At 48.1% G+C, this 285,843-nt stretch overlaps 6 protein-coding genes, 1 long non-coding RNA gene and 1 pseudogene across 25 annotated transcripts in view; 4 read left to right on the forward strand and 4 right to left on the reverse strand.

Moving 5' to 3' along the window:
- Positions 1-73,113: 73,113 nt before the first annotated feature.
- Rgs3 (regulator of G protein signaling 3) lies at positions 73,114-209,235 on the reverse strand. Of its 11 annotated transcripts, XM_076934837.1 has the most exons (26): positions 209,205-209,235; positions 203,302-203,359; positions 202,727-202,907; positions 193,555-193,734; positions 172,387-172,437; positions 169,877-169,935; positions 168,748-168,842; positions 167,686-167,754; positions 160,126-160,186; positions 158,846-158,936; positions 158,268-158,323; positions 151,759-151,840; positions 150,381-150,486; positions 149,462-149,813; positions 149,062-149,101; positions 144,514-144,710; positions 141,554-141,637; positions 135,369-135,480; positions 129,749-129,792; positions 123,722-123,844; positions 85,722-86,798; positions 79,139-79,200; positions 76,346-76,447; positions 76,018-76,079; positions 75,255-75,421; positions 73,114-74,039 (listed from the first exon to the last, which is right to left on the reverse strand). In XM_076934837.1, exons 4-26 carry the CDS (start codon positions 193,655-193,657, stop codon positions 73,854-73,856), a joined length of 3,381 nt encoding a protein of 1,126 aa, XP_076790952.1. In that variant the 5' UTR covers positions 193,658-193,734; positions 202,727-202,907; positions 203,302-203,359; positions 209,205-209,235; the 3' UTR covers positions 73,114-73,853. The 11 variants fall into 11 exon arrangements, with proteins under 11 accessions (XP_076790952.1, XP_076790953.1, XP_076790954.1 ...); XM_076934838.1 differs by lacking the exons at positions 193,555-193,734; positions 202,727-202,907; positions 203,302-203,359; positions 209,205-209,235 and adding an exon at positions 191,867-192,033; XM_076934840.1 differs by lacking the exons at positions 73,114-74,039; positions 75,255-75,421; positions 76,018-76,079; ... (4 more) ...; positions 203,302-203,359; positions 209,205-209,235 and adding an exon at positions 116,519-119,412 and having other exon boundaries at positions 193,555-193,672.
- Positions 153,662-168,802, forward strand: LOC143442430 (uncharacterized). The gene is made up of 3 exons (XR_013110646.1): positions 153,662-153,859; positions 159,444-160,362; positions 168,676-168,802. It is a non-coding gene; the product is annotated as an uncharacterized LOC143442430 (long non-coding RNA).
- Positions 209,236-212,456: 3,221 nt separating the features above from the next.
- Positions 212,457-212,966, reverse strand: LOC143442431 (small ribosomal subunit protein uS12 pseudogene; annotated as a pseudogene).
- Positions 212,967-212,995: 29 nt separating this feature from the next.
- C5H9orf43 (chromosome 5 C9orf43 homolog) lies at positions 212,996-242,531 on the reverse strand. Of its 6 annotated transcripts, none has more exons than XM_076934844.1 (14): positions 241,775-242,263; positions 234,938-235,036; positions 234,682-234,826; positions 228,395-228,452; positions 226,436-226,536; positions 225,864-225,924; positions 224,098-224,258; positions 223,342-223,489; positions 222,906-222,975; positions 222,363-222,399; positions 220,571-220,650; positions 218,019-218,131; positions 216,403-216,469; positions 212,996-216,182 (listed from the first exon to the last, which is right to left on the reverse strand). In XM_076934844.1, the coding sequence occupies exons 1-14, from the start codon at positions 241,833-241,835 to the stop codon at positions 215,950-215,952; spliced, it is 1,434 nt and encodes a 477-aa protein (XP_076790959.1). In that variant the 5' UTR covers positions 241,836-242,263; the 3' UTR covers positions 212,996-215,949. The 6 variants fall into 6 exon arrangements, with proteins under 6 accessions (XP_076790959.1, XP_076790958.1, XP_076790962.1 ...); XM_076934843.1 differs by having other exon boundaries at positions 234,938-235,090; XM_076934845.1 differs by lacking the exon at positions 241,775-242,263 and adding an exon at positions 242,395-242,531 and having other exon boundaries at positions 213,000-216,182; positions 234,938-235,090.
- A 58-nt stretch (positions 242,532-242,589) lies between these two features.
- On the forward strand, positions 242,590-245,048 carry Pole3 (DNA polymerase epsilon 3, accessory subunit). The gene is made up of 4 exons (XM_034503320.2): positions 242,590-242,729; positions 242,823-242,908; positions 243,266-243,384; positions 243,610-245,048. The coding sequence occupies exons 1-4, from the start codon at positions 242,664-242,666 to the stop codon at positions 243,774-243,776; spliced, it is 438 nt and encodes a 145-aa protein (XP_034359211.1). The 5' UTR covers positions 242,590-242,663; the 3' UTR covers positions 243,777-245,048.
- A 2,392-nt stretch (positions 245,049-247,440) lies between these two features.
- Positions 247,441-258,260, forward strand: Alad (aminolevulinate dehydratase). Of its 3 annotated transcripts, none has more exons than XM_034502962.2 (12): positions 247,441-247,584; positions 253,038-253,222; positions 253,715-253,765; positions 254,508-254,604; positions 255,457-255,592; positions 255,695-255,778; positions 255,868-255,956; positions 256,525-256,580; positions 256,664-256,751; positions 256,843-256,929; positions 257,217-257,346; positions 258,129-258,260. In XM_034502962.2, the coding sequence occupies exons 2-12, from the start codon at positions 253,110-253,112 to the stop codon at positions 258,188-258,190; spliced, it is 993 nt and encodes a 330-aa protein (XP_034358853.1). In that variant the 5' UTR covers positions 247,441-247,584; positions 253,038-253,109; the 3' UTR covers positions 258,191-258,260. The 3 variants fall into 3 exon arrangements, with proteins under 3 accessions (XP_034358853.1, XP_076790963.1, XP_076790964.1); XM_076934848.1 differs by having other exon boundaries at positions 247,463-247,588; XM_076934849.1 differs by lacking the exon at positions 247,441-247,584 and adding an exon at positions 250,670-250,793.
- Positions 258,261-264,925: 6,665 nt separating this feature from the next.
- Positions 264,926-268,168, forward strand: Hdhd3 (haloacid dehalogenase like hydrolase domain containing 3). Of its 2 annotated transcripts, none has more exons than XM_034503637.2 (2): positions 264,926-265,082; positions 267,210-268,168. In XM_034503637.2, the coding sequence occupies exon 2, from the start codon at positions 267,365-267,367 to the stop codon at positions 268,118-268,120; it is 756 nt and encodes a 251-aa protein (XP_034359528.1). In that variant the 5' UTR covers positions 264,926-265,082; positions 267,210-267,364; the 3' UTR covers positions 268,121-268,168. The 2 variants fall into 2 exon arrangements, with proteins under 2 accessions (XP_034359528.1, XP_076790966.1); XM_076934851.1 differs by lacking the exon at positions 264,926-265,082 and adding an exon at positions 266,492-266,606.
- Positions 268,169-269,933: 1,765 nt separating this feature from the next.
- The window catches only part of Bspry (B-box and SPRY domain containing), an 18,757-nt gene continuing 2,847 nt past the window's right edge, over positions 269,934-285,843 (reverse strand). The window contains exons 2-6 of the mRNA XM_034503635.2: positions 284,447-284,545; positions 280,739-280,969; positions 279,246-279,271; positions 272,863-272,987; positions 269,934-271,266 (exon numbers count right to left, since the gene is read on the reverse strand). Of these exons, the coding sequence (XP_034359526.1) occupies positions 270,740-271,266; positions 272,863-272,987; positions 279,246-279,271; positions 280,739-280,969; positions 284,447-284,545 (1,008 nt within the window). The 3' untranslated portion in view covers positions 269,934-270,739. The remainder of the gene's footprint in view (positions 271,267-272,862; positions 272,988-279,245; positions 279,272-280,738; positions 280,970-284,446; positions 284,546-285,843) is intronic.

The following is a 285,843-nucleotide window of genomic DNA, read 5'->3' on the forward strand; positions in this document are numbered from 1 at the left end:
AAAAAGGTGTCATCATCAGTCACAAGTGTGTCCTGGTGAGAAGGGAGAATGAGCTGAACTGTTTACCTCGGGGCTGTATGGCTACCATGCTGCATCCTCCAGTTCTCTGTCCCTCTTGCACACAGGACCTAACTCTAACAACTAGGCCTCAGTGGTCAACACTGTTTCTCAATATTTTTCTATTTAATCTCAGTTTTAAGGTAAGAGGACTTCACCATGTGTGTCCAGTAGTGTCCAGAGGTCCCCACTCCACCTTATCTGCAATTTTGACTTCCACATTTTTCTGTGGTACTCAAGAAGGTAGGGAGGAAGAGGGAGGGAGAGATTAAGGGGAGGGAGGACAGGACAGGAGGGAGAGAGGGGGAAAGAAGGAGAAGAAGGAGAAGGAAGAAGAGGAGGAGGAGAAAGAGGAGGAAGAAAAGGAAGAAGAGGAGGAGGAGGAGGAGGAAGGTAGAGAAAGAGGAGGAGAAGAAGGTAGAGGAAGAGAAGAGGAGGAGGAGAAAGAAGAGGAGGAGAAGGAAGAAGGTGGAGGAAGAGGAGGAGGAAGGTGGAGGAAGAGGAGGAAGAGGAGGAGAAAGAAGAGGAGGAGAAGGAGGAAGGTGGAGGAAGAGGAGGAAGAGGAGGAAGAGGAGGAAGAGGAGGAGGAGGAGGAGAAAACTCTGTTATAGCTTGAAATGTCCCCCAGATGCTCATGTGGTAAAGACTGACAGCTCATGAGCAGACAGTTAAATCCTGACATTGATTCACCCAGTGATAAATTTATAAAACAGTGACATTGCTGGGAGATGACAGAAACCAGAAAATAAGGCATAGCTGGAAGAAGTGGGTCACTGAAAGTGTGGCCGGGAAAGTTATATCCTGTCTTTCTCTGCTTCCTGGCCACCGTGAGGTGAACAGCTTCCTTTACTTTCCTCTTCCCTGCACCTCAGACCCAAAGCAATGTGGAGGCGGGCAGCCTTAGGCTTAACCCTGTAAAATGAGCCACAATAAATCTCATCTTTGTCACAGTGGCAAAGATTGACTCGGATGCATGCACTTGCCATCTTGCTTTAATCATTGCATTTGATCAGTAGTTATTCTCAATCTCTTATTGTGCCTTATTTATACATTAGACTATCAGAGAGATGTCTGCCTGGGGAATAACTGTGCACACTCCTTCTCTCCCCAGACCCTATGTGTGTGTGTGTGTGTGTGTGTGTGTGTGTGTGTGTGTGTGTGTCCCTTCTGGCTGATGTCTGGCTTCAGAGGTCAGAATGGGGAGTATGTCAGGAAACCCTGGTCCAGGGCTGTCCTCAGCTTCCCCTTGAGCCTTTCATGCCTAGTTTCATAACAGTCTGTTGTTGTTTGGGAAACAAAATGGGTAATGGGCCCCAGCTCTCGTGAGAACTTCAATCAATTGCTAGAGATGACCTGGATGCTAGATGAAAAAAGACTCCAACAATGACAGAAGATCACCGATTGATTGCTCATGTCTGGTCAGGGCCCAGAAATGGGGCAGCAGTATCCACAGTAGAATGGATCAAGCAGTCATGACATAGATAGCAATAGTAGTCAAATCCAGCTAAACTCCCCCAGTCAGGTTACTGGGAACTGAACCTAAAGTCATAGGTGTGAATGAGCTGAGCACATGACTTGGATCAGGGACTCTCAGGGTAAACCTCGACCTCCTGACTTGCACTGCTTATCCCTAAGCCCCGAAACCCCAAAACTCACATTCATCCCCCACCCCCTGCTCTGCGTTCCCTACCCTGTCTGCTCCTTAAAGGATCTTTGGAGGTCTAGGCAGTGACACCAACATAGTCCTGGTCCCTGCCCCTCAGGGCACCTGGAACAATTGGCCCTAGGCCCTGATCTTCTAGGAGGGAGGCTGGGATTTTTACTCAAATCTTGACCCTTAGGACTCCCATGTTGGCCAGTGACCCTCTGTGAGGACCACTAGAGGAGATGTCAGGCCTCAGGCTGAACATATATATGTGGTGGGTGACGCAGGAAGTTCTGCTGAAGCGGCAGATGGGCCAAGACTGTGAAGAACTCCATCTTGAAGACACTCGGGAGTAGCAGGTTACTTCTGTGGACAGAGTCCTTTTGTGCTGGTAGCTCCTAGAGGCTTTGGCATTGACCTGGCGTGAGGGCGCAGAGGGGATTATCCATTAGCTTGGTCCATCTGGGGGCACTAACTCCCTGGATCTTCTGCCCATCCTCAGAAGGATCTCTGGAGATCCCACAGCCAGAGAAAGCCCTGTGAACAGATCCAGGGAGTTCAGACCTGTGCTGAGTAAGAACAGGGATGCTTCCGGCAACGCAACGTTACAAAGTTACCTTGTTACCAGGATGTGGGGAATGAGGCTTAGCACAGGAGGCGGGTGATGCCCATGTGGTTCCCAGTGGCATGAGAGCATGAACGACCATTTACAAAAAGGTATTTGCATAAATACCGTCTCTCAGCCCTGCCATTCCTCCAGAGCAGATGTTGATTTTCCTTATGTGGTTGCAAAAGGGGCAAGGTAGAGCTCAAGGACACCAAGCATAAGTGACAGGGGTAGAACTCACCTTTGGCTGACTCTTTAACCTGGGGTGTTTTTGAGGACCCATCAATCCAGTAGGCATCCCAGGGAAGGCTGAGCTCCACCCACAGCCCTACATGGTCAGGATCCTCTTGGAAGGATTTCATTTTAACCTGGGAATGCAGATCTGGTCCCCTGCTGGGCACCTCTCTTGTCCCAAGGGTTGTACCTGATGCTCAAAAGACCAGCCTGAGATGGTAGGGAGTTAGAAGCTGAGATTCCATAAGGGAGCTCCCACAGGGGAGTCCTCAGAACTGGACTTTCTTGCAGAGGAAAGCACCCATGAACTCATCTTACCCATCTGCAGTATGGGTGACAGTGACATCAGCCAACATTTAATGGGCACTTCTTATACCAGTCACCCTGCTAATGACTTCACATGTATGAGCGCATTGAATCTGCAGACTGGCCACAGGAAACAGCACTCCACGTAGGAGGAAAATGGGGTACAAAACTCTTGAAGAAATCCTTCGGGCAATCAGCACTAATATTAGAACCCAGGTGAGCGGATTTCAAAGCCATCCCCCCCTTTACCTCCCAAGCCCCCTCTCCCACATATACAAATACTATACTCCTTGCTAGTGAAATGGATTTAACAACCATCCATTTATTCTCTGGGTACAGCCTCCAGTTTCCTAAAAAAAAAAAAAAAAGGACTACACCAAAGAGGAGCAATCAAAATCAAGCCAGGTATAGGAGGGAAGAATTTTGGGGTGGAAGCACCCCTCCTTCCTTGGGGTCCCCAACTCACTGCCCCCCAGAGACCGCCACAAAGAGCAGTTCCTACCTCTGCACTCCGAAGCCCCATAACAATTGCCACACATGCACACACGCACAGCCTGCCGATATTTACAGGCACAGGGAAGGGAAGGGTATGTTCACAATTGGGGGTGGGGCAGAAATGATCATGAGATCCTTATAGGAAGTCCCTGGGGACTGAGAAAAACAAGCTATGGGTACAGAGGAACATGGAACTGTGCTAAATAAATAAATAAGGTGACAAGGCCCTGCCTTGTGTGGGTGGCTCCTGAGGAAAGCCGTTCTCCTGGGGACCCACTTTGGTAAGCGGTTTCCTCCCTAGCTCCCCTTGGCCTCCGAAGCAAGCTAGAAGCATCCCAAATAGGAAGTCAGGAGAGGAGGAGATAGAGAGCCTGCAGAGAAAGTTCCAGAGTCCTTCCACAAAGCCACCTGCTCTGAAGGAGGAATGAGGTCCTGGGCATAAGGGAAGGCACGGGGCTCAGCATTCCTGAGGGGCTCAGGAGCAGGGCTTAGGACCCCTTTGCAAAGTGGGGAGGGGACAGTGGCAGGGGTGGGAAAGAGCAGATGGGAATGGTGGCTGGCTCAGGTTAGCCTGTCACTTCCAGCTCATGCAAAGCCCCTGGACCCATGGCCCTGTATGGATAAAAAGTAGCCAACCCGGTCCCCTAAAGGCTTCCCTTTGTGCTTTTAACTGCTTTTCTGTGGCCCCGGGAGCCAGGATCCAGACAGTAGCTCAGCCCTGCTCTCCTCAGAGCTACCCCTTCACCCTCGTATCCCTCAGCTCCACCCTGGCCTGTCCACCTTCTCAAAGAGTGAGAAACTCATTATGCCCCAGAGCTTTGGCATTTGCCTGTCCCCAGGCTGCCTGCCATACTTCTCCCTGGTTTCCCCACAGCCCTCAGCTCCGTGTCACCTCTGGGGAGGGATAGGAAGGACTGTCCCTGCCACATCGCTTCTTTCTGCTGTCTTCCCACACTTATCATTTACTGAGGATGTTGATCCATCCCTGCACCCCTCAACCCCTCCCTGGAAACCTACCCTGGTGGCCAGCAGGGGCCTTGTCGCACAGTAGGTACTCTGGACAGATGTGACACAGCATGGGGCCTCCGCATGCCTTTGCATCTTGTACATCTGTTTGGAGCCGCAGTTAGCCCCAGATGTGTTATTTCCCTTGTTAATTACCGCACAGTAATTGTAGTGAGAAGTGTAAGTAAAGCATGCATTAATGGGGGGAAAACTGATTTCCTGCGCAGACTCACAGCAAGCAAAGCTGGGCCTCCCTGCAGCCTACGAGAATTCAAGAGGGGAGCATTGGCCTCACCCACCCTGCTTCTCAGGAAGGGCCCCCCTCCCTCCCTGAGGCCCATCTCTTCTTTACAGAAGAGGTGGAGACCTGGGAAAGCCTGGACCCTTCTGGGATTGACATCTTGATTCTTTGTGTCCCAGAAAGGATGAGAGAGGTTGAGCATATAGGCTCTGAAATACTTCCCCTAGCCTCGGTCTTTCCTTCTTAATATGGGCTAGCAACACTTCTCTGCTGTGCTTGTACAAGCCACAAAACAGATGGCACGTGTGGTATCCTAAATAGGTATCCACCAAGGTGACACCTTTCACTCCCTTTGCAGTGTCCTCGAAAAAAAGACAAGACCCGCCCTACACCTCCGTCTGCTGGACTCTGCAAGAGAATCTCCCTCCAGGTTGATTTTGACAAGGTTAGTGACAGGTATCTTTAGTATGGCTGCTCCAGACCTTAGTTTCCAAGAGGAGCTGTTGTTGGCAGGTCAGGAATGTCACATCTTCATAGAGAGTCGGGGGAGGGGGGCAGTACAGCTGTGATAGGTTGTTTCCATTTCTGTGTCCATCCATCCTCCCAGCCCCCCAACAGAGAGAGAGAGAGAGAGAGAGAGAGAGAGAGAGAGAGAGAGAGAGAGCGCAGAAATGGCTCCAGCGATGTAAAAGAGAAAAGGGCTCCTTAAAGCGCTGGGGAGGCGAGATCACAACTGGTATTTCAGAGCCTACTCATTGGTCATTCACTGCTGAGCTGCAGCGATAGTGGGCTTGCGTTTGCTTCTCGATGACCCCGAGACGCCCTCTTGTGGGCATCAGCGGTAGTGATGGGGTTTCTTGGCTTATAGTTATTTAAGGACCTCTTCTAGGTCTTAAGATGTGATACTGCCAAACAACCATGGAGTTTTCCAAATCACGGAGATGAGGATGTAATCTTGTAACGGGTCCTACCTTTAAATATTGAGCCATTATTTTGATTTTAAAAAATCAACATGCAAAATTTTGAAAATGACAAAAAGCACAAACAATGCAGTATAAAAGTATGCTTTATTCTTCCAAAAGTCCTGAGTTCGATTCCCAAGATCCACACCAGGGGCTCACAGCTGCCTGGAACCTCAGCTCTGGCCTCCTCAGACATCCACCCACATGGAGCCTACGTTTACACATTTACACATTCCCAAATATAAAATAAATATTTTAAAAGAAAAATATTTACTAGGCAACAGTAACCCTTACCCCACAGCCAACAAAAGAGGAGAATCAGGTTACAGTCTTCTTGTCCACAAGGTGCTGGTTCAGAAGGAATAGCGGTATTTCTGCAAAAACACTTGGTCAATTGGAGCACAGCTCTGAGCTGGTGATCCAAGACAGGCAGTAATGCAGACTGAGTGCTGACTGGGTCAGCTCTGCTACTGATCCTGAAGCCACAGGTACTAAACCTAAACCACCTCTTCATACCTAACTTACCTTTCGGTCAAAAATCCACCCATAGTTAGCACCAGGGCACTCGGTGTGCTTTAGAGAGCTCAACCCACCATCCTGCACTGATGACTGCATGTGTTTGGGCTCCTGTGTGTTCAGAAAAGACAAAGATAGTATCCCTGCTCCTGACCTACACTGGATATGGTTAGACAGTTAATTCCAAGCACACTTTGATGGGGAAGGCTTATCATGGCTCCACTACCCCTTAGGCATATGACCTTAAGCCATCCCCCTGTAAGCCTTGATGTCCTCTCCATTTGGGGTGGTGATAAGACCTTCTTCACCAAATAATGGTGAGCACTGAGTGGAGGTGAAGTACATGTGTAAGACACCGGGCGGTGGCTTATTTTATTTAAGCCACGTTAAGTTCTCTTCAGATCTTGACTGAACTGGACCCTCACTCTGTAAGGTCTGGCTGCCTGCTGAGCCCTTAAGAAGACCCCATTTTATGAGAAGCCCATACTGAAAAAGCTTTAGAGATGCATCCAACATATCTTATGTTAAAGGAGAAGGGAAGGGGGCCAGAGACGGGAAGGAAGTATGACCCACAGTCACCTTTGGGTTTGAGGAGGCTCCAGCGCAGCTCCTGCCCTGCACCTGTACCCAAGGCTTCAGTACTGACCGGCTGGGGCAAAGAAGTTCAGCTTCAGGGCTCTGGATCTCTGTTTTGTGAAGGGGACGCAGTTGCTCCTCCCTCCCTACCGTGACTCCCAGCCCAGTGCTGGATCTGCTATTGCAGAAATTTACAAACCACAGACTCTTAGGAGCCCATGAAGCTGTGTTGAACCTGACTCCCATAGTCTTGGCTCAAGTTCTTCCCTGAATGGACAGAAATCTTGGTAGAAACCTTGGACCAGAGGAAGCAAGCTCCTACTCTAGGTGGCAGAAGAGTAAATTATGTTTTTTTTTTTTTTTTCTTTAAAAAAAAAAGAATCTATATAAAAGCAGGGTTGGCCTTCTCTCCCCAGGAGAACCTTGACCTTCATTGGCTGCTTAAGCAGAGTGGCCACATTTTAAGGAAATGGGTGACTTCTCATCCCTCACATGTAGTCTGCTGACTCCCTGCATTCCCAAGGTGAATGGCACTTGTTTGAGGTCAAACACAAAATGCCAACGATTGCATCAAAACATCAGATTAAATAAAGGTAAAAATAGGCAATCATCAAAATAAGCTAGCCACTCAGTGACCTGCGGCTGGTGGAGGCCGCCATCCACATTTCCTCCTTTCTTTCAAAAATAGCTGGATGCTTGGAGCTTTCTGGAGTCACCAAATAGGAAAAAGTCCCTCGGGAGCCATTATGGAGTCCCAGTTTCTCCATCTCTCTTTTGATATCACATGGAAAATCACCAAGGAGAATAATGATTTTCTGTACACACATGTAAACAAAAGAACATACAATTTGCCCTTTCTCCCCGGGAGAGCATTTTACTTATTTTATTTCTCCAGTTTAGAGAAAATGCTGAGAACACTTAGGGTGTTATGGAAATGTCAGAAAAAAATCAAAGGCGTGATACTGAGAAAATACAAAGAAATCTTTCGAAGACAAGAGGCTAGCTGTCAGGGCAGGCATGTGGTGAGCCAGTCGGCGGTTATAAGGTTTTGGTCTTAGGAAGCAAGCTCAAGTGGGAAGGAAAGTGGAAAGTTCTAGAAAGTGGAAGATGGCAGGCCCCCACAGAGGCCTGAAGTGTACATTTCAGGCTGCTAAAGTGGTCTGCATTCTGTGATTGATTAGTGAGCTGTCTTAAAGCACAGTGTTGGTTTGTAACCTGATAACAGGATCAAGTGATGGCCAGAAGAACTTGGCTCTCAGCTCAGCTCGGACACACTTGGGTCCAACATGACTTCCACTAATCTCTGTCCCCTCCCTGAGCTGGTTCTCCTTTTCAGAAAAAAATGTGATGCTCCTTGTGAAGGTAACAGAGAAAGTCCTGGGTCCCTTCTCTTGCACCTGTCGGGGTTTCTGTTGCTGTGATCAAACGCTAAGACCAAAAGCAACCTGGAGAGGAAATGGCTTATTTTGCTTACAAATCCAGATAACAGTTCATTGCTGAGAGAAATTATACACAAAAAAGAAGAGCTGTATGGGGTGACAGTGAAGTCCATATTCAAGCCCCACCTCTACCAACTGACCTGAAGGACCAACTAACTGAAGGACCCAAACCAATGCTGTTACGCCTGTCTGCTTCAGTCTTTGTTCTGCACACCAGCACCTCACCCTGGACGCTGGAGTTCTGTGCACAGTTCTCTTGCTTGAGGAAGGACAGGGGACTTCAGGGCATGCATGGAGATCCAGAGGGGGGGGAACCCCACTAAGTGTCTAAGCAAACTAATGTGTGGCTTCCCCTGTGCAAGATAGCAGGCACATGCCCATAAGTGACCCTTCCCCTAGAAGTTTCACATCTCTTCCCATATCCCTGTTTGCCTCTTTCCCCCAAGGGACAGGTACTGCTCCTAGCAATGGGGTGAGGAGAGGTCATGGAACATGAGGCGAATGGCCAAGGATGTGACGTGTGACGTCTCAGCAGCCAGCAGAGAGCATGGGAGTTTGCAGTTGTTTATCAGATGCATCTGGGTTCATGACAGCCTGAGAAAGGATAGGGGGGTGGGGTGTCAGTGCTGGGCAGTGACTGGTGACTTTAAAAATGGTCTCAGCTGCCCCAGCGAGTTAGTCCACGTCAGAGTCCACTTCCACACAACCACAGTTCACGAGTGTACCTCACAGCAAGAATTCTTGGGATCCAGAAAGCATAGGTAACACGGTCAACCTAGTCAGCCTTGGCTGGGGCCAATTAGGATGTCAAATGCTCTGAGAGAGCCTGCAGAAGGGAGAAGTCTTCAACCTTCCTACTAGACTGCCAGGTCCAAGCAGAGAATACTGTCCTATGTATACTACCGTGCTCACGGTAGTCACCATCCAGATCACCTCGAGGGGACTGGCGGTCTCTCCTGACCTGCCTAGGATACAGCATTTCCAGTTATACCATTCATTAACATAGCAATGGTATGTCAAGGGTCACAAGATTCCCCACAGGGGATGAAAAAGAAGGTCATCAATAAACTGGCAGGCCTAAAATGTCGCAGAGGGTCTGTCCTGGCAATCATCCCCCTGCTGAAGCATCACCCTAAAAGCCTCACTGGGAGGAGGATGTTGACACTTTGGGTGTCCTGGAAAGCCTGGGCCTGGCCTAAGAGAATAGATACACACCCCTCACCCCCAGTTCTAACCCTGACACGGAGGTTTCACAGAAGAAAACATTATTTATTATATATATATATCAACTGTCATTTGAAGGAGCCTTCATCACGGAGGCTCGGGAGCAGGCTGACTGTGATCCTGGAAGGAACCAGGTGAAGCTTTGAAGACAAATGAAGCTAATCCATTAAGGAGCCCCCCCCCCCCCCGGCAAGACACTGAGGCCTTAAAGTCATTGGCCTGGACCACTCAGCTACTTGACAAAAAGAAGCACAATCTTAAAACTTGCTTCCTTGGGTCTCACTATTGTCCCCTTTCCTGCAGTTGCTGTTAGGGTCACACTGCTGATATTAACCGGTTAGTACAGGCAGAGCCTGGACCAAGGCTGTGGGGTTTTGAATAGGTCGATTCAACAGACAAGTAACAGTGGAGAGTAGAGGGGGAAATTGATTCAACACGTCGCCCATACTGGGAAGGAAACAAAGGAACCTGGTGACTCCGGGATCCTGAGATGAGATAAACAGAGGGCAAGAGGTATGCATCATTACACAATCCTGGCCAAGGTGTGCTCCCACACATTACTGAGCCATCATTGTCTCCAGTCTCTCTTGCGGGGTGACAGTCTGACAGTATGTCAGAACTGTGTAAAATCTATGTCCAGGAGTCATGCGCTCTCTCTCTCTCTCTCTCTCTCTCTCTCTCTCTCTCTCTCTCTCTCTGGCTGGTATGAGCTTTCCAACTTGCCTTCCTCACAACGTGAGACTCCTAAAGACATCTCAACTGCTTTGGAACTGGTTTCAAAAGTCTGGTAGTCAAAGGAAGAGGCACCAGTGTGTCTTCATGGACTATCTTCCCTCCTGCCTGGTCAGTTACACACTCCTGTGGAGGAAAATCAGTCCCACCAGCTTTCTCTGTCAGCTGGCCAGCTGTTTGTAAGCAGGAGAAAAACAGGTGGCAGATGCATGAAGACAGAGTTCATGCCAGGGTCCTGGGAGGAGGCAAGATGCCCTCTCCCCCTGAGGAGCAGGCTATGAGTTGAGCACATCTTTTGCTTAGCTTTGTGTCACCAGGACCATAAAAACCTGGCAGAAGCACAGCTTGAATGGGTCATGGTTTCAGAGGGTTTGGAGCCTGCATAACAGGGAAGGAGGCAAGACAGAGTAGCCCCAGCTGCAGGACACTGTGGCAGAGGCCCCTCATGTCATGGTTGACCCAGAAGCATAGAGGCAGACGGTGTATAGCCTTAAAAACCCACCCTAATGGATCTCCTTCCACCAGCCCAGTCTCACCTCACAATGCCTCCCACAGTTCCCAAAATAGCATCATCTAGTGGGGACCAAATGTTAAAAATGAGACCCTGGGATGGAGGCACATTGTAGATTCGAACCAGAGCTGCCTCCAAGGTTGGACAAGTTTTTCCTTCTGACTTTGTTGTCTTTGCATTTCTGTCAGGTGAAAGCAAAGTAGGGTCCTCATCTCCTCATGGTGTTCCCATTGTCGCATCATACAAAACCCCTCTCCACAAGCTTACCCCCTTCTTTTCTGATGTTTTCTCCTTTACACCCTTCCCCCACTAATCCTCCTCCCCCATGATCATCCCCACAAATGTTTTCACTGCAGGTCCTTACATATGTGTGAATCCTTCCCAAACACGCTGTTCTGTTCTGCTTCTGTGTGTGTGTCAATTACTGTGGCTTAATTCTAGACTGTAGCTCTGTCTGCCACTTCTTACATGGCTCGGTACCCAGGCATCTGCAGGGATGTCTCTCAGCTGCTTCTAGCTGTATGAAATCCCCCAGAATGCACTTCACTTGCGCTTCCCCAGTGGAGGACCTCTAAGTGGCCTCCAAACCCGTGGTGCCCAGACATACCACTGACATAGCACCACGAGTATCCTTTACATTCTGTGTGAGGGGGCTCTGGGATGGATGTTGGGGGTGAGGCTTGTTGGGTTACTGTGATGGCTAATCTTTATTGTCAGCTTGACACACTTGGAAAGAGGAAACCTCAGTTGAAGGATTGCCTCTTGGTCTTTTGGGTTGTCTGTCAGGCATTTTTTTTTTTTTTGACTGCTAATTGAGTCAGAGAACCCAGCCTACTGTGGGCAGCATGATTCCTAGGCAAGTGAATCTAGGCTATGCAAGAAAGGTACCTGACTGTGAGCCTGGGAACAAGTTAGTAAGCAGAGCTCCTCCACGATTTCTGCTTCAGTTTCCTGCCCTGCTTCAGTTTCCCGCCCTGACTTCCTTCAACGATGGACGGTAAACTGTGAGATAGACATTGTCCCCTCAAAGCTCTTTTTGGCCGTGATGTTTATCATAGCAATAGAAATAGGACAGCCCTAAGGAAATGCTCACTTCCTTTCCCAGACAGCTTTCGGAATGCCAGGACCCTGCAGTCCAGCAAGAGCAGCCCCTTCAGGTGGATACTGCCCCCATCAACTCCAGCTGGTCCCATGGGTGGTAGGTAGCTGGCAAGAGTTTGTAAGGGAGAGCCTTCCTTTGGCATACCCAGGCCTATGCCTGAAGCATAGCTTGAGGCTGAGGTGCCCACACTCAGCGTTCTAGAGTGTGGCTCCCACATGCAGGGTGTGGCCTGACTGCAGCCTGCCCTTTCTGGCATCCTTGGGTTCACTTGTCTTCTAGCTGCCATCATCCAGGCTGAGAAAGAGGTACCAGGGTTTCTTCTGCATGCCTCGGGTTACTTGGGCGGTGCATTTACACATACATGGAGAAGCCAGAGGATGATGTTAGACTTCTTCCTATGAGAATATGAGAGTCTTGCCATGTAAGCTAGACTGACTGGTCACTGGAGGTCCCCCTGTGTCTGGCCCACTGGCATGGGCTACAGACACACACTCCCTCCTGCTCCCAGCTTTCACATCTGTACTCTCGTCTTCTTACTCAAGTAGCAGACATTTTATGCACTGAGCCCTTCCCAGCCCCACGCCTTGGATTTTTTAATGCACCTGCACATCTCCTCATGTGCTTCTGGGTTCTTAGACTTCTTCCTCCATAAGTTTCCATGGAGAGTCACTGTTGGTGTGTAGGAGTTCTTTGCAGTGTGAACTCTAACCCTTCTCTGCTCCGTCTTCTGCTTCACGCCTGCTCAGCTGCTTTCTCTGTTTTCCTCCTCTGAAGAGCATTCCCTCAGCTCTCTGTCTTCGCAGCCCTACCCTTTGCTTCTAAGTCAGAAGATCTCCCCAGCTTCCCTACTCTCTATAGGGTCCTAGTGCTGTGTTCTAGGTCAATCTGGCTGATGAGAGGGAGGAGGCACTGGGTTTTCTTCTCTTAATCTCCCATGGCTGGGCCATGACCTCCACTCTTGCCTGTGGTCACCTGCCCAGTCCCAGAGTCTCTATGGACTTCCTTCAGAGGTTCCTCTTCATTTTCTTTCTGCGTCTCCATCACAATTTTAGTATGAGGGCTCTGTGGGGTATCTTAACACGTGGTGTGATGGGGTCCTTCCTTTAAAAAGTCAAAGCAGAGCCTGTGGAGGCATTGGTAACATGCTTGTACAGTCTGATTCTTAGAATTTATGTTTTTAAAAAAAATAGCTGGAGTGGTTGTTCAGGCTCCTAGTGCTGTGTCCTGAAGCTCACTGGACAGCTAGCCTGGGCTAGTCATGTCCCACTGAGAAGCCCCGTCTCCAAAATCAGTGCTAATAGCCTCCAAGGAACAACCCTAATATTGACCTCTGGCCTGCACATCCATGTACACACACACACACACACACACACACACACACACACACACACACACAGAGAGAGAGAGAGAGAGAGAGAGAGAGAGAGAGAAGGTGTCCTAATAGAATGTATAGCACTGAGCCAGGATCTGAAAACTTGTCACCTAGCTAGCTCCTGTGGACCTTGAGGTCTAGCCTGAAGCTGGGCCTATTCCCTGGGACAGTGCTGTAGAGTCCCCTGCATAAATGGCACAGGCAGTTTGTGACATCAACTATGCTTGCTTCTTTGCTGTCTGGCCCGTACTAGTCAGCAGCTCTTTCAGGGCAGAAACTTGGTCTGTCTTAAGTAACATCCACACAACTCCCAGCCGCAGCTAAGGGTGGCATCTATTCAGTGTTTAAAGGCCACGGTAGGCGCTCCAAGGGAGCTGTATTCACCCTCCATATAAAGCCTACCAGACAGCTACTATGATTACCACCAGCAGAAAGGTTAAACAACGTTACCTAATACCACACGGCCACAAGATGGATAAACTTTTATTTGAATCCAAATAATTGCACTTAAAGTTCCTGCTCCCATGTGCTCACTGTCCCACCAGAGTATGTGGGGAGTGATTGAACGGATGGATAGATGGATGGATGGATGATAAATGGATGGGTGGACAGATAGATGGACATGTCAAGAGAAATAAGGAATGTGAGCAGGTAATTCAAATAGTTTAAGCCACACTTCAGCTATCGCTCCTTTTCCCAAGCAATTATGCTCCTAATACAGGTTCTTTTTCCTGCAAGATACTGGTTTTCATAAATTATGGAAAATTCTTTGGCTATTGCTTGTTATGTTATGGCCTGGGGTGGAGCACAGGGGTGATGGATGACTTTTTAAATTCTTTCCCATCGGCTTCGAGAATTCTCTAGGCCACGGCGGCATGCAGAATCTATAATTAATTATTATTCACACTTAATACAGTTAGATACTGTGAACACACACTTTCCATTAATTTATGTGGCTGGCTCCTCATCATTTTCCCATAGGTATAGTCACTGATTTCTCAAGTTATTAAAAATTAAAATGTATATTAGGGAGGGTGAGGAGCATGGTGTCCTTGTACCTATTTTTAGTCTAAAGTCACAAACGGGGTGGGGAGCTCAGCTGCTTGGGGGGGGCAGTTCTGGTAGAGGGTGGACACCCATTCTCACTGGTCCATTCTTCACTGTTAATTAGGGACAGCTGAGCCACGAGGGTCCAGGGCCACAGGCTTTGGAGAAGACAGGTCTCAGTCTCTGGGGGAAAATCCTTACTCTTCCTGCCCAAGGCAAGTAAGTAGCCAGCTGGTAGGCGGGGTTAGCAAGGTCCAGGATGAAGGAAGCCTTAACTGGGCTAGGCTGGGTTGCCAGAGTAGGAGTAAGGGGTGGGGGTGGGAGTTGGGGGTGGGAAGGGGTGTTAAGAGTGGGTGGTAAGAGTGTGTGGTGAGAGCAGGTGAATATTGATCTGACCCAGAAAGATAAGGGGCCAGAGAAGAAGAGAGGTCAGATGGGGAAAAGGGGGGGGATAGGCATTCCTGCTATAGGAGTAGCAGGTACAAGTCATGGAAGGCAGGGAGGGCACAGCAGATTCTAGAAGGCCAGATGAGTCTCTGAAGAACCAACACGGAATGTTGGGGGTATGACCATGAACGCAGGAGATGGGTGAGGTCAGAGGTCGCTGAAAAAGTCAGTCCAGTGCAGTGGCATGAAGATGAAGTCCCAGCTACAGGGACAGTGGCTAGGCTGCCTGTGCTTATAAGCTCGAAGACAGCCTCAGCAACATTCGTGAGCTCCATCAACAACAAGCAAACCCACAGAAGAAGCAGTGGAGAAACAAGCAGAGTAGTAACTTTGCAGAAGCCTCCAGTGTAGGAATCTGAACACCACGGTTATTGCAGGAACGTAAAACGCGTGAGACCAGCTCACCTACTTTCCCTTTGAGGGAAAAAAAAACTAAGGTTTATTTTCCTGATAATCAAAACCAAGAGCTTCCAAACAAATAGATCGAGTCAGCCCTCTGCATTTCCCAGGAGCCTTTGCTTTGCATTCCAGCTCTGGGCACAGTTCTCGCAGGGGACTTTCAAGCAAGTGACACTGTGGATAGGAACCCCGATACACACACACACACACCCCACTGCCCAGATGGCCCAGAAGCTCTACTCCTCAGATCAGTGTGGCCCCACTGGTGACAAGATGAGTCCAGCCTCTGCTGATTTACATATTCTGCATAACTTTGCATAAAGCATTGACAAGTCTCAGAGTCTGTACAAGGAAACTAATTAGAGGGGGGGCCTTGTCCTAGGAGGGGAGGGGATATATTTGTTTCTTAGCTGCTCACTCAGTACAGCTGTGGGGGCTGGCTTGTGGTTATGAAGCTGGCTGACTTGGAGGCTGGCCCGGATTCTTTTTGCTTTCTGAGACAGGGCTTCCTTCTGATTGACCTTGAACTTGCTATATAACCAAGCATAACCTTGAGTTTCTTATCCTCCTGTCTCTACCATCAAGTTCTGGGATAACAGAAGAGTACCACCAGCCAGGTTTACAAGGTACTGGGGATCAACCCCAGGGTCTCATGCCTACTAAGCATTCTACCAACTGAGCTACGCCCCCAGACCCAGGAGGGTCTCATCTCAAGTCTGCTACTATCTGTATAACTTGGCGCCAAGAATTTTGCCTTCTGAACTGCACCAACAAGGACATTTAAAGAATAATTGCCAACCTCTCAGCAGAGCATGCTTAAAATCCTAGCACAGACGAGACTGGGGAAGGATGGATTCAAATTCAAACTCACCCCAGCAGCATAGGGAGACCCTCTCTCTGGAAAATAAATAAATAAATAAATAATAAAAATTTTAAAGGGGAGGGAGGAAGGGGAGGAGAAAGGGGGGATGATGAGCCAGTATTGTGGGTTCGTCTGTCTAATCTGCTTGACACAAAATCCAACACACTTTTAGTACTCAGTGAATATTTAGGCATTGAGTGAGTCTGACCCATGAACAGCAGAATTTCCCACCTGATCTATTTTACATTCTATGAATTTGTTTTGCATATGTGTACGAGTGGACGCTGGAACAGGTAGGTGTTCACATACCATAGTGAGTTGGTAGAGGTAAGAGGACAAATTTCAGGCCCTGGACCTCTCCTTCCACCATATAGGTCAAAGAAATCAATCTCAGGTTAGCAGCCTTGGCAGCAAGCATCTATGTCCCCTGAGCATCTCACTAGCTGCCAATATTAATGCCAGGAATGTCTCTCTTGCTTCTCAGCTAATTCTTGGTGGGTGTTTACTTTCCATAAGAAATGGTCCCTGTTTCTACATCACCAGGAAACCACTAGTCCCCAAAAGATTGTCCTCCACAGTGAAGCTCACAAGCCAGAATATTTACACACAAACTGAAGACAGAAACCTGTGAGAAGCTGAGGCAGACAAGGTGCAGAACTCTGTAGGGCTAGGACATTTTTCTATTTCCTTCTAGACTTTCCCAAACTGCCTCCCCACATGCTTTTGGACGTAGATTTGGGACATCCCCTGGTTCTTTCATTACTCTGCATGAGGCCTGCGAGGAGAAAGGGGGCCTGGGGTTCTGAAGATCGATGCTGCTCCAATACTCTCCCCTGCGGCAAGCTCCTGACATATCTTTTCCACAAGTAATAATTAGCGACAGAAATATCTGACCTACTTACGACTCCACAAATACACATATGTGGTGGCTTCCACATCAACTTGGGGGCCGCCAGAGGAGGCTGGCTCAGAACAGTTTTGGTTTTGGTTTTTTTTTTTTTTTTTTTTAAGCTAGCACTGCTCATTCCCTTCAGTTCCCCTCCATCCCTCATCTGCATCCTCCCTGACCAGGTACCTTTTGGGGATCAGAGGGTGTGGTTACTTTTATATTCAGTTCCCATGAGCAGAGGTCTGGGTATCTGCCTTTAGAAGTATGGGTTCTGCAGAGAACGACAGATATTCTATCTAGGCTTGCCTCAAACTCACTATGTAGTCAACGATGACCTTGAATTTCTGATCTCCTGCCTCCTCCCCTCAAGTGCTGGGGATTATAGGCAAGCGTGTCATCTTGCAGGTTTTATGCCTCATAGGGACTCAAACCCAGGATTCCATGCGAGCTAGTCAAGCACTGCCTAGGATGCTCCCCCAGCCTTTTTCTTGAAGTTCTAAGCCCATTCTCTCACTGTCAGGTCTGTGTTTCCCACAGATCGCCCACATGCATCACCCTGTATCACCAGAACACTGAGGCTTAGTGTCAATGACAATGGATGCAGGCTGATCCTCAGGCATGAACTGTGTGCCTCCTGCTGGGCAATGGAGTCACCCCATCCCAAAGGAAGGCACCCAGGCCTTAAAGGAAATGGGGTTCGTGACACATGTAGCAAATGAATGGATAAATTAGCATGGCAAAAGATAGGGACTTTCATCCAGCTAGAGGACATCAAAGAGGGTTGGAAGAAGCTATGCACATAAGTCCTGTATCATTAGTCTCTTCCAGGTGAGGAAGGAAAAACCAAAAGGCAAAGGCGCAGAGGTTAGTAGTGACTGCTGGGGCAAGCCACATAAAATTCAAGAGCAGTTCAGAGGGCATGGCTCAATAGGGAGATCATGTCTGGGGAGAGGAGAGTCAGACTTTCAGTTTGGACTTTATCGGTTCCTTTTACAAAGTCTACCTGGAACAGAAAATGTGGGAAGATACTGCAACCCTCTGCCCCCCACCCAGGGCCTGTGCCAACTATAGCATCCTGGTTATTGTCAATCTGCTCAGAGTTACACAAAGTCACACAGTTCACTGTGCTCAGAACTCTGAGTATCTGGCCATGGAGGAATCCCAGTATGGAGTGCAAACAACTCAATAAGCAGTGGGCTTCGACTAGCATCCATAGACATTCACTCAGCCTCCAGCCATGGGGCTGGGGGAATAAGTAGCCATCAGCCCTGGGTAGATTCATAATAGACCTTGGCCAGGAAAGCAAAGCTTCAATGTCAAGAAGGCAGTAGCAGTACCACCTAGGAAGGGGGACTGCATAGAAATGAGCAAAGATCCCAAGGGTACCCACCCCAGGCCCTTACAGACATCTCTCTGCAGAGCACAGGAGGCGGGGAGCCACCAGAAGGTGACAGGTTGAAACTAGAAAGGGGAAATCAGGGGCACAGTGTCTGGGTTGGGCTGGGGGAGGAGATACAATCCGGCAGGTAAGCCTTGAACCTTTCCTGGCTCAAGATTTCAACTGATTTCAATGTTACATTTTTCTGTAACAAATGTAACATTAGGTGTTGAATGCTGAGAGCTGCCCTGTGCTAGTTACTTTTCTCGGCTCTGAGACCAAATTCTGACAAAAAGTAACTAAAAAAGGAATTGTTTGTTTACGCTGGTGGTTTCAGGGGGTTCAGAACCTCACAGCTGGGAGGGTGTGGGAAGACAGAGCAACTCACATCATGGTTGCCAGGAAGCAGAGAAGAGGGAATGCAGGAAAGGACCAAGGCAAGAGACAGCCCCAGGGATGCCACCCATGATGACTGTGCTTCCCTTCCCCCCAATAATGCTCTCCTATAATGAAGCCATGAGTAGGCTGATCCACTGATCTGGTCAGAGGCTTCATGAGCTAATCATCTCTGGAAATGCCCTGAGATACCCCAGGACTGTCCTTAGATTCCCCCAGTGTTATATTTTACTATGTGCTTCTGGGCATCCATCGCTTAACCAATAAAGGTGACACTCAAGATTAGCCAGTACAGCCTGCTGATAGGATCTTGGGCTCCAGGTGGGTTGGTCCATATCTCATTATGGAAAATAAGCCTCTCTTTCACATTGAATGAAGCCGGAGGAGTGCCTATCATTTTTCTCCCCCTCCCTCCTAGGAGGCCGTTCCCCTCAGGCCTGGCAAGATCATCCAGTTGGCAGTATCCTCAGTTGTCGTCACACACATAACCTAAGGCACATCTCCACCTGTCCGCTGAGCCCTCTATGCCCTTGGTGCCAGTTAATCCTGCAAATGTCCCCTCCTCGGTATACAAGGTTCTCAGCTGGAAGGGTTTCCTGGACAAGGAGCCCCCTTTGCTCTGCCTCCCTCTTTTAGACACCCAGATGAGCAGCCAGGCCTCTTCCACAGGGAGCTCACTGGGCAACAGAGAACGAAGCAGAGGCCCGTTGTCGTTGATAAGGAGGGAAAGGGTTTGTAGGTGGTAGAAGTATGAACCTTGCTCCCGGCCCCGTGAACACCCATGGCACTTGACAAAACCCCCATGTGACCTGTCCCAGAACTGTGCAGGTTCAGGGACACCTGTTCCCAGGAGCCCTATGACAGAAACTGAGAGCAAGTACCATCTACTATTGCAGACTAGTGCCTTCTGGAACATCTCCACAAGGTGTCAGCAGAGGCCCAGTGCGTCCCCTATACAGACCTACCTTCATAGGCATTCTGGGAATGGCTGTCCAGAGCCCAGCCAATCTCTGCACCAGGCCCTGAGCAGTTAGGTCATCACCCAGCAAGTAGAGGGGCTGGGAGTCATGTGTCAGAAGTACATATATACGCAGGCTGAGACTACAACGCAGTTTGTAGAGTGCTTGCCTAACACGCATGAGGCCCTGGGTTCTACCCTCAGAGCTACACAAACCAAGTGTGGTGGTGCATGCCTTAATCTCAGCACCCAGGAGGTGGAAGCAGAAGAGCTAAAAGCTCACGGTTATCCTCAACTACATAGCAAGCTTGACGTCAGCTTATGCTATATGAAGCATGCATGACTCAAAAATGAGTATACTTATATGCATGTGTGTGTGTGTGTGTGTGTCACAGATGTATGTATATGGATATCATTTGCTCGGGTACACTTCATGCATGTCTTTTAGTGTATACACAGAAGGGTGTTATGCATATGAGAGTTTGTGTGTCCTTGCATGTGTTTATAGGTGTGTGTGCACATGGGTACCATAAGTACATATAGAGCTATGTATGCACACTGCTGTCTCTGCCCTGCCACTCTGCCTTCTTGAATATCTGTCTCAGGAGCTGTCACTCAAGAATGGGTAAGATCTCATCTAGCAGCTGCTCAGCCTGTCCCTGCCGTGCCCGTAAGACCTTGATCTTAAGCACTGAGTTCCGACATGTCCCGAGCCACACACAAGGGCATGTGCAGAGGAAAAGCATAGAGGTGCATAGAGGGCTGAGTTTGCTGCCTGCTTTGTGCAGTGATAGGGGACTTCTGGTGACCTGTGAGCAGGAGTAGGAGGAAGGTGAAGGCTGGAGGCAGAGGCACCCTGAGGGTTTTGCTACAACTGTCAAGTCGAATCAAGGAGTGGAGAGAGTGGGGGAGGGGCACAACTGGGAGATTCAGAGTCAGAGAGCCACCAAGCTGCACCTGAGTCCTACTCACCCTTCTGTACCCACTTCGACTCACCTCCTCTGAAAACTTCCCCCTCACAGTCCCTCAAGGTTGATGTTCCCACAGCGAGCCCTTCAGGGTCTCTGAGGGCAGGCGCCTTTCACAACACCTTCCCCTTCGTTCCCCCTAACTCAAGCCTCTAGGATAGTTTAGAAAAAGGAGACCGACCGGAATGGTATGACGGTGAGTTGGGGCTGTCAACTTGGTAGAATCTAGAATGGCCTGGAAGATGGCCTCTCTGTGTGCTGCTGACATGGGAAGATTCACCTGCTGTGGGTGGGGCCATTCCCAGACCGGGACCATAGAGTATACACACGGAAAGGGAGCTGAGCAGGATTTCCTGCTCTCTGTTCCTCACCCTGGATGGGATTTGTCCAGCAGCTTCAAGTTCCTGCTCCCTTAACTCTACCCTCGAGCCATGATCCAGAATTAACCCTTCCTCCTTGGGGTTGCTTTCATCAGCGTGTTCCCTCACAGCAATGGGAAAAGAAACCAGCACAAATGTCTCTTCTGAGCCGTCCTGCTGGGGTGGGAGGAGAGAGGGTTTGTGGGTGTTATGCCTGCAAGCTGTGGGAGTCCAAACTTACAGTGCTCCAAAGACAGGCCTTGCTGCTGAGTGAGCTCATTCTGAGAACTGTGGAACGGTGACATTGTCTTGAGGATAAGAAAGAGTGCCTGCCTCTGAGTTAGGTCTTATGGAGTCATTAGCCATGATTGTCACCACTGGGTCCAAGACTGGCCACATATCTATGACCACAGAGAGGCAAGTTAATAACTGACCCACCAAAGCACCACCTGGTGTCGCCCTAGCATCCTGTAATTTGTGTGCACGCATGCACACAATCTACCTGTTTGCTTGCTGGCCACTGTTTTCTTTTCCCTCAGAACAACCTGAATGTTAGCTCCATGGGTCCTCTTTACTAAGAAAGTTCTAGAACCTTGCAGAATGCTACCAAATCATGGTACTTGCTAATTATTCTCCAAGGTAAATTAGCAAATTTAAACCTTATTTGTCAAACCTGGGACCATCCTTCATGATCGGATCATGTTATTTCAGAACTGGACACTAGAGGGCAGCACAGGGCCAAATCAGAACAGCTTAACCCAAGCAAGGACTCTAACCCCTCAGAAGAGAGGGGATGTCTGCAGCTCATGAAAGCAGTGGGCTGGACACCTTTAAAACCAGTCTCTGCCAGAACCAGGGAGCTGGAGTCTGTGCAGGGCAGATTTACCCAGGCCATCCACCCATTTTTTTTGTTGGATGTTGTTGTTGTTTTGTTTCCTGTTTTTTCACCAACCCAGTCCAATTTTCTCACAGTGTTCATAACCCCGACAGTAAGTGCATTGAACATGATGATTCTATGTCTAGACTGAGGTGTCATGGCTGAACAAGAGTCACCAGGTAGAGAGATGGACGTGAGCAGAGCCCAGTTTATACAAAAGCCCCAAAGCAGAGGAATGCAGAGCTGTTAACTCTTCATCCCAAGAGCACACAAGAAGCAATGCAAGGGCTGCAGTCTCAGCTTTCTGGCTCCTACCCAGGCTCTGTCCTTCATTCCTGGCTTCTTCTTCAACAAGCTGCTTTTCAGATGTCCCAGCAGCTGGGACCAGAGGCAGAGGAATGTTGGCTATGATAAAGCTGAATCAAACGTCCCCAGCGTAAGATCCAGTAAGATGGTTTCATTTTAATGTCTGGACGAAGACAATGGCTGAGCATCCTGGAACAGATGAGGTTGACAAGACTCTCTCTTTGGAGAGAAGAGATGGCATTTCAGGAGCCTTTGAGGCTCCTGAACAGGGAAGGGCATCCGTTGGCTGCAGGCCAGAGACACTTAGAAAGTACTAACCCTCTTGTAAACAAACATTCCAAGGAGGCTGCTCTCTGGAATAGGGCAACCCTGCTTTACCTATGTGAACACAGGAAACACGCTAGCTCCCAGTGTCTACAAGATTCTTAATGGCTTGGGTAGAACCTGCACACTACCCTGCATTGGGGGGGTGAGGGGGGGGGAATGAAGCACTAAGCCCCTGAAGTTATACACCCATACCTGGCAGCACAGCAAGATGAGTGACCATGCCATGCCCAAGTCCTTGGCAGTTGCTTGGCATGATCATTCATGCATCAGAGGAGACCTGGGAGAAGGAGGCAGCAGTGATGGCCGCCATGGCCTGCCCTCTCAGGGATACCTCAGAAGCTACAGTTGGGCCTGGCTCTTGTGCCACTGAGTGTCCCAAAATGACTAAACCTGGAGCAAGACACGTAGTCAGCGCTTATGGAACACTTACTTTCTGCCCAGATCTCCTCCATTACATTTAATCCTCAAGACGGTTCTCCCTACTTCACAGACAAGGAAACTGAGGCATAAAACAGTTTAAGCAACTTGGCTGGGTCAGCGCGCTACCTAAACGCTCATGAGATGCCACCCCATTACCTGGCCTGCAGAGCTGTTTTCTGGATAGCAAAATTTGATGAAAGAGATTGGCTACTGTCTGACACAGAGAAGAGCCTAGGCAGAGGCAGTAAGACAAGGCGTGGGCAGGGTGTGAGGGCCGCAGTTCTGGGGCAGGCGTGGGAATATCACAATACCCAAGACTTGGGGGTTGGGGAGGAAGCTGATAAAAACTTTTTTTTTTTTTTTTTTTTTTTTTTGCCATAGAGTAAATGTTGGTTGACAACTTGACAGAATCTAAACACCCAAGCCTCCAGAACCCAGAACCATCCACGAGGAGTTATGTAAATTAGGATAGCCCCTGAGCAGGACTGTGCCAGATCATCTCAGGTTAAGTGACTTGGGGTGACATCCTAAACGTAGGCAGCACCATCCCTTGGGCTTGGGTGATGAACTGGATAAAAAGAAGCAAGCAAGGCAAGCACCAGCAGTCATCACTCTCACCATCTGTGGATGCAGTGTGACAGGTCTTCTACACCATGATGGGCTGAATTCTCAGCCCAGACCCTCAAGCTCACGTACCCCAGGAATAGAGAGATTCTCCTGCTCAACCCCACATGACTAAGAGACCCAGCATCCTTCTGGCAGTGTTGGTCCACAGACCCATGTTCATGTTCCCCCACCTGCCACTTCATGGACCTAGTATCTGCCCACTTTCCCCCAGCATAGGGTCTGGTCAGGTATCCTTTGTGTTGTATCTCCTCAGTTCTCTTCCTAGGGGAATCAAATCCCTTGAAGAATCCAGGCAGGCAGCCTGCAGAACACCCCATGGGACAGGCTCCCATGGGATAGGCTCCCGGGTCACCGTCAAGCCCACATGTCTAGCAAGAACAGTGTGCTCGGCCCAGGGAGAGGCACTATTAGAAGGTGTGGTCTTGTTGAAGTAGGTGCATCACTGTGGGGGTGAGTTATAAGACTCTCATCCTAGCTGCCTGGAAGTCAGCATTCTGCTAGCAGCCTTCAGATGAAGATATAGAACATTCAGCTCCTCCTGTACCATGCCTGCCTGGATGTTGCCATGTTCCCTCCTTGATAATAATGGACTGAACCTCTGCACCTGTAAGCCAGCCCCAATTAAATGCTATCTTTATAAGAGTTGCCTTGGTCATGGTGTCTGATCACAGCAGTAAAACCTATCTAAGACAGGCAGCATAGGTGATCAGCCCGGTCTTTCAGCAACAAGGCCCAGGCTGAGGCATGGGAAGACACTGACTGTCCAGACGCCCCAGGCCCAGGGTACGTTGCCTTGTAGTGAGTGAGAAATCCTTGGGGTTATTTTCAAGTTAGTGAATATCTTGTTCACCAACACTGGCCTCCTTGTAGTCCTTGCAGACAAGATTCTTCCTGAATGTAGCAAGCTATAAAAGTTAATGTTAGAATTCACCAGGCAGAGCAGGGAGAGGTCTGCTGTTATTGTCTTAGGTTGCCCACTGACTTCCAAATCATGGTGGTCACAAGTAAAAGGGTGCCAACCCTGATCCATCACTCATGGCCTGTGGGACCCAAGTCTGGTTTCAGAATCTATCTGAGAGACTGATAAAGACTCAAGCAACTGGGCCCCAGGGGCTGTGTATCTATGGCTGCCTGCTCAGGACTTACTTGAAAACTCCCTTCCCCTACTGAGTGTGAGTTTGCTGCCTGAGAATGTGGCTCCAAGTTCTTCAGAAAAGTACATTCTGACACTAGCCTGTGTGAGAAGGTAAGGACCATGATACTGATACCGAGCCTGGCCATGTCTGGGGCAGTGCAATGAGCTTGGGCCTAGCTTTCTGAATAGGTAATGTGGGATCAATGAGAAGGACATGGTTTGATGCAGAAGACCTGGGCTTCACCAGTAGTTTGGTTGGGTTGGGTTGGGTTGTCCACCACAGGGCCACACAATTGCCCTCAGACCCTGAGCAACACGGGAGAATGCAGTCAACAGGAAGTCGGCCTTAGCTAGAGCAAGAAGGGACCAGAGACAGAGATGGAGGAAAATAGACCTGGTCACTGACTGGAAGTCTCTAGAGACATGTTTTTTTATACAAAATCTACAAAAGTTTGTCTTTCTGTCTCATAGTAGATTTTAAAAGTAATTTTTGAGTAGCTGTGTCTTATTTCCGCTACTGTGATAAAACATCCTGTCAAAAACAGCATGTGGGGGCAAAGGGTTTGCTTTGGCTTAGGGTTTCAGGTTATAGTTCATCACTGTGGAGAAGTCAGCAAAGACTTAAAGAAGCCAGTGACATCACATCCAAGAAAGACTGGGAATAAGTGCACACATGCCTGTGCTCACTCTCTTCATGTTCTACACTTAGATAGTACAAGATCTCCCACCTAGGGAATGGTTCCACCCACAGTGGGCTGGGTCTTCCCACCTCAGTTAGCAATGAAGACAATCCCCCACAGACACATCTACAGGCCATTCTATGATCTAGACAACCCCTCATTGAGACTCCCTTCTCAGGTGATTCTAGATCATGTCAAATTGACAAATAAAACTCACCACCACACTGCCCTTTTGTTCCAAAAACCTCATCCCTCCTGAAACTTAAGATTATGGGCAAATCTGCCTGAAGTCATCTAGAGAAGACAGAGTCCTGGCCTCGGTTCTCCCAGGGCCTCTCCTGAGTGAGATGCAATTGCTAAGCTAGCTTTACCTTTGTCTCCTGCACTTACCTGTGTGGTGTTCACTTCCAGAGCTGCCCATTGAATTGTATACCAGCCCACAGGCACTAAGCAGGGATTCTCACCCATTCTGAAGATGACAAAACTGAGCCCCAGAGACACAAAAGACTCATCTGAGATACATTCTCAGTTATGGAAAAAAGTTTACTTATTTTGGTTACTGACTTCTAGTCTGAGCCAGAAGTTTCTTCCCTTTCCCAGTGAGAAGAGGGACATCATCCAATAGGCTGGTCTAGAGCTGTGGAGGTCGCAGGCACCAGGAGCCTGTGTGGCTTGGGCAGAGTCCAAGAGGAGGGGCTGCCTGCTGCAGCTACTTCTCAGTCTCTGAAGGCAGAATTCTTGGACTTTGGCCTCAGGGACCAGGTTGAGGGGACAGAGGGGACACTTCTAGGGTTCACTCAACTCCTGAAGCTGAAGAGCCACCTGGCACATCCTGAGGTGTGGAGAGACCTTGATAAAGAGTCAGAGCCCTACCTGGATGGAAGTGTGTTCTCAGTGTGAGCACTGACTGGGGCAGGTCGTGGGGCAGGTCGTACTGGTGAGGTGATGAGTGTCCCCTCTGGGAGGCATCCAGATGAGGTTGACAGACTGTCATCTCCGGATCTCTGGTGAGGTATGAACAGTGACATTAAGCCTTAATAACTCTTCTAAGAGGAAACAGGCAAACTGCACAGTTTTAGCCCTTGCCTCTCTCTCCAGCTCTCCCAAGAGGCATGGCAGAGGACCCAGGGTTGAAGGCCATGCCCACAATTCCCATGTGGTAGGGAACAGTGGATCTCCCAAGGAGGAGCTGAGCACTGAACTAAGAATAGAGAAACTCTGCAGTGTTACTAGCATGGCTGCACGGATTCTGTGCATCCTTAAGATCTCACCTCTCTCTGAGTTGTTCATTCCCTTTAGCCAAAGCGAGTATTATTCTTCCTGTCTGGAGGGCTGGCTTCACATGTTGTCATGAACTAGGCGGTGGAGGAGACATGCAGAGGAGACAACTCAGTAAAGTGCACAGATGCAAACAGGAGGACCTCAGCTCCCCACTCAACTCCCACATAAAAGCCAGGCACAGAGGTGCAAACTTGGAATCCCAGTAAGGGGGGTAGGGAGGTGGAGAGACAAGAGGATTCCTGGGCTTGCTGGGCAGCCAGTCTAGCCAATCAGTGAACTCCAGATCCTTTCAGGGACTCTGTCTCCAAAAGTAATGTGAAGAGAGATTGAAGAAGGCACTCATTGCTGACCTCTGACCTTTATATGCAAGTATATACATGTGTGTGCATACACATGTGCGCCCAGACACACACACACACACACACAGAGAGAGAGAGAGAGAGAGAGAGAGAGAGAGAGAGAGAAACAAGAAAGGCTGATCCATGAATACATGGCATGCAGTCTGTCCAGCACTCAGAAAAGTGTCTTAGACAATAGCAAGACTGAAGAATCCTGGGACACACTAGTAGAACAAAGAAGTTTCCAGAAGAGGCTGAACAGAAATAAACAGCAGCCAAGTGGGATGTCCCTCAGAACTCTCTAAAACTAAAGCCATGAACAAGTTAACCTCAGCTGAGAAACAGCCAGGCATCCACCCGTTCACCTGCCTGTCATGGCAACCTTTCCTGAACCCTAGAGCTTCAGATGAGGTCCAGGGTCAGCTGGCAGGGAAAATGGTGAGTATCACCAAGATGGCTGCAGCCCTAGCGAGTTGAATGCTTCCAGTCACCCCACTTGCCATAGCGTGTCCTTATCCTAGCTCCTCCCTGGGCCTCAGTTTCCCCGTGTGAAAAATGTAGAAGAGGCGGATGTTGATCTCTAACCACTGTTGGCTTAGAACCAGTTTCACAGTACACAAGAGAAAATTGAAGCTCTTTCTTTCTGGGGCCAAGTGCACTAAAACATTGTGGTCTGAGTGAGAGAGCGTGTCTGAGTCCCACCCATCCTGAGTCCCTCTCACCATCATCTGAGCACCCCCCACTCCAAGCCCCAGGGCTCCAGATGTGGAGCTCCTCTGGGCCCACAGCCAGACACGCCCACACATCTGCTTCCAATCAGCATCCTGTCAGCCATCTGCCAAGCACTTGGCTCACAGCCTTGAAGACTTTCAGAGGCCTGGAGGGGGCTGCAGGGTACCAGTTACCAAGGAGACAGAGGCCTGGGTGGGGGGCACTGAGTCCTCCCACGTGGCTTTTGCCTAGCTCTCCTGAAGTCAGGTTTCCTCTCAGTCTAGACCCCCACAGGCCACCTGCTTCTTTGACCCAATGAACTGGGGCCCTCACAGGGGATGGGGAGGTGTGACAAAAGACCCAGGAATGGACATAGAAGACAGGAACCCAGAGGTGTGGCTGACCCTTGGCTGCCAGTGGACTCTGGAGGCAAGAAAGCCATTCAAATGTTACTTGACCACCTCCTAGCGGTGTAACCTAGCCACGGCCCTCCTGAATGATGGCTTCTCAGCTACAGTGGCAATTTATCAAGTCTCACATTGTCATGAGAATTACAAGCCAACCTATGCCAAATTCCTCATGCACTGTTGCATTCCAGTACACAGTAGGTACTGTTATTATTCCTCTCGTGGGCATCAGTATTGGCAAAAATAAAGGCAGTCGCCACCACTCAGCAGTTCCCCCTGTAGCCAGTGAGCAGGTGAATTGGAAGTCTCACGGGCACTAAGCGAGTAGAGGAAAAAAAAAAACGGGAAGTCGAGTGGGGGTGTGGCCTGCTCTGCCAGCTCCACCTACCAGCCTCAGTTCCTCGATTCCAAGGGCTCCAACCCCATAGGCTGGGCTACGTGTTCTGAGACATAGTATCCATTTCTCTAGGGGGCCATCTGGACGTTTATTTCCGTCGAGAAGGGCAGGTCAGGGTGGCCCAGTCTCACTAGCAGGGCAGCGTGACTACTCAGCTGTGGCCACTAGGTTAGCCGGTTCTCAGCCAGCCTTGTGAACCTCATTCTAATAGTTAGGGTACCCTGGGGGTGCTGTGCTATGCTCGTTAATTTGGAGTGTTTTATTTGTGTGTGGCGGGTTGTTTAGGGGGAGGGGTGGTGGGTTTTTTGGTTTGGTTTGGTTTTGAGGGGTTGTTTGTTTGTTTGTTTTTGTCAACTTGACACAAATTAATGTCAGCTGAGGAAAAAGAACCTGAGGTCTTGTCTCCATCAGATTGGCCTGCAGGCAAGTCTGTGGAGGCATTTTCTTGATTTATGATTGGTGTGGGAGAGTCTAGAGCCCTGTAGGGTGGAACCACCCCTGGGGAGGTGGTCTAAGAAATCGAGCTGAGCCAGGCAGTGGGTAGCTCTCCTCTGTGGTTCCTGCCTCAGCTCTTGCTTGAGTTCCTGTCCTGACTTCTTTTGATGATGGAATGTGGACTGGGACCTGTAAACCCAACGAGCCCACTCCTCCCCAGGATGCTGCCGGTCACGATCTCTATCACTACAATAGAAAGCAGACTAGGATGAAGTTTAGCGTTGGGGCTGCTCTTTATATCCTAGCAACTCAAAGAAAGGGCACTGGCCACAGATCTCACCCAGTCTATCTTTCTCCACAGCCATGACATAGCCATTCATAACTCAAGCATTTGCCTACTGTGTACCCATCCCTGAGCTGGACACTGAGATTCCACATGCAAACAGATCTAGGGAATGAACTTGACAGCAGAGATACTCTGGGATTCAGATCCCAGACGCTGGGATTCCAGCGTGTCTGTGGGATATGGGGCAGCTCGGTTACTCTCTCTGAACCCCCACTTGATACTCACTAGCATACGTGCATTAAGAGAATACAGCCTAAGCTCACAGGTCTCCGTGTGTGGTTTTTCTATTGATAGATGTTCCCCACAGCCCCATGAGCTGTGCAGGGGAGAACTCTCCACCCTATGTGACAGCAGTCTTCTGTTCCATGCCTAGTATCCTCATCATTGCCCTAAGGAGATGCTGGGCCCTTGCAGTATCATGTCTCCTGATGCCTGATGCAGCTATAAACACCATAGAAACTGCAAAGCACAGGAATGCCTCCCTAGAAGACAGGAAGCTCAGACTTCCCAGGTTCATGAATCATGCAGTTAGTATTTTATGGGTACACATGGGTACTGACCTACTAGTGGCTTGACTCATATCTAGTGAGGATGTGACCTGTTTGCCCATTTCATCTCGAAGCCTCCAAGTGCCCTTGCCCAGGTTTGTTTTCCTTGTGGGAATGGGCAGGTGTCATTTTACTCCCTGGAGCTCATGGTCCTTGGTGACCGGAACTTCCTTCTGCCCTCTGCAGTGGAAGCATGTGCCCTGGCTGATGGCAAGTTCCTGTAACAGTCTCCTCTGCAGGCTGAACAGCACGGGTCTGGTGACCAAGGAAGAAACTTCTGCTTACAGCTCCTCAGCCTCTAAGAGCTCTGAGAGAACGCTTTCCGTTGAGCAAGCAGGCTGATAAAGCAGGGGCTTCTGAGCTTCTCAACTAACTCGGTGTCTGCTACCCGATGACGCCATGCCCTGCCCTTCAGAACAGCATCTGTCATGTCTCTTGATGTAAAGAAAGAGAAAAGGAGAAGGAAGAGAATGGCAAGGATGTGAAGGAGGAGAAGGAGAAGGAGGAGGAAGAGGAAAAAGAAAAGGAGGGGACAGCCTGTAATGGAAGCATTCAGGAGGCTAAGGCAGGAAGATCAACAGTTCAAGACCAGCCTAGACTACATAGAAAGACCCTATCTCAACAACAAAGGTGCTGGAGAAAAGAGGCATGTGGACTTCCAGTGCTGGGAGACAGAGACAGGAGGATCCAGTCTAGACAACCAGTGAGCTCTGGGTTCAGTGAGAGACCATGTCTGAAGACACTGGGTAGAGAGCAATTGAGGAAGACGCCTATTATCAACCTCAGTCCTACAGAGAGAGAGAGAGAGAGAGAGAGAGAGAGAGAGAGAGAGAGAGAGAGAGAGAGAGAACAAAACCAAACAAAAACAGAGAGAAAAAGAACCAATAACAAACAACCCAAGTCCCAATAGGTTTTGGGTTTTGTTTGTTTGCTGTCCTGGAACTCGACTTGTAGACCAGGCTGGTCTCAAACTCACAGAGATCTGCCTGCCTCTGCCTCCTGAGTGCTGAGATTAAAGGTGTGCACTACAACTGACCCAACTCCCAATAGTTGACGATGCCCTCCCTTCTCAAATATCCTGATATCCAGCTCTTCTGACTGGCCTCATCCCATGCTGGCTACACAACAACAATGAAGGTGATTGGGGAAACCATTAGATCTGTAAGCCCCGGGCAGTGCTGCAGTCAACTGAGCTAAAGTGACCATCACAGGGAGCTCCATGTTGGCAGCACACACACATCCACTCCCACACGCCCCATCCACTAAGACAGACCATGTACTGAGACACAAAAAGATGAAGCAATTTTCAAAAGATGGCCATCGTGCTGAGCAGAATCTCTGATGACAATAAAATAAAATCAGAAACCAGTCACCCAAAAAGGATATTTTGTAAAGTCCCTAAATATTTGGAAATTACATAAAATGCTTCACAATGCATTTTTTTTAAAGGAAGGAAGGCAGGCAGGAGATGCAGAGCAAGGTCCCTCATATGCAGGCAAAAATCCTGTTTTAGTAAAGAGAACCTACTAAGACATAAAATCACTCACACTGATCCCAGGGATGCAAAATAGGTCCAGCACTCAAAATTATTATCATTTACAATATTGAAACAATGGAGAAAAGAGATTATTGTAACTAATTGAGAGAAGAATAGCTATAATTTGACATCTGGACATGTTTAAAACTCGCAGCAAACAAACAAAGATGGAGATTAATTGGTTTGTAAAGAGATCTGAGAAAGCCTTGTTCTTCACTCTTTCACTAGGCTTGAGACCAGCTGTTTGCCACCCCTTCTGTGATGCAGGACTGTATGGGAGGCCCGGGGCACAGCAACAAGATGGGAAAAGGAAACAAATACGTAGTTAATGGGTGATAAAAAGTAAAATGATTTTCATCTCTTGAAAAATCTCCCAAACTAGTAATCACAAACATAGAAAAATCATCAGGTCACATGATCCAAGATAACTATTTTTAAATGAATCGTGTTTCCATGTATTGGCAACAAACATTGGAACAGAATTTATAAGAATACCACAATAGCATCAGAACATTAAACACTGAGGAATGTACCTAACACATATAGTACAGCTATGAGACAAGGCTGTGATACAGGACTGAGGAATGTCAAAGACATCCCAAAGAAATGCTGTGTTCTGTGATCAAAGGTCTCAACATCACTAGAATTTGTCTGCCTGTCCAATGCTGTCCTCATCAAATTTAAGCATGATTTTTAAAAAGTGACCAGGTGATTATAAAAACACATTTGAAAAGAAGACTATTTGAGATAGTCTCATGTAGCTCAGGCTGGCTTCAAACTCACTGTCTAGCTCAGGTTAACTTTGAACTCCTGATCTTTCTGCCTCCACAATCCCGATTGCAGGGATGACAGCTGAATGTCTTCTGTAAGGGCAGTTACATACTAATTAAAATTACTTCAAAGATAATAACAAATTTTAAAGATGTAAACGAACAGATTTCTAGACAATAAAGATATGTAATTCAGACAGGTTTCTAGCAAAGGGTTGAGCAGCAGGATCAATGGGACAAGCTAGAATTCTGAAATCTACCCCAGCAGATATGTGAAACTGATGTGGGACCGACCAAACCTTCCCTGAAAGTACCACAGGACTTCAGTGGGGAAAGGACAGGTTTCTAGCAAATGAAGCCAGAACACTTGAAGTCTCCACGACAAAGAACGAGCCTGACCTTTGTTCACATGCAAATATTGAAGCCTAGTAGATTGTAGACACAAAACTGAATTTACAGAAGGCACTTGCTGTCATCCTTGCAATCACAAAGTAGAGGCAGAGAGATCAGGTGTTCAAGGTTAACCTGAGCTACTCAGTGAGTTTGAAGCCAGCCTGAGCTACATGATACTATCTCAAGAAAGAGAAAAAATTGCTAAAATTATAAAACTTTTAGAAGAAAATACAGGAAAGGATTAGGCAGCATTTTTTTCTCCTGTGTATGTGTGTGAGTGTGTGTGTGTGTGTGTGTGTGTGACTGCATGTGTACACACAAGCACATGTGTGTGTGTACATATGCACAGGGGTGCATGTGGAAGCCCCACGCTGACCTCAGGAATCATCCTCCATCATCCTGACTCACTGAGGCAGGGTCTCTCAGTCAAGCTCACCTGTATGCCTGGTCTCTATGATATCTTGCCCTGAGGATCCCCTGCCTCTGCTCATGGGGCTAGAATTGCAGGTGGGCCACCATGCCCAATTAGCATTTATGTGGGCTCCGGGGTCCAAACTCCAATCCTTGTGTTTACACGGCAAACATTTTAACCACCACCTCATCTTCTTAGCCCAGAGTGTTCTTACATGGGACACAACATTTACTAACCACAAGAGGAGAAAAAAAAAACAAGATGAACTTTATCACAATGGACACTTCTGTCTTTTAAAGGCATTGCTAAGACATATTCGAAATGTTTATATTCCATATTCTACAAAGTTTATATCCAGAATATACAAAGAACATATTCAACTCAATAATAAGACTTTCCACATCTCAAACTGCATAGTATATACTTTAAAATATATGTGGGTTGTCAGCCAATAAACACATAAAATGCTAAACAGCTTCTTGCTAAAGAAAAACAAATAGGGGCTGGAGAGATGGCTCAGCTGTTAAGAACACTGGCTGCTCTTCCAGAGGTCCTGAGTTCAATCCCCAGCAACCACATGGTGGCTGGTGACCATCTTCAAAAGGGATCTGATGCCCTCTTCTGGCACGCAGGTGTATGCAGACAGAGTACTCATACATAAATGATTAAATAAAATTTTAAAAAGTCAAATAAAAATGAGAGTGAGACTCAAGTGCACATATGTAAGAGTGTCTGACATTAAATGAAGGGAAGAACCGAGTGCAGACAAGAATATGCACCAGCAGGAGAAGCTGTGAATGATGCTCTCAAGACTGATTGGCAGCTGCTGATAAAGCTAACACATGTTTGACATCTGACCACCCCTCAGCATCTCCCTAGAGCCGTTGAAACACACATTGTGGAAAGAATTGGACATAAATATTTCTAGTTGCTTTATTCATAAAACTTCCAGGCTGGGATTCCAATCAAGGGGACTGCACAGACTATAGTAGACCTATATAGAGGGTTACCCCTCTACGATCATAGTGAGAAAACTAGTTATACTCAATGGAAGACTCAGAAACTGTGCTGAGTGACAGATGCCACACACACACAGTGGATGGTGCCATCGATGCACCCTGAAGGACCAGTAAACCCAGTCTGTGTGGCAGAAGACTGGTCAGCGTTGACTGAGACAGGTAGAGGTACCCCTGTATGTTTTCCCTAACTGCAACAAATGTTGAGATGTGATAATTTGTATATGCTTGGCCCAGGGACTGGCAAAGTTAGAAGATGTGGCCCTGTTGGAGTGGGTGTGGCCTTGTTGGAGTAGGCATGGCACTATGGGTGTGGGCTTTAAGACCCTCATCCTAGCTGCCTGGAAGCCAGTATTCTACTAGCAGCCTTCAGATGAAGATGTAGAACTCTCAACTCTGCCTGTACCATGCCTGCCTAGATGCTGCCATGCTCCCACCTTGATGATTATGGATTGAACCTCTGAACCTGTAAGCCAGCCCCAATTAAATGTTGTCCTTATAAGAGTTGCTTTGGTCATAGTGTCTGTTCACAGCAGTAAAACCTTAAGACAGAACTTGGTACCAGGAGTTGGGTATTACTGTGATAGGTCTGACCATGCTTTTGCTTGGAAGAATGTGGATTTGGGAACTTTGGATTTGGAAAGCCGTGGAATGCTTTAAGTGGGGCTTAATGGGCTATCCTAGTAGGAGTATGGAAGACTTTTTTGCTGAGAGTGATTCAAATTGTGTGGACCTGGCCTAAAAGGTTTCAATGGAGAATTTCAATATGTGGCCTAGAGACTGTTTTTGCAGTATTTTGGTGAAGAATGTGGCTACTTTTTGTCCTTGTCTGAAGAGTGTGTGTGAAGCTAACTAAGGTGAAGAGACTCAGATAAATTGCATTGACAAAGGAAGTCTCAGAAATGCCCATCATAGACTTTGTTCTCTGGTTAAGTCTCGTGAAGAGCATTTTGAACAAGAATAGTAAACTTAGAAAGGAAAAATACAAAATATATGACTTGAGTAGTAAAGGAGCATCAGGAGTGAAATGGAGCTGAATCCTCTGTTCTAGGAGATAGCAGATTAAGGGATTTGGGAGTAAGATTCCATCCAGCTAAATTTAGGTCCAGGCATAGTAGTTCAGGTCTTTAATCCCAGGAAGCAAAGACAAGCAGATCTCTGAGTTCAAGGCCAGCCTAGAACAGAGCAAGTTCTAGGTAAAGAAAAACTTAAATCCAGGCTTGGTGGACCACACCTTTAATCTCAGTGCTTAGGAGACAGGCATGCAGATCTCTGAGTTCAAAGTCAGTCTACAGAGCAAGATCCAGGACAGCCAAGCTTAGGCAGTGAAGGAGTTGATAACAGAAAGCTGGTGATGATGTAATAGAACAAGGGGGCCATGTTCCAGCCCCAGCAAGCAGCAGAACTCGGCAGCTTTGGCCACGTGGCTCTGGCTTTAGAGTTCAAAATAGAAGGGACTACTGGGACAGTTGATGCTGGTTAGCTGGAGCTAATAAATCAGTGTTGATTAAGAAGAGTCCAGCATCACTGAGGTGAAATCTTCTGGGATGTCTTTTCTGAGAGTACAAAGCAGCTGTGTTCCAGAGATAGCCAAGGTTGTAGCTCATACTGCAGCTGTACCTGGTAATATGTAAGAGTCACCCAGGTGGTACTTGTTTTGAAGGCATGAAGGGGTCATGAAGAGCAGCTGAGGCTTGGCACTGTGAAAGGCCATGGAAGGTCATTGGTGAAGGTGCAGCCTCAGTTGCAGTTGATGGCCCAGGACTGCAGGAATCATGCCAAGAATTTGAGGCTTGGCACTATGAAGAGAGCCTATGAGAGGCTATTGGTGAAGCCTAGTTGCAGCACAAGATCCCAGTGTATTAGAGATCCCAGTACCACGGGATGGTCACCAAGAACAGCAGCAGCAGTGGAGTAGATCAACCTGAGCTTAGAGTGCTACAGAGGGCAGAGCTGGAGATGTGACCCAAGCCCTTTGGAGGAGCCCAGAAGATCATGTGTGGATCCCAGACATTGGAACAAGAAGCTGTGAAGTTGAAGTTGCCTTGGAGAACCTAGATGTTAAAGATGCTAGAGTCGTGGGATACCTGCAGAGGAAGGCTGCTGGGAATATGGCAGTAGAACATGATAGATCAGGACTACAGACATCCTTCTCTGACCTTCATGGGCATGGTGGCAGGGCAGGAGTGAGGGAGCATGGGATGAGGGACAGGAGTTCTCACCATCACACTTATGTGCACATACACTATACAGCCATATACAAACCCATAATCACACACACACACACACACACACACACACACCCCACAGGAGAAAGCACTAACCCTTTAGGAAAATCATGATACATTTAAAAACATGTTAAATGTCTGACCATCACTTAGGCCATAAAGAAACACACCTCAAGGTGAGAGGAGATATTCCCAAAATGAATCACACAGAGAACTCAGACCCAGAATCCATCCAAAGAACTCGTCAAAGGAAAGGAGACAAGTATTTCCCCACAAAAGGAAATTCAGATAGCTACTGCAGGCTGAAAAATGCTCGCAGGTATCAGCTACAAAGTAAGATTGCAATGAAAGAAATAATACATGTACAGGGCTGGCAGAGGTGAAGACTCCAGGCATTGCGGACAGAGTGTGCTGTGTAGGAGGTTTTATCTTGTTTTGTTTTGTTTTGTTTTGTTTTGTTTTGTTTTGTTTTGTTCTGCGGTGCAGGGCAAGGATCGGATTTATTTCCCCCTGCCCTCAGGACACTGAGAAGATCATTCTTAGAAAGCGTTGTCCTGTCCCCTGGAATCGCATTTGCCCCAAAGCCAATGTCGTCTGTTCAGTGTAGATGACCACAGAGCGGTGAGAACAGTCCCTGGAAAGGGGAGGGAGTGAAAATCAGTACAAACACTTCACCAGTTTGGCCTTAGCTATTCAAAGTGATGAAATGTGTATCCCACTGCCGAGGACATTCAGTAGAACTAGCGTGCACAAGGGCCCCAGGAGAGCGGAGGCCAGCGTGTGGTGTGGGTAGTAGGTCAGATGAGCACGTGACATTGTGTACCAGGGTGACAGGCGAAGATGGTGGATGGGGGAGCTGTGTGAGGGCATCACATTGCAGATGTCAAGTATATGGAATCTGCGGGTTGTGATAAGCAATGGCCATATTGGATGCTTTTCTCTCTCCATAAGATATCTTTTAAAAAATCAACATGTTACAGGCATGGCAAAGAAGAAAGATCCTGCTGGGAGGCATGGAGTCCAGAGAGAGCAGAGAAGCCTGGGGAAACAGGCCCTTGCTTTAACATAGGCACGTTAGTCCAGTGATCTGGGCTCACCAGATTCCCAAGTTCCCCACAGAATTTACATTCCAGGAAAGGAGAAGAGCAGGCATCAGATAAACACCAATTAAAATCGGCAGTCCAGGCTCTGGGGTGGTCTAGGCCTTTCCTCTCTGCCTGTGGGAGGAGCCCACCTGAACCTGGTTCTCAAAGGTGGTTAAGAGATGAAATGGAGACGAGAGAGAACAGCAGCTGAAGGCCCACTGGAGGGAAGGACTTCACAGTCTCCTTCCATCCCCTTCTGCTGAGAGGTCACTTGGCTCTGTGGAGAACTCATGATGGAGTGGCCTGAGGCAAGTCACGGAAAGGCGAGAAAAGGTGTTTTGAGCTGGGTTTTGGAGGATTGGCAGGAGTTCACCAGGCACAAATTATAAACTCATTAAGGATTTAGACTTTTACATCTTGCTCATCTATGCTGAAAACCCAGTTGTCCAGAAAGTAAAAACCAAGAACAGAAAAGTGTAGATGTTATACACTATGAGAGTAGAGAGCTGAGATGCACAGGTGTGGGGGTGTCCTTAGAGTCCTGGTCCATCCCACAGGTCCATGATGTCATTACCAGAGGAGAGAGGTGGCTGGTCAAAGCAACCCCAGAAGATCAGGGCTCTGCCTGGGAAACAGCTGCCAAGGTTAGCCCTGCCTTCACCACACCCCCAGCCCAGGCCTCAGGGTCCCAGGAGGGTGGCAGCAACAGGCCAGGGACACTGGAGCCAGGCGCAATCACAGTGGGCAGCCGCGGCTGCGTGGCTTCGGAATCTGGTAGTTAGTGGGCGGCCTAAGGAGCCAAGCTGTCTCCCCTGTGTTTATCCGGCTCCGTGGAGTAGCTGGGAACTTGATCTCCGTGGGGAAGCTGGCCTGGGTCACCCTACCCAAGGAAGCCCTGGCTTCCCAGAGCACCCCAGAGCTATCTGGGGAGAACAGGACCAGGAACACATGAAGGTTGTGGGTAGACGCGGGGTAAACCAGAGCAGCTCCCTCTGGGAGCATGTCTGCTGCCCAGACCGTGAGGCAAACGCTTCTCGTGTGGCTTCCCTGCAAGGAAAGTGATATCACTCTTCTCAAACAGTTGGGGAAACTGAGGCCCAGAGATGGCACGTAATTTGCTCAAAGTCACAGAGAGACAACCCTGGGTTGGAATCCAGACCCAGCTGGTTGCAAAACTAATGTCCCTAACTGTCTTGTCGCCCTGACTCTGAGGGCCCTCCAGTCACTGTGGACCCTCATGTGAACCGGGCTGGGGGCAAATATCCTCAGTATTTCCAACTACCTTCCCATAGAGAGCTGTGGCGGCCACTTCCTCCAGCCTCAGCAGCACCGGCTCTGGAGGTTGAGCTTCCAGAGGCATCTCCATGAGACCAACTATGAGGACTGTGTAACTGTGGAAACGGGGTTTAACCTCTTGGCCCAGCACCCTAAACAGAGGAAGAATGAATGAGAAGGACCTTCAACTTGAGCACCTTGGCTTAGCCGCTTTACCACAAAGACAAAAAAACAAGTTGCCTACTGCTAGCTGTGTGGCTCTGAACATGTGACATAACCTCTCTGATCCCACAGTCCACTCCACACAATCATGTACTGGGTCATGTTTCCTTCATGCATCCCATTCCCATGATCTCTCTCTCTCTCTCTCTCTCTCTCTCTCTCTCTCTCTCTCTCTCTCACACACACACACACACACACACACACACACACACACACACACGTGTTCAGAAGTGATTGTTGGATTTGAACTTTGATATCCTTTTCTCTATAGCTTTCAAGCTCTTTCTCTCATTGTATACTTCATGTTTCCAAACAACAGAAACACCACACCCACTGCCAAAGTGCAAGAAAGTATCAGGGAAGCTGGCAGCTCAGAACTCCAGTGTTGATCTGAAACCTTACCCTTGCCCTTGCTCAGACTTCTGGAAGCCTTAAACCTGTTTACAGCACCAGACCAAAGCCTCCTGGGTGAGAAGCCGGGGTGGGTGAGCCAGGCACGGATGGATTCCTAATCCCTGCTGTCTCCAGCTGTTTTCCCACGCTGGGGCTCAGCGGGGCTGGCTGCCCCTTCTCTGGGCCACCTCACAGCCAGGAATGTCGCTGGTACCTTCCACCAGGAAATGCTGACCAGATTGCTTCCGTCCTCTTTGATGTAATCTGGATTCTTTGAGCCCAGCTGTCCCTGCCAGGCCTTTTAGGGGAATACACAAGAGCCTTCTTGGTGGGGAATTCCGAAGAACCCTGGTGGTCAGACTTTCTGAGAGACGCAAAGGCAGGTGAGAGAGAGAGGGAAGGCCATCCAGAGGGCTGTTGGCCAGGACCCTCTCAATTCTGTCTGTGGTTCTGTGGTCCCTACCCTCTGGGAGTTCCCATGTCTTCTGAGGCAGGTACCCCCCCACCCCCAGCCCACAAAAGGGGACAAAAGGATCAGGCTCTCTGCAGGAAGAATGTCGGGACCAGGACCCCTCCCCAGCAGATTTCTCCAGGAATTTTGTGTCCCTGTTCTTTGTCACATAGTCTGTGACCTCCAGGGCAGAGTGTCCCTGTGGGTGGCCTCACCAGGAAAGCCTTGATGGAATGAAAGCATTGTGAGCTGGGTGCACAAGTACTCGTACCTCCCTCCGCAACTGATAAGCGTGGCACAAGCCACACAGAGCTGCTGGTTTCCTTGGCACAGCTTGACCCTTGACTCGGTGACCCAGGCCTGGAAGCAAAGCAGCAATTCCCACAGCCCTCCCACTGAGGCCCACACTGAGTTTCAGGGCTAACCTAGAGGGACCTGTCTGCCCTTCCTTAGGGCAGAAGTTCTTCTGTTTGCCTCCCTACCGGTCCCACATCTACACGGAACCATTGAAATGAACAGCAGGGCACAGAGATAGATGGTCAGAGATCCAATGATATCTATCCCTTCAGCGCCCATGTGTCTCTGTGCAGACTATAATGGGGAGAGAAGTCTACCTTAGAGAACTGGTCTGATTAGAAGAGAAGGAGCTGTGATACCCTTTGTCACCTGATGAGACCAGGTTTGTGGGACACAGCCTGGTAATCACCGCCCCCCACCCCATGGGGTACTGTTCTGTCAGCCATCCCTTCCTCCCTCTCTGGAACTTTCTGGTTGATCACTGTAGCCAAAGATCACTGAGGCACTCCTTGGTGCATCTATTGAGACAAACCTGTTAGCTTCTTCCTGGGCCACCAGGAAAGACACTGTCCCCTGGAAGATGTGGAGAACCTCAGACCTCTCTGCAGGACCTGGTGCAGCATGGAGAAGGAATGTTTGTGGTACAGAGTATTTTATTGTCTGATGAGGCTCCTTGCTGGGTTCCACATGCACCCACTCTTGGGCCCTATCTCTGCCCCAAGAATCCCATACCCCATGAGTACTGAAGCCCACGTAGATCTGGCCTCTTCCCAGAAGATTCTCTTAGGCATGTATTGGCTGACTACAGGACCATGCTGTGTGCTGAAGATGGTGACCCTCCCAGATCTCAGCCAGCATCCCCTTTTTTCCATTCCCTAGAACACTTGAGCTGACCCAGCCCCAATCCCAGGGAACAGAGGCTTCAGCTCCTTCAGGGAAAGGGGCCCACGGCCCCCTGAGCCTCTCTTCAGGGATTTCTCACTAACCTTCTCCCTCCCTGCTGTTTCCTGGTGCTAGGCCCAAGGCATTCTCTGCCATTTCCTCCCCAAAGTCTGAACCTCTGACACAACATTCCACGAGGGGACTCAGACCTATTGTCTACAGTCCTCATTGTCCAGGCAGGCAACTGAATACCTCACACTCTTCCCCTCCACTGTGGCTAGAGGGGCCACTGGGGTCTGAGGAGGACTGGGCATTCGGCATTTCGAAGAAAGGAGAAACACAAGGGGCAAGAGATTGGGGTGTAAGTGCTAATTTTTAATTAAAAAATTTTAATACAATATATTGTAATCATGTTTTCCTCCTCCCCCAACTCCTCCCAGGTCCACCCCTCCTCCATACCCACAGCACTTCATGCTCACCTCTGTTTGTCTGTCTCTCTGTCTCTGTCTCCCCGCCCCCCCCCCCGATTGCGTGTATATGTCTTGTAACAACAACAACAACAACAACAACAACAACAACAACAACAACAAAAAGCCCAAAAGTGCCAAAACAATAAATAAGAACAAAAACCACGGAGTCCTTTGAGTCAGCCAACTGCTCCTGAGCATGGGGCCTGTCCTGGAGTGTAGTTAATATTCCCATGAAATTCCACTGGAAAAACTTCTTCTGTGGTGGTGTAAAGGAGAATGGCCCTCAAGTCTCATGTATTTTAATGTTAGGTCACCAGGAAGTAGCACTGTTGGGAAGAATTAGGAGGTGTGGCCTTGTTAAAGGAGGTGTGGCCTTGTCAGAGGAGGTGTGGCCTTGTTAAAGGAGGTGTGGCCTTATTAGAGGAGGTGTGGCCTTGTAGAGGAGTGTGGCCTTGTAGAGGGGGTGTGGCCTAGTTGGAGGGAGGATTGGGCTTTAAGGCTTTCAAAAGCCCAAGCTAGGACAAGTCTCTCTCTCTCTCTCTCTCTCTCTCTCTCTCTCTCTCTCTCTCTCTCTCTCTCTCAATTTCTTCTACCCCCCCACCCACCTGTGGATTGAGATACAAAGCTCTCAGCTACTGCTCCAGCACCATGCCTGTTTGTTTTGTGCCATGATGATCATGGACTAAACTCTCTTAACTCTCTAAAACTGTATGCAAGCTTTCAGTTAAATGCTTTCTTTTGTAAGAGTTGCCTCGGTCATGGTTTCTCTTCACAGCAATAGAACAGTAATTAAGATTCTTTCTATATCATATTTTTGTCAATAAAGGAGTATGCATTCATTGTTTTTAAAAAGCCACACAAAATAGTATGAAGGCAAAATAATGAAAAAAACCATGTAATTCTACCTACAGACAAATCTGTAAATGCTTTACCTTCTTGATATCTCTTACAAGCATGCCAGGATGGTTTACCAGAATTGCCTTGACCCCTTCCTCCATGCAGTATTGGGGATGTAACCCCGAGACTTGAAAGTCACCCTCTGAAAAGCTCAGCCCAGCAACTTTTCATGTATTCATTGTGTGAGAGATTGTCACTGCTGCCTGGTCCCAGAGCACCACCATTCTCCAAAGAAGCATTATTTATTATCCACCAGTCCTCCCATATTGGACCCCTCATTCCATTGTTTTAGCAACCAAAATCCATTTCCTGTCTCTCAGGATTTGCCTTTCTAGATCAGCCACATAAGTGGAATCATCACCACAGGAGCCTTGCGGCTTTCACAGAGCATCGTGTCATAGTCAGAGCATATAGTCAGGGTTCAGCCCGGCACAATGAATCACCACCCCACTCCTCTTCGGGGCTGAATAATATTCCATTACATAGATGTGCCACAGCTTGCTCACTCGTCACATGATCAACATTTGAGTCATCTGCACATTTTCCAAATGGCAGCTGATCCTCTCGGTCATATGGAAGATTTTGTGTGGTGTTTTTCTTTTCTTTAATACATACCTAGGAGTGGAATTGCTGGGATGATGGTAATTCTATGTTTAGCTTTCTTAGGGCTGGCCAGGTTCTTTGTCACGGTGGCTGCAGTTTCACATGCTCACCAGCCTTGTTTAAAGGGCTCCAGCTTCTCCACATCCTCACCAACCCTGCTTATTTTCCCTTCTCTCTTAAAAAAAAAAAAAAAAAATTATAGCCAGTCCCGGGGAGTGTGAAGAGGCTCTCACTGTGGCTCGATTCTCACTTCTCTGATGACTAACTCAGTGGCTGAGCCTCTGCATGCTTTCCAATTGACTTACAGACCAGGGAACTCCACTGTAAATTACAACCATGTATTTTTAATTGACTATTGCTAAATATTTAATTATTGCTGTTTTTCTAATCTTCCCTCCCTTTCCTGCCTCTTCTCTTTCCCCTCTTTCTCTCACTTTCTTGTTCTTGTTCTCTCTCTCTCTCTCTCTCTCTCTGTGTGTGTGTGTGTGTGTGTGTGTGTGTGTCCCTTTTTCTTAACATAGTCTTGCTATGCTTCCCAGGCTAGCCCAAACTCTTAGGCTCAGGCATCCTTCTGGCCTGAATCACATGAATAGCTGGGCTACAGATGTGAACCACACACCTGGCTTAATATCTTATCAGCCTGGCCAGGCCTGCCCAAAGTGCTCTGCACAGTGCAAGCAAACAAAGTGGGCAGGAGCCCACCTCAGGAGCATGTGGCCTGCCCTTGAGTTAGATAACTTTGCAGATTAAGTGGATCCTCAGAAAGGCAGGTGTAAGAAAGAACACAAGCTGTAGACAAGGGGTCATTCACTGTCATTCCCTCAAATGTATCGGTCATTTCCCTTGTGTTGGCTACAGTGTGGACTATGGGACTGAACAGTCAACCTGTGGGTTCTGAGCTAACTCCAGGAGATGGCATCAACCTTAAGTAGAAGGGTGGGGATGTGACTGATGTTGGAGAATTAGGATTCAGGGTGAGAGCACATTTCAACTTGGGCTCTGTTTTGGTGGGGGTCCCCAACCTCCAAGTCCTATCTTTGAGGCATATGGAATATGTTAACAGATTTGTGACTGTGAGGCTGGGACTCTGGAAGGGAAGCAGAGAGATGGACTGTAGAGACTAAGAGCTCACAGGAAACACAGGTGGGGCCACTGGAGGCTGGAGACAGACGACAGACAAAGGGATGCAGCAGCTGAGGACTGGGAGCACCTGCAGGGAGCACTGAGATGGGCTGTGGAGGATACCACCCTCTAGATGGGAGTCCTGGTGAGGCAAGAGGAGACTTCAGTCCATTATTCCCCACTGGCTGGAAGGAACTCCACAGCTCCCCTGCTCCTCAGTCATGTGGCAGCTCCTGGTGTGTAGCCAGGCCTGACTCAGGGTCCCACTGCCCCACAGCAAAGGGCTAAAGCCTGGGAGAGCAAGGAGGTGCTATGAGATGAGTGCAGTGCTGGGACAAGCTCTCAGGTTGAGGGCAAGAAGCCTAGATTCAACTCTGATCTGTATCACTCTAAGCCAATGCTGGACCCTCCCTGGACCTCAGTTTCCTCACCTGCAAAAGTGGGCAATTTCTGTGTCCTATGCTCAAGAGAATGCTAATATTTGGTGAATCTGCCATACAAGAAACAAAAATTGGCTTTAAAAAACAAAAGTTGAGGGCCAGCTAGTTGGTTCACTGGGTTTAAAAATCAAAACAAAACAACAAGAAAACCACTTCCTGTCAAAGCCTGACAGCTGTGTTCCATCCCCACAAACCCTAGAGTGAAGGGGAAGCCAACTCCTACAAGCTGCCCTCTGACCTCCATGTAAACATGGAACCTGTACGGCTAAGCTTTTTTTTTTTTTTTTTTTTTTTTTTTTTTTGAGAGAGAAGTCCCATAGGCCAACAAATTTCGTCACCTGAGTAGTAAAACACTCAACACTAAGCAACAGGATTTTATTTTTAAACCCAAAATAAAAACTTCTTGAAATTCTGTAGTCAGAGGTGCTGACAACTGGCCACCAAGGAGATACGTATCACTCTCAGACTCAAGAAGCTCCAAGCATAAAAAAAAAAAAAAAAAATCACAAACACTCCAAAATCTTGAAGGAGTCCCAGTTCCTATGCATTTACCAGGTTGTAAGATGCCAGGGACTCCAAAGTTCCCAGGATATCTCAGTTTCTGTAGCTCTGATATGCCCAGATTTTTACACCACCATAGGCTTCTACCTCCCAGATCCCAGCAGCTCCCTGTGAGGCCAGTACGAACTGACCTGGCAAGGCAGTAGGGTCACTGGCTGACTTCTTAGGGGAATGGCTGTCCCTATAAAAGCCTTGACGGGCAGAAGTTCCCAAGTTCAGTTAGAGACAGGTCCCTGAGGGAGTCAGTTGTATCATAATTCTTTTCTGTGGCCCCCTGAACCCCAGTCTTTTTCAATCTCCAATCCTGAGCCCATTCATCTATTCCTCAGAACTCTGTCCTTAGAGAGCCTAAGGGCTAGTGGATGAGTCTTCTAGGAGAGGGAGCCTGGAACAGATCTTAGCAACCAGTGGCCTAGTTGAGTTGGACCCCTTTGAGATGGTGGTCTTCCCATCTGTCTGCTGTCACATCTCAAGGATGCAAGCCATTTGCCCCCAGCACTGGAGGAAGAACCCAGGAGTCTGTGGCCTGCGGTGATCCCACAGGGGCTCCCCAAGTTTCCCCAAAATTATCTGGGCCTGGTCCATCAACTAGTGACCCTTAAATGTCCACAGCTGGGTTTCAGCCCTGGATCTGCTGTTCTGTGAGCTTTCTCTCCCACCCCTCCCCCCGCCCACTTGCCATCTCTGAGGGTCACGGCTCGTTCCCACAGAAAGAAGAAAGATGTCCGAGGCTCATCACCTAGCTCCACCAACCCGAAGGCCTCTCCAGGGCAGCAAGCGATGGGATGGACATACCTCAAGTTCATGTCACTCCCCTAACCAAGAAGTCTCCAAACAAGAGGTCTGTTTCCACCATAAAGGGGAATTTAACCCATTTACATTCATTCTCATCCACACCTCCCTCTCTCTCCATGAGAGAATGCTGGCTCTGGGCCTATCGAAAGGCCTGTATCCCCTGCCTATTCCCAACAATCCTCTAGCCTCCAAAGCCAGTGCAGCTGAGCAGAGTAGCTCCACGAGATCTGAGTGCCCTATGGGGAGTGGAGAGTAAGTTTATGACTGAAGCTAATTGTGGGGTCAGGACAGTCTCCCTGACTCCATTCATGAACTGGGTATTTTTAGTGCAGGCCTGACTGCCTGCGGTCAGCGGGGGAGGCCAGGCAGTGTGCCATGTCTCAGAGCTCCTGGACTCACTCTGCCCAGGAAATGAGCCCACAGGGGCCAGCTGCTAGATCCCAGGGCTGCACTGCAGCTGGAGAGAGGAAGACGTTCAGTGGGACAGGAGGCTTCAGCCACTCAGTGACCACAGAGAGCTGCAGGGTGCAGGGGCAGTGGTTGGTAGTACTTATTCCATCAATGCACAGGGGGACTGATGTCCACTGTCTTCACAGGATCTGTTAACATTTACATGGAGAGGCAGCAGAGCTGTCTCCACTTTACAGATGTAGAAACCAGCGATTCGTGCAGCTCATGTGGCGTGAGCAGAGCTGGGGGCTCTGACACAGTAGCTAACAATCCTCCACAGACAAGAGGCTATCCCACCTCAGACCTCTAAGCCTGGGCCCTCTCAGCTCACAGAGTGCATAGGGGCTACAGAGGGCACCAGGCCAACTCTACATTAGGAGGGGAAAGAGATGCGACCCAGTGGGCTTGAGATCATTGTGCCTTTGCACACTGACTACCAAGGTCTTCTTACCACATAGTTCCCAGGAACGAGCATATCTTGCCACATTTCCTGTCTCCTGGCCCGGGCTTGCCTCCCTGATGAACTTCTTTAAAGAAGAGATGCCAGGCTCTGGTAAGGAGTTTGGAGCCCTGTTTCTGATTAGTGTGTCACCTGCCTTTCTCTGAGCCCATTTTCTCTTCTCTAAAATGGGCGTGATTAAGCTAGCATCCAAAAGTAGGGTAGTAGTTATAGGTTGCCCAGAGATGCCATAAATGTGGTTTCCTTGTCTCAGGTTTCTGCATCCATTAGTGAACCTCTGCAGAGAATAGTAGCCTTGGTGTATACACCTCCCTGCCCCCAAAGCTGTCAGTAAACAGGAGAACTGAGATGGAATGGCTGAGGGAGGGAACAGGCTTGCCATCCTCATCCTTGGCACAGCTGCCAAGAAAACAGAACATCCATGCAGAGTTAGGCAAACATAGCCCTGTCTCTAACATGACCTTGGATCAGTTTCAGACACATCCTATGCCAGGCCTTCCTCTCTCTGTGAATTCACTGGGCCAGCCCCACCTATGGACTGTTGTATCCTCACCAAAATGGACTTTGTGCACTCTGCCTCAGAGGTCACACGGCCTGACTCGTGGCTACCTAGCCATGGCCCAGGAGGGCAGCTCCTATGTGGGCAGTCCCAGACTCACCTGGCCTGCAACTCAGCTCCCCACAGGTAGTTCTCCCCAGTTCCAAACCCCGGGTTCCTAACCAGATGCCTGATTGGCCCAGGTGGCCTAAGGAGACTAGTGGCTAGATCACAGGTCACATGTCATGGGCTAAGGATGGAGCAGTTTCTCTAAACCAGGATGTGCATGAAGAGGACATGAAGGCCTCACTACTTCAGAAATAAAACAATCCTCCTAGAGCATCAGTTAATTACGTGGGAGAAAAATGTGTCTGCATTAGTTCTCATTTGCTCAGGGAGCTACCAGGAGGCATCTGGAGTGGGATGAAATTAAAAAGGAACATCTAATGCCTGACTCCACAAACAGGCACCCAAGTATGTGCCTTTGACTCCTAGAGAACTGCTTATAACACACAGTTATAAAGGGGATGCTTATTGGGTTCTTCCAGGAGTCTTGATGACACCATGAGAATTAAAGGAAGGGACCTCAGAAATGGCTCGGCCGCAGTGTGAGAATACAAGTGTACTTTCTGCTATGTCAGCATGGAGATAGAGATATGAGAATCCCTGGGGTTTGCTGGCCATCCAGTCTAGCAATTTACCAAGAGACCTTGGGCCCCCACATGTACATGCACACAGTTGCAGCTTTACATCCATCCAGATACACACATAAACAGACACATATGTTTGTCTGATACATATGTTGTCAGTTGCATGCACATATGCAACTGTGGATACATTGAGGGAGAAATGCTTAAACAGAGAAAAATATTAGCAGAACAAACTTAAATAAGCAGACAAAAAGGACTAGTCACATAAAGGGACACTCGGGGTCCAAACACAATGACCTACAAAGTTAAAGAACTGCTCAAGTCATTAGTATGCACAATACTTAAAAGCCCACAGTGACAGCCTCAAGGTAAAGTTATGTGCCCTAAAGTCTACTAGGAATAAATAGGGCAGGGGAAGATGTTGCTCAGAGGTAAAGCATTTGTCTGGCATGTGCAAAAGTCCTTGGTTCTATCCTTAGCAACACACACACACACACACACACGAAGAGAGAGAGAGAGAGAGAGAGAGAGAGAGAGAGAGAGAGAGAATAAGAAGATGGAGGTGGAGGAGGAGGAGGAGGAGGAGGAGGAGGAGGAAGAGGAAGAGGAGGAGGAGGAAGAGGAGGAGGGAGAGAGAGGAGAGAGAAAGGGGGAGGGAGAGAGAGAGAAGAGAGAAGGAGGGAAGGAGGGAGGGAGAGAGAGGGGAAGGAGGGAGGGAGAGAGGAGAGAGGAGAGAGAGAGAGAGAACACGTAATTTGTCATGATAGACCCCCATAATTATGCAAGCAAAGGCTTTAGGTATTGCAGCAGGGAACTGGAGTTCACCAGGAAAGGCATGCTTGTAAATAACTTTCTACACCATACAGGACTATGTAGGAAAACACACGTACATCCAACAAGAAGCAAAAGTTCAGGCAGCAGAGGGTGCTTCTCTGACGTGATGGCGGCCTCCTCCTCAGCTGTGGCTGTAGTTAGTGTGCCCACTCCTCCTCTACCGAGAGCGTGGGGATTCCATTCGCACAGTCCCAGGGGGAAGGTCACTCTGCTGCCCTTCCTGTGCTCTGCCCTAAGACTACAACTGCCTCTCCCGATTTTCTGTGTGCAGGGGCTTCCCAGAGCCACCGTGGAAAAGTGCACCCCCCCCCCCACACACACACACCCGCAGGCCTCACAGAACACTAGAAACGGCACTTCCAGGCCTCCAGGCTCCCTCTGCTCATTAGATCTAGTCTTAATTTTTTTTTTTTTACATTTACTTATTTTAGTATATGGGCACATACATGTGTATACACACGCACACGCACACGCACACATCAGAGGACAACTTGCAGGGATCAGTTCTCTCCTTCTGCTCTGTAGCTAATGGGCATCATCAAGCATGGTGGCAAGTGCCTCTTCCTGCTCAACCAGCTCAGCAGCCTGGAGCTGAGCTTTCCCTTCCTCTCATTCTGTGGGTTGGCAAGCTGAGATATGGGCATCATCATGGCTCTCTCTCTCTCTCTCTCTCTCTCTCTCTCTCTCTCTCTCTCTGTCTCTCTCTCTCTTGCACACACACTTGCACACACACACACACACACACACACACACCACTACAATAGGTACCATGACGCTATCTGTCATCATTGCACAGGGTCAAGATGCTCTCCCAACAAGAAGATGCTGGACCAATGGGTGACCCACATGACAAGCCTCCAGGAGCAGTCATGTGTCCAGTGTGCTTTGTGTCAGTCAGGATGATCCCTTTCTCTTTTCTCAGTCCCCACCTCTGGCTCTCAGGGCCTGGGGAGCCTCTCTTGGTGGACCTGGGGCTCAGAGGCCTCTGAAATTCCACATTTCAGAAGCCACAAGGGTGTTAGGCTCGTCTAGTGAGGAGGTCCTAGCCATTCTCAAGCATACCTCTTATGAGTAAGGAGGTCCCAAATCAGAGGAGTTGTGAACTAGCCCAAGGCCTGGGGTGATCTCTGTGATTGGTGAGACGCTGCATACTGGAGCCCTGCTGGCAGCTGGAAGTCTTTCCCTCATCCACTTCCCTGGAGTGATGCTTGGCCCCACCTCCTGCAGTTTTGCAGAGTGAGGTCATTGGCAGATATAGGTTTTTCCATTCCTGGTAGAGCAGGAGTTAGGATACTGCACATGGGGGAGGGACCCTAGAGAGCTGACTGTCAACCCTTTAGGCTCAGGAGTGGGTAGATTTCTCTCCCGTGGAAGCCACTTTAAGGGATAAACTTGTCTCAGGATTCCTGGACTACAGGGTCCAGAATGGCCCACATTACAGAGGCCCCAGAGACTTGGCCCCTCCTCTTTCCTCTTATTACAGATAGTTGGGAGAAGCCCAGAAACGGGGACCTTACTGAAGCTCCCACAGTGTTTCAGAGGCAAAACCTCAATTCACATCTGGACTTATAACATCCTGGACAACATGACCACAGCTCAACACCCAAGACATTTGGGGCAGAGAGGTTTTGCTCTGTGAATTGTGGGTAGAACCACTTATTGGCCCACCCTCAACTTTAGAAGTTAGAGAGGGAAGCACCAGAGAGAGGTGCTGTGTCTGAGACTCCATGACACACGACTTCAGATGCTAAGGAGGCTCAGGAGGAGACTTTGAGACATGTGAGGAGGTCCAGGGCCTCTGAACACTTTGCTCAGGGTAAAACTGCTGACTTCGCTCTTGGAAAATAGAAGTAAATGCTGGGTTTGGTAATCTGGTCCCCATCCTGGTCTGGAAAAAGCAGGCTCATGGAGTTTGACTGCAAGCAGGAGGGCTGTGTGTGGTGAGCCAGCCTGCTGACACTTCCTTTCCTGTTACACTGTGCCTTGGAATGCTCATGGAGGGCAGTGGGAAGGAAGCCTGCCAGCCAGAAGCCAGCTCAGCCTCTGACTTGCCTGGTGACCTTGAGCCATTGCTCTGCTTCTCTCCAGGCCTTGGTTTCCCAATCTGTGAAGTGGGTGGGTGGAGGTGGGTTAGAAGTAGGGACAGGGAGAGGTAGGGTAGGCCTTTGTGGGCTCCAACTATGTCTCAGAGCCATGTTCTTGGGTGCTGCCCCAGACCTTTTAAATTTTCATGGGTTTCTGAGTAATTCTTGTGAGTCTGACTTTGGAGACCTGAGTTTCTGAGGATCTTGAATTCATTCCTCTAAGTGTCAGGCCACAGCATCCCACAGTCCTGCAGAGTCTTTCCCTTCAGAGTTCCCCATGAGAGTCTCTGCCAATGCAGGACAGTGATATGCTGTTGGATTCTGGTCTGGGCACTACTCCTAAGAATGATCTGGTTTCAAGCTCTTGGCTGGGTCCTAGAGTTCCTCTCTTCAAGTGAAGTCACTGCTGAAACACTTTATTCTTCCACAGATGACATTCGAGCTGCTTGCCCCAGGTGGCCTCATGGTTGGAGCCCTGGACTGGCAGCCCCTGAAGCAGAGCCCCGTCTTGGCCCAATTGGCACTTGTAAGAAGGAAATCGATCTTCATGCTGCTGGCTGGGCAACTCAGTGATCCCCTTCAAAGTCTCAGGATGCTCTGCTTAGGTACAGCTAGGTTCCCGACTTAACACCAAAGAAAAGAGTTTCAGAACAAGTCAGGGCAAAGCAAAGACATGAGTTTATCAATGAAACTGAAAGACCAGACACATTTGAAGAATCAATGGGGGTGGGGTGTCAGGAGTAGAACAATGTAAGCATCTCTGTAGATGTAGATATAGATGTATAGATGCAGGTGTACATATGTATACGTGTATGTGTGCACATGTGTGATTTAGGGGCTTTGAAGTAGCTTAATCTGCAACTAAGTTTAGGTATCAGGGGAAGGATGGTCCTGGTATACTTCATATCAACAGAACTCTGTCTTTGAGGAGACTTTAGAGGTAAGCTGTGCGGGCTTGCCACTGGAGAGGAGGATGCTGGAAGGAGGGGAACACTCATCAGTGGATTCTGATTTAGTCACAAGATAATGGAGCAGAAGGCATGGTCATCTCTAACTGTCTTATTTTTAAGACAGGGTCTCTCACGGAAGCTGGAGCCCATCACCCTTCATGTTCACATGCACCACACACACACATGAAGTGAGTAACATAGCCCTCTCTTGTCAGTCTCTCTGGTCAGTTGTAGCAAATGCTTGGGGTGTCCACCACTGAGAGACAGAAGTCAGAATCAGGCGGGTGAGAAGGGCCCTTCTCCCTCCTCATTCCTCTTCATTTCCTGCCGCACAAACACAAGCAGAGCCAAGCCTCACTCTCCATTTTCTGGTGGGGGAAGGGAAATTGGGGAGATGGCCTGGTGGATAAAGTGCTTACTGTATAAGTTTGAGGGCCTGAGTTTGTCCAGCACATGTGTGAAAAGCTAAGGGTGGAGGCAGGTGTCTGCAATCCCAGTGCTGGGGACACAGAGACAGGAGGATCGGGCCCAAGTTGGTAAACTTCAGGTTCAATGAGAGTCCTGTCGCAAAAAGTCTAGAGTGATTGAGAAAGACACCAATGTTAACATCTGGTTAATATACACACTTGCTGCAGGCACCTCCAGCACATACATACATACATACATACATACATACATACATGCACATACATACACGCACATACATACATGCACATACATACACACATACATGCACATACATACACGCACATACATACATGCACATACATACATACATACATGCACATACATACACGCACATACATACATACATGCACATACATACATACATACATGCACATACATACATGCACATACATACATGCACATACATACATGCACATACATACATCATACACACAAATGAAGTGAGTGGCATAGCCCTCTCTTGTGAGTTATTCTAGCTGTTCCTCTTTGTCTCCTATATTCATCCCTGCCCTCTGCCTGCTGATCTCACCCAGCAGAAGACCAGGGGGGGCCCTATGTCCTGCACTCTCCCCTTATTTCTTCAGATCTGAGGGTGCCATGGCTTTCTGCCATTGAGAATCTGTGCTTCACCATGTAGATGCCTTGAACCCCAAGGCTACACTGAAAAAAAAAAAAAAAGTCCCTTCACTCCTTCAAAGAAATGAAAAGTCCAAGGAAAGATGCTAAACAATGCCAATCATTAAAGAGAAGCAAATCAGAATCTTAGAGACAGTCTTCACCCTTTATGAGAGGGCTACTACCCCCAAAACAGAAAGCTGTAAGCGTTGGCAAGGGACTACAGAAAGCAGTCTGCACACACACCGCAGGTGGGACTGCGCATGTCCTGCCACTAGGGAGAGCAGTAGTCACTTCCTCCAAGAACTAAAAGTATCATTTCCAATGATCCAGCCTTCCACTTCCAAATCTAGACCCAAAAGAACTGAAAGCTGAGTCTGGGAGAGAGAAAGTGACCTGGTCCGTCTAAGCATGCAACAACCCAGATGGAAGCAGGCGGTGTCCACGCTGGACACAGAGAACATGTGATCACTCACACAAAGGCTTATTCAGCCTTAAAGGGGAAAGAGATCCTGTGGCAAACATGATGGCCTATGCTGGACTGGGGCCACTTGAAGAAGTACCTGGCATATTTATTCAATCACGGAAAAAGAACACTCAGGAGGCAGAGGTGCAGATCTCTGTGATCTCAAGGCCATCATAATCCACACAAGGGGCTCCAAGCCAGTGAACCCCTGTCTCAAAAAAGAAAGGGAGGGAGGGAGGGAGGGAGGGAAGAAGGAAGGAAGGAAGGAAGGAAGGAAGGAAGGAAGGAAGGAAGGAAGGGAGAAAGGAAGAATAGAAAAGGAGGGAAAGAAGGGAGAGAGGGAGAAAGGGAGGGAAGGAGGGCAAGCTCTCCTAACACACGATTGTCAACTCAACTACTTAAAAGAGTCTAAGGCAGGAGGATTGCAAACTTGAAGTCATCTTGATGTACAGCGTAAGTCCTATTAAGGTTAACTTATGCGGGGCGGTGGTGGCGCACGCCTTTAATCCCAGCACTTGGGAGGCAGAGGCAGGCAGATTTCTGAGTTCGAGGCCAGCCTGGTCTACAGAGTGAGTTCCAGGACAGCCAGGGCTACACAGAGAAACTCTGTCTCGGAAAACCAAAAAAAAAAAAAAAAAGTTAACTTATATCAGTATAGTGAGATCCTGTCTCAAGAACTAGACATGGGGATGGGATGTAGCTCAGTGAACTTAATCTCTAATACCACAAACACAGAAACCGTCATGGAGAAAAAAAATGCTCCCAGGAGCCCGGACGTTACTAATGGGCCTAGAGTCTCGGTGTTGCAAGACGAGAAAGTTCTATCAACCAGTTGCACAACAGCAGGGCTATACTTAGAACTACTGAACTCAGTGTTAAAATGGTTAAGACAGCTTTTAGAAATTTATCACAAATTTTATCTTTTGAGCGTGTGCAATTTATGGTACGCCAATTAAATCTCAATAAAATCTTTTGTTTGGGTTTTGTGAGTCCTTTTTAAAAATTCTTCAGAAAACCGGTGGTTCCCAAACTTGAATTTTCTGGGAATCTGTTTTTAAAAAACTCCCCAAACCCAAGCCGCACCCATTAAACCACTAACTGGAGGCAGAACAGAGGCCAGGGGAGGTGATCCAAGGTCACGTGTGTGAATCTGGTGCCCATGAAATGACGGCCTCATCTGGGTCTGCTGTTTCTTGTCAAGAGTCAGTGTAGATGGCGCTCAATAAAATGTGCAAGGATGCTACTGGCATTATTGCTGTTATTATTATTTCTTGGGGACCCCAGGGCGACCTGAGGCCTAGACGGGTAGAAGAGGGAGGAAAGAGAGGGCGTTCTGACAAAGGCAGCAGGGGACCAGGGCTGAAGCAAGGGAAGATACAGATCTTGATTTGAGGACTGGAGAGTTGATCAAAGAGAGTAGCAGACCACTACAGTGACCAGGGCCCTTGCCTCAGAGTCTGCCCCCGCAGCTGGCATACTTAGCCCTGGCTCGCTCAGCCGGGTGAAGGAAGTATTGCTGGCTTGCTACTGGGATGGGGGAACTTTCAGTTTTCCAGGGCTCCTCGGTCACGCCCTGAAAGCCCCTGCGGGCTCTCTGGTCTGAGGCCACTGCTATTACCTGCATTTACCTCCAACATCCAAACATCTGCCCTAATGCTTATTCCTGCGAGTGGGGGCTGGGTTCCCTATGCAGAAAGTCGGGGCCAGACAAGAAGACCTATTGACACCATACCAAAGCCTTGCCAGAAGGTGTGGATCCTGTAAGGTACTCATCTACCAAGCCAGGGCCTCTAACAAAGCGAGCCGGTACCTCAGAGGAGTCTGTCTCTATACAAAAACGACTCTACTGTTCAAGCATTTTTCATAGGTCCCATTCACCTATTTAATGTACATCTCACCCAACTGCAAGATCTCATTCTATCTCCCCAGACGATCTCTTTATCCCCCGATTTGCTGTCTGTTCTGGTCACCCCACAGTACTTTCTCTTCCCATCTTAAAGGCCATCCCAACACCACCGGCTCCAGGAAGCCCTCCAGCTCCCCACATCACAGCCTCCTCCTGGCCACCAGGGGACGCTGCTGTCGGGCTGGCTCTGGGTAGAGTCAGGAAACAAGAGTTCAAGTCGTACCTACCTCATCATCAGCGAGAAGAATTGAAAAAAGAACAAGTGGCTTCAGTACCCAGGACAAGAAAACAGGGACAGTTTGGTGTCCCTAGGGAGCCACTCCAGGCCAGAAGCACCTCAGCCGAGCCAGCGCTGGGACACGCGCCGATCTGCCTTCAGAGCCTGTTTTTGTTTTCCATCTCCCCAGGCGAAGGCCGCGGGGGTGTTTGGAGCCACAGCTGTTTTTTATTGCATTAAGGCTCAAAAAAGCCCTGAGCATATTTTTAGAGAGAAGGGGAGAAAAGGAATATTTTCTTTCCTGACCCAAGAGGAGGGCTTGCTCCAATTTCGCATCTGCTTGCCCTGCTGGGTGGAGCTGGCAGGGAAGTCTCCAAAGGGGGACTCCTCCAGGAGAGGGCCGAGTGGATGAGTTCATGGGCAGGCTGTGCCTTCAGACATCATGCCTGCAGCCCTCAACAGGCAGATGCACGCACATGTGCAGTGGAGGCAAGAAACCCATGTGCTGGATTAAAGATGGTGGAGGAGCTGGAAAGACCTGGGCCACTAGGGTCTCAAGCCCCCAGACCACCAGAAAAGTTTGACTGAAAAGGGATATGTGGGTTTCTTTTCTTGTTGCTGTGATAAACATACTCTGTCAAAAGCAACTCAAGGGAGAAGAGGTTTGTTTACTTGTGTATTTTAACTCACAGCCCACCGCAGGGGAGTCAAAGCATCAGGAGCCTAAGAAGTTGGCCACATCCCATCAGAATCAGCAAGCAAAGACGGCTGGATGCACACTAGTATTCAGCTCACTGTATGCACTTTATACAGTCCAGGGTCCCTGGTCTCCCCGCTAGGAAATGGTCCCATCCACATTAAAGTTGGGTCTTTCTTTTTGAACTTTCCTTTTTATTATTTTAAATTATATGTATGATCTGTGTGTGCATGTGAGTGCAGGTCCCTATAGACGCCAGAGGGCATCAGATCCCATAGAACTGGAGTTACATTCAGTTGTGAACCACCAGACATGGGTATGTGCTGGGAACCCAGCCTGGGTCCTCTGCAAGAACAGTATGCACTCTTAAACACTGAGCCATCTCTCCAGCCTCCACATCACTTAACACACTTAAGATAAACCTCACAATCATGACCAGAGGCTTAGGTGATTCTACATTCTGTCAAGTGACAGTCAACTTCAGCCATCACGGGCAGCAGCATCACTCTGTGTCTACATCCAGGACCCTGGTTACGGCATGCTCCCTCTGGGTGCCTGGATCTATCTGATCACACAAGTTGGGATGGGAATAAAAGATGCACAGCTGCTTCTCCATCATCCCAAGAGTGCACAGCTGGTTCTTAGTCATCCGAAGATGCTACTGGGGTGAATGAAATCCCAGCTCCTCACAAGCTTCACCGAACTCTGTAGACTTTTTGTTCAAATGTAATTGCTCGATCTAAAAGAGCTAATTGCATTGGTGATCTTCAAGTGTGTGCATTCATACCTGTGTGTGTGTGTGTGTGTGTGTGTGTGTGTGTGTGTGTGTACACATGGTGTATTGCAGTGCTTGTTTCTGTGGGTCCTGTGTATGCATGTAGAATGAGTGCTGTCACAGATGTCTGGTGTTTGGGCACAGTATTATGTCTTCAGTGTGTGCCATGTGGCTCTCGTAGGGGAATTTTAATCCAGTAACATGGCTGCTCTGGAAGGGTTTACATCCAAACGCCTTCTAGGTCTGTGTGATCTGGCTGGAATGCAAACAAACTACATACCTTTAATCCCTCTGGCTGGAATACAGACATGACTTTAGTACACACCTTTAATCCTAAAGTGACGAATCAGAGAAAGGTTTTGACAGAATAAGTCATATAGGATATGCCCAACTCTCATAAGACAGATGCATGCACAGTAAAAAGGCAACCTAAGAGCAGTGCAGAGTGTCAAGAGTGGAGGGCAGTTCAGTGAGTGCAGTTCAGTTGAGTTCAGTTTGGTGCAGTTTAGTTGAATGCAGTTGAGTTCAGCTGACTTTGTGCAGTCAATGTGGTCAAGGCTGCTCATTTCATGGAATTCGGAGGCAGTTTTTTGTAGGCTTAGTTTTTTTCAAAACCTACTTTATTTAGGGTTCTTAAGTGATTCAACCTCCTTTCTAACCCACTGACCAGAGGTAGGAGAAGGTTAACAGGAAAAGGGTTTTGTGGAGCCACTTAGAAGTAGTTCCTTGGAGTGAAGCCACTCTTCGTTGTCAAGATAACAGCAGTCCAGTTCAATAGCAAACACCAAACATGAATCAGTAGTGGGCACACAATCCAGCAGAAACATCAAGCCTCCTGCCAAGTTGGCATGAGTCAACAGAAGCAGCCAAAATTAGCCAGAATACCAATAGAAGTATTTTGGTATGTTTCTCTCTATGAAGTGAAGACCAACAAAGACCAGCAAAGACCAGGGGAAACCAGAGAAGCATTGTGTGGGGTAGCATCCTCTCACTATTTGAGGGGTTCCATTTATATTCTTTCTAAACATCATGTGCCTTCTCAAGTGTCTGTTTTCAACAAAACATTACATGCCTTCTCAAAAGACAGCTTCCAGGAAAACATCATGTGACACAACTGAGTTGTTAAAGAAACCAGAAATTTCTACCTCCATTTTTTTTTTTTTTTGTAAGCAGAACAATTCAGTGAGAAGCCAAGGGAAGCCAGTTTGAATCAGTCAGCTTGGAGATGTGTTTTTAGCCAGAACAGCTGAGTTGAACCAGCCAGCCAGAATTCAGAAAGAACCAGAAATGGTGAACTTATTCAGCAGTAAACCTCAGAGACGACAATTACATCTGGCAAATAAAAGTTACTTTTATAGGATCTGATGCTCAGGCTCCAGATAATATAACTGGGTCCATTCTGGGTACCAGCCAGAGCTCAGTTGAAACTGAGGCTACAGTCCTCACCTCTCCCCAGCCCATCTTTTCCATAACTTTCTTAGATGGATAGCATGACCAAGTAGAGGATGCTGAAAGCTAAGTCACACTTCAAAACCCTGCTCCCCATGCTCCATGTCATAAGACTCTGGCCTCTGGTGACACCCCAAAATCCCACAGCTCAGACAGCAGCAGGCAATACAGCTGTGGCTGGACTGGCCTCCAAAACCCCTCAATGCCAAAAGGTGGGGAGGGGCAAGCAAGAAAGTCTGTGACAACAAAGACACCACAGCAATCCCAGCAGCCACCACTGTAGCCTAGCAAAGGCTCCCAGAGCTGCCTCTGGAGGCCTCTATGAACATGGCCTAATTCCCTCTCCCACCTATCCATCAGGAGGTATCATCCACCTGCTTTTTTTGGAGGAGAAAAGAGGCTCAGAGGGGAGAGAGACGGGAAGGCAGATCCCTGGCAACCACCAGGACCCAAAAAAGCCTGGAGCCAAGAGAAGGCTTTCTATATTTTGAGATTGACTAAAGGAGTTAGGGGCAGTCTACAGGTGTGTAGTGGTATGGCTCCACGGAGGGGCATGGACTCTTTGCAGTGCATCAGTGAACAGGCTGAGGAGGAGGAGGTGAGAAGTGATGTCACTGAGCATACCAGACTATGGGGCTTCTCTCCTTGCCCTTTCTCCAGCTTTCCCAGAGAGCTGGCAGGCCTGACACCTGTTTCACATTCTCCCCTCATCCTTCCAGAGATCCACCTCCAACCTCTTGGAAACTGATGCAGCTCAGCTGGAGACCACCAGACCTTCTTAGGAGCTGGGTGTTGAAGGTGAAAAAGAAAGATCCAGATTGAATCTGCCCCTGCCTTCCTCCCACCCAGAGCCTCAGTTCCCTCCTCTGTGAAGTAGGGACTTGCCCCCTCTAGGGCTGGTTAGAGGATTTTGAGTGAGTATGTAGAGTATCTGGCACAAGGGCCTGGCACAAGAGAGGCACTTGATCAATGTGTGTCCTGTTCCTGTCCCCAGCTGCCCTGGGTAGCCACGAGTTATAAGCTAGGCTTGACTGATCCAAAGGTCAGCCTTCTCTGGGTCCCATCAGAAGCTTAGAGAAACAAAGAGCAGTTCTAGGAAAGTCGCTATCCAGTGCTTCCACGAAGAGGAGGCCATGAGGCCAGTGCCACGTGCCATCATACCTCACTCCTATGGCAACCTTCCCTACCCTCCCAGTAGCACCCTCGGCACTGTGGTCCAGTCCACACTGCTCTCAGCCCTAAGAACACACCAAATACCAGCAGCTTGGTCTCTCTCCCCAGAACCGTGTCACCTGGCCCTTTTCTCTCAGAGCCTCCAAGCTCCTCTCATAGAGTGAAGCCCTTGGTCTTCTGCTGGATATTCTAATCCCCTCTCTGTGTGGCCAGCACCTGCTCCCAATATACACATACATCTTCATCATCTCCCCCTGTTCCACATGCCTGCTGCAACCTGCAGGAAGAGCTTCTTTAGTGTCTGGCACCTTGCCGGGTGGCGAGGACACTCAGCATAATGTCACCTGAGGTCTTCAAAAACACCAGGCTTCTTCTGCCCTCACAGGGTCCCTGAATGTCATCCTCCTCTACTGGCAATCTGTGACTTGTCCTTCAAGACTTCCCTAGTTGGCATCTCCTCCAGGAAGCTTTCCCTGATGCTTGCCTCTCCAGGACAGTGTGGACATCTTCCATGAGAACTGCCTAGTGTCCCAGTTCTTTCTGTCATTGCCGGCCTGTGGAAGTACAATGGCTAGAGTCTCTGCCCACTGGACTAGCATGGTCTCCCTTCCACCCCAGTGGTGCTCTGTGGTGGCCATGCTTCAGCCTTTCTTGCTCACAGTGCCAACAGCTATTCTCTGCCCCAGGCCTGCTCTGGGGCACCCCACATCCTATGCCACCCTAAAGGCCTTAGCATAGGCTTCATTTGGGTGGCAAAGTTTCCTCAGGTTTGTGAGCCAGTAAAGTGCACTCCAATCTTGAGCACAAGACAACTGACATCCCAAGGTCAGACATAGCCACTCTGAGGAATTTGTCAGCTATCACTAAGCCCAGACCATCTCTAAGCAGTTGAAGAGAAGAACCTGGCCTCAAGGAAAGTTCTGGATGCTCCCTGTCTTCTGTCTCATGCTCCTTTTGTTAAAATTTGTAGGGGTTGGGGATTTAGCTCAGTGGAAGAGTGCTTGCCTAGCAAGTGCAAGGCCCTGGGTTCAGTCCTCAGCTCTGGGGCTGGGGGGTGGGAGGATCGAGACAAAATAACAAAATTCCCAGTGATGTTCAGAGCCTTGGCTAGAGAGTTAAGGAGCCTGGCAGCCTCCTCTGTGCACCTTGTAGCAGGTGAGGAGTGTTCCTGTTGCCATCCTGCTCAGGGAATTTAAGGATAGACACAGGCTAAGGTGATAACAGACATGGCTCCTCTGTCATTGCCACTCCCACTGGCGAGCGCAACCCGCCCAGCCTATAGCTACACATAGCCTTACAGGACAATAAACTGCTGCCAAAGGAAAAGCAAACAACTTGTCTGAGGCCCTTCAGGGAGTCAGAACCATTATGGAGGAGATGCTGTGATTCATGTCATCTCAGGAAAACCAGAGAGGGAAGCTCTGGGATCAAATCTTGACTCTTCTTTTTGTGTAGAGCATGCTGTAGATCCCTCTCTGCCCTAGGGCCTCACTGTCCACATCTGTGCCAGTTGATAGGCACGTGAAGACTTGTGGGCTGAGCACAGACCCCAGAAAGGGCTCTGAGAATGGTGGCAGGGCCTCTGCCCAGCATGCACAGCTCTGGTCCTGCTCTCAAAGTTGCTGCTTTCCTCTCAGGCCTCACGGGCCCAGCTAAGGCTCAAAGGATCATTGTTCTCCCCTCAAGACCCTAAACAGGCTAGGCCTTCCCTGCTGGGAACCAGTGAGCTAAAAATAGCCCAGGAGTGTTTGGGCCCAGCAGCTTATCTGGCTTCTGAGGTCAGAAGGTGCCTGAGCTCTTCCGGTCGGTCGGCCACTCTGGTGAAGCCTAGCTTGGCCAGCTTCCAGGTCAGGCTGACCTGGGAGCCCAAATGTACATCACAAAGTGCTCGATGGAAAATCCAAAGTTGGCTCTGGTTCCTGAGGATTAGAACCCGGTGGGCATGCCCACAGCCTGGTGGAGTTCAGAGGTCAGAGGTCAGCTAGCTCGACTTGGCAAGGGTTGGGAGGAAGGGCCTACAAAAACAGGATGGTACAGCTAGGGAAGGAAGGCATCTCTCCCAAGTGGCAGGAGGGCAGAAGCCACGGAGTGAGGAGTGGGCCCCTCTCTGCCTCAGGATCCACCTACAGCAGGGGAGAATTGGTAATAGCTCGGGCTCTTTTTAGAGGGCCCTGGATACCAGGTAGGCTCTCCTGGACTTGTAGGCATCACCCATGAGCACCTTTTCTTCCAGGTCCTTCCCTCACACTTCTACTCCTCATCGTTGATGTAGAAGCTGAAGGCTGCAGAGAGTAAATGCCCATACTATGTCCTTCCAGGCCTCAGGAGGGTAAAGTCCACTTGTCAGATGGGAATGCTAAAAGCAGCAGTAGAAGAAAAAAATACCCTTCAGAGTATACACCATTAACACATAAAGTTTATCCCAGGGATGTCAGGGTGTTTTGTAGGGAAACTCCATCAGTGGAAATGATCACACAGGCTGAAGAAGAAAAGTCACAAGAATATATCAATTGATGGAAGAGGGAAAAAAAAAAAAACATTCAGAGGGGCTAGAGAGATGGCTCAGTGGTTAAGAGCACTTGCTGCTCTTCCAGAAGGCCTGGGTTTGACTCCCAACACCCACACGGTGGCTCACAACCATCTGTAACTCCAGTTCCTGGGGATGCAACACCCTCTTCTGGCCTCTGTTTGCACCAGGCACACACATGGTGCACAGACATCCATGAAAGCAACACAACCATAGATCTTGTGGTGATTTGGGTGAGAATGGTCCCCATAGGCTTGTATATTTGAATATTTGCCCAGTTAGTGGAAGTGTTTGGGAAGGATCAGGAAATGCAATCTTGTTGGAAGAGGTGGGAAGGGATTTAAGGTTTCATTTCCAGCTAGCTCTCTTTCTCTGCTTTGTGCTTGTGAATATTTAAGCTCTCAGCCATTGCTCCTGTACCAACCATGCTCCCATGGCCTGCCTGACACCACACTCCTCACTGTGATGATCACAGACTCTAGGTCTTTGGACCCATGAACCCCAATCACTATTTTCTTTTTAAGTTATCTTGGTCATGGTGTCTCGGCACAGCAATAGAAAAGTAAGAAAGACACATATAAAATAAAATTAAGATAAGATTTAAGCACTGAAGGAGATTGCTCACAAACTAGCATGCCTGCCACACAGTTCGAATTCCTAGAATACAAATAAAGGCCAGATATAGTGTTCTGCATCTAACATACCAATACAGTGTTTTGTGCACTTAACATCCCAGTATAGTATTATACACCTAACATCTCGGTGCTTCTATGTTGAGATAAGAGGTAGAGCCAGAGGAATCCATCAAAACTCAAGGACCAGCTAGCCGGAAACTTATAGTGGCAAACAAGAGACCTTACCTCAAACAAGGTAGAAGGTGAGGACTGTTGTCTGGCTTCCAAATGACCCTGCACTCACACTCACACACATGCATTTACATCAAATACACGCAGGCTTGCTCACACGCACATACTCATGTACTTATACATGTATGTACATATGCATGTGTTTGTACACTTGTATACACACACAGAGGCATGCACTCATACACACTTACACACTTTGTACGTGACTTTCTGAGCACAAGATAGTCTCCATATAAACAAAGATCATCTACAGAAGCTACAGTTGCTCTATTTAGTGGTAAAAGATTAGATAAGAGCTTGTGTTAACAAAGGCAGCCAGGTTAGGAAGAAACAAGTTAAATTGTCTCTATTTGCATGGCTGTTTAGGAAAACCCAAAGCATCTGGAGATGGGGGGACTTCTGAAATATTTTTGTGGGATTTTGGGGGGGATGAATGGGATGTGCCCTGCTTAGCTTTAGTTGTGGACTTCACATGGCACAGAATTATTTATGAGAGTCTAGATTGGGGGGACGGCCTTGATCAGATTGGCCTGAGGACATGTCTTGGAACATTTTTGACTTTGAATTGCTAAGTGAGAGGGCTCAGCCCACTATGGGTGGTGCCATCCCTAGGCAGGTGAGCCTTGGTTATATAAGACAGGTAGCTGAACCTGAGCTAGAAAGCAAGCCAGTAGACAGAATTCCTCCACGATCTTTGCCTGTTCCTGCTTCCAGGTTCCTGCCCTGACTTCCTGCCCTGAGTTCCTTGGATGTTGGACTATAAGCTATAAAATGAAATAAACTCTTTCCTCCCTAAGTCTTGGTGTTTATTCACAGAAACAAAGAAAGCTGGTCCAAACACAAATGTTATAGAATACATGCAGGATTTGCATGTAGAAAAGCCCCAGATGCTGACAGAAACAGGAGTCTGACATAACAGAGAGACATCCTATGGTCATGGAGTGGGAGGTCCACCACAGCACACAGACCAAATTGTAGTTCCTAAGCAGTTATTACCAAGATCTCAAGAGAGTTTGTATATTAGACAAGAGAATCCCCCAGTTAGTAAGGCAACCAGAATGGCTAAAATAGTTTCACAAAAGAAAATAATTACCTAGCATGCATGAAGCCCTGAGTTTGATTCTCAGCACTGCACAAACTAAGCATGAGTGCATGCCTGTAATCCCAGCACTCAGCAGATGGAGGCACAAAGGCCAGAAGTTCAAGGTTATCCTCAGCTATATAGTGAGTCCTAGATCGGCCTGGGCTACATAGAACCTTGTCCCAAATGAATGAATGAATAGTTATAAAATGTCTTAGTCAGTAAGGAGCTACACAAGCCTGAGATCTGGAATTTGATCGCCAACACCCACATACAAAACCAGGCATAGCACCATGTGCCTGTAATCTTAGCGTTGGGGTGGTAGAGACAAAAGGATCCCTGAGACTTGCTGGCCTCTCAGCTGAATTAGTGATCTCCAGTTTTAGTGAAAATTTCTGTCTCGAAAAATAAGGTTGAAGCCAACACTGGCCTGTGACCTCCATATGTACTTGCTCATGTGAGCACCTACGCACAGGAACACATCCACACGTATGCCACACACTAAAGAAAGGAAGGAAGGAAGGAAGGAAGGAAGGAAGGAAGGAAAATCATTGTGCCCAATCCCCAGACTTCATGACTGTAGTCCATCAATGAAGGCTGTGTGGTGTTGGCTGAGGGATGTAACCAGATCCACAGAACAGAGAGCTCAAAAGTAGACCGATAGTGTAGACCCACAGATCCCTGCTGGGTACAGAAGCAATCCAGTGGCCTGACACACACCCTTGAGGATGGCCTCTGCAGAAAGCCATTGGAACAAGTATAGATGAAGATGGAGAGAAACTGAAATCCCACACACCGAGGTGGGAGCAGAAGCTACTGAGGTATGAAGATGCCTCAGGAGGTTGAATACAGAGTTCACTCAGCCACTCCATGGCTAAGCACATCCTCAGGAGAGCTGAAACATGACCACACACATGAATACTATCATGGTATTGTGGTATTGTCCTCAGAAAACAAAACAAAAACAAACAAAAGTCCATGAAAGAACATAGAAATCTAGTGAGGTGTGTAAAGTGTGGTTGTAGACAAAAGGAGGTTATTAGGTAATGAAAAGAAACTCAGGGATGATGCCCCACGACACACTGAGCCTTAAACCATTAGGGCATGTGGAGGAGGCCATACAGCGGGTGATTACATCCTCATGAAATGTCCAGGGTAGGCAAATTGAAGAGACAGAACAGATTAGAGAGTAGACCAAGACAGGGAAATGGCTCCTAGCGGGTAAGAAGGTGGTTTTTTGGAAATTATGAAACTGTTCTGAAGCTGATTGTAACAGTACCTATACAACTCTGAAAATACTAAAACAAAAGCAAGCACGCACACATGCACATGTGCACACACACACATGCATGCACACACACACACGCATGCACGCACACACATACATGCACACACACACATACATACATGCACACATGCATGCACACACACACACGCATGCACGCACACACATACATGCACACACACAGACAAACACACACGTACTGAATTGTCCATTGTAGGTGGATATCTCCATAAAGCCAGGTTCGTTTCCATAAGCAACTAACTAGGATGGCATCTTTTCAACTAACAGTACCGGAGAGATTGCGTAAGAGATTAAGCTTAATTTAATATAGAGCATCAAAGGGTTAGCTCAGAATGGATCATAGAATCCAACAGAAACCTATGAGACGTTTAGGGAGCTAGAAAGATGAATCAGTGGTTGAGAACCTTGCTACTCTTCCAGTGGAGCAGAGTTTGGTTCCCAGCACCTACTCCTTGGCTACACCATCTATAACCCCCGTCCCAATGCCCTCTTCTGGCTTCTGCAGACACCTGCACGAATCTGCACATACATGCATAGTGATTCACACATGAATGTAAGTGTAGAAAGATAATTTTTAAACAATAAAACTTTTAGAAAAGAAGCATTAGAGAAAAATTTAGAGCTGTGCATCTCAGAGAAAAGTTGTTAGGTCTAACACCAGGATCACAATGCATTTTTAAAAAAATAATTCACTGGACCCCATGAAAACTAACAGCTTTTGCGAAAGACAGAGTTAAGAGAATGAACCAGCAATTATTTGCTGATGATATATTCAACAAAGAACATACATAGAATATGCAATATAGTTTCCCGGAAAGGGATACAAGAGAAGAATGAGATATGAACAAAATATAAAGATCCATGTTTATGAATGTGTCATAATGAAAGCCACTACTGTTTACTCTGCCTTTAAAAAATAAGATTAAACTAATAAGCCCTGAAGTGAACAATCTAATTAGGAAATGGGCATCTCACCAGTGAGGTTGTACAAGTGGCAGGTGAGTATATGAAGCAATGCGCAGTATCATGGTTTATCCTTAGAAAAATGGGAATTGAGACTAATGGCGTATGACCCACACATGCACCAGAACAACAAAGACAGAGCCAAGGTGCAGAGAAACATCACCTGCTGCCAAGGGCAGAGAAATAATCTTATATGGTATGGGACTGTCACTCTAAAAAATGGTTGGTCAGCCTTTTAAAATCTAAACCTACACTGACCACAGGACCCAGAAACTGCATTTCTAGTCATCTGCCCAGAGAAATGGGAAATGACAACGTCACATAACTCCACATGACTTCTTGCAGTCTCCCACATGGCTTTGGATGGACTAAGCCAGTCACTGAGAACAGCCAAAGTGTCCTTCAACAGGCAGGTAACAGGCTGTGGTACAGCCATACTGTGAGCTACTACCCAGTGATAAAAAAGACCTAATTAACTGATACCAGCAACAGCTTAAGATGCATCTCAAAGACGTTGTAGTGAATGAAAAACAGGACCTCAAATGTCACACACAGTATGATTCCGTTTGCGTAACCTTCTCGAAATGACAAAATTATACAGACAGAACACAAATTGGTGGTTGCTGGTGAGGTGGTGGGGGTTGTGTGAGACTATAAAAGGCATTGGAGGGAGCTCTTTGTGGTGACAGGATTGTTCTGTCATTGTGTCACTGTAGCCCCATTGTGGTAGGGGTTCCACAAATCTACACTTGTGACAAACTGACATCAAACTCCACACATGCTACACAATGCCAGTTTCCATTTTGGATGCTGGTCTATAATCATGTAAGATGTCCTTTTCGGGAGGTACTAGGTGACGGGTACACGTGACTTCTCTGTACTATTTTTGCAATTTCCTGTGAATATGTAATTATTTCAGAACCTCAAAATTTAAAATAAAACCTTGCTTTCATGACAGTGGGAACTTTCCCAGGAAGACAGACACTGGCCTGTATGTTGGAGGGCCAGGTCACAGAAGTAGATGTGTGTCCAGCCATGGTGGGAAGCCAGCCCACCCAGCTCCTTTGGGGTCATCTGATTACAGCTACATGTACAGCACGGAGGAGAAGACACAGTGGCTTTTTAAACCACTGGACTTGGGGCAGTTTGTTTTGCAACATGGTAGCTGACTTGTAAATATCCACTTGCCTTCTACAGCCTGAAGAGAATAGGTGGCTGCCATTGGTGAGAGGCAGACAGCTGCTTGTCCCTCAATATCTGTTCTACCCTTAGCATACTTCAGAGTCCCAAAGTGATAAAACCTCTGTTTTGTTTTGGTTTGGTTTGGTTTGGTTTTTTTAAGGCTGGCCCATATTGCTATCTAGATGAAACCCACATTTCCAGCTTCCCTTATAACTCAGTGTGACCATGTGACTAAGGTCAGAAGTGACATGGGACAATCTGGGGCACCTACTAAGAGATGACTGGCTCTTGCCTTTTGCCCATTTTCCATAGCTCCCTGACCTTTCACTGATAGCTAGAGACATCTTGGCTGTGCAGTGGAAGCTGCATCTTTAGGATGCAAAGCAACAAGGAAAGGCATTTGGGAATGTTGATGCTCACGGAAACTGCATAGCAGCCCTGGGCTGCGGGCATGTCCATTTGCTTTCTGTGTGAGAGATCTTTCTTTTTGTCTTGTGGTTCTGTAACTCACAGCAGAACTCAAGCTTTATCTGCAGAGGGGTAGAGGTTCCTGTGAGTGTGGGCAAGTGGAGGCCATGGTCACAGTCAACCTCAGGTGTCATTCCCTACGTGTTGGTCATCTTGTTCTTTGAGATAGTTGTCTGCTTGAGCCTCCCCAGTTCTGGGCTGGCAGGGATGCGTCTCATAAACTCAGGTTCCTATGCTTTTAAAACAAGCTTCTCCCACGGTGGCTTCTTAGCTTAAGCCTGTCCTCAGCCCACATACTGAGCCGTGTGGCCAACGGTTAGATACCAAGTAAGCACTGGTCACATGTCAGACACTGGGATAAGCCTGGGGATGCAGGGAGGAGTGAGACAGATTGAGACAGACGGGGATACCATCCCCGAGGATTTTACTGTTGAAAGGGGGAGAGAGTGACAAAGTGAACCCATAGGGACAGGCAGTTATAACCTATGGCAGGTGAGGAGGGAAAGACACCAGGCACTCTGTAGCAGACAGCAGGGCCTCCATAGTCAGTGTTATCCAGGAAGGCATCCTGGGGAGGTGACAGCTAAAGGGAGCTTCAGAAGTAGGGTTTGAAGGGTGAAGTACAGCCTTGAAGTCAAGAAAATGGGCTCATAGGCCATCATACCTGACGCCTCTTACCGGTATCCCCATGGGCAGGGCAGACTCTGTGCCTCAGGTTTTGTTTGGTTCGGGAGATTGGAGTTGTGTTTATTTGTTTGTTTGTTCATTCATTTGTTTGTTTTTAAAGGCTTCATGTAGTCCAATCTAGCTCTGTAGAAATTGCTCTGTAGTTGAGGCTGACTTTGAACTTCTTGCCTCTGCTTCCTGGGTGGCATGTGCACACCATGCATGGCTTTTGTGTCCCCTTTTCCTACTGAGAAATTAGAGATCTCATGAGTTTTAATTGCTAGACACTTGCCAGAATTTCCCCAGTGTGCGTTCTTAACTTAAGGTCACTGCTGCCTTTAGATGCAGGCTCAGCGTCATCCCCATATACTAAAGGGTAAACCGAGGCCAGGAAAAGGTAGCAATTTGTTCAAGTCTAGACAACTAAGTGGGTGACTTGGCTCCTGAGTCTGGCTCCATGACACCTTTTGACAGCAGCTACAATGACGTCTCTGCGCTGAGCAGAAAAGCCTGGGCAAGTTAACCCTCCATCCATATTAACTGTGCCATCATCACTACCACATTAAAGAGCTGGAGGAGGTGCAGCCAGGCAGGGACACCAGTATGCAAAGTCCCTGAGCGGAGACTGACCCAGAGCATCTATCTGGGATGGAAGGCAGGCAGCTGGTCTGCACAGGTCTTATACCTGCTCTCATGTATAGAGACCTATTAGCACTCTCTCTTCATAAATGAGGGGTCAGGGGTTCAGAGAAGTGATGGGACTCACCCAAGGCCACGAAGTATAGAAGTACATGAACATGGCTCAACCCAGGTCCACCAGCATCCAAAGGGCCTGTTTCTAGCCACTTTGGTCCTGGCCTGAAATGGACTGGACTCCTTGGATGGAACCAGCCGCTGGCACAGGCAGACTTTGAGGGGAAAAGCAAGCCCGGGACACAGACCTGAAGGCTTGGTGCCTCTGTGGTCCTGCTCGTCTCTCCATCTTCCCTGTGTCTCCCAGAGCACTACAGACTGAGTGCCTCCTCTACGGTCTTCTCTGCCCCTGATCCCACTCCCAGCTCTGTGTAAAGTAGGTTTTGGGGACTGAGGACTGAGGTCTCATGCCTGCCCATGCTCACCCACATTTCCCAGAACCTTCTCTTTCCCTTCTGTGTGATGAAAGTAATCCTTAGCTGCTACCTTGGGCTCCTGGGAGGATGAGTGGAGATAGGGCATGGGCCATGCTCCATGTTCAGTGTGTGCCTATGTAGAGGGAACTATTCTTCTCATCTGTAACCTGGCCTGCCACCCCTCACCGACAACATCTTCTCTTTGCACTGGCCTGAAATAGCCCCACAGCTTTGCCTCAAGAATTTCCCCACCCTGGGGCACCAGCATGGCAGGAGGTCTGGGTACTTCTTTCTCCTGACTCACTCAATCAGGGAGGAGACAGACAAAGCCAGATGTTGCCAACTGTAGGCAACACAATAGCAAACAAGGTATATCCCAGGGTCTGTGGCTTAAGTAAGGGTCTAGAACTCTAATAAAGAAACAGGGCTGGGGCTGGGTGTCTGAGCCTGACACCTGGATGGAGCTGGAGGACAGAGAGGTATATCAGAGACTTAGAATCTTAGAGTCTATAGGTAGTCACTGAGACCAAAGTCCCTCACAGGCTACCCAGGGCCTGCTCCAGGATCCTCACTTCAGACTGACAGAAGTTGAGAGCCTTCAAAAAGCTCCCAGGCCTTCCCTGCATACCCTCAGGAAATAATTAAGTCCCTGCCAGGGAAAGAATGCAAGCAGAAACCTAGGAAAGGACTCAAGACTGGATGACAGCTTACACCAGCTGGTTTCTTGCAGGCTGGAGAAGCTAGGGACCCTGAATGTCCTGGGCTAGGATAGCACAGAAAAATAAGTTGCTTACTTATTGGTCTGAACAAGAGGGCTTTGACTCACCCATATGGAGTCCAACTGAGCTGACACAGACACCCAGTAGAGTGGCAAATGCTGTGCCCTCCCTACTCACTCTCCTAGCTGACCCCAGCTGCTCCCAGCCTAGCTAAGCATGGGCAGCCATACAGGGACAGGATGCCTCTGACTTACTCCTGGGAACATGTTGGTCATGTCTTCCAGCTAGCTCCACAAAGATCAGGGGCCTGAGAAGAAAAGCTACCCATCCTCTCAGGCCTAGTTAGAGTCCAGGCCTGGGGTCATTCACTTGTGATCCCAAATGCTATTGCCAATAAAACAGCTTATATGTAAGAAACACATACCCATGCCAGGACCACCCCACAGTGACTATATGTACAACCTGGCTTAGAGTCACAACTCATGACTGGCACAGCTGCACACAACACACCCAGAGGCAGAGAGGCTAAGAGACTGACTTACAGGTTCAGGACTAGGGGAAGCAGAACTAGGGACAAAACCTGGGAGGTTGACTCCCAAGTCTCGCTGAGCTACAGCCTTGGCTTGCCTCCGTCTTCCTGGCTGTGTGAGAGGATGCTCAAAAAAGGCCTTCCCAGCATGAGAAGCCCAGACTACTGGACAAGCAGCAGACCTAAACAACTCTACACAGGTGAGGGGATGAAAGCCTAACAGGGTGAGAGGGTGTACCCAACACATACAAACACCCCTCTGGGAGTCCAGGAGGGGCCAGGACAGGAGAATCCAGTGCCTTTCCAGTCTAGTCTCCAGATGCTCCACACAGCCAAAGGCCTCTGCAGCCAAATGAACCAGGGCGTGCATGAGTCATGGAAGTCAAGCAACGGGGCCTTCCGAAATGGGAATTCCATCTGCCTGACTTTGTTCTCCTGGACTTTGGTTTCCATGGCAACTTGGGGTTTGGAAGGTAAAGGGTCTGGCTCATGGTTATATCCCTGAAACCCCAAAAAAGAAGACAGTAAATCTCTGGGTGTGACCAGGCACTTTTCTAAGCACAAGACGCCACAGAAGAGCCAGGCCATGGTGGGTATCAGGTCCTAAGCTCTAATCTAGCTCTGCTTTGAGCCACTTGGAGACACACAAGAAGTGGTTTCGCAGTCTTCCCTTAGACCTCAGGTGTCAGATCCTCCAGCTCAGTCCTGGGAGAAGCCTGAGAAATGTCTGTGCTTTCAACTAGAAACACAGCTCTGCTTCCCATATGTTCAGCCTTAATGAGGGTCCACGGTAGGAAAGGTCTTTACTGTTTACAAAGCCAAACAGGCTCACTGGCTAGGCCCACTGGTAGGTTTCCAGGGCCTGGGGAAGGAAGACCCAGCAATCTCCTGGAGGAGCAAAATGGCTTCCAACATATATGGAGTCCCTGCTCCGTGCCTGGTCCAAGGCAAGTCCTTCATATGCATTGGCTCACTGGGCCTTCAACCCAGAGCAACTGATATCTTCCCTATTGTAAGGCTTGGAGTCCCATAGTGACAGGTCAGTATTAGAGCGAGTCAGTAGCATCGACAGGGTTCAAACCAGAACTGCATCATTCCACTACCCAGGCAGCCTTTGGAGACAGAATAGCCACACCTTACTCTGATGGTGCTTGCCAGAGCTTCATTGACAAAGCGGGAAATTAGTCTAGCATCCATAGCATCCAGGCACTGTTTCCAAGCCAGGCCCATGCGTAGCATCCTGGGGGGGGGGGGGGGGGGGGAGCAGAAGTCAGCTGCTCAGCTCACCCAGTCCTGCCAAGTGAAGCCCCAGATCTGCAATGGGAGTAGGACCACAGACCCTCTCCAACTCAGGCCCTGCCCAAGCATCCCACACGGCTCAGCACCCAACTTCCTGATGGAGATGACTAGCTCTGATCCTCTCCCTGTCCAGGGGGTCAGACACAGCATGGCAGAGAGTGACTGCCATGTCCTCTGTATCTCCAGCTCCCTGGTGGGCAGACCTGTGCCCACGACTCCAGGCAAGAAAAAAGATCTAGGGCAGTGGTTTCGACCTTCCTAATGCTGTGACCCTTTCACAGTTCCTCACGTTGTGGTGACCCCAGCAATAAAATTATTTTTGTCGCTGCTTCATAACGGTAATTTTGCTACTGTTGTGAATAGTAAATACCTGTGGTTTTTGGCAAACTTAGGCAACCCCTGTAAAAGAGTCCTTCGACCCCAAAGGGGTCTCGACCCACAAGTTGAGAAATGCTGGGTCCTAGTGGATTCTGTCCAGACTCTCACACGCCAGCTCTATTGAAACTCATTAGTCTCCCAGAAGAGGTAGTCTCACTAGGGACCATGCCTCATGAGGTTGTATGTGTGGGCATCAGGGCCTGCCCCAGTATCAGCTTGGCTCTGGGCTCTGGGGCCTCTTCTGCCCCCCTAGGCAAGAGGTCCAGGTCCTACCCTGGAGAATTCCTTTGTACGAGGCATTTTATACACGTGTATCTTTGGCTACACAGGAGAGGAAACAAAGACACAAAGGAGAGAGATGGGCCTAGGTCCTCAGAGGAAATCTGTGGAGTCCTATTTCCTGTCCCTTCGGGTCTTTCTTCTGTTAGGGAGGCCTTGTGAGCCTGCTACCATCTTACCAGAGACTCTGGCCCCATTCATCTCTCTTGCATCCATCTCAGTACACATGAATGTGCCATGAAAGTGCAGGAAGTGGCAGAAGGTCACATAAGCAGCTAGCCACCCCACTGAGCTGCCACCACAGGGCCAAGAAGAGCCAACCAGGCTTCATTTAGACTCTGTCTCTGCTACTTGCTGCCTCAGGACCTTACCCAGGTCACCTGACTTGCTTCATTGTCCTTCATGAGGGAAGCTGCCAAGAACCCCAGAAGCATGTGGCCCAGCCGAGGAATCATCCCTCCCCAGCAGTGTCTATGGGCCCCGGAGTGACTACAGGTGGTGGCAAGAAAGAAGTATCAGTTGGAGTGACCTTGCACCTCCCAGGCCTCCTGGCCCAGACACCAATGAAGGCTGGAGACCAGGAATACACAGAGACCAATGAGAATATCACAGGCCTTTTATTTGCCCCAGAACTTGTTTCTGTGTGGCCGAAGGGCACTATGCTTTTCCAGATCTCTTGGGCACCTAGGGGGGTACCAGATTTCTGTAGCATCCCCCCAAAGCCTTGTCAGTCTAGAAGGCCCAGCTGCCACCACTGGTTCCTGGGACCAGCAAATGCCCTGAAACTGTAGGATGGTGACCACCCCTACAGGTGGCCTTCGCAAGGCCTTGGGTAAGATATTGCACTTGTAAGTTAAGAAAACTGACAGGGTGAGAGCTTTCCTATTACAGTTCATGTGCCAAGCATCCAACTACTGTTTAAATAAATAAAACTCAAAGGGGGAAGGCCCAACAGCCTCCAGGATGGACCTAGAGCCCAGGCATGGGCCTCCTGCCCCCACCCCAGCCAGTTCTCAAAGGAACTTGGTCAGCGGGAAATCTCCAAATCTCCAAAGCAGGGAGCCACAGCTCCTGATCTGGCTCCTCCAGGGCCCTGACCTGCCAGGGCCCTTGGTCCCCTCGTACCAGGGCGTTAAGGACCTGATGCGGCTGGTCCTCCTACTTCCTGTAGTGGCCTGGGTCTCTCTCAGTCCAGGCCTTGAATTCAAATGTCCATCTGTCTGTCTGGAGACACAGCCTCTGGGGGCTTACTTGCCCCCTCTGTCACAGGGAAGGGAGGCGGGTGGGCAGGGAGCCCGCTCCGCTTGGTGTGAACGCTGAGCTGGATACTGGTGGTCCCTAGAGCGGGGGACTCATCTTCTTCTGGTTAATGAGGTCCAGGTAGAGGTCAGAGCGAAGGAAGCGAGGGTAAGAGTCCTTCTCCATGAGCCCAAAGATACGTTTTTGTGCCAGGTCAAAGCAGCCTCGGGTGATGCTCTGCAGGTTCTCCTTGGTGTGTTCTCGTGTGTACGAGTCCAGGTTTACCTATGGAGTCATAGAGGGACATGGTCAGGGGTGACTGTCTGGAGCCCAAGTACCGGGAGGTGGGGGGGGCACCCCAGCCTCTTCTGTACTAGATGACATTACGAGGGGCCACAAGACCTGGATTAGTCAAGTGCTGCTGAGAGGCAGGATGTATGATGCCTGAAAATGCCACTCCTAGGGTCAGGCTGCTGAGGTTCACAGGCTAGCAGCCTTGAGATAATCCCCCAGGGACACTGCCCCTCTGCTGTTCTATATACGGGCTAAAGGTGCTTCTGCTGAGAGCTGCAAGCACTGCGTCTGCGTGACCACACTGTGGGCACTCAATGGGAGTAAGCTTTGCTGATCAAGCTCTCTAAGACCTTCTTCATCTTGTGTGTGTGTGTGTGTGTGTGTGTGTGTGTGTGTGTGTGTGTGTCTGTGTGTGTGTGTGTGTCTGTGTCTGTGTGTGTCTGTGTCTGTGTGTCTGTGTGTGTGTATGTGTGGCTGTGTGTGTGTATGTATGTGTGTGTGTCTGTGTGTGTCTGTGTGTGTCTGTGTGTGTGTGTGTGTGGCTGTGTGTGTGTATGTATGTGTGTGGCTGTGTGTGTGTATGTATGTGTGTGGCTGTGTGTGTGTATGTATGTGTGTGTGGCTGTGTGTGTTTGTGTGTGTGTGTGCATCCTTGCATCACGTGGAGGCCAGAAGCCGGCCTTGGCTGTCATTTCCTCAGATGCCGTCCGCCTTACCTAAAGACAGGGTCTCTCACTGACCTGGGGCTCACTGATGAAGCTAGACTGTCTGGCAGTGAGCCTGGGGGAATCCTCCTGTCTGCCTCCCCAGAGGGGATTACAAGCATGAACCTCAAAAAACTTGGCCCGTTTGTTACACAGGCTCTGGGGCTCCAACTTGGGCCTTTATGCTTGCAAAGCAAGCCCTTGACCCCAAGTAAGCTATTGCCTGAGCCCAGACTCTCCCTCATTTCTAAAATAAGGACAATATTTGGAGTTGTTTGAGAATGTCATTTGAAATTAAACACTGGAACTCACAATAAAGAACTCAGCATATGCCAGGCACACAGTAATGCCTAACTAGGCCATTCTTGTTATGGACCAACATTCTATTCACTGGGCCACCTGGCAGACTAGATACTCTAAGAGTCACTCAGGTGGCCTCGTCTCTTCCTGAGCTGTTGGCTGCCTCCTAGCAGCAGAAAGGTTCCTGGGCCAGGGGACTTACCTCCTTGCAAGCCTGGATCGCAATGAATTCAGCAAAGATCTTCTTGGCTTTGGCTGCCATCTTGGACTGTGATTTGACCTTCTTGAAATCCTCACAAGCCAGCCAAAACTCCAGGTTCTCCTCACTGAACTCAGTGCGAAGAAAGGCCTGGAACACTTCTAAGCCATCTGTGAAGGGAGGACCAGGACAGAGTGAGAGGCAGTCTGCCTTGCCTGTCCTTAGCACCCCACAATGCTCCCCCTCCAAGAGCCTTGAGAGGGGACATGCTGGGAGCTTAGCAAGAGTCCCTCCTGCCCAGAGAGCAACGGAGAGCTTGGGTGCAGTCCTAGCCCTGTAAATGTCTTGTTGGGGCCTCAGCCTGGTTTTCCCCCTATCTACACTACAGTGACCTCCTCTGTAAAATAAAGATTATCAATCACTTCTCCCGGAGCCCTGTGAAGGCCCATGGAGACCTTACCCGAGAGGAGGCACACTTGGCCCAGTACATAGAAATGTTCGCCCTTATTCTGAGAATACGGTCTGAGCACACAGGTCCCAATGGTCTTTGGTAGGCAGGGCCAGCTCGCACAGGCAGGGAAGGGCTGGCAGGAGCCAACCCAAAGGCTAAACTAAGGGCCTTCATGTGCCCTGCAGGAGCGACAACTATGTGGGACTAGGAGACAGTCAAGGCGCTTCTGGCAGATACTCTCTGGGTTGAGTTACAGGAAGAGGGGTGGGGTGCTGAGAAGGAAAGGAGGAGACAGAGTGGCTGACCCCTACTCACATTTATGAAGCAGCAGCTTTTCCAGGGACTCACTCCACTTGAGGGCTTCCTCCGAGGTAGGCCTGGAGGTTAGGGTAGACGTGCGTGAGGACCGGGGGCCGGGTAGCTAACTCTACTTTTGGTGCCCACTATTACTGCCTGGCCTTTTCCCCAGAACAGCAGCTTCTGGAAGGAGTTGCTTGCTGGACACTAGGTTTCCCCCAAACAACAGTTTCCATCACCTCATTGCAGGATCCAGTAGACAAATCCCCTTCCCCAACCCCACTGCCCGGCCCTACTCTTCAAAAGTCAGTATTCACCAAAGTCCCAGGATGCACAAGGTACCTACTTGAAGGACTTGGTTGTCTTGTCTGTCTTGCTGGCTGGCTGGGCCCCAGGAGATTCATTCCGCCGCCTGAAGATAGCCAGCTTATTCTTCATGTCCTTGGCTCTGGGGGCAGAAGAACAGAAGAGGGTTGATCAGCTTAGTCCACAAAACCCCTGCAAACTTGGGGTGCAGGAGGCCATGGGCTGGAGCGAGTGGCACCTACTCCTTCATGGTGTGCCGCCTCTGTAGGTTCCCATTGCGTGTGAGGTACATGCCTCGGAGCATCTTTGAAGAGTCCCCCACCTTGAGACTCAGGATGGCGTGAACTGAGCGGCCTCTGGCTCCTGCCTCCCACCGGGTTCCTAGGCTTCGAGGTAAATGTGCACTGCAGAGAGCTGGAGCTCCTGCGCGCGCTCTCTGTCTCTGGAATCCTGTCCAGATGACTGGACTTCAGGCACAAGCCCGGCTGGGACTCAGACAGGCGGAGCCAGGAAATGGGAGGGACCAGAGGGGGGAGCAGAGAAAAACAGCCCTGCTGGCCAACCCTGAGAGGCAGCGTGAAAGGGGCATGTGTTTGCAAAGGACAGCCCCTGGGGCCAGCCCCCGGCAGAAAGCCAGACCCAGTTATTTGTGACCCACCTCCCTTGTTACTATGGCAACGAGTGGGGGGGACAAGTCAGCAAATTGCTGGGCAGGAAAGAGGGAGGGAAGGAGGCTCTGCCCACCAGGGTGGCAGGACTGGCTATTTTTAGCCAAAAACCATTTTTAGCCAGGCTGCTCCTCCCAGAGGCAGATTTTAGCCTTCAGGAAGCTACTGGTGAAAAAAGGGTTAAAGGCCCCCTTGTTCTATCTCACACCCCAAGTCTGTGATCCCCTGCCAGCTCCTGGAAGCTTCTCACTCCTATCCATCCGACAGGGCAACCCGTTATTATACAAGAGGCCCCAAAAGTCTTAGTAGTAGTTCTAAGCTTGAATAACCTAAAGGGTAAACTAGCGTTTACCTAAACTTGGTCGTGGTGGTTGTGGGGTGGATCATTGGACAGTTTACTTAACTTCTACATATTTAGTTTTATGATTGAATAATTTTTCCCCCCATTTTTGGTCTCTTCTTGCAAAGCCAAGGAAACTAAATAATTAAACTTTCTAGATAGTTTGTGGCGTTTCTCCTTCTGAAGCTATTCAAGCCTAAATGCTCCCAGTTGTACCTCTGAGGTCATGTGTGGTGCTATACCTACCTGGTAGAGGCTGGCAGCTCAGCTCTGGAGACCAAGTCAAACCCAAACTCCCCAAGTCTGCTGTGTTGTTCAGCTCCTTAACCAATCTGGAGGTCAAGTTTCCTGCTTGTCTAACAAGGATGATACTCCTGCTACCTGCTGGGGTGTTCAGGACTCTGGGGTGGGGTGGGTGTACAATGCCAGGCACAGAAGTGCTGGGACCTAAGAAGCTGCAGTCACATGTGTCCTGGGGTTCAGGAACAGCTGCCCAGAGATGCCCCTCACCCCACCACCGCTGCAGTAGGTTCTAAGCCAAGGAGTCCAGAAACCAGTGGCTCTCTAGGTCAGGATAGGAACCCCAAAGCAGACTAGCTCCCATTCCTTTGGTATGGAGGTTGGACAAGTTAACTTACCTCTTCATAAGTCTGTTTCCTTTTATAAAATGACGATGTGGCACATTAAAAGGGTATGCAAAGTGAGCTCACCTACTTAATGCATATAGAACCCAGCACAATGAACACTGGCTATTGTGTTCCTATCAAACGCTAAGAGTCCTGTCTAAGCTTTGAGGAATGTGAACTCCAGACATTCAAAAGACGATGCCTACTTTTAAAGGCAGCTAAAGAGTGTGGGTCTGAGGCAGTTCCAGAATTCTGGACGCCCACCCTCAACCACCACCTAACGGTCTCCTAAGTACCACCAGCAGCAGTTCTGGCATTGTTCGGATATCTCCTTCCAGTCCCCATCCCCCTAAACTGCAGCTAAATAGGGAGTGTCCGGACAGAGGATTGCTGCTTGTACATTTCACTGTCTCAGGCTGCAGTCTGAGAGAAGCCCACTGTTGCTGATAAAACAGGAGAGGGCATGGAAGCTGGAGAAAATGGTTCATAGACCAGTGGTCTCTAACCCAGGTCTAGGCTAGGGAAAGGGTCACTAAGTCTTCATGCCTGGGGAAGACTCCTTCCTGTCTTATCTGTGGTGCTACTGAACCCCAATTCCAATTCCTTCTTATCTGTGGGTGCTACTGAACCTTGAAGCAAAGGTGGCCTCCCTCTGGGGGAATGTGTTCCTACTGTGAGGTATGCCCCACAGACTTTTCCCTGTAACTCTGCTCCTCTGGAACCTCAAGACTGAAAGCTTGAGGAAACCTAATGAGAGCACTGCCTATCCCTCATAACCCAGAGACTTCGTTAACTGGCACCAGAAATAAAGGGTAGGGAGCCTGGGCTGGCCTGGCCAGAAAGACTTGCAGAGCATGGTATAGTGTAGCTAGGCCAACAGCGCCCCCTCCTGGCTATACATGAGACTGTTAGCTTACAGGAAATCCAGAGAACTGTCAGTTCAGCTCTTTGTAAGCCAAGAACTTTTCTACATCACTGCTTGGCCCAGAGGCTAGGCTGGGCCAGGGCTACTTAGTTCCTGCCTCGCTCTGAGAAAATAAACTCTCAAGATTCTGATGATTTATCCTGAGTCTTCAATATCTCACTGCTCCTTAGTATCTGTCTCGCGGAGTGTAGGTGGGGTTGGGGTACAACCCTTCTCCCAAGTCTGGGGTAGAAGAGAAGTATGCCAGAAGACAACCAGGATTTTCCCAACCTACATGTTTTTGCTCTTTCTCTTCCGGGAGGCTTCATCATCATCTGCGAGGTCAGTTCCACTCATCTGTGGAGAAAACACAAATACAATGTTGTCTGGGTATCCAGGGGCTGCCGCCCAAGTACAGAACACAGGGCTCCAGCAGCCTGCAAGCAGCCTGCTGCTCCCCAGTGCTCCATCCATGACAGAGCTCCCAGATCAAGCAGTTGGCTTCTTTCTGGTTTGTGGGGAGAAGCAGAGGGACAGTTGTCACTGGGAACAGAGTATCACTTTCAGACATCCTGGCTGGCAGGTGAACAGGGATCCAGACTGACTTCTGCTCTGTGATTTGGGTGGCCACTGCCTCTTTCTGATTCTCCATCCCTCAGTTTCCACAACCAAGACCCTAATGGCTAGCTCAGGACTCGGGGTCTAAGGAGACTGAGAGCATCCCCCTTGCCTTAAAGCATTCCAGGACTCCCTGGTGCTCTTGGGACAGCATCCAAACTCCACCACACGGCAGAGAATCTATCATAGTGCCTGGCACAACCAGTTGCCACATTGTCAGTTAATCTCCAGACCAGCACCTGTTAGAAGTCCCCTCCTCCGCCCCAGCCCAGTAGAGTTTTTGCTGTTGTCCTTGTCCTTGGTGACTCTCCTAACTCTCCTTAAGGTAAGACATAGATTTAAGACACCTCCACCAAGCAGCTCCGATGCCTCTGTCCCCAGGAAGTCTTTCATGCCCTCTTTATCTTCTTAAAGGTCCCCCACCACACCCAAAATGACTTGTCTGAACCCCTCCTCTGCTTGGCTCTGAGTTTCCCATAGGAAGCCTCAGATAGACTGGTCACCTTCCTATGGTCAGCATGGTAGAAGCACACATTTATCAAATAAATGTATCCAAGAAGATGCAGCCTGGAACACTGCCTCCAGGATCCAGGGCCTCCAGTTTCATCCCTGTGTCCCACCGCAGCCTGCAGAGTCTATAGCCCCAGCTCCCTGACTTTGCCCAGATGGTACCTCCTGCATGAGAGGCCCTCTCTCTTGTATCCTCCATCTCCTTCTAGCTCAGACCCGTCATCTAGCTTCTGTCTCATTAATCCTCCTAGAAAATCCATAAGTAAATAGAGGCTCATTGTCATTTGCCCAAAGAACACTGTCCCTTTAAGTGACAGAATCCGCCTATGTAAATCAAGGGACTGTCCATCAGGGGGCGCAGCACTCAAGTGCCAAAATGGCACAAGGTAAATGTTTCCAAGGAAAGACTCAGGAAAGGCTGCCTCCTTCCTGAATCAGTTGCCACACCAGAGCGGGAAACTTGTGTGTGTACGTGCATTCAGGGGTACACACTATGTGTGGAGCCAGCCCCCCACCCCACCCCCCCCCCCGAGCATATGCGCTGCTTCTACCCACTTGGAAGACATTTTTTGTTGTTTTGGTGACAGCAGATGCCTAGGATCGGTCATCTGCCAAAAAAAAAAAAAAAAAACAGGCAGAAGATTCACCAGGATGACATGTGGGTCCCTAGTCACAGACAGTCTTGGCACCCAACTTCGCCGACCCTGCTGTGCCTGACCCACAGAGACACGGGCTGCAGTTGGTCTAGCCTACCTCAGCAGTGCTGGGGGCCCCCACCCGTGGGAAAGAACCCACAGAGCTGGGTTTCCTCCCATTCTAACCTCGGCTTCCGTACTTTATCAGCCCCACACAATGGGCCTGGGGACCACTCCCGCCAGCCACCACCCCCCAGTCTCTGCACTGCTGGGAAATGGGCTCTTCCTTCCACTACTGGGGGGTGGGGTGGGGTCATCTTCAGGAGGGACCGGGTCCTAGTGGGAAGCTCTGAGCCCTGGATCTCAGCTTTCAGACAAATAGGAAACCTGAGCACTAAAAGGGGGCAGGATGCAACCAGAAAGACCAAAAGCTGAGACAGAAGGCAGAATCCTCCTGGGCCCTAGTGCTTCTTCAATATCCCCACTGGCTGCAGCCTTGGGTCTTTGGAAGTGCCAGCATGGCCCCCAAGATTCTCTTCCTTCAGCTGCAACAAGGCTGTCCAGGACCCAGCTTTCAAAGGGGTGGCTTCTTTACCTGTCCCTACCCCTCCTCCATGACCCATGCCTGCTGAAAGCTGAAGTGAGCCCGGAGTCACTGGCCCTCCCTGAGCTCTGGCAGGGATCCCCAGGGCCTGCCTGGCCTCACCCTGCCACCTCTGGGACTCAGAGCTCGAGGTCTCCCAGAATAATAACTATAATTCTTATTGTCATTACTGCTATAATTACAGTCCTGATTAAGAGGGTAGCTTCTAAACAGCCTGGATTTGAATCCTAGCTCCATCTCATGTTAGCTAATTGACCTTAGCTGTGCTCCATCTGCTTGCTATGTCTGCTTCCTTTATTGGTAAAATGAGGGCTCAAACTGGACCCCACCTCACAGGGCTGCTGTACGTCAACAGAAGCATAGGGATGGAGATAACGGGTGGCGGTCAACATCCATCAGCCATTGTAAGGACCATGTACCAGGCACTGCACTAAAGTCTGTAGATACCAGTGATCTCATTTAACCCTCACAGTCCCAAGCACCATTTGCTACTATTTCTCCCAGCTTGTAGCTGGGGACCAGCTAAGGCCCAGGGCAGTATATGTAACTTGCCTGGGCTCTTTGAACTGGCAAGATGCAGAGAATTTGAGGTCTAGCATCAAAGGCCAACAGGGTTTGAGGGCCCCCCTATGAGCAGGACCCCAGCTTGCTTCCCCTCTTGGTCCTAGTCTGACTCCTGGGTCATGTGACCATGTGTGGCTGCCAAACTGGGTCCTGGGTGACCATGTGGCAACTGCAGTCTGTGCACTCAACTTATTTAGGCACTGGGAGTTTGAATGTAGGAAATATCTTTAGGATATTTTTGAAAATAGAAGCCTAGAAACTGTTATCCCACCCTGGAGACCATGGGCAGTTTTAGAGTCCTTTTATCTGACCTTTTGTGACCTTGGCCGGGACAACCATGACAAGCCTTCAATGGGGCAGGAAGGAAGCACAGACAGGAGAGGGCCATCGCTTGTGTTTTCTCAGTGTCCAAGAAGAGCCAGACAAAGCTGAAATAGCTAAGTCAGTGACTCGTAGGCTCACTCACACACAGTTTTACCTAGTGAGGCTCCTCTAGAGAGCATCCACTGAGCTAGGCCTCCAGGAATCTGGCAGCAGGGGGCGCCATAAGCCGGGTTGGCTCCACACAGAGGCCAGGCCCAGGGAATGATCCACTGGGGAGTCTCGTGGTTCTCCAACTCCCTGGACTTTCTTGGGCGTCTGTGAAGGCACCAAGTCCAAGCAGGCAATCTATACAGTGTGCGTGGTTCTAAGATATGACTCACAGTGGACTCTGCTCAGGGCACATGGGCAGGACGTCAGCATGGGACAGAGAGCACAATGTGACTGCCACCCTGTAGCAGGTAGCCTGTGCTCAGAGCCAGAACTCTCTGCCTGACCTTCCTGGCTCTCGCATCATTACAAGATCACTGTGCTGTAGTCCTGGCTTTTAAACTCTCTGATCTAGAGTTCTCTATGTCCCGGGATGACTTCTCAGTCCCATTTGATAAAGGGGAAGCTGGTGCTCCGAGAAATGACTTGACTGGTCGGGAAGGTCGGGAAGGAGGCAGAGCTGGGCCTGGAATGGGTCTACTTGTCTCCACAGCTGACAACTTCACCCTCTCTTCTTCACCTCGGGAGCCAGGCCCAAATCGGGAGGGTACGCACAGCGTCATGAGAACACATCGGCCTCTCCCTCTGTCAGGCTCCTATCAGCAATGGAATCCGCGGGGTCCTGAGGCAAAGCCACGTGACTCATTGAAGAGTTTCAGCCCCTCCCACTGAGAAGAGCACCAGCATCAGGCGTGGTAGCTTCTGCCTGTTGCACTTAAAAGGCTGAGGCAGGAGAAGGGTCGTGAGTTCAAGGTCAGTTACACAATGGGTTCTGAAACCCTACCTCAGAAAAAGAATTGGCAATGCTGTGGGGTTATGAAGGTCAGAACTGCCGTCCATAGAGGACCCAGTAGGACCTGAGTGGCAGCTCCTGCCTTAAGCCCCTGTACCACTATACTTGAGCCTCCCAACAATGATCTGAAACTGGTGTAGTTACCAAAACCACATCAGTGAGGACACAGGCTCAGAGAAGGCAAGGCTAGCCCGAGGCCCTCCTCTAGTGAAGGGTGACATTAGACTTGATATTAGGCTTGTTGAGTCTGGGCTTCACGTCTCCGTGCCCTGTGAGTTATTGGCTGAAGCTGGAGGCTGGAAGGGGGAAGGAAGATGAACTACTCAGAGCCTGGAGAGGGGAAGCCACATGTTTTAGAGTGGCCCACACACACTAGAAACAGCCTCTAGGGGCCCTGGCAGCTCAGTCATTCAAGCCTGAGAAATGAAGTGTCCAGGAGGAAATGACAGTGGGGCCTGACCCTGGGCTGAGGCAGGAGGGACCCGTACAGACCTGCTAGACTCCCAGGTAGGGCATCTGTCCTTAGGAACTGGGGTTACCCGAATGGAGGGGCAAGTTGGAATGCATGCATGAATGTGTGCTAATTTCCCTGCATATAAATATTTGTGTTGGAGCAAGGATGGTGAAAGAAACAGAACCAAAAGGGCGGGGTTTAGTGGGAGGCAGGCTGTGGCAGCCTAGAGGAGGTGGGTGGGCCGTTGGTCAGAAGAAGGGGAACCAGGCCTGACCATTGTGGCTGCAGCAGCTGCCTGGAGGACTGGCCTAAGATGGTAATGGTAGCAATCAAGCTTAGGCAGGTGTCGTAATCACCCCAGCTGGGCTGGGGGTGAGAAGCCACAAGGTGAGACCATACTCTGGGAACTTACAGATAAGGAAACAGAATCACTTGCAAGCCCTGGGAGGTTTAGTCATTGTGTCCAGACCCAAAGTAGTTCACGGTCAGTACAGCCTGACCAACTTCCTACAGAAAAGTGTCTTTCAAAACGCCAGGGCTGTAGTGTTGTCAGTGGTTACAAAGCTGCAAAGGCTTGGAGACGGTATCCCAACATGGCAGCTAAGTAAGCTGGGATCTATTAGTGATGTCTGCCACAGGTTAGGCTAGGGCGTGGCGGTAAGTATGTCATGTACCTATGTTCTAAACTCTGAGCTTATCCTCCAGTTATCTTAAATGTATTTGACCTTCAGGGTCCCACCTCAGGCATCTTTTTCTAGGTTTCCTGGAAGGTCACAGGGTCTCTCCTAAACTTTTGGATCTCCGAGCATCACCTCTCCTCACACAGTTGTCATAACAACCCTCTAGCATTGCAGATGCACTTCAGTGTAAAGGAGCAGAAGCAGGGCTCCCTGAGGGCTTCTTCCAAAGTGTGCTGTCAATCATGTCCTCAGGCCCCAGGCTCTTCCAGTTCATCCCCACCCACTCAGGGACACAGAGTGCTATTAAGCCCTACTTTTCAGGGAAGGAAAGCAAGTCTGCAGTGAAACATGACTCACTCAAGGCCACACAATAGGTAAGGGATAGAACTTAGGCTCAAGCTTGCTGGCAGACTTAAAGGCCATGGTGTGGTTTGTTCTGCTAGGCTAAGTCCCCAGCCCACACAGAAAGCCCTTTCTTGCTCTTCCCTAGCTCAGCCCCACTGCTCCTGCGGCCTCTACTGTGGTAATGAACACAGGGTCTGGCACAAGGCAGAAAACCCATAAACATCGATTTGCATGTTTATAAACATTTGTGCAAGGCAAACAGCAGAGTCCTTATGAGCTCTGGTCTTGGAGTCAGACTCTAATTCTGGTTCAGACACTTGTAAACCGTGTGATCGATCTGGGTCAAGTTATAGAACTTCTCTGGGACTCAGATTTCTCATCTGTGAAATGGGCACAAAACACTCTCTAGAACACAGAGCTATGGCCAGATTAATGTATTGATGGGAATTGCTTAGACAAAGCATACATATGCATGCTGGTTTTGTTGTTAGCTAATAGATTTCTAGTCTGGCCAGACCTGGGCCAGATAGATCTAAAATGTAATATGGGGGACAGGATATGTGTGGAGATTAGAGGATAAGCCTGGGCTGGGTGCCAGGCCTTGCCTTCTACCTTATTGAGATAGAGTCTCTTTCATTGTTTGCTGCTTCTGGTACCTAATTAGTTTCTGGGGAGTCTCACATCTCGGTCCCCACTGCCTTAAAAATACTCAGATTATGGAGGTGCATTACATTTTCTAGCTTCATGGGGGCTCTGGGCAATCAAACTCAGGTCTTCACACTAGCGAGTGCTCTGCCCCCACCACGCCATCTCCCCAGCCCTGCAAGCTTTTACTTTTCCAGCTACTACCTCAAACCTTTTAAATCCAAATGCATGATGTTCTGAGCTAAACCACACCTTCTCTGCCTTCAGCATAGGACAATGGAACTGGGAAAACACAACATCTGAGCATGTGGGTTCTCCTTCTTGGCACCTGAGGCCTCGGTTTTATCTTCTGTCAAATGGGCAGAAGGTTCATTGAGAAGTCTCTCAAGGAGCAAGGGTGGGACTGGGTAGTGTGGTTCCTTCCTGTAGCCACGATGACTGCCCTCTGAATCTCACAGACCTGCCCTCCAATCATTCCCCACCCTGTTCCTGTTCTTACCTTCCTGTGTCCAGTGAAGAACAGGGAAAGGTGATGCATGGAGCCTCCATTGCGACCCAGTTCTTTTTTGAGGGTGCGGGGTGAAGGGATGGCCCAGGTGGATGTGGTGCCCTCACTATCAGGGCAGTGTAGGGTGGTATCAGAGGCAAAGCAGGGCCCACGGGCCTCCTGCAGCAGGCTGCCCTCGCTGTGCGTCCGGCGCCGCAGCGAGTTCTGTACACGCAACGAGAGGCCGCCCTCAGCGCCTTGGCCAGTCTCAATCAGGCTGCTGCGCTTGGCCTCACTACGATCCCCGAAGTTGTCGTCGCTAGTGTCGTCCTCCTCATCTTCCTCCCCTTCTTCCCCCTCCTCTCCCTCTTCGGCATCTTCGTCCTCACCAGAGCTGCCTCCGTGGGCCCCATCCTGCTGGCTGTAGGCACTATCCAGTCGGACCTCGGGGATCACAAAGTTAGGTCTGGAGGCTGGAGGTTCAGCTGCAGTGGCTGCTGGTAGCTCCCCAGAGCTGATGGTCTGCTCAGCAAGGGCCTTCTCTGGTGGGGAGCCCTGGCTGGGAGATGACTCCTGAGATGGTAGATGGTTCTGGACGGAGGCAGAGGATTCTGGGATAACAGGGGCCTCTTGACTGAACAAAGGGTCCTGGCTAGTAGATTCTTGACCAGAAGGAAGGCCCTGGCAAGATGGAAGTTCTGTGGTTGGAGAGGATCCCTGGTCTGGTGGGGAGTCCTTGCTTGTTGAGATTTCTGGGCTTTGAGGGGACTTTGGGTGGATCGCTGTGTCTTCACTGGACGGTGACTCTGGGCCAGGAGCAGCTTCTTGGTCTGAGAAGGAGTCCTTCCTGGGTGGGAGGTCTTGTCCTGGAGGAAGCTCCTGGCTAGGAGAAGGGTCTTTTCTAGGTGGGAGGTCTTGTCCTGGAGGAAGCTCCTGGCTGGGAGAGGGGTCTTTCCTAGGTGGGAGGTCTTGTCCTGGAGGAAGCTCCTGGCCAGGAGAGGGATCTTTGCTGGGTGTGGGTTCCTCAGCACCTGGCCCCTTCCCCTCCACCAGGGGCATCTCCTTCTCATCTGCCTCTGTCTCAAACATCTGCAGCACAAAGAGGAAGAAGAAGAAAAGACTCAGAGAATTAGTATTGAAGATACCTGCTGGTTTGTGGGGACCACACCAGCCCAGATTCTCTCTCTCTGCCCGGGAAGTCCTCATCTCCCTGTGTGTGTAAAAGACACCAGGAAGTGTCTGCCTTTATGAACCAGAACTAAACCCAAGCCACCACAATGGAACTGTCGGCGCGTGGGAACGGTCTTGAGTCTCACCAGAGGGTCACCTCACCAGAACCAACAATTAAAACAAGATTCCGAGTGAATCAGTTAAACAAGAATTTGCTCTAAACGGTGAGCGTATAGTTGAAACCAGTCAACTGAATGAGAACCAGAGCTTTCAAATGTTGTCCAACATCTGGAATGATCAGGAATCACAGGCACATGGAACCTCACCGAGGGGTTATCCACTGAGTGTGAGAACCTCCGAAATTTAAAAAAAAAAAAAAAAAAAAAAAAATGAATGAAGGAATGAATTAAGGAAGGGTGAATGATGAAAAAAGCAAGGTGAGCATTATCTCCTGCCTTGTACACAACGGAAGGAGCCCTGGGGATTCTTACTGGGTTCTGACAGTAGAATTCATTTGCAAAGAAAGGCACTGTCCTCTGACAGGAGTGTACGATGCTGCTGTCTCAGAGGAAATAGTGTCCACAGCACACAGAGAATGTCATATCTGACCGTCCCCAGTGCTGCAGGCATATGCAGGAGGAAGCAGGCCTCAGGTCTGAGTGAGCCTTGGCTGTACTCAAGGGCTTGGAATGCCCAGCTAGTTCTACTTAGAGCCCAGTTTTTATTCTTCAAACAGCCATATCTACACAAAACTGACGAAACAGGAAATCATATGCACATATACCCTGGGAAGCTTTAGCACATAGGAAAGTATGATCGGTGCACACTGGTATAGAGCCCAAATACAAGGAACCCCAAGCATGTGAGCTCTGACTTTTGCTATAGAGATCATAATAGCCATTTAATGGACAAGGAAACTAAGCCCCCAGAGCAACGACCTAACCACTTTTTTTTTTTTTTTATTGTCCAGTCTCCCAGAGACAAAAAGGCTAAAGGTGGGTAGCACAGTGAAGCTCCAGCCAGGCCTCTCCACTGGGAGTGAAGTGAGTCATCTGTGGTTCCTGACAGCTTCAGGGTGCTACACACACAGGACAGAGGTCACACTGACACCTGGGAGCAACAGAGCGGATGTGAGAGCACACTGTGGGAAGAGCCCCCGTGTAGGTGCATGAAAACAAAAATGTCCTACCAGGCAGAGGAAACAGAAGCCAGCCAAGAACTATGAGATGACCTGGCCCCGGTCAGAGGACACAGCCTGAGGATGTGGTTCCCAGGCCAAAGATGGGTACCAGAGACTCCACATAGCTTCCATTCCTGGAGAATCCTGGAGCCAACCAGGAGATGGCTCCTCAGGGACCCCTCAAAACCTAAAGCATCAGTCATTCTAAATCCCCACAGCTTAGACCAGTGGGTCTTAACCCGCTTGGGGTTACCCTCCCAAGTAGAAAGGGAGACCATCCAGGAACAAAAGGAGTCTGAGGACGCTGAGTAGTGAGCCTCAATGACTCTTAGTGTGTACAAACGGAGGGTAAGCTGGGGCCAAGGCCCAAATCTGGCTCCATTCTTTGTAAATCTGCTTCTGATCTTAACCTGAGTACCAAATCCAACACCAAATCTCAATATGAGTACCACACCCATCACCAAATCTCAGCCTGAGTACCACATCCATCACTAAATCTTAGCCTACATACCAAATCCATCACCAAATCTTGGCCTGAGTACCAAAACAATCACCAAATCTCAGCCTTAGTACCAAATCCGTTACCAAATCCCAGCCCAAGTGCCAAACCCATCACCAAATCTCAGCCCAAGTACCACACCCATCACCAAATCTCAGCCCAAGTACCACACCCATCACCAAATCCCAGCCCGAGTACCAAACCTATCACCTGTCTGCCCAGCAGTATCTTCATCAGAAAGCAGATTTTCCTGCGGCAAGCTCATGGTACCCCACATTTACACCCTTCTGCCATAACCAGACCTCCACCTGCCTCTTACCGCCTTGGGAAAACAGCTGCTGCGTGCCCTCGGGGCCTAGCACAGAATGACACAGACAGAGGATTCAAGTGAATTTCCCCTTTCCTGGGGGGCCTAGGGGAAGGGCCTAGACCTGCCCCACAGGTGCCTATTGGCAGAGCCTGCCCTATCCCCTTAAGGGAAGTGCAGCAACAAGCCCCAAACCAGAAATGCAAGTCAGCCTGCCTCTGTCAACTTGGCCCTAGTCTGGGGCCAAACCAAACAAAACCAGGAGGGGAAGTGCTGCTGCCTGTCCCCAGAGGGCCCTGCCCTGAGGGATCATCCAGGAAGTCACCAGAGCTGAAGGCCTTTCGGACAACCTGGTGGTTCTGGGCTCCAGTGCCCCTTCAGCCTCTGGCTTTGGTACAATGGGGTCCACGTTTTAGCTCTGCTACTCAGCCTCTCCTTTTCTGGAGTGAGCCTAGGGAGGCCACACTCGGGACTCACGGGCTCTGGCTAGTTTCTTCCCAGTGCCTAGCCCAGGAGACATACTGATACAATGGCCACTTAGAAGGGGTCTCATTCTAGACATGGGGAGAGAGGCCTAAGGCCGTGAGACAGTCACCTAAGAAAGCTGAGACTCAAAAAATATAAAATAAAATAAATAAAAAATAAAAATAAAATAAATAAAAAATAAAGCTGAGACTCATGCAGGATTAACACCCCTGCCTTCTGTCCCAGGTGTTTCACAGGGGGGGGGGGGGGCAGGGGGCACGGGATCTAGTAAGAGAGGGAGCAGGTTGTGAGTATGCCTGAGGACTATCCACACAAAGTCAATGCTTTGCAGACAGGGCCTAGAACTCCTCATTCTATGCCAAGCTCCCAGGCAGGATCTCTGTATAATGTGACATGTGACACTGTGGGCAGGTTTGGTCAGGCCAGTGTTCCTGGGAGACCTAGCTGGGCTTGAGGGCATACTCTAGGAAACCCGAGAACCCCAGAGGTGTGGAATGGCAGGAGGAGATACAAAGAGAGGGAAAGGGAGAGAAGTCTCAGGATACATGGCAGGGTGAATTGTCCTGAGAATGACATGGGTATAGACAGATGTCTATGTAGAACCAGCTCTGGGCAATGCTGGGAAAACATGGAGGCAGGACACATTCATTCATTTATTCATAGGCACTGGTGGGCAGCAGGGAACAAGGAGAAAGACCTCGAGGAAGACATAAAATAAAGGCTAGGCAAGCAATATGTTGAGTACTCTAGTAAAGGAAGTACAGGTAGTGGGGAACACACGATTTGGAAGGCACTGCTATAGGCTGGGGTGACAAGACTCCACCCAGGGTGCCCCAGGGATGCTATCCTCCTCTGATAGAACTTTAGATCCCAAGTATAACAGGAGGTTGCTGCCCATCTCCCTGAGAGTGTCCATATCCCTCTAGGTCCATATCTCCTCAGGTCCATATCCCCCTAAGTCCATATCCTTCCAAGTCTGTATCCCTCCAGGTCCGTATCCTCCCCCCCCCCCAAGTCCATATCCCTCCAGGTGTATATCCCTCCAGGTCTGTATCCCTCCAGGTCCATATCCTCCCCCCAAGTCCATATCCCCCCAAGTCCATATCTCTCTAGGTCTGTATCCCTCCAGGTCTGTATTCCCCCAAGTCCATATCCCTCCAGGTCTGTATCCCTCCATCTATCATTTCTTGGTTGAGGCTGGAGCAGGGTTAATTCCGTCCTTGTCTCGCCTGCTAGCAGCCACAGGAAATGAGCCAGGCCCTCTAAATGGAGCCATTGCCCAGGGCCTAATCAAATCCTCTCCCAAATGCAATCCAGAGCTTGGATCAGGCTGGGGAAGGGTGGTATCGATGATACCCAGAAGCTCCTGCTCACACCAGCTGTGGCTGCTGACCTCAGACGCCCACCAGCTGCTAGGTGAAGGGGTAGTCTCGGGCTGCTGGAAGAGACCTGCTTGGGCCGTATGCCACTGCTAACTATGGAGCCATCCCTGTCGACCCCACAGGCAACCTGGGGTTCTCATGCTGATGATTCACTGAGGCCACCAGATGTCAGGCACAGCATATGCCCTCAAAAACCACTTCCTGTTCTGGGGGGGGGGGGGGTGTTGGTGTTTGCCTCTATCTCGGGTTGGCCCTCACATAAGTCAGACTTATGAAAGAGCACTGGTTGGAAAGCCAGAAGACTGGAACTGTAATCATTAGTTATGTACGTGAGATCTCTGGCTACCTGCTTTTCCCCCTACCATGGTACAGAGAAGCCAGGAAAGTGTTTGTGGAGCCGGGAACTTGTCCAAGCCTAGGATCGGCCCTCAGAACTCTTGCCAGGCTGTGAACCTCCAGGCTTCACTTTTATACTGGGCTTTGGGTCCATTGGGTCTCCAGCCTCTGGATCTCTGGCTCCACACTGATCTCCACCATCCTCAGACACTCCACCCAAAACCAGTTTCCCCATCCAGCCTCACCTGGCTCCTCTATGACTGGCTTTGAAACACAGACCCTAGAACTCCAAATGTTGCCTCTGCCACCAGCTCAGTCATCTGTACCACTGTCTCCCAGCCCCCAATTCTTCAACCTGGTTAAAGTCTGGGGGATAGTGACAAGTCCTCACCGTGGTGAAAGATTTGGACACTGAATCTGCTTTAGTCTTTCTGGCTGGGGTACCCTGAGCTCAGCCTCACTGAGCCTCTGTTTCCTCTGGTATCATGGGATTAAGAACAACTCATGGTGTTGCTAGAAAAATAAATGAGCTATAATGTATCTGGAATTCAATACTGTGTGGCCAATACTGCGTGTTACTATGTAAGTATCCAATACTCGGTAACTATGACCACCCCTAACATTGCTGGGCTTGAAACTTACCCAAAGATTTCCTCTGAGTGATCCACTGAACCTTGCTCTGCTCCATCAGGATCTGTTCCAGGCCCTTCCTCTTAGCCCTGCCCCTCCCTCATGTACCATCCATTTCTGGTCCAGAGTACCCTCTGTGTTTTCAGGCCACCCTTTCCCAAGGCTAGATTCTATTGGTTGCTTTTACCCAAACCTTACAGAACTCTGCAGCCATACACTGTCCCAGGCTCATTGGGCCCAACTGTGCTTTCAGGGTGGAAGGGAAGAAAAGATATTAACCAAGACATCGCTCTAAAAAGGTCAAGAACACCAGCCACTGCCTGCTGTGTGAAGGAGCACTATATCCTGCTGCGTGGAGAAGTGGGGTATTTGGAGGTCCTTGTTGAAGCCACTCAGAGGAGGAGGACCAAGCAATATATGGGAAAAGCCTGAGAGGGCACATGGCATGCAGCTCAGGGACAGAGTTGGAGACCACTTTAAGCTCCACTGGCTTCATGTGCCCCAGAATGCTGAATACATCCTGAGTTCATTACTCCTCCAAGCCCCTATATGGAGTCACTACCAGTTGCTCAAACCAAACCTCGCACATCATTCTCTCATCTGAATCTTTTCCTATCACCCTGGACCCCAAGGCCAGTCACCAAGTCCTCAGGATGGTCCCTCATCAAGCCCCAGGCAACTCTCAGGCAAGCGGCAGGCTGAGCACAGGGGACAGAGGGCAAAGCAGAACACAGTGCCTTCTGCTCAATTCCTAAAACTGTGCTAGGAAACAAAAACTATTGATTTTCCTTTTTTTACGAATCTTTCTGCTCTCTCTGCCGCTGCATCACATAGTTAACCCTGATCCAAATGGTGTAGAGTTCCCAGGGGCAGCCCGGACCCCTCTGGCTATTCTCTGTGCCGTGCCGGAAAAATTGTCTTGTGGAAGTCTGATTTCCCACTTCTCTGTGGTAACTCTCCCAGGACCACACAATGCCTCTCCACATCCAAACTCACCAGGGAAGACCCTATAAGCTTCCATGAGATCTCCACTGGAAGGTCCTCAACACAGGGCTCCAGGCATCTATGCCAGGGCCTGGCCTCTACTTCCCTAGTGATCAGGTATGTACTTTCTTTGCTTCTCAAGACCAGGCCCTGGCTTATTCCCTATCCCCCATCTCCTAGAGTAACTCAGAAAATGCTTACAGAACCCAACCATGTGCCAGGCACCAGAGCCAAACAGCAGCAAGATCCATCCCCGCCTTGGAGGTGCCAGCTTTGTGGAGGAGAGACTGGGATGAAGAACCAGGCCAACCTCTCCCCACCCCAGCCCTGCCCTGGGGGTTGTGGAAGCTGAGGCAGCAAGAAAGATAGGAGAGGCTTATGCAGGAGGAAATGGGGGAGGCAAAGGATTGGGGACTCCAAGATGCAGTTGGAGACAGTGTGGACGACTGGAGACAGTGCTGCGCCTTGATGGGGCAGGGGTCTGCGCATGCTGAGGAATCCCAGCCTCGCTCTGAAAGCAGCATTGGGCTCATGGGACCATGTCCCAGCTTCCCTAGCCGCTTTCCTCACGACTTCTACTCGTTTGCTTTTTGATCTTTTGCAAGTTACTTGACCTCTGAGTCTACTTATTTTCAGAATGGGGCCAGTGGTCCTGACCTCCTAGGGTTGCTGGAAGTGACTGAATATAAGCAAAGGTGGGTCGTGGAGGCTGGTAAGCAGCTCAGTTAACAATCCCCAATTCCACCGTGGTCGTCGTGATCCATTTCCACTATCTCTAGAGCCGCCTTCATGATCCCTCCAGAGCTAAGTGGACATGTTTCAGGGTAAGAGTCTGGTTCCTGCACATACCCAGGCCCTGCCCTGTGAGGCCACCCTCAGTGCCTTGAACGGTCTCCAACTGCAGCCACGTCTCCTGTCCCAACCTAGCTCCTCATTGTCATTCTCTCCCCATAAGAGCCCCATCTGCCTCTCTACCTACCTCTAAGCTTCCACAGCCCCTGAGTCAGAGCTGGATAGGGAGAGATTGCCCTGATCCTTTACCTGTGTTTCTCCCCGAGACCTGGCACCTCTAGGGCAGGGATGGATCTTGTTGGTCTTTAGCGCTAGTACCTGGCACAGGCCTTGGCATGTGGCTAGGCTCTGTAGGCATTTGCTGAGTAACTGAGGGGGGTGAGGGTAGGAAGTGAGACAGGGCTCCAATCCTCATGAGCCAAAGCAGGGCCACAAAGACAGCACGGGGAGGCCCTGGCAAGAGAGCCTAGAGCTGCCTAGAGCCCTTCAGCCAGGGCATCTGAGGAAACAAGGGGCTCACAAGGACATACAGGAAAAGGATCTGAGGCACTCACATGTATACCATGACATACAGACACCAACACACATACACACAACACACAACCTTCAACGCCTTCTCTTTCTGTTACCCCATCATGGCCTCTCCTACCCTCTTTTGCTTCCTCTTTTTCTCTCTTCCTTCCAAGGATGCTTCCTGAGTGCCCGTGGAACAGGTATTATACTGGGTCATAGTGAGTAGTGCCACAGGCAGGGACTGCCCTTGCTCCAAGTGACTGGTCACAGAAGGGCAGGAATCTGAGCCACATACCTAGAAACTCTCCTAAACCAAGTCCTTCCCAGCATCCACTCCAAATAAGGCTTGCCTGCACCATCCTATTCTAAGTTCATTAACTAGGATAAAAACGCTCTGCCATGCTGAGACGACCCCGGGGAAGAGCACTGTGGCCATGAGGCTGGCAACCGAGACTGGGCGGGAAAGTTGGGCTTGATGCCCATCTCCTAGTCGGCTGAAGCCACTGTGCTGTGGTGGGGTATGTGGAGGCAGGGCCTGGAGCACAGCAGTGTGCAGCATGCAGTGGTGCCCTCTGCTCACAGGAGGACATCATGGGCCAACCTTAAAACGCATTTCACTAAGCTATCGCCATCCCTGTTGACCCCACAGGCAACCTGGGGTTCTCATGCTGATGATTCACTGAGGCCACCAGATGTCAGGCACAGCATATGCCCTCAAAAACCACTTCCTGCTCGGTGGTGGGGTGTGGTGGGGGGTGGGGGGGTGGGGGGGTGTTGGCATTTGCCTGTTCAGGGTAAGAACAGGGAGCACTCCGAAAGCCAGGAATGATGGGGCAGCAGGTCATAGTGGTGAGGAGGTGAGACAAATCAGGGTTCAAATCCCCCTTCCACTCCATCTACAATCAGTGCCCGTGTGGGACCTCTTTTAAGGCTGGGGCTGCCTTGTGTGTGAAGCACCATGACTCAAACACCAAGGTCATCAAACCCACATCCCAGCAGTGCTTGGAGACAATCTGCATGAAGCACAGCAGGGCACGGGCCTGACTCAGCACAGGCGCTCAGTAAGCACCCACAAATCCTGCAGTCCCGTTCTTAGCCCCATCAGCTCAGTAAGCACCCACAAATCTTGCAGTCCCGTTCTTATCCCCATCAGCTCAGTAAGCACCCACAAATCCTGCAGTCCCGTTCTTAGCCCCATCAGCATCAGCATCACTGACACTGTCAGCTCGTGTCCCTGCAGCCAGTTCTGAGACACGGCCCTTAACATATTCTGACCCTTATAACAGTCTAGAAAAGGGAGCATTTGCAGCTACTTAGCTGGAAGCAGGAAACTGTGGCCTGTACCAAAGGCTCAGAATCTCAGGAGGGGGGCCAGTCTACACCCCAAGCTTTCTCCTTGGTTCTGTCATTTGAGTTCCCTGTGAGACCTAGGCCAAGTCACTCCTCTGCTGGGTACCACTCTCCCAGGATGTCAATCTGCTCAGAGGGATCAGACCTTGGCCTGAGGCATGGCCAGGCCTCTGTGAAGGCTGAAGGAAGGAGAAGCGGATCTGTCCACTTTCCAGGACACCTGCCTTATCTGTATTGTTCTTCTACCTGTGGGGCCTTCAGCACTGGGGGCTCTGGTGAGCAATACCAGAAGGAGACAACAGAAGGCCTGGAGTACACAACTGAACATTAGACTCAGCTGAGCCCTCCCACTGAGTGTCACCCTGACAGGCCCTCAGGCACGCCTGTTCACAGGTTCGAACCATTGAGTCCCAACACACAGGCCCCATCTCTGGGAGGGGTTATGCTGGGCTGGATTGGGGTGGGTCTGCTCTAAACTCATCACCCAGCTATCCTGGTTGGTCACGAGACTCTCACTCCCTGAGTCTCAGAGAAACCTGAGCAAATCGGTCTTCTGTTTCAAAGCCTCCAAACCCCGAGAGGCAGCTAGATCTGCTGATGTTCAAGTGCTCCTCCGTACGGAATGGCATGTTTGCTCTCCCACAGACATCACTACTAATGCATCTCCTCCCCAGCGCCACAGCCCCACAGCCAGCCCAGTCTCTTTACAGTATTGCGGACAGACGCACACCCTCTCTGGGGCTCTACACCTGAGCCCGTGATGCCCCTCCTGTGACAGGAACGGCTGCACCTCCCCTTCGACCTGAGCAGCTGCATCCATCCTTCCGAGCTCAGCCCACCCTGTCACAGGTCTGCATTTGGCCCTGACTTCTGACAGGGTGACAATGTCCCACAGTGAGAAAGGACAGGCTCTTTGATAAATTGAGCATCTCTTCCGGGAAGATGAATCTGGACTTCTGCATCATGCTGTGCAGAAAATCTATTCCAGATGGGTTTCAGGCTTAAAAATGAAACATAAAGTGATTTAAAACTTCAGAAGATCTGCCATGTCCGTGGGGTTTAGGTCTGCAGAGTCAGCCAACCACAGGTCAAATGTTAAAAAAAAAAAATTATCTGTAGGGAAAACGTGTAGACTTTTCTTCTATGTTATTATCCCCAGAATAATATCATATAACAACAATTTCTAATAAATAAACCTACTGATGTCCACACCAATTGGGTAACTGATGGCATCTGACCCTTACAGCAGCCAAGAGTTCACTTTGTTTGGGGTTTTATTTATATTTAATTTTTTGAATGTGTACATGTGTGTGGTGTGACTGTATGTGCATGTGTGCGGGCACACACGAGTCTGAGTGAACAGTCACATGTGGGTGTGTGGAGGACCAAAGTTGGCACTGTTGGTGTCTCCTCAATTACTCTCTACTTTACCTATCAAGGCCACAATCTCCCTCTGAACCTGGAGCTTATTTTAAAAAAAAAAAAGAAAAGAAAGAAAGAAACCTGTTAGCAGATTGGATTTATTTAAATCGAGAACCCCTTTTCTTCAAATATTCCCTTTCAAGAATAATAATTTTAAAAAGACACCCAAACTGGGGAATCTGTTCTTAGTGTGTTTAGCTAATAAGAAACACACATCCAGAATAATTTCTTTAAGGTCCCACAAACCCGTACAGAAAGGAGGAGAAAGATCCAGCAGGAAAGGGCAGAAAAGGCTTGAAAGGGCCGGCACTTTGCCAGCGTGTAGCCAAGTGAGCAATTAGCATATGTAAAAGCCCACAACCTAGTGAGTCATCCAGGAAATGTAAATTAAAAACACAATTAGATATCGCCACATCTGATTCCGACAGTGTGGCTGAACACAGAGGGGCAACACACTGTCTGTCACACGTGGCCTGACAGCGGATGTACTGACGTCACTTTGGGAAACTGTGATGGCACCTGCTCAGGCTAATTACACCCAGCGCTCCGAGGTCGACATTACAAACTGCAGGTATACCTAAGAAAGACGGACGCACTTCAAAAGTCGCCTTCAAGGAGGTCCCTGCAAAACTACTCACTGCAGTCTGCAACTAGAAATACCCAAAACACTTGTCAGAGGTGGAATAATGGGTAAACTGAGGCATACCTATAGAGACACACACCACATAGTAACAGAATGAACAAACTAAAAACTTTTGAGACGACATGTTGACGAATCACCGGGGAAACGCTGAAGGAAAGAAGTCAGCATGAAAGCTACTCAAGCGTCCTATTTCTACAGAGTCCAAGGTAGGCAAGCAATCAGTGAGAGAAGTCGGGGCCACCGTGACTGAAGGGCACACTGAAACACTCCCAGTGCACTGGATGGGAGGCTCTCCTTATGGACCCGAAAGGGTGTGTCCATCTGGTGAAAAGCCATGAGCTGCATTCTTGTCATCTTTCCCCAGTACACCAGGCTTCCACTTAAAAGTTCACTTTAAAGACAAAGGGAGGCCCTCAACAGTGACCTCGCTGCCAGAGACAACTGCTCTGTCCCCTGTGAGCTCACCACCTTCTCTAACACATTCCCACTGTCCTCCAAAAAGCTGCTGCCTGCGCGCCCGTCACCTTCTGTGTCAGTCCTCCCTGTCTGAAGTACCTCGCCCACATGGCCGTATTTAGCAACAGCCACCTATGAGACCAGACATCTGGTCCTCTGTGAGATGACCTGGAATCCACAGGCTCGATTCCTCCTCATCCGAGAGTCTCACATTTGCATCTCATTTGACCAGTGAGGTTGACCACTGTCAGAGGAACCACGGGCAGGAGAGACGCACACTGTAAAGTGAGGTCACTGCCCTCAAGTCCAGAGTCCTCGCCCCGACAAGTCGCCATAGCCAGCCTCTGGAAGTAAGGAGGAGCAGGTGGCTGGGGTGGAGGGTAATGTGTAGGGTCAGGTGAAAATCACATCTACATGGAAAGGAAGTTGAGACACTTCCTGCTCTGCGGATAGGTACACATGTGCATGGACAGACAGCCTCACTCCTGTAGGAAGCTTCACTGAGGCGCCCAGGCTGTACCAGATGCTTCTCAAGGGCACTGACAGTGGGCCACCCCCACATCCAGCCTGAGATCACAGATTGAGCCTTTTATGCTGATACCTCCAGGCCCCAGAAAGGGGATGTTACACAAAGGTACTTAACAGGGTTGACAGGAAGGGAGGGGGAAGTGAAAGTTGAAAGAGGGAGGGAGGGAGAGAAGGAAAAGATGGAAGGAGAGAGGCAAAACAAACAGAACTAAGTTTCTATTTGGACCAACTATAAACTATACTCTCTTTGGTGACGTTTTCGTGTCCTGACCAGAACAGACACCAGTTATAATCCAAGGTACCTTCCATTCTATGGTCCCTTTCCTAACCTCTTCCAGCCTTGTCTCAAGGTTCTTGCCAGCCATTCGCCACCCCCCCCACCCCCCAGGCTCTGTACAGCTTTTCCTCTGTCCTTCTTCATGACCCCGCCCCACTCTGCCACCTGTTTCCAGGTGCTGCTATCAGACTGAGACTAACCTACCAACAAATAACAGGGAAGATGGTGAATGTTTTACCAAGTCCCCTGAAACTAACCACTCCGCCCATTTTCCTAAACTGGGGGCCTGGGTAAGTTCTAAGGTATCAGCTTGGGCCATTGTGTCCAGAAGGGAGAGATCCTAGGGTAAAGGGTACAGCTGGCAGCTCTCCACACATCTGATGTTATGAGCCAGACCACCATCAGAGAGAAGAGGGCATGGAGACTCTCTCCCCGTTTCTCAGTGCCTAGACCCTCTGATTCCCCAAGTGGCTGGTGGTGGGTTCTCCCTCCACCCCACTCTGCTAACTAGTGGTTTTGTGGAGGGGGGATGGGATGGTGGGGTGGGTGTAGGGCATCAGCTCCCTGGGACTGAGCCCAGCTGGCCTGCTGTGAGTGGCTCCAGCCTCCCTGGGCTTAGGGGGCTGAGCCATAAGCAGCCTTGTTTATCCCTGGGAGGATTGATGGTTTTCCCTGAGCAATGACATCTTGGAAACGGACAGACTCCACAAACAACAACAAACCTCCCTGAGCTGCAGCTTGCACGAGAAGGCTTCTAACCCAGAAGCTCCTGAGTAAGAGGCAGAAAGGCCAAAGGCTGCTTCTCAGCTGAGCCTTGCCTTGACTCTTAGACCTAAGTCTGCAGAGAGCCAGAGAACCCAGTGGCTGGAACATGCCTTAGCAATATCTGATCCAGTTCTTTTGCTCCAAAGGGGAAACTGAGCTAGAGACACGGGTGAATCTGCCCACCCTTCACAGATCAGGTATGAGAAGCAGCTTGCTTTTCTAGAGGTCAGCAAGCTCAATCAGTAAGCCTGAGGGCCCAAAAGGGGTACCACTGGAAAGTGCAAAAAAGAGAGAGGGTGCTCCACAGTGAAGCTCATAAACCCTGAGATTCGCAACAAGGAGAGGCTTGGGCTGAGCAACCAGAGTCCTGGGTTCTATGTAACCTCAGGTGAAAGTCTCTCCTTTCTCCCTCAATCCCTTCTCTATCCAGAAGGTAAACAGAATCCATCAGCTCCAGATGCTCAGAGGACAAATAGGAAGCAGAGTTTAAGCTCCCCAGGGATCTAGCTGGACATGGGTTCTCCCTCTCTAGTTAGTCTTCTGAGAGAGCCAGGCAGATCCTCCTGGTGGAGGACCAGTGTTGAAGATCTAGCCCAAGGAATGACCGCTCCAAAGTGGTCCAAGAAGCTAAGCTCCAAGCCCCTATAGTCTGTGCAAATGACCATGAGTGTTACAATAACTCCATCCAGGGCTCCACTTTCTAACTCTGACGGCCAAACTATGGCAGGGTCACCACCCAGCACAGTATGACCCCCTGAATAAGCTCTTTCTATGGCTTCAGGTAGGTTAAAGTCAAAACTCTCCCTGCCTCACTCCCCAGCAAAGCCAGCCTTCAACTCCTTTGACCGTCCTAATATCACACTGATGCATAGAACTTAGGGATCCTCCTAAGGGACGGCTGGCCAGGTCCTCTCCTGGCAGTGCCTACTCTCTTGCCAGGCACAGAGCTAGAATGGACAGCCTGAGTTGACCTGGACATCGAAACATGGCCTTGGGTGGGAGGAGGGCAAGAAAAGACCTACCCTAACTCATTAGGACATCAACACCTCTCTCCAGCCACGCCCTAGGAAAAAGCTGGGCTTTTGGGTGACTAAGGGATGAATAAGCCCCACATCCTGCATAAATAGGACACAAGCAGCCACCAGAGATGCCACCAGCAGCAGACAGATGTATTCACTCCAGGTATGAAAGTTAGGTGCAATTAAGACCTAGAAAGAACAAAAAAGAAGGGCTCTCTAAGCTGAGGAAACTGTGTGCATGAAAACTAGGAAGAAAGGCAGGCAAGCTGGGAGGTACAGTTCTTTCATTGATAACTAGTACCTATTATCAGGAGCCTAATGGACCATCCTAGCTCAAAGCAGAGAGCTCCCGACAAGGACTGTCTCAATGGTCTCCATCCTCACTATGTTCCTGTTTCTCAGATGCTGGGCTGGGCCTGATTGTGCCCCATCCTGCAACTTGGCCCCCTAGAGGCTCCCCGCCCCTGGGCTAAGCCATGCCACATGCTAGAGCTGAGGAAGAAGAGAGGTGGCCCTTGGCTGGGTACGGAGGACTCAGAGGGACTGGGTGGAAACTTTGACTCGGACTGAGATCCTGCCAGTGTCAGAGGAGCAAGCCACTGCAGCTTTTGCTTGGGTGGTGTGCAACCACTCCAGCCACCCTAACAGGGAGTAAAGCAACCATAGCAGAAAGCCAGAGACCATCAGGATGGGAAACAGTTCTCCAGAGTTGCTGAGGGGTCTAGTGGCCATACACTAAGTCAAGAGTCTTGAACAAATAATGCCGGTCTCCAAGTGGGATCCTGTAGCTCGGGGCTAGATAATACCTTCTCATGTGCCCTGTCCTCTCCTCTGTTCTGGGAGGCAGAGGTCCACAATCCTGGCTTGGCTCAGTCATAGACCTGCTGCTCGAACTTAGCCAAGGCTTTCCCCCTCTCTGGACTCAGGGCACCCTTCTAGTCTAAGATTTAGGGTTCTCGTGAGACAGAATAAAGACATGGGTCCTCCAAGTTGAGAACAGAACTGATCTCTGCCTGGCCTTACAGGAGCTAGCTCTGAGAGTGAGTGGTCTCAGCTGGAGCCACGGGAGCAGGTGCAGGCTCTTCCCTTGGCAGGCATCGAGGGTCAGGGGAGGCTTTGAGCTTATGGAGCGCACAGCAAGGCTGCTTGTGTTTCCAGGTCTTAGAGACCAGCATTGATGCCCCAAGACCAGCTTAGGAGTCCAGCTCTTCCCTAGCCATAGGGTCTACATAAGAACTGCCATCCCCGGTGCCTGGTGTGTGGCCAGCATCCTTGACACAATAGCCAATCCTGCTGGCTAAGCACTCCGTTCCCACATAGTGTCCCAACTAGTCACCAAACATTCCTAGTGTCTCCTGGAAAGAAAAGCTAGCTGGCCCCTCTGAAAAAAGGGTGCAGCTCACAGTGAAATCCTGCCCCTACCCCTGAGGAGCTACCGCCCCCTTAGACAGACACACAGATACAGAGAAAGAGAGAGAGAGAGAGAGAGAGAGAGAGAGAGAGAGAGAGAGAGAGAGAGAGAACAGAACCGGTTTGGTTGCAAGATGTCTCTCAATGGCTGCCCTGGGGAAGGAACAATAGAAACAGGGACACGGGATGTCTTGAACGAGACCACCCTCCTCTGCCCACCACCACCACCACACTCACACCTTTGCCATCAAGGCACCTACCCAGCACACTCCAGCAAGGACCCAGGCAACTCCTAGCAGCTGCAGCTCCTGCCAGCCACCCGCCCCAGGGCTCCACCCGGCTCCTCCCGAGGGCGGGCAGCCGGCCGGCCGGCCGTGTCAAGCCGTTGCCTTCCCCAGACAGAGCTCCTTTGTGTCAGTAGAGCTATTTATGGACTTACCCAAGTTCCCCAGGGGAGCGGTACCTGCTGGGAAAAGCAGAACCAAATGACCAGGTTCCACCTCCCACATGGAGGTAGCGTTTTCTTCTTCTTCTTCTTTTTTTTTTTTTTCAAAATCCTTGCATCACTCGTCCCTCCTCCTCTTCCTCCTCCTACTTCTCCTCCTCTTCCTCCTCCTTCTGCGAGCGCCCTTCCCAAACACAACACACACCCCGTTCAGCCGGCCGCCGCCACTCAGAAGAGAGGCTTGGCTCTCTAGCTTCCATCAAATAGAAAAGTCTGTGATTTTCCCAACCACTTCCCCACTAAGGATGTGACAAGGAAGAGAGTCCTCCGCTGGCCAATCCTTTAGCAGAAAGTGTGCGCTAGTTAGAGCATGGCTTGCAGTCGCAACTAAAATTGCCATCTCTGAGTCCCTTGCTGTCCATTCCCAGATCCCCAGCTGATCCCTAAAATACAGACACTAGAGGAAGGGGTGCCTATTCTTCTCGTCAGCACCCCTGACCCTGGGATCCTTAGAGAATTCCTCCCTGAGCCCCACACACATGATCCCAGCTGAGGCTCCCACTCCCTAGCAAGACCCAGCCAATCATCAAGGCTCCTCCATCACACCCCCACCCCTATAAGGCTCTGTCCCAGTGGAGAGCTGCAGTTGAACTCAGGGCTTGCAAGCAGAACAGCTGACTGAGAATGCAGCTACCCTCAGGGTCAGGGAGTGGTACTTTGGGTCTTTCTAGCATTGTCCAGCACAGCGGGAAACACATGTCTTTATTTGGCACCCAGTGTATCTGAGGAATCTGAGCTAGACAGAGGACTTGAGCTTCCTCCCCAGAGGACCAAAAAGTGCCCGTTATAACAACCAAAAGAGGGGGACAATGTGGCTCAAGAAAAACAAAAACAAAACAAAGCTGGTCAATCTAGCTCCAACCCAGGTGGGTTAGGTCTCCCTAGGGTTAGGTCTCCCTAAGTAAGTCCCTGCCTCTCTCTGAGCCTCAAGTTTCCTCATCTGCAGAATGGGGATGAAAGCTGCCCATCTCCAGAATCCAGAGTATTCCAAGAGCTGGCTCTAGGCTCCCCTCATTTGAACACAGACTCTGTGCCCAGGCCCTGTGCTTGCACCTTTGCCTGCTTCAGTTCACTTCATCTTCGCTGGGATCTTGAATGGTGGCAGGTCTCCTACCCTCCTTACACATGAAGAATCCTGGGTTTAGAGTTGCTCACAGTTGATCAGCTCAGTGACACAGAACACACAGAGACCAGGGTTGAAGACTCTGAGGTGCCCACTTCTCACTGTGATGCTTCCCTACTACAGCAGGCTCTGCCCAAAAGTTAGACCCTAAAGCTTGGCTGTGCTGGACCCTAAGGCTTGGCTGTGCTGGACCCTAAGGCTTGGCTGTGCTGTCTTGTATGGGCAGTGCTCCCAGGATGAAGCAGGCAGCCTACCCCATGCATCCCTCACCTTAGCAGAAAGCTCTTAGGGTGACAGCTCAGAAAGAACTGGTCAGAAGGAGCCCCGCCCCCATGTCTTCTCTTCTCTTCGACTAGAACAGAGCATAGTATGCTGTTTTGACCTTGCCCTCTCCCTAAAGGTGTCTCTTACTATGGCCCAGCCTGTCCCAGGCCCCTCTCTATCTCTGCCTGCCCATCTGTGTCTTTCCCACCCACAAGCACATGTAAGCTCACGGTTATAAGAATACCCTTAGCCAGGTCAATGGTGCAGACCACCCTTTGTGGGGACTAGTTACTTACAAACTGTACTCAATCCTCATTTTGTGGGGAGTAGAAGGAGCCAAGACCTTTCTTGTAAATGACATGGGTTGAGCTCTGCACTCACAAAGCTGACATCCAGTGTGGGAGATGGACAGCAGCCATCAGGAGAACAAGGCCAGAATTAGACATCGTGCTATGAGGGGCAACACAGCTCTGCCAACTCAGGACACTAGGGCCAGAACACATTGATAATGTGCTAAACTGTGGCATACAGGGGAAAGAGTGGAGCTTCAAGGAGCCAGCCAAGCCAGGCTGGGGAGCATCTAGTACCTGGGGAGCTTGGGGAAGCCACTGCCTCTACTGCCTCTTGCCTCTCCATTACCCAGATGCCAACAGCAGACCAATGCCCTTCTCAAAGTACAGCCTAGCACAGGACCAGGAAGTCAACGTAGCCAAGCTGTTTTTCCTGGAGAGCCAGCCCTTGGGGATGCTTTACCATTTCTTCCCCACTTATGGCCAGTGAAGGGGGCCAGGGAGACTTTCCCAAGGAAACAGAGCAACTCTGTGACTAGACTAGGAGAGGGGGTTTCTGTCTAGTGATATGTCCACTGCAGCTCTGTGCTTATCAGCCTAACATGGAAGGAAGGTGGACATAAAGAACAGTGACATCTAGGTGGCCCATGGGCACAGGGGCCGGCCTCTAGGCGCTCAAGGACCAGCCCAGTCCCATTTGCTGATCTACATAAATATTCATTTGACATTCTGTGTCAGCACCATCACTGGTGTGAGCCCTTCTGAATGATTCACTAAATCCTCAGGACCTTATCAGATATGATTTCTAATATCCCATTTCACAGATGAGTGAGCAGAGATTAAGAAGTCTGCCAAGGGGGTTCAATAGCAGTGGCAGAGCAACAACCTAGCCCTGCTCAGATTTTCCACCATGTCCCACAGGCAAATTCTCCAAGAGCCTGAAAACAGGCCCACTCCCAAGCATAGAGAAAAGCCAATAGCAGCAGATCCCAGGGCCAGAACCAGGGAGATTCGGCAAGAACCCACCTCCCATCTAGAAAAGTCAGGGCCCCCAAGCTCCAGGGAGACCCTTAGGGAAATGCAGCAGGGCCCTGCATAAGAGGATAGTTAGCACACTGCCAGACACAGGCTGCCTCCTGCAACACTCTCTGCAGCAAAGCTCTGTGTACCTTCCCTCCCAGCCTCCACTGTGTTATGCTCAGCTTATGGAAGTCTGTGTTCCCAAGACCCTCTCAAGAGCCGTATGCATCAGAAGCCCTCGTCCGTACAGATTCCGTCTGGAGGAAGGATCTTGACAACAACATCTGAACATGCCCACACCAAGTCAAGCTCAGTGTGTGCTGGCTCACTTAGGGAGTTCTGGGCTGTAACTCACTGGGGACTCATAGGTCAGGGGGGGTCTACTGACTCTGTGCAGAAAGGCCTTCCCTATCATGGGATCAGCTGAGAAACTTTAATATGTTGTTTCAATCCTGCTGAGTCTCTGTTCCAGAGCCTTCACCATGCTCTGTCTTCTTCCACCCCTTTGCCTGTGGCGTGTGTCCTCCAAACAAGGCATATGTTACCAGGAAGAGCAGGTACATGGCTTTGTAAGCAGTAGGAGAGGATGTGACCTGCCCTGCTGTTAGGGCCCTAGAGGCAAGCACATGTTAGGCCAGCCCCTGCCTGTAGCATCAGTGCCTACATTTGTCACACCTACCGCCCAGGCCTACATGGAACAGGTTGTTTCTGTGCCTACTCCTTGGGAGAGCTGGTGTCAACAGGAAGTTCAAGGTGATCATATCTGTTGAGGGATGGTGGGTGGGCCTAAGAGTTGTCTGAGTGGACTGCAGCTGGCCATCATGAGTGTTTAGGGACAGCAGGCTGTGACCATTAGAATTCCCGTGAGGGTGAAGATTTGCTCTGGAGCTGAACTATCTTGGACTACATTGTCCACGTCTATCAGGTGACAGTTTCCATCAGGTGAAGCCTTTGGAATGTACTAACAGATTACTGGCCCCTATCATCTTAAAAGCTTTTGCAGTAAACTGCCTATCTGATGTTTTAACCCATGAATTTGAAAAGAGCTTTGATTTATGACTTTGTTCTTTCACTAGAAATAATAATAAAAAAAAAATGACAAAACAAAACAAAACCCCACTTCATTAAGCTGTATTTGGGGCAATCTAAATCTGTTTTTTCAGACCCTGGTCATTCATTTTGGTTCCAGAATCAAACTACTTTGTACCCTCTTTGACTCGAAAGCCGGTTTTATGTTCAGTCCAGGCAGAGTTGCTCTGAGCCCCAGGCTCCTAACTACATGTCTCCAGCTCATACTTTCTACACGTCTGCTTTGCTATCCATTCTTCCTCAACCATCCTGAGCGCCATACCAGACTTTGCCCTGCTCAGGATGACAGTGTTCCCAGCCACAGAAGCAAGCAGCCCATAGGCTGTAAGTAGGGGGCCAAGGGTCACCCCCTGGAGCTATCCTGGAGCACTGCCACCAACCCCAGCAAGCTTCTGCATCCTGCCTGGAACATGCTTTGCTGTCACATGCATAGTACTGGCCTGACCTTGGGTGACTGACATGGCACAGCATGGCCAGGCACTGTGCCGTCTCCCTCTCTGGCTCCACCTGAATTGTCCACATGCTGGCCCAAGAGTTCAAAGTTTTAGGAGCAATCCTTGACCCAGTATGCTTCTGCCAGCTAAGGGGCAGGTTGTGTGCCCTGACAGCCTGAGTTCTTGGGAAATGTTCAACTGTAGACTCAGCAGTGGGGAGTCCCAAGCCTCTGAAGTTAGCTGCCAGGAGTAGTTCATTCCTGCACTCCCCCGGGGGCCTGCCCACTGCTTGGATAATTGGGTTTGAGCTTAGGCTGTCCAAACAGAAGGTCAGCAGGACAATAACAGGACAGCTTTGCTGCTGCCTTCCCAATCAAAGACGACTCCCTTCTCTGAGCATCAGTGGTCCTGTCTCCAAGATGAGTGCTGGACTTGAATCTAGGTCAGTCCACACAAAACTTAGTCTGCAGAAAGGCATGGTGGCCTGACTTCTCATAGGCCTGCAATGGGATAAAGAGCAGAACTGAGAGGGTTTGGAAACTCCCACGACAACCTGTCATTGCCATATCTGAGCATGAACTGGGAGGGTACATCTCACTGAATGGAGGCCAGGCCAGGCCAGGTGTAACAAATCACACTCAGTGAGCATCCTCCAGAAGCAAAAGGCCCTGCCTCATAGGGTCTAAGAGGCTCTGGTTTAAACAAGCCTTGATCTGGAAGAACTCACTAACTGGGCTCCATACTACCTCTCCAGTGGCTAAGCCAGTTCAGAGCATTATCCTTCTCCCAAGCCCCTCCATCCATCCAACAATCACTGAAGCATGTAGGTCTCACCTCCTATCCATCTGAGACAGTGCCTCCTCTTTGGGCTAAGCTGCCATCACCTCTCCTTGACAGTGTGGAAAGGCAAGCGTTCCAAAAGGCTCCCTGTTCCTTCCGCAGGTGGCCACTGTGAGCTCTCTACCACAGGAACCCAGCCCCAGCAGCTCCACTGCCCTTGGAACCAAGTTCAAAGTCCTTATCACGGGGCTGGAGCCGGTGGCACCACAGCCTCACCCCAAACCCTCCTCCAGCCTTATCTCATGCTCCCTTCATCTTCCTCATTCCTGCACCTACAGTGGCCTGTTTTAAGGTCCTCATAGAGAACACCCTCTTATACCCCAAGTGCCTGCCTCCTCTCTTAACATCCTGGGCCAGGCTAGCCGGATACTACCGCAGAGCCCTTTGTCTGAATAGTATGCTGATGCCTCACATACTATTCAGATTTGGATGGTGTCTGCCTCTCCTCCAGTGGTCCTTCCACCACCTAGACTGATTGCTCTCTATGGTGTTGAGGACTACGCTGGCTGCCAGCTGAGAGTCAGCCTAACCAGCTTCCATTCACCCTTTGGCATCAGAGGGCCTCCACTTCTCACCTCCAGACTCAACTCTGGTGATTCACATGGCTCCAGAGAAGGGCCTGTGACCCAGCCTTCAGACAATGTTCACCCATCCTACATCCTTCAGTGACTGGGATGAGCACATGGGTCAACGGGACTTGGGCCTAGCACTGTTGCCGAAATGAAGGCGTCAAACCAGAAAGGTCATAATCTGGCTGTCTGGGAATCTTTACTGTTACCACTGAGGAGTGAGGAAACACATAAGTCGATAAAACCAAGCAGTGGAAAGGGTAAAACTGGACCTTGGTCAAGGTCCTGAATCTAGCCTGCCATACACAAAAACTGTCCTCCATCATCTGGCGGATTCCATCTGCAGGCTGTAGCCTGTGGGGTGGGTTTGGGTCACTTGCAGCAGGTGAATTCCTGACTGATATATCACTGGTACGCACAGGGCACTCTAAAAGTGTTTGCTCATTCATTCAGTCACTCAACAAACACTCAGGAGCAAGAAAGTGACCAGACTGCTTCAACAGAAAGAGTCATCTTGGCTGCCGTTTAGAGAGATGTCCCCAGGGATGGGAGCAAAATGAGGGAGGTTTGCCACAAGACCATGCACTAGTCCCAGGAACGAAGATGATGAAGAAGAGAGGCTGAGACAGGAAGAATGGATGATTCTCAACTCTAAATTCACCAGAGAACCTTTGACAGATGCATCCCTTTCTCTTTAGGCCTCAGTATCCCTCAGTAATTCAGTCGGTCAGTCTAGACTCCCAAAGGTTTCCCTATTGGCTGCAGAGTCAGCACTGGGCAACGCTGGGTCAATCTTGGTTCTAGGGGTTGGATTCGACAGGCAGGGAGGAGAGTACAGTAACCTCCTTCGTTTCTTCACTGCAAACAGGACTAAGGAAACAGCCTCTCTCTTCTGTCCTGCCTCTTCTCTTTGGCCCCACTTCACTTTCTCTCCCCACCATGATGGACTGAACCCTCTGAAATTGCGAATAAAACACATCTTTTCTCCTTTGCATCGTTTCTCTCAGGTATCGGAACAGCAACAAAAATCCTAACCCAGTGCTATTCCCTGGGGTGGGTGCAACAGAGTCACGCTAACCTTTCACCCACAGAAGGACAACTGAGCTGGTCCCAAGTTTGGGTTACTACCAATAAAACTTCTTTGAAGCTAAAAAAAAAAAAAAAAAAAAAAAAGAGTAATAAAGTTGGAATCAAAACAACAGTGCCAGACAGACTACACATTGTGGCAGACGGAAGGCATACTGTGCATACTGTGCACTTAGTGTCATTATTATTAATTACTCGCAGTAGAGATTTCAGGAAGTAGAAATTGAACACAGAACACAATTGCAAAGACATTTAATGAAAACCTTGGGTGTCTAGGCTGAAATGGCTTAGGGAGTCAGTATGGAGGACGGTTGCCAAGGAGAGCAAGTGCCTGGATTCTGGGGATGCTTCTGAATTCCAAAGACTGGGAAGAGAAATGCTGGTTGTTTTCACAAGGGGATTTGAGAGAGTCAAGTCAACAGTGCCCTTTGCTCGACAGTAAAGACCACAAGGCCAAGGAGTGTGCTCAGGCCTTTTAGAAGAAAGGACTGTCGACCCAGAGTCCTCTATCCAAGCTCGCCGACTCCAGCCATAGGGCCAAACATTTCCAGCTTTATGAGAACCAAGAAAGTGGAGCATCCACTGATTCTGCCGGGAAAATGCTTCAAGAAAGTTCTCTGCACAGTGACTGGAAGCCCAGAAGTCAAGGACCAGATGGAGTACCATCAGAAAGCGGCCAGCAAGGAAGTCACAGGTATTTAGAGATTTCCTGATTGATGACATAACCAAGGGTTAAAGACGACTTAAAATGCCATAGAACTGGTGCTTTCAAAGCAGTGACCATCAGGAACAATGTCTGCAAATAGTTTCAACAGCATCTCAGGGCTGCAGAGGAAATCAAAGGGAATCCTGGGCTAGCCGACAGGCTTAGGATGGGTTGGAGGAAGGGACGACAAACTATTTCAAACTATTGGTATGGTGCCTGATACAGAGATATGTAAATGAAACCAACGGGGCAAAATGCTAGTGAACTAAAGTCAAGGTGTAGAACTTCTAAGAAAAGGCCAGTGTACAAAAATCTGTATTATATAAAGAGCTCTTTGTGAATAAACAATTCAACTATAAACAGCACATCAGAAAAGAGAATGGACAAAAGACCTGAAGAGACTACTGCCCTAAGAGGTTATTAAGTAACCAAAGGGCATGTCTAGGAACTCCAGTAATCAAAGGGATCCTTTTCTTTTTAATAGAATATAATAGGGCCCAGAGAAATGACTCAGAAGTTAAGAATTCTTGTTGCTATCACGGAAGACTTGGCTTTGTTTCCCAGCACCCACCTGGCAGTTAGTTCATAACCATCTGCAACTCCAGTTCTAGGAGATTCAACACCCTCCTCTGCACTATGCAAGCATGAGGCATACGTGTAGGTACATGTTCATACACACGAGCAACACGCACACATGTAAAATAAATAAATCTAAAATAAATTTTTTTAATATAACAATACACAGTGCCACTGAGGCCACAGGGAAATCGTAATTCTCTTCTAAGACGTTTGTTTCCTGGGAAGTAGGACTTACGGAATTGAAAATGGGAAATCTCACGCTGGCTGAGCCTAGTGCACAAGGCAGGCCCTGAGTTTGATCCCCAGCTGTGAGGGCAAAGAAGATGAGGGTCCCAATTCAGGTGGCATTAGAAGTGGGCACAGCCATTCTGAAGGGGTAACTCAGCTACTGGAGCAAGAACCCACTTTACAAGTGCACACACTTTGACCCAGACATCCTGCTGCCCCAAATGAATTCCAACAAAATCTTTGTCAATAAATATCTATTGAGAGTCAGACAATATACTAGACATGACCTGGAGCCTGGGGGCTTCCACATTGCATTTCTAAGGATGTGTATCTCAGGGCTTTCTACAGGCTCCAGATGACTTGAGCATCTAACTCTGAGAGGACTCAGATACGCAGGTTTCAGCTATGGAATGAAATAGACTAACTGGGGTGTTGTAGAGTATCATTTGTTAGTGGGAATCATGGATACAGTCCACTGTGAAATGGGAAAAGGGGGATTTAAAAAAGCGTCACGCCGGGCGGTGGTGGCGCACGCCTTTAATCCCAGCACTTGGGAGGCAGAGGCAGGTGGATTTCTGAGTTCGAGGCCAGCCTGGTCTACAGAGTGAGTTCCAGGATAGCCAGGGCTACACAGAGAAACCCTGTCTTGAAAAAACAAAACAAAACAAAACAAACAAACAAACAAACAAACACACCCAACAACAACAAAAAAACAAAATAAATAAATACATAAATAAATACATAAATAAATAAATAAAATAAAAAATCGTCACCCAGCCTAACAGTAGGCACAGGGGCCATCTGATTTTTCTGCCTGCCTTTGGAACCCCATTCCTCCTACTGGGTGGCCTTGTCCAGCCTTGCTGTGAGAACCTGTGCTTGGTATTATTGCAGCTTGTTAGGCCATATTTGGTTGATGTCCCTGGGAGACCTGCTCATTTCTGAGGGGAGGTGAAGGGGGTGGATCCCGGGTTGGGGGAGGGGAGGGAGAGGAAACTACAGCCGTGAATGAAATGTATGAGAGAAGAATGAAAAACAAAAAACAAAAACCTGCACCTGAAAGTAACCCTAACTTGCAAACAAGAAATATGTGTGGGAAACACATCTGTGACAGTATACACTCCAAGATGTTACTAACAGTTAACAGTGGGCACTGCAAATCATGAACCTTATCTTTTCCTGGTTCATCTGTATCTAATGTTTTCTCTATGACATCAATTACAGGAATTACAATTCTTCATGACAGCAGCAAAATCAGCTGCACTAAGATAATCGTATTTTGCTATGCCCCTGTGGTAGACATGGAGAGTTCGTCATGGGTCACTACTCATTTTCCCCACAGCTGCTTTCCTTACTGGGAACCTAATTCCCAGCAGGCTTTGTTTTTGCTTTGGTTTTGGTTTTAGGTTTTTTTTTGTCATGTCCCATCCACACACTCCTGCCCCCACCCCCAGACAGAATTTTTGTATAGCATTGACTGTCTTGGAACTCACTCGTCAGACCAGGCTGGTCTCTAACAAGATCCGCCTGCCTCTGCCTCCTGAGTGCTGGGATTGAGGCAAGCGCAAGCACTGCCCAGCTGGGAAGCTGCCTCTCATCAAGCTTTGTGAGAGACGTCCTGCATGCATCTGCTCCCATCATCACAGAGCAGAGTGGATGCAGACTGCATAGGTTCTTGCCTCATCTTACAGCCCTGCAGGTCCCTCAGCAGCCCCTGCCCGTTCCTAGGAAGAGCAGAGAAAGTGCCAGAGCCCTAAGACTCTCTTCTTCGGGCTGGCTCTCTGCAGACAGTACAGGAAGTAAACAGAGGACAAGTCAGCAAGGAAGGAACACCAGAAAAGGGAAGGTTTGGTGCAAAAGCCCAGCTGGCTGATGTCAGGGAGCAGGACACACTAGCTAGGGCCTCCTCACCTGACGTGCAGCTCTCACGAAGGCAGACCACATCCGGTCCCAGGAGTTCCCAGGCCCTGTGCACCCAAGGAACCAAAGGAAGCCTCATGAGACCTGAAGTGGCCTCCTGAAAGAGCAGGAAGGAAAAGAGCCACCTTCTGGAACCTCCTCCCCAGACCTGGTGACTACAGAACAGCCCTTTCTTAGCTCTAGGTCTCCAGGCCTGGTAATGTGAGCAAGGAGAGAGGTGAAGACCTGCCCAGATCTCAATTCTGTGAATCTGTGGGACTTCCTCACAGAGGGCCTGACAGGAAGAGGAAGGGGCCAGTCAACCCCACCCAGCTCCCAAGGAGCCCCCTCCTCTTCCCCTCAGCAATGTTCCCACTGCTATTTTTAGAACAGTCTACAGGAAGCAGAGTGTCTCTACCAGCCCCCGACACACTCCCCACGCTGCCTGGCTCCAGGTAAAACACAGCAGCCCATTCATTCCCTTCCAGCCAGAACGTGCCCAGAATGTGTAGACATGCCTGCTGACTAGATAATCCATGCACCATCAGCCCATTACAAATGGGGCTAGCTGCTCTGTCTCCATTACGGTTCAGGTCAGGGAGCTTCCTAATGATCGTGCAATTGCTGAGTAAAAAGAGTTCTGTGTTCTAAGACCATCAAATCCTCCCCCCACCCCCCCCCCCGACCTTCGAGCCTCCAACTGCGTACCCTTGGCGAAGTTCTAGCACATATCCTGATCTTGGTCTGTACAAATCGGCTTGTTAAGCTGTTGATCTCCCTGGAGGACAAAGGGGGCTTTCGGTTCCACATTCAAGGATTCTACGGTTTGATCAAAATCCCACTTACTCATCATACTATACACTATATTCTCCACTTTAAGATATATATATGTTGGGTTACATTCCTAAAGGCTCCTGGGAGTTGAATGTGAGTCTCAGAATACATTTACCATTTAAGACTGCTGTAAGTGATGGTCCACCTCCTAGGCTCACCTACATAACTCTTAATGCTCCGGCCAAGAAGGCCACTAGAATACTGTTTTCTTGCAATAATGGCACTAACCTCAAGTGGGGGGAAATGCTAGTGTGTAAAAGAACCCTCAATAGAAATTATCTTTATTTGCATAGTCTGAGCAATGGGTGGCAGCTACCAACAGCAATGGAGAGCCACCAGCAGCCTCTGACAGGGTCTGCAGAACACAAGAAAGAGGTCAGGTTGTCTGCCAACAAGTCTGCTAGAAAGCAAGCCTGTGGCTCGGTGAGCAGAGGGCTGGTTGAAGAATACATGGGCACGCAAACATGCATGAAGCCAAGCGACAGTCCAGTGCACACTGAGCACCGTGAAGGGCAGAGGGCTGGAGAGGAAAGAGACAGGAAACATCCAGGGCAGCCTGGGATGGGGAGGAAGTAGGAAAGGGTTTCTCACATAGGTGTCTGTAACTAGGATTCCTTGTGCTATGAGCCAATAGGACTCATCTGTGAAATCTTTCCTTAAACCTGTCCCCAGAGTCCCACGAGGTGCTGACTCTTGCCCAACCTTCCTTTGGTAATTCCAGTGTCAAGAGTCTGGGCTTGGGTATTCCAGGCACAATGACGATGATAAGGAACCTGAGTTGGTTTCCTGCTTTTTGAAGGGTAGACCTAGTGTGTGCCAACCATTATGGTCTGCACTCTGGCAGACCCTAGAGACTACTTATATTCATCTCCCCCACCCTTTTTTTTTTTTTTTTTTTTTTTTTTTTTGGATAAGTAAACAGATGATCAGAAAAGTGAAATGATTTGTTCAAGGTCCCACAGTAAGTACTAGGTAAGTCACTATTCGGGACCATGGCTTCTGAATCCCTACTCTGGTTTTCTCAGAGGCAGAGGGTTTGTGGAGAGGGGAGTCCTCCGACTTAGAAAAGCAAGAAGTTATGATCAGGTTTTCTTCTCCCCTCCTTCCCCCAGGATGCCTACATGAGTACGGGGATAGGGTTTAACCCTGGCCAGATTGCATCATAGATTAAGCCAGGGTGTGGTCCTGCTGGTATCTACAAAACTATGGAGAAACAGTAAAACCTCTGAACCAAAACCTCAGCTCTGGTCCCAGGACTCTAACACCAGTTTGCTCATGACCCTGGGCAAAAAAAGTCGCTTCCCCCTTTTGAACCTGTTTCTTAATCTCCATTATAGAATAGAAGGAGGGTCCCACCCACCAGCTGAATTCAGTCCTCTGACCACTACAGAGCATCTCCTACGAGCCAGTCAACAGCGGAGCAGAACGTGAAATAGGGTACGGCCTCCACTCGCTCCTAAGGAGCTTGCAGGCTTACAGGTGAGGTAGAATTTGCTACCTGGTTCTCCATGCTAAGCATGAACACACTTCTCTGGCAAGCAGAATGTAGGCGGGGGGGGGGGGGGGGGCCGCGGCCTCTGAGGCATGCCTCAGAAAGGGTGTGTCACAGAGGTGCTAAGCCATGGTCTCCCTAGGGACTGCAGCCTTCAGGGACATTGAAAGTGGACAATGGTGTCAAGGAACAGCCTGCCCACGGAAAGTCACAAGAACTTTTGGGAGGAACACTCCCACCCACGGAGCCAGGAGAGCCTGGACAGTCAAGCTGTGACCACGAGACAGCCGTTCAACAAGATTGTGACCACCCAGCCCTGTCAGTCCTTCCTAGCTGGAATGAATGGTCTGTGGTTGCAAGGGAACAATTGACCCCAAACCTTCATCTGCAAACTAGGTAGAGTGGGAGTCCATTCATAAGGGGATAACATACCACATCAGGCTCTAGTGAGGATCAAAAGAAAAGGTGATGGTCAGAAGTTAGATGCCATGCCTGGCTCACATAGGAGCGTCTGGCAGCTCATCGGCTGGGGGATGGCAGCCTCTTCAGAGACTAGCTTGGAGTAAAAAGAAAGGTAAGACAGAGCACAGAGGCAGGTGGTTCTCTGTTCCTTAAGAGTTTAAAAAAAAAAAAAAGAAAAGAAAAGATAAGATGGCTGCGTCCGAATGTAAGACAGTCTGCTCTCAGCCGAGCCAGTAGTTGAGGGAGGAGGGTAGGAGGTCTGAACGCTGTGGAGCTGGAGAAAAGAATGTTCAGTAGAGAGGGAGTGGGGGAGGGGGGGCTGAAATCTGATCCCTTTGATTCCCAGTTACTTAGAGCTGATGCTCTAAAACCAGCGGATTAGCAAAACCCAGGCTTGGATCCTGGCAGAGGCAAGCCCTCTCCGCTGGGTTTGGGTTAAAGTCTCCAATCTTCTGTACCCATGCTCAGACTAGCAGGCTCAAGCCTAAGCTACTCTTCCCTGCCTCTGGCACCATTCCTTTACTGCCAGGGTCCCCCATGATGGTGACCAACTATCCTGCTGAAAGCCAGACTGAGAAGGGGAAGATATGTAATCTCCAGAGAGCTTGTCTCAGGAGCACAGCTCTGCCTTTCACTTCAGACTTCTGTCAAATCCTGTGGAAATAGGTTTGCTTGGTTCCTCCCCCCCACCCCCCCAACCTGGGCCACTGCTTGGGAAAACTAATGCTTCACCAAGTGGCAAATAATGTGTCTAACTTAATCTGTCCCCAAAGCACTCTTGCTTGGTGGAATGCCTAAGACAACCATAACTGCCTCCTGCCTCTCCTGAAAGCTCATGGATGACCTTTCTTACTTCTGTCCCTCAAAACACCTTCGAATCCACACAGGACAATGGACTGGACCTCTCACTGGCTGTGTGACACAGGTTAAGTCACCTAACTCCTCAGAAGCTTTCGGGATGTTTTTTGTTTATAAAATGAGTCTGTTTAGGGGAGACAAAGCTTGGGACCCCACTACCATCTCCAAAATGCATGTCCACTGTGGGGTTCTCACTGAAGGTTTGCATCCACCTGACAAAGCTGTCCGTGCCTCTCTGGAGAACTTTCTTAGTGCCTTGGAGTTGATTGTGATTAGTAAGGGTTTCAATGACAGATGTCAAAAGGGAAAATAATAATAATAATAATAATAATAATAATAATAATAATAATAATAATAAAACGTGTACAAATAAGTAACACCATTCTCAGTAGTTCTGTGTAATTCCAGCTCCCAAAGGGCCAAAAGACTCAGGCATGAGAGCTTATATGAGAGATGAGCTTCAAAGGACTCAGGGACAGAGATACAGAAAAGGGATCCAAGAACACATAGGAGACTAAAAGAGGCACTTTGTATTCAAATCTCACAGCTGGCCTTTCAACAATAAAGTGGTTGTGTTACCCTCCATCCTCCCAGCTCCTGGGCCAGAGATACCACCCAAGACAATTAGCCCATCAGGAAAAAAGTCATTGTGTGCTTCGTAGCATGATTTATGTTGACAGGGAGGAGCCCAGCCATGTTTCCCGTGATTATGACTCTCAGAGGCAACGTTGAGAGCTGTTCGTCCTCTTGAACAGCTGGGATGGACTGAAGAGTGGAGGCCACCAGGTCATACTTCATCTTCTCGGGATCCATGACACCAAATTAATTGTTGCATTGATTCATGAAGCAAGGTGGCCATCGTGCTGTGGCTCACCACAGTCACTGAGCAAGCTAGCCCAGGACCTGCCGGGAGTACCGGTCCTCTTCCCCATCAGCCAGCAGGCCTGGGAGCTTGATGGGAGGATCTATTCTACTCAGGAGGAGCTTATTGGGGAGAACGGCCCATCCGCAGGACTGGTGTTATCCTCCATTGTTCTGAGCCAAGAGCTCTTCTTGTCTTCTGTACCCATCTGTCAGACAGAGGTCAGTTCCCAGACCCAGGGGAGGCAAGACTGCTGATTTCCCACACTGGTGGTTCTCCTGTGCTTCATGACCTTACGATCATTAGGTGAGAGAATCAAATGAAATCAAAGTGTAGTTTGCTGTCTGCACAGAAGCAGCTGCTCGGGTTCACCCTATGGGCTGATCACTGGCTGGCAGTGTGGTGCTACACATCCCATGAACCAAGCCCATCTTTCCTCACTGGGCTGGGCATTAGCCTGATCCCTGCAGATTCACCCCATTCCCTGATAGACTGATAACTCAGCATGGCTCACTTTTCCAATGTTGGAAGAGAAATGGAAAATAAGGGACATACTCTCTCCTGGGTTACCATTTAGGAGTTCAGGTGGCTCTGGCAGTTTAGCAAACTCAAAACAGCACAAAAATCTTCCTTAAGGTCCTTATGACTGAGGCCGGGGGCTTCTCTGGCCTTAGCCATTACTGCAGCTTTCTGTCTCTGAGCCCTCAGTACCTAAACCTACAAATACTCTCTAGCATATGGCCCTCTGATCCACAGCCTTGCGGTTCTGTCCTGCTGGATCTCTACAGTTAGAAAAGGGTGAGCTACCTAGCCCAGAGCCGCAGCAGGGTGGATGGGAGTGGGCCCAGCTCTCATTCATCACTGGGCTCGGGCAGGATTCCTTTCACCTTGTGTCTGTGAAAGTTGCTGAGCTGCATCTGGCCCTGGCCACTGGCTCTTGGCCCTTAAGAGCCCTACATAAAGCAAAAACCGGGAGTTCTCAGAGTGCAAGGCCCCAGCTTCCTTCCCCTTAGCATGAAAGGTAGAACAAATATTGGTGATCTCTGTGGAGCCTGCGAACAGGGGAAATGTGATCTTTCCCATCTTGGGAAAAATAAGCTTTACTGTTCCGGTACTTGTGGACATTCCCAAAAGCTCAACACTGGCTCATGCTTTGGCCTGAGCAGAGGAGTCCCTAAGAGGGAGACCTCAAACCTCATACCGCCAAGATAGCAAGACCCAGTGGAGCATGAAGGCAGGCAAGGGTGAGCCATCATTACTCCTTATCCCAGAGCCTACCTTTCCAATACCTACCATCCCAGCACCCTCTAGAACAAGTCGCCATCATTCCTCACCCTGGAGGCCTGAAGGGGAGCCCTAACCAGTCTCACAGCCACTTGGGGCCCTTTTAACTGCAATCTGATCTTATAGGCATGCACTGGAGGAGTCTGTGACACCCTTCCTCAAGCCTGCCTTCCTGTACTGTAGGTAGGAATCCACAAAGCAACCACCATCTATGTCCTGAATAGTGTGGCCTGGCTCCATCCTCCTCCTCACAAAGCCGCAGCTGCGCCAGCCTCCTCAGCACACCATGCTCCCTCCTTCTCATCTCTTCCTGTGCTTTTTCCACTGCCTGGGATGCTCTCTCCAAAGTCCTTGGCTGGCTAGCTCCTTTCCAGCTCACAGGCCTCAGCTCACGCTGTATCTTTCCCCTTCACACCCCACACATAGCAACTAGACATAATGCCCTGTCTGAAGACATCTGTGATGGTTCTGTCTAGACTCTTGCAGTGTGTGGTCATGGATCGGTGTTGGTTTATTTGGTGTTCTCTCCCTATTGGGACGGGGAGGGCTGAGATCTTGATGGGAGCACAGTATCCTCTAGCACATACACTAGCACAAAGAAGATGCCCCCCAGTACCCACTGACTGAGGAAGTAAAGGTGTCCATCTGAAATAGGAATGAGCAGAGGAGATGTCTTCCGGCAGGAATGGGTCACAGGCATCGTCTTCTATTCGAGTGCCTTCTCCCTCTTTCCTGCTGTGCCCAGGAAGGTGCCCAGGTGCCATTTAGCCTCCTGAAGGAAGCTTGCTTTGGAGTCTTCTCCATCCAGGACTTCCTGGTAACAGTCTGCACACACCCACAGGGTCCCTCATACCACTGTTCCTCCTGTTGCCAGGTCCACAAACACCCATGGGACCACTCCCTCCAGATGACCCTAGGCCCACCATCTTGGTCTTCTGTTTTGGGTCCAGTTGAGATGAGGTTACTGTGTGATAGGGGAAGCCCCAAAGTTGCCAGAAGCATAGTCCTGCCCTTGGGCTTGCTCAGCCAATCAGAGTCTGTCCTGATGAGGTAAAGCTTCTATCCTGGGTGGCATTGATGGAGGTGACTGGCCCCATCTCCTGCTGGAGAGAGCCGTAAGGGTGAAGTTTCTGTGGAACCAGACAGAACTGGAATTAGCTCGCTGTCCACTCTGAGCAGGACTGCCTGAGTCCACAACCTGACTGTGCTTCTTTCTAAGACACTCAAATAGTCCCTGGCATCTCCGAGACCCATCTCTAGCTGTCCCAAAGGCAGTGTCACATCTGGAAGTCACATCTGGAAGTCGTACCACCATCGGAAAACCAAAGAGGCCTCAGTTTCCCTTCCAGGGCCCTGAAATCTGGCAGGTGGCTACTGGGATATCCGGAAAGAGTTGTTAGATGCGCTTGGGTACCAGTGTCAACCTCAATAAACAGGGATACCAATAAATTGTCCTAAACAGGCATGCTAAAAGACAAAGATGAGAGTCACAGCAGGTAGTTCACTGGGGACCTCCTGCATGCCACAGCACCCTGCACAGCCCCAAGGTCTCCCAATATCACATGTCTGTGCAGTCATTTTGAACTACCTGTTGCCATATCTGTCTCCATCAGCAGCCTGCGATTGCAAAGGAGAGACTGTGATATTTCCTCCATGAAGCCCATGGAGCCCAGGATCCACCTGAGAATGGGGTTGGTCCCTCAGGCCCCTGAGGACTGAAACAAGACTACTCTGTTCAGAAGGTTCTGGAGCCTGGCCCAGAAGCACCTGCATGAGTGGCCAGTCAGTGGGAGATTCACTGCTGACCCTGAATGGATAGTCAGCACCCTCATGGACACCATTGCTTGGATCACATTCTCAGTGCCCTCATCATCCAATTAAAAGTCTATAAGGACCAGGATGGGGTGTCATTCATCTCTGTAATCCCAAAGAATCTAAAGCCGCATCAGACACGGAGGACACATCCATCATGTATACTTGATCAAATAATCAAAGCTATATAGATCAGCCAGTCCCTGGCAGGGTTGAGCCTCACTGGCCACAGCAGGGACCAGCTCCGAGCTAATATAATGAGAAGCGTCACAGTAAAGCTAGGTATGCAGCACAGGAAGCCTGGTCCACATTATCAAAGGCAGAAGAAAAGAGGACACTCCCCAGGGACAGATAATGAAGCAAGAGAAAAGCAGAGCTCTAAAGAAGAGGCCTGGGTGCCGAGCAGGAGAAAGAAGCTGGGATGGAACAGGAGGCAGATCATTTGTTCCCACAGAAGAGAACCTACTGAGGGCCAAGAGTGAACTTGGTTGATAGAGTACTTCCTTGGCACACACAAAGCCCTGGATTCAATTCCCAGAACTGTATAAACTGAGTATAGCGGTTGGCATTTGTAATCCTAGCACTTGGAAGGTTAGGATAGGAGCGATCCAAAAGTCAAGGTCATCCTCAGCTACTTTCAGAGTTTGAGGCCAGCCTAGGCTACATGCAACCCTGTTTCAAAAGGTGAAGGTGGAGGCTGGAGAACGCTTGGTAGGTAATGTGTACAAGCATGGGGATCTAAGTTTGGGAACCCAGCAACCATGTAAAAAGTGTCACATTCCTGTAATCCCAGTGCTAGGCAGGCCAAGACAAGCAGATCCTTGGAACCAGCTGGCTAGCCAGCCTAGCATAATCAGATCTCCAGTTCCAGTGAGAAACGCTATCTCTAAAACTAAGGTGAAAAACAATTGAAGAAGGCACCTAACATAGACCCCTGACCTGCACACAAAGACACCCACAGATGAACGATGGACGGACACACACATACACACCCCACTGTTAAGATCCCTATGTTGCTAAGAGCCACAGACCAACTTCTCCCTTCCCATATATGTCACAGAAAGTTGGGCAGAACTCTCCAGAGTGTATTTTTCTAAGAGAGGTGGCTAGCTCCAGTCCCTGGGCTCTTAGGATCACAGAGCAGAAGGGACCAAGCAAGTGATGGCTGGGAGTGGTTACCATAGGTTGTGCGGGTAGAGCCACACACCTGACTACTGCTCCCTACATGCACCTTCTCCATCCCCCACCCCCCCATGTCCCCCAGGAAGCATCACCTGCCCTTCTGAGGACAAATTATAAAGGGTCAGCACCATGATGAAGAGAACAGGGGCTGTGTAGGAAGCAGGAGAGGGTGCCTTTCTGTCCCTGGAAAGGTCTTGGATTGGGGCAGTTGCCTAACTAAGCACCGTGTCCTCAGTTCCACAGAAGACAGAGTGTTCATAGAGAGACCAAAGTAGAAAAGGCATGGCACCCCAGCAGTTGCCCAGCAGAACCTACATGCCTAGAAGTAATAGTCAGCTTCCCAGACCTGCTTGGCTTTCCTGTTCCTTCCCTGGAGGACAGTATCTTTCATGGCCAGGCCTGGGGAAAGCCATCCCTCAGAAAGGACATTTGTAGTCACTCTGAGGCTGAGTACAGGTGAGTGAGAAGTGGGCCTAGTCATTAAAGTTTTCAAAGCATGTCTGGACTGATAGAAGGCTGGACAGGATCAGATTTCCCAGAACTTCTTTCAAGAAGCATTCTGTAAGTGACTCATGAAATTCATTGTTAAAATTCCTTAAGTGGGTATGGTGGAGGTGTGGCTGGGTAGGGTTGAGAAGCAAGACACACACACACACACACACACACACACACACACACACACACACACCTACCTGGAGGGGCCTGCCTCACAAAAGTCAAAGTGGCTCAGTAAGTGTTTCCCAGGGGAATGGAGATGTGTAAGTCTAGGCAGATCCTAAGTCTGAGCCACAGAACACAGCTCCAAAGCTACTTTAGCAACCAGACCCTCCTCCACCTGCCTGTGCACCCCCTACAGCTTCTCCTCTACTAGTACACTCACGGCGCTGGTATGACAAGGTGTCCAGACTGTTGCCTGCCTGGGATGTCCATGTATTAGGGTGAGTCAACTAAGCCCATTGCTGTGCAGGACCCAGAGTCTCTCTGAAATACAGGATGCCTTTAGGTGAGCCTGTGCCACAGAGTCTCCAAGGCAGGCACACTCCCCAGAGCCAGAAAATTCTGGAGTCAAAGCACAATGCACTCTCCCCCCAGAGGAGAAGAACAAAGCCTATGGAACAGTAACATGGGTGCTGGCTGTGGGTGTCCTGGGGGCTGTCCCACTGAAGAGGAAGTGGCCTACATTCTGACTGTAGCCAGCATAAATCCACAGGGGGTAAGCAGCTTATCTATAGTCATGGTGATGGAGGTTTGTGATGATGGGGACCAGCTAGTGCCACCTGAGATAAGGCTGGGGGAACAGTGCATTCCACTTAAAAGTGTTTGTTAAATAAGCACCTGCTACACACTTGGTGCTTGCTATACCATGAACTGTATATATTCCCCCATTTAATGCTCACAGCAACCCTTAAGAGAGGAACTACTGATGGAGCCATCAAAGCATGGGGCAATAAGAGGCCACACCCACAGTTACATTGGCCATTAACAGCAGTGTATGACTCACTCTCCCCTTAAAACAAGACACCTTTCAAAGTCTAGGCTGGTGCAGTTCTCCGACCCTCACCTCCCTTACCAGTTTGCTGGAGAACAGCTGTCCACCACTGAAAGAGGCTGCCAGTACCACTTCCATGTGCCTACATGCCACCTCTGCAAGCCAGGAGCACATGACTCAGTAGCCCGAACATATCAAATAGCAACAAGGCCCACAAGTTAACAAGCGGCAGGCCCCTCTCATTCCTCCTCCCCGAGAGCTGGCAGAACTACCACCCTGGCAGCTTTTGCAGCCTCCACCCTAAATACCAAACAGCCAGCATTTATAGTAAGAAAAGACATCTGAATGATTTACAACAGGCAAACAACTGTGCCTTGTGACGGGCATCTGAGTATCAAAGGAGAAGACTGTTGTCCAGCTCCCATCTCATCTACTCCCCTGGTACAGAGGTGTACTGGTCCCAGTTCAACCTTCACTTGCCGTCTTCGATCTCCCCGATATTCCAGATGGCCAGCCCCAGGCTTCTGCAATCCAAAGTCAGTTCCACCTGCCTCTGGCAAGCATCAGACTACTGTGTTCTACCACAAACATCCCCTTGGTTATGTCTACTTTGGGCTACTGTTAACAGCAGTGTGTTGCCTCTGGATACAACCTATCCAACAGCAGAGGGGACAGTTAAACCTTGTCATTGGCAAACCAAAGAGGGGAGCTGAAAATTGATGGGCCATGCTCAATTTGGCTGTGGCTTCCCCTGCAAGCAATGCCAAACCCATTCTGCAGACCCACAGAAAACCCTGAGAAGAGACATTCAAACACAGACCTTTTGTTAAGCCCGCTGCCCCAGGTCCAGGGGCTAAGCTCAGGATGGCTCCCAGCTCAGATCCAAGGCTTAAAGGCTAGGCTAGCAGAGGGGGAAAGGTGAAAGCCAGGGCTGCAACCGCTGGCGGAGTCCTTACCTTCCTCTCCGTAGGCGTTGCAGCCAGCTGTTGCTGCTTGGCGATGTTCTCCGACAGGCACCAGCACACTCTCTTCTTCTGCTCCTGTGAGTGAGCCTCCAAAGTGAATAAGCACTCTGCCTTCTGACGTCAGGGAGAACAGAGAAAGAAATGGGTGGTCAGGGCTGCACCCTGACTCAAGGGGCTCCAGGGCCCAAGCCCATCCCCTAGGCTCCAGAGGGCGAGGCTGCAGTAGGGACGGGAGCATCGGCTAAGAACAACAAATGCACACCAGTCCCTGGTGACATTGAGGTAGTCAGAGGAGCAGGGAAGTAAGGCCATCTGGGAGCCATGGGGCCACCGTTTGGGTAGAGAAGGGAGGCAGTGGCTCTCTACACAGTGGAAGCCTGTGGAGAGCTACAGGACAGAGGGTGAGGTCACCCTCGGAGCAGGCAGCACAAGGCAGCTGCTGGGGATCACGTGAGGAAGCCAAAGGACCAAGCCCTTGAGCTGGCGCTCCCTGTGGATACAAGACTCTCCCTCCAGACCATCTCTCTCGCGACACCCTCTTCAGACTACAGGCCAAGGTTAACGGAGTTGGATGAGCATAGGGACAGACCTGGAGTCCCTTGCCAAAGTGTAGTATGGGCAGTCACAAGTCCCCCTATAGCCCTAACACTACCCAGCACCTGAGCTGGGTCTCTCATTAGCTGCTGTGCAATATTACTCTGGCTGTCATTTGAATCTTGCTGATGACAAACACGTAGAAGGCCCTCTTCATCTAGGCCTGGCACGGTGGTGAAGCTTGGTGAGCTCTGGCTGCCTGGAAAAACTTTCATGATGACAACAGGTTCAAAGCACCAGTCAGTCAGTCCCTGAAGCAGTCAGGGCATTCATGGGACAGGATGGGGCAGGTCTAAGAGCACAGGTCTTCAGAGACCTGTTGCTCCCCTCCCCAAACCCCACCGGGTACTGGGATCAGAAGATGACAAGTTCTTCACCCCGCTGGTGATAATATTCAGCTAAGGAACTATGAGCTGGGGGAGAAAGACCGTGTACTGACCCAGTCTCTCCATTTTGCAGACCTGGTTTGAATGCCAGCTTTGCCACTTCTTAGCTGCCAACCTCTAGAAAGCCAGAAGCTTTCTATAAAACCATGGCACTGCATCCACCCTGGAGCTATAAAGCAATAAGGACTGCCACAGGCCTTCAGATCCAACCCTCAGAGACACAGCCCTTCAGGGCAGGGCGCCTCCCTTGCTATGTCCCCAGAGTGCTTGCCCTCCTCTCATGCTGCAAAATATCGAGAAGCTTTCTTCCTAAAAGCATGAGGGAGAGGGGGCTGAGAGGATGAGCGTCAGCAAGCCCACGCTTCCACTTAAAGGCAGGTCCCTCCACTCCTACCTGCTGCCGGCAAACAGAGCCTCGAGATTCCCCAGGGCTAATCTCAGTGAGCAGTGGACCCTCTGCTTCCTGTATTCTATGTTCCCCTGGGGGTGGGAGTAGAGAAGGTCCTTTCCAGCTTGGAAATGTCATTGCTTTATAAACAGCCCAGCCTGAGCCTCCAGCCCTACTCTTAGCTCACGGTCTGGGCTTCTGAACATCCTCCACCGAACTGATCAACTTTTAATCTACTCTGTCGTCTGTGAGCGTGTTTTTATCTAGGCAGCTTCACAGAGAAGCAATGGGCATGGATTCCTCATTCTTATTACTGTGGTGATGGGGAGCAAACCCAAGTTCGTGTGCACAATAGGCAGGCGCTCTACTCCCAGCCCTTGAATTTTTTTTTTAAAAAGATTTATTTATTTCATGTATATGAGTATGCTATCACTGATACACCAGAAGAGAACATCAGATCTCATTACAGATGGTTGTGAGCCACCATGTGGTTGCTGGGAATTGAACTCACAACTTCTGGAAGAGCAGCCAGTGCTCTTAACCACTGAGCCATCTCTCCAGCCCCACAGCCCTTGATTTTTTTTTTTTCTTTTTTCTTTTCTTATCCTTTGTTTTCTTTCTTTCTTTCATTTTTTTTTTCAAGATCTCTTGATCCTTTAGCTCAGGCTGGCCTGGAACTCATTGTGTAGTCCAGGCTGCCCAGGAACACATGATCCTCCTCCTACCGCTTGACTATAGACATGTACTTCCATGCCTAGTTGGGGTGTGGATTGTGATTCCCCTTTATGGAAGGGGAAAACCAAGGTTCAGAGTAGCCAAGGACTTCTCTAAGTCTGCAGCCAATGAATCAGAGAGAAACACTGAGCCAGGAGGAGCTGCCTGCTGCGATTTCATCTCTGAGCTCTGTGAGATGACATCCCCTGGTAAGGCTTCTACACCCCTTTGCTGGCAGGATTGCTCTGCCTTACAGCCTGGAGGCCACAGGAATGTCATGCCATCGAAGCAACTGTTTGTGAGTCAGAGGGCTCTCTAGCGGTGATAGTCACTAGCACCTTTTTGTACAACTGTTTACTGCTCCAACATGACAAATTTCTCCTACAAAGGCACAAGAAAGCCTCTCAGAACAGCCAGCCCACTACCCCAATCTTGAACTGGCCTCCATAACACCAAGCTTTTTGCCAGCCGTGCCTTGGTATTCCTTCCAACAGCCTTACAAGGGAGCAGCTGTGGTCATTCTGTTTTACTATATCCTCAAAAACTACTTCCCAGGAAGGGCCTGAGGCTCTCACCTGAGGCAGCCACTAGGCCATTTGTAATATCACATAGAATTCATAGGCAGCCAGAAGATGAGCCCAGAGCCTCCCACGGAATCTCCTTCGGAGAGTGGTGTTCCAGGATCAGGGATGGTGACCTTACTGTCAGTTTCAGCAGCAGAAGGCAAGACTGCATCTGACAGCTTGAAATTAAAATCTGCCACAATGCTTGAGAACCTAGAAGACTCCTTCTGCACCCAAGACCTAACCCCTTGAGTTTCCAAGACCGGCTTAGCCAAGAGAGAGAGCCAGCTCCCTGAAGAGAGGCTAAATTCCTACCTGCCCAAATCTGTCCAAACTGTGAGTCCTCACTGCCTGCCTAGCTGGCCCCACATGTGAACCATCTGTCATAATTCCGAGCGTGCTCCAAATGACCCAATTAGTCAGTTCCAAGTCTGACGTGCTCAATGGCACCAATAGCAAACTCCAGGGTCAAAGCTGTAAGCCATCCTAAAAGGACCTTCATGCTGAACCCTCAAAGGCACTGGCTTCTGACTGTGGGGTGCTCGACCATGCACAGGCTGCTTGTTTGCATAAACCTGAGCCCACAGCACTAGGTGAGAGAGCCGGTACTTGACCGTGACCTCAAATCCAACCGGACTCGAAGCTTCTCTTGGCCTCTTTAAAAACCTAACCTCCTTGCTCCTGGATTAATTTTATCTTTGTAAAAACCCAAACACCTTCAGCAATAACGGAAGCCTGCTCATTTGCCATGACAAGCATGCTCCATCTCATTCTCTCCCGATGAACCAAGGAGGCAGGTAGGCCTGGGGGCGGGGGGTGGGGTTGGGGGTGGGGGTGGGGCAGAAAGACCTTGCTGCCACCATTTTTCCTATGAGATCACTAAGTCTCTGAGAGGTCAGAGGAGACTCTGACAGAGGCCAGAACTTGTGATTTGTCAGGTCTGTATAACCATGTAGCTATGTTACTTGGGAAGTAAGATAGTCTGCCTGGCTGTCCTTTTATAAGATGAGTGAATCATGAACCTCTAATGGATGGTAAATGAACGTGAAAAGCCCCACTTCCTGTTCTAATCTAATGACCAGTTAGCTGCCACTCACTGAGCATGCTCAGACCTGGGCTCAGGGCTAAGTGTTTTAGATGCATTGTCTTATTGAAGCTCACTCCAACCCTTCAGAGTAAGACCTCACTGCCTGCGTCAGGAGTGTACCACCTGCCCCTGATCCCTCAAGGAATGGCAGAGCCAAGATGCAAATCTACATCCTCACGACCAAAACGTCTTCAGTGAATGGAAAGTCAGCTCCACATTATGAGAGAGAGAGAGAGAGAGAGAGAGAGAGAGAGAGAGAGAGAGACTCCCAAACAATGTGCTCCATGCTCTGATGCCAGCTGTGGGCTGCATCTGTCCCAGATTGGCAAGGACTGAGGGACAGCTGTCCTTGGGATTAAGACTGCTGTGAGCAGACCAGGAATTGTGGTGGTTCACACCTGTAATCCCGGTACTCTGTAGAAACAAACCAACCTGGTCTACAGAGCAAGTTCTAAGACAGCCAGGGCTACATAGAGAAGCCCTTTCTCTATAAACAAAATGAACTGCTTAGGGTGGTCCTACCCAGGACCCACCTCTGCCCCGCCCCCAAGGCAGTTGTGGCTTTCTGAACGTGTGGGGGGCTCTCCAAACCTCAAATCCTCCCCAGGTTTCTTCTTGGGGTGCCACTTGCATACCAGGCAATGAAGAATAAACTATTCAGTAGAGATACTAAGATTTGTTTGGGGATCTCCATGGGGCCCAACACCACTTGTGTCAACGTGTTGTATTCTTGTCCTGAACAAGCAAGCAGTGTGGTCTTCCCTGCACCACAGGCTTGCCCTTTGTTAGTAGCTGCCCATTAAGATGAGAGGCTTCCAGCTGCACTCTCCTGCTCTCTGGGGGTGGGGGCGGGGGAGTCTGATCACCTGGTGTGCTTTCCGGAAATTCAAGGCCTCAGATCAATAGCCCTTCGCCAATCTTTAGAGGACTAGAAAGAAGGTCTGAGCGCAATGGGCAGAAGAGCTTTTCTCCAGGAAAATAAAACACCAGTCTGGCAGGAAGCCCTCACACTGTTAGAGAGCCTGGAGCCCCATTTTAGAAGTTAATGGAGCATATGGGAAGCCAGAGGGGCCAGGGGGGCCCAGCCTTGTCCCCACAATTCCCTTCTATACTTCATTTTCTTGGTTCTGTGGAACCAAACACCCTTCAAGGCTGAAAGGAGTTTACCAGCCACCCCTGTGCCTGGGCTGGGTTGTGGGTGACATGAGGGAAGACCTCCACTGCCACTGCCACTGACCACAGGTCTACTTTCAAGCACCTGAGTTCCCAGTTCAACCATGACACCTTCTACTGCCTCTTGGCAAACTCTCAGCATGTCCCCCCTAAAGGGAAGATCTCAGCAAACTTTCTTGTCCCTGGTGTCTGTTCAAAGATGTATACCTCTTAGCCAGGAACTGCAGGAACGCGTTTCAATCCCAAAGGGTACAAATTCTTTCTCAGAAAGGTATATTCCTCTCAGCCAACCCTTTATGTCATTCCACCATCCATATAGACAGGGTCCCAGGACGGTTGGCAAAACACAAAACAGCAAAGGGCAGGGATGAGCCTTGCTTGGAGAGATGCCACATGTCAGCAGAACAAGGTTGGGGATAGAAAATTACACTGGAATCTGGAAAGAATTTGGATGACTCTGTGGCTCTCAAATTCTTCATCTTTAAGGACCTCTCTGGTTAAAGCCCTGGTTTACCTTCCAAACCCCATCTAGCAAAAACCTGTTTGCTTGGTTTTGCTCCTGAAAGGTACAGCTGTGTAAGCCTAGTCAGAGATCACCAAGATCAATCACACTCTGGTGGGCATCACCCTGAGTCAAACACAGATGCGTGGTGCTTGCTTTAGCCTGCATTGTCTGGCCCAGGTGAAGGAACAATTACCTTAGGCCTTTGAAACACTGACAAGCCTTAGTAGGAGGGGTGGTGGGTGGTACTTCCTGGAAAAAGAGGATAAAAGAGGCAGGCGTGGGAGCTGGACAAGTTCCAGAAGGAGGGCTACTAAATAAATAAACAGGGTAGTCTGCAGCTGTCAGGCCACACCCTCAGGACACTTACAGGTGCGGGGACACTGGAGGTACCAAGCAGGGTATCTCAGGGGCCATCCCGAAAACCATCTGTTTAGCAGACCTCTCACACAGACATAGGCGCAGGGTCAGCTGCGTTCTACAGAGCAAGAAACTGCCCTAACTTTGTCTTGGGTCACTGCAAGATTATATGGAGGCCAACCTCAAGCCTGGTTTCCTCCAATACCAGGGCACACCTTACTCTCCTCCAGTTCTGAGAGAGAGGGACTCACCTCTGCCAGGTACAGCACACAGAATTTCAAGTCTTCTGAAGAGCCTTTGATAAGAATAGAAAAGAAGATTCACATTAGGATTGGCAACTGAGCTAAAGCCTCGCTGGGCACAGCCAGCTTTCTCACCCAGGAGGCTGTGTGTGGTGCCTCCCAGAACAGGAGGGAGGAGAGGGCAGGCGTGGGAGCAGAACACTCTGCAGAGCAGAGCTCACTAACTCAGCCATCCAGGTGATGTGCAGTTGAAAGGCTTCTGCCTGCGGGTCAGCCTGACCCAGGGATGCTGGAACCACATCCCCAGAAAGGAGACCCTCTGAGGGCTAATGGCCAGATGCAGGGAGCTGTCTGCATCCCAGAAGGCCTCCTCCACCCCAGAATCCTTGCATCAGGAGGCACAGAGGCAGCACACTTCTGGGTTTTCTCTTAGACAATCTACTGCCTTTGCCATTTTGAAGTTCAACAGGAAGCCATTTGATTCTTGAGGGGGCCTTGTTCCTCACTAAGGGAAGTGCTGGTGAAGGAGGAATGCTCTTCAATCCCATCTCAATGCATCCTGGGAGAGAGCTTTCCAACATGGCAACATTCTCTAAGGGTTTCCACCCCTGAACCAGTGCAAAACGAACCAGTTACAACTGGAAAAAACAGGAAGGGACAGTGGACTGTTCCCTCCCCTTCTTGAGAAGAGTCTTACTCAGAGAGAACTCCAGATGGAAAGGAAGGCAACTCTGGGAGGTGGGTCCAGATGCACCAGTGAGCACAGAGAAGCAGAGGCGCCCCACCAGGGCATGTGCCCTGCCCACTTCAGCCTCTCCTCAGGACTTGGCCACACTCTCCATGAAGCATTCATCTGAACACAGGCCTGGGAGGGTTGGAAACTCCCTGCACATTCAGCTGTTGGCCTTACCAAGCATGGTATCACTTTTGAGGAAAGCAACTATCCAACACATGTAACAGCAAGCGCTTGGAATGTCAGGGACCCTGGAGTACCACAGTGATTGCTGCCCCAAGTGCCTCCACCAGACAGCTCAAGGGCTGAGGCTAGCTCCCTAGGAGAGTGCTTGCTTCTGTATTCACTCTTGACAACAAGCAGGGAGGTGGGCCTCCCAGCATCCAAGGCTCGTGGCTCATGTGAGAACATAGGACCCAGGGATGAAATCACTCAGCCAGGCAGTAAAGAGGAACCGTAGCCCAGCTCTATGGCCCACACTCTACCTCTGTACAGCATGCCTCTTAAACGCCAAGCTCCAGCAGGACCCCAGCAGGACCCCCTTCAATGCATACTCAAGGCAAAGGAACTATCAAATCAAACAGGGTCTGTCACAAAGAGAAGGTTTTACCTTTAAGGTAAAACCACAGACTACACAGCAAGCCTAGTTCTAAACACACAGGGAGTAGAGACCTAACCAGGGGAAGCCAGGTCTCCTCAAGCAAGAGACTGGATACTTCCCAAAGGGCAGGAGCCACCAGGCAGAGCCAGAACAACATGTTCCATAAGAAAAGGGAGTCCACTCTGGACTTGGACTAAGTCCTCTCCCCACCTGGCAATGGGCTGAAGAGGGAGAGATCCGAGCCTCAGATATCTGCAGTGTTTAAGAAAATGAATCCCAAGGCCTCTGTGGATCCCTTGTGTTGCTGAGAAGGAGATAAGGGGAAGAGTTTTATTCAGAGTACTGACTGCAATGGGTTCAATTCCCAACGCCCACATGGCAGGTTGTAACTGTCTATAACTCCAGTTCCAGAGGATCCAACACCTTCACACAGACATACCAAGGCACATAAAATAAAAATAAATTATTTTTAAAGAAAAGATACTGAGGTGTTTCCTAGCAGACCCTAGTCTAAGGGAGAGCCACTGCAATCCACCTAAGAAAGTAATAGAACAACCTGGGCTTGGGGAGCAGGCAATGAGGGGGACAGAGGCTCTAAAAGTACAGAGCGGGACTGAGAGATGAGAGACTTGGGGAGATGGGAGCTGAGGTTGGGGAAACACACTGTCAGACAGTCCTTGTGTCAGGAAGCCATTGACGAATGACAAGCTCTCTGTGCTTTGACACCAGTCCTGCCCCCCCAACCCCCAACCATGCTGGATTGCTGCAAACTCTCCCTGGCATCTGTTCCCCATCACAGCCTGGTGTTGGCAGCAGTGTGACAGTAGGCTGGAAGGGGAGCCGTGCTCAGCATAAAACGGAGCCTCATAGAAGAACACAAACTGGGGGAGCTGAGGGAGCCAGGGACGACTGCCTGGAGCTCTGGAGAAGACTGCAGAGAGAAGCTCTGTCCTGCTGGAAGAGAGGGACACTGAGGCGGCACACGGGTGGGTTTGCCTTGAACCATGCTAACTGCCTCTGCCGTTTTGGAACTCATCCAGAGGGGGCCTTTACATCCCACCATGTAATGCACAAACCATGGGCTAGGTGGAGCCTAGAAAAGGCTTCCCGGCCCCTGCCTGCCCATCTAACACTTACCTAGAGAACATCTCACTACTGCTTTGGGATTCAGCAAACCCCCTCTACTAGTGGAGGCAGGCCAAAAGAGCTCTTGTCCCTGTTCTCCACATACAAAGGCAGGGTGGGGGAGGGACAACAAAGTGCATGAACAGTAAGAGGCAGGGCTGAGATTTGAACTCAGGAAGAAAGCTATCCCCAAAGCCAGAATTCCTAATCCCATGTCATACTTCTGCCCTGCCACAGGCTTTCCACCCAGCTGGGAGCTCCAGAGTGGAGAGGCCTCTTCCACAGTTCTCACTGCAGTGGCCAGCACTGAGGCAGATGTGGAGGGCAGCTTAGAAAATGTCCAGCAAGCATTTCAGCAGCTGGGGCCAAAGCAGCTAAGTTTCCAAACTGGGATCCTGGCTCCCCCAACGTGCCTGGAGAGCCCATGAGTCAGATAGACATTTCCAGGTCATGCCTAAGAACAGGCAAGGCCAGAAAGACACACTGTGGGCGTGATGCTGGCCGCCTGGGAGGCAGAAACACAAAGAGTAGCAGAAGCAGCAGACAACCGTGACAGGAAGAGACCACAATGGGTCCCCGCTGACGGGAGATGTCCCAATTGTGAGCACCAGCTCTCTGCCTGTTCCCATCACATCACCATTCAGTCCCGATGAACACTGGGAGAAGCTAGCAGGAGGAGGCACCATAGGAGTGGCCACCAGTCTGGAGCTCTGAGGGAGGAGACACCCCAGCTCCCAAGCTAAAGCAACACTCTGGTCTCCTTTTAGCTATTCATTGTCTACAAAAACAAGCATCCACTGGTCACCTGATATATGCCGTGCTCCCTACATGGGTGACTAGCAGAAGTTGACCCTAGAAAACAAGTCACAAGGGAGTCCCAGGGAGAGGGTGGATTCTGCCCTGCCAGGGAGCAGCACTTGTCAGCAGCCCCAGCTCCTGGATGCTTTCTTTTTTAATACCTTTATGGCCCCCTAAATCCAACTCTGCATACATATTGACTTGAAAGCGAGAAGAAACCTAGGAGTCTCATGCCAGTGTTAACTAGAGACCCTTGTACCACCAGACACTCCAGCTAACTCCCAAATGCATCTCTTACTAGACTCACTTGCTGTGGTAGTGGGCATATGGGAGAGGCCAGGAAATGGCCCCAGCTTCAAAATACTGGGTCCCACAGCTGACTCTGGCTGCTGCAGAAGGGGCAACTGGAGTTTGGTATAACATAGAACCTACCTCAGGAAAGCAGGAGTGGCAGGGTGGAGGTGAGGGTGGGGGTGGGGTGGCTAGTACAAAGGCTCCATGGTGCCTGGAAAGAAGTCTAAGCCCTGAACCGTGTGCCTGGAGTGCTCCTGTCACTAGCCATTTCCCTCCACCTCAGCAGCTCCAGGATTCTCAGAGGCCACTGTCGAACCCACTTAAGGTTGTGGTCTACCAAGGAAATCAAGGTCACATCCTCCATGCCAACCAACCCCATAGGCTCTCATGCCCATGATCACCTTGCCTATGCTGTGCTGCCTGGGCCACCCACCCTTATCCCTTATCTAAGGGCAGACATGGCCTCAGCCCCAGGAAGCTACATCTGCATCAGCTCAGCCTCTGGGGAGCTCCTCTGCATCCCTTGGTTCATACCACCCAACCTGAACATCACTACCTGGTAGAGGAGTGTGTCCAAACCCCTCAAGCTTCATATCCAGGCTCTGGGAGCTCCAGAAGGGGCAAGCTAACCAGCCCCCACCCTCTATATCCCAATCTGGAAACTGGGTAATATGAATGCTGGCCACGATCACTTCTCCCAGGAGCCGTTCCCTCTGGGGCTATCAGAGAAGAGGGCCCAGCGTGCTTATAAGCATATGTTACAGTAATGATGTCAAGTCTGGGCCCCCAATCCCGCGGCCACTGCTTTCCCTACCCTCTAACCCCAGATCCAGCTAGAACAGCCCTCTCCCTAATTCGTTTCCCTCCTTCCATTTAGCAGGAAATTGAGCCAGTGAGGGTCTTGGCTTGTGGTCCAGGACCTTCAATGGGCACAGCAGTCAGGGCTCAGGTCCTGGTGCACCTAGTACATGGTACTGAGCACCACTCTACTAGGTACACGTACATCTTAACCAAGTCCCAGATCAACTGAATGGGGGTGTGGCAGGGAAGTCAGGCTGACTATACTAAGCATCCATGTGACCACAGGGCAAGATGGGAAAGTAGTAGGAAGCTAATTGCAGAGTCACTGGAAGGCAAAGAGGGGCCATCTGAAACACCAGAGCCAGGAACCAAGAAGCTGAGAGGCCTGCTCTTCCAACTGCCCTATCTTGTTCTCTCTCCTTGGTTGCCTCCCTTGCTCTCCTGTCAGTAGACACCCTAGTCCTTGAGCAGGACAAAGAGGGAACACTGTGAAGGACTTCCCATGGGAAGGCCAGTTCCCAAGAAGACAGAGCAGCCAGGGCACAGAGCATACAGGATGGCTTTGCAAGCAGTCAGGAAGTTCTCCTGAAGCAAAACCCAGCCAAAACAGAATTCTTTCACAGCTAATATTTTCCTCCCCGTGCCCCTGCTGCCCTGAGCTCAAACAGGTCTGTTGTTGTTTGCATAATCTGGGAGAGGAAACCGAGCCCCTTTCGGCTGAGACCGCAGGCGCCAAAGCCTGAGGTTGGACAGATACTCCCAGCTGGCTTTCAGTTCCCTGGTCCCCCCATGGGCCAGGGCTTCATGGAAAGTTTGGGGTTAGAAATTCCCAGCTTGCTGCTGATGCTCTGCTCACAGCCCCAGTCAGGCATGCTCCAGCTTCCCAAGGCTCTGACCAGACCTACACAGCTGGCTAAAAAGAGGAACTGTCCACAGATAATTGTCAAGAAGCCTCTACTGGGAACCTGTATAGAGCCAGGCACTTTGTAAATGACCTAACTTAACCCCACAACCTTCTAAAGTGCTATAATTACCCTACTTTACAGAGAGGAAACTGGCTCAGAAGCAACTTCCCAAGGCCACACCAGAACTGAGGGGCTTAAACACAAGATCTGGGAGTCCAAAGCCCCCCCTACCCTTTTCCATAGATGCTCCCTGGGATAGAAACCTCCTGCAGAGATCAGGTATAGCAGAAGGTGGCTTGCCAGCCTAGTGTGCAACATCCGACAACCCCAGGCAGACCCAACACCACATTGGTGTGCCCAGGTCCTTCTTACCCTCCTGTAGCTTCACGCTCTGGAGGTAGAGAGGATTTCTCAGGACATCGCAGCGGCCTGGCTCCTCCTCCTTAGTGAACAGCAGCAGGTCCGAGTAGGCAAACAGCGTCACCTGTTCAGGGAGAGAGCAAACACAACTGTCTGCCTTGCTGTCCCCCAGGATGCAGAGAGCCACAAGGTCCACTAGAGGTCGAGGAAACACACCCTGGACTTGTAGTGTTAGGCAGAGCCAGAGGGAACTCCATGTGGGGCCATGCTAGTGACAGAGGCCTGCACTGCAGCAAGAGCAATGAGTTTATCCCCGAGTTTCTATACTTCTCCTGCTCAAAGTAGAAACAAATAAAAATAAACCAGAGGAAACAATGGCTCTTGTCCTCGTGAGGGGTAGCTCTGTTGGTCTTTCTATGGCCATAGTTCTCCAGCCTCACTTAACTTGGAGTCGTCTTACTTAGGCCCTGGGGTGTCCCCAGACCATACACCATACCTGGCTCCCTCAAGCTTCTTCTACAAGCTATGTATAATGTGAATGGAAAATTTATGAGGTAATATTACCAAATTTCTTGCAGGTATTTTTGTAGTGTACCAATGAGAAATTTGGTTCAAGAAAATGGTAGTTACTTACATTCTGATATTGGTTTGCACATAATTGCTAATCTTCTTTATGCTCCAAAAACAAAGGAAAGGCCATTTTTAGACATTATAGGTAAACCGACAGATGTGCTCAGCATGTTTTTATGTTGAAAAAAAAAAATCCACTTGGTTCTCTATGTCCAATATGGTTTACACTGTTCTTTCCTTAAATCCATAAAGTCCTATCTCAGATGATGATAATAATAACAATAGAAATAATAAATTAATCATGATGGGACTCTTCTTCAAGGGCCCATATCTGACCCTCCATCTCTTCTGAAGCAAGATGACCCCACCAGAAGGGCTTGGCACACCCTGAAGGGCACAATATGTGATTTGTTAGCCATGTTTAAAAAGCCAGCACGCTGACATTTAGCCAGTGAGCGTTCAAGATGATCCCACAGTCCCACCTCTGAGGCTCTCTTAGAGAAATACAAGAATGTATAAATATGAACATATAAGGATGTTCTCGGTGGCACGTCTGTAATTAAAAAGTAAAAGCAGAGCATGGTTATATACAGTTACAATCCCAGCAGTCTGCTAGCCAAGCAAGAGAACTGAGTTACAGGCTATTCCAGGGTATCCAATGAACTCCAAGCTAAGTTGGGCGATGTGGTAAGAGCTTGTGTGTATATATAACATACAGATATATATTACATACATACATATATATGTGCATGTATATGTACACATATAGATGTACTTAAGATGTATTCAAAGGCCCACCTGCCGTCTTGAGCATTACACAGAATGGAACGTGAAAGGAATCAGAACTACACAGACAATTCCGTGACATACTTGCAATTCTCAGGGCCATGTCCCCTTCCAACAGATCCCAAACACAAAAGCTCTAGACTTTGGGTGCTGAAGAGATAGCTCTGCATTTAAGAGCACTGACTGCTCTTTCAGAGGTCCTGAGTTCAATTCCTAGCAACTACATGGTGGCTCACAACATCTGAACCCTTTTCAGGGTTCTCATTTAAAAAAAAAAAAAAAAGCAAGAATTCTTTGCCAGAAGGGATTTTTTTTTTAAAGATTTATTTATTTTATGTATGTGAATACACTGTCACTGTCTTCAAACAGACCAGAAGAGGGCATCAGATCCCATTACAGATGGTTGTGAGCCACTGTGTGGTTGCTGGGAATTGAACTCAGAACCTCTGCAGGAGCAGGGCTCTTAACTGCTGAGTCGGCTCTCCAGCCCCTCCATAGTGAACTCTGCCCAGCCCAGCTCAATACAGTGCGATAGAAGCTCCTGCTCCTGCCCTGTCCTGTTCTCACTTAAAGAGCACCACTGGCCTTTACAGCTCAGACAGGTTAAGGGACTTTCCCATGGCCACACAGCTAGGGATCAATCCTCGGGATTGATCAGCCGACTCCTAATGAGAGAGAGGCGGTATTGTATCTATAGGAAGGAAAACAATGGCGCTCTCAGGAGACTTGTGGTTACAGGTAGTCTGAGGAAGGTTTGCAAAGTCAAGGGGCTGCTCTTGTAGGCAAACCCTCATGTTCCCACAAAACATATACCCCTAGTCAGGGAAGGTCTGGCTGTCACCTCCAGACCATGGGGAAGCTGACAGAAGAAAAGTTAGCAGAGACAATCTGTGAGATTAGGAAAAAAAAAAAAAAAAAAAAAAAAAAAAAAAAAAAAAAAAAAAAGCCTAGGGCTGTATGGAAGACTTGTGGGGGGAGCCACAAGGTGAGAAACACTCTAGGCCACTGCCCCTGTCCCCCGCCTGCTCCCAGAGCTGAGAATATAGTCTAGACAGGAAGTGATTAAGGCATGAGAGAAAATTTCCCCCTAAAGTCGGTCAGGCAAAGACCAAGGCTGGCACAGGGCTGGATGGCAGGCATGCCAGAGCAAAGCATGTGGACCCTGCTCCCCAACATCCTACAGGCAGGAGCCTCACAATCCATGGATCACTGACCCCCATCTCCACGGTCCAGTTACCTGTTGCCTTCTACCACCGGCCCTGGGGCCTGGGCCAGTCTTCCCCACACTTGCTCCTAGAACACATGTATTTCCCAGAATCCCAAGATTAGTCACAGAATCCTTACAATTCAGAGGGTGACTTCTTCCAAATGGCCCTGACTAAAACCTTCTCCTGGGCACCCAGCCATGGGGCTGAGCCTACCTATAGACAACACCTTGGTGCTTCAGTTAATGGTAAACCCAATCAGTCTGTGTAAACTGAGGGTGTGACATCCTGGACTTCATAGCATTCCTGGAACCTAGCAAAAGCTCTGGCTGATTCTCCCGTGACCAAAACTGTGGTCAGGATGTGTGTAAGAGGCTGTGTTGAGCCTGACTTTGTGGCGCATGCCTTTAATCCCAGCAGAAGCAGGCAGGTCTCTAGGTTCGAGGATAGCCTGCTCTACAAAGCGAGTTCTAGGACAGCCTCATCTATACAGATAAAGCTTCTCTCAAAAACAAAGACAAACGAACAAACAGGCCGCCACTAAATGGTAATCTGATCCGGGTGTGCATCCAGCGAGTTTGACTTCTGGGTGGGAGCAGACAGAGCAAGAGCAGTGAGCTGTTACTACTGCAGGGACTGGCTCAGCTCCCCAACATCAGAGCGCTCACAGCAGAGTTGTGATAAAGAAACAAGAGAGAGAATACTCAAGACACGCAAAGCTTCCAACTACTTGGCACCTTCCAGTTTACAGCTCTGCTGTGTGGAGAGGCCACCACAGTCATTCAGAAACCCCTTTGGGAAAAGCTATTCCCTGGAGAATGACACAGAGTAACTAGAATCTAGGAACCTCACCCTCCCACCCCGACATGTTCTCAGAAGCTACCCGATGCCTGGTGATAGCTGCTTTCCATTTTCAGTTTGAGGAACAGGAGACACACCAAAGCTCTCCTATGAGGCTGCTGCTATCCTACCTTTAGGAGAAGGGATGTACTTACTTTTCTTGTAAAAAAAAAAAAAAAGACTACCTTCAGTCTTAAAGAGAGAGTTTCTTTTAGTTCTCAGCTTCCAAAGATGCAGGAGGCAAGAATTTGTATGTGTTTGTTGGAGGTGGGGGGATGGAAGGTAGGGGGCTTGGAAATGGGGGTGGGGGAGGGGAGTGAACTGTTACTACAGCTATAGTTTGGCTTGTGTCCCCTTGGTTTTACAAACATACCAAAAGCACCAGGGGTCATGGAAAGCATTGCCCAGCCAGAGAACCAAGTACTAATCCTGGCTCCGTTCCCTACCAGCCTTGAGACTCTTGGGTCCTGGTTAAGAGTCTCAGTCTCTTTGTTGTGTTTCTCCTCTCCTGGTATGAGGATGCTGCCGGCCTACTTGGGATCATGTGTGCAGCATGGGATCATGCGTGTAGCACGCATGAGCAGTGAGGATACATAGTAAATACCTAATGTTTGCAGATTTAATGGTGAATGAGCTAGGAGAGAGTAAATTAGATGTGAGAGTGTAGTCCGGTAGCTGTTGTCCCTAACTGGCTTCTGGGTACGTTAAGTATGCAGTCACACCTCTCCAGCTCTGACCCTGCACAGTTCACTTGCAACCACACACGGAGACACCAGACCCAGCACCAACGGACTTCTCACTCTTACAACCTATATCCTGTCTCCCAGTGAAATTTCCTTCCCACTGAAGCAAGTGAGAGGTAGATGGGCTGAGGTCTTTAAAGAAGCTCTTCAAAGAGAGGCCCAGAGTGATGTCAGAAATCCCAGGGGTGCAGGAGCTGAGCTGTATGCAGGTAGGAAGGGGAAAGGGCTGTGGTGAAGGCTGTGTGCGAGGTGCTCACATAGGTTGTGGTGAGAACTGAGACTGGGGGGGGGGGGTGCAAGGAAAATTAAAAGTTCCATTTAGTTGGGTGTGAGATAACCAAGCTGGTCAGATAAAAAAGTGACAGCAGGCCACTGGCTCCAAGGGCCCATCCCTTAGAGGCATGTTTAAGATGCCTTCATTCTTTCTAGGGTGGCTTCTAACAAGAAGATTCACCCAGGAGGCATTCTAGGCCACGCCACAGACAAGGAGCTAACCCAAAGGACTATGACGTGGTGGCTGGGGTAGAGTTAACTCCCTCTGCCATGGAAAAAGCCACCAGCTGTTCCTGAAAACGAGAGAACCAGCTTAGCACAATGAACAGCTCTTGAGACACTCGCAAGGCTAGAGAGCGGCTGGCCAAGTCGAGTGACTAGCAGAGAGTCAAGGTCAAAGCTAAAGTCAGAGAGGAGCGGAGCGAGGCATCAACCACCCATAACTGTGTGGGCAGCATATGAGCAGTGTGTGATCCATCGCCCCGGTCAGTCCAGGAGGACAGTCATAGAGCGTGTGGGCTTGTCCCATGACGGCCCAGAGGATTAACCAACCTCAACAGAGATGACACTGGCTTCTGTCTAGTTTCTGTCATTGCGTTAAAGCCTAAATAAAGAAAAGCCAGATTTTCCTTCCCTGGGGACTCCCCCCCAACACACACACACATACACACATACTCTTTCCAGAGTTTTCCTTACTTTCCCTCGACCTTTCTGAATAAAGCTTACATTCTGCGTTCTATACTTTCAAGAGGCCACATCCATTAACCTTCTCTGGCCTAAGACAACAAACACAGAGCTACTGTCCCAGGCCAATCCTTAATGACTGAGTGCTTCAGCAGCTCATGCCCTTGAGTCACGTACAACAAGGTCCCATCACACTAAAAAGTCACCAGTCACGGGGAGGAACACCACGCAGTCTCCCTGGGAAGCCCTCCTAAAAGAGACAGTACTCGAGTGTGAACTCAGGTGTCCTGATCTGCTTGCTTACAACAAAACAAAAGCAAAGCCAACTTCTGGTGTTAGCTCCAGTCGCACAGAGTTGTCCAGGAGGATGAAGCTGCAAGGAGCTAGCCTCAGATCCTGCCCTCTGCCTCAGTCAGGCACAAACCCACTGCTCAGATAGTAAGACTGACACTGACGAGGAAGGCAGAAGTCACCAGAAGCCAGTGACAGAACTGGGGCTAGATACAGACTTCCTATTTCCAAGCTTCCTGACCTTTCCACTGTGTGGGTGAGGGAGGTTTTCACAACTAGAGATAAGCTGGCTCCCAGGAAGAATGACCTACCCCCTGACCCCTGCTGACAGGGTTAGAGCTGGGGGAGAGGGTTGGAGGGTGACCATGAACTGAGCTCTTAGGAGGGGTTCTTAGGTTGGCTTCATATGGAAAGACTCCAACATTCCTCTAACAATTCTCTTTGGTTAGACTTTAATCTTCAGGGGTGCTTATCTCTGCTGGGATAAACTGTTATCTTTTCTCCTCCTGGGCTAAACAATAAGATGTCATTTTAGAAACCAAAGCTCTGCTTTGACCATGCCAATGATCAACCTTCAGAGGGAGAGAGAGGGAGAGAAAGAGAGAGAAAGTGAGAGAGAGAGAGAGAGAGAGAGAGAGAGAGAGCCATCGTAACTAGATGGTAAACGAGAGCTGGGTGACCTCTTGGTAAGGCTTTTGGAAGCGGTTCAGGTCTCCACCCTGAGGCTGTCTAGTTCTTCATAGGAAGAGAAAGTGAGGGAAGAGAGGCCCCCCCCCTGGAAAGCCAGTGGGTGCGCAGGTCTTACCTGGGAAGTCTTGTTCCTTCCCTCATACAGCAGCAGTTCTTCTGACAGCAGGAGAGTCCGGGCAGGGTTACAGAGATCTAGGGGCTGAAAACCAGTCACGCTGAGTGGGAGTGCAAAGGGCAGCTTGCCAAAGCCAGATCAGAGAACTCTCTTGCAAAGGGAGAAGACAAGACTGCCTGCCCTCCTCCTACTCCTGACCCCACGCACCCTCACACCCGCAATGGAAAGAGAAAGACTCGGCACAGCCAGACCCGATCAAAGGAGCTGCTCTCTCTACAGGAAGTTCAGCTACATGCTTAGGGCCTTGCAGTTCTCCCATGGTGCCCGCCCCCACTCCGGGCTCTCCTCTGTCCTGTGTGTGCCTCAGAGGGAGGTCTCTGCTGTCAGGCCCAGGAGGCATCTTCAGAACCCTATGCCAAGAGATATGGCCCCTCAAGTCTCTTCAAGGTCAGGCGGGTCCCCGCCCTGCATAGTTCCCAGACTGAACACACTGACTCCTTCACCTTAGCAACCGATTCGCACTCAAACTTCAAGTCCCACCACCCTGTCCCGTCCACCTCAAAGAACGTGCCCAAACTCTGCATGACCCTCGAAGAAACACCTGTCCTTGGGGGTGTACCTTTATGTCACATGGCCCTCAAGTCCCCTGGCCTCAAGCAAGGGATGTAGAAAGATAACAAAACAGGCATAAACTTTGTACTACAGCGGGGATGGGGCTTCAATAGGTTACTCGTAAACATATGGAGAATATGATGGAACGTAGGGCAAGCTCAGTCATCGAGCCGGTGGAGAGGTCTCTGGTGGGAAGGCGGAACACCATCACACAGAAGAGGGGACAGTGTCTGTGTGGACAGCTACTGCTATTCCTTGGTAGGCATTCACCTCTGATTCTCTGTTTTGTGCATGAAAGTCTTATGCAGTTTTTTTTTTTTTTACCTTGAGTCTTTTCTCCCTCTTCTTTCTTTCTTCCTTCCTTCCTTCCTTCCTTCCTTCCTTCCTTCCTTCTTTCCTTCCTTCCTTCCTTTTTTCCTTCCTTTCTTGGCAGGGTTTCTCTGTGTGGCCCCAGCTGCCCAGCTGTCCTGGAACCCAGTCTATAGACCAGTTGGCCTCAAACTCAAGAGATCTACCTGCCTCTGCCTCCTAAGGCATGTGCCGCCATCTCTTGGCTTGCATATTTCACAATTTAAATTTTTTCAGTTTTAATAATTTTAAAAACAAATTTAAGCTAGAAATGGTGACCTGTACCTTTAATCCCAGCACTCAGAAGGCAGAGGGACCAATCTTTGTAAATTCAAAGCCAGCCCAGTCTACAAAGTGAGGCTCAGGACAGTCAGGGTTATATAAATACCCTTTCTCCAAAAACTAAAAAAAAACCCTCAAAACCTAATTTACCAATTTTTAAAAACTGTACTATTCTTATTAAATGTGTATGTGCACAGACACATAATATGTGTAGCAGGCATGTACACATATACACATGTGGGAGTGGGGAAGCATGTGTGTGCATGTGTACACACACACACACACACACACACACACACACACATGTATATGTGGAACAGGTTTGTGCATATCCTGGTATGAAAGCAGGCAGACAACCTGCAGAAGTCGCTTCTCTCCTGCCATATGGGTCCCAGGGATCAAACTCAGGTTATCAGGTTTAGCAGCATGCACCTTTCCCTACTGGTACAGCTTGCCAGACTTAATTTGTAATAAAAATTAAAAGACAAACCCAAAAATAACCAGGCAGATAGCATGCACCTATAACCCTAGTCCTCGGGATACTGAAAACAAAGGATGGAGTTGGGCCATCCTGAACTACACAGTGAAAGGCTATCTACAAAGTCAAGGGCTGTAGGCATAGCTCAGTGCTTATGTGGGGACAGCCTGAGCAGAGCCTTGAGTTTGGTCCCCAGCCCTGCAAGAAAAGGGAAAGTGGGGAACAATATGGTGGAAAATAAAAGCTTCTTACATTTAACAATGTCTAAACAACATAAAAGGTCATATTAAGTGATATACAAGGGGCAGAATTAATAAAGATCTGAGAGAAAAGAAATACAGAACATTTTTACTACCTAGTCACCATTTGTTGGCCATCTAAGCTGTTTCCAGTCCCTTAATATTTTGACCTCAGCTGCAATAAACACAATTGTGCGTGGATTTCTGTAGAGGATATAGAGTCCTTTGGACACGTACTCAGAAGTAGTGTGACTGGGTCGTGTGGTAATTATCTACTAATTTTTTTTTTTTTTAAAAATCTCATCTTGAAAATGAGGTATATGTGCAATGGTCTTTTATCCAGCCATGAAAACTTAATTATAGCATTTGCATACAATTGGACACATCTAAAACATATATTAAGTGAGGTAACCCAAACTGAGGACAAATATAGTATGTGCTTTCTCATATGCAGACTCTAGCTTTAAATTCTTTTATTATATATACATATTTATGTGTAGGTATGGACCATAAAGCCAGAAAAGGAACCACAAGAGGAGAGGAGAGTTGTTGAGAGAAGAGGGAGACAGAACACAGAAGACACTAAGGTGGGAAGGAAGTTACGACAGTAGAGTTGTACCAGGGGCAGGGGTGGGAGAAGAAGAGGAAGAGAGCAAATCATGGTTGGAAATGCTGTAACAGAACCTAAGACTGAATGCTTAGTAACTAATTCACGAGAAGAGGGGAAGAAGGAAGGGGAGACAGGAAGAAGTGAGAGATTACAGGGGAGAAGCCTGTGACTCCTGAGACTCTGCTCTGTGCTCTTGCATTGTGACGGATGAGGGAGCTGGGAAGGGACCTTCTGGAAACTTCTGCTTTCTTTATATTCTCCAGAATATGAAGCTATTTTTTTCTGTCCCCAAAGGGGGCCCCGGATTCTGGATGAGGCTACACCTTCCTTCGTTCCTTGAACCAAGGTCCCTTACTCCCGAGGGGACCCCTGGGGCATGTCATAGGCTCACCTGCACAAAGACAGGGAATACCAGGACTTTGGGGGCCAGGGTGACATAGGTGCCATAACTTGAATGTGGGACATGTGGTCTCAGGGCTGCACAGTCTTGGTAGTTGCTATGGCCCTTCATGGTCTGCACTGTCTTCATCAGTCGAGACTTCTTGCCCAGGCCCGTGTACGATTTCCCTTTAGTGGTAGTCCCTGGTTCTGTGGAACAGAGGTGGGGGACAATGAGGTACTTTCATCATCCCTCAAAGGATCCCCCTCCCCACTCTCCACCCCTGTAAGAAGAAGGAACAATGTCCATTTAGTGAATCCCACTCCTGCCAGCCTCAGCCTCAAGGATTCCTGAGAGAGCTAAGATAGAGCCATCAGCCCACAATCGTGATGGGGGAGGGGGGGTAGTTACCCTGCCATCCCACCCCTCCCAGTGACCCAGGCACCAAAACAAGGCTATCCACTTATCAGTCTTGCACATCTGAAAATCAAGAAATTGTCTAGGCATGTTGGCACATGCCAAGAATCCCAGAATTCAGAAACCTGAAGCTTGAGCAGCTTGGGCTGCATGACAAGATCCCATCTCAAAACAACAGCAACAACAGAATCACAATGCAACAGAAACTCCTATCGAAACACTCGGGTCTGACCTCACTGGATCTGCTGTCCCACATGGAACGGGAATTGGAGCAGAGGTGGCTTTGCAAGTGACAGGGCACACGCTCCTCCTGTTACCATCCCACCCCGATCGCCTGCTCATCACCAGCCAGGCACAAAGGTCTGCTCCCTGTAGTAACGGAGACAATATGCTTTGTATACATTAGGGTCCACACCTTCTACTAGCCAAGGTAGCAGGAGCTACCTGGCCACAGCCATCCATTTGTCTAGAATAACAGGAGTCCTCTAGCTTTCTGCAGACAGTGAACAGGTGACCTGAACCAACTCCATCTCGGGGAAGCTCCCCACCAACGCAAAGGCCATTACGAAGAGGAAACAGCCCAGAGGGTTTCATAGTTGCTTCCCAGCCCCAACCCCCCATGCCCCTTCTCACCGAGAGGTGAGAAAAACAAGTCAACTCTCCCCACCCCCACAAGTGACCAGCGAGATCACATTCTGGCGCAGCACTCAAACCACTTCCTGACTCTTCAAGGGTGGCTGAGATGGTACAAAGAACAGGGACCCAGATGGCGACAGGAGACACAGATGCAGGAAGAGTCCCACAGCTTTCTCTCTGACCTGGCCCTGGGGGTTGGTAGATGGATTGTCTATGCAGCAGCCTGGCCTTCCACTGGAAAAAATCCAACCTGTGTCTCAAGATTTACACTAGATTTGAGTTGGATAAGACACCTTGAATGTGAGCCATGTCTTCCTCACTCAGAAGCTGACTGTACAGCCCGGAATGCTGCACAAACTATGCACGGAGCAGGCTCCTTCCCCGTCTGCTTTGAAGCCGACACTATACACCTTCCTGTCTCACCTGTCCAAGTGACTCGGCTGGAAACTAACAAAAAGGCCCCGTGAGAAGTGGGGATTGGAGGGCCAGGCTGGTATGTGATTGCAGGATGGGTTATCTCACACAGGAAACCAGCCATTGGTGGTAGCATGGCGGAGGGCACTGGGCCTGGAAGCATGCTGTAAGTTAGGTCACAGAACAGCCTGAAAGTAGACAGGCAAGACTGACACAACACAGCCTGAATCAGGGAAGGTGAAACTATGCAGGACTGACAAGTAGGATCTGAGGCCAGAGGCCAACCAGACCAAAACGAGGGAAAGACGAGGTCCACAGTGGAAGAATCTAGGTGTCGGCTCTAAGTCTCAGACTTACAAGAGATTTCTTCCCTAGGCCCAGCTGCCCAGCACCGTCAAAGAATCTTCACCCTAGATATCAAGCATCACGAAGCAGCCACCTGACCCATCCCTCTGCTTCCAGAGAGGAGGGGACTGCTTAGCCCCATTTTCCAGATAAACAAGCAGTTTGTAAGAATTGGCCAAGGTCATTCAGCTAGTAAACCGGGCAGGACCAGCCCAATCTAGGTGGCAGCCACTCCCTAAAGGTACACTGCCACACCACTCTGGTGATACGGGGCAAGGGGTGTGGCTCTCCGGAACTGATTTTTTTTTCCCCAAGTTATTCTTTTTTTAGAACAATCCAGATTGCAGGCCGGCTGCTGAGCCCCACGAAGGCAAACTTCCACCTGTCACCTCTTGTGATGATGCCTGGCCTAAGCCAGTATCATCTTCATTTCCTCTAGCACCTGCTTCACTGAGCAAACATAGTAATTACACGACTTTGCTCGGAGCTTTTGAGGCAAGCCCTGGCAGCCCTCTGGCTCTGGTGGTGGTAAACTTTCAAAGGACAGCAGCCCTGGAGCACATGCCAACTCCAGCCAGACAGGCACTCTAGGCAGACCCCCATCAATGCAAGACAATGCTAAACTATTCCTGTTCTTGATATGCAAAGCAGGATGGCTGAGCTCTCCAGCCTGAAAGGCCACCTCCTTGTGAGGCTAGAGGAATCAGAGGCCAGCACCCTGGTGACAGCCATAACCTCTGAATAACCCTGGGTGTGTGAGGGAAACCCTGAGCCAGGAATTTTTCACTCCTTCCTCTGAACTCGTGACTTGGGGCTACAAAGAATTAACCCGTGGGAACGGGAAAAGATGCCCTTTGATACCAAAAGGATCACTATGCTGAAATATAAGTGAAGTCAAGATCTTGATGCAGGGGTTGGGAGGTGGCTCAGTTGGTAAAGTGCTTGCTGCACTAACCATGTGGCCCTGAGTCTACTCCCCAACACCCCAGTAAAAAGCTAGGCATGGCAGCATGTGCTTGAAATCCCAGCACTGAGGGGTCCGAGACCGGTGGGTCCCTAGGGCTCACTGGCTGGCCAGTCTAGCTTAATCAGCAAGTCTCAGGCCCCAGTGAGACTCAATAAAATACGGTAGATGCTCCTATGTTCGACCTTTTGCCTCGTTTACACACACACCCACATACATGCAAATATGTGCATGTGTGTGCATACACACCACTTAAGATCTGGACAGAAGGAATTCAAAACACTTCCACTGTTATTAACACCATCATCTCTTCCTAACTTGTTCTTTCCCCTGAGGCTTGGGTGACCATGCCCTTTTGGGCACTGTCTTTTCAGAAAGGAGTGAAAACACAGACACAGTTTGGGACCAACCACACAGGCAACTCTGGCTTTCTGGGAAAGGATGGAAGAGCTCCCAGCCGGAGTGCATATGCCCACATAGGTGACACATCTTCCCATGTCCCTGGGACATGGCTTCAGAACTATTACCAACAACCAGAGTCCTTCTCCTCAGCTGCTCTGCCAAAGTTCCACCAAGTTTCTGTTGCCTGACAGGCCCTGGGTCTGAGGTTGGACCTACAGAAATACACTGAGCCCAGCCCCACCCCTAATAAAATCACCATTTAGCACTGACATATTTACTCTGCCCTAATGTGCCCACTAAAAGCTTTTAGACACTTACTGTTGAGTCACTGTCAGACTCCTCCCTGGGAGGAACACAGCTTCATTTCCGGCAGACCAGGCCCAAGTGCCCACAGGCCCCGGCAGGGAGAGGAAGGAGGTGCCTTTCATCAGGAATTCTGAGCCTGATGGGAGCCCCCTCTTCCCAAAGGCCCAAGTGCCCACTCTAAGAGATCATCCTCTTATCACTAATAGAGGGAAACAGCACAGAAACAAATCTGAGACGAGATGGGAAAGGCCTCCCTCAAGGAAGGAGGGTCAAGGGCACAGAAAGGTTCAGTCATACTCCAGTCGGCTTCACAGACCACATGCCAAGGCTGGCCTCAACCCTCTAGACCAGCTGGACTTTGGGGTCAGAGCTCTGTGGCAGGTGTGTGAGGGCCTAAGGGCCTGCCCCACCAGCTCTTGCAGAGTCCCATATCCCAGGGTTCCTGGAGAAGTGGTTGCTTTCTGCCGGCTCCCACTTCTGGCCAGAATGTGCAGGCCAAAGGAAAAGAATGGGTTAATCAGCAGAGACATCTACAAAGCTTAGAGACAGCTCTCCTGCACCATCTTTCAGCATGCAGGCAACTGCATACAACAATGTTCCCCTAGAATCTTTCAGACCAAGCCCCGAGCAAGAACAACTGATCCTATTTTATAGGTGAAGGGAGGAGACAGTGATTTGCTCAAGTCCCACTGTGAGGATTCCAACCTGAGACCTTGAAGCCCAGCATTCCAGGACTGCTCTCCATGCAGCTTCAAGCATGGTGTCTATAGCCCCTAACAGATACAGTTGCTCAGCAACACTGGATAACAGCCAAGATAAATGCCAAGCACCTGTCTCTTAGATGGTTCTCACAGATTCTCCCCCTACCAACTTAATTCTGACTTTAAGGAAACACACACACATTTGGTGAGGGGAGGGTACCAGGAGGATAAGGGGGCAGGATCTGTTTCAAGATGCTGGGTAGTCCCAACTCCATCAGAAAGGCCTCTGAACTCAGAATGGGAAATTGGGCCTGACCTCAGCTGACCTCAACTATCTCTCCAGGCTGAGAGGGCTTAGCATCGTGGACAGCTCACCTTCAGGGATGGCATCCTCCGGGTACACGGGCCGCAGCAACTGCAAAGGAAAGACAAGAAACCTCACTCAGTCTCAAGAATGGAAAAAAAAAAAAAAAAGAGCAGCCCAGCAGGGGGTTGCACACAGGTCTGAGGCCAAGAAGTATAATGTTTCAGGGTACAGGGGGAGCACAGCGGTTCTCTTAAGGGGAAGGGTGGAATAGAGTCCTCATGAAGCTCTCCCTCTGAGAGACCTCAACTTCCTTCATGGCAGCTTGTTCTAAAATGCACTCCATGGATCATGAGAAAGATAGGACCCTAACAGCCATACCACAGAGGTCTCACAATCCAATTTTCCATTTTGGAGACATCCAAACCTACCACAGGGACCCAGTACCCTTCCACACTCAGCTGTCCATACCTGGCTTCCAGGATTCAGTGGGGCCAGGATGATGTAGTTGGGGTCGGTAGGGGTGGTGGCCCGGGACAGTGCAGGCAGGGTGTGCTGGCCGCTGTGCTTGCCCACCTCAGTGTAGCGCTCCCAGCCACCAAGCAGTAGACCATCAGAGCTGTCGCACACCAGGTGGCAGCTGTGGCGCTGCTCAGGACGCACCAGGGCCCCATGAGTACAGTTCTTCTCTCTCTTGTTAGGGGGTGACAGGAGGTCGTGTGTGGACTTGCAAGAGGCTCGCCGCAACACTCCGCCATCTGGCCCTGGCTTAATCTGGGGGACCACACGCCACACGAGCAGGATGATCTCACTAGGACAGCTCCTAGAAATTCCACAGAGGAGTTCAGACTTGGGGGAGATCAGAATCAGTCGGGGTAGGAAGCCTGCAGGGCAGAGAGCAAGCAGACGAAGCCAAGCAGGAGCGAGCGAAATGTGATTTCCATGTAGTCATTCTAGAAGCCGGTCCAAAGTGGACCATTGGGGTGCTAGCCCACAGAGTCAAGGAGCTCAGATATCTTACAGAATACACTTTAACTTGTGCAATTGAAACATCTGCACAGTCTACAGTCCCTTAAACAAAGGGTTTAGCCATTCAGTAGCAGGGACAATGATCTAAAGTGGAACAGGCCCCCTGGAACCACCACGGGACCGCCGGGTCTGATCAGAGCATCTTTCCTGATGTTTGCTGTGGGATCAAAATTCATCTGAGCCTGAACCTTTCATTTCCTGGCCAAGAAACGGATTCCCTGAGGAGTGATGTAAACTGCTCACAGCTGGGCAGAGAGCAGACCAAGCCGAGTGAGTGGAGGAGAGCAGGGCAGTGTGCCCAGGGCTAGGTGGGGAAGATATGCCATCAGCTGAGGTTTCCGACCCCCACTGCCCCTGTCACCGGATCTCATGTGCCAGCTCCACACATTTCCAGTGCTCCACGGGTCTCTCATTCAGTTGTAGCACGGTGTCCAGCTGCTGCAGCCCCGCCCTCTCTGCTGGCCCCCCTGCAAGGACAAAGAAAAGCCACTCAGGGACCACTGAAGCCTAAGACTTCCTCAAAGAACCTGGAATCCTTTGCTTCCCTGGTGACACTGGAAAGTTGTCCTTTTCCTTTCTATTGTTCCATACAGAAGTGCTCAACTGGGCGGCCTTCACCTTCACTTCTCACCCTGTTCACACCCCACCCGCACTAGTGTCCCTCTTTTTTGGCAGTGGAGGGGTGTGTGTGTGTGTGTGTGTGTGTGTGTGTGTGTGTGCGTGCATGTGTGCTGTGGGGGAGGGTTGGGAAAAGGGAGGTGGAGATGCATATAGATGTGTACAAAGCATATAGAAGTCAGAGGACAACCTCTACATAACAGTGTTTCCTCAGGCTCTCACTTCTCTCTCTCTCTCTCTTTCCCTCTCTCTCTCTCTCTCTCCCTCCCTCAGTCCCTCCTTCTCCTTCTCTCTCTCTCTAAATCAGGGTTTCTCACTGGCCCGGGACTCTCATTAAGAAGGCTACTCTGGCTAATGAATGAGTCTCAACTACTCTCCTTTCTCCACCTCCCACCCCGCAGGAGTATATAATTAAAGCATAAGCCACAATGCCTGGCTTTCTTTTTTCTTTTTTTTTTGCACGGTTTCTGGAGACCGAATTCCCCTCTTACAGAGTGAGCGTTTTACTGAGTCCTTCCCAGCCTCTGCTTATCTTACAGTGTGAGTGCTTTACTGAGTCCTTCCCAGCCTCTGCTTATCTTACAGTGTGAGTGCTTTACTGAGTCCTTCCCAGCCTCTGCTTATCTTACAGTGTGAGTGCTTTACTGAGTCCTTCCCAGCCTCTGCTTATTATGTTCTTACTTTTCGTTGTTTCGCTTGAAAGGGTGTGTGTGTGAGAGACAGAGTCTCACAGTGGAGGCCAGGCTAGCTTTGAATGTCAGCAATCCTCCTGCCTCTACCTCCTAAGTTCAAGGGTTATAGGTGTGAGCCACACAGCCAGCTTAGAATGTCCACAGATGCAAGCTCATTAAGTATCCCCTGCAGTCGTCAGAATTCAAATTTAGCTCCTCTTCAGAAATGATCAGAATCAAAATACAGAGTCTATTTTCATTTTGATAAAACACCCCCCCAAGGCTCTATTTTCATAAACCTCCGATTCATCTGTAGGTCATTTCAAAAATATTATTCTTTTTCCTTTGAAAACCCAGATGCTGATCCAGTGTGAGGCCCTGTCCAGCTCCAAACCATCCAGCTGCCTGGTGGGAGGGCAGGGTTGTTATCCTGTGCCCTCACTCACTTACCAGAATCCACAGCCTGGACTCGGACTGGAGAGTCACAGCAGATCGTGAAGCCAAAGCCTTCTTTGCCTCTCCGGATGGTGATCTAGGACACAGCCCTGTCCAGTTACTCCAGAGTTTCGAAGCTGGGAAGTCTCTAAGCTCCACCCAGAGCCACCTTCCTCTCCACAGGGAACCAGAACTGAGAAGGAGTCAGCCAGCCTCCTCTACCTACCTGTGACCCACCATCTTAATTAATCCTGACTTACAAGACGTCAAGCTGAGTGCAGAATGGATGGGATCCAGGAAAAGGGAAACCCTTTCTCCTCTTGGTCCTAACAGCCCCAAGAGCCGTCTGGAGTTCTACTTCCTCTCCCCACTGAAGGCCAGCTTCCTTTCCCATGGAGGTCTTGGGATCTTAGCCCATGGTTTGCCTCGGGCTAAGGACACACACTTTATTTTATTTAGAAATAAAGCCAAGTGGGTGGCCACCCTCCCCAAGGACCAGGCAGGAAGACCTAGCACGTACTCTCTTAGCCTTATGGCCAAGTGTCAGCTGAAGAGCGACGTGGCTCACAGGGCACTGGCAGGCTGGATCAGAGCCTCCGAGCAGCCAGAAAGAGTTTCCAAGAGAAGAGGTAGGCACAGGCAGAGCCGAGGCCTCCTGAATAAACCTGTACTAGCCACGGGCTTCATTCTGCCTGCAAAGGGGTATGTGTGCAGGGCCACAGCCCCAGTTTTCAGAGGTTCAGTCAAAGGACCCCGCCATCGAGATGCTCTTTGCAGACCAAACATTCTGCAGCCCAGTTCTTTCTGTGTGTCATTGTCATGCCCTGCTGAGGTACATGTGACGGGGGCCCCTGGAGGGTGGCACTTGGTCTCTGGCTCCTAGGTAGGACAAGCCCATATACACATCTCTCCAGACAACAAAGAAAAATAGGACTGTACAGAAGTTAGTCCTGTGTACCCTGGACAGCACGTCTTTGAAAACAATTTAGTGCAGTGGTTCTCAACCTCCTTAATGCTATTACCCTTTCATACCGTTCCCCAGGTTGTGACCCAAACCGTAAAATTATGTTCGTTGCTACTTCATAACCGTAATTTTTTACTCTCAGGAATTGTAATGTAAATATCTGATATGCAGGATATCTGAGATCTGACCTTTGAGAAAGGGTTAGAGGTCAAGACCCACAGGTCAAGAACCACTGGCTCAGCAGTTAGGTGCACAGCCACTACTCTTGCTAATACTAGCTTTTGAGTTCTATTCCCACCCTCCAAGTCAGCTCACAATCACCTGTAACTCCAGCTCCAGGGCAATCCAACGCCTCTGACCTTCATATGCCCATGCACACATATCACACATATAAGCATAGTTAAAACACACACACACACACACACACACACACACACACACACACACACAGCTTTTAAGACAAAATCTTCCAAAACGAAAAAGAGTGATTCTGTGTGCAGCATGGCCCACTGGCTCACTCAGATTACTTAGGTCAGAAAAATGGCTTTACGAGGGAGTCCTGAGATACCACTGTGGGAGGAAAAGATCAGGGTGGGTCCCAAGGCTCAGCAAGCCTAGAACAGGTCAGGCAGGGCACAGCCATGTGCAGAGCCTGCTGTCTCTCAGGGCTGGCCACCTGTATTCACCTGCTGGTTGCTGGTAACCCAAGGCCAGGCACATGAAAGGAGAGCAGGCAGGAGTCCAGGGTGACCAAAGGTCCCCGAGGCTCAGCTTCCCACCAGTCCTGGGCCTGGATTCAAAGCAAGTTTGTAAAACAGGAAATCTGACAGACAAGGGGGGAGGGGGAGGGAGGCAGGAAAATACCCTATTCCCATAAGAATTCTGGGAAAACACATAGCTAAGACAGGAAGAGAAGAAAAAAAGAAAAAAAAAAGTGGAAAGAAAGCAAAACAAAGCCAGGAGTGAACGTGAAAAGCTGGAAGGATTTCTCATTGCCAGGTCAGCAGAGGCCTAGAGAAGATACCAGGAGCCACTCTGTGGGACTAACAGGGGACTTGGAACCCACCCTCCACACCACACAGAAACCCTCTTAGCCCTGCCCCAAAGCTACGCCAGCCACGGGATGCTGAGGATGACCGTCCTGTATGGAGGGTAAGCCCCCAGGCTCTCTGGTCTGAAGATAAATGTGTTTCCACACTCTGGTGCTCTGGTTCAGGCAGGGCCAGGAGCCTCTTCACCTCCCTTAGTGCCACCTGGGAGAACAATCCCGCCCCATTGGCTGGCAAAGGAGTGGTGGGAAATGGGTTGGAAAGGAACAAGAGGCGCGGGCAGCCTGAGGGAGGAGCAGGCTGCCATGGAGGCCTCTGAGCATACAGAGTAGTGTCCAAAGAGTTTGTCCACCAAGACAAGAGTCTGTCCTAGACCCCAAAGAGTACAGCTTCAGTAAGCCCATTTTACAGAGAAGGTAATCAAGGCCCAAAGTGATGGCATGCTTCCCCAGGGCTCCTCTCTGACCTTGGGCTTAAGAACCACTGGCTCAGCAGTTAGCAGTCCTCTCCTGACTCTGGGACCTCGGCAGCCCCTGACAGGTGTCCTTCCCAGGGTGGTTCTTTCTCTTGCCTGTCAAGGGCAAGCACTGCCACCGCTCCCGTGTCTCAGCCATGCCAGCACCTGCAGAGTATCTGATGTTCTGTCACACGCGGGATCCTGTCACACTACACAAATCTGGATATATTTTACCTTTATCCCAACCCCTGGCCCCCATTCCTATTTTATAAGAAAGAAAAGCCTAATTCTAGAAGAGTCTCTGGGGTGAACATGACCATCACTCCTTACTCTCCCCTGTCCACTCCCTGGGGGTGAGCAGCAGACACAAGCCAAGCACTTTATAGGATCACCATTTACTGCCACAGGCCTGTCTCTACTTCACTACTCCTGTTTTGGGGACAAGGGACTGTAAATTGCTCAAGAGAGTCAGTCAAAGGGGACCACAGTGGACTAGAGCTCTGGTCCCACAGAAAGTTTACTGTGCTCGATTCTGCCCCAGCCTCAGTGCGGGAACCATCTTACCCTGAGTCCAGTCCATGTGTGTACCAGGTTTCACTCTGGCCACCAGCACATCCCCAGGCTCTGGCTCCTTGGCCCAAGGACACCTGGGATTCCATAGGGGATTCTACCCAGTGCTCACCCTGCCTTATGTTTATGAACACCTAAATATTCTTGCCACAGAGAGTGCCCTGTCTAACTTCAGGACAGTAGGGAATATAGGTTAAGGCCTGCAAGGAAAATGTTAGAAGGAACATCTGGATCCCAGTGATAGAGGCAGGTGCCAGGGGCCTCTCCCTGTGACCTACGCACTAATGAGTTAGGCCCCAGATTCTAATGAGGGCCTTCTCTGTATTTTTACAGTCAGGGCAATTTGTGTGGTCCCTCCAGCTTGGACACTACACAAATCTGGATATATTTTACCTTTACCCCAACCTCTGGCCCCCATTCCTATTTTATAAGAAAGAAAAGCCTAATTCTAGAAGAGTCTTTGGGGTTAACATGACCATTACTCCTTACTCTACCCTGCCTCCCAGCCCAGGAGCTAAGAGACAGATGCAGTGAAGTGGGCCTCCAGACCCACAGCAGTGCGGACTCACTTCAAGGCATTGTGGCAGCCGGGAGGATAAGATACACATACATCACATCTCACATAGAAGCACACACCAATATACACAAGGGACATAATGGGCACAGCTGCCCACCAAAGACAGAAAAGTCAGCAGTACTGCAGTTTTCAGGAGTCACTTAGCTCCCCAGCCTAAACCCACCACCAGCAATCTCAGAACTGAGATGCCTTTTTTGTTTTTCCAATCACCTTCTTCTAGATGATAAAAGCAAAAGCAAAAAAACCAAACAAACAACAGCTAAATCATCTCATCAAAGATCCCAGGCAGTGGGTAGGACAGCACTCAGAACTGTCCTCAGCTGCCTGTAACCTGGGGCAGTAAGTAGTAGGCTGGGTCATGGGTCTAACCCTGTCTCCAACTTTCCCTCACATCAAAATGTGCCTGCAGGGAACAGGGGGGAGGCGTAGAAGGCCTGGTGGAGAGAGATTCTATATGGAGCCCCATCCCTGACTCCCACTATCACACAGTACCCCAGGGGATCAAGCACCCACCTGGCGGTAGCGGCGTTCTGAACACACTTTGCAGAGCCCATTGAAGCGGTTCATGGCTGCGGATCCTGCCTCGGCTGCCTCCCCATGAAAACCCAGCTCTCCCCCAGTAGCGGGAGCCCACACTGCGCCCGTCAGCCTGGCATGACCGCCCTGGGAAGCCCGCCCCTCAGAAGAATGGCAGGAAATCACCTCTCACCTCCCCAGGCCCTGTCTGTGCTGTGTGCCTCTGCAGATAAGCCTGAAGGCTTCCTGAAACCTCGGAATGACAAGGAAGAGGGAGAGTTTTATATTAAAATTCCTGTCAACTAGTTAGTATTCCTCGGGCCTGGCGGGGAGAGGGCGCCTTTGTTCTGGCTGCATTCTCTGCCCTGGGACAGGCGCTCTGTGAGAGCAGTGTTCTCACAAACAGCCCTTATTGCCTGCTGGAGGGAAACTCAAGCAGAAAACACACCCTGTTTTGTAAGAGCACGCCTCCTTACAAGTCCCAGGGTCCCCAGGAGCAAATCCAGTGGACTAACCCAGTGGGGACAATCTGGGCTGCTGTGAACATTATACCCATAAACAACCCATTTTAAGTCAGTTAACACAAATCATCTGGAGGCTGGTGGGCACTCAGGAGTCACTTAATAGTCAGCTTCTGAATTCACAAAAAACGGGCTATGCGAAGGAACTGATGGCATGTAGACCACATGGTCAAATGTGCAAATGGGTTCCCAGCCATGGGGTCACTTGCCTCCACATCGGAACAACAAAGAAGTGGAGGCCTAGAGAGAGTCAAATGCAGGTTAGAACCCAGGCCCTGCAGTCAGTACCTCAAAGTCCTAGGATCAGATCTTATGAGTAGCACTGCATGAACCCAGACCCCTCTGGCCTTCTACGATCCCCCTGGAAAAGCCCACCTGCTCACTCATGTAGTTAGAACAGAGGCTTTCCCTTGGTTTGGTTGCTGAGTGTCCATGGGCAGGGGGCCTCTAGGTCTTTCAGATGGAGGATTTGAATAACTGACCTCTTATTTCCCCACACCTCTACTAGTCACTGTCTGTGCTCAGCACTGTTGGACATCATCGGTGCACAAACCTCCCAAATGCAATTCAACTCAGAACAGTGTCCTGAGGGACACGGGACAGTAGACAGAATCTAGCACAAAGCAGGTCTTTCATAGGCCACCTGGAGACCTCCAGTGCAGATATCCAAGTCATTCTCACATATTCCTAGGGTGGCTCCATGGTCACTCCCTCCCCAGAGAGTGGGGAGATCTTTGGAGCTATCCCTGAAGCTAGAGGAAGCTTCTAAGCTCCTAGTAAAACCATGAAAAACACATATTACCTTAGCACTATAATGGGGGCTGGATGTTTGTATAGGACACAGTGGCATTGCCTAACATGAAATAGAAGCTATGGCTATGTTCCTCAGTCCTGCTTGCTCCAGCCAGGAGCTCAGAAGCTACAGGCAGCAAGCAGCTACTGTGATGGGTAGTGATATTCTGAACACCGTGTTCCACAAGGGAGTGAGCCAAGGCTCACTCACCAGGTTGGGGTCTGCACAGGTGTGACCACCACATAGTGAACAAGGGATTGGATGACTGGGTGCACAAATGGCACCTAAGGGGCTAATTTCAATACAAGAGGTCAAGGAGCATGCCAACACCAACATCCTGGGTCTTCTCGGTGAGGGCACAGTCTAGAGACAGTGTGGCACAGTACACAGAAGAGATAAAGAGTCTCTGTCAATCTCTTGCTGGCTGAGTGGCCACAGCGACATAACACCCTGAGATCTATATGTCTCCTTATCTGTAAGGTGGGCTGGTGACAGCCACCTCACAGGAGGTGGTGAGAGTTAGATTACAGTATCACCCCAGGGGCTGATTGATCATCAAGAGTTTGATTTTCCTTCTCCTATTAAAGAGTCACTGTGACAGGTTCTCCAAAGAGATCAAATGAACTTTGGACAATTCACCCAAATTCTTAAATGACGCTCCTCTCTAGATTCAGAGCTGGTAGGAAGCCAGAAATCCATCACTTTCTTATGGCTTCCTTCCCAGCCCCCGCAGGCTTAGATTTGGCCATGGTGCTAAAAGGCACAGAAGATCTGGGGACCTGAGGGAAGGGAGGATTCTATTTCTATTAGAAAAATCCAGTCATCCTACATTTCCTGGCTCTCCCCCCCACCCCCCAAGATCACGAATGACCAAGACCTATGTACAGGACAATTTCCAGTGCCACACCTTAGGAAAGTTAAGAACCCTCCTTCACAAGGCATGGCTTGCTGTGTTCCAAATCCCAAGCTGCCCTCTTTCACAGACACTTCCTGACCCAAGAGGCTGACAAAGAAGACAGAGACCCTAGAGCCATGCTCAGGTTCTACCAGCCCTAGCCAGGAGTGTCCCCCACCTACCTGGAGTGTCTCCCCATTCTCAGGGTCCCTCTCTCCCGGCATTCTCAACAGCACGTCTGGAAGAAGATAGGGCTGAGTCAGAAAGTTCTTGCTTGACACAAGGGCCCATGTATACACCCACCATGGATGAGACTGACAGGACAGCTCCTGGCTTCCAGGATAGAAGGATGTCAAGACTCAGAGCAAGCAGAGGCTCAGAAGCCAGGGCTGTGAGGGAAAAAACAGGACCATTGGGACATGAAATCCAAGCCCTGAGTCTCAGGCTCACAGCAGGCCCCAGAAGCATGCCTACAGTGTTGGGGTTCCCAGAGTCAGCAAGGGATGAAGGGGAGTGGATGGCTTCTGAGACATAGAGCCTGGGAAGGAGACTCTTGGGAAGTCCTGAAGCTTCTGTGAGTGGGGCTGGGGACTGATCTGTGTGAAGCCAGATAACAGAAACTCTCAAAGTCTATCATACAATACAGTAGTGACATCCTGGTCAGGAGTAGCCTGCGATCTTATAGGAAAGAAATGCCAGGGAGGCAGAGGCTAATGCCTTACTCAGTCAGGGTCAGGGGCTTCAAGGGGCTTGCACACACCTCTCAGGGGCTGGAGCCGCCGCCTAGCCACCTTGAGGTGCTTGGTCCTCCCCAGGTCCTCTCCTAGCAGATAGTACCAGCCACTGATCTCCTGTCGTGAGAGAAGGAAGAATACGATCAGTCCAAAGAGGCAGGGGACACAGCTCAAGCTACCACTAACCCTTTGAAAACAAACACAAACAAACAAACAAACAAACAAACAAACAAAAATCCTACAGCTGGCCATCATTCTTCCTAAGCAGATGGTTCAGCCTCCCTGTCCTAAGGTTGCCACTTGCACCTCCAGAAAGCCTTCCCTGATTCTCTGGATAGAAGTCATCCTCCCTTAGCCCCTTAGCCCTGGACAATTACGGACTTGCCTGTCTCAACATTCCTGCCTCCTGCCTCCTGCCTCCTGCCTCCTGCCTCCTGCCTCCTGCCTCCTGCCTCCTGCCTCCTGCCTCCTGCCTCCTGCCTCCTGCCTCCTGCCTCCTGCCTCCTGCCTCCTGCCTCCTGCCTCCTGCCTCCTGCCTCCTGCCTCCTGCCTCCAGCCAGACTCTTTGACCTACCTAGTATTGAGCCTGGTAAATAGTAGGTGCTCATTAAATATTTGTTACAGAACAAAGAGGAAAGAGTGAAGAACAGCAGAGAGGCCACAAGAGCAGATACTCAAGACCCCTCTGCAGTCTCCATGAGCAGCACCTTTTTGAGGAGACTGAAGCCAAGGCTATGGCCAGGGGATCAAGAGAACATCCACCACAGCCCATCTCTTGACTTCATTCCAGGACACACAGCTGAGTGGCAGGGTCTCAAAACGGGCTACAAGGACATTTTCAAGATGTGCAAAAGCAATGTACCCCTCCCTACGCAGAGCTTCTAGTTTGGGGCTGCAGTGCCAAGTAAGGTCAGCTAAGTGACATCTATCCAAAGGAGGGGACTCCTGAGCTCGCGTCCTCAGCCAGCCTGAGAGGATTGTCATCAGTCTCAATGCTTTCTACCCCCATTCAAGCACTTCCTGAGCCCAGAAGACAGATCCGGAGGACCCTCCATGGCATCCTGGCATCCATCAGACTCAGCACTTCCTAGGGAGCCTTGGGCTGCCAAACTCCCCTCTGGAAGGGAACCCAAACCCTCAGCCAGGCCAGTGACAACAGCAGCCTATAATTTAGACTACCAACATCTGCTTCAGTGGGACACAACGTCACAGAGAGCAGCTCAATGCAAGCATTTCCAGGGTCAACATGACTGTACCAGCCAGGGCCTAGGTGGGCTATGGCTCCAGAAGCTTCCTGCCAACTCACCTTGTCTGGAGTCAAGAGAGACCTCACCCCGAAGCTCATACAGCCAATGGGCATGTGCTGCCTAGGAGGAGAGCAGAGAGTGAGTCTCCCGCTGTCTGTTCAAGGAAGTCAAATGTTCCATCGTCTACATGTGGCTTCCCAAGAGCACGTCTGCCTGCTCCTGTTCCTTCATTCTTCCCACTTTGTGAGGTGGGCAGAGGAGTTCTACCGAGTCTCTAGAGAAAAGCGCCAAGCTTGGTAGGTCCCCTTCCCAAGGTCACAGAATAGTATTTGTTAGTCAGGTCTGAGGAAACTTGAGCATCTTAGGTCTGGGCAGATGCTGCTCTCTCTGATGCCACAAGAGCTCAGGTTACCTTGAGGGTGTTAGCCATTCTAGTGCTGGCTGGTTGAGAGGGTTGTCCCCATTGGAGAGTCTTAGCCACCACCTCAGCTGGGGACATGCAGTAAGAGGGAAGTTATGGGACCTCCACTCTCATAGCCTTGCCTCATAGCCAAGCAGGACCTTAGCAGTTCTCAGATGGCTGGAGACCGAGTTCCAAACAGACCCAACATACAAAAGTCACAATGACCCAGCTGTCGACGGGGCAGGCAGGCATGAGCCAAGGTCAGGCCTCATGCATTGCCAAACTGAGGGGTAAAGTTGGAGCTGGGCCTCTTGGGTAGCAGGAATTCAAAGTGCCTAGGGAATGTCCAACCATCACGAACTGATTGACAGCTTTTAACAGTGATGGCATTGATTAATGCTAATGAAATGCCAAAGCTTGCTCTTGTCAGAGAACAGGGTGTGTACGAAGCTGCAATTTCATGGGAAACAGAGCCCCAAAAGACAAACAATGGCTGTGTCTGGTAGGTGGGATTGTTAGCAATTTTCGTTTTCAAATCTTCATAGGGGAATAGTCACTGCTTTTGCAATGGGGGCGGGTACTACATAAACGTATTTTTAAGGACCTCAGTTGTACTACATTCTACTTGACCTTGCTGTTTAAGCCTTTTGTGAGTTTTGAGTCTGCTTTGGTTTTCTTCCCTTCCCTTCTGTCTACAGCTCCCAACTCAGATTCCTTTGTAGACTGGTTTAATTACTATCTAGAAACACCATACATATTTATTTAGACTGGAGCGTAACACTGACAGCCTAACTCTTGCTATCTGAAGGACCCACAGAAAGGATCTGGCCTGCTCCCAGTTGTCAGAGGGAGTTACTAAAACTCCCTGCAGATGCACCTCCCAGGAAGCTGTCTTCAGAGGTCAGGCCCAGGAGGCCTCAGCAGCATCAAAGGGCTGCCTGCAAAACCTGCCTTGAGATTCTGAGCTGCAGAGCTCATGCCTAGATCCAAACCCAGTTAATTCAAGGTTGTGTCTGGGCACGGGAGCCCAGAGAAAGCTCTCCAGGGATTCTACATGTACCCACCCATGGTCAAGTCGAGGTCGAGAAGCCTCTATAAATATATATTGTTTGGATTCTCCGGAAAGGGTGGCAGCTTGCCACCTGATAGTTATAAGTACAACAAAACTAGCTTTTCCCAGGCACCCAAGCCAAGTGAGGGGCAGGGCGGGGGAGGGGGGTGAGGGGGGGACACAGAGCACTGCAAACTGGTCCCCAGCACTGGCCACCTGACTGCCAGTCCATGTTCTGAACCACAGCTGCGGCTATTTCTCTCCATGACATTATTAGCTGTTTCTCTAGCAGTGGCTCATGGTTACCTCCCCCTCCCTGTCTCAGTCATACAAGCCCTCATTAATGACTCGCTCAAGGAGGGTAATGCAGTCACCCTAATTTAAATACCCCTTCACCTTCCTACCCTTCCCTTCTGAACACTCTTCCTTCTTGGAAAGGGGCCAGAGTGGTACTAGAAGGCTAGACCACCACAGTAGCAGACATCCAGATAGCTGCCACTTGAGGACAGCCTTTAGAGACTCTACCAATGTGCTCCTAGCAAGTTTGTTTTTCTCGTCAGCACATTTGGAAGAGCCTTGGCTGGTAGTGAGGTGAAGTACACTCTGCACTCATGCTGGCTGCCGCTGTAGATTTCCCTGTCTCCAAGGCTTGGGCTTGGGCTTTCATCGTAATAAACATTGCCTCTCCCTGCTCTGCTCTAAGTGGAATTTTTATTCCCTGGTGCTTAGAGAATGCTAAATGGTTAATAGCCTCCCTTGAGCTTTGCATCCTGCTAAGGGGCCTCCAGTGATTTCATGATCGTTCAGGCAGAGTAAACTGTCACAATTAACGTCCACAAGCAGGGACCTCTCTCTGAGTGTTCTTCAATTAGCTACTTCTAAAGGCTGCTTTGAAAACCCTTTGGAGGAAGAACTGCTTATATAAGCAGCCTGAGTGTACAGCAAGGTACCAACCAGCCAGCTTACCAACTTGGGCCTGCGCAGGAGAGGATGGCAATTTCCCTCTGTGAAGAGGCTCTGGAACCATGCCTTGGTCCCTACTCACTGCCAAGGCTTCAGCTCCAGGCTTCTACACTCAGCAAAGGCTTGACAAATGGGGGAATCCATCATGCCCATGGTTGGCAGGCACTGGGCATGGAGCCCCAGTGTTAAGGAAACATGACAAATGGGCAGGAATTTAAAGAGCAGCTCAAGACAGCAATACAGGGCCTGGCACAAGACAGGGTGAGATTGACAGATGAACAGTGAGGACAACAAACTGTGGAGGCACAAGGGGTAGTAGGGGCATGGGAGCTTACAGGACGCCTCATGAGCAGATCCAGAAAGAAGAAGCGGAAGGGCATCTCAGAGAGAGGGAGCAGCCAATACAAGGCTCAGAGGTAACATTATGGAGCGCATGGCAGAATTGCTCAGCTTACTGCAAGATGACACTTACTGCATTTTGGGAGAAAGCACATTAACTCACTCATTCAAGAGCCTTAAACTATTTGTTTCACAGGGGTTTATGATTGAAGCTTTATTTCCAGTCTGATACCTTAAACTGCGTACATGTTTTTCTAGTCACTTTTCTCTTTGTGCTACATACGTGCATGACCCATCACTGGTCATGAGCTTTCTGATATTAGGCCACACTATCCTTGACTAAGATCCTGTTCATAGAAGGGTTAAAGGAGAGTCTGCCCCAGAGTATTGAGGGTGCTGCCTGGCACGGGATAAAATAGATCTTCCATACATGCAGCCATTGTTATAAGATTGTGTTTGTTAATTATGTATGTGTGTGTGTGTATGTGTGTATGCATGCTTCATATATATGCATGTTTCATATATATGCATGCTTCATATATATGTATGCTTCATATATAGCTATATATATAAAGCATATATATTATATATAAAGTATATGATATATATATATTTTCTTAAATCTATTCATTTCCTTCCATAATGGTCTTTCACACTGATAACTCAAATGTCTATCTTTCAGAGGAACAGTCACATCTCTCTCCAAAGTTGTTCTCTGGCTACAAGTTCAGAAAGTGCTATAAACGATATTAGAAGCTTTAGTTCAGTTTTTGCTTATCATCCAACGGGGCTTCTAAATAGCTTATCCCCCTGTTCAATGCACGGAGGAATTAGACAGATTACTATCATTCTGAGTGTGGTTACGTCTTCATGGTTCTGTGTCTTTAGAAGTTGTCATTTATTATAATACTGATGTCACCTGAAGGTGAGGCTGAGAGAAAGAAGACTACACATTGACAAAGGATGATCGGGGCTATGCATCTCTGGGGGTTCACATCTGTCTGCTATCTTTGCTTATCTTTGAAAAGGTCTATGGTTTTGTTTTCTGTTTTTTTGTTTATCGAGCCACTTTATAAACGTGGCTCTAATTGTTTAATATTTACAGAAGTTTGAAATTGAGATAAAAAGCTCTAGAGATGGCTGAGTTTTACAGATAAGGGAGCTGAGGCTCAGAGCGGGGAAAGGGCTGGTCCCCAGTCTCACAGCCAGCAAGCGTGGTTCTCCTTCAGAGGCTCCCTGTCTCTTCTCAGCACCCGCCAAGATGCTGACATAAGCTGAAACCCACAGCTCCCCTTCCGGGATTCTATGTGTCTGTGATGGGTGGTGTGGTGCACAGGTGTACAACCTCAGGGACCCCATTCTCCACTGTATTCCCTCAGGACAAGGCCTCTCACTGAAGCTACAGTTGGGCAGGTACCCCGATCATCAGTCTATACCCCCCCACAATACTAAGGAGTTACAGGCTTGTGTGCTGCCATGCTTGGCTTTTCCCACAGGTGCTGGGGATTGAAACTCGGATCTGCAGCCACCACTGGGAGGACCGCTCCTCTCCCTCTCGCTGCTTACAGGTCTCAGAATGTGCCCACTGCACATCTGACTAGGTGGTATATAAAGCTATAATACGTGTATTGAAGAAATGTCTCAAGGTTGGAGGAGCAAGCCACTGGCAGGGAAGGAGAATGGTTTTGGAGTCATTTGTCATATACAAGAGGTGTGACTAAAAACACATCTGATTGCCTGGACTTGTAGATGATGTTTTTTCCCCCCTACATTCCAGCTGTGTTACTTAGGACAAGTTACATAACCTTTCTGTGCCTGTTTCCTAGGCCATAAAAGAGCTGAGTGGGGATTAAATTAGATAAGGCATGCCATGGGCTTAATGTTCACATAGAATAAATGCTTGTTAAGTACCAGCTGTTATATAACCTCAAGGCATTATGCCGTTTGAGAGGAAGGAATCCTAATTTTCACCCCTCGAGACCCACATTAAATAAGATAATGTATAGAAAATGCTTGACTCGGCAAACAGTTCAGTAAATGTTTGTCTCCCACCTCTGTAATGGTTTTTCTCATTGAGAACGTCTGTCCTTCAGAGAAACATAATTTGGTTTGGGAGTGCTCCACAGAGCCCTAGTTTTCCTGCAGTTGCTGTCTGTCTGTCTGCCCTGGGGCCAGAGGCCTCCTCTTTCAGAACATTGATAAAGGAGAATCTGCAGAGAATACCAGGAGGCTGACTGAAAACAGCCAGCATGGTGCTGACAGCCCTGGCAGAGCCATCTGCTCCACAGGCAGGCCTGCCTGAGCCTGCCCCGGCCCTCTTGAGCTTAGAGCTGGGACTCTGACCATGAGCCTGGCTGTGTTTTATTTAATCAAGGATCTCACTTTCCCAAAATAGGCAACCGGTGGAGACAGCGCCCTGACTAGGCGGCCTCGCTGGAGGCTGACTCACTTTCACCAGCTTCCCTTTCTCTTCCAAAAATTCAACCTGCATGGCTCCCCCAGCAGCAGCTCTATCTACCTGCTTCCCATGGAAGGTTCACCTCCAGCCCTCACGTCCACCGAGAGCTTGCCGGGTGCCCCTCTGCTTCTCTGACAATCCTTTAAGGCTTATGGAGCAGTTTACTGACCCTTCAAATACAGGGCCTGCCACTCAGTGCACCCTGGGTAGTCTATCTCATCCATTCAATCTGGGCATCACCAGCACACACCACTCTCACCCAGATGCTCCAGATACCAGCATCTTCCCTTCCCTTCACAGACTGCTGGTATATCTGACTCCTCCCCCTGTTCTCACAGCTAAGTACTCCTTTCAAATGCCATTCCTCTCAATTCTCTTTCACCTTGTCCTACCAAAGACTTTCTTGAATCTTAGACCTACAGCGTCTGTCAGTCACTCTTTCGTCAGTATCCTTCAGGTATGTCCAGTGGCCAAACAGCATCTCAAACGCCAAACTGGCTTCATCAGCTCACCACGGGGCCTTGTTTAAATGTAGACCTCCAGGGCCTGCTCATGCAGACTTGGGATTAGCCGTCTGATGCCTGGGTTATCTGGGGACCTGTGAACCATATAGGTGCCCTGGGAGATTCTGATGTCCAGCCAGAACTCAGGATAACTGGCACTGGAGAAAACCCTTCTCTAGAGGACTTATGGATCTACCTGCTTGGGTCTACGCCAACTCCATCTCAGCTCTGTTGAAGGCTTACATTGCACCTGACCTTCCCAAAACACCAGTGAGTTCTCAGACACTGCCTCATTTCACAAACCTACCCTCTCCGCTCTGTCCTTTTGGACCAGGAGGTAACGCAATGATAAGGACAGAACTTAGATCCAACTGCCTGGCTTTTCTTCCTAGCTTTACTGTTCACTCTTTGGGTGACCCTGAGCAAGGTCCCATCTTCCTGAGCCTTGGTCACTTCTTCTGTAAACTTAGTGTAATCTATTCAAACGAGGCTGGACTCAGCTCAGCACCCAGCAAGTGAGGGGCCTGGTATCAACGTGATGCCCTCGTCTCCATCCATGGCTCAAGTCTCTTTCACTGCCATTCTGAGAGCTGCTCGAGTGCTCAGCACCTGGAATGTTGGCTGCCAGGCAGTAGCAGATGGATGGATGGATGGATGGATGGATGGATGGATGGATGGATATAGATAGTACCATGAGCATTGTTCCCTGATGAAAAGAAGATTCCATCAAAACAAAAACTCTTCATTCTCAAGGTTACATGGGACCCAAAAAAAAGCTAATGGTACTTATGTTTCCAGGAAGAACTCAGGAACTGGCATGTAGTTCAGTGGTAGAACATTTATTTGCCTGATATGTATAAGGCTCTGGGTTCGATCTCCAACATGGTGCATACACAAAAAACATCCAACCCCCAAAACATTTTCCAGGTCTGGGCTGGAGAGCGGAGATGATGTTTGTCCACATGGGACCCGTTTAAATACATTCCAGTCCTATTCTAGGTACTGGACAAGTGCAACTGGCCACCAGGTCTCCCAGATGACTTCTGTGAAACGAGCCCCATGCTGCTCCTGCCCTATTGGGCTTGGCTGGCAGATGCTCTCACCTGCTCCCCTTAGCAGCCAATCATTCCTGCTGTTTGCCTACTACACCTTCCTTCTACGCTGTCACATCTGCCTCCCATTCTTTACAACCACAACTGCCTCCTTTGTCCCCCACTGCCTGCAAGATCAGCGTGTTACACACACACACATCTGTGCACACCTAAATCAGGCCTCCTCATGGCAGCCTGAGACCGCCACAACTATCCCTGACTTCCTCATTACTTCCTGCTTACTTATGCCACACCTGGCCCAGAATGCTCCTTCTGCCTCTCTGTATCTTACTCTTTCTCTTTGCCCAGGTTCAGGAGTCTGCATTTCCCATGAAGCTCTCCCTTCCCACACTTACTCTTTTTCAGTCATCCAGTTCTACTTGAGAGGTTAGTGCTCGTTAGCCATGCATATGCTGGGTACTAAGGACAATAGTGACTCAAAGCAAAGTAGGCCCAGTAGTAACAGTGCCCAGGATCTTATGGAACAGGGTTGTGTGCACGCTGTTACTGTACCTTATCTCAAGTTAGTGACTACTATACCTTCCTGGACAGTGGGTGCCTTAAGAACAGAGTCTTGGTGTATGCTAGTTGCCATCCCTGGGTTTAAGCCCTGCCTTGTTGATACCAAGAGCTCGAAAATATTCACTGACCATGTCTTGGCCTCCCCTTCATCACTATCTCCATATGATAGGGACTCAGGGTACCAGCCTCTGCAACTCACTCACCCTGAAGACATGAAATGAGTCCCTCATGTATGCTGGCACCCTTAACCCAGAGAAGGTTCTCAGCCCAGCACCACAGGTCTCCTCACCTGGTCTCACTGGCCCGGTTCCACACTGTCACCAGAAGACGCTTCTGATCACCCTCCTCTGGGACAGGACTAGGAAGCAAAGGAGATCACCAGAGTATTAGGAGGACCCAGCTCTAGGCCAGGTTCACAGAGCTGGCCATGACTACAGCAGCTGAGCCGGAATCTATACAACTTGCTAAATATAGTGCCACCATGCGGGAGATGAATCCTCACGTGCATAATAACATTTATTCTACATTGTTAGGGACAAAAAGGAGGCCAGGACACACCGTTATAAAACAGTCCTGTGTTGTAAACACACACAGAGGTACACGCCCACAGAAAGAGAGATCTGACAAGAAATGCAGCAACTCCTATCTATGTGAGTAGGAGGGCACAGAGGATATTCTATTCTCTCCCTTCTGTTCACCCATATTGTCCAAAATTACCTTGTGAAGTGAGGAGGAAAACCAAAATATTGTGATTCATTCTCACTAACAGGAAAAGAGTAAATGTCCATGCCCTTCCTATTGGCCCCGGAGTCTCCAGAGATGAGGGACAGAAATAATATAAATAACAGCAGCAGCTCCCCTCTGATGGGTGCTGCCCCACGTCCCACTTAAGAGTCCCTAGCTCCCCAGGAAGGAACTATTATTAACTCCATTCTACAAATGAGGAAGCTGGGGCTCAGGGAGGTTAATGAGTTTAAATAAAAAGGGAATGAACAGGTAATACCGCCCTTCAGCTTGGAAAATTCCTTCTATTGAAGGTGAGAACTTGGCCGGAGGCAGTGGGAAACTGGCTACTCTTTTTTTTTTTTTTTTTTCAGTGTGTGTGTGGGGGTGCTTCCAGCCCTAAGCTAGTTACTGTAGTTAGGAAAGACAGCCAAGTGACATGTTATTACTGCAGGCCCCACTGCTGGTCCCGGGCCAGGGATGCAAGGACACCGGGGAGGAGAAAACAAAGGCATCCTTCAGAAGTCAATGTTTTTCTGCTTAAATCTGTGTCTAGATCTGGCAAAGGGAGCTCTTTCCAGACAAACCCTCCCTGCCTCTCAAGGGCTGAGCCGGTCCTGACTCTTACAAGAAGAAGTGCTCGTGGAAAGCTGGGTCTCTGCAGTCTGGAATGACCTGCGTCGTCTGGCAGCATAGCTGGTTGTCTTCCGGGATCAAAGAAATCTTGAGTAGAGAAAGTAAAAGCATTCGGTGATCACAGAGACACATAGTCACCCAAGTCCCGCAGCTCGCTCTGTGAGGCTCCAAACTAAAAGCTTTCCCAGGTTCTTCAAACCAGTCTGGGAAGACCACAGAGTAGAGTCTCCATCACAAACAAGGAGCCTGTCTGTGGCCAGAGGAATGGACACCAGGACAGGGAGTCATGGTGGCGGTAGCAAGATGGCAGCAATAGCTAGGTCTGCCAGAGAGGAGGTACCTTATCCTCTCTACTCTTCCCTAGACCAGGGAGGTTTCCCCAAAGCCAAAGCCTCCTCCCTTCTAAGTCTCCAGGAGCTCTTGGGCATTCTGCCCTGCCCCCACCCCAAGAGACCCCAAGGCCATGTTTTCTCCACATTACTCTTCCTCCCAGGCCTCAGGCATCCAGCCTGTTGCTATAAAGCCATTCTCTCTAGCTCTTGGCAGGAAGGGCTTCTGGACGTAAAGGGAAGAGGGCGTCAGGCCTGCACCTGGCATCTTGGCTGCCACATTCTGGGATGTCCCTGACCCATGGCTTCCTGTATCTTTATCCCTGTGGTCCTCTGGATTCACTACCAGGGTCTAACCCAGAAAGACTTCCCAGCCCTCAGGGAAACACCTCCCACTCTCCTGCCCCAGCCTGACTGTTTTGCTCTAGTTTGGTAGGGAAGGGGATGCTGCTGCTGGGTCCACTACAAAGTTTGTGTTCCAGTCACCAGCCAGGTCACTATGTGGATCACCAAGATCACCCTTAAGAGTCTAGCTCTTGACCAAAGCCCTAGGGAACAAGTCAATCAAAAACAAAACAAAACAAAACAAAACAAAACAAACAAAACAAACAAACAAACAAAACAAAACAAAACAAAACAAAACCCTAGGCCAGCACAGAGCCTCATAAATGCTCAGAGACCAGTGAATGAAGTGGTGGTCACTACCGAAGGCCCCTACCCCACAGATGTCCTTGGACCTTGAGAGTCCACCCCAATACCCCACACCTGCCTTTAATTAATCCCATCAGATACCTTCACATAGGGATCACAGGTACCAGGCTCCTTGCTCATCAGGCCTTTACCTTCTATAACTAAAAAAGAATGGAAAGGTTAGGGTGGGTGAATGGGAGTATACATACATACTTCAACACAGCATGCACTCACAGTAGGGCAGTAGGATTCTGACTCTTACTCCGGTCTTCGTGTTGACATGCTAACTAATGGTTGTCACCCCTCTCTGCCTACTGTATTGCCACTCTCCTCCACCACCATGTTCTGGCAGCACCTGCACCATAGTATAGAACTTGCAATGTATTCAGTCTAAACATTATTAACTGAAGCAAACATGGCTTCCTGGAGGACTCAAAACTGTAAGAAATGTGTGTAGAATCACAGAGCAAGGGAAACGGCAGTTAGATTAGAACCTGTGTCTCTTGACTCCCAGTCTGGTGATCTCTCTACCTTCCAAGACAGCCTCCAGGGATGAGAGCCCAAGTTGCATGGGGCACTGTGCTGTGAAGTGGTTAGTATCACCAAATGGTCATGAGCTCAGAGTCCAGAGGCAGGCAGACCATACGTGAAGCCAGCTGCACCATTCACTAACCATGTATGCTAGAGCAAGGAACTGGCTTGCTCAGACTGAGTGGTCCATTTCCCCAAGAACTTGTAAAGATACTCACTTACATGACATTTGTACTTTTAAAATAATAATAATAAAAAAATCTCTAAAGTGCCCAGGAGACTTCTTGGCCGATAAGTAACTGTTCTGCAAAATGTATGCTATATAAAAAGAATGAACATGGGCTGTGGTGTGGCTTAGTTAGTAGGGTGTTTGATAGCATACATGAGACCCCTGATTTGATACCCAGACCTACCAACAAAACAGAAAATAACAACAACAACAATAAAGATCAACAGACAGACAGACAGATAGACAGCAATGGGGTAAGTGCTTGATATCAAGGTAGGAATGGCTCTCTTGCCTGATGTCCACAGCAGTCAGGTCTTACAATCTCTTGTTTTCCTTTGTGTTTTGTTTGGTTGGACCCTGGGGCTTGGCTCACATAGAGCCCCAACAGTCTGAGGAATGAGGCCTGGGAAGCCAGGCTGGAAGGGATGAAGAGCTGAGGCTGGGGGAAAGCCAAAGCAAACCACACAGGACAAATGGTGTGGCAGGGGCCAAGATGCATTTTGCAAAAACTGTTTGCACAGCTGGAGAGAGACCCTGGCAGGAACGGAACACCCCTCTTCTGGTCCTTGGGAACTTCACATTGGGCCCCTTAAGGCCAGGAGCAAAGGACCCAGGCGCCTGTTGTTCTCTGTTCTGTATCCTAGCTACTGTTCTGAGAATGTATCCCTTCCTTTTAGGGTGTGGCTTTCCTGGTCAAGAGCCTGGCCTGGTGACCCCCTGGGTCTTCCTGATGATCAATGGCAGTAAGGTAGCCCTGACCACACCCTCACACCTCTCCTATCATGGTGGAGAGACCAAATCTCAGGGTGACACAGTATGGTCAGGCTGCAATGAGGACCCAAAATAGGGACAGCCCCTGAAGGAAGGTTAAGGACAAGGAATGACTTCCAGGGTGGGGGTGGGGGAGACAGGGAACAAAACCAGCCTTCCTTCCTGAGGTTCAGTGATGTCCTAGTTAGTCACATTCCTGAGAAATATGGCAAATAGTGGATGGAATGGGGATGGACATTATCTTGTATAGCAAGAGCCAGGGAGCCTATAGGGGACAGGTGGTGCCTTCCAAGCCAAGCTGAAGAGTCCAGACATGGAAGGCCACAACAAAAGCTTGGCAATACTGGGTGGAAGGAAGGACAAAGGGATTGAGTGGGATGTCAACTCTTCCCTGGTAACCCCATTTAGGCACAGGAAGTACTCCTTGGTGTCCATAGCCCCTAGCACAACGCAATGCTCAACCACAAACTTTGCAGTTTATACCATCCTGTTTTGTCTTAATAGACACCTCCACCATATGCTAGGCACTTTACCAATACAGCTTGGTTAATCCTTGAAACGACCCATGTGATGGTTGCTATTACCAGCACCATGTGAGGAGAAAACTAAGCTTGTTCAAGTTTATTTAGTAAGCAAAGCATCAGAACCAGAACTTGGATCCTAGTGGCCTGGCTCCAAAAGCTATGACCTTAACCATAACACTGCTAACACTGCACTGCCCATCATTGTGTGAATAAACAAAATAATGAGGGGGAAAAAAAATCCCCAGCAGGGAAGCCAGGAAGGCTTTTCAGTGCCTGCTGTGCCTGGCTCAAGTGTAACTTTGAGATGTCTAGAAGCAGCTTGAGCCTGCTGAGAGAATACAGATCTGGTAGACAGAACTCCAGACGCTTCAGAGTGAGGTCAAAAGGGACTGGGTCTACAAAAAGTGGCCCAAGTAAGCGCCTACTCTGTTAGTGGACAAATGGCAGAATTCTATAGGAAAAGACAAGATGCCATAGTGACACCATGCCTGTCCAGCTCCAGGCCCACAGAAACCGTCCTCTCCTCCCTTGGTGAACCTGCACATAGCCGTACTCACTGTGCAGCAGCAGAACCCGATCCTGGGCATCAATGGATAGCTTCAGCTGACCTATGGGAACAATGAAATAAACTCCTTTGAACAACAGTCGGTGACAGGGAGCTCTTCTGTTTACGTGATGCCATCCAAAGACAGACATAATCCCTGATTGGAAGAGACCTCCAAAGCCACCGGGTTCTTCCTCTTCTCCCCATAAGGAGTGCCATCTGCAGTGGCTCCAGCCCAACTGATGCCATTCTGGTGATGGGGAGCTCACCCCTGCATGGGGCAGCGCAGACAAACAGTGGACAGTGTCCATACTGGATCATACTATGATCCTAGGAGTGTCATACTGTACCATAAGGAAGGCTGATCACCATTCCTGGAATACCCACTGGAATTTATATATGAGTAGCCCTCAACCAGATTCCTATCAGAGACAAACTAATCACATATGCACAGGAGCTGCTGAAAAACAGGAAATGTGGAAATTCCTGAGGCACTGCCTATAAAACCAACTACAGCTGTAATGGGGGATAGTATGGGCTGGTTCTATATGGCCTGGTGTAGGGATATTATTGACAAGTTGTTTGTTTGGTTTTTAGATTATTTTATGTGTGTACCTGTTTTTGTCTGAATATATGTCTGTGCTTCTTGTTCATGCCTGGTGGCACTGAAGGTCAGAAAAGGGCATCTGATCCCTCAGAACTGGGATTATGGATGGTTTGTGAGACACCATGTGAAGTGAACTCAGGTTCTCTGAAAGAACAGCAAGTGCTCTTAACCACCAAATCATCATGTCTCCAGCCCCAACAAGTTTTTAAAAAAAAATACTTGATGTGTGTGTGCATACATGTTACACACACACACACACACACCAAATTAAAACCAGAATTGCCCAGAGGGAAGAAAATGGTAAGTAGACAGAAATAGTTAAGAATTTCAATTTATATTGTTTTCCAACTCTTGTTTTAACAATATGAATGCATCCATGAGCAACAACACTTTCACAACTGAAAATACAACACTCAGGAGGTAGAGGCAGAAGGATCTCCAGTTCAAGACTAGCCTTGGCTACATAGCAAGATCCTGTCAACAAGAAAAGAGCCAGGATGTAGCTCAGTGCTTCAGTGCTTCCCTAGCATATATACAAGGTCCAGGGTTCAACTCCCAGCAACACAAAGATAGATAGATAGATAGATAGATAGATAGATAGATAGATAGATAGATAGATATAGATGATAGACAGATAGATGATAGATAGATAGATAAATAGACAGATGCTAGGCAGATGATAGATAGATAGATACATACATACAAACATACATACATATATACATAGGCAGATAAATAGACAGATGCTAGGCAGATGATAGATAAATAGATAGATAAATAAATAGATAGATAGATAGATAGATAGATGATAGATAGACAGATAGATACAAAGATACACAGATAGGTACATAGATAGATAGATAGATAGATAGATGATAGATACATACATACATAGGCAGATAAATAGATGCTAGGCAGATAGATGATAGATAGATAGATAGATAGATAGATAGATAGGAGAGATAAAAGGAATGGAGGGAGGAAATCGAAGAGGGTAGGGGAAAGACGATGTTTGACCTGCGCTGGGGAGCAGGTGAAGAATGGGGACATGAGTGAAGTGGTTTTTTGTTTCTGAGTTCTTTTATTTCAATTTATATAAAAAAATAAAATGAGGCTTCAGGTTAAGATGGGGAAATGGCTCACTGGGTAGAGCACTTATGTGTAAGTGTGAGAACTTGAGTTCAGACCCTGAGAACCCACATAAAGCTGGATACAGTAGTATATCAGTAATTCCCGTGCTCCTGTGGGAGCTAGGAGGTGGAGACGGAATCCCCAGAAGCCTTAGGGCCAACTAACTTGGTGTACACATTGGAAGACAAGCGTCTTAGTTAGGGTTACCATCGCTGTAGTCAAACACATGACCAAAAGCTATTTGAGGAGGACAAGGTTTACTTGAATTAAACTTCCACACTGTAGTCCATCATTGATGGAAGTCAGGGCAGGAATCTAGAGACCTTAGTCATACAGAAGGATGCTGCTTACTGGCTTGCTTGCTTGTTCCTCATGGCTTGCTCAGCCTGCTTTCTTGTAAAGCCCAGGACCACCAGCCCATGGGTGGACCTACCTACAATGAGCTGGTCCTTTCCCCATCAATTACCAATTAGGAAAATGCCTTACAAGTTTGCCTGAAGTCCAGTTTTATGGAGGCATTTTCTCAGTTGAAGTCCCCTCCTCTCAGATAACTATAGCTTGTGTCAAGTTGACATAAAACTAGTCAGCACAATAAGTGTCCATGCTTCAAGCCAAGTTGTCTTCTAACCTCTATACATGTGTATTGGCACATTCACTCCAACACTTGCGATATACACACACACACACACACACACACATATACACACGAGAGAGAGAGAGAGAGAGAGAGAGACAGAGAGAGAGAGAGAGAGAGACAGACAGACAGACAGAGACAGACAGAGACAGACAGAGACAGAGAGATTAAAAACAAAACAAAACCCCCTCAAGTCATCCTTACAGACAGCCACACCCATCACTTCCCAATCATATCAAAAATTCTTTTGAGTTCAGCAATCTCTTTGAAACCACAAGACTCCCGTCCACCCAGGAACAAAAGCTGAGAGGACAGAAGAGCAGGGCCAGCCACCCATACCTGCTCCACATCTGATCCCTGCCTAACAATCCTCTACCCCTGGTCTGTTACCTCCAGTGAGGGAAGTTTACCTCTCACAATGAGAGTACTTCCTCTTTTGAATAACTATTTGATGCTCCATCTAAATGGGCTGCTGGTAACTTTCATTAACCTGATTTGGTCCCGACAACTGTGGGCTGTCTCCTCTAGACCTGTTGCACAGAGAGAGTTCTTCAACTATTCCTCAGGCACAGTGAGACAGACACCCTGTCACAGTCTCAACCGTTTGGCTCTGTGTGTGCCTTCTAAAACTGGGCTGGTTCTTAAGGCTTGGGTTTTGGTACCGGCTAGAGGACAAGAAGGTAGCCTTCAGAAAAGAAAAAGAAGAGAGGCCTGTATCTTCAAATTCTTCATGAGGCCTCCCACCACAGTCGTCTGGAATGCCTTGATCCTCTCACTGGTAGAATCTATAAGCTATTCAGACTCTGGCCTCCTGCCCATCAGAAGTCTTACTGTTCTCCTGCCCAGGTTGAAAGCCTCAGAATCCAGGAGGCTCATTCTAGTTCCAGAGCCAGCTGCCCACTTCTCTCCCAGGACCACAATGTCCGTGGCTGGGAGGTAGGGCTAATGATGGGGTTACTGCGAGCCAGGCTGTGATCTGATGATACTGGATGGTGATGAGGTCCTGGGATGAAAGGCTGCATGGGAACCCCCAGGGTGATTATCTCAAGGTCCCTGAAATTGCTACTGTCAGGCTCCATCGTGCCTAGAAATCTGATGCAAATCCCATGCCTGCTCCATGGTGGGCTGGGAGAGGAAGCTTTGAAACAGACATGGCCAGCAGTCATGGGTCAGATCTCACTAACCCAGTGACATTTAGGCTTAACATGAAAGGTTACTTGTTGGTTTCTGAAACCAGTGCTGGTGCAAAGTCAGGTCTGACCCAAACTTGTTTCAATTTGCAAAGCCCTTGGAACTGCTACACTGCGCAGCAACTAACAATAGTCCTTCCTAGAAATGGAGGCATATCCACATACATTGGGCAAACACATATAAGACGGCAGATATAAACACACAGTCTTCTGTCTGTAGCAGGCTCCCAGCCTGGGAGATTGTCAGGGGTATGGGCCAGGCCACAGCTGGAGCTGAAGTAGAGAAGGTCCTAGGTCAGTGCTTCTCAACCTTCTTAATGCTATGGCCTTTAATACAGTTCCTCATGGTGTGGTGACCCCTGACCATAGAATTCCCAGAGAACCTTCATTGCTACTTCATAAATAATTTTGCTACTGAATCATAACATAAATATTTTTGGAGATAGAGGCTTTTCAGAGGGGTCATAACCCACAGGTTGAGAACCACTGTCTATATCAAAGACTGGCCCAGAGTTCTGATACATCTACAAATCTGCCAAGGAGGTTTACTCAAAGAGAGCCTGAGGGCCCTTTCCCATGTAGTAGTCAAGATGAAGCCAAGTGGCCAAGCTCCAGAGTCCTGGTCAGGCCACCCTAGGCTCATAGATGAGAATCAGATCAAGAATGGGCCATACTAGTCCTCAATGTCTTCTCTATTAGTCTCCTCCATCAAATGTCCAACACTCAGGGACCCTGAAGCCATGTTGCCCAAGCTGCTCTTTGGTGGCTAGCCGTAGCTGGCATAGACTGTGACTTGGACCCAGAGTATCCAGGGTACCCACCCCCCCAAGCCAAGACTGGAGACCAAAACCCTGCCCAACTCAGCACACCTTCCACTGTAACAGTCTGTTAGAGCCCACAGCCTCTCAGCAGGCAGCCCATCCACCATTACAGGACAATAAGTCACAGCGTTACTGCAGAAGCCAAGAGAAGGAGAACAAGCATCCATCATAGTGCACGCCTTTAATCCTAACACTCAGCAGGCAGAGGCAGGAGGATCTCTCTGAGTTCAAGGCCAGCCTGATCTACAGAGTGAGTTCCAAGACAGACAGGGCTACACAGAGAAACTCTGTCTCAAAAACAAAACAAAACAAAACAAAAAAGACAAGAGAAGTCTGGCTAGATGGGTCAGCAGGCAACGGCACTCACTGCATATGCCTGATAACTTGAGTCTGATACCCAAAGCCCATGGCAGGAGAGAACCAGCTCCCACCAGTTGTCCTCTGATGGCCACACCCATGCCATGGCACCCAGACTCACATGCACACATCATATAAAACAACAACAATACATAAAATTGATTTAAAATGAAGGAAGTGAAGAGACTCCCAGAGAGATGGCAGGCTTCCATTTAGTCTAAAGAAATGAACCTTGGGTGAAGGAGAAGATAGGATGAATGCCGAGTCTCCAGCTGATCTGAGTGAAGACAAGCAAGACATCACCCCAACTTCATTCTTGTCCTTTATAATAGACCTACTTCTCCCTCACACTCAGAGTGTAGCCCGAGAGAGTGCCAAGCACCTTGGAGTGTTGAAGCTAAGGGCCTGACGTCATCACCTCAGGGTTGTGCGGGGATAGGGAGGGAGAACCCGGAAAGCACAGCAGTTGGACATCTTTTCTACCTGCAAAGGATCCCAGTAATGGGTGCTAAAGAGCCTGTAAGGATGTACCAGGGACCCAGGGCCCAGAGCCAAAGCAAAGACAGGACCCAATAGACCAGGGATGATGTTGAACGCATATGGTTTAAAAGTTTGGAGAGGGCAACAAACCCCGATTCTGCTAAGCCCAGGACTAAAGAGTTCAGGCTTACTGTACACTGCACAAAGGAAGCAGCCAAAGGATTCTGTCCTGCAGGTATCACTCAGCAGAGGACCACAGGAAGCCAAATTCTCTCGGGATATAGTTCCGAGAGACTGACTCAGAAAATAGTAAGATTTGGGCCGCACCCCATTGCGGGACTCCAGAGTCAGCAGACACATGTCCTCAAGAGAGCCTATGCCAAGCCTTCCTCAGTATGTCAGGAACACATGAGGTTCCTATGAAACGACGGTCATCCTCAACAAGTCCCCTGAAACCAGCTGCTCACCTCAGAACTGTCGTGCAGAGCTGGAGAGGACGGTCAGTGGGTAAAGTGCTTCAGAGACGAGCACGAGGACCTGAACTTGGATCCCCAGCACTCACGATAAAAAAAGAAGAGGAGGGGGAAGGGGAGGGAGAAGGGAAAGGAGAAGGAGGGAAGGAGAGGACGGGGAGGAGGGAGAGGAAGGGAAGGAAGAAGAGGGAGAAGGAGGAAGAGGAAGGAGGTGGCAGCTGGGGATTTAAGTCAGTGGTAGAGTCTTCCCTCAGCTTCTAGGGTCAGGAGGAGGGGATTTAGAGGCTGCACGGAGCTATCATTGTAGTCCTGGGGAAGCGGACAGACAGGTGGATCCCTGTGCTTGCTGGCCAGCCTAGACAAATCACTGAGCTTCAGGTCTGGTGGAAGACCTGAGTCAAAATGACAACAACTGTAATAATAGAAACAACGTGGAAAGCAATGGAGGAAGGTGTCCGATATGGACTTCTGATCTCCACGTGTGCATGTGCTCGAGTTCACAAGTGCACAGGAACGGTAGACGCATACACATTACACAGAAACACATACATATATAGATACACACACGCGCGCGCGCACACACACACACACACACACACACACACACACACAGAGCGAGAGGGAGAGGGAGAGGGAGAGGGAGAGGGAGAGGGAGAGGGAGAGGGAGAGGGAGAGGGAGAGGGAGAGGGAGAGGGAGAGGGAGAGGGAGAGGGAGGGAGAGGGAGGGAGAGGGAGAGGGAGAGGGAGAGGGGGAGAGGGAGAGAACTATCACCGCCTGTTAAAAGCCACAGGAAGAATGATGTCAGTACACATCAGGGGCTGGATGTACATAGAGCCTAGCCAACTATTGACATTTACAGATTCACCCTCAGTTGTGAGGACTGTCTATACAAAAGAGGATGGTTGGAAGGAGCCTAGCCAGCTCCTAACTCCCAGACTCAGAGAGGATGAGGGATGCTAGCCAGCTCTGTCCTCTGATAAATGATAGGTGTCAGGGCCTAGGAGTTACATAGTTCTTGGTCCTTAACCCTGGAAAACTCTGGATTTCTGCTGGATTGAGGAGAGGAAGAATCTTGAATTCCCTTCAGGTTGACTGGGGAGAGGGAGAAGAGATGGAAGGGGGTGTGGATAGCACCCCAGTGGGAGAGCTGAGACACAAACAGAGCAGGTTCCAGAGTGGAGATAAAAGTTCGATTGGCCCACTCCCTTTGCGTGACTCTCTGCTTCCTGTGAAATCCGATGCTGATGCGATGCCCCAAGCTGCTTTTCCTTCCAGAAACACAGCTCTGGCCAGAGAAGCCCAGTCAGCCTGCTCAGCACAAAGTCATAAACTCACTGTCAGGTCTCCCCGATGAGTTCAGTGACTGTGGGTCATTCAGAAGGGATTCTCAGTTCTCCCTGGAAAGCCAGTGAATTACAGTCTCTGATCTAACACCTTTAACATCCAACCTTGACTGAGCCGCACTGCTAACAAAGCCATCCATCCTGCAGGGCTCAGATCCAACATCCCAGGGACCATGACAAGACGCCTCAGTGTCAGAGCCACAGGGAGGGAAGGCAGGCAATGCTGGCTGGATGTTCACAGGATACTCAGAACTTCACTAAATGCTTCTAGTTGCTTGTGTTCCCCATGGTAACGTTACTATGTTGAATCCTCACTAATAGGCAGGTTAAGTGAAGGCTAAAAGTTGAGCATCCAGGCTACATGATCAGGAAGTGGTTGACATGGGAGCCCTCAGACCCAGGGCATCCACTGTGGCTGGCTCAACATTTGTCTACAAGGTCTTTAATGCTCCCTCCTGTCAAGAACTGGAAATTAGAATTGGAGAGATGTCTGAGTGGTTAAAGGTGTGTAATGCTCTGACAGAGGATCCACATCAGGGGGCTCACAATTGCAAGTTCCAAGGGGACTAGCTACCTTCTTCTGGCTTCTACATGCCCCCCCACACACACATACACTCATACACACACACCTACCCGCTCTTATATGCACATGCCCACACACACACGTGTGCGCACACCCACACACACATGCACACATACATACATACACACACACATGTTTATATAAATAGAGTCTAGTTCAACCTTTCCACTGTAGAGCAGACTTTGTTATTTCTAATTGAATGTGGAAGAATTGACAAGGGGTGATTTCTAAGAACAGGATATAATAGGCATTTTTTTCTTTTTCTTTCCTTTTTCTTCTTCTTCTTCTTCTTCTTCTTCTTCTTCTTCTTCTTCTTCTTCTTCTTCTTCTTCTTCTTCTTCTTCCTCCTCCTCCTCCTCCTCTTCCTCTTCCTCCTCCTCCTCCTCCTCTTCCTCCTCCTCCTCCTCCTCCTTCTCCTCCTCCTCCTCCTCCTCCTTCTTCTTCTTCTTCTTCTTTCTTCTTTCTTCTTCTTCTTCAACAGCCAAGCTAGCTCTTCATGGAATTCTTTGGCCACTAACTTGCTGTCTATCTTTGCCTCCTAGGTAGCCAGACTGTACCAGCAGGTGCAGCTTTCGCTGCGTTTCAGTTGGCACTTCTCTAGTAGCTAACATCAATGGGCTCTTTTTCCAGTGCTATTCATTGTTAGTATATTGTCTTTGGGAAAATGCTTTCTCAAATCGTTTACTCATCTAGGATACATGAAGAACTGCAAAAATTAAATAGCCAAAAAAAAAAAAAAAAAAAACCCTGCTAATTAATAAGTGGACTAATGGAATGAACTCAGAGTTCTCAAAAGAAGAAGCACAAATGGCCCATAAATATTTTTTGAAAGAATTCAATAACCCTAGCCATCAGAGAAATGCAAATTAAAACTACTTTGAGTTTCTGCATCACCCCAGACACAATGGCTGTCAAGAAAACAAAGAACCAACCTTGAACAAGGCCATTTCTAAGGCTCACAGAACATTTTGGAAGAGATGGTGTAAAGAAAACCAGAGCCAGAAGCCAGGGAGGAGAATCTGTGGGACGCCACCTTCTGGGCAATGCACAATCACTATGATCCTGAACTCACAGTGGCTGAGGGTGCCAGCACCAGATCTCCACATCCTGGGCACACAGCAGGCAGGCATGGACAGAAGAGGGGTTCAGGGAACCCCTTCACTTTAGAACCACTTGCTATTGATAGATTCTGGGATATGGGAAGTCGTTGGCTTAGTCAGTGCCCACTGGTGACCCTCCCAGGCTGCAGTGGACACTTCCAATCCAATAGTCATACAGATGGCGCCGGTTAAACTAGATGAGTCCCCAAACCAAAAGTTCTGAGCCTGGGAGAAGGGCAGAGATGGTAGAGACAGACTGACAGGATGGGAGGAAGATTTAAAAAGGCTGAGAGAGAGAGTTGTCAGAATACATTATACACAGGTATGCATGAAGCTAGCCGGTAAGACAATTTATCAGTCTAAAAGAGAAAGACTACACAATAAGAAAAAAGAAGCCAAAGGTGGGCAGAGGTGTGAGAAAGGGGAGCCTTTATTCGCTGCTGTGGTGTGTGGAGTCGTACATCAGTTACAGAAATCATCACAGAGGCTTCTGACAAAGTTAAAATTAGACCTGCCAGGTGACCAGCATACCTCCTAGGCACGCACCCAAAGGACCCTGCCTCCTACCACAGACACACTGGCAGAGCTGCTGGTGTGGCTGTATTCACAATAGCAAGGAAATGAAATCAGCCCAGATGCCCACAGGAGAGGCACAGATAATGAACACATGGCACGTGTGCACACTACAACTGTGCTCAGCCAGAAAGAAAAAACAAAATTATGAAAATTGCAAGAGAATGGGTGGATCAGGAAGCCATTCCACAGGGTGCCGCAACCAAGACTCAGAAACACGCGCTCCTTCTCACGCACAGCTGACTTTCAGTGCTCGTGTGTGTGTGTGTGTGTGTGTGTGTGTGTGTATGTGAATATATATGTGAGCAAGTGTGTGGACATAGGCCATGAAACTGGTACAAGCACCATAAGAAAGGACAGAAGAGGAGAAATGGAGCAGGCCACGGAATCCACGTGGCTCAGGATGGAGGGACACCGCTGTAAGAAGGGAAGGGAGGGCTGGAGAACCAACAAAATAAAATTTATGTTAAAAATGTCATAATGGAACCTAACACTCTACACATGATTTTAAAAATAAAAACATCTTAGAAAAAAACATACACATAAGTAAATAAATAAATAAATAAATAATATGCCTACCAGATGGCCATCAGCATGGCTCGGTGGGTAAAAGTGCTCGCCAAGTGACACTGACAAGCTGAGTTCAGTCCGCAGAGCCCACAGTGCAAAGAGAGAACCAGCTCCTGAATATCGTCCTCTGACCTCTATACATACTGCAGCATACACAGATTCTCTCTCTTCCTGTCTCTCTATCTCTCTGTCTCTCTCTGTCTCTGTCTCTCTCAACCACCCCCCACCCCATCCCATATATGCACACACACAATAATAACATTAAAAGTTAATTTTTTTTCAAACTCTCAGAAAATCCTGTGTCCGTCTTAAATTGGCTCTCCATCCTTTTCTGGGGTTCTTGCTCACTCTCACACTTGCGAGGCTCACTCAGCTGCCTGTGGCCTGTGCAAACTCAAGCAGCCCCATGAAGAGAAAAGTGAAGAAAGACAGAAGCCTCCTGACAATGGGAGGCCGCCTGCCAAGAATCACGTGACAAGCCCTCCCTGCCCTGTAATACCTTCAGATAACAGAGTCCCTGGCTAACATCTTGGCTTCCAGCCCTGTAAGAAACCCTGAGAAAAACCATTCGTCTCAGCTACTTCCAAACTCTCGACTCACAGACATGGCCAGATAGAAGTTGTTCATTTTAGCTAATAAACACTAGGATAAATTGTCTCCACAAATTAGAGCAATTAAGTCTGATCTCAATTCTGAGACCATTTTTCAGTTTTAAGAACTGAAGAAAAAAAAAAAAAACAGTGTTAAGAAATACTGTTATATATAAGAATGGAAGTTTTTTGTTTTTGTTTTTTTTTATTTTGAGGTCTTTGATTTTTTTTCTTTTTTCTTTTTTACATCCTGACTACAGCCCACCCCTCCTCCCAATCCCCCCCTCACTCAGCCTCTCCCTTTTTCCCTCTCAAGAGCCTATAGAGGAGCTGAGGAGACTGCAGATAGACCACTAAGTCACCCAAACATGAGAGCCAGAGTTCTGATTACCAGAGTTCACATAAAAAGCCAGGCAGTCATGGCTGCCACCTGTAATCTCAGCACTCTGGAGGCAGAGACAGAATTTCCCCTGGCAAGCTAGCTAACTAGACGAGCCAAATTCTGTGAGCATTCGGTTCAGCTAAAGAACTTGCCTCAATTAAGTAGAGCACAACTGAGGAAGGCAACCAATGTCAAATTGGCCTACATACATGCACAAACACACACACACACACACACACACAAACATGCTCACGCCAAAAAAAAGTTGATTGATTGTAACTATTCCTGCTTAAACTATAGAGTGTAGAACTGTCCTCATTAACCCCAGGACAACTTTTTCTCCTCATAGTAAATGGGCTTTCACCATGCTTATGTATACACACTGCTATTGTATGTAGAAAATTCATGTTATTCTGCCTTTTGTGATTTTTTTTTTGCCTTTTTGTGATTTTTTCCCTTTTATCTTACTATAATTTCTTTCTTTCTCACTTTCTTATTTATGTTTATTTTTTTGAGGTTTCTCTGTGTAGTTCTGACTGTCCTGGACCTCACTTTGTAGATCAAGCTAGTCTAGAACTCAAAGATCCACCTGCCTCTCCTTTCAAGTGCTGGGATTAAAGGTGTGTGCTACCACGCCCAGCTTATAATTATTTTTTAAGTCATATATAAAAGTCACATGGTTTTAGTCTGATAATGTCTACATTTTATAAACTACTCAGTAACCTTATCTGTTCCACCCAACTTGTTTTTGAAGATCTGTTTATTTTTAAGTGCACTGGTGTTCTGCCTGAATGTCTGGTCAGGGCACTGGATCCCCTGGAACTGTAGCCACAGACAGTTGTGAGCTGCCATGTAGGTGCTGAGAATTGAACTTGAGTCCTCAGGAAGAACAGCTTGTGTTCTTAACCACTAAGCCATCTCTACATTACAACTCTTTGTAGTTATTCTATAATGATGGTTATCTCTTACACACACTCTTACAACTTTACACCATACCGCACCATGGAAATTATAATTTATTTTCATTAAGTTTTACATTTGTGGTACTTTTTAAAGTGATCAGATAACACTTCCCCCAAAGAACAAATTTAGTGCACAGAACACAAGACAGGAAGCACGGAGCCATGAACAAAGCACAGGCTTTGGAGCCCATGAGCCCTGGAGTGACTCGGCTCCCCAGTTTACAGTGGGAACTGTCAGAGTAACAATCTTCCAGCTCACACGTGAAGTACCTGGTACACAACAACACTCCCACTGACATGGCAAGGGAGGAAGGGACAAGAAAAGAGGCATACAGAAAACATCTTAGGGGAGAGGCGTGAAGATATGGCTCAGTCACTCAGATTGCTTCCTGTTCTTTCAGAGAACCCAGGTTCATTTCCCAGCACCTACATCAGCGAGCTTACACCTTCCTGTAACTCTAGTTCCAAGGGATCCCACGCTCTCTTCTGACCTCTGCAACCACATACATACACATGGTACACATAAACTCATGCAAGCACACACACTCGTACATAAAATAAATAAACAACATTTTTTTTTTTAAATCTCTGGAGCCAGAAAGATGGCTCAGTGGGTAAGGCATTTCCTGCCAAGACTGAAGCCTGAGTCTGACGTAGGAGACCCACACGGTAGAAGGAGAGAACTGACTCTCACAAGTTATCTTCTGATCTTCAGATGTATGCTATAGTATGTACACACACACACACACACACACACTCACACACACACACACACAAATAAATGTGAAGACTTTTAATATGTCAGAAAAATGAGGAAAAATCCATCAGGGACATCAGTTTGGGGGATAATAAGCTCAATAAAGGAATCTAGAAAAGCCAGGCAAAATATTTAAAAGCATCCTCATGCAACTGAAAGGAGATGTACAGAATACGACAGGAGGTGGGGTGGCAAATGCAGGTCTCTGGAAGCCTGGTGCTTTCCCAGACTGACTTTTCCCTGGGGTGTCTCTGAATTCTGGTGATGAGGAGACCAAAATTCAGGAGATCAAAGATGAGGTTCTTTTGAACTTTTACTTTTTGCACGGAGACCCTAAAGGGCTGCTCCTTTGGAACAGGGTGAACCAAAACCAGAAACAGATCCTCACAGAATGGCAGCTCAATTTCAAATAGTCTCAGTCCCTAACACTGACTCAAGAGCCAGGCATGTGGCATGCACCTATCATAAGTTCAAGCTCAGCCTGGAATGTGCAGCAAGTTGGCACCCAACTTGGGCAACATACTGAGACACTGTCTATAAAATGAAACGCTAGCCTGGACTGCTAGTGACTCTAGCACCTGACCAGAAAAAGACAAGACGTTTTTGTAAGCTCTGAACTATGAGAAAAGATAACACCTCCATGGTTGCCTTTTGAGGTGGATTCTAAGCACCCGAAGAACAAAGATCCAGTTTGGAAAGACAAAGGATAGAAAAACACAGGCCAGGCACAGGCTGAAGACCTCATACCTCATAATGAAAGTTTCTACTCTGCAGAAAAAGAAGAATTACAACAAATCCATATATTCTTAACTTCAACATTTATAAAGGAAAGGCTGACAGTGATAATGGCAAGAGGTTGACAAGTTTACATCTACAGTAGGAATCGACATCCTTCTTGGTAACTGACAGAATAAACAGATAGAGAAAATAACAAAGATGCAGACCACTAGGCCAACACGATGAGCAAGCCTGACCAGTGCTGACACACAGGGAGAATACTGCACCCACCCACTGCAGGAGTCTCTTCAAGGACATGCAAGGCTCTGTGATACATGATGCTCTGCTGGGTGAGCAAGCAAATCCAGTGAATTGTGAAGACCGGAAGGATGCAGAGAACAAACCACGAAATAAACAATGAAAACAACGCCAAAGCTGGGCTCAGTGGCCCCTGTCTGTGATTCCAGTATTCGGGAGGCAGAGGCAGGAGGACTGTCCATTTGAGGTCTGCCTAAGATATATAATGTAGTAATAGCTTATCTTAATTAAAAATATGTGCTGGCCATGTGTGAAGACCAAAGTTTGGATCCTTGGCACCCATGTAAAAGCTAGGTGCTTGCCAGAGTTATAGTGTGTGTGTGTTTATGCACATGTGCATGCACACATGCCTATACAGGCATTTTATATAAATCTGGGGATGGTTTTTTTTTTTCCCCTTTTTTATTTTGGTTTTTTCGAGATGGGGTTTCTCTGTGTAGCCCTGGCTGTCCTGGAACTCACTCTGTAGACTAGGCTGGCCTCGAACTCAGAAATCTGCCTGCCTCTGCCTCCCAAGTGCTGGGATTAAAGGTGTGCACCACCACTGCCAGGCAAAAAAAGTGTAGCCCTGGCTGGACTCGAACTCGTGATCCTCCTGCCTCTGCCTCCTTCAGCAAATTCTACCGGCATGCACCACCACAACCAGCTGGGGATGTTTTTATGTGTATGCCATACACCATAGTAAGAAAGACTGGGGAAGAAGATACAGGGAAGAACTGAAAAAGAACGAGGAGCTAGCAACAGACGGCAACACTGAGGAATTTCACGATCCTCCCAAGCAGATGGGCTACAAATGACAGGAAAACACCCAGCGCCCAGCGCTCTGCCCAGCAAATTATGTGCTCTAGAGAAATGGATGGGTTTTCTGAGCCAAGTCTAATGAGTCTGCCAGGCTCAGAGCAACAAGGCTGGAAACAAGGGCTGATGGAAGTTGGCAGGGACATGTCAATGGCCTCCAGTTCAGAGCCTGACCTTGTTCTGCCCAACACAGAGAGCAGCTGGTGGGCAACTGTCCCGAGCTTCATTCTCAGTACAAAACCAGATTCATTTTCTCTGTGGTTTCAAAGAGAGGCCGTGGAGGGGGAGAGCAGGGCCTAGTTAATGCTGCTACTACAACAAACATTGAAAAAGAAGGAACGGGCTAATGAATGTGTGCCGGTCCTCACAGTCCTCTCTATCTCCAGAAGCATGTTTCCCTCTGATGGGCCAGGCTCCAGGTATGTCTCTGGACTGAGCCTACCTTGGGACTGTTCCCATAGCTGTCAGTTTCAGGTTCAGTGGGAGGGAAATATCTAAAGAGAGATGGGTGGTCTCACCCATGCCCATAGCTGCCTTCATCCTTCAGAGCACATGCACTGGCTGCCCATCGTCTCCCAGCCCAGATGTTGGGGGCTGACTTTTAGCAGAAAGCGGCTATCAGCTTTGCAGCCATCTTGAGCCATATACCCTGACATGAGACTTGGATTACAATAGCCTACAACAGCTGAGAACACTCCGATAATCTTGGTTTAGATACCTTGAGATTAAAGGTGCGTGAGATTAAAGGTGTGTGAGATTAAAGGTGTGTGACTTAAGAGTGTAACCTAGAGATCAGATTTAGAGGCAAGACCTATGGGCATGATTAAAGGTGTGACCAAAAGTCATGGCTTAGAAGTGAGACATATAAAAGGCAGAGGCAGACGGTAGAGAATCAGACACTTTAGAGAGAACAACTTGGAGTTAGTTATTAGACATTAGGCACTTGACACTTGGAAGAAGAAACTTGGAACTTGGAGGCACTAGGGACTAGGAACTCAAGACTTGGGACTTGGAGAGAAGAAGAAAGACTGAAGAATAAACGGGATTGAAACACACTCTGTCTGGTCTCCATTCTTCGAGTCCGTCCTCACTCTCTCTCTTGCTGAACCCCGACCCGCGGACCGGAGCGGCAGCTTGGGCCGGGATACAGTGGCCGCCAATCGCGGGGCAGCCCAGGCCTCAACATTTAGCTCGGTCCTCAACACCCAGATACCCTGGAGGAAAGGCAACCTGTGCTCTCTCCTGACCGTTCGCCATTTCCAGGCTGCTAGAGGCTGCAGGGAGAACAGTAACTTGTTCAGAGACAACCCAGGCAGGTCAGTGATATGATGTATGGGGCAAGCTAAAAACTTAGCATCCTTTCAGGATGTTCTGTATGTACCCAACATTTTTGTGAATTGGAGTTTTTGATATAAAATAATTGTACCTAAAGTTCATCTAGAAGTACCACGAGCATAGAACAACCAAAATAACACTGAAGAATACAGACAAAGGTTTGCACTTTGAGATTCCAAAATGTTATCACAAAGCTACAGTAATCAGGCCTCTGTGGTGTGTGGATGGTGACAAAGTAGCGGACTATGAAGCAAACCAGAGGATCCAGAAATAAAACCACATTTCCATGACCGCTTCAAAAAAAAAAAAAAAAAAAACAACTCTTATTGTTAATTGTGATTATGTGTGCATGTGGTATACATGTGTGCACCTGTGTGTGTACATGCAGAGGCCAAAGAAGGATGTTAAGGTGCCCTCTTTTATTGTTCCCCCTGTATTGTTGCCCTGAGATAGAGTCTCTCACAGACCCTGGAGTTTACATATTTTATTGTGGTTCTGTGTTGTGTTACATTGTGTTGTATTGTGTTTGTTTAAGACAGGATCTCTATATGTAGTCCTGGCTGTCCTGGAACTTGCTATGTAGACAAGGCTGGCCTCAAATTCACAGAGATCTGCCTGCCTCTGCCTCCGGAGTGTTGTGATGAAGGTGTGTAGACCATGCCAGTCTTTTGTTTTTGGCTAAGCTGGTGGCCAGCAAGGCTTAGGGATCTTCTAACCTCTGTGTAATAGCCCCACCCCCCAGTGTTATGAAGCACATGATGGGACTAGGAAACCAGCTTCTACAAGTTGTTCCCAGACCTCCACACTTGTGCTATGGCAGGCACATGTGTCCACACATACAAAAAAAATAAATGTAAAGACTACTTTTAAGTGAAGTACTCTCATGTGTTACAATGTGAGCATTCCTTGAAAGCACAGTGAAAAGAGACATTCATAGAAAAGCACACATGATTCCATTTACACAAAATTCCCCCCCCCCCATAGGTATATGTAGCGAAGCAGAAAACACAGTAACGATTGGTGGGGGTTGGAAAGAATGGAGGGCCAGGAATGGAAAACAATAAGCTAAAAGGTACAATGTTTATTTCAAGGGTGATGAAAATACTCTAAAATTGATCATAGTGATAATTTCGTAACTCTGTGAATAGACTCAAAACCATAAAGTTGTACATTTCCAGTGAGTGAACTGTGTACATTATGAGTTATATCCCTGTAGAGCTTTTACCAAAGAATTAACAAATACCCTAATCAAAATAAGAGGTGCGACCCTGGAAAATACAGCCACGAACGTCTGCTAACACTTCTTCAAATTACACCAAATCACTCTAAAGAAGGACTAGTTGTCCTGGCCTCATCTTGTATGCACCTTTCCTTTGAAGTTGGCTAAGGCTCATGACCCCCACTCTGTGTGTGTGTGTGTGTGTGTGTGTGTGTGTGTGTGTGTGTGTGAGAGAGAGAGAGAGAGAGACAGACAGACAGACAGACAGACGAGACAAAGAGAGACTCTTCCTATAGGGAATTCTGACGGAAATATATTTTTTTTCTTTGTGCTTCCAGAGATGGCTCCACCTCCTTTAAATGTCAGCAGCATCGTCATCAGGTTCCTCCACAGTAAAACTCACCGTTGAAGGGCCCAGGGGCTACCTGGCGTGTTGGGGAGAGACCAAGGAACTAAGAAAGTTACCAAAGATATCTGCATCAAATGGTACCTACACTGGCTGCAAAACTGACCTGGAATCCATAGCTTCCAAGTCGGGATCCTGTTCAAAATACCTCTAGGAAGTCTTTAAGGTTAGAGCCTCAGGATCCACTCATAGTTATTAAATCATATTCTCTGGGAACGAATCCTGGGGACCTGTGTGTTTTCAAGGGCCCAGTGGAGTAGAACATTTGCCTAGTGTTGGGGCCCTGGGTTCAATCTCCATTACCACCACCACAACTAAAAGTCAAAAAATGCCTCAGGTCGGGTTTGGTAACTACTAACAGGAATCACCATGAATCCATGAGCAAAGAGCATTCGGTGCCCAGTGACAATTGGCAGCCAACAATAATGTCGCCATGGCAAAGGGTGCCCCAGTAAACAGAACTATTGCAGGAAACATTTCTCACGCATTCAAATTAGTGTCAAAAAGATCCAAGAACAAGCTGCATTAAACGAGCAGGCGGTTCCCCTTTTTTCCTAGTTCCTGCCTGCCTCCTACACTCAGGTGACAGTCACAGGTCTAACAACCAATTCATTTGATAGCCATCATGCCCAACCGGAAGCCACAGCTAGGCTGGAGGAGCCACGCCCTGCTGGCACTGGACCCTCCCCTCCTCCAGTCTGGAAGAGACTTTAGTTGACCAAAAGACCACAGAGAAGGTCTTTTCTTTGCAAAGAAATCTTCACGTCACACCAGCAGTGAAAGGGTTGTTTTACGAAACTGTACACACAGAACCGTGTGGACTTTGTTAAGAGTAGGAAGGAGCTGTTGAGGAGACCTAGAACATAGAGTAAAATGGCTTTTAAACTCTTGAATGGGGACCTGGAAAAGGTGATAGCTCTCTGATCCTCTCTCATCTGGAAATCTCCCTTGTTCTGCAGAGCCCTGTGTCCCCCTGGAGTTAAAAGGACTGGCTTGCAGGGTTTGGGACAGTAAATGAAACAATGCAGGTGACACACTGGGCACACAGGTGACACCAATGAGCGCTCAACCAACGGGTGCCTAGTGAATTTCTCTTTTTCGGTTTTCCAGCACCAGAAGCGGTGAGGTCCAGCTGCCAAGCTGCAGCCGGTTTCCAGGAATCCACCCACTGTGCTTCCATTACTCCCTCTGCTCCTGGGCCCAGAGGGGCTCCAGCTGGGAAGAGCCGAATGTACTGTGCTGGGATAACCTGAGAGCAGGGAAGCCGAGAACCCTTCTGGAGGCCTTACTCCGTGTGTGCTCTGCCTTTGAAAGCTGGGTAACATCCGGTTCTGCCGCAGTAACCACTCCAGCTTCATAAAGAAGTTTTATATGAGTTACAACAGCATTGGCTTACCGTCAGGTATCAAGCCCACAGCGGGCTAGAGAGAAACTCTCCTCTCAGCTTTTCTCACTCTGCAGAGGAGGAACACGCCCCTCCTGACAGGGAGAAAATGAAGAGCTGTTCAGAGCTGTGTTCTGGGGAAGAGGTACAATCTTTACCTTGAAAGGCCAGGTTTGCACAGACCTTTGGGACAGCTGCTGGCTGTCTGGGATTTGGAGGAACAGAGAGTCTGCAACTTTGGGGCTTATAGGGCCTACTGCCCTTTTCTGTTCCCCCTAGCCTTCATAATCTCCTAAGATCTGTCTTGGAGAAGACTGCCTCCATCCACACTGACTGTGGGTTAAATATTCAACGAGAGAAGTTAGATACCGCCTCCAAAGGGGACCTGAGCTAACCCTTCTATCTAGTCCCTGTGCCAAAGGAACCGGTTGACTGAGCTGTCTCGGACAGAGTAAACTAGACCCTGATTTAACCTGAGTGCTGGCTAATGGGGAGCTCCGTGGTTACAAGGCAGGCCTCTCTGAAAGATGAACTGGGGCATGATTATTCCAGCCAAGTGAGGCAGAACCAACTGCAGCTGGCAGCAGCGGCCGGGCAGCAGGTGGTGTCCATTGACTCGCTCAGCCTGGAGGAAGGGGCCAGAGAAGGTGTCCGAATGGAAAGAGCACCTGCTCGCAGCCTCCCTCCTACAGTGGGGGCTTGCCTCTCTGGCTCCGATTTCAAGGAAGCAGTCCATTGGCAGCCTGGCCCAGAGGCACTTACCAAAGGTGGTGAGATAGAAGGACAAGTTGGGGTGGGCGCGCCGGCTCCCGAGGGAGACGCGGTGCAGGGAGCGCTCCATGGCGTCCCTGTTGCGGCCAGGACAGGAGGGCCTGTTCCCAGGCGGTGGTTATGTGGGTGCAGGTAACCCAGGCAGCAGGGTCAGCCTTTCTGCACCTCGACAGCGTCTCCCGGGCGGGCGGGCGGGATCCGGGGCCCAGCCGCTCCGCGCGTTGGAACTGCCGAGCGCGCCAGCCCCTGATTGGCCCGCGCTGGTTTGAATGGGGAGATTTCCACCTGACTTGGCTGACGCGGGCCAGATCCGGGGAGGCGTGGGCTTCAGGAGCAGGGAGGACTGCCACCAGCCACTAGAGGTGGCTCCTTTCCCTGGTGATCCCGCAGGAGCCCTAGATCCAGCAGCCACACTTCAAACTGTAAATGTTAACCCCACTGTGGCTCCGCAGCCTGACTTGCCCACTTGAGGAAGCTTGGCCTGCTCGACCAGCTCCCCCAGGCTGCAATTAGTTAGGTTTGTAACCGGCTTTGAAGCTCAGACCTGTAATCGCCAAATCAACCTAGAGCAAAGGAGTGTCTGCTCTCCGGAGTGGTCCACGAGAGCATGCGATCCGGGAACACGAAATTGCACATAGACAGACTGCTCAGCACCAGGCTGCAACCTGGATTGCTCTCTTGAGCCTTCTTTTGCATGAGAGCAGCCTGGCACAGATCCAGAGAGGAGCAGCTTGCTCCATACTGCCTTGGGGCTTCCCATCTGCAGCCTGGCGCCATCAGACAGAAGAACAAGCCTCGCCATCTGCAGACATAGTGCAGGGTAGGGCCTTTCAATCTTCCCAACCTGGCACAGGAAAGCAGATAGAAGGAAGGTCGATCTTTGCATGGATTTGTCGGCAAACATTCATGAGACACCTCAAGGGAGCGGCTTCACACCAAGACATCTGCTCTGTAAATCTTACTGCCACTGTGGGAAAGAAAGCTGTTGGTCTCATGTAAACCTAAAAATGGGATGTGTTAAAGTTTGTTGCTGGTCCCCTGACTTCATTGCCAGTGAATATTTGTGGTTCTGTGAGCCACACAAGATGGGGCTGGGGTTGGGGGGGAGAGGGTGGATGCAAAAAAAGTATATAAAGTGCCAGGAGCCGAGCTGAGCAATTCACACATGTCGTTTAGACTTCACAGTAAGCCGAAAAACTATTAGCTCCAATTTGCCAGGAAGAAATCAGACGGGCAGACAGAAAGGGAAGGCAGCTTGCCCAAGATTGCAGAGCTAGAAACAAGGAGAGCTGAAATTTAAACTCAAATCTATCGGCCCCAAAGACCATTAGCCTTTGTTCCTCCATGACCTCCACACATGCCTCATGGCCAAAAGCAGGGATGGGCCACAGACCTTTATGAGGACAAGAAATTGGGTATCATAAATTCATCTGGCCAGGAGAGTGAGTTGGGGTGGGGAGAGTGAAGCAGACACTGGAGAACTCTACACCTGAGGTTAGCTAATACATGGTCAAGTGCAAATGAGCCACATACCGTAAAGTCCATTGGATTATTTGAATCCTTCTATTTTGTGAAACCTGTCTCGCCTGTCACCTGCACCACATCCCGGAGCCACGGACACTACGCTTAGCAGGAACAGCCCACCCTCCTAGCCCTAACCCACTGGCAGATGGATTTACCTGCACCCTCCACTTGGGCATGCCTGATCCTCCTCCTAGGTGGGTGAGTCTGGGTGCAGGCATCTTTTCTGGACAAGGAAGTTTCCTGACGTGGCCTCTCCATCCAGCCAGAGAAAACGGACAGCTCCAGCTTCAAACAATGGATGTAAACAAGGGACTGAGTTCCAAAGTGCTGCAGACCTGCAGGAGCAGAGCAGACATTAGATATGCCCCCTGCAAGGAGTGTTCAGTCCCAGTGAGAGCTGTACAAAATGCATCGTGCACCTCATATAAATATGCATTCTCTCTATGTGCGATACACGTATGCACACACGCATACACACATACTATACATGCTCCTGATGCACAAGAGCACACATATATACCATACATGTGTATACAGAACTCACTTCAATATACCACATGAGGAGAGGGGAAAGAAGAAGAAGAGGAAGAAGAAGAGGAAGAAGAAGAAGAAGAAGAAGAAGAAGAAGAAGAAGAAGAAGAAGAAGAAGGAGGAGGAGGGAAACTGGAAGATTGTCAGTGCTAAAAAGATAAACAAAAACAAAAGCCAAATAAACTTAGCAACAGAAAGCTGCCAAGCAACCAAATGTAAAGATGAAAACACAGACAGGAGCCTCCGAGAGCTGGCTCAGTGGTTAAGAGCACCAGCCGCTCATCCAAAGGCTCTGGGCACCCACATAGTGACTCATAACAGGCTCTAACTCTGGACTCAAGGGATATGATGTTCTCTTCTGACCTCTACATGCACAAGGCAAAATACATGGTACATTTACATGCAGTGAAAACACCTATACACATAAAATACATCTAAACCATAAAATAAAGACAGAAATTAATGAAATAAAAAACACACCATAGAGAAAAATCTATAAAAGGTGGTAAAACTGGGCCAAAATGCTCTCAGTTTTGATACATTCCTTAGAAAGTAAGTCCATTTTAATATGCATTTCCAGGTTGTTTTTTTTTTTAAATATTGACAACTAATTTAAATAGGCTATAGGCCAAATAAAATAATGTATCTGTGCCACACTACTTGTTTGCAATCTCTGCACAAACCAACCTGATTTACAAATATGTAAATGCAGAAATTCTAAATATGCACAAGCCAAAGCCAACAGTTTGTTCACGGTCAAGTGATATTTCTTCCAGGGATGCAAAGGTGGTTTGAATTTAATGAGTGTATTACTCGGGGCTTGGCAAACTGCAGCCTAAGAAGCCAAATCTGGCTATCAACCAGCCTGCATGCAACAGGTGAACTAAGGATGGATTGTACACTTGCAAATGGTTGGATACCAATAAAAGCAAATACGTAGCTTTCCTGGGCTTGGTACAAGCCTGGGATCACCAGCACTAAAGCAGCTGAGGCAGGAAAACTACAAGTTTGAGGCCAGCCTGAGACTACATAGTATAACAGGCTATCTCAAGCAAGTAAATATTTTTCTATTGCCACTGAAAAAGGTATAAATATGTCTAACTGAAAAACAAGTTAAGGACCAGCAGCGTAGCTCAGCAGCGAGCACCAGCAGCGTAGCTCAGCAGAGAGCACTTGCCTAGCATGTGTAGCCCAGGCTCAACCCTGAATAAAAAGTTAAAAAAAAAATTGTTAAATACATGGCAAATATTAACAATAGCAAAAACTTACAAACCAATAAAGACAAGTGAGACAAATGCATCAAAGAATGTGAATTATCGTTTTATAAGAAATATAACTAATACATAAAATATTAGGTTCTAAAAATAAAAAACCGAAGTCATCTGATCCTATATGCCTTCAGGAAGCCTATATTGATATTTGAAGCAACTAAGGTGCAAGTTGTCACCTGAATCAGGTTGCTAAGTGGGTACACGAACAGTGGAAAAATAAGGAGCCAACTTCCAGCAAGAGATCCACTTTAAAAAGCCATCTCTCAGGCTGGAAAGATGGTCAGTGGTTAAGAGCACTGGCTGCTCTTGCAGAGGTCCTCAGTCCAATTCCCAGCAACCACATGGTGGCTCAAGACCATCTGTAACGAGATCCAATACCCTCTTCTGGTGTGTCTGAAGACAGCTACAGTGTGCTCACACACATAAAATGAATAAATAAATCTTTGTTTTTGATTATCCAAAGGCTTTATGTATTTGGTAATAATAACAAGATGCCCATACAATTAGAAGTGTGACCCAATACCCAACCTAGATATATCAACTACCTTTGACTGGCGGAGACACATAAACATCTGCCTCCATGTTCGCCTCTCTCTCCAATCTTTTTTTTTTAAGCCATCTTCCACATCAACTTCTATTGCTCAACCAAAATAGACTAGTAGGTCTGTGACCTCCATGGCTGCTAACACAGTAAAATTCAATTCAAGGAGATAGAACCAGAAAGATTAGGAATTCAAAGTTATCCTCAGCTACATAGTGAATTCAAGGCCAGCCTGGGCTACAGAAGACTGTCTCAACAAACAAACAATTTTCAATGCAGCAGCTGAGTGGGGTAGCACACACCTGTAATCCCAACACTATGGAGGCTAAAGCAGGAAGATTGCAAGTTTGAGGGCAGCCTGGCCTACATAATGAAAATGAAAAAAAAAAAAAAAAAAAAAAAAAGCAGGGCATGGTGGCATATGCCTCTAATCCCAGCACTCAGAGGGAGAGGCAGGTGGATCTCTGAGTTCAAGGCATGTATGATCTACAGATTGAGTTCCAGGACAGTCAGAGCTTCACAGAGAAACCTTGTCTTGAAAAACAAAACAAACAAACAAAACCCCAAAACAACAAAAACAAAAACAAAAAAAGCAAAACAAGCAAACAATTATTTAAAGCAACCAGGGTTTGTCGTTCATCTATAGGATTGAGCCTTACACTGGACACTGGGAATACAGAGTTTATAGGATATCAGATGAGTGTTGCCACAGAGAAAACAAGGGTGACATTTGGGAGCAGAGACTAATACCTCATTTATTCTCGGCAGACCAAGTTGATAAAAGCAATCAGAAAAGAATTCCCAGAGGAAGTGATCAAGTTGAGCACTGGCCATGATGGGGTGGGATACAGGCAAAAGGAACAGAGTGTATAAAGGCCATGAAATAGCAGATGTATCACAGATTGAGAAAGTAAAGAATGTGATGCACAGGAAGGACTTTAGAGTGGCAGGGAGGGGTGACATCGCAGGTTAAACAGATCGCATGGAACCTTACATTTTAAGGAACACAGAGGCCTGGGGTACAGGCAGTGACAGAGCACTTGCCTAGTATGCATGCAGCCCTAGCTTGATCTCCAGCTCCATGAAACAGAACAAAGGGAGTAGGTATGAGCTTTAGACCCTAAGAGCACAGGGTGGTCACAGAAAGACTTGAATAGGACGCATCTTTCCTTTATCTTTACACAGGCCTTTGTGGCTAGAGTTGGCAAAAGGGAGCCATGAGAGGAGATGGCTTGAGGGATGGAAACAGAATGTGCTTTAAGGAGGTCTTTACCACCCCCAGACAGAGTTATTAAATTAACAGGCTGGCAAGCCGAGGATGGGTAAGATCCTGTACAGAGTCTTACCAACCTAAGACATTAGTGCATTGCTTTGGATAATGCATATTCCATGACAGGTAAGGAAGGCATTCTTGTCAGAATAACCTAAGACAGGCTCAGTCTTGTTAATGAAATAATAAAGGGGGAGAGGCAGAGAGCCTTTGGGGCTGCTTGGCAAAAATCTGACATGAGTCAAAGACAAGGAAGTAGGCTGCTTGGCAGGAATCAGACATTAGGCTAGAACAAATAAGTAATTTCAGGCAAAAATCTAAATATTAGGCTAGAACAAGGAAGTAAGCTTCAGACATGAAAATGACTTTGGTCTAGGACAGGAAAGCAGGCTCAGATATTTTGGTCATCCTGATAAGCACTTAGAAACAGTGATCATGGGAGTGTTCACAGAATTTTATTTATTGCTTTGTTCTTTGACTATTTGTGTTTATTGTCTTGCTTGTTCCTTGACTATTTGCATCTATTGTATTGCTAGTTTCTCAACCTAGAACTGATGTTAATACTTGCATGTAATTAAAATGGTATAAAGGCAAAAAGGAGGAGGGGGTTGGATGGGGGTCTAGGGAGGGGAAATGGGGAAAGGGGATGACATCTGAAATGTAAATAAATAAAATATCCAATAAAGAAAAGAGGTCTTTACCAGACAAACACAGCGGTGTTCCCAAAAGAATGGCAGGGGTATCATCGGCAGAGCTCCTCGCTGACCGAAAGGAAGATTGAATGCAAGGAATTCTGGCTTCAGAAACAAAATGTGCAGTGTTGTCCTTTACAGAGATATATGTAGTGCCTGGCAAGGAAAGCTGAGCCAAGGGGAACAGCCTTCTGTGAGATCGTCCTAGTTAGGGTTACTCTTGCTGGATAAGCACCATGACTAAAGCATCTTGGGGAGGGAAGGGTTTATTTGGCTCATGCCTCCACATCACAGTTCATCATCAAAGGAAGTCAGGGCAGGATAGAGGCAGGAGCTGATCCAGAGGCCATGGAGGGATGCTGCTTACCTTCCTGCTCTCGACATGGCTCGCTCACCCTGCTTTCTTATAGAACCCAGGACCATCAGTCCAGGGATGGTACCACCCACAGGGGGTTGGGTCATGGCTCATCAATCAGGAATTAAGAAAATGCCTTACAGGATCTTATGGAAGCATTTGCTCAGTTTTGAGGTTCCCTCCTTTCAGATGACTCTAGCTTACACCAAGGTGACATAAAACTAGCCAGGAGGAGACAGCTAAGGATGGGTTACCTCCATAGGGTCGACTCGAAGGTGGCAAGTGGGTGACTGAATGTTCTGGGCAGGTGCTCAGAAGAAATGCTTAGGCTAGATACCGGTTTAGAAATTCCCAGGAAAGCCACAGGAGTGGATTTTAAAAACCCCAAAGATAATGTTCCATGTGAGAGGAAGGTTCAGGGTCTAACCACGCAACCCACCGACTGAGGGACAGAAACAGAAAGACAAGTCGAGGAAGAAGAAAAGCCAGGGAATGTACTGAAGAGAACCACGCACACTAAATGCCGTTGAGGGGTCAAGTAGGTTAGTAATTGAGAAGGGCCTGCTGGATTGAGCAACAAGGCAGGCATTGTTCACCTTCCCTCCCAGAATACAATGGTGAGTGACAACAGGTCCACATGAATGAAAATGTGCCCAAGTCACTCTAAAAGGAAAAATACCCAGGGCTCAATGTCAGAGAATATTCTGAACTCTTTCTTTTCTCCCTCTCTCTTGTTCTAAATTTAACCAGACGGAATGCTTGGCTAAGTGGTGTTTTGTTCACCCTTGAAATGAAGGACCTGCTTTTTAAGAGTATGTCTGCACTTCATCTTCAAAGTGGAACACTACGTCTTTGGAGCAGTGCTGTCTGCAGCAGCAAATACTGGGTGCTGTAAATTCACAGGAGGAACTTCCATTTGCCTCCAGTAGAGAAGTTTTGGGTGACCTAAATACACAAAACAGCATCTAAGTAGAAACCAAGCCACCCCGGTCCCCAAATGATGATGTCAAATGTGAGCTCAGAGGTACAGCTTCACCATGAAAAACACTAAGCCTGCACCACCAAAGGATAGTGAAACAGCTAACGTGAGGTCAGAGGTTTGATAAGAATGCACAGTACCCTCAAACTGCTCGATCCTTGTACTTGAGCTGGAAGCCCTTTCAGCCCTTGGAGAAGCACCCCTTTTCCTGGTCTGATAAAAAGCACTTGGCTTGACATAGTCTTGCATTCCAGAGAGTTCCAAACCTAAAGAACATTGCAGACTTCTGCTTCTAGCCAAAGTGAAATAGCAGGGATTTTCCCTTTTATCTGAAGTGACTAAGAAAAAGAAAGAAAAGGAAGGAAGGAAAGAAGGAAGGAAAGAAGGAAGAAAGGAAGGAAGAAAGGAAGGAAGGAAGGAAGGAAGGAAGGAAGTTACGAAGAGTAGTTTTCAAGATATGAGATAAGGGTGAGTCCTGTGACCAGATCAGCCCACTGCTAGAAGAGGTTTTCCAATAGGGACAGATGGCTAAAGGCAACTCCAACTCCTGAATTCAGCATTTGGGAAGCCAAGGTAGCTAGAGTTCGTTGATAAGCAGAAAGAAGGTGGCCACACAAAGAGAAAAAGCACTCTAGAAATCTGTCAAGGGTCCTACCTCAACTTTCTGCTAATACCAATGACTCCTAGATATGAAGAAAGTACCCAAGGATGACAAAGAAATGCCTAGAAGAGTTAGAAAGAACAGTCTCTGAAGCTTACACAGAGCCAAGAACAGCTTTTCTTTTCCTCAGCCAGAATTGGAAGATCCCCCTCCCCCAGGACGCGAGGCACTGGGTACCATACCCAGAAGGGTCTTGCTGCATCTATGATCTAGATTCAGTGCAATTCTGGCCCCATCTAAAAAAGCTTAACAGCCAGACCCAAAAAGATCAAACTGTTTCTTTGTAACACGACAGCAGCCCAGAACAAGCTCAAGATTATTTATAGGAATACAAAAATATCTAGCACGCAGCCAGGTACTAGTCATGTCTAAAGTCCAATGAAAAGCCACCAGGCATGCCAAGAGGCAGGAAATATGACCCACAGCAAGAAGAAACATCAATCAATAGAAATGAACCCAGGGAAGAACACAACTGGTAGACTTTGTAGACAAAGACATTAAAATAGTCGGTATAACTATATTTTATGTGCCCGAGAAGCACTTTAACACTGTTATTGTTTGGATGTAAAATGGCCCCAAAGGCTTATGTGCTCTGAAGGCATGGTGCCCAGCTAATGGTGCTATTGGAGGGGACTCTGAAGACTCTAACTCCCTCAGTGTGTTGACCCATTGATGCATGCTTTCTGAATGAGCTATTATGGGAGGTGGGGCCTGGTTGGAGGAAGTAGGCCACCTGTGCATTCCTTTGAAGGGTATGTCTTGCTTTTGACTACCTCTTTCTCCTTCTTCTCCTTCTCCTTCCTTCTCCTTCCTTCTCCTTCCTTCTCTTCTCCTTCCTTTCTCCTTCTCCTTCTCCTTCCTTCTCCTTCTCCTTCTCCTCCTTCTCCTTCTCTTCTACTTCTCCTTCTCCTTCTTCTCCTTCCTTCTCCTTCTCTTCTTTCTTCTCCTTCCTTTTCTCCTTCCTTCTCCTCCTTCTCCTTCTCTTCCTCTTCTTCCTCCTTCTTCTCTCTTTCTCCCTCTCTCTCTCATTCTCTGTTTCCGTCTCTCTGTCTCTCTCTGACTGTCTGTCTCTCTCATTCTTTCTCTGTCTCTCTTTATCTTTATCTAGCTGTCTCTGTCTCTCTGTGTCTGCATGTCTCTCTGTCTCTGTTATTCTCTCTGTCTATCTCCCTCTCTGGCTCTGGCTGTCTTTCATTTTCTCTCATGTCTCTCTGTCTATCTCTCTGTCTCTCTGTCTGTCTCTCTCATTTTTTTCTGTCTCTGTCTATCTTTGTCTTTGTCTAGCTGTCTCTGTCTCTGTTATTCTCTCTACCTCCCTCTCTGGCTCTGGCTCTCATTTTCTCTCATGTCTCTCTGACTGTCTCTCTGGCTCTCTGTCTTTCTCTCTGTCTCTGTCTCTGTCTCTGTCTCTGTCTCTGTCTCTGTCTCTCTCTCTCTCTCTCTCTCTCTCCCTCCCTCTCTCTCTCATTCTCTCTGGCCACTGTGGTTAAACAACCACCTTTCCTCTGTCACTGGCTTCCACCATGGTGTGCATCACCTTACCATACAGGCCCAGAAACACAGACCAAGTAACCACAGACAGAAACTCTGAACTCATGAGCCAAATAAATCTTTGTTCTTTATAAGTTATTTTGTTTCATCAAGAAACAGTCAAGTGAAATATTGACTATCTGAAGGGGAAACACGATGTCTAAGATGAAAGAAAATTGCACAGGATGGGATTGATAGTGTATTTGGCACTGCAGACTAGTGAACTTGGAAACCAAAAAACACATTCAAGCGCTGGGGAAATGGCTCAGTGACTACTGTGTTCACTGAGTAAGCATGAGGACTGGGTTCTATCCCAGAGCTCCATATGAAACTGGGCATGGTACCATGCACATGTAATCATGGTGTTGGGGACATGGAGACTGGTGAATGTTGGAGCTCCTGGGCCAGCCATTATAGCCTACTGGGTTAGTCCCAGGCCAACAGAGAGACCCTGCCTCAGAACCAACATGTCAGAACTGAGAAACTACCCTGGAGGTTGACCTCCTGGAAAGCACACAAATGTGCAGCCCTGTGTGTACATGCACACTATACCCTAAAGGAAGCAGGAGGCAGTGGACTGTATCTTTCCAAATTTGAAGAAACTACAAGATCTCAAATCCAAAAGTCTCAATGAATCCTAAACAAAGAACTGTGAAGAGACCTATGCCAGAGCCTCGTGATAAGATGCCTGAAGCTGGTGAAGTGGGGCAGTCTCAGAAGCAGACCTCTCAATAGCCCATGTGTAGATGGACAGAGATGAGAATGACTTCAGACCCCTCTTCTGGAGTGCGGAAGACAGGTAGGAACCACAGGTTTTGTTGTTATTGTTCTTGGTGAGGAGTTACAGAGGGGGTTATTTTGTTTTGCTTTCTGTGGGCTGGAACTCACTATGTAGACTAAGCTGACCTTGAACTCACAAACACCTTCTTACCTCTGCCTCCCGAATGCTAGGAAAAGAAACAAAATGTCAACAAGAATTCTCCACTCAGCAGAAATACCTTTCAAAGGAATGAAGACTAAGTATTCTCTCTGACTTGCAAAAGCTGAATGAATACAACTTCTATGCACACACTAGGAGAATATTAAGGGTCTTTCAGGCCAAAAGAGAACGATGTACTGCAATCTGCATTGCTCAAAAGACTGGAAAAAAAAAAAAACAAAAAAAAAAACAAAAAAAAAACAAAAAAAAAAACCATTGGAAGTGCCAAGCAGGTGTGCGCAAAAAAGGGTTTTCATATTATTTAAATCTTTTTTTAAAAGAACAATGTAACCACCAGGATAAGGGACCATTGGTTGAAAACACCCAGGGCCCCCTGTATCCAGGAACAAACTGCTGAAGGCTGCCTTTATCTAGATTCTGATGAGGTCATCACAAGAGGCAAACTCCAGGGAAACACTTAACAAGTGAGTGTTCACAGCCACGTGAGAATCTGGCTCTACACATGGGAGGAAATGCTGCAGAGTCAATTCGTAGGAAGCACAACCATTACTGCTTACATCTGTGGCTGAGCTGGACCCCGCAAGCTGGACCATAAAGCTGAGGTAGAGCAGAACCTTCTTCTGCATCAGTGTAAGATGTCAAAGCGCAGTTCCACGGGCGGGCAGCAGCAGATTACAAAGGGGAAAGGCCATGGTCCAGAAGGAGCCTGTTCTTCGAGGAAGCTGTTTTTTATTGGAGCTGTAACAGAAAAGTTCCCAGACTATCATCAGTCACTCTTCCGGCCACGGCCTCTTGGGTAAAGCTGTTCATTGGTTTGGCGGTCACCATCGATTCCCTTATGGAAGCTGCATTTCTGTTCTGTTCTTGTTTGTCCTCCACCTTGCCTGGGCCCTCCCACCTCTCTAACCATTGTTCTTCCCACCTCTCTGGGGGAAAATGTGCTGCTTGCTCTGCCCCAGTCCTGTTCTTTCCCCAGTTCCCTGCCCTTTGACATGTCACACAAGTCTACTGCTGTTCTTGACTGTTCTGATGACTCCAAGATCACTCTCCAATCCAAGCACCCAGGCCACCTTGACCATGACACACCTGCCTTCCTCCGTGTGCCCACACCTACCTTCGTTCATGTACCCACCTTTCCGACGCTTCACCTGCTCTCGAACCCTAACTGTTGGCTTCCCCTTCTGTCTGAGCTGTAACAAAACACATGACCAAAAACTAAGTGAGGGAGGAAAGGGTTTATGTAGCTTACACTTCCACATTGTAGTCCATCACTGAAGGAAGCCAGGACAGGAACTCAAACAGGGAGGAACCTGGAGGCCATGGAGGGGTGCTGCTTATTGGCTTGCTCCATATGACTTCCTCAGCCTGCTTTCTTATAGAACCCAGAACCACCAGTCCAGGGACAGCATCACCCACAAGGGGCTGGACCTCCCAATCAATCACTAATTAAGGCAGTGCTCTATGGGCTGGCCCACAGCCTGGTCTTATGGAGGCATTTTCTCAATCAAGGTTTTCTCCTCTCAGATGGCTACAGTGTGTCAAGCTGATATAAATCCAGCCAGAAGACCATCTTTCCACTCAGAGAAAACTACTACTCCAGCGCAGTGGCTGAGGGTCTTCGCGCTGCCCGTTTAGCACCTGCCACAAACTGGAGTGGGGGTGGGGTGAGTGGGTGTCCAAATCTTGCCAGGAATTCCAATTATATAATCAGCATAGAAGACATAGATTGTGAACGGCTACAATCGCCCTAAAATAACCCCTTATGTCACTCACAAAATCACATGGCATTACAAATGGAAAGGGGACAGGTGAATTTCCCTTCCCTGTCTTGGCCTTCCTTTGGAGGTACTGTGTGGAGCGGGGGAACTGGAACAGTTTCTGTTAGCTGCAGTCACATCAGCTCTGTAACCTCCGCCTCACATTTGTGTGTGTGTTTTTTTTTTAAACCCCATACACTGAGTTTCCACAGGGAAATGCAGCCTTCACTTGACCACATAAAGGTTTGATGAATGAACTCTTCCTTCCTCCGACTGGCTCCTCCACTTGGCGCTGACTCTCTGCTAGAGACAGCACCTGGTGGAACTGGCTGAAAGCAATGGCTCTTCCCTCCCCTTCATTCCTTCCCACCTTCACTGTTCAGTCCTCATCCCCTCGGACTCCCTACAGTCAATCACCACCCACAAATCCAGGCCCAAGCACCTCCCACCCTCACACCCAGGAAAGCCTCCTGCTCAGTCTCCCTGGTCCCTCTACAATTTCCCGTGGCCGCTGGATCAACATTTTCTGAAACAGTAATTCAGTCTTATTGGCTATCCACTAGTGTCCAGGTCCTGTACAAGCTGGTCCCAAGTGTTCCTCAGCCCTACCTTGTACTCTCATTCCCAGAAGAATTCGACTTCTTGCCTATTGTCCAAATCTATCCCACTTGTGTCATCCCCCTCCACCTCAAAGGCCACCCACAGCGAACATGGAAACACAGTTTCAAATGATGACATCCTGGCTGACCCTTCTCACCACCACAGCTCCACTTTTGTGTGTTGTATCTTACTCTGCTAGCTCTGGAGTACACTAAAGAAAAGGAGTGAGCTGGAGAGATGGCTCAGCAGTTAAGAGCACTGGCTGCTCTTACAGCGTGCCAGCACCCACATGGTGGCACAGAACTGTCTGTCACTCCAGTTCCAGTGCTTCTTTTGCCCTCTTTGGGCACCAGGAATACACATGTTGCATGGATATACATGCACGAAAAATACCCAAATGCATTAATTTTTTTTAATTAAAAAGAAAGAATTGCTGGACATGGTGGCATATGTCTGTAATCCAGCACTAGGAAGACAGAAGCAGGCAGATATCTGTGAGTTTGAGACCAGCCTGGTCAACACAGTGAGTTCCAGAATAACCAGAGCTACATAGTGAGATCCTGTTTCAAAAAACCCAATAATAATAATAATAATAATAATAATAATAATAATAATAATGAAAGAAAGAACAAGTGAATGAAAGAAAGAAGACAAGTTAGACATGCATTTCATTAATTCCCTCCTTCAGCGTGTATTACTGGACACTCACAAGACACTCACCCAAGTGTGGAGACATGCAGTGTCACTCTCGGAACTCACAATCTGGCATTAGCAGTGGCAACAGACAAGCTGTGGCCCACACACCCCGTAAAGACCATGAGAAGAGACCGAAAGGGGGATCTCATTCTTACAGTGTCCAGGTGGGAAAAGGGCTTGTTTACAAATCAGGGAACATGTAAGCTGAAACCTAAAAATGAATAGAAAATAGCCAAACAAAGGAAAAAAGAATGTTCCAGGGTGAATGGAAAGTCCCAAAGAATTTTAAGTCTGAAAATAGCACAGGACACAGCTCATTAGAAGAAGTCAAAATAAAAGCAACCATGGTCAGAGCATACAGAATAAAGAGGGAACAGGCAAATGGGGAAAAGCCAATCCAGGTGGCTGAATCCTGCGAAGCTCACAAACCCAGTGAAAAAGGCTGTGTTAATCTCTGGGTAAGGAAGGGCTTTAGGGAAAGGTGTCATACAACATGCTTACATTGTTGGAAGGAGAGCAAAGGTGTGCTGTCAGTCTATGCAGAGCGCAGGGCTGAGGCACTAACCAGGAGACACAAGATTGGGCTCAGATCAGGGAAATAGCCAAGGCATGAGAGTAGAGCTGGAGGGTTTGGACGATACCACTAATGTGATTTAGTGACTAATTGATCTCAGAAGGACTAAGACAAGAGATGATGAGACCAGAGACTCTCACGTAACCTAGACCAGTGTTTTATCCACAGGAGCTGCTCAGCTCATCACTGTGCAGTGGAGGCTGGTGAGATGGCTCGGTGACTGAGCGTACTTGCTGCACACTTGTGAGGACTGGAGTTCAGATCCAGTACCCACAGGACAAGCCAGGCTTTTCGCAGATGCCTGTAACTCCAGCTCCAAGGGATCTAATGCCCTCTTCTGGCCTCCACCAATGCATCAGTGCACACACATGCGCACATACTCACCCAAGCAGGCAAACACACACACACACACACACACACACACACACACACACACACAAAAAAATCTTTAAAAATAACGTTTATACCACGAATGACTTTATAACGAATCAGTAAATGAGAGGCAGAGAAAATTAACAGATAACTTTTCACAGTCCCCATCCAAGGCAGAAATACCTTTATACACTGTACAGACACAAGAAAGAAGTCAAGGATGTTTTGAGACAGAATCTTGTTATGTAGCCCAGTCTGGCCTCAAACTAGCAATTCTGTCTCCAACTTCTGAGTGCTAGGATTATAGGTGTACTCCACCAAACTACACTCTACTTCTATTTTAGAAATATTTTATGTTATATCTGTAAGTGTTTTGCCTGCTTGTGAATGCAGTGCATGGAGTCCGGAAGAGGCCGTCAGGTCCCCTACAACTGGAGTGACAGACAGTCATGAGCACCATGTAGGTACCAGGTCCCCTGGAAGAGCACCGAGTGCTCCTCACTGCTGTGCCATCTCTCAGCCCCTTTCCATGTATTTCTCTTTTGTCTCGGTGTCGGTACACATTTGCCACAGTGTGTGAGTGTGTGCGCGTGTGACGAGGGGGTCAGATGGTAATATGTAAAAATCAGTTCTCTGCTTCCATCATATGGGTCCTGGAGACTGAACTTAAGTTATCAGGCTTGGTGGTAAATGCCTTTACCCACTGAGCCATCTCACCAGTCCATTTCCTGTATATTTAAACATGTGTGACCTAGTCAAGACATAGTCAAAACACAGGCTCCCTGACAGTACCACACACCTACAATTCTAGCCCTTGAGAAGCAGAGGCAAAAAAAATGATCTCAAACTAGAAGCTGGGCTAGGCTATATGTAAGACTGTTTCAAATGTTTCACAAGTACACACAGACTTGGTTCTTGGTTTTCCTTTCTTCCTTGTGGTGCTAGGACTTAAACCCTGGGCAACCAACAATCTCAGCCCATACTCACACCCAAAGGATGGGAGAGGAAGGGAGGGAGGGAGGAGGGGGAGAGGGAGAAGGAGAAGGAGGGAATGAAAAGCAGTATTATTGCCTTGGGTTGCCTTTGGTATTTTCATCTCCCTGAGTCTGTCCTAATGATGTCAGGTCATTAATAGCTTCCAATTTCACCAAATCCGAGGCCTCTGGACTCCAGAATTCCACACATTCTTGAAAGGGTGCTTTCAGTGATAATCTAAATTATTGAGATAGTCCATTCATTTGTCAGCTCTATATCCACTGCTTCCTATTTGTCATTTGTAACCTGGTGTTGTAACCATGACAACAGGCTCAGCATCAAGGAGCTGCGAGTCCCCTCAAGCATTTAAATTGGGCTCTGTATACAAATTAGAAAACGTATCTTCTCTATTTACTCCTGAAAAATGTCTTTGTTGCACAGGCACTGGCCGCAAAAGGTGTTTTCATGACGTAATAGCACCACCTAGTGGTCTCAACTGGTGAGACAGCATGCTCAGGAGATTTTTTTTTTATTTATTTATTTTTTTTTCTGAAGAGTTCTATTTCCAGGAAGTAACTTTCTACCATTTGAACCCTTCTTTCTTTTTAGGGGTAATAAGAAAACTGAGTCAGTTGTGTTGGTTAGTTTTCATCAACTTGACATAAACTAGAATTATTTGGAAAAAGGGATCTCAATGGAAAAAAAAAACCGCTTCTCCCAGATTGCTGGTAGGCTAGGGCACTTTCTTGATTACTGATTGATGTGGGCGGGCTCACCCCAGCCCACTGTGGATCTCGATACCCTTGGGCAGGTGGCCCTGGTGTCTTAGTTACGATTTCATTGCTGTGAAGAGACACCATGACCACGAAAACTCTTATAAAGGACAACATTTAATTGGGGCTGGCTTACAGGTTCAGAGGAGCTGTATAAGGAAGCAGACTGAGCAAGCCAGGAGGAGCAAGCCAGAAAACAGCCCTCCCCTCACAGCCTCTGCTTCAATTCCTGCTTCTAGATTCCTGTCTCCAAGTTCCTGATGGTTTCCCTCAATGATGGACAGTTACCTGCAAGTATCTGTAATCCGTCTTTCAGAGGCTGAGGCAGGAGAGAAATGCCATGATTTTGAAGCAATGCAAGGCTACAGAGAGAGCCCCTGCTTCAAACCAACAACAAAAGGTAAATTAAGAGTTAATTCTCTCTCTTACACAGGTTCTCAACCTTTCTAATGCTGAGACCCTTTATAGTTCCTCATGTTGTGGTGACCCCTCCCCCAACCATAATATTATTCTCACTGCTAACTCTAACTTTATTACTGTTAGGAATCATAACGTAAATATCTGATGTGCAGGATATCTGACATGTGACCCTTGTGAAAGGGCCATTCGATCTCCAAAGGGGTCATGACCACAGGTTAAGACCCACTGATGCTGTACCGCATAACAGTCCTCTGGTATTAAATAATTATTTGTTAATGCATAACAGAAGAACACATTAGTTTCCTAATCTGGTACTTCATGGCAACAAAAAGAAAAAAAAATTCTTTCAGATTCCTTTTGGCTCCAAAGGACCTCTAATCATTTCCATCTAAAGGCTGGGGATATTTCTGTCCCTAATCTAGCAAGAAATTCTTTTAGGCATATTTGAATAAACTGATTTTTTAAGGGTCACTGGTGAAACCCTGACCTCTCCCCACCAAACTCACTGAGTTTTCTATAGTTCAAAAATGAAAAACAGACTCTGTGACCCCTGTGGCTAGGGCAATACCCAACCTAGACTCTGGCTCCAAGATACAGTAAGGACCTAGGCTATAGGTGTGTATAATGACCACTGTACACACAGATAAGCCTGGGCCACATGTCACCAGGAAGCACGTTCCAAAACCAAAGTGAACCAAATCAAGTGGCCCCTTTCCAGCAGGGATCAGAGAGTGATACATGATAGAAGAAGAGGACTGGTGACTACTTTCTTGGAAATATTAGCTTCTCACGACTATGTTTCAACAGACTAAACTTCAAGTTCCCCTGTCAAATTATCAAAAGCTGGTCTCCAAGCCCAGAGTCTTACTTCTGCTTCCCAAAGACCTCGGTGATGGAAAGCGGCAGTTAGCAACAGTTACCTGGATCCTTCTTGGTCAGAACACTGCCAGGCTGAGGCAGGGGATCTAACAGGGCGCTTCCCCCCTTTGTCATTTCTTGCTTATAATGCCTTCTTCCTTTCTGCTTTGGGGTGCCTCATCTCAGCTTACTTTAAAGAGCCAGAGAGAGCACATGGGCACCGTGGGGGCAATCTACTGCTGATGTTTTGCAGAACAGGCAGAGAGTCCTTTGCCTTCTGCATTTTTGCGTTTATACCCATAGATGAGTGAAGTCATGGGTCACAAAAGCCTTTCTCAGCTGTGGCTGATGGTCAAAGTGTGGACTCATAAATCACAGTACTGAGAATAGACGCTGAGTGCTTGGTCCCAGATGCGATTCCTATGACACTCGCTCCAAGGCCCAGGGACATCATCCAAGAGGGAGTGGATGGACATGAGGACCAAAGGATAGAGAAGAGGGGTCCACTGCCTTCTTGACAAGATGTGGCCATTGCAATCATGAGCTGTGATGCCTACATGGGGCACAAGTGATGTCATGAAGTGTTGAAGGAAAGAATAGGGAGGCAGCAGATTTGACTTTCTACTTTGGTCTGTTTTGAGACCATGTTTAATCTGCCCTTCTAATCAAACTATACATAGGATAACAAAATGGTTAAAGAAGGAGAGTTTCTCTTCAAAGATCTCTCAGGCACAGTCCAGAGTTCCACTATGGCATGATGAGAGAGGAAGTGGGGGAGGGTAGGAAGGAGGCCAGTTTGTCACAGTGTGTCACATATAAATATGATGTCAGTTTTTAAAAAGGGGGAGGTGGGGAGTTGGCGTTGAGTCCAGAGCTGGAGAGATGACTCAATGGTGAAGAACACTTGCAGCTCAGCTCACAGTGCCAGGAAATCTGACGCCTTCTTCTGGCTTCCATGGGTACCAGGGATGCACATAATACACATATGTACACACAGGGAAACATCCATACATAAAATTAAAATTACTCTTTTAACATATTTTTTAAATGAGAAAGTCAGAGAATGGCCCAGATACAAAGGACATCTTTGTAAACCTGGATCTTCTTTTCTTCTTGGCCTTCAATCTTGAGTAAATGCCTTCATCTACCTCACATCAGCCCCGTGTCCTCAGCCTTATCTATAAAATGAAGACAACCCACATCTATCCACAGAATTGGCCCAAGAACCACTCAAAATAGTCTGTGAGGTTCACCCATCATTAAAGCAAGCATGCTACATGGCTTACATATAGCATGTAATCCAAGATTCTCCCTGTGATTCTCCTCCTTTGAGGACTGGATATGGAAGGAATGCAATGGGCTCCAGACTGAAAACAGGTTTTCCACCTTTGAAAAGAGAAGGCCAGTGTGATGATAAGAATCATCTTACTCAAAATGTTGTGATTCTAATGGTAACTTTCCACCCATCGGGAAGAGTTAAAGGAATATTCTAGGAGCCAGGCGGTGGCTCAGCAGATAAAAAGCACTTGTCACACAAGCTTGATGACCTGAGTTCATTCCCCAGAACTCATATAAAATCACACGGTAGTGTACATCTATGGTCTGGTCATTCTTACTGTGAGGTAGGAGAAAGGGAAGCCTGAAATCTCAAGGGCCAGCTCATCAGACATTCTCCAGAGTGCCAGAAACAAGGGAAACCTTAACTCTACAAGGTTGAAGGCAAGAACCAACTCCCAGAGGTTGTCTTCTGAACTCCAGATGTCCACAGCATCTGCATACACACACACACGCACACGCACACGCACACGCACACGCACACGCACACGCACACGCACACGCATGCGCACATTCACACACATTTTTTTAGACTGTAAAGACTATTATAGTTTCTGAGGGTTGTTTCACTAAGTAGTTGGGTTAGTTAAAAAATAATTAGACCTTCTAAGCCAAGCTGTGGTGGTGCAGTGCCTTTAATCCCAGCACTCAAGAAGCAGGGGCAGGCAGATCTCTGAGTTCAAAGCCAACCTGGTCTACAGAGTTAGTTCCAGGACTGTATAAAGAAACCCTGTCTTGAAAAACAAGACAAAACCCAAACAAGACCCACAAATATTAGGTCTTCTATTCTGGGTCTGAATGTTCAGTAAAATTAAGTAAAAATGGGTCCCACCTTGTCCCCCACTCCTCACCCCGGGAAATTGTACCTGGCGATAAGTCTTGAGGTAGGCTAAGAAGTGGAAACAGTAATAAAATTCATCCCACAAAGAAAACATTCTACAATACACACTCAAGAACTAGCTATTTTCAGGAAAACAGCCCACATAACAGCTCTTTGATTTCTTCTGCTGTGAAAGTTCAGCTAAATATAGCTCAAGTTAGTAACACGGTGATGTCATGCAGTGTTGAAGGAAAGAGTGGGAGGCGGCAGGTTTGGCTTTCTACTTTCGTCTGCTTTGAGACCATGTTTGATCCATTCTTCTAATCAAACTGTACTCAGAGTAATGACATAATTGATGAGGGAAAGCTTCTCTTCAAAAATCTCAGACTTGGCCCAGAGTTTCTCTCGGTGACACAGGATCTAAGAAGCTCCATTGTTCTCCAGTGAGTCTTTGAGAATATCATAGAGGCATACAGCAAAGAGACACTATTCTACAGGCCAGATGGAACAACAGTTAAGGGCACTGTTGTTCTTATAAAAAAAAAGGAGGGGGGGGAGGGGTCTGGAGAGATGGCTCAGTGGTTGGGAGCGCTGGATGTTCTTCCAGAGGACCTGAGTTTAATTCCCAGTCAGCACAGAGTGGTTTATGATCATCTATAATGGGATCTGATGCCCTCTTCTGGCATGCAGGTCACTGGTGTACATGCAGATAGAGTATGCATACATATACAATAAATAAAATAAATCTTTTTTAATCCCAGGTTTTGGCACCCACATGGTTACTCCATTTCCACAGGATCTGATTCCCTCTTCTGACCTCAGTGGGCACCAGGCATACACATGGTACATATGTACCCTCGTAGGCAAAACAGTAAAGACATGAACTGGACATTTTAGAAAAAGAGGAGGGAGAAACTTTTTTTTTTTTTCAAGAAAATATTCAAAAGTGGGCAGGCAAGATAGCTCAGTGGGTATAAGCACTTGCTGCCAAGTCTGACAACTCAAGTTTGAACCCAGAGCCCCTCGTGGTGAGGGAGAGAACCAAATCTCACAAACCAATATACGAGTGCCACATGTGGGCACATGTGCATGCCCACACAAACACACAGACACACACACTGGTGTATTTTTTTTCGGAATATGAAAATTTATTACTGTGTTTCCATTGTCAAATTTTATGATCTTGGTCTTTCCTTCTTGCCTTTGTATAGAGCCAAAGAGATACATTGGCTACTTTAACCACCTTAAAGCGGACTCCAGGAATATCACCTACAGCATGACTTTGCGACCAAATCTAGCAACCAGAACTTCATCATTTTCCTCAATAAAGTTCAAGCAGCCATCATTGGGCACAGATGCTGTGACCTTCTTGCCGTTCTTAATGAGCTGCACCCTGACACACTTCCTGATGGCAGAATTTGGCTGTTTGGCTTTATAATTTAAAACCCCTACTTTTTCCAGCACAATTCCCTTTGCATAAGAGGCACCCCCAAATGGATTGGCCTTGAGGGCTGTGCCCAAGTGGGCTTTCTTGTACTGTTTATCATGCCACTTCTGGTCCTGTCGGTGACTGCGGAGCTTCCGGGCAGTACGGAGACCATGACACTTGCCCATCTTGCCGGCGCCATGGGCCCAAGAGAAAGCACACTGGTGTATTTTTAAGTTATTTCCTTTTTTAAAAATTGTTTATTTTTATTTTACGTGCATTGGTGTTTTGCCTGCATGTATGCAACCAGTATTAATTTTTGCAGAATGAAATAATTTTTTGGATTTTTTAAAATGCTTTTCTTTTAGAGACATATATTGAAGTACTTGTGAATAAAATGAATCTTTCTTTAATAATCTAGTGAAAGGAGGGGATAGAAATGGAATAAGATTGACCTCCAAATAGGGGTCGCCATCCCTGGGACTCACTCTGATTAATCACAAAGGAAGACAAGTAGCCTACTGAGCAGAGGGACAAGTCAGATGCTGATTGAACATGGTGACAGACAGTGGGACATGGACTGGAGGATGAAGGAAGAAAAGCAGAGGTGAAAAGATACGACCTTGCACTAGGAGACCTAGAGTCTTGCCCAGCTCCATCACTCCCAGTTGACAATCTCATTCAAGTCACATCTACCCTTCTGGCTCCAGGTCCTCACCTTTAAAACTATGGGTTTAAATTCCCCCTCATTAAAACTACCAGACAATATGTACAATCCAAATTTTTCTTAAATTTTATTTGTGTGTTGTGGATGTGTGTGGGGGCAGTATGAGCCATGTCAAACACAAGGACGACATGAGAACCAAGGATCAAGCTTGGATCTTCAGCCTTGCACTGCAGGTACTTTCACACACTGAGCCATTCCACCTGCCCCAAATCCTCATTATTACAGCATTTAAGAATTATAAATCAAGATACCACATACTCTTCTCCTACTTGACTAGTTGTGGTTGTTTGAATAGCCCCTATAGGCCCATTGATTAAATATTTGCCACCCGGTTGGTGGAACTGTTTGGGAAGGATTAGGTGTGGTCTTGTGGAAGGAGATCTGGCTTTGAGGCTTCAAAGGACTTACACTAATCCCAGTGCTCTCTCCTTCTCTGTCTCATACTCTCAGACCAAGATGTAAGCTCTCAGTGGTTCCTGCTGCCATATCTTACTCCATCATCATGGATTCTAAGCCTCTGAAACCCAGAGAGGAAATGAAACATTTTGCTTTATAAATTGTCTTGGTAGTGGTGTCTTGTCAAAGCAATAGAAAAGTAACTAAGACACCAGTATATCCTTATGAACTGGAAGTCCATCATCATTCAGCCTTGCAGATAGATTCCTTGAGACACCACACCTGACATCCAGTACAATCTAAGTTCACTGTCCATCCTTCATGTCTCCAGCTCCCACTGTGATAAGGTAATTCACACCTGCAGATACCCCAGTCCCTATGCCCAAGCTCTGGATGCATCCCTTCTAACTAGCCCTTCCTCAAACCCAGCAGCACACATTTAGATGACAGTCTCATGAAAGAGCCATGCAGAGGCCATGGAGGTGAATGTGAGAGACCATTTAGTCAGGGAATTCTAGAGCTCCAGATGTCAGTAGCCAAATACAAAAGAAGAAATGAGACTTCAAGAAGGTGTGCTTAGGAGACACGGGGGGTAATATAATCAAAATACATTGTGTGTATTGTTAAGTTCCTAAAGACTTACATTTTAAAAAGAAGGTATGCTTATCCTTGGCCTTATAGACTTCTCCTTTCATTATGAACAACATTAGCTAGAAAAACTAAACAACAGTAGGTCTCTTTCTAAACTATGTGATCCAACCCAACCAAGGGCCTTTCTTAACAATGCCCCGGGTAGTATGAACTTTAGAATTTTGCTATATTATATTATATTACACAATATTATATTTATTATGTTAAATTTCCTGTACTTTTTATGCAACTTTGAATTTTTACCAGTTAAAAGATTTCTGGGATTTTTTTGTTTGTTTGTTTGGTTTGGTTTCATTTAGTTTTTTTGGTTTTTTGAGACAGGGTTTCTCTGTGTAGCCCTGGCTGTCCTAGAACTCATTCTGTAGACTAGACTGGCCTCAAACTCAGAGAGCCACCTGCCTCTGCCTCCTGAATGCTAGGATTAAAGGCATGGGCCTTTAATGGGCAATACCACCCTGTTAAAAGTTGTTTAAAGGACTAAAAATAGTTGGGGGAAAAATCCATCTAAAACAAAGTTAGGAGGCTCCTGAGACTCTGGAATTCTGGGTCTTTGTGAACATTGACATTCCCCTTCAGACTAGATTTCTTAAGAACTGGAAAGCTAAGCTCTTCAGAGTTGGTATGAATTCCAGGAAAAGAAGAAGAAAGAAGGAGGAGAATGTACAGATTAAAAGAGAACAGAGCATATGGAACAAGTGCATGTTAATGGACCTTGTCTGAATTCTAATGTGACTATATCAACTATAAACAAACAAAAAACCTTAGTGACACATGGAAATTTAAATATGCTTGCATATTTGAAATCAAGCAATCAGTATTAATTCTGTAGAATGAAATAATTTTTAGATTTTTAGTGCTTTTCTTTAGAGATACATATTGAATTATTTGTGGATAAGATAAACTTTTCTTTAAATAATGTACTTTTAGGTGGGAATACTACACAGTGATTATCACTCAATAATAGTGCAGGCCCCATTGCCAAAGAGAACCATCTCCAGGGACTGAGGAGCAGTTAGGGATATTGTGAAGGTTCCCATGAACCCAGCTTCCCAGCACTGCAAACACTTCTGAAAAGAGATAAAGGGGACCCCCCCCCAAAAAAAAAAAAAACCAGACATGAGCAAGTGCTACCTTCTCTCTTCCTGGAAACAGAGAAAGAGTCTTTGCTAGAAGGGGTTGTGTTTAATTGTGGGAAAGCTGCCTATATTCCGTGGGATTAGGGCTTTTTCTCACTCATTTTGGAGGTAAAAAGTAAATGAAGAGTACGGGGTGTCTAGGGCCTGGTCCTGACAGAGGATCCAGAGAACAACATTCTCTCTTTTCTTCCCTGTGTCCAAGGTTGTTGTCCTCAGAATACCAAGAACTCTTCTGGCCAAGGCTGCCCCGAGTGATGACTTGAGCTAAGCTTCCAGAGGTGCTTCACCCTGTGCCTTGGAATGATGGCTTTCCTCCTCCTCCTCCTCCTCAGTGGCCTGCAGAATCCTCAGCAATTTGAGCTCAGGGTTCCAGCCGATGCCGTCCATAATTCTAGAAAGGTTCTTGGGGCTGCTGTCTTTGCTGGAACCCTCAACGCCCACCACAGTCTCTTCCTCCTCATCAAGATCCTGGTAAATTGTGTCATATATGCCATCACCTAAAAGAAGACCCAATCATTAATTGTATGGCAAATTTCTCTCAAATGACTGTAACAAGCAGCATTTCAGGAAAGACCAGGGTCTCTTGAGGAGGTCTCCAGAGGATAAGGGCTGGGCTCACACTTACAAACCAGACCCCATTCCTGAAGTCAGTCACCCAGACTAGCACAGGGTCAGCTCTCCCCATCCTCAGGCACTTATTAAGACTGCTCCACTTACCCTCCTCCGCACTGGTGTAGTAGTCTGTGTAGTAGCTGCCAAACTCATACACCTCATCTAAGGGGACCTAAAAGTCATTGGGGTAAGCAGAAGAAATGTGAATACAGACCCTAGCAAACTAAAAGAGTTCTCGAAAACATACTTATCTTGGGGAAATTAACATCTAAGACAGGATAAAGATCCACTTCCTAGAACTGAAAGCAAACCCATCTCATATACGCTCTGCTTTCCAGACCAGCCAGATGAAACCAGGACCCACTTCTCCCCATTTCCAGAAGTCAACTAAAGAAGCCCTGCCTCCAGAGATGGCTGCCAGAACAGCCATGCTTGCATCAAGAGACATGGTCTATTCTTACACCTGGGAATTTAAGTGAAATGGTGCCTTCTTCAAGCAAAAAATGGTGTAAGAAGTAACACTGTTTCAGCTCTAAGTTGATCACTGAAGGAGCAACTAGAAAAAATGATTAATAAATAATTAACGAAAAAAAAAGCAGGCTAGAGGGATAGCTCAGCAGTTAAGAGAAATTGTTGCTGTTGTGGAGTTTAGGCCCAGCAACTACACCAGGAAGCAAACATCTACCCACAATTCCAATTTGAGTCCCGGGTGATCTGATGCTCTCTTGAGGACCATCAGCACTGCACATCCACGATACACATTCACTTTCTCCTCCCTCTCCTCTCCTCTCTCCTCTCTCCTCTCTTCTCTCTCTTCTCCCCCTCCCTCCTCCCCTTCCCTCCTCCCCCTCCCCCTCCTCTCCTCTCTCCTCTGCCTCTCCTCCTCCTCCCCCCTCTTCTCCCCCTCCTCCCTCTCTCCTCCCCCCTCCCCTCCCCCTCTCCTCCCTCTCTCCTCCCCCCTCTCCCCTCTCTTCTCTCTCTTCTCTCCCCTCCCCCTCTTTCCTCTCCTCTCTCCTCCCCCTCTCCTCTCTCCTTCCCCTCTCCTCTCTCCTCCCCCTCTCCTCTCTCCTCCCCCTCTCCTCTCTCCTCCCCCTCTCCTCTCCTCTCTCCTCCCCCCTTCTCCTCCCCCCTCTCCCCCTCTCTCCTCCCCCCTCTCCTCCCCCTCTCTCCTCCCCCCCTCCTCCTCCAATCTCTCCTCCCCCTCCTCCTCTCTCTCCTCCCTCTTCCCCCTCCTCCCCTCTCTCCTCCCCCTCCTCCCCCCTCTCCTCCCTCTTCCCCCCTCCTCCCCCCTCTCCCCTTCTCCTCCTCCCCTTTCTCCCCTCCTCTCCTCTTCTCTCTGTCTCTGTCTGTATCTGTCTCTCTGTTTCTCAGTCTCTCTCTCCTCTCTCTCCCCCTCTATCTCTAGCATTGCACATACACATAAAATAAAATGTGTTTTTAAAAGACAGAAAATGACTGGTTCGTTGTTACACATCAATAAATTACTTAAAGAGAAATCATAGAAGAGAACACAGGCAACAATGCTAAAACCCCTCCCAGTAGCACTGAATGACCTCAAGTAGGTGAAGACTGACTGTCCAGTCAACCCACAGACTTATTAGAAGAAACAACACAACATGGACTAGGCATGGTGGAATGAGCTTGTGATTAGTCTTCAGAAGACTGAGGCAGAAAATCAAATCTGAAACTGGGCCTCAGCAGAGGCCTTGGTGTATACTCACATGTCTCTCTGAGGATGTTTCCTCCTCTTCCAACAGCTTTTGTTCATTTTCCTGTCCTGACATGCTAAATCCTTCTTGGTCATGGAAGAAAGATCTTGACATGGTTTCTTCCCCTGGAACAGAACCAGTAGGGCATGGGCCTCCATGAATGTTAAAGGTTGCTAGGTGTGAGGCTTGTTTGTATAATATATACATATATATATGTATATAATATATATAATATATACATATATATTATATATACATATATTATATATGTATATATTCATATATTATATATGTGTGTATATATTATATATATATATATACATATATATATTCATATTCATGTTCCTCCTTCAGGAAATAGTCTCCATGTCAAGGTTATCAGAAAATATTCTCCCTGCTATGGTTGTCAGGGAATATTCTCAATGCCAAGGTTAATGACTCCATGATAATCAGAGACAGCACAAGTCTAGGAAGCAAAGATGTGTCTATGTCCTTAGCAAAAATGGTAAATGATGAGACTTTCAGGAAAGCCCTTAAGGCTGTGGAAAAGAACTCTAAAAAACATGAGTTTAAAATATATAAACAGGATTTCTCAACTCTGCAAAATATAAGGATGTAATATGAATTATATGAGGGGCTTCACAGATCTAAAGAAACAGGGACAGTTCCACTAGCAGACAACTTGTCAGAAAGGTATTAAGGAAGGAGTTGAAGAGATTTGGGGAGTGGTGATCACAGGACAAGATCCTACCCAGCTAAGTTTATTGTTTGTGCTTACAAAAGCAGGGAGATTCCAGAGTTCAAGGTCAGCCTGGAACAGAGCTAATTTAAGGCCCAGGCATAGTAGGAATCAAAAGCTGGATTCCACCCAGCTAGCTTATTGTCTGTGCTTACAAAGGCAGGTAGGTCTCTAAATTTATTTGCAATGTTAAAAAAAAAAAAATGTACTTGCTGTCTTTTCCTAGGAGTCAAGGGACTAAGGTCAAAAAATTTTGATTAGTGGAATAATCAAGAGGGAACCTGGGGTGAAGGGTTGAAATGATATGTAAATAAAAGATGGGCTTTGGTCTGTGAGAACTGAGCTATTTGGATGAGCTGTCTGGAGATATCCAGAGAAAGCTGTCTTGAGCAGAACAGACACTGTTAGTTTGTACCCATAATTTGACTTCAAGTCATTTCTTTCATAGATCTCAAACACCCCTTCCTCAGAATCCTTCACCAAGCCAAGGCTGGTCCTTGGCACTGATGGAATTATGTGACCTAGTAACACAAAGCCAGTTCAATCTTCTTCTTATTGGCATTTCATGTCCTATTGTTAGAATTCTAGCTGACCCCCAGAGTGGGAAGTGGGACCTTGTGAATTCCTTTTTGTCAAGGTGTGCCTTTAAAATAGATATAGCTATAGATATATATGTGTATATATGTATATATATATGTATGTGTATATCATATATAATGCATATGTATGCATTTTTAAGAAATGTACCTATTTATGAGTTTCCATGTGATGTTTCAAAATATGCACACCTCCTATAAAGCCTCTTGGACTCTATTTGTAATACTGTTTACCTAGGCTGTAATTGCATCTGCTAGAGACTAAAAATGAAAGTAAAACATATATTAGGACCCAGTGCCAGCTGTGATGGTACACAAAGAACTCAAGAGGCAAAGGTAGGGGGAATTTGGAGTTCCAGCCCAACCTGATCTACACAGCAAGTTCAAGGACAGCTGGGACTACACAGTAAGACTCTGCCTCAAAAAGTGGGGAAGAGGGCTTGAGAAATGGCTCAATGGTTAGAAGAACTGGCTGCTTTCCCAAAGGACCCAAGTTCACATCCCAGAATACACACTGCAGCTCACTACCATCTGAAACTGTAGTCCCAATGCCTTCTTCTGGCCCCCTTGGGCACCACATACACATGGTCCACAGATACATATGCAAAACACCCATAAACATAAAATTAAATTTTAAAAGAAAGAGAGAGAGAGAGAGAGAGAGAGAGAGAGAGAGAGAGAAAGAGAGAGAGAGAGAGTGGCCATTGCTGGAGTGGCAAGAACCAAATGAAATCTAATCCCTTTATGACTTCTGTCTGAAGCAAGAATCATAAAAGGCATTTCAGTGTATCTTTGCACATTCATGGGAATGTCACATCTTCCCCAATTTTCAAAGAGCCAAGACTAAAGTATGTTCAAACTATGCCCATCTGAAAGGACAATGAAATTCATGTTCTACAAGGACACCTCAAAAGTCATCAAATTGGCAAAGCAGTCAAGTTTTCAGAAAGAAAGGTGTCATCTATATTGACTGGGTAGTGTGGATAAAAAGCCAACGGCACAATTGTCCATGTGAGCACTCACCCCAGCAAGGTGTCATCACCAGGCTAAAGCCAGACAAAGCCAAATCTCACCCTGTAGGATAGGAAAGGACAAATACAAAGAAGGAGCAATTGAAAAGTACAGAACGAAAGTAATATCATATGTAAGCTGCATTCAAAACTTGTCAATGACAGAGACAGATGAGACAAAGGTGCCCAGGATTCCTCAAGAGGTACAAAGTATCCTACCTGCAATCATCAGCATCAAGAGAAATTGAAGCTGCAAGTCAGGCATGGTAGTGACATGGATGACTCCTGTCATTCTAGCACTTAGAAGCAAGGAAAGAAGAATCAAGAGTTCAAGCTCAACCTGACCTATACAGTGAGTGCCAAGCCAGCTTGGGCTACACAGTAGGAACCTGTCTCATCAAGGAGCTGCTAGCTCTGTTTCCACCTGTTACTAGCCCTCTTTTGAGAATGTGATTTGTCCTTCTCTGGTAATAACCCAGCAGACCCCATTAGCTTCAGTTGTTTCTGTTACACATGCTGTTTTCTCAACAACATCCTTAATGAACTCAACCTCTCGATTTTCAGTTTTCTCTAGACAGTTTCCAAGCATTTTGTTTCCTATTGGCTCCCAACAAGCCCTGATTCTCATCCAAACTTCATACTAGCAGCACTGGAAAGCGTTAACAGACATTGAAGACAATTCCAGAAATTCTAATCTAAAACATATAGGGTTCAGGTTGCTTGTTAAAGAGTTTTAAAAGCCTCTTAGTTGGCTTCAGTGTGCAGCCAGGGTGGACCTACTGCCCTGAGAAATAAAGGCCAAATCCATGTGCAGACTTCCCCCTCTCCACACACCCCTAAGTACTCACAGCTACACTAGGCAGTCACACTCCTCCAAGATGCCTCTTCACAAGCTATTCTCAATTCTGGGAATTCTTTTCCCATACCAGGAAGCCATACATGTTAAAGAGCCAATTGACAAGTCAACTCTTCTGTAAAGCCCTTCTCTACTCAGAGAAGACAGGCCACTGCTCCATGACTGTAACTCAAAGAGGAACTCTGGTCACCCAAGCAAGACAGCTCTTGTTGGAAGAAGCACAGAGGTATCAGAATAGAATTGTGGAAGTGGTAGTGATCACTCTGGATCTGAACTCACCTTGGACAAATCTCCTATCCTGGGCCTCAGCCTCTTCTACTTCCTACATGAAGCTCAACGCCCTTTGTAGACCTTCAGGCTAACAGATGTTGCTGATACCAGAGACAATAGTGAGATGTGACAGAAAGCAAGGGGCCGCAGGTGCCTCTCACCTGATTCCACTCAGGACCCCAGATTCCAGAGGGAATTCTGAAAATCCTGTTGTTTGCAGAGTAAAGCCAGCAACACACAGTCTGAACAAGGAAGAACAATCTTACAAGATTCAGGGTGAGTCTTTTCCTGGCCCTTTCCACTCTGCATTCAAGCTTGGAAATGTCAGCCAAACAGTGCTACGTGTATCCCTCAGTCATAGGAGATCAGAATTCCAAAAAGAAATGTACTATTCTAGATTTCAATATGAACACTAGCCAAAAAATGGTTGCCTGCTGAATATTGGCTACTGTTGATACAATGTGTTGACTGCCAGCTGAACTTCAGAACTCTTGCCAGCTTTTAGTGTGGAAGCCAGAGGGCTCATGAGAAAAAGATATGTCCATGGACCCTCCTGCCTCAGCCTGTGATGTATGATATAGGCATGTATCACTACACCCTGTCCTCACTCTGTTCTTCCTAAAGCAAGGTCTGAAGAAACTCCAACTATGAGTCAGTCTTCTCTCAGATGCCCATGTAAAGAGGTACATGGCCTAGCCTGCCTGTTCAGTGACTATCCAGGTAAAGGATGATTTGAGATAGGCCAGCTAGCCAGACTCAGCTTTCCCAGAACCAGTCTGAATGCCTGACAGAGGTAAGTTTCAAAAAACAACAAAAGCATGCTTGACTTCTGCCCTTCACCACATCCTAGGATTCTACTTGACTAAGCAAAGGTAGTATACATACCCATACCGTACTGGTCCAGGACACTTCTCCCGGCTTTCTTCTCGAAAATAAACATGAAATTAACATGAGAAGGAACCGAATTAGGGCTTTGGGAAGTGAAGAAAACTTTTGCAAAAAAGAAAGAACTTTTAATGACTGTCACGGCAATCTCAAAACCACAGCCAGGCAGCCAGGGGAGAACCCTCCTCTTAGGTATCCCTTCCCGGCCCACGCCACACCCACATCCCAGGGGCTTTCCTCAAGACTCTACCTGTTTCTTAGAGGTTTTCGACTTCCCCTGCTGCATCAAGGATTCTGGTAACCAGAGAAGCTGGCTCAGTTCTCTCCCCCCCACTGACTTCCCACACCTTCTGCTAGGCTACCTACAGTGACCCACCCCACTACGTGACTCTCCTTCCCTGGCCAGGACCAAGCAAGAAGCTTCTCTGAAACTGGAGTCTCCTGAGTTCATCACATGCACCTGTGTGACTGTGGCAGGAAACAGAACTGAACAGGAACCACATGACCTTAGAGAACTATGTGGTGTTGAGGGGAGGGTGGTACCTGAAGATCCCTCGCCTCGCTTCCTGGAGCGCAGCTTCCTCAGACGAGCAGGATACCGCAGTGATGGTTTCTGCCAGGGGTGAGAGTTATTAACAAAAAAGCCTTTCTGTGGGTCTTTCTTTGTTCCAAATACACGTATCTACCTACCTAGTCTATAAACATGTTTTGAGAAACTGATGTATTGCAGCAGGATTGTACCAGTGTCCGAGGACAAAGGAAATGGAGTTGGAAACAGTCCAGAAGAACCAGAGGCATCCCTCCCCTTGCCCATCCCCCTATACTGACTTCTACTTCCATACAATCTAGCCCTCAGATCTTCAAGGCCTGGGTCCAGAGTAGCAGAGCAGAACAAAGTATAAACAGAAAACCAATTCCGCCTTGAAGACAGATGGGCTTGAGCTTCTCGTAGGCCTCCTCTGAGGTGCGTGGCTCTTACTTGCAGGGTGAGGCGTTGGATAGTCAGATACATCTTAGATGAGATAGCACTATCGGTCCGGCTCTTTTCCAGGGGAAGACTCTTTCTCATCTTGGACAACTCTATCTTCACCTCAGGGTAAGACATGGCTTTCTCATGTTCCAAGATGCTAAAGGGGACAAAGATACCCAGACAGTCAGCAGCATGTCTTCCCAGAGAGTGGGGCTAAAGAGAAAGACAAAAAGGGCTGACATCTGAAGACACTTCCACTTTGGCTCTAAACAGGCTTGCAAGGGCTCCCTCGGTAACACATTTCCCGCTCAACTAGCATGACCACAACTGAGTCTCTTATAGGCTTGCTGTATGCCCGGCTTTAAATCACTAACCCCTTCTAGCACCCAAGGGCAAATGTTATCACCCTCCTCAGTGTGTAAACGAGGAGGGCTACCAATATTCACAAAGCCAATCAAGTCTCAACATACAATTCAAAGGAGTCACACTCCAAAGCACACACACCATTCTGCCTCCCAAATGGACAAATGTCTATAATTAATCTGTGAAAGAAACAAAAGGAGAAGAGAATTTCAAGTGAGAGTGCACATAGTGTGTTCTGTCTGAGTCCAGCGGATGGTCAGTATTGGATGGCCGTGGCAGTCAGTGGACACAAACAAGCAGGGTCACAGCTGACTCCCTGTTCTCAGAGCACAGTTTTGCTTTTACTCAGCTTCAATGAAAAGCAGGGTTCCGGCTCTCCCCACACAGTGCCATGATGCTCACCACTCCTTCAGGAGATCCTGGGGAAGCATGTCAACTTGGGCCCAGAGTGGTATGTTTTCAGAACTTAATTGATCCAAGAAGTGTACTGGAGATGGGGGAGGGACAATCACTGCTGGACTCTTCAAGTACCGCCTTCCAGGGTACAGAGATGGCTTGCTTTTCTGGAAGAGAAACAATGCAAGAAATTCTCTAAAGCGTCCTTGTCAAGCCTGTTTCTTCCCACCAATATTCCACCCTGACAAATGAAGCTCCTTGATTCCAGACCGTGTCAATTTGATTGAATTAAAAACACTGAGGGGGCTGGTGAGACAGCTCAGTGGTTAAGAGCACTGACTGCTCTTCCGGAGGTCCTGAGTTCAAATCCCAGCAACCACATGGTGGCTCACAACCATCCGTAATGAGATCTGATGCCCTCTTATGGGTGTCTGAAGACAGCTACAGTGTACTTACATATAATAATAATAAATAAAAAATCCTTTAGGCTGGAGGGAGCAGGGAGTGGGGGGGGGTAGGGAAAGGTCAGGGGAGCAAGAGAGAGAAGGGAAGTGGGGGAAGGAAAACAACACTGAAGTGGCTGGCAATGAGAATCAGTGGTAAATAGCCCTTGCTGCACAAACTGGAGCCCATGATGGAAGGAGAGAATCGGCTCCGAAGAGTTGTCCTTTATGTCTATACCCATGTGATGGCACACATGTGCTTACACACACACACACACACACACACGCATGCACACACACTAATTATGATGATGACCTCAACAGCGGAGACAATTACGATGATAACAACAATAAATAAAAATGTTAAAGAGATTAGTGAAGCACCCTCTGGATGTACCTGGCCCTTACAGGAGTGTAAGGAGTGGATTGCCCTTTAATGGACTCATAATATGGAGAATAACTGGGAAGCAGTTAGGGAAAGTGTCTGGTTGGCAGTAGTAGGCACCTGGACACGTGGCCCTAGAGGCCACAGCTCTCCCTAGCTGCTTGCTGCACTCCCTTCTCTCTGTAGCCAGTCTATCAAGACCTGACCATCCTCTGCCACATGCTCCTACCATCCCAACATTCTGCCAGGCAGGCGAGGCCAAGCAACCACATGAGCTGACAGAAATCTCTTCTTCTGTGAAGTTTCTCTCTCAGGTATTTTGGTGACAAACACCACCACAACAAATAACACGCAGGCCTCTTTCAATTTCCCCACCTCCTCTCCATCATGAAAGACACCCAACTTCTCCCTTGCTGGGCTTCTAACGTCCTATTCCATTGAGATCAAGCCAAGATCAGTTTGCTTTTTGGGAGAGGCCATTCCTTTATTCACTGAACAAACCCACAGTCACCATCTAATTAGATGCCAGACTGAAAATTGACATGGGAATTGGTTAAGTAAGGAAATGGAGAAGGAACCACTTTGAGGGACACAGGTCACATTTAGTAGGAAGGCAGGCTTGGGGTTGGGAACCCAGATCCTAATAACCCCTGGTCCATTGGAATATTGCCCCATCACACTGGGAATTAGCTTTCAGCTGACAAAAGTCTTCCCTGGATGGCCAGTGTTTCCTCTCTGTCCTCTCTTCAAAGTTTTCCTTATCTTCCTACAGAGTGTAGGTAGGGAAGGGACCTGAAGCCGTCTGTAGCTATTCTTAAAGAAAAGGTTTCTTTTACCCTTTGGGTAAAGGAGTTTGTCCATTCATATAAAAGAGTGAGTTTGGGAATAAGGAAAACCATCAACCCTACAGAATCACTTCATAAGGGACAAAGCACAGAACTCACCTCTCTCTGTTTCTTTCTCCTCTTCTCAGGCCAGGTGGAAACAGCAGTCTTTTGAACTGGTCTTGAAATAAGAAAAACCAGAACTTATTCCCAGATATTTTAAATGGAGACACTAAGGGGTCCCCTTAGTAAATAAATGTTTTAAAAAAAGTGGAAAGTCATGCCCAACTACCTAAGTTTGATCTCTGGATTCCATCCCACATGGTAGGAGAAACAACTTCAACAAGCTGTCTTCTGACCACTATACTTGTGCTATGACACACATGCATACATGTATATATAAAACAAATACATGTAGTGAGCAAACTGGACCACCCTGTCTCTGCTATTTACTTCCATAGCGAATCTGAAGTAGAGAATTCCCACAGCATGCATCTCACGGGACATCACAACAGAACTCCAGTGGGGCAAATGGCAGAAGCAAGCCTTGATCACTTTCTGTGTTTGGCTTGCTGCTGCTTATAACAAGACAGTTAAGGGGGAGATCACAAAGGGGAGTGGTGTGCAGAAGATCACAGGGAAATTAAGGAGCACAGGCATCAAGGCCTCTAAGTTCTAGACGAGATGCTCACCTTATTTTCTTCTCCGCTCCTTCTGGAACCCAGGTCATAACCATGTTTCTGTCACCTTCTGGGAAAGGAAGTTCTGCTTCATTCAAATTCAACACTGAGAGCTAGAAACAGAGGAGCAATGGAATCTGAGGCCCAGCCTCCTGCTGAAATTAAGCTCTGGCCAAACACTGCCTTGTTACATTCACCAAACAAACTGGTGATTCAGAAAATGATGTTTTAAAGAGAGAGAGAGAGAGACAGACAGACAAACAGACAGACAGACATTTGTGGGACTAGAGAGATGGCTCGGTGGTTAGGAGCACTTGTTGCTCTTACAGAGAATCTGGGTTTGGTTCCCTGCACCTACCTGGTAGTACATAATCATTCATAACTCCAGTTCCAGGGAATTTGGCACTTTCTTCTGACCTCTACAGGCATTAGGCATAGACACAGTACACATACACACATGCAGGCAAAACACTCATACATGTAAAATAAAATAAGATTTTTAAAAATTGAATAGAAAAAAGAGGCATTTCTAATCCCCCAAATCATCTTCAAAGTATTCTACCCTCCTGTACCAGATACGAATTCACATACTTCTCAAGGTATTCTACCCTCCTGTATCAGATACAATACACATACTTCTCTAGGGGAAGATTTTTTTTAAACAATTGCCTCCCTTGCTTCTCCATGAGATTAGTGTAGAATTTAGGCAACTCAACCCATCTCCCATGAGGACGGGGATACTACTCCTTCTACCAGTCCACTGAAAAACCTTAGGTCCCCTGCAGGTTGTGTGGCCTGAATTCTGGAAGCAAAGATATACTGAGTACGGGTAACCAAGGTTTCTTCTTGTAGTTCACCCTGTCTATAATTACAGATACCCAGAAGAGTAGCATGTCAATTTCTCCCACCCTTGAGACTGATCATACAGCACTAGGATTCAAGGCAATCCTACAGGTCATCTAGCTCATATTTCATTTAAGACTTTTTTCAAAGTTATCAAGAAAAAAAAAAAAAAAACCTTTTGCCTGCATATCAGAACTGACTTGGGAAGGCAGAGACAGATCTCTGTAGGTTCTAGGGCAGCCTGGTCTACACGGTAAATTCAAGCCAGCCAGGGCTACATAGTGAGACCCTGCCTCAAAAAAACAAAAAAACAAAAAAAAAACACACAAAACAAACAAACAAACAAACAAACAAACAAAACCAAGAAGGAAGAAAAGAAAGGAAGGGAGAGAACAGGACAGAAAGAATTAGAATACTTCCCCTATGGTGGAGGCAAAGATTACTCTATGCTTCTTTTGACTGTAAAATCTAACTTTTTATTATTATTTTTAGTTATATAAAATAATAAATTTTACTATGATGATATCATATTTATATAAAATCTCTGTCTAACCATGGATTACAGTTTTTAAAGGTAGAAAGTCATCAGACTAGATGACCTTAAGGCCCACTTTAAGCCTGACATTTCAGCCATCTAAGTTCTCTCCTTGTAAGATTGTCTACTTAAAAGCTGAACGTGTTCTATATAGACAGAGAAAAAACCGTCCCCTATTCCAAACATTCTCAAATTACTCTGGGGTCTCTCAAGACAATGTAGCATGTAAAGTTGTTAGCACAGAGCCACACATAACAGTAAGGACCCAATACTAGACAGCTCTTACCAGCCTCCTCATTTGCACTACACCTATTATGAAGAATAATACTGGGGATGGGAAGACAGCTCAGGGAGAAGACCAAGGTCTGACTCCTAGCTCACAACCATCTATAACTCCAGATCCAGGGGATCTGAGGCCCTTTTCTGGCCTTGGTGGGAACCAGGTACACACATGGTATACACACATACATGCAGACAAAACAACTATACAAAAGAAAATAAAAATTTTTAAGAAACAATAATACCAAAGGCAAAATATCCCCCACAAATAAAGAGAAAATGTAGAGGAAGCAACTTTTTAAACTGTGACTTACTTTGGGAGGTCTAGGGGAACGGCTAGTCACATCTTTATCACGTAAAGCCTTCGGAGACCTGGAAAATATGAGTTCCAGGCATAAAGCAAGAGACAAAAGGGGGAAAGCCCAATGAGACAACAAAGTTCATGCTCTGAAGAAAACCCATCTCCTTTCTATGGAGGCCCTGGATTTAATACTGTCAAACAATCATAGATACCTTCCATGCACATCACACTGCACTTCATAACTGTCTATCTCATCCAACTCAATCCATAGCCCAGGCCCTCTCTTTGTAGCTATACAGAACTAGGCACAGCACCCTAAACAGCAGTGTGCTAAGGGCCAGCAAGGCGGCTCAGGGTAAAGCACTCACTGTACAAGCTGGCTCCTAACCTTGCCCCAGCTAGACACCCACACTGGAAATGTAGAACCCATTCCCAAAAGTTGTCCTATGACCTCCCCATGTGCAGTGCCATGCTCAGATGCTTGTACACACACACATACACACACACACACACACACACACACACACACACACACACACACACACAGACAGCATAACAGGAAGGTTTTTTTTTATCATTTGCTCTTTATTTTTTAAGACAACTTAAATTTATGAACAAAAGAGTAATATGGAGGTGTGTGAAAACAAAGATTCCACAGTCCTGGTTCATGAAGTCTCCTGGGGTGCAGAGCTTAATCTCCACCCTTACTTCCCCAGCTCAGCTTCCTCTATGCTCACGGCATTCCTGCTCAATGTTCCTGAAGAATGTCCTCTCCTTTGCAGGCCCTGCATGTGTTATTCCTATAGTTTAGAATTTTCTTCCTGCCAACTTCCCACACACAGGCCTCCTCCTTCACTGTGCTACTCTAAGTTCAGGCTGGCATCTGATGCTCACTGTGCAGATGGGGGTGCCCTAGGTTAGGAAGCCTTTCCTGTGCTTCCATAGCCCTGTAGCAGTCCTTTTAGGATGTTCCACACTGGATACCCTTGACTGCTGGTGGGTTTGGCCTCCTCAGCTAGGATGAAAGCCTTTGAGCACAGACATCATCTTATTCCCATGAGATAAACAAATTCCTGTTTGGATCCCAGCACCCATCCTGACACCTCCCCCCACCATCCCACTGCAACTCTATCTGTGAACTGCATACATGACTAAACAAAGGATGCCGAGACTCCTGCTTTCAAAGGGGCATAAAATCCAGGTGAGCAAATGGGATGCAGGTCTGGGACGTAACCACAAGCACAGCAGGAACAATCACTGCTGGAAGACTTCAGCAGAATCAGCACTCATGGAGAATGAATGAGAAGGGGTGAAATTCAACCTTGTGAGTGGAGGAGGACATATTCAGTCATCCCACAGGAAGCTGAGCTTCCACTCTGTGCCTTGCACTGCTGGAGACACCGGAAGGAAAAGAGTGCTAGCTAGGGCTCTAACCTGGGCCCTCAGGTGCTCTTAACTATGAAGCCATCTTTCCATTCCTTAGCATTGACATTTCAGTGAAACAAGACTGTGAACTGATGTCCCCACCCCCAAAGCCACAGTGACATGAAGGAATCTATGGTTGGATGGATGGCTGATTTTGTGATTATGAAGAGCTGGGATGTTACAGGTCCACAGCCAAATTCTCCCAGGCTATCTTTCATTCCCTTTATAACCATTGGCTGTCCAGCCCTGTGTCTGACCTAACATGCTTGTAACCATCAGGTGAAACCTTTTGAGATATATTAACAGAGCGTGAGTTTTCACCCACCCAAAAGCTAAGTAAGGATGTCATCACACAAGCATAGTGGTGTATGCCTTCAATCCCAGTACTCAGAAGGTAGAGGCAGGCAGGTATCTATGAGTTTGAGGTCAGCCTGGTCTACAGATTGAGTCCAGGACAGTCAGAGCTCTGTTACACAAGGAAACATCCTGTCTTGACCCCCCACCACCCCCCAAAAAAAGAAAAGAAAAAGGAGAAACAGAAAAAAGAATGTCGTCATATAGCATCTGAGACCCATCACAGAGATCTGCCCTGCTTTGCCTCAGGCCGTGGTCAGCCATATTTGCCTCAAGAATGAAAGCAGTATTTCACTCCTTCATGTTGTGGCTGTTGTTTCAGACATGGTCCCTCGCCATAGCTCTGGATGTCCTGGAACTTTTTATGTTAACCAGGCTGGCTTCGAACTTACAGAGCTCTACCTGCCTTTGTCTCCTGAATGTTGGGATTAAAAGTTCGTACTTCCACATTTCTATTTGCTTTGAAATGAGAGCTGTGTTTTGTGGCAGCAAAGCAAACAAATCAATAAAAGGCAAAAAAAAAAAAAAAAAAAAAAAAAAAGGCCAAATCAAATGATGGTAACGGTGTATATGGGAAATTTTAAATAGGGTGCTCACCTCTGTGAAAAAACAGTTCTTAAATTCAAGCTGGATAACAAGGAAGAATTATCTGTGGGAGGAGCTAAAGCAATTTTCTCAAATGGGCAATTCTGCCTTCAAGGGACTTTGGGCAATGTATGGATGTGTCTAAGGTTGTCAAGCTGCAGGTGAGGTAGTGCTGGCATGCAGTGGATAAAGACAAGAATGAAACTCAACGTCCACTGACACATAGTCCAGGCCCCAATGACAACTATCTAACCCAAAGTCATGGTGGATTGTGAAACTCGAGGCTAGGGAGCGAACTGTAGGCACCTGAGCTGTGGGGTGGGAATTGTGGAATACGTGACAGAGAGAAAGGACAATATGGCTGGAACCTACTGAACAAGGAAGGGAGACACACAAGACGACGTCCATCAAGAATGCAGGACCTCTTGTGGCAGTTTAAGCCACTCCGGGGACTTAATGAAGCAGAACAGACGGTGGGAAGACTGCTTGGGCAAAGCATTGAAGACAGCAAAGCACCATCAGAAAAGCCAGTTTGGCTTCGAGAAAAACCTGAAATCAGAGAGTGAGGGCCATGACTGAAGCAGTCCTCTAGAGCAATACATATGTGGAAGGGTCAGTATCGCTTAGGACCCCCAAGACCAAGTTCTCAGCACAAAGGAAATTTGTTTGCCCCAGAGGAACAAAGGAAGGTAATACAAGATGAAGCCAGGAGACAGAGGACAAGGATGAAGGGGAAGGGAACAAGGGAGAGGGGGAGGGGCGTTTGTTGGTGGGGGAAGGGCTGCCTCTGGATAGGGAAGAGACATGTGGCATGTCTCCAGACTTTTGTCTACTTTGTGGTGTGGGGAGCCGACAGAAGGTGGCTATCATCCTTGTAGCCATCTTGAGCCATATACCCTGACCAGAGATTTGATTACAACAACCTTTAACAGCTGAGCACACTCTGATAACATCTTGCTTTAGATAGCCAGGATTTTCTCTTGGGTGTGTGAGACTTAAAGGTGTGTGACTTAAGGGCGTGACTTAGAGATCTGATTTAGAGACAAGACCTAAGGGCATGATTAAAGGCGTGACTTAGAGGCGTGGCTTAGAAGTGAGACCTATAAAAGGCGAGAGGCAGACAGAAGAAAGCAACAGATTATTAGGCACTCGGCAGTACAACTTGGAACTAGGAATTAGGTTAAAGAGTACAACTTACAGAACAACTTGGAGTAGGAATTAGGCATTGAGGAAGAAGACACTTGGACTAGAGAACTCAGAAGAAGAATTATTAGACATTAGGCACTTAGCACTTGGAAGAAGTAACTTGGAACTTGGAGGCACTAGGACTAGGAACTAGGGACTAGGAACTCAAGACTTGGGACTTGGACTAGGAAGAGAGAGTGAAGAATAAACGGGATTGAATCACACTCTGTCTGGTCTCCATTCTTCGCATCCGTCCTCTCTCTCTTGCTGAACCCCGACCCACGGACTGGAGCAACTTGGGGCAGTGCAAGCTCTAACAGTTTAACCCCCAGGGATTTTGGCAGTGCAGGTTCAAACACTGACAGAAAGATCCAAGACATTTTGGCCCCCAAGTGTGGGGCAGAGCGGCTCTCAACATTTCTGGCCCCCAAGCGTGGGGTAGCTGCGGGCCACAACATTGTGGGTTCCTTTTTCTTCTAACCGTTTTCACTCCTTTTCTTCCCTTCCAACATTCTAAAATTAGGAAGGAGAGACAAAAGGATAGAGGGGAAGGGGGCGATGGTATCGTTAGATTATCTCCCACTCATCAGGGGCACTGAGTTTCTTGGGGCAAGTTGGATCTTTGCCATCAGGATTCTAATTTCTTCTTCTCATCTCTTTGCACACAACTGTAACAAATGGCATCCAACCACTAACCAGCCAACTAGCCACCTCTGTCAGGGCTCTAGCATTTATATAGCCTCTGAAAAGTCCCCAGAATTCCAAACATCACATACTTGCATAAAATATCTACAGCTGGCAAAATCACATCCCTGCTAGAGGACAAGGCAAATCACAGCCAGCTGCTGTGGACAGTCTGAAGCAGCCCATACCCCATACCCAGGATTAAAATGAGAACACTTTCTTATAATATTTCTGTGTTTTTAAAGAAACAAAAATTTTCACTACAGTGGCACCCAGGAAAATGGCTGTTTATAAAGGTAAAGGGGAAGCATCCTGTTAGGGTGAGGTATTTAATTGAGCATGTTTAGGTGAACCAAAGAGAGCTTTTGTTGGCTGAGCCTCGATACTCTAATAGCTGTTCCTTGGTAGCCAGCCTCAGGAAAAGCAAGTGGCTAAATAAGGGAGCAGACCTTGATGGCTAACTTTAGGAATATAATCTGATGGATATTGTAGCAATGCAGAGGGAATGGGGGAGAAGGGCAAGGCCTACTGAGGCCATTTTTGCCAGCTGGCTGGAGTCTCTTCAGTAGGCTACAACTCCAGAGTGAGCAAATTAGAAGGAATAGATTGAGTGAGAAGATGTGTTCCCAGAAAGCTTAATCTGCTGGTCAGAATGTGAAAGTGTTGGAGGAGAGACAAGCGAGCAGAAGCCCACACCAAGTCATGTAGGAATAATCTAGGACAAAGGCTGAGGCAGGCAGCGAGAACACAGAAGGAAACCAGATGCAACAGGAGCTGCCGGACGGGTAAGGGGGCTCTCTGCAGTGCTGGCACTTGGGAGCTGGAAAGAGCGGCGGTGTACTCTGTGCCTGTGTGCAGATGTGGGCCCAGTGGAGGTCTCCAGATGTGGATGATGTGTGCCCAGGGCTCAGGTCCTAGCGAATCAGAGAGTCTACCTTAAGCCTAAGAAAACTACCAGCTTGCTTACATGGACTAGAGAAAGGAAACCACTTAAAAGGTGGCCACTGTGCTTGGACTCTGAGCAGCAAGATCTTTGAATTTCAAATGCTGAGGTTTCCACAGACACTTGCACTACAATTTCATGTTTCAGCAAAACTGGGTCCCTAGACTGCTGGACTCTGCAAGAGATCAAACAAAAACCCTAGAAGCTTACAAGTAGTTTCATATCTAAAACTAAAAAGAATAAGAATGACAGCATGATCCAGGCATGGTGGCACACACCTTTAATCCCAGCACTTGGGAGGCAGAGACAAGTAGATCTCTGAGTTCAGGACCAGCCTAATCTTCTTAGTGAGTTTCAGGACAGTGGGGACTATGAAGAGACCTTGTCCAGAAAAGAGGGCTGGGGGGGGGGGGGCAGACAGGCTTGTGGCTGCTGCTGTCTGCTGACCTTCAGAGGCTGACATGATTGCCCTATTAGTAGCTAAGTTGTGTCCTGACACTTAAAAAATTCATTTGCTGAGTTCCTAAGACCAGTACTTCAGACTGTGACCATATTTGGAGCCAGAATCTTTAAAGAGATAACTGAAGTTAAGTGAGGTCCTGTGGGTGGGTTCTTACCCCATAGCACTAGTATGTTTGTAAGAGGAGACTAGGTTAAGACACAGCAAAAGCAAGGGCCACAAGAAGACTGAGGGACACGATGCCATCTCCTAGGAGAGGGGCCCAGAAAGAAATAACTTTCTCACTCTTGACTTCAAACATCAATCCTTCAGAATTCTGTGACAATAAATTTCACTAATTATATCACCCAGGCAATAGTACTTCACAACAGCAAACCAACGAAGCTCCAAACTACCCTACCCCTGGAACACTGGTTGGCAGTTTCCTTTTGGGTTCCCCCTCCCCATTTACTACTGACTTCATTTTGGATAGGTTACATTTGGCTGTTTTGTTTTTAATGCTACTAGAGATCAAACCCAAACCTCATGCATGCTAAGCTACATCCCCACTCCTTAGCATCTTCTTTTAAATTTAGCCTTCTCAGAGTCATCTGTATGGATAAGAGAAGGGCAGACCTGGGATTTGGAGACATAATTTCTAAGAAAAGATTCCACGGTAATTGACCTGCTCTGACGTTTGGAGGTTGGTTTCGACAATGGAGAACGATCCTTGAGGAAGGTAAATTCTGATGGTTGTCTCGGAACCACCCTCTTCTGAGTCCACAAGCAAGTATCCATGATATTTACAACGGTGAGTGTTGGGAGTTTATCTAAGAAAGCAAACCAGAGCAAAACTTGTAAACTGCTGCTTGGAGAAAAGAAACCAAACAGAAACAGCACAGGGACTTTGTGGAGGAGACGACAGAAGTTAGCTAACACACCTTCAGGCTCTTGGGGAGATTTAGGGGATGTGTCCAGGATCCTAGGATGGCCCCTCTCAATCCGTCGAAGTGATGCCCAGCATTGTGGATGCTGACAACCTGCCAAGGTACAGATGGCTTCGTCCCATAGGGACTCGTCTGCCAGATTCACAGCTATAAATGGTTAAGACAAAATCCAATCTTGCTGTATTCTAGTCCTCTGGAGAATTAGCAGCCACACATGTAGGGGTTATTATTTTTATACATTAGACAGTCATGTGGTCCACATTTCAATTTAAAATAAAATCATAGACTATCTATCGAATCCGTATAAGTAAATGGATTCACACAAAAAGTAAAGAATTGAAAAACAAGCAAGTATAAAGGTACTATGAGCTCAAATGGCAGGTCTGAGGAGCTGTCTTCAAAGCCCTTCTAAATTGTCATGTCGAGTGACATGAGGCTTACCCAATCAGCCTCAGTCCCATCTGGAAAATGACAAGTCTGTTTCAGTAACTATACCAAAGACTTTACAGACATTTAAAAAGTTGCTTAATGCCAGGCGGTTGTGGTGCACACCTTTAGTCCCAGCACTTGGGCAGGCAGAGAGGCAGGGAGATCTGTGAGTTCGAGGCCAGCCTGGTCTACAGAGACAGTTCCAAGACAGCCAGGGCTATACAGAGAAACCCTGTCTGGAGAAACCAAAACAAGCCAAATGGTGGCACACACCTTTAATCCCAGCACATGTGTGGCAGAGGCTATCGGATCTTGAGGCTAGACCAATCTACAGAGTGAATTCAGACAGCTAGGCTACATAGATAGAGAAACTCTGTCTTGAAACAAACACAAATGCTTAATGCTGGATGGGGTGGGGCACACCTTAATGTACAGGGTGGGGGGTGAGGGGGTTCTGTCGCTAATGGCTTGTTCCCCAAGTGGTTCTTAACTTGTCAATAAAGAAGGCCAGGGGCCAATTGCTGGACAGAAAGTACAGGTGGATTTCCGGGTCCCAAGAGAAAAGGGAGCTGCAGGGAAAAAGAGAGTCGCTTTTTTTCTGCCATGCTTTGGAACAAGAGGCACACAACAATCATGTAAGATTTTGGGGCAGCTGGGCCTTTGGCCTCTGCTACAGGTGGGTGGCCAAAGATATTTGATGACAGAGATTATAAATTGGTAAGGCACGCCTTTCCAGGCAGGAGGTATCTGTGCCACGAAAGGCAAGCTGTAAAGTGACAAGCTGAGTGTGTGTCCTTTATTCACAAATTCGAGGGTCTTGGGTGAGGATGGCAACGCAACCCCTCCCAGAGCAAGGGTCTTGGGAGTAGGTTGGTGGAGCAGTCAACTCCCAGAGCATAAGGTGGGTAGAAAAAAAAGCCAGGTGAGAGCTGGCAGTGGCTGATCCCCGAAACAAGCTGGGGGGGGGGGTAGCTGGGGGGGCGGGGGGGGCTCGGAGGGGATGGAAGAGAACCAAGGGGGGCCAGAGTTCAGCAGCTCCTGGGCAGAGGGGGTAGTATGATTTTTTTTTTTAAAAACTACACACAACACCTTAATCCTAGGATTTAGGGGGCAAAAGGAATCAGATCTCCATGAGTTCGGGGGCTAGCTTGGTCTACATAGTAAATTTCAAAACAACCAGAGCCACATAGTGAGACCCTGTCATCTCAAAAACCAAAAACATTTTTGATCCAATAATTCAAAGTGGCTATCAGAGCCAAATGCTCATAACTATAATCCCAGTGACCCAGGAGGTAGAATGATTAATAGGAGTTTGAAGTCAGCCTAGGCTACATGTGTTATGAGCTATCCTTGGCTATAGCATGGGATCTTTGTCTCGAAAACAAAAACAGAGCCAGGGAAACGATTCAGTGAGTAAAAGCATTTGCCACTAAATCCATCCGGTTGAAGGAGACAACTGACTCCTGCAAGCTGTTCTCTGGCTTACACACACACACACACACACAGGGGAGGGGGGAGAAATATGAATTAATAACATTAAAAATAGAAAAAAAAAAAACAGGTCTGGAGAGCTGGCTCAGCAGCTGTCCAAGAGCAAACATGAAGGCCTGAAGTCAGCTCCACAGCTAAACCCACATAAAAGCCAGGCATGCCATATAACCTCAGCACTGAGGAGGCAGACAGGGGTCCCAGGGCTTACTGACAAGCTAGTCTAACTGCACTGCAACCTCAAAGTTTAGTGAAAGACCCAGTTTGAAGAAATAAGATGGAGGGGCTGAAGAGGTGACTCGGCAGTTAAGAGCACTGGCTGTTCTTTCAGAAGACCTGGGTTCAATTCCCAGCACCCACATGGCAGCTCACATCTATCTGTAACTCCAGTCCAGGGAATCTGACGCCTTCATACAGACATACAGCCAGGCAAAAACACGAATAAAGTTGAAAGAATGAGGAGAGAGAGAGAGAGACAGACAGACAGACAGACAGACAGACAGACAATGGAGAAGGAATGGAGGAAGACAGCAGCAACCAGTGCTGACTTTTGGCATATATATTTGCACATACATACATCACACACATACATGTGCATTGCAAACATACACACACACACAATGACAAAATTAAAATAATATCAGCATCCTTTACCATTACAAAAATGTTACCATCTTTGAAAAGTCTTACTAAATTACAACCAGTAGAGACAGCTACAATTCCAGAGAGACAGCTTTAATCCCAGCATTCTGAATGGCAGAGGCAGGCAGATGTCTATGAACTCAGGGCCAGTATAATATACATAGCAAGTTTCAGGCCAGCCAAGGCTGTCGAGTGAGACCCCATATCAAAAAGAAACCACCAACAGAAACTTAAAAGCAATGAAATCACAGAAGGGCTATTTAGCTGGCTCAAGCCTTTGAAGGTTTTCCTCTCTTTTCAGACACTATAATCATCACAAAATGCCCACTTCCTGTGAGTGGGTTTACTCAGATGGCCATTAACTTTTCATCTACTGGCCATGTGACCTTAAACAAGTAGCCTCACCCTTCCAACCTATTTCCTCATAGGGTCCTACATAAGACTGTAGGGAGACTAGAGAGATGGCTCAGCAGTTAAGAGAACTGGCTGCTCTCCCAGAGAACCTGAGTTTGATTCCCAGCACCCATGGGATGGTTCACAACCTTCTGTAATGTCAGTTCCAAGGGATTGGATACCCTCTTCTGACCTCCACAGGCACTGTATGTGTGTGGTACATATATGCAGGCCAAACATAAAATAAATTTCATGTGATACACATAAAATAAAGTTTAAAAATTTACTTGTAAAAATATACACACACCCATATCAACAATTAAAGAAAAAGAGAGGGGAATAGCAGGACATCAGGGATCTGAAGGAGGAAACAGGGGAAATGAGGGGCTCTGATGAGGAAGGGAAGGGAAATAAATACAGGAGAGGGAATAAAATAACAGGAGAGTGTCTAAAGTAGTCACAGGGAATCATACCTTCACTATCTACTTAAAAATACCTATAATACACATAAGTCAGTATATAAATACACACACACAGTTTAAGTAAAATTCCCCATCTGAGCTGAGGATGCTGTCTGTAAGAGCCATAGACCATCTAACAAAAACCACAACATTAAGTATGAGAAGCCCTCTTTTTAGTTGTTGGTCAGGGTTTCCAAGAGACTCCCAAAACATTATAGGCTATAAAGGAGGAAAGTAAGTCCTTATTACTAAAGACACAATACACTTCAGACAAGGAGTTCAGATCAACCTGAAAGACTCCTCCCTGAGGACTAGCTTTCATAGTACCAGAAGGTGTTACTCAACCTTCCAAAGGAGAGAAGCAACCACTAGTACTACCCAGCTATGACACCTACAATCATATCAATGACCATCATTGTGCCATACTCTAAGTGTGCAATAGGGGCATGCATACCTGGTATGGAAGGCTTGCCATCTACCCAGGGCTAGTGAAGTCATGGATCTTAAAGGAGAACCTGTAACTATCCACTTACTAAATCAGCACAATCCCTACCTACACTCCAAATATTCATCCTTATAACCACAGATAAGTGCAGTCCTCACCCTCATCGAGGAAACTTCTCTTTCATCTGACAGAGACCATTACTGAAAACAACATCCAACCAAAATGCAGTTACAAAGCCCAGTCCCTATGGATACATCAACAACACAACTCCTACATCCAAGGCTCAGGGACTATTGTAGAAGATGGGGCAGAAGGATGAGAATAGCCAGGGGAGCAAGGGTTTTGCTGTGAGACTGTAAATGTCAGAAGCTACAACCATGAAGTCCCACCAACATAACTGTCTAAACATGAGCTGAACAAGGACAATGCCAACGGACATGCTAACAGAGAAGGAAAGCTAAGAAGGCCTCAAGCCTAGATAAAAAACCACAGGCAACTAAGGAATGCCAAGATCTGAAGAAATAGTCTACCCAGGGAAGATCATACAAGTTGATCATCTAATACAAAATGGTCAGCTCTGAAAATATATATACAAATAACATTATTCTGACTGAACAGATTGTGTGTGTGTGTGTGCGCGTGTGCGTGTGCGTGTGTGTGTGTGTGTGTGTGTGTGTGTGTGTGTAAAACAAAGAAAAACAGGCAATGAATTTGAAAAAGAGAAGGGAGGGGTAAATGAGAGGGTATGGAGGAAGGAAAAGAAAGGAAAAATGATATAATTATATTATGATCTCAAGCTGGGCAGTGGTGGCGTACTCCTTTAATCCCAGCACTTGGGAGGCAGAGGCAGGCGGATTTCTGAGTTCAAGGCCAGCCTGGTCTACAGAGTGAGTTCCAGGACAGCCAGGGCTACACAGAGAAACCCTGTCTCGAAAAACAAACAAACAAACAAAAATTATATTATGATTCTCAAAAATTTTTAAATTATTTTTGTAAAAATTGTAAAAGCATGTGTAGCCCAGGCTCAAACCTGAATAAAAAGAGGAAAGTTAAAAAAAAAATTGTGAGATACATGGCAAATATTAACAATAAAAACTTACAAACCAATAAAGACAAGTGAGACAAATGCATCAAAGAATGTGAATTATCATTATATAAGAAATATAACTAATACATAAAATATTAGGTTCTAAAAATAAAAAACAGAAGTCATCTGATCCTATATGCCTTCAGGAAGCCTATATTGATATTTGAAGCAACTAAGGTGCAAGTTGTCACCTGAATCAGGTTGCTAAGTCAGTACACGAACAGTGGAAAAATAAGGAGCCAACTTCCAACAAGAGATCCACTTTAAAAAGCCATCTCTCAGGCTGGAAAGATGGTCCGTGGTTAAGAGCACCGGCTGCTCTTCCAAAGGTCCTGAGTACAATTCCCAGCAACCACATGGTGGCTCACAACCATCTGTAATGGGATCCAGTGCTCTCTTCTGGTGTGTCTGAAAACAGCTACAGTGTACTCACATAGATAAAATAAATAAAATAAATCTTTAAAACCTATATTTAAAAATTGTAGACACATCACATAAGATGTAAACTTCTATGTATAAAATATAACAAGTACCCAGTAAATATTATTGGGCCTCAGTAGCTAAAGTACTTGGAAGGCAAAGCATGAGGTCCTGAGTTCAAATGTCCAGAACACACATAAAGCCAGGCACAGCAGACATCTGTAATCCCATTGTTCCTACTATAAAACAGAAAGCAGAGAATCCTCTGAAGCTTATGGGCTAGCCTGGCATAAGATGCTATGAATAGCCCAAAAAAAGATCCTGTCTTAAGGTAGAAGGCAATGATCAACTTTCAAAGTTATCCTCTGACCTCCACACCAGCACCTTGGCAAGGCATGTGAATATCCATATATGTATATGTGTATCACACACATATATGTACATACATTATACACACAGAGAGACAAATAAAATTATACTAAACTATTATCAACCCCCCTTTTTAAAGATGTTATGCAGTCACTGTAACTATCTTATTCCTCTTAACATAGAATTACATTTTATTCATTTATTTGGTAGGAATGGGTACCATGGCACACATGTGAAAGTTAGCAGGAAGGCCATCCTGTAGTGAGCCCAGAGACTACAATCCTCAACCCAAAAATGTCTTCATCCAGTGAGCCATCTCACCCTGTCCCCTTTTTAACTTTTAAGGATATTGTCCGTTTCTTCTATTCAACACATTTATTGACTGTCAAATATGTGATAGGACCTGCTTGGGGCATAGAGAATAGCAATAAACAAACTCGCTGTTCTAAACAGCTTCTAATTTAAATTAGAGAGAGGAATCTAGTGTCCCCAGCTGCACCTGGCCTAGGAAGAATTTAGCTTAGCAGGCACTTTGAGCCAATGTCTTAAAAACTGAAATGGTCCATAATGTTAGATTTCTGGCTTCTCTCCTAGATCAAAATGCCTGACAGCACCAGTTCTGGCTAAATAGTGGCTGGAACTAAGGCTTATGACATCTTTAAATCAGGCCTGTTCTAAGGGCAGAGTTCTCTCCACCAGAACAATCCCTCAGCACTATTCATCATCCCAGCCCTGTTGGGTTGTTTTTGTTTTGTTTCTCCAAATAGGGAAATATTTCTTTGTAATGTCTCTATCAAAAATAGGAAAACAAGTTTTGGAACAATATGTTTTAACAAAGAAAGGAAGGAAGGAAGGAAGGAAGGAAGGAAGGAAGGAAGGAAGAAAGAAAAGAAAAAAGGAAATAATCCAATATTAGTTCTCAGTAGGAGTATTTTTTTCTGTACTTAATACGGAAATTATACAACTTAAAGCGACATTGTAAATGTAAAATCAAGTGATGATTTTGATAAGAAAAAATGTACGATGAATCACTTAATGAATTAAAAATACAACTTTAACATGAGTTTTTGAATGAGAATACAATGCACTGTTCTTACAATCAAATGCTTCTTGCCCTTTCTGTACCGAACCAGTCCCAATTGAGCTCCGAAGTCTCATCAGGCGTCTTTTGATACCGCCCTCGTTACCGCTGTTCTAGTAAAGTAATGGCATATTTTTAACGAAAGTTTAGATAACAACTATCCTTAATACAATTACCACAAAGTTGTGAAGGGAATAAGATTAAAGATGGACAATTCTACTGCATCAATCGGTGCAGTAAAACTGAATGAAAATCTACACTGAGTTCCGAACCAAAAAAGGGGGGGGGGGAGGAGAGGGCCACTCAAGTGTCAGTAGTCCGCGATTTCCCCGGATCAAAGCAGATTCCAAAGGGCTAAATTCTGAGCCTCTGAGGGACAATGCTGAGATCGCGAAAGCGCTCCGAAGCTTTGGCCCCGCCCACCTCTTCTAGAGAGGCCCCGCCCACTCGTCAATCCGAGTCCCGCCTCTCCGGGCTCAGTCTACGCCTACCCTTTCCAAGCTAGGCACCAGGCCGCACGGTTGCCTAGCAGGGGCGCACGGCAGGATGGGAGAATAGACGGAAACCTCAGAGAGTCAAACTTAGTTTGGTGCGAAAGCTCCAGTGATGGTGACAGTGTGTAGTAAAGAACCAAACCTGGAGTGGAACGTCCGGGATGCGGTGGAGGTGTATGGAAACCTCAATGGTCCGAAACCATTGCGACACGGAAAGCTGAGCTACACTAGGGACTTGTGGCGAGGTTGATGTAGCAGAGAGGTTGTGGTGCGCAAAGCACTGTGGGACATTGGCAACGTGAGTTAGGACGGAAGCCTCCGAGGGTCATATCTTAGCGACGCGGGAAGTCCAGACACCAGAACTGTCTGAAGAGGAGACCTGAGGAGGAGGGTCGGGCACCGGCGGAGGCAATGGCGGAGAGGCCTGAGGACCTAAATCTGCCCAACGCCGTCATTACCAGGATCATCAAGGAGGCGGTGAGCTGCTCGGGCTGGTGAATGGGTTGAGGACGGACGTGTGGGCAGAAGGTTAATAGAATCCGCGTGTGTTCATCTCCGCTCTCCTCGCAGCTCCCGGACGGTGTCAACATCTCCAAGGAGGCCCGAAGCGCCATCTCCCGCGCCGCCAGTGTCTTCGTTTTGTATGCCACATCCTGGTGAGCCGAGCAGAGGCGGAAGGGAGGTGCAGTGGGATCCTGACCCCGCGTTCGTGGCCTGGAACCAGGGAGGCGCAGCGGGATCCTGACCCCGCGTTCCTGGCCTGGAACCTACAGGCCCCAGTTGCCTGCCTGAGTAGAGAGCGACTCACAGCTCTCTTCCAGTTCTCACAAATTCTCAAGCAGGTTAAACAAGACGGCTGCCGTAGCCTTTTGTGTGGGGAAGGGATGAACTTAGCCGTGTCACACAGAAATCCATTCATCTAAGATAAAGGTGGCTTTTCCCACCCCATCTCTGGGTGTCTCATGTCCCCACCCACTTTGACAGCTTCTGAGGGGCTTTGCTCTTTCTTCCAGTGCCAATAACTTCGCAATGAAAGGAAAGCGCAAGACTCTCAATGCCAGTGATGTGCTGTCAGCCATGGAAGAGATGGAGTTCCAGCGGTTCATAACACCATTGAAAGAAGCTCTAGAAGGTATCCATGTGTTCTTCTGTTTCTTAAACCATATGAAAAACGTTCATCTTTTGCTCTCTGATCACCTGATTTCAGTATTCGTGCCATTAGATCCCGTTCAATAATCCAGGACTGGTTATGATTCCACTCTGTTTAGTTGGTACCATCTCAGATATGTGATATGGGCCTGGTTATCCTGCCTATGCCTCGGTCTGTCTAATTAAACAATAATCTGCTTCCTTACAGCATACAGGCGGGAGCAGAAAGGCAAGAAGGAAGCTTCGGAGCAAAAGAAGAAGGACAAAGACAAAAAAGATTCTGAGGAGCAAGACAAAAGCAGGGAGGAGGAGGAGGAGGAGGAAGAAAGACTGGACGAGGAAGAACAGAATGAGGAGGAGGACGTAGACAACTGAATGGAGAGAGACTGTGGCACGGTGGAAGGGACCCTGAGAGCCTGAGATGTGTTTATGTGAAGACTCTCCCCGCAAGGCAGAGCCATCTTCGGCACTGGTGCCCGAGATCAAAATAAAAACTGACCAGAAAGATCAGCTTTTCCCAGACTCAGAGCATCTGAGTTACAGAAACCTGTTTTGTTCCATCAGTCTGCAGGTTATGACTTCTTAGTGTGAGGGACTCTGAATGACTACATAGTTTGGTATTGCTTGTTTACTTAAAATACATGGCTAGCTAGGTTGTGATCCCATTTCCCTGCCCCTCCAAAAAAGTAATGACATCCGGGTTGCCTGCTGTGTTCCAAGTCACAGAGGTACTAAAGGCTCAGGGGGAATGGGGCTTTGATCATGGTCACCTGTTTGTACAGTAATTGGCAGTAGGTATTAATGCTCAGAATGGTTGCTCTGTAGAAAACGACTAAACAGCTGTGAGAGAATGAGGAAACCTGTGCACTCGGTGGTAGCATTACTTATTGGTTTCCGGCTTTGAGACTTACTTAGCTTTGTAGTCCTTTATACTGCAGATGCTCAGTTGTCCGGGGTGGCCACACTCCTATGACATAGACTTTTAAATTCTGAGTGTTGATTAGAATCTGTCAAAAAAAAAAAAAAAAAAAGGGTGCCAACTCTTAAAAGCAGATGGCTTAATCTTGGAGGTAACTCAGTGCATGCCACTGTAGGACCTAGTGCCACCTCCTGGAAGGTATGAAAATCCCAGATTTTTTCTTTAGTCCATCTCTCAGACTGTGACTGCTGCTTTTCATTCCCTGAACTCATAACAGGTTCCAGAGACTTCATCTCCTCCAGACATAACCTGTTCTGTCTGCATCTCTCCCACCTCTGCTTCCTAGACCTGCTTTCCCCCTCCTCTTATTTCATCTCCTGATCTAGGGACTTAGATAACCTGTGTCAGATCCCAAAGTGCAAGGGTCTCAGATTTCTTTGTCCTATCTCCTGTCTTAGAACTGAGACCCACCTGTGAGCTGTAAGGTAAGAGAAACTGCTCAGCACTGCTACTGCGGCTTGGAGCTCGGCTGTGGCCTGGCCTTTCCCTGTTTAGTGCCCCAGGCACTTTTCCTGTCTTAGTTGTGCACTTGAGGCTGGCAGGTGATGTAATATATAGTTGGACACTGTTTACTAGTCAGGGAAATACAGGGAAGAATTTGTTGAAAGTGACTGGAGACTGTTGAGATTTTAATGCTTTCTACAAATAAAGAACATTCTTGTTTAAAATGATGACTCACACAATGTGCCTTTTGGAAAGGACTCAACCAAGACCCCCTCCTCCTTCCCCTGCTCTCACACACAGGCACATACAGTGTCCTGTGTCTTCTTTATTACCAGAAAGTGAATGAGTATTCACAACTTAAGGGCACTGCCCTTAACCACAGCCACGATCCTGAGAGTCTCCTCGTTACTTTGTATATCTCACTAGCTCCCACTTAGGCTCTCCCTGTGTCTAGCATTGTTCTAGGTACTTTCAAGTATTATTTCCCATTAAGCAGCGTTGCTGTTGCCTCTATTAGCTCTTAACCACAGCTCTATATTCTCCAATATAGTTTTCAAGTCATAAGATTTATAAATCAAATTCACAAAGAACCCCAGTGGTCCTCGGGTTTATAGGATTTTTTCCTTCACAGCAGAAACATTGTTTCTTAATTCCCATGAGCACCGTGCTAGACCTACCCTTCCAGTCCCATTTGTAATCCTGTGACTTCCTTTGAACTCAATTTCAAATGTATATACTAGGTACCAAGTAGATCTTCTTAGAATATACCTTTCCTTTCAATGAGATCAATCCACAGTTAAACCTGTTATTCAAGGGTTGTGTAAGAAGGGCTCATCCTACCATCTAATCTCTACTATAAGGCTGTCAAGAATGGAAGGGGCTCAGTCACATAGCACTTGCCTAGCATGTTCAAACAAAACAACCAAACTCTTCCATGTCTTTGGTTTGTCCTGCCTAATCCCTTAACTAAACTTTAACATTCTAAGAGAAACCTTTTCTGGGAATGGAGACTTGGATTTAAAAGTAAAGAATTCAACATCTGGAAAGACTGTTTGAGGTCATTCATCAGTTTTTTCCCAATCACACCTACATCATCCTATAATGGCATCTGGATTTTTGAAGATTTTCCATCAGACTAAGTTTCCCATCTTTTAAACAAAGTGCTTCATGAACAAAGACTAATCTGGATCTGGGCAGTGGAACTACTTAGAGGGTATGAAGTGATGGCTCAGCAGTTAAGAGCAATGACTGCTCTCCCAAGGGACCAGGGTTTGGTTCCCAGCACCCAAATGACAGCTAACAACTTCTGTAGCTACAGTTTGAAGGGATCCCATGTCCTTTTCTGGCCTGCTGTCACTTCAGGAAGGTGGTGCAGAGCCATACATGCAGGCAAAACATCTGTACACATAAAGATAAATCTTTTAAAAATGTTTTTGTGCCCTAGACCCCTATTTTTACCTATGGGAAGTTGACACTCTTTAGAGAGAAATTCCTTAGGGTATTAAGAGCTAACTTACGATCACTGATATCATGATCCAGTGGCCTTAGTTCTGTTTTTGTTTTAGTAAATATTGTAAGTGATTGGGATAACTTTAGATTTACAGAAAAATTACAAGGAGTGTGGTTCTCATGTAGCCTTCACCCAACTTCTCGTGTTACAACTTGGAAGTCCAATTTTTCTAGTGAATTATTAAAAACCAAAATGAGATTCACAGATCTTAAAACATTTTTAAAATGAAGGTCTGGTGTACTGAGAACATTTACAGTATTTATCACACAACTGCCTACTTCTACCTTCAAAACAATTTTATCACCTCATCCCCAGTAAGCAGTCATTCCCCAAGGCTCCCTCCACTCAGGCCCTTGCCACCCACCATAAGTCTTTGCCGAAGCCCATAAACCTCTCTAGACCCCATGCTCCAGTCCTCCACAAACCTTTAGTCAGATTTTTTTTTTTTTAATTACCTACGTTGTTTGTTTTTTTGTTTGTTTGTTTGTTTGGTGAGACAATGTATCGCCTAGTGTTGAGATGAAAGGCCTGCAGCACCAAATCTACTCCCTTTGGTCAGATTTTAATGTACCCATCGTAGATAAACCTGATAGCCTATCACACTTGGTTAGTTTTCTTGACTTTTTTTTTTCAATATCTGTCACATCTCAGCCCATGACAGATAGGGGTTGGATAATCAATAACATAGAATAAATCTGGACAGTCAGTCTGCTTTTGAACTCAAATTTAAAGCGCTCAATCCGTCAGCATGGATTTATCTGCTGTGTTTGGCATTACCCAGGTGTTTTAATGCCTTTGACATCTAATTGTTCTTTTACCATTGAGCAACGCAGTCAATTTCTGCTTGAGGCTGAGAAAAGACCGGCAAGTGAACTCTGGGATGAGTTGGAGATTGCAAGCCAGAGCCCCTCCCAGAGGCTCCGAATGCCCACGTGGACCCCCTCGGGCCTTCCCTCCTCAAGTGAGGCCCGAGGTTGGGGGGTGGAGGGAATGGGCGGCCTCTCGGGCTCCTCGGAGACTATGGATTGGCCAGGATTCCAGCCCTAAGCGTGGAACTGACCTTGCGAGCTGACCAAGGATCCAGAGAATGCCCCGAAGGGAGGGAGCGTAGGCTGCATTCCCGTAGGGGCGGGCGGTATGGGAGCCGCTTCCGGGTGAGCCGCCCCGCCCCCACGTGGGCTTGCGCTTTTAGAGCGGGAGAGCGCGGTGTCGTGAACCCCGGCTCCGAGCGGCTGCGAGCGGCGTCCCTGGTAGGTGAGCGGGCGCCGGCCTCTGGGAAGTGGCGGGTTGGGAAGACGACCCCAGAACAAAGCGAGGTGTACCCCTATGGCGCTGTGTTCCCGAAGCTCTGACGCTGCAGCGGAGACGCTGTCCCTATGCACTTACTAGAGTGGGCGGGATTCTTGCCGCTACACGGTCTTGCGGCGCCCAGGCTTAGGGACTCAAAGCTGCGCTCCACCCGCCCCCTTTCTCGGAGGCCGCAGGGGTAGTCTCGGTTTCTGCCGAGCGCGAGGTGTCTGGCAGGCTGGAGAAGTGGGGAAAACAATAAGGACCATCTGTACTAGGTCTCTCCTGCTTCTGCTCATTCAGTCATACAACAACCCATTGAGATCCGCTTAAGCCCCAGACCACATAAAACAAGAGGTCATGCATCTTGAAACAAGAGTTTGTCCCCATGCCTTTTAAATCCCTAAGTCACACATTTAACCACCCTGCTAGCAGCGGTGGCCAGATCTAGGTTAAACCTCTTTCTTCTCCTACACTCACCTGGACTCTCTGTCCGCTCTTCCATATTGGAAATATGTGTGAACTCTGTCCTTCTAATGTCAAAAGTCATGGTGAGGATTGAGGGCTGCTAGACTCCAGAATTTTAGACCGTGTTTATAGCTGACCTGCTGTATGATCCCTACTCAGTACCTGCCCTTCTCAGAGTTCAATTTTACAGTTGTTTGATGTAGAAGCTCTCAGCCAGAATATTTTAGCAGTCTGTGAAAAGGCAACTAAACCTGGGCAGCAGGAGAGATTAAGCCAGCACACTAGACAAGGTCTAGTTCTTTAATCCCTCCTTCTAACACTGGTGACAGCTAGAGTATGGAGGAATCACAAATGGGCCACCGGGAGTCCCTCTTCAGAGCTGCCCACAGATGCCTTTCCTGGGCCTCTTTGGATTTCACATTTGCCAGTTTCGAACCTTCTACCTAGCTGGCCCTCCTAACTTGTCCCCTCCCTAGCCAGTGCAGAGCCTGCTCGAGCTGGCACCACTTCACTGCTATTTATGCCAAGAGCACAGCCTCTGGAATCCTTTGTGGGACACAACCTGGGAGCCCAGGCCCTGAAGCTCTGTCTCTCAGCTGCTCCCTGTAGCAGGCTCACTCCCAGGTTGGAGGATGCTGCCTCCTAAGGAAGGTGAAACCCTTACAGTCTTTCAGAAAAGCTACCCTGCAACGTCTCTAAGAAACTACCCTCTGCAGTGTTCGGTTTCCTTGTCTAGCACATGCTGCTGGAGGGCCCCATCCTGTCTCACCTCAGGCAGTAGATGGAATGTATGTCCTTCCCTAGTTGTGGCGAAGGGTCACGTACAGTACAGTGTACTCATCCCAGCTCAGCATTGGCCATAGATTTAAATGTAACGTTACTTGCTGCTACCGTGGTGTCAGACACACCTCATCATTAATCTGATCCCTACAGCATGCAGGCTTGATAATATCAGCACATTTTAAATTTTGAAGAAAAAAAAAAAAGTTGGGGGAGGATCTGAAAGGCCTTGCCCAAAGTTACAGAGTCAACTCTGGGATTGCTTGGCCCAGAGACAGTTCTTTCTGCAACGCCTTGTACAGCTTGCTAGCATTGTGAACCTGTTTTAAAATGGGAGAGATGGTGGCCTGGGCCCCTATGGTCCTGTGTTCCTGTATTCCTAGGCCCCTGTGTTCCTGTATGAGACACAGGGTTTAAGCTCAAGTTTGTAAACCCCCTTAATTTGAGGAAAATGCCCTGCCCATGTTTGGAAATCTTCTAGACTCTGAAGGACTTCTCTCAAAGCAAAACCCTGATCTAGAGTTGGTTCCATAAAACAGAAGCAACTCTGGGCACTTTTCCACTCATTATGCATCTGCTGTCACACACTGTGTAGTAGAGGACACTGGTCTGGAAGTCAGGGCCCTCAGGTCAGTTCCTACCTCTGCCTCACTCACTGTGAGCTCGAGTGGCCTTCCATCCCTTCATTTCTCCTATCAAAACATGAGGGATTGAATATAATTTTTTTCTTTTAAATTTGCACCAACATCTCTTTCAGTTTTATGTAGTGGCCAAAATAAAAACCTAAATCCGGGCAGGGGATATCTCAGTGATTAAGAGCATGTGTTGCTCTCCCAGAGGATCTGGGTTTGGTTGACTTAACAACCATAAGCAACTCTAGTTTCGGGGTATCATACAACCTCTTCTGAACTCTGTGAGCACTGCAAATATGTGATACATATGCAGGCATGTAAGCAGAACACTCTTAGCCATAAAATAAGCCTTTAAAGGTCCAAAAACAAACAAAGCCTAAATCAAAATTGGGGTGTTCTGGCTGGGGATGTAACTCGGTGGTGGAGCATAGGGGTTCAGGGGTTCAGTCCCACCACAAGCAAACAGGAGCTGCTGAGGTGTGTCTCCTCACATGCCTCTCCGCTCTTCCCCTCCCTCCTCACCCAGTCACCCTGAAGTAGAATCTGGGCAGTGCAGCTCCTAGGCGGCTCTCCCAAGTTTTACTTTTAGGCAGATGGCCTATCAGTTGTTCCCTTAAGCTCTTAAAGGAGATGAGTGAACGTCAGGGAATGCAGGTGTGGATTCCAGAAGCCAGGGCCTGCTACAGAGTTGATTCTTGGGCAGATGAATCCAGATATGCGCCTGGTTTCAAAACCTGACTCCAATCCAAAATGGCATTGAACGAGTTCTGTAACCTCTCTCTCTCAGCCTCTATTTCATAATTGCTAAGAGTTATGTTGATTTCGCAATGAAACTTAAATGAGATGAAGTACCACCTTCAGCGCCGTGCACCTAGGTAAAGGGAGCCCATCGGGAGTCCAGCACAGATTCAGATTCTGGCTTTATCATTAACCAGCTATGTCATTTTGAGCAAATAAGTTTTACATCTTTGGGCTTCTCCTGGCAGATGTGAAAACCAAATTCTGCACAAAGAGTATAGGTAAACCCTTGAATGTGCTGAGTCTGTTATTTAGGAGTCCTCTTGTGTCCTGTGATGAGGCTGGCCCACCTAGGGGTGTGGTAGCAGGGCTGGTCCTTGTGTGGCTCCTGATAACCTCAACCCCAGCAAGGAGGGACAGGGGATAAGACTGGGCCCCTGAGCTGCTTGGGAGGGAGCTGAAAGAGGCAGAGAGGGGGGAGGACAGCCAAGCACACTGAAGGATCTCCTGGGTTCTGGGCTTCTTTTCACTTTTAATTTGCTGTAGGATTTTGGGTAAGTACCTGCCCCCTCTGGTCCTTGATGTCCCCTTTGTTGGAGGAGCAGAGATTCAAGCCTTCCAGCCTCTACTATCTGTGGCTTTTTCTCTTTTCTTCCTTCCTTCCTTCCTTCCTTCCTTCCTTCCTTCCTTCCTTCCTTCTTTTCCTCCCTCCCTCCCTCTCTCCCTTCTCTCTCTCTCTCTCTCTTTCTCTCTCTTTCCTTTCTTTCTTTCTGTCTTTCTTTCTTTCTTTCTTTCTTTCTTTCTTTCTTTCTTTCTTTTTCTTTCTAACTACTTAGCTGCTTAGCCAAAAGGAAATGTCTAAAATGGAGCTGGCTGTCCAACTCTGAGTCCCCTCCACCCTCTTCCTGTCTTGTCCCTGTCTCTGCTGCCCCCTGGGTCAGAGCATCCGCCCTAAGGGACAGCCTCTGGGCATCTGCTCAAGATGGCCCTTCCTTCTCCGCTTCCTGGCCTCCCATGGCTCCTGTGGTCCTCTGCTTCCTGTTTGCTCTCCACAGCTACAGAGTCCTCTCAAAGCCAGGCTCCGGCCAGGCCAGTACCTTATTTGCTGCTCAGAACTTGTCCCTGTCAGAACCCCTCCATCTGAATGACCTCTGCTACATCCTCAAGGCTTCAGACCAGTCAGCAATCTTCCCCATTCACTTTCATGAGGTAGCGCTGTCTCTACCCCTGCCAGATTCACACATCTTGCAGAACAGAGCCCAAGCCCTGTCTTCTACAAACTCCTCTGCCCTCCTGTCTGGGCCCATGGATCATGTAGGCTCACGCTGCCAGGTTCTATAGTATACTTATCAGCCTTGCCTCCAGGGACAGGCCTGTGACTTCCAGAAAGCACCTATGAGGGTGCTATACTGGGCTGGCACACAGTAGGTGCTCCTGAAATAATGTGACACCCAGGTTTCCTTCGGTCTTCTATCACTTAGTTGAAGCATGTACTTATTGTCTTGTTCTCGGTGGATGAAATATCTGCTCTATGCTAGAGTCAGTGCGTGGGGAGAGCTGGTGTGGGAGGCAGACATGAACTCAGCACAGTCCCTGCCCTCCAGAAGCTCTGTCAACTAGCCACAAGATAAGCCAGTGCCACAAGGAACTATTATATAAGAGGGATTGTGAAGTGGGCAAGAAGGAAGCCACAGAGGGAGAGGGAGAAGTTGGTAGCATGCTTATTTGAGGGAAGGCTGTGCAGAGTGTAGACCTTCTAGGGGGAGGGGACAGCATGGCATCACGAAACAGGTGCTTGCCTAACATGCATGGAAGCCTGGGGTTCCGGTCTCAGTATCCCATCATGGCCGCCCTTGGGAGGTAGGCATAGGAGGATCAGGAGTCCATGGTCATCCTTAGCTACATAGGAAATTCAGGGCTAGCCCTGTCTCAAAAGAAAACCAACAAAATGGGAAGAGGGAAGACAAGAAAGTACCGTGTGGGACACTGATTGGCTGGTGCAGAAGGCTCCTTGGTAGCCAGAGCTCTTTAGAGGCCACCATACAGTGAAGGGGCATGTGCGTGTCCCATGTCGGTCATGTACGTGGTGCTTGATGACCTTGGAGCACTGAGCCTAGTGCCTCAGCCCACATAGCAAGGTTTTAGCAGTACTTTGCACTAACAGCAGAATTTCCAGGGCATTTTATTTTCTGCTTATCTAAAGTTCTTGCCAAGCAGGTTTGAGGCCAGCCTGAATTACGTAGTGAAACCCTATCTCAAAATAACAAAACCTCAGGCTGGGGCTATAACTCAGTCGTTGAATGCTTGCCTGACATGTGCAAAGCCCATGGGTTCAATCCATGGCATCACAAAAAAAAAAAAAAAAAAAAAATTGTAACATCTGAATCTGCCATAATCGTGGGCATTTTTCGTGGAGCAATTGAAGTTTGAATGCTACAGTGGTCAGTGCCTCTCAGAGTGAGCACAAGGAAGAACCGGTTTCTCTTTTATTCCTAATTTTCCGAGTCTTTGATAAGACATAATTTAAAGTTACTAGAAAACTAGTCTTGTTTTGTTTTGTCTTTTAACTAGCAGTCCTGTGAACCATGGCCCAAATGCTATTATTACACTGAAATTGCTCTGAGAGTTCTACAGGTCTCCCTGCCTTACCTTGCCCTGGAGGGTCAGCAGTTGGTAAAACCACACACCATGGGTAGCACAGGCTGGAGAGGGAATAGGCAAGACCATGGAAGAGCTGCCTTCCAGATGGGACCCCAGGCACAGGGACTCTGTCTTTTGTTTCCTGATGCCCCCTACAGAGCTGAGGCAGCAGACACCCAGGAGCCTAAACTCCATCTAGCAGACTGCTCAGTGTTCCACTGGCCCCCACCATGCATCACCAGTCCGTTCTGCACGGTGGCTACTTTCACCCACTGCTTCGGACCTGGCAGACCGCCGCCTCCACCGTCAGTGCCTCCAACCTCATCTATCCCATCTTTGTCACGTGAGTCCCCCAAAATGGGCCAGGCCTTGGATCTGCCTAGGGTAGGAGGACATGTGTGGCTGGAACAGGCATCGGGATTGTTGGGAAGAGGGGGGCCTTAAAGCGGGCTGTAGTGAAACAAGGTTTTGTGAGTGGCCTGAGAGGTTAAGGACAGTAATCTTTGGAACCATACTAGCCCTGAAAAGAAGGTGCTACATCTTGGCCAAGGTCACTTAAGTCAGAGTGTATCTAGAGTCCCAAGTCTTTCTTGCGACTGCTGTTCTTTTAGTACAGTTGCTCTCACTGCCACACCATAACTGTTCTGATGTTATTTTAGGGTCCGGGCTTGCCCACATGGGGGGGGGGGGGAGCCACACATAGGATCCTCCCATTTCCTCCATCTCTATTTCCATGTCCCTTCCCAGCCTCCGTTCCATCCTTCCCAGGCACTGTCACTGTCGCCACTGGCCCTTCCCACAGCCACCAATCTCCAGCTCTCCCCTGTTCTTACAGAGATGTTCCGGATGATGTCCAGCCTATTGCCAGCCTCCCGGGAGTGGCCAGGTAGGAGGCATGGTGGCTGTCAAGGGGGTGGTAGGAGGAGAGATTTCATGGGTGAAGGTACCAGGAAATAGAAGCATGCCCAATAGGTAGCAGATTCAGAAGGGCACCGTGGAAAGAAGGATTTCATGGGAGACTAAGCTGTTAGCCAGTGCAGAGGGCGACCTCGTAAAGTGAGAAGCATTCTATCATTGGAGACATTGTGACAGAGGCTGCTACGGGCAGAAATTGGGCTTGAGATGGGACTTGACTAAAAGCCACGGAGGAGTCTGCCACAGCTAACTCCATAGCTCGGCTGTTTGCGACATCATTTGCCCACTTCCGTGGTGGGTATGTTACTGTTTATCCCTGGACTGTGGGTCTTGCACCCTCCTGGTCCCTGCACGGCTTGGCTCTTCATTGGGGATTTTCTTTTTTTTTTTTTTTTTTTTCTTTTTTTTCAAGACAGGGTTTCTCTGTGTAGCCCTGGCTATCCTGGAACTCACTCTGTAGACCAGGCTGGCCTCAAACTCAGAAATCTGCCTGCCTCTGCCTCCCAAGCGCTGGGATTAAAGGCATGCGCCACCACTGCCCGGCACTGAGGATTTTACTGAGGAACTCCCACATGCAAGCGTGTTATCACAGAGCTGTAACCCCAGCCTGCAGCTTGGCTTTTAGCCGAAGCATTGTTTGAAGGGGTGTAGGCCTGGGCAGGGAGCCTGTTACCTTAGCTCTTCATACTTCCTTCCCCCCTCTTCCCCCCCAGGTATGGCGTAAACCAGCTAGAGGAGATGCTGAGACCGCTGGTGGAAGCTGGCCTGCGCTGTGTCCTGATTTTTGGCGTCCCCAGCAGAGTTCCCAAGGTGAAAAATGGAAGAGTTGAGAAGGGAAGATGAGGACTGGGCAGAGGCTCCATCTGTAAAGTGCTTGCTGCTCGAGCTTGAGGATCTGAGTTCAATTTCAAGACCCGTGTTGAAAAGCTGAGCAGTGCATGCCTGTAATACCAGCACTGAGGAGGCAGAAACACATGGGTCCCTGGGGTTTGCTGGGCAGCTAATCTGCCTAAATTGGAGAGCTCCAGGTTCAATGAGAACCTGTGACATGGTGGTACACATCTGTAGTCCCAGCATGAGCTTGCATGTGGGGCGGGCATAGCTCTCTGAGTTCAAAGCCAGCATGGTCTGTATAGCTAGTTCTAGGCCAGGCAGAGCTATACAATGAGACCATGTCTTCAAAGCAAAGAAATTGAAGGTGAAGAATGATTAAGGAAGACACCCAGCTTTGACCTATGGTCCCTATGCACACATGCACCTGTGCACGCGCTCACACAGACACACATACATGCGAACACATGTATACACGTATAAGGAAGGAAGAAGGAAGACAGAGTAAGGAGGGACTGAAGTGCCATACTCACTGTGTCCTTGCTCTGCCTTGTGCCAGCTTTGGGGCCACAGTTACATTGCTGTATTGCCTGCCTTTGGCCCAAGGTCAGGAAGCTCATAAGTAGGACTGTGACCCCTAACTGGGTGAGTCAAGACCCCTCTCCCGGCTTCTGCTGTCCTCTCTACAAATGGAGACAGTCCAGTGCATCCTCATCCAGAGTGTGATGGGACGAAAGGAGAGTGTTGGGCCTGGTCTTTGATGGCAACCACCACGCCTTCTGAAAAGCATCTGTAATAGATAATACCACCTTGTCCTTCCCCTGCCTCCAGGATGAACAGGGCTCTGCAGCTGACTCGGAGGACTCCCCAACTATTGAGGCTGTCCGTCTGCTGAGGAAGACCTTCCCTACCCTGCTGGTGGCCTGTGACGTCTGCTTGTGCCCCTACACCTCCCATGGCCATTGTGGTGAGCTCCCACACCCCCTCTTATTCAAGCCCAGCTTTCCTCCAGGGTAGGCACATGCAAGGACTCAAGGTGCACCCCCAAATCTATCCACCTGTCCCCCAGGCCTCCTGAGTGAAAATGGAGCATTCCTAGCAGAGGAAAGCCGACAGCGGTTGGCAGAGGTGGCACTGGCCTATGCCAAGGCAGGTGAGTGAGCCCCCTAGCAGTGGGGACAGGAAGGTGGCATAATGGAGCTGAGAGATCCAGAATTCTGAAGGCCACCCTTTGTTTTTCAGGCTGTCAGGTTGTAGCTCCATCAGATATGATGGATGGAAGAGTTGAGGCCATCAAGGCTGCCCTGCTAAAACATGGACTTGGCAACAGGGTATCGGCTGAGGGCAGGGAGGGGAGTGGGGATGGATGGGAGGAGAGGGCCTGGGCCAGCCCTAGGAGTATGGCTCAGTCAATAAAGCACTTGCTTGCAAAGGTGGAGACCGGAGTTCAGTTCCCCCAACCCACGTAAAAGCAGGCATGGTGGTATATGCTTGTACCCCCAGTTATGGTGAGGTTGAGCTTGCTGGCTAGCTAGCCTACCCTTGGTAAAGTTCTAGGCCAGTGAGAGATACCTGTCTCAAACAAAAGGTGATGGCAGCTGAGGAATGATGCTGAAGTTGTTCTCTGAGCTCCACGTGCATATGTACACACACATTTATCGGCACACACATGCATCCACACATGAACCCACATAGACACAGTGAATCACAAAGTTGAGAGCAATGCTGGATGAAGCCTTTGGGATCTATCTCAACCTCAGATAGAGAGATTAAGGCCTAGTGTTGGATGAGACTGGATTATACGTCCTTTTCTTCCTGCCTGAGGACCTTTCCCTGTCACTTTACCCCTGGGATTGGGGAGGAGCTGACTCAGCCTAGGCCCCATTGTCTTCCCTATAGGTCTCTGTGATGAGCTATAGTGCCAAATTTGCCTCCTGTTTCTATGGTCCTTTCCGGTGAGTGGCACCAGCAGTGGTCTGTTAAATGCCTGGTTCGTTCACCTGAAGCTGGCCCCCATCATTGTGATGCTCTCTTGCAGGGATGCAGCTCAGTCAAGCCCAGCTTTTGGAGACCGACGCTGTTATCAGCTGCCTCCTGGAGCCCGAGGCCTGGCCCTCCGAGCAGTGGTGAGTGATCAGAACTTAAGCCCCACACGCACCCACTCTGCCCTGTCCTGTCCATGTCTCAGGCACTGCCAACACTTCACCTCATCCCTAGGCCCGGGATATTCAAGAAGGAGCTGACATGCTCATGGTGAAGCCGGGATTGCCCTACCTGGATATGGTGCGGGAGGTGAAGGATAAGGTGAGCTCAGACTCGGGGTGGGAGAGCTTGTTTCCTACAGTGGGCCCTGAATGGAGGAGTTTTTGGATCAGTCTCTGAGCCAGAAGCAGTATGACCCTGAACCGGAGCCCTCTCCTCCCATCCCTGCCTAGGTATTAGCTTGTTCTCCTGCCAGGGCTCACAGGAGCCTTTGGACAGCTCTGGCTGGACAGATTCTGAATGAGCTGGGCTATCATCAGGGGGCAGTGAATCAGGATGGGGCAGGGAGGAAGGGACAGTTACTTGAACCCATGTGTCCTTCTCTGCAGCACCCTGAGCTCCCCCTCGCAGTATACCAGGTGTCTGGAGAGTTTGCCATGTTGTGGCACGGAGCCCAGGCCGGGGCCTTTGATCTCAGGACTGCTGTACTGGAGGCCATGACAGCCTTTCGAAGAGCCGGTAAGCAGGGGTGGGGTTTGTGACCTTTGTCACGGGGACTGATGGGCATTGTGCCCAAGGTCTGAGAAGCTTTGATTCTTTGCCTGGAAGTTCTGATCTCCAGACATGGGTAGAAAAGCACATGTAGAAGGGTGGAACAAGCATGCAGTGATCACAGAAACAGGACCTCCATAGAGCTCTGTGGTTATGAGAAGTTGGGTAAGCCACTTCTATAAATCTCAGGGTCCTTGTCCATACCTGGCACATATTTGTCTGGAGGAGTACCTGAGATAATATTATGTAGTGTATGCTTGGAACCCTGTAAATGGGAGCAGGTTTGGTTGCTATCACTTACCATCCTGATTATTCAGGCTCCACAGCCAGGGAGTTAACAGCAGACTCCCCACTCACTAGAAAGGTCCACAAAAACAAGCAGATTGGGTACTGTATAGCTCATCACTGAAACCTATGGGGAGACAATGGGTCTGAGCTAAGTCGGCCCTGGCTGGGTGGCTGGGCAGGAGGAGAAAGGAACTCAGCTAAGTAGAGTCTGTAGTCTGGTCTCAGTGCTGCACTAGACTTTGGTCTCCCTAGGCCAGCAGAGCATCCAGGCTTGCACTTGCCTGCTTCTTCCTCTGCACATGCCACCTATGAGCAAATCAAGGCCCAGAACAAGAGACTCAGCCATAGGATGTGACACCAGGTTGTGCCTCTCCATGGTGGCCTTCCTCTGCCTGGCTCTTGTCTCTCCCAACTGCACTGGTAGCTGCTGTCACATCCGTCCCATTTTGTTTTCCACACAGGCGCTGACATTATCATCACCTACTTCGCACCCCAGCTGTTGAAGTGGCTGAAGGAAGAGTGAAGGACTTGATCTTGACAAAGCTCCCTGGGCTTTACCGAAGGGAAAAAGTAAAAGTGCTCTTAGAACTGTGCCCTCTGCCCTCTTCCTGCCCACGTTGCTGGCAGGGTGCAGCGCCCTGGGTGGTTTGCCAGCATGCTAAACTCCCACTCACAGCTGCATCCTTCCAGGCCCTCCAAGTTTCCTACTCTGGCTCAGCCCAGAGACCCTCCTTCCTGATCTGCTGAGGTGTGGCTTCAGCTTGGGAGGACCCAAGAGCCTTAGGCACAGGCTTGGGGCTTTGGGACAAGAGAACAGTTGGATCTTGAAACCTAAAGAGTTATTCATTAATGAGGATCAAAACCCAGAAGCAGCGGGAATTCCTGGCTGCGGGAGATGCCAGCATCAAAAAGTCTATGCACAAGACAGTTCCTGAGAATCTCTGCCCAGGGCAGTTTGAACACAGCAGGACATGCAGAGAAAAGGGGGTCAGATAAGATGTAACAAAAGAGCTGAAGTCATACATGCTTAGAAGGGAAAGTCCAAGACAGACGCTGTCCCTGAGTTGAAATCTTAAAAGGACAAGAGGACCAGCAGACGTGCTCAGAGAGCCCTTTGGTAGGAGGAGCTTGGCAGTGCTGGAGAGCAGTCAGGGAAGAGGAAGGTGGATAACAGACTGGAGGTTGGAATAGTTAGTTCCCCTACCCTGACATTTTGTTTTGCACCTGAGGGGCAGCCATCTTAAAGATTTGGCATTGTTTGGTTTAGTTTTCTCCACTAAGTACCCCTGGCCTCACCCACCCATCCAAGCAGGCACTCTGCCACTGAGCTGCACCTCCAGCCCTTCAAGACATGTTCTGGAGACCAAACTAGAGATTTTGCAGGAGGGAAATAAGGAAACAAGAGAGGGTAACGCTGTCTTTGTGGGTTTCTGAAGGTGCCTGGCTAGCTTCAGTTCATTCATCTGACATGATACTCATACTGCAGCTACTGACAGGGCCGTTTGCAGGCACACCTGACTTCAGAGGTGGAGGCCCCGCTCAGCTCCAAAGCAAGTTCAGCTCCGACTCTAAAGCGATGTCATTTCTAAGGTGCAGAACTAGTTAGATAACTGGCAGCTCCTGCAATCAGACTGGTCCAGCACTTGGTGGCTTTCCTTAGAGCTGTGACTAACTCACCTTAAGAGCTGATCCTCATACTTCTCAGCCTTCTGGAAGGGAGCCACCAAAATCACATCAGTCCTAAACTGTCCTTTTCTTGGATCCTGAGCATAGAGCATTTTACCATCTAGAGCCCAGATCACTTAATTTAAGCCAGGGCTATACCAGACTAGACATGTACTATCCTGGCTGTTATACAGCCTCTGAGCTCTGGTTAAGATGATTCATGTGTTAGGGAAGGGTTTCCTAGGCTGTCCCAGAACCATCATCACTGAGCTGTTCAGAGAGCCAGGAGATGTGCTACCCTGCAGGTGCCACAGTCCAGGTGTGTCCAGGAGCCATGGCAAATGGGAAGGTCACCAGGTCCTGACCTTCAGAGGATCAGAAAACAGTTCCCTGAAGGACTGATGTTTAGATGAACAACTAAGCTGAGACATAATTGACCAAGAGCCTTCCAGGGAAAGAACCATTGTGCAAAGTTCCTGGAGCCGAAACGGAGCTGGATGAACACAGGGCTGGTATGGCTGGCATACCAGGAAGAATATAAGAACGGATGGCCTGGAGATCAGAGTCTCAGTCCAAACCATACAGGGGTGTCCATGCCACATTCCTCTAACTTTATCTAAGATCAAAGAACATTTCAAGGATGCCAGCAGGGGAATGACCATGTTGTGTTTTTCCCCTGGTAACACCATGGCATCGTGCAGATGAGATGTTTGAATTGCATGGTGACCATAGGGATGCAAAAAAGGAGGGGCATTTAAGGTATAATTAGTTAAATTAGACAATGAGAGATGAACCTGCTTGTCTGAGTGGCAGGTGGCTCAACCATTTAGTAGAGAAAGCAGATTCAAGGTAGACTGAAATGCTAAGTTTAGCTTGGGGTCCTTGGCAATGAGAAAAGTCTAAGATTTTGATGGCACTCCCCTAAGGCTACAAAGAAAACCAGGTGTAACATTCTGACCCAGTTCCAAAGCCCGTACCCTTAACCACTTATGACACCTCCCAGTGAGGGGCAGTGAGAAGAATGGTTGGCCCCTCCTGTGTGACTAACTGGTATGGGAGGAAGACCTTGGAGCCTGTTTTCCCCTAGAGTCAGGTCTTGTCACCTGAAGTGTCCACTTGGTGGCAGCCACCCACATCTTTACAAGGCACAGGCAGACATGGCTTGCAACTGGGGGGTTGAAGCAGAAGGACTTGCAGGACTTGAAGATTAACCTAAGTTTCAGAGCAAGATGCTTTAAAATCAGGAAGAGACTGAAGGTCATCTGAAAGGGTTGTAGTTGACCTGTGGATCTGCACCCCATCCTTAGAGAACTAGATTTTTACAGTTTGGCAAGGCATATTAACACCCTTCCAGATGTGTTAATATCTGGAAGTGGGTGTCCAGGGATTCGATGAGACTTGATTTTCTCATTCCCCTCTCAAGTGTGCCAGTTTGGGCTGTAGTTTGTCACTTTGGGAGACATAATCAGTCATTTAACTCCCTAAGAGTAGAGAACACGAGCTAGTCATCCCATACAGACTGCCAACCCAGCACAGGAAGGGTCTGTGATTTGTGGCAGGCCTGGTTCTGGGTACTCTTGGTTACAGGGGCTGAAACCCAGTTCAATAGAAAAAGAAACTGAACTGGCTTGCATGCCTAAATCTTGGTAATGTCAGATGTGTGTGTCCCCACATCTCTTGGCCTTGGGGAGACTTTATTGTCAGATAAGCTTTCCCAGCCAACAACATGATCCCTCACTGAAATAACCCCTAAGATTTGTAATCCTGGAGAGAGACCCGTTCTGTCCCTGCCATAACAGCTCTGGAGAGCTGTGATTGGTCTGTGTAGGTCACATGCCCACCATTTGACTCGCTCACTATGAACTGGACAGAGATGGGTAGCATGGTTGACCTGCCCCATTACATAAAAGGCTGACAAGGCCTTGGCTCTGGTACCAAATGATCCTCTGCCTGGAATGCCCTCCCCCTAAATCTGTGTGTCTCTCCTTTTATGTTCTGTCACTTTCTCAAACCTAACCCAACAGTCTCTCTAAACCCACCCTCTGGATTCGGATTAGTGAATACAATAAGCCAAAATAACAGCAGTTTTAAAGGTTTTCTTCTTGCATCCGCTGAGATGACTCAGCAAGTGTAAGTGCTTGCAGTGCAAGTCTGACCTGAATTCATCCCCTGGAGCCTACTGTGGGAACAGTGGTCAAGTCCAAAACTTGACTCCTGACCCCACACCCCCACTCTGGTATTCATGTATATATTACTTCTCTAAGCAACCCGGGGCTATGTTGCCAATTTGTGCAAACAGGAGAATTGATCTCAGCTTCTGTCTTACTCTGTTACATCTCATAATCAAAGATAGTCTTAGCTGAGTATGGAGGCACATTCTTATAATTCCAGCACTAGACAGCTGGGGTGGGAGGATCATGAGCGTAGCAACCACTCTGATAAAGTCGCACGTGTGAGCACCAGTGGGGTGGAAGCATTGAGAACTCGTAAGTCCATCAGATTCCTAACATTGACAGGTAGATGAAGCGCTTTGAGAATGGGGAGCATTTGAGCTAGTTACTTAGTATGGCCATTTCAGAAAACTGGCTCTAGCTACTGAAATGAAACACACTTACTGATGGTATCCGGATTTGACACCTAGTTACTTATCAATAATGTAGACTGATTGCAAGGTTCACACATGCCTGCTGTCCTCGGCTACTTAGATGGGAGGATCATGAGCACAAGAGAAAATCAGTCATGATGTTTTCTATTATGTGTGACCATCCCAAACTGGAACTAACCCAAATGTCCATCAGCAGTGAGATGAACTCCATTCACATTATGAATGAATGAACAAGACAGCCACACAGTGTGATGTGGATTAACCTTAATATAACAGATGCAGAGGGAGATTTAAGAATGTGCCTGCTGTGTTGTTAACATTTACCCAGCTCATAAACAAGTGAAACTACAACTGAGCCCAGGAGAGGGCTGGGGACAGGTCCATGGTAGAAGGATACTTGCCTTGTCCTGGTTTGATCCCAGCATCATACACACACAAAGAAGTGGATCATGGTGGCTCATGCTTGTATTTCAGCACTTAAGAGGCTGAAGCAGGAGGATTGCTGTGAATAAAATGGGCCAACCCCATATTTCTGGGCCACTATATGAAATGCTATATCAAAAAGAAGGGGCAAAATGGGGCTTCTTGCTACTGTTGGGGGATAAACAACTGAAGACAGGTGCTCTAGGCATCTAGATTGAAGGGGGTTTGGATAGCAGTTGCAAGACTATATATTTACATTGTGAAAATTCAAAAACATACTTTTTATTTTTTTTAAGATGTAATCTTACTATGCAGCCCTGGCTGGCCTCAAACTCACAGATATCCTCCTGTTCTCTGCCTCTTGAATACTAGGATTAAAGACGTGTACCGCCATAACCAGCTAATAATTTTTTTCCTGTGTGTTTTAACTGATGTTTTTTAAAAAGCAAATGAAAAATTAAAAGTAATGATAATAGAAAGTGTGGCTGGCAGGTGTGCCCCTGCCTAGATTTCCCTGTGTCTTCAACTCAAGGGGGGGGGGAATACTTCATATAAGAAATTTGATTTCCCAGTCAGGAAGTAGTGGTGCATGCCTTTGATCCCAGCACTTGAATTTTTGAGTTCAAGGCCAGCCTGGTCTACAGAGTAAGTTCCAGGATAGCCAGGGCTACACAGAGAAACCCTGTCTTGAAAAAACAGACAAGAAGCGGGGTTGATTTAATTTCCCTAAGAGGAAAACACCACAGGCTAGCAACCACATAGTAAGAAGCCAGGGGGCATAGGATGGACCAAGCTGTGAAACTGTTGTAACTTAGTTATGGGATGAAAGCATCCATTAAATGGTACATATGTGTTTTTCTGTTTGAAATGGGATCATGCTCCATAGCCAAGGCTGGTCTGAAACTTGGAGTGACCCTTCTGCCTTGGCTTCCTAACTGGGCTTGCAGGTATACCACCATATCTGTCTAAGCGTATGCACCTTTGAAGTTGCAAATCAAAAAGAAGCTAGATTCAGAATATCAAAGACTACCACCATCTTTCCTGTGACATCCCAGGTTATTAATTTACTTATTCCTGCTACTAATAACCTAGAGACAATAAAAGGCAGATTCTAGAGGCCCAACAGTTAAGTCAAGGTCATTACCTCAGGTGAGCCAATACACACTGGCAAACCCTCTTTGGAGAAGGGCAGTGTGGCAGCCCTGTGCTGTGTGGTATGTGAGCTGAAACAAAACTCTTAAGCACCTAGAAGTCTGCTTTCTCATCTGAATAGAAGCTTCTCTAACGCTGGAAGAGCTTTCCTATGCTGTCTGTCTTGGTAGCGAGCATCTGTCACTATGCCAATGCCATACGGAGAGACCTTCGAAATGGCAGCTGGCATTAATTATCTTGGAAATCCACTTAAAGCTAGCCTGGATTCTGCTGGAAGTTACTTTGTCTAGTCTCCAGGGTGGCAGAGTTGGAATCAGAACCTACAGGGTTAGGTTTGAGGTAACTCTGAGAAGAGATACAGTCAGGGATTTTAGGGCTCTCTGAAGTCCTGGCTACCCTTCCTACCTCCCATTTCTGAGAATCAAGCTTGTGCTACAAAGCCAGTCTGGCAGGTGAGCTGGCTAGCCTGTGACTTTGCACTTTGTTTTCTGAGGCCCAGTGAGAGGGAGCTGAGTCCATCTAAAGTCCACAGGGCCAGGAAATTACGGAAGATGTTAAAACAAAGAGGTTATTGGTGGGGGAGGGAACGAAAAGAGCAGAGGGAAGCCATCTTGCCCCTGCCTCCCAGTCAATTCCTTGGCAGCACTTACAGTTAGGTACTTGGGTTTTGCCTGTCCCTCCCATGTTCCAGTAGGCAGAAAACTGTCATTTTCCGGCTGTATCCACGGGTCAGACACAGAACACAGGCGCTTACTTAGCATTTCGTGAATCACCCAGGTTGAGAGGAAAGCTTTGCTCGGTTGCTTTCGGCAATATTTTTGAAGATAAACGTGTATTTCAGTTATGAAAACCCGATTCTTCCTTCCCCTTAAATGTTTTTTTTACAGAGTACCTAGGGTAGACAAACACTGTGATGGCACACCTGTAATCCCAGCACGTGGGAGCTGAGGCAGGAAGATGTTCGTGGCCTGCTTACCTGTATTGTGAGACCTATCTTAAAAGCAAGTGTCTAGGCTATTGCAGTGAACAAACTGTGTGGGTGTGACAAGCAGTTCCCTTCTAGAACTAATTGAAGTCTCTCAGAACAGAGAGGGACAGAGCCTTGCTGGAGTCCTCACCTCGCTAGGGGAGCCAGGCTGAGCCCTAACACCTCCCATCCTGCCCCCATTCCCAAGTCAATCTAGGTACTTCCTCAAGTGTTCGCATCCCAGGGAGGCGGAGCGGGTGGTGGGAGTGAGGAGGATAGAGATGAGAAACAAAGAGAATCACCTGGGTTGTGATAATGAAGATAAGGGAAGTGGGGAGGAACTAGATGAGGGGTAAGACAGTGACCTTGAGAAACCTGGTGGCGGTGAGAGGGCGTGAGACGGGGAGCAGTGGAGCTACGGGGTAGCGTAAGGGACAGGAGGTCCTAGACTTGCAGCGTAGCGGGTGACCGGCGCGAGGGAGGAGCTCGGTGACGCCTAGAGCGGGGCGGGGCGAGAAGCAATGGCAAGTCCGAGGGTCGCGAGCTTCTCGTCGCCTACGTGGAGCCGGTGGAGCAGCGGCTGCGTCGCTTTCCCCTAGCCAGGTGGGTGCGGAGGCCCGGGGCTGGATGTGGGGCGCTGAGCTGTGGGAACCCCATGCAGCCGAGCTGGGGACACCGGAGGCCGGCCAGCAGTGGACCTGGCCCCAGAGGCTCCAGTCTCGGGTCCCGCTGCTTTTAGGGTGGTCAGTCCTGCAACCAGAGCCCCAGCCCGGCTACGACTTTTGTCCTGGGGCATAGCTGAGCCTGAGACATCCAGAGGACTTTCAGATCCAGTCTGGTTCCTGGCTGGGCCTCAGCCTACACCTGCGCAATGAGAGCTCTTTTAAAGTTGTCTCACTATTTCGAGCTGACTTACATTCTCTTGTCACATTTCTTTACGCGCCTCACCCCCACACCCCTCCTCACCTCTGTTTTGTTTGGCTACATTCTTTGTTTGTTTGTTTTTTGTTTTTCGAGACAGGGTTTCTCTGTGTAGTCCTGGCTGTCCTGGAACTCACTTTGTAGACCAGGCTGACCTCGAACTCAGAAATCTGCCTGCCTCTGTCTCCCAAGTGCTGGGATTAAAGGCGTTTGGCTACATTCTGAATGAACCTTGGACCCCTCAGATTTATGTAGTTTACTCTGTCTGGGGACAAACCTGAAATCAGCCTCTGACTCCAGACAGAAAACTGGCTGTTGGGTATGGTGGGTATAGTGGGTATTGGGTCAGTCGTCCTCCTGAATTGGTCTCCTTGGCACTAATAACTCCAGGGAGAATTTGCAGCTCAGAGCCATGTAGTAACGGATTGTCTTCTGTCCCACCTTGTCCCAGGATCAACATAATCCAACTTTTTTTTTTTCATAAAGAGTTATTTTTTTTTATATGAGTAAATCGTAGCTGTCTTCAGACACACCAGAAGAAGGTATGAGATCCTATTACAGATGGTTGTGAGCCACCATGTGGTTGCTGGGAATTGAACTCAGGACCTTTGGAAGAGCAGTCAGTGCTCTTAACAGCTGAGCCATGTCTCCAGCCCATAATCCAACTTTTAAAAGAATATAAATATGGGTAAGCAAAGGGAGCCCTGGCTAGAGTCTGGACATTTGAGTTCTAATCCAGCCAGTATTTGCAGGCGGTGACCTTAGGCAGTAACTGCCCCTCCCTGGTTCCACCAGACTCTCACCAGAGTGAGGTCAGAGTCTCCAGGAACCTTTCTTTCTTTCTTTTTTTTTTCTTTCTTTCTTTTTTTTTAAACATTACTAGTAATCTTTTTTTTTTTTAATAATGAAGCCAAGTTGGAGATTTTATTAATAATATTTTAATGCAGGCTTAAGCATGAGGGTTAGGAGGAAAAGAAGGACTCTGAGGAAAGTCAGGCATATTCAAGTGTGAATATGGATTTTTTAAAAGAAGGGCACCATTTTCTAATAATTGTAAAAGGGTCATGGGCTGGAGAGATGGCTCAGAGGTTAAGAGCACTGCTGTTCTTCTAGAGGACCCAGGTTGAATTCTCAGCACCCATGTGACAGCTCAAGACTGAAACTTCAGTTCCAGTGGACTTCACTCTCACACAGTCATACACACAGGTGATAAAACCAATCATTTAAAAAACAATGAAAATTTTTGGACTAAATAAAATAATTTATGCATTTTTTTCAAAACACATTTCTGGGCATCTTATGAGCCAGATGTTGGTGAAGAAGACGGGTTTCCATCCCCCTAGAATTTTAGGCATTAAATATTAAGGGTTTCTCTGTAGACAAAAAAAAATATATATATATATATAAAACAGGTATAATGAAGTCAGTATGTGCCATGAGGCTATAAATCTGGAACCAAAGTTAGTCTTTGAACTCAAGGAATTTCCTTAGCAGGTGCAGTTCTTGAGGAATCCCAAGAAAAGAGCATACAGAAAATATATATAAACTTCCCTGAGGCTGGGCAAAGTCTAGTGCTTTGGGCAGAGCTGAGCTCAGGTGCACAGCCTTGTAGGTCAAAGTCAGGAAGCAGTTATGACTGCTATTATCTGTATGTGGTGTTTTGCCTCCATGTATGTAAGTGCACCTCAGTCATGTCTGGTACATGTGAAGCCAGAAGAAGGTGTCACATACTTGGTACATCAGAATGTGGACCCAGTCTATGACAGCAGGGCCTCAGCATCTACCTCACCTACTGATTTTTCATTCCAGGATCTTGTGCTGAAAGACATTACCAAAGTGCCTTGGGACAGCCTACCACTCTGACCTACATAGCCTGGAAAAGAACCACTGTTGCTTGTGGAGGGGTGGCCTGAACCAGCTCAGTATCTCCTTTGATTCTGGGATCTGCACTGAACTTGATCTCCATGGCACACCGGCTGCAGATGCGTCTACTGACGTGGGATGTGAAGGATACCCTGATCAAGCTCCGCCGCCCTGTTGGGGAGGAATATGCCAGCAAGGCCCGGGCCCATGGCCTGGAGGTGGAGGCCACAGCTGTGGAACAAGCCTTCAGGCAGGCATATAAGGCTCAGAGCCACAGTTTTCCCAACTATGGCCTGAGCCGTGGCCTTACTTCCCGTCAATGGTGGGTGGATGTGGTCCTACACACCTTCCACCTAGCAGGGGTCCCAGATGCCCAGGCCATGACTCCAGTTGCTGACCAACTGTATGAAGACTTCAGCAGCCCTTTCACCTGGCAGGTGTTGGAGGGGGCTGAGACTACCCTGAAGGGGTGCCGTAAGCGGGGTCTGAGGCTAGCAGTGGTCTCCAACTTTGACCGACGACTAGAGGATATCCTAACGGGCCTTGGCCTGCGAGAACATTTTGATTTTCTTTTGACTTCTGAGGCTGTGGGCTGTCCGAAACCGGATCCACGGATTTTCCGTGAGGCTTTGCAACTCGCCTGTGTAGAGCCTGCATCGGCAGCTCATGTTGGGGATAGTTATCTCTGTGACTACCAGGGGGCTCGGGCTGTGGGTATGCACAGCTTCCTGGTGGTAGGCCCAGAGCCTCTGGACTCCTCAGTCAGAGATTCTGTCCCTAAAGAACATATTCTACCCTCCCTCTCCCATCTCCTGCCTGCCCTTGACCTCTTGGAGGCCCCAAGCCGAATGTCATGAGTCTGGTGAGGGAAGTAGCTGGGACCAAATAAACACCGGAGGCAGGGAGTCCCTTCTTTCTCACCTCTCCGGCAGAGGAGGTGTCTTGGCCCTCCTGCTGCAGCCTCTATAACCTATTCTGATCATAGAACATCGAGGGCTTGGCAGTAGCCTGGCCTCTGAGCTCACTAATTATTCACACCTATGTCCCTTTTTAATGTATTATGTGGTGGGTATGTGTGTGTGAATGGTGTGGGATGTATATCATGGTATGTGTGTGGTAGTCAGAAGATGATTTTGTAGACTCTGGTCTCTCATCTTTACATGGGTTCTGGGGATCAAACTCAGATCACAGTTTGTGTCGTGAGTGCTATTACCTGCTCAGCTATCTTGCCAGTTCCCTCCATCCCTTTTCTACCCTGATCCCAACTCTATATCCACCGAGGGCCCATCCATTCACAACCAGGTACTTTTTGGCTTTTTGAGACGGGTTCTTTCTCTAGCCCATATTGACGTGAACTTACTCTAGTCCACGCTGGCCTGGGAACTCAGGATGATCTTCCTTCTGAATCAGCCTTCTGAATAGTAGGAGTGCAGGTGTGAGCCACTTTCAAGAGCTAGGGAGGTAGATCAGTGCTAGTGCACTTGCCTAATTTGTAAGGTCCTGGGTTCACACACAACTTACAAATACTGTTTTTACAGTAAGGGCTTTTTGTCACTGGAGCAAACCACACTGTGCAAAACACAAGATCAAGAGAGCTCAGAGAAGTTGAAATAGAAATCCCCTCCCCAACCTGGGAACCTCAAGGTTAGATGGGTGACATCAGGGTGCTGGGCTATTCAATAGGACACTGTCCATTAGCATCTGTGGATCCAGTGGAGGACACTGTAATCGGTCCTAAAAAGAACACTGCCCTATATCACGTTCTTTACCTTAATGCTATCCAGTGAGCAGAGGTAGAGTGACTCCCCCCAACTTTACCCCAGCAGTCTAGAGATGGAGGCTACATAGTGAGTTCAAGGCCAGAGTGGGCTATGTGAAACAATGTCTTAAAAAAACAAACAAACAAACAAACAAAAACAAAAAAAACAGAGATGGGGTCCTGGTAAGATGGCTCAATGAGGGGCACAGGGAGGTAGACTGGAGAGATGGCCCATTGGTTAAGAGCACTAGCTGCTCTTCCAGAGTACCTGGATTTGATTCTCAGCACCTACATGACAGCTCACAACTATAGTTCCAGGGCATTGATGCCTTCTGCTGGCCTCTGAAGGCACATACATGGAGCACAGACATACATGCAGACAAAACACCCATATATATAAGCAAAAATCACTTGTCAAAACATGATGACCCAGATGACTCTGGGACTCCATAGAGTTGTAAGGAAAGAACTCACACTAATACACACGCACCCCTACACCCATTCACACGAACACACACTGTTCTCCAAAGATCTCCTGGTCACTCTGGGACCACATTCTGCATGGCAATAAGGGGCTGAAGCAAAGCAGTGATTGGCCGCCAGCCAAACTCTGTGACCAACCTGAGTTGTTTTCAGTGTTCTGTTTGCAGTGATGGGACTGAGCTCAGAGTTCTTGGCATGCTAGCTAAGTGCCCTGCCACCAAGCTTCATCCCAGTCCTGGCAAGAAGATCATTATTCTCAGATGAACTTCTTATGGAGGAAATGGCCAAAGAACTTGCCCTTGGTTCCAGTACCATCTCCAATCTCTTGATGCTGTGACCCACTTGTTTCTAAGCATATACCTAAGGCTGCCAATCAGCATGGAGCCAGTTACCAGCAAAGACATCATCAAGTCTTTAGAAACCGTTGATAACGCTCACATTCATTTATTAAGGCTAGCCCTCCTTTTCCCTCAGCTCTTCTTGCTTGCAGCTCCACCCTAAGGAAAGAGTCATGAAATGGGGTGCTCACCAGCACAGTGAGGGGGGATGTTTATCACCCTTCTCACATGTAGGTCTATGCTAGAGCTCAGCCTCATGGCCTGAGATGGATGCCAACCAGTGTGCTACAAGCAGGTTTCCTGGAGATGGGATACTGATGCCTCAGCAGAATGTGGGAGGAGGAGACCACACTCCCACAACAGTGTTCTGGCCAACAGGAGCCTGACAGGGTGTCCTTTGTATGCTGGAAAAATACTCTCTTCACATAGTGTATCATGAAAAAGACCAAGAAATACTGAACTGAGAGGCTAGGGAAGGCTCAGTACAAGCTTCTCTGCAGCAAGGCATTTTCAGGGACTGCAGTGCTTCTCCAGAAACTGCTACACCACTGGTCACCTGCCTGCTTAACCATTTGCTCCATCACTGTACCTTGCTGTATATTAGCCATGCACAAGGTACCATGCTGGATGCCAGAGACACAGGTTAATGAGACACTTGGAAGGTCGCAAGCATGATGGGTTTGGGAGATTAAGGCCAAGAGAGAAGCAGCAGGGTTCCCACAGATGACCAACATCAAAAGGGTTATGTCTGAGTCTGAAGCAGATCCCCATCGCTCCAAAAGTTGCCCATGGGGAACACTGCTCATATATCATCAAGGAAAAGGACACTAGCTAGAAGCATGGCCTGATCTGCAAGGGTGATGGGGCGGTGGATCGGGTTTCACTGTGGCCAGAGGTCAGCGAAGGATGGAGATTATATGGTCAGCCACAGCAAAGACTGGGAAGAGCCTCTCAGGGAAGGACGCACGGTGGATGTGAAGCACCGTCCCTGAGGCAGGCTCATAGAAGACAAGCTCTCCTGCCTGCAGGTCCAGCAGTATGCCCAGCTGTGCTGGGCACCGAAGTAGTGCCAGAGGCTCATGCTGCCCATTGTGTGAGAAACAGAACTCTTGATCATAGCGGGAGAAGACCCAGGAGAAGGCATTGTGGCCCAGGCGGCAGTTATTGCCAGGACCCTTTCGGGGAAGCTGAGCTGAGGCCACACCCACTTTATAAGCACAACTGTGTTTAACGTTCACTATCCAGGCATGGAGCCCAGTCTGGAAGGCAGTGGCAGCAAGGGCATTGGGCCAGTGGTCAAAGCGCTCTGGGTCATCTGAGCAGGCCTTAGACTTCTTGGCATTGAAGGCCAGGGTCCTTCGATCTTCAGACAGATGCAGTAAGGGGCTGACAGTCCTTTCGTCGATCAGCACCTCCTCCACGCCTGCAGAAAGAGTTCTCAGGGCTGTACTGGGTCCTTCCCCCATCCCATTCCTGATCTGGTCCTACCAGAGTCAAAGGCTTTCTTGCCACTTGCTGAGACCTCAGACAAGCCATTCACTCTCTCTGAGCCCCAGTTTCTTCATCTTTAAAGGTAAGGATCGAATGGGACTTAACACTTAGAGGACTTATAGTGTAGTCTTGGGGATTAGATAAAATAACGTGTGTTAAATGTTTCATATATAATACTCGCTGAGGAACTGTGGCCAGGAGAACAGTAGTTATTGGTCTAAAATCTTCACCTACAAAATCTGACAGAAAGGCCAGAAAGGAGAAGTGAGTTGCCCAAGTCTCCATGCCAAGTTGGTGGTGATGTCAACTGTAGACTCGGTATTTTAGTATTCCCACATTGTACCACTTTCTAGCTGGTCCTACCTGTGGCTTCCAGAGCTGATATCCTGAGGGCAGAGCACAGAAACTAGGAAACAAGGTAGCTGAACAGAGCTACCATCTGATACTAGAATCCACAACCTACAACCTGTATTCGTAATTAGTATCTATATTTCCAGGGGAAATCCGGGAGGGCCAGTCACCTCTAATAATCATCTCTGATGCCCCAGTATGCAGTACAGGGTCAGGCCCATATTCACCACCAGTCAGTGTTTTGTTGTTCTTTTGTTCTTGAGTTAGGGTCTCAGACAGGGTGATAGACAGACTAGCCTTGAACCCAGAATCTTCCTACCTCAGCCACCCAAGTGCTGGGCTCACAGGTGCACATCACCTCACTCAACCATTTAAGCCGATGTTTGTTAAATGGATGAGTGAAGGAAACCCAGGCAGCTTCATTGTGAACTCAGGTGGATGTCATTCTGCTTTTTAAAAGAAACCTGAAGTTTCCAATAAATGGTAAAGAGCTGACCCAGAAAGGCAAGATGTAAGGAGGACATGGCTTAAAGGAACATAATTGATCCTATACCTAACTGTAGAGAAATGGGAATGGCTTAGACATGGGAAGGATCTGGTCCAACTGTACAGCCTTGGCCCTACTGAGCAGCCTGTTTCCAATGTCACTGGTTACCAAAGCTACCATCACACCTACACTAATGCCCAGTGTGACCCAGCAGCACCCCCACCCCCAACACACACAGGCAGGTAGGCAGGCAAACAAGCAGGCAGGCAGGCAGGCAGGCAGGCAGGCAGGCAGGCAGGCAGGCAGGCAGGCAGGCAAACAAGCAGGCAGGCAGGCAGGCAGGCAGGCAGGCAGGCAGGCAGGCAGGCAGGCAGGCAGGCAGGCAGGCAGGCAGGCAGGCAGGCAGGCAAACAGGCAGGCAGGCAGGCAGGCAGGCAGGCAGGCAGGCAGGCAGGCAGGCAAACAAGCAGGCAGGCAGGCAGGCAGGCAGGCAGGCAAACAAGCAGGCAAGCAGGCAGGCAGGCAGGCAGGCAGGCAGGCAGGCAGGCAAACAAGCAGGCAGGCAGGCAGGCAGGCAGGCAGGCAGGCAGGCAGGCAAACAAGCAGGCAGGCAGGCAGGCAGGCAGGCAGGCAGGCAGGCAGGCAGGCAGGCAGGCAGGCAGGCAGTGCTGGACTCTTGCAGCTCCTAACCTGAGAGAGACCCGAGAACCGATGTTGCCCACAGTTGAGTCAATAGTGGGCTCCAAGCACACTTCTCATTAAAGCTTAATTTCTCCGAATCCTGGGGCTCCAAAATGCCCTCTGCTTCCTCGGCCCTTATGAAGAAAAAAGAAAAAGAGAGAGAGAGAAATTCAGGAAGGTTCTGGAAACACATCTGGCTCCACATGGGTGAGGGGAGAAAGACAAAAGTAAAAAATCCTTTGGTAGGGCAATACCATGATTGTACTAGCCAGAAGAGAAAGTAGAATTTCATTTCAGCAAAGCAGACAGACAGTTTATAGGGAAGTATATTCTCAGGCTGGTATAAAAAATGGTGGCAGGGCTGGAGAGAGCTCAGCTTTTAAGAGTGCCTGCTGCTTTGGCAGAGGTCCCCAATACCAACTCAACCACCTGTTACTCCAGTTCCAGGGGTCAGAAAACCTCAGTGAGTGCTTGCAGCCACTTATACACACCAACACAGACACACAAGCAGGCAGTTCTGGAGTGTGGGTGACTCAGGTGTGCGTGCCCTGGGTAAGCTGGTAGAGCTGGAAGAAGACCTGGGCCTCGGGATCTGCTGTGTGGAAACATTTCGCTATTAAACTATCTAGAAATTGTTTCACTTCCTCCAAAACCCACTGCAAAGGTAAATGTTTCTCTGGTTTAGTCCAAAGATCAAGCCACTCCTCAGCTCTTAAACACAAACACCCCTTCCTGAGGATCACACAGCACAAGGACATTTCATCATCAAGGGAGAACGGCTGGAAGCTGGGGAGCTGACTCAACAGGTAAGGCACCTGCAGTGCAAGTTGTCAGCCAGAAGTTGGATCTGCAGAACCCGTGGAAAGCTTGGTGTGATAGCGCACACCAGTAATCCCTGTGCTTTTAGGTAAGATGGGAGGTGGAGCTAGGAGGCTCAAGGACCAACTAGTGGTGTAGGCATTGCTAACAACAAAGAGACTATCTCAGACAAGGAGGAAGGCAAGAACAAGGATCGGAGATGGTTCTCTGACCTCCATATGCACACCATGGCACACGCATTTACACACAGACATGCAAGCATGCATGTAGACATACCACACACACACACACACACACACACCAACTAGGGCTGAAGAGATGGTTCAATGGTCATGAGGACTTGTTGCCCTTGTAGAAGACTCTGGTTCAATTCCCAGAACCCATGTGGCAGCTCACAACCTTCTGAAACTCAAGTTCCAGGGGATCCAATGCTCTCTTTTGATATCTTCTGGACCCTGAACATATGTGGTGCACACACACACACACACACACACACACAGATGTACACACATATATAAAAATAAGATAAATAAATATGAAAACAAACAAAAATTGTAAAGAAGGGAATGCCTTAGGACAAGTTGCCATTTGTCTAGCTGTTTGGCCTCTGTGTTTACTGTTTCTATACATGATCACTTAAACTTTGCTGTGATGGGAAGGTAATGGTTATCCCATCTGACACAAGAACAGAGCTTTATGGAAGGTGCTTAGCAGGAAGATTGGAGCTGGACTCAAGTCCTGCTTCCTTGTAAAAATAGAACAAACTCAGGTCGCAGCCCCAGCACCATTCAAGACATTTTTTTTTTCCTTGACATAAAATGAAATCTCAAAAGGACAAAAAGTGAAGTGGAAATGTATCCAACAGTTTGTAGTCCTCCAACCTGACTTCTCAGAAAGAACTTTCCTACTACCTCTAATTCTGAAGATGGCCTGAGGTCATTCAGCAGTACTTATCTGATGTATACAAGGTCTCTGAGAGACTGTCACTGACTGTCCTGGGATGAGAAGAGCCTTACAAATGCTGACAATGGGCCCTGGTGACAAAGGCTCTTTGTGGCCAGAACAAGAGAGGGCCTATGGTATCAAACCACACCAGCTCTATGTGGAGAAGCCTCAGCTAACAGGTGGAGATGAGGAGGAGCCAGTGTCAGCAACTAAGCTGCCATTCTAGGATAGACCTAGGCTCACACATGGACTGAAGTCAACAGGGAGCCACCTGGTCCAGCCACTTCATGGTATAGAACACAAAAGTCATGGTCCCAAGGTACAGTAGAACCTGAAAATAGCAAATCCTAGCTAGAATCAGAACATTCCATCTATGCAGTGGGGACTTGTTGCCACTCTAAGGCAAGAGCTGAATGCAGCCACCACGGATGTAGAAACACCAGAGACAACAAAGGCATTTCTCATTAGATAAGAGAGATTCCACCTAATGGGCCTGACAGCAGCCCTTGGGCAAGAATAACCTCAGTTAGAGCATAAAGCACTACACACAGATCTTCAATGGAAGAAGTATGGACTCAGCAATTCAACGGTGTGTGTGCTGAGGAACTGAGCAAATGAATATAGACAGCTATTGGCCTCCTGGGAGCTGGGGGTCTTTTTGATTTATTATTGTTGTTGGTGGTAGTAGTGGCAGTGTTTTTGAGACAGGGTTTATCTATGTATCCCTATCCTGGAACTCTCTGTGTAGACCAGGCTGGCCTTGAACTCACAGAAATCTGTTTGTCTCTGCCTCTTAAGTGCTGGAATTAAAGTTGTGCACCACAAGGCCCAGCTTGGGAGCCAGGGTCGTTGATGTAAGATACAAATATGCAATAGGGAACAGGCGAAGGCTAAACACTGCTATGTTAGGCCAGAATTGGAAGTTATGATACAGATCATGTATAGAAGTTCCACACATGCCCAAGCTCTGGTTGAAGGCCCGGTACAACAACATGTCAGCAGCGGTGAGAACACTAATGCCTCATCTCAGCTTTGAGAGATCTTATCCTACTAAAACTGGGTATGAGACCCCTGGGGAAATAACTGGTTCCAGGGCCAGGGCAGGGAAAACCCAACTGAGCCAGGGATAGCTTTTTATAGAACACTTTTTAGGGTGCACAAACTGCTCTTCCAAAGAACCAGATTCAACTTCTAGCACCCACATGGCAATTCATGACACCCTCATGGACATACATACAGGCAAAATATCAATATACACGAGATAAAAATATATAAATTTAAAAAAATGAAGTACCTTTTAGATCTATGTATATGAATGTTTTGCTTGAATATATGTATGTATATGCACTATATGTGTGTGTGTGTGTCTGGTAGACAAAGAGATCAGAAGAAGATATCAGATTATGGGTGTGAGCCATGATGTGGGTGGGTGCTGGGAACCAAACCCTGGTCCTCTATTAGAAGAGTGAGGTCTGCTGAGCCAGCTCTCCAGCTTTCTCACATCTTTTTTGTGCCACAGTAAGAAAGTGCTCAGAGAAGATGGGGACCTGTTCAATAGACAAGTCCATTTCTACAGGTCAAATGTGGGACACTCTGAATATCAAAATCACCACAACACCAGTGATAGTTACCACACATCTGGTACAATCAGAATCTGTGAGCGGCATTGATTCTAAGAGAGGGAATAAATAAGCAAATAAATGAATAATTCAGGAAGAAATTAACAATGGATGTAAACTCTTGGAGTAAAAGTCTAGAGGGCCAGAGAAAACATACATAGAAAGAACCTCTTGTAGGCTGCTCATTAATTATGAAGGAGAAAATGCAACCTCAAAATGAAAAGCCTGGCTGCTGACACCTGAACACTCACCACTTCATTCAAGTGTTCAAACTAACATCGCTGATAATGTGACAGTGACAAAAAACAAAACAAAACAAAACAAACAAACAAAAAAACATTGTTAAGAATGTTTTTGGCACACTAGCAACCTTTGGCTTCAGCCTATATGGACCATGTATGAGAGAACAGTGTTAAATCAATGATTAATTTCCTAAATCTTATACTGGAGTCAAATGGTATTTTTGTTTTAGGAGCTCTATTGAAGTATTCAGAGACAAAAACGTATGTTCTCTACACATCATAAGATAGGTCAGAAAACAAGTCTGTCTATGTCCACTCCGAATGAGGAGACGCTGAGGAATGGTGAATGATAGCCACACGACAGGCAGAACAACAGTGTGAGAAATTCCGTGGCAGAACATAACTTCTAGCAGAGCTCATTATGCCACTTTGGCAACTTTTCTATAAGCTTGAAACAGTTCAAAATCTAAAAAAATTAGAGATGAGATTTTATTAAAAAGTTCAGCTTGCTTTGCACTAAGGATATACTGTGGTAAAGGACGATGGGCAGAAGGAGAAGATGACCAGAGGGTGGGATACTCTATTAGGGAATCAGTCAGACCTGCATCAAAGGTGTGGTGGCTCAAGCCTGTAATCTAATCTCAGCGCTAGGCAAGCAGAGGGAGAAGGACCCAGATTTCTAGGCTACATGAGATTGTGTTTCAAAAGTAAAAGCAACCTAACGTGTGAGGCTCTGAGTTGGATACCCAGCACCTTAAACAAAATAACATTCTGAGAGAGCAGCTGGAGAGATGGCTCAGAGGTTAACAGCACTTGTTACTCTTGTAGAGGCACCAGGTTTGATTTCTAGAAACATGAGATGGTTCACAACAAACTCCAGTTTCAGGGGATCTGATGTCCTGTTCTGACTTAGGCACAAGTGCTTGTAAAAACATTCATACACATAAAATAGAACAACCAAATCTAATAGAATCTATTTTTTATCAGAGAGAGAGAGAGAGAGAGAGAGAGAGAGAGAGAGAGTTAGTTTGGTGTAGGGGTTGACATCCTCACTGTGGAATACTTCACAGACTTTCAAAAGTGATGTCCTTCAATGTCCTGCTGCTCGCCTATATTATCAGCACACAGGAGGCAGAGGCAGGTGACCTCTATGAATCTGAGGCCAGTCTGGTCTACACAGCGAGTTCAAAGCGAGTCAGTATTAAATAGTGAGATTCTTCTTAAAAATAAAAGGAAGGAAGGGAGGGAGGGAGGAAAGAAGAAAGGAAATCTAAATGTACTGATATAGAACCTTTTTCTAAAATAGCTACTAACAAGTAAAACAAGGGGTGTAAAATGATCCCATCTGTGTTCATTTAAAAATAGATATTGTTAAAAGGAAGCAAAAGAGAAAACACACACACACACACACACACACACACACACACACACACAAATAAATCCCACCAGTGCCGAGAAGATAGCTCAGTGGATAAAGTGTCTGCACTGCAAGCATGAGGACCCGAGTTTGAATCCCCAGCACTCAGGTGAAAGTCTGGCATGACAGCAGACATCTTTAACCCCAGCACTGGGGAGATAGAGACAGGTAGACCCTAGGGGCTTGTTGGTCAGTGTAGCTGACACTGCTAAGGGCAAGTTCAGCAAGAGATTCTGTTTCAAAAACTAATACATAGAGAGATAGAGAAAGATACTCAAAGTCTACCTCTAGCCTCTACATGTGCACACATAGGCAAACAGTCATATACACCACAGTACACACACACACTACACACATACACACACCACACTACATACACACACCATAGTACACACATACCACACACTACACACACACACCACAGTACACACACACAGGAAGCCACATTTGAAATTCCACATTCAAGACTGGTGAGCCTACTCAGTGGATAAAGACGCTTGCCACAAAGCTCGTCAACCTGAGTTCAATGTCCATATGGTAGAAGGAGAGAATCAGCTCCCACAAGTTGTCCTCTGACCTCCGCACACAAGCCACGGCATGTCCACATGCACCCACACATGCACCTAAAATAATCAAGTAACTAAATAAACACATTTTTAAAAAAATCTACATCTTTGAAACCAACCAAATCTCTAGGGAAACGAGACTGGGAAGGGTTGGTGAAGATTCCCCTTTAACTTTCCATTTCTTTTTCTTTTTAGAGGGCCAGGAATTGAACTGGACCTTGTACAAGCTAGCCAAAGCACTGAACTACCAAGCAACAACCATAGAGAGATGGCTAATCACCTTGCCTGCCAAATTCTATCCACTTGGTCACTTCCTCAGGCCCAGCCTCCTAACCTTTTAGTACCAGGAAGGACCCGTTGGCAGGACGTTTGAGTGTAAATGCAGACTTAAGTCTTGAAGACTCTTTCACTGCATAAAGGAAGGTAGAGAAGACAAGGGGACAGGTATCAGGTGACTCCAGGCCCCAGTTCTGGATCTTAGCAAGCTCTCTGCTCTTTCTGGGCCTCAGCATTCTTATCCATGGTGACCATAGTTGAAGTAGGATAAGTTTAGGAGAGACCAAGGCAAGGCCCTGGCTAATAAATATTTGTTTCACTGCCTTTCCATATGGATCTAAAGAAACCACGGTGGGGTAAGGGTCAGGGGATGACCTTGGAGCCAGCCTTTATGAAGTGGCTCAGCTGCATGCCTGGGTTGCAATGGCCTAGGAAGAAGAACTGGAGGGGCGGGGGGAGGGTAGAAGGTGTCTCAGTAATTGCCTGATTAAATCATATGGCCACTTACCTCTCAAAAATCTCCTGCTCCTTCTGCTGTAAGAGAAAAAAAGCAAGGTCAGGCTGGCAGCACTCCCAGCAAGTAAATAAGACCTGAACACACTTCACTGCTTACAACTGTGTGTAGACGCAGACTCTACAGCAAAGACCAAGCACAAAGCTTTCACATACCCACAGGTTCCCCTGCCCTCCCAACACACACAAAGAATGAATCACCCATTGCTGCCCACCCTGAGGCATCCCCAGTTCCCCTCAACTCCACTTCAGGACCATCCTTTATAGACTCAGATCCTCACTGCCCCCGTTATGGAGATTATCAGCTCCTAGATGGCTGTTGGCTTTCTGAATCTTTTATTGTGACTATCCAACTGGCTGGGACAGAATGTGCCCTTGCCTGGAAGCTGGTGCTGAATGAATGCACAATCTAGGACAGTCTCCATGACTGCCCTACTTGAAAGGCAGGGGGCTGGCCTGGTTGTTCTGCATTCTCCCTCTGTTACTCAGATGTCTTACCGTCCCCTTAAAACTAGAGGCATCTGCATATCTATAAAGTACTTTGAAAAGCAACACACTGAATATTAATTGTACTTATGTCTGGGAATACCAAGACTGTATTTTTTACATTGGCGCCCTTGTTGGTGCCAAGCACGGCCTTCTTTCTGTGTTCTTCCAACCTTTCTTCACCTCCCCAATTCCCTGTACCTGAGTACTTTTCTTTTTACTTTTAAGTCACTTCATCCAGGAAGCTGTCTATGAGTCACTCAACTGCCTTGGGGATGCCCTGACCTTCAAGGTACTCCTCTACTACAGTGACTTGTCAGTGTTTATCTCTTGGGTCAGGCTGGGAGCGACTGCAGCTGTGTCCTATAACTCTGCCCCATTACACAACACCTAGGCACTCACAAGCATTTGCTTGACATTGAAAGTATGTTGTTATAAGGTGCCAAATATTAAAAATGGAATGAGCCAATGATATGTACTTGAACATATAGTTCAATATAGTAAATATAGACATAGGGGCCATTGCACGGAGATCTCCCAGTGGTTGGGAGAGACATTGAGTTCAGCTCTGAATACAGCATAGGAATGGATGGCCATGGAGCAGGATGGAATCAGTGGGTGGAAAACCACAGAGAGGAAACACTGTGGGGGAGGGGGAATCCTGGCTAAACCTACCTAACAGGATTCTTGCTGAAGACAGACCAGGATGATCGGACAGCACTTTGGATAGTGGAGATACGGAATCTGATCAATGCTAAAGGCTATCTATCAGATATCAGTGGCAGGGGCTTTGGGGCGAGCTAACTTATCTGGGTTCTTTACTGAGGAAGTGCATAGATGGGCCTAGATAGAAGGAGCTTCAATGTCTGGTGAAAAAAATCATCATCACCCATCCCTGTCCCAAAGGCTTCCTGCCAATCACCATCCCACCGACAGGCGTTCTCAAGCTCTTCACGCCCGGCAGATCCTCTCCTCTTGCGCCCTCACCCTCTCCTGACTTACAATCAGCTGGAGGTCATTCAGGTGGGTGAGCATGTCCACCATGCTGTTGCGGAGGCATTCCAGCTTCTGGAGTGCATCAGCCCAGTGTACCCGCTGAGTCAGGATACTCTGGTGGGCCCGCTCCTCTTCACCGTGCACCTGCTCCAGTAATCGCTGTTCCTCACTCTCACACAGGCTCCTCACCAGACTCAGCCTCTGGATGACCAGTTCCCTCGCTGCACTGGCCATCATCTGGCAAGGGATAAAATGAAGAGTCTGGTCCTGGCAAAGTCTCATTCACGAGCAAGAAGATCTGGACTTAGGGAAAACAATGCCAACATTGACAGTGTCGCCAGTGGCTGGGTAAGGAGAGTAAAGGTACTCGAGCCATTTACTCTGACATCCAGCATGTAGACTTCCTGAGTGTGGGTTAAGAGGAAGAAACTTGAGATCCAAACATCTAGGCCATGTCTCAGAAGGTCATGACCACGGAGGAGAAGGCAGACAGGACTTAGACATCAATTGGAATCGCCTGCTTATTTCACAGTTGGAAACATGGTGGCCATGGGATAAAGGTGAGTGAACCATAGTGATCACAGGGAAGAAGGGCCTTAAAGAGACACTCTTATCAACTAGAACTAACCAGGCTCCAGTTGAAATTTCACCCTAAACCTGAGGCCAAAATCGTATCACCTCCTAAGGCTTGTTCATTCCAGCTGGCCCCAAGGGGGGAGTTTTTATGTTCCCTTGAGGGGCTCAGAAGAAAATTCTCAGCTAAGGATGGGAATGAGCATCATCTCCTAACTCCCAGTGGTCAGGGTCTGGCATGCAGTAGGTATCTTAAAACATGGTGACTGAGTGGGGAAACTTCAGCTGTCCTAGGAAGATCTCTGGCTAGCTCTGACACTGGGAGCCAGTGGCAGAAGTGGAACAGAAGCACATTCCCCTGACTGTCAGTCTAGTGCTATGCTATGTCAGTCTAGTGGCCAGGTGACCAATCCTCCATTTGTGGCATAAAACACCTGCACTTGGACTCTTGCCAGATGAGTCAGAGTAGAGCTGCCTTCTTGATGCCAGAAGCCAAGGACAGCTAGTTGCTTCCCTGAGCCCTGTCTCTGAAGACTTGCTTCTTATAGTATAAGGAGTAGTCTCCTCTGTTTTACGCAAGAAACTGAGACCCACAATCTACCCAGTGCAGAGGAGAGAAGAGCTTACAATATCAAGGATGCTCACTTGAGTCTGAACCACACTGACTTCATTTTGTACTGTTATAACTGCTTCCATTTGGACTCCTGGCCTTCACTCTAGCTGCCTACAGTTACTTCCTACTATAGTTGCAAGGAACCTTTTATAAACTGAAGTCTCAATCTTTCTGCCCCACCACTCCTCTGTGTGTGTGTGTGTGTGTGTGTGTGTGTGTGTGTGTGTGTGTTTGTGCATACTCGAGGGCGTGCACATGTGCCACATGCATGTTGGATCTCCAGATGCAACCAAACTCAGGTTCTCTGGAAGAGCAGGAAGTGCTCTTAACTGCTGAGCCACCCCATCCTCTAAACTTAAGTCTTTCACCTTACTCTGTTTTTTTGTTTGTTTTTGTTTTTTAAAAAGCCTTTCTGTGGCTTCTCTTTATCTGAAATGAAGTGAACCCTTCTGTGGCTAAGAGGGTGGGACCCAGCTTTTCCCTGAGCCTTTTGCTTCTCTGACCCAGGTTCTCCCTGAACCTCTTGCTTCTCTGATTTTACTTCTTCCGGCATCTGACCCAGTCACACTGCTTCAGCCTTGCAGGACTCTACCACTCTAGCAGGTCAGGCGCCCTCCTGCCCAGAGCACTTGCACCTAAACCTTCTTTTCTAACTTTAATTTATCATGTTGTGTGTGTGTGTGTGTGTGTGTGTGTGTGTGTGTGTGTGTGTGCATACAGATGGGTGTGCACACCATGGAGCACCTGTGGAGGTGAGAAGACAACTTTATAGAAGTAGTTCTCTCCTATCTGTATGTGGGCTCCAGGGAACAAACTCAGGTCATCAGGCTTTTGCAGCAAGGAGTTTACCTGCTAAGCTACCTTGCCAGCCCCAAATATCAACCTTTCTTATCGAGGGCATTCCTTAGCATAGCACGAGTAAACTGAACCCCCGTCTTCAGACGTGTTGTCCATCTTCCTATTTACATCTCTCTCAAAGAACAAATTTCTTCTGACATAACATATCTCTCATTCTTTATTGTCCATCTCTACTGACAGATATGTAGCATTGAAGAAAACAGGTATTTTCATGTTTGTTCACTGCAGAAGGCCCAGCACACAGGCCAGTGGTGCCCACTACATGGAAGTGCTCAGTAAGAATTTGTTAAATAAATAGTGAAATGTCGGAAGCCTCCCATTTACAGTCAGGATCTGCTACTGTAGCTTCTAGTCTATATTGTACTGAGACTTTAGCCAGTGCAGAGGACAAGAAAATAGAAAGAATGAGCAAGTGAAAGACAGAAACCAACACCATCCTGCAAACGGAAGTGGAGATGAATATAGACTAGTTGGACTGCTCACTGCTTCCTGGTTCCTAGTCCTGGTCCCTTTAGCTTCTGAGAGACTCCTGTGCCCTGCCATGACACTCCCTATTTGCTCACACCAGTTTAGTTTATGCAATTAAAAGAGAGTTGACTAAGGCTGTGCCAAACTTATTCTGTATGCTATGGAGGTGGGTCAGGGAATGTGCAAAAAGGGCCCTGGCCTGAAGGGCACACTTGAGGTTGGAGGCACAATAGAGGAGCTGGAAGAAGAACCAGCCATGTAGTACAGCAGCACCAGTGGCCAGAGAGCCAGAGGATCCAGGGCATAGAACTGAGTCTGCAATGAGGCAGTGGGGCCTTGGGCAAGTCACCTAACTTCTCTAAGACTTGTCTCTCCATCTCAAATAGGGATGCTGCCACCTACTGCATAAAATTGCTGTAAGAACACTTCAAGCAGTCCTGGCACACAGGCGCCTGCCTGTGATCTCAGTGCTCTGGAGATGGAAGCAGAAGATCAGTAGTTCCTGGCTTATAGCAAGTTTGAGGCCAGTCTAGGGTACATAAAACACTGTTTCAGTAAGCAAAACAAAAGAGTATCTCAGAAGAACTGGAGATGTAGCTCAATGGTAGAACGTTTTCTTAGCATGTACATGACTCTGGGTACAATGCTTCAGACTGGTTAAAAAAAAAAAAAGAATCCATGTAAAAGTGCCTAAGGAATTTCATAATTCTAGGGATGTACACAAAATAAATCCATAGTGAAAGATATATAAATGGGGCTGGAGAGATGGCTTGGTAGTTAAGAGCACTTGTTGATCTTGCAGAAGATCTGGGTTCATATCCCAGCACCCACACTGTGGCTCCCAGCAATCTATAACTCCAGTTCTAAGTGATACAATGCCAACTTCTGGTCTCGGAGAGTGCCAGACACATATGTGGCCCACATACATACATGCAAGGAAAACAATCATACACATAAAATAAAATAAATAAATCTAAACTTTTTATGAAAAGAAAGGTACTAGTCTTTTTGACTTTCTAATCCAGAGTTACTGAGAACACTGCTTCCCAGTCTGTAGCCTGTGTAGTAAAGGAGAGAGTGAGCTACCTCCACTGTGAGACAACAAGGCTGTAAGTTAGGAAAGGGATCTTAGGCTGTCCTAGACCTGGGCTAGGCTCTTATCCTAGGAGGAGGCACAATGTGGAGAGGAGAGGAAGAATTACCACTGCCTTCTGGTTCTTCCCTTCCAGGACCTCAGCCACATACTTGGTGATGCCAGCACTCTGTAACTGCAGCCTCTCACACTGGTCCACAATCTTGTTCTGCAACACAGATGACAGCACAGCAACTTTATTCATACTCATGGGCCACTCAATCACTGAGTAACTTTTCCTTTTTACTCTGCCCTTAACCACACACTCCTATGGTCCAAACCCAGATATCATCATTATCAAAAACAATACTACCCCCAAATTTATGTCCAGGATTCCACATATGCCTATCATGTTTCCCTTCAGATCACTAATGTTGGATTCCCCATTCCATTAACTCATTTGGGGCCATCAAGACACTTGAGTCTTAGCACACACCTTCAATCCCAGCATTTAAGCGCTTAAGAGGCAGAGGCAAGTGGATCTCTGTGAGTTTGAGGCCAGCCTGGTCTACAGAGTGAGTTTTGGGACAGCCAGGGCTATACAGAGAAACCCTGTTTCAAAAACACTTCCACCTCTCTCTCTCTCTCTCTCTCTCTCTCTCTCTCTCTCTCTCTCTCTCTCTCTCTCTCTCTCTTCTCCTCACCTTACCACTGACTACTTTCACCTTTTTTTTTTTTTTTTTTTTTTTTTGGTTTTTTTGAGACAGGGTTTCTCTGTGTAACCTTGGCTATCCTGGAACACACTCTGTAGACCAGGCTGGCCTTGAACTCAGAAATCCGCTTGCCTCTGCCTCCCAAGTGCTGGGATTAAAGGCGTGCGCCACCACTGCCCGGTGACTACTTTCACTTCTGTTATTCTATCCAGATGGTCACCACCTTAGAGGAATCCTGTCTGAACCCAAAGTTGGGTCTCCTTTGCCAACTTTCAGGCCTCCGATTACCACAGCCATCTTGCCATCTTTCCAGAGGCCATCAGTATAGGCCGTGTCAGCTCAAAACCTCCCAGTCACTTTTCAATATAGTCACAGTGGGAACCAGACTCTTGGCCAACAGGCCCTACATGGCACAACTCTTTGTCTCCTATACCACCTCCTGCTTCACACTAATCTTCTGTTCCTCAAAAACACTAGCTTTATCCAGCCCCGGGCTCAGGGCTTGTTCCCTCTTCCTTCAGCTATCTCCCTGATTGTCTTGCTCCCTGGATCCACTCATAAGCCACCTCCTCAGAGAGGGCCTCCCTGACTCACTCTACCTTTGCCCTGCTTGATTTCTCTTACTTACAAATGACAATCTATGGTATATTTACTTTTGTATGGGTTTCTGTCTTCTGCTACTGGAGCAAAAGCACCACACTCTGACCTCTGACTTACCATCCAGAGGGGAGTTCCTGCACATAAATGTAATTTAATGTTGATAAATATTATATTATAATAAGTTACAATTAAAATTATAATACGTATTTATTAA

This window comes from Arvicanthis niloticus, chromosome 5 (genome assembly GCF_011762505.2).
Source record: "Arvicanthis niloticus isolate mArvNil1 chromosome 5, mArvNil1.pat.X, whole genome shotgun sequence".
Lineage (NCBI taxonomy): Eukaryota > Metazoa > Chordata > Mammalia > Rodentia > Muridae > Arvicanthis > Arvicanthis niloticus.

Coding starts and splice junctions, on each gene's coding strand:
- Rgs3 (XM_076934837.1), bottom strand. CDS start 193,657: ATGGAGAGGCCACGTCAGGAAACTTCCTTGTCCAGAAAAGATGCCTGC. Junction 150,487..151,758: donor AGTCCAGGCTGTGGATTCTG/GTAAGTGAGTGA, acceptor TTGTCCTTGCAG/GGGGGCCAGCAGAGAGGGCG. Junction 135,481..141,553: donor GAAGGAACAAGACTTCCCAG/GTAAGACCTGCG, acceptor CTCCCTGAACAG/GTGACGCTGTTTGCCTACTC.
- Pole3 (XM_034503320.2), top strand. CDS start 242,664: ATGGCGGAGAGGCCTGAGGACCTAAATCTGCCCAACGCCGTCATTACC. Junction 242,730..242,822: donor CCAGGATCATCAAGGAGGCG/GTGAGCTGCTCG, acceptor CTCTCCTCGCAG/CTCCCGGACGGTGTCAACAT. Junction 243,385..243,609: donor ATTGAAAGAAGCTCTAGAAG/GTATCCATGTGT, acceptor GCTTCCTTACAG/CATACAGGCGGGAGCAGAAA.
- C5H9orf43 (XM_076934843.1), bottom strand. CDS start 241,835: ATGAGACTTCGGAGCTCAATTGGGACTGGTTCGGTACAGAAAGGGCAA. Junction 226,537..228,394: donor GTTCCCCTAGACCTCCCAAA/GTAAGTCACAGT, acceptor CTCTGTTTCTAG/CTCTCAGTGTTGAATTTGAA. Junction 222,400..222,905: donor GCGAGGCGAGGGATCTTCAG/GTACCACCCTCC, acceptor ATTTTCGAGAAG/AAAGCCGGGAGAAGTGTCCT.
- Hdhd3 (XM_034503637.2), top strand. CDS start 267,365: ATGGCACACCGGCTGCAGATGCGTCTACTGACGTGGGATGTGAAGGAT.
- Alad (XM_034502962.2), top strand. CDS start 253,110: ATGCATCACCAGTCCGTTCTGCACGGTGGCTACTTTCACCCACTGCTT. Junction 255,593..255,694: donor CACCTCCCATGGCCATTGTG/GTGAGCTCCCAC, acceptor CCTGTCCCCCAG/GCCTCCTGAGTGAAAATGGA. Junction 256,930..257,216: donor TGCGGGAGGTGAAGGATAAG/GTGAGCTCAGAC, acceptor CCTTCTCTGCAG/CACCCTGAGCTCCCCCTCGC.